A 260,815-nucleotide genomic window follows, 5' to 3' on the forward strand; every position below is an offset into this window, starting at 1 on the left:
AGAGGGTGGCATAAGGTTAGTGGGGTTTCAGAGGGTAAGGGAAGGGAGGGGAGACCTTTGCCCACTGAAGCTAACTGAGGCAACTACTTTCAGATCAAACATTAGGAAATACTGTGATGCCCTATCCCTGCCAGTGGCCATTTCCATATTGTTCCTTTTTTCAGAGTCTGCACAATCATTCTGTGGACTTGAGTGTGGAAACTTGGCCATATCAGTGCGGATACCTAAAGTTAAACTGAAATAAACTTTCTGCATCCCAGAAAGTTCATTACTAAGAACAAAAAAAAAATGAAAAAGACCTTTTATTCAATGTTGTCCATTACAAACTCTTGGTACTTCTTCTCCCTGCCCCTCACTCTGCCATTACCTGACTCATCGGCTTCTCCAGAGTTAGCTAGTTTTCCCCCCATTTTCTTTATTTCTTTTTGAAACTATTCCATCCACAAATAAAAGTGATATATATTCAAGGTGCACAATGGGATGATTTGATACATGTGTACATTGTGCAATGATTACCACAACCAAATTAACACATCCATCCCCATCCGTGCCGTGCATTAGATGTCCAGAGCTTGTTCAGCTCATGGCTGAAAGTCTGCTAAAGAGCAGAGATAGAGTGTGTCAGCTGTCCTGGCACGGGGGCACGGCACTACGGCTGAAACGAAAGGCTTTACTGGCAGAGACCTATTACCTCGTCCTAACCTTTAGGCCTCAAAAAATGAGACGATTCCTTATCCTTCCAACTGGTCTTTGACTTCAGGATCTTTTTCTGGTATTGCCCACAAGCTGTCCACATATTCTGTACGTCACATCCCAATGTAGGATTTACGACATGAATCCATCTCCCAAAATTTAATCTGCCCCTATACTTCCAGCTTTGCCCTAAACAACTTAAATAGGAAAAGAGAAGCAGAGGAATGTTAGCTTTTAAATTATTCATTTATTCAGCCAATATTTATTGAACATCTACTACATGCTAGCCATTATATCTAGGTGGTGGGAATGAAACTGTGAATAGTACACATCCAGCTTGTATATGATGTGGAAGAATATGAAGACAGGAAGGAAATTTCTTCCCCTCCCAAATCTACCTTTATTGTCTGATTTTTATGGGGACCCATGCAGAGGATCTTATTGCAGCTCTCATTTCATAAACCTCCCCTGAGTAGAATCCCCAAAGAATTCAAGGTTTATTAACCAAGAAGAAAGACCTTCCTAGATCCTCAAATTTAAATTAGACATTCCCACCCTCATTATCCTCTTTCTTGTATGTTTGCTTCATGGCATTTACCACAATTAAAATTATGTATTTATTTGAGTATGTGTCATTTTATGTCTACCCTTCACCAGATTTAAACGTGACTTAAATCTGTGTTTCTCTTTCTGTCCCCAGTGCCTAGCACAACGCCTGGCATATATTATGCACTGAATAAATACTTGTCAGTTTAGTCCATAAGTGAACAGGTGAATGAACAAATCAAGTCCTTCTTTTTATTAGCTTGGTAAAGACACCAAAGATTGGAACCTACCTTAGATGCTTCTCTGACAGAGGGACTATAATCATCACACTCTGGGTTAAAAGTAATCCATCCTAATCTCCCAGGGAAGCTTAAAATTTCAATATGCCTATTTGTACACTGAGTCACCTAGTCTCACCCTCCTTCCTGATCATCAAGCGGAGAATGAGCTGGACATTGAACACCAGGGCCTATGTTAAGGGTGCTCATCTTTCCTTAGCCAGGGGTCTGATATCCTACTTTAGTCATTTTGGGCTCTTGGCTTCTTAAACCGTTTCTTCTGGAGCCAAGCCCTGTAGCCCCAGGCTCTACCCAGATTCCAGAGAGGGTTAGGGTTTCTCATTAATCTCTGTCTGGACCCTGTCCTCGGATTATCGACCACTGAAATGTAATTCCTGTCATGAGCAGTGAAGAGCCTGACCCATACAAAGTTGAGCCAAGGAATTGCTGCCTCCCAGAGACCAGCTGTCCCTGACTTCTCACCTCTCCCAGGCACAGCATGACTCAGAGAATCCATTACCACTCTCTCACCGCCAAGCAATCATCCATCACTCCAAAAGGTGGGTAAAGGAGTCCTTTGTTCACAACTTCACATCTCTGCCCACATTTAGCACCAACAGAGAGCAGAATCCTAGAGTAGAGAAAGAAAAATTAGGTTCTATATGGCAGAGTTGAAAATCTTTTCCCAGAATGAAAATAAAAGAGCAGGGTCTAGAAAGGATCCATTCTGTCACAAATTGTCCTGTTTTATACACTGTGATCATTATTTACTTTTAGAACTTCATACTGCAGGGATGGAGGTGTCCAGCATGAAATATGGGAATACCAGAAAGGATCCAGAGAAAACACCTAAATCAAGTTTATGAATCTCTACTTCCTAACCTATTTACAAATTTTTCTCATATAGAATCAAATATTTGAACCCATTATGTCTGAGAACAAAGTCATATAAATAAACAATTATTGTAAACATAAGCTTTTCATGTTCCCCAGACATCTTCATCACTCCTAGTGTTTACTTCAAGAACACAGACTTTGATATCAGGCAGCCCTGGGATCCAATTTGTGATTGGTCCTTTAACCAGCTTCTTGGGCTATTTTCTTAAACTCTCCAAGACTCAGTTTCCATATTTGTAAAAATCAAGTACCTATCTCACAGGGTTGTTGAAAAAATTAAGTAAAATCATAGCTATGAAGAACTTAGCATTCGCTTAGTGATTACCACTATGATTATCCCACCATTTGAAAGGAAATACCGAAGAGCTAAAGTGAAGAAGAGATAGGGAAAAGTTCCTACACCTTCAGAGCCAAGGAAAGGGCCAAATGGTTAGTAACTGAAAGATAAACTTATGCTGCCTGTCAAGAAATGGATATGTTAATTTGCTTTTCTATAGTAATCATTTCACTATGCATATCAAAATATCATGCTGTACACTTTAAATATATACAATTTTTTAAAGAAAGAAATGGTAGCTAGATCCAGAGCAATACTCAGAAAGTCCTAATGAATAGGACTCAAAATACCACTGGATATTTCACTGTTTGATGGGCCTGGCTCTCATAATTCATATTTCCTCTTTAACAATACATATTGGCAGAGAATATCTGGTAGACACAGAGGGCCTGTCTGCCACATTCCTTTTTCCTTCTTGACAAATATGTCTGGAAGGAGTGAGAACCATTCTTCCATGACATTTTTTTTATTCTTCTTTACATCAACCCAAATCCTTCCTGTACACATATGTAACCCAATGATGCAGGAAAATTGCAGTCTTCTTAATCTTGCTAAGGTTCCAAGTGCAGGTGTGAGCTGCCTTCCCAAGAAACTCCTTTTTAAGAGTTCCTCTCAAGAGACCATTTAATTGCATCTCTAATGCATAGCATGGGCATGTTACATGAATTTAAACTTTCCTGATCTTAGTCACTGAAGACAATGAAGACACTCAGGCACTGAAGATAATTTTGGAGAATCTTTCCAGCTTGCCTCCTGCTTTTACTGTGTCCCTCACCTATAGCCCTTAGTTGGTGATGGAAAAGATGAGATCTACATGGCCCTATCGTACAATGTGACCTTAGCCCCCTGGCCACAGTTGATTTGATAAGAAGTGAGACCTAGACCTAAGCCAGAACAATTGGTGACCATTCCCAGTGAAATGAGAATTGAAAGCATAAATGAGAGCTACCAAGACAGAATCAGTCACTCCATAAGTCATTCCCTATGGATGAAACCAGAACATGCAAACTGGGAAGCTGAGGTTGCCCATGTTTTCCGTTATGCGGACTATGGAGCAGAGAATGCCACCCACAAGGAAAGAGAATATTGAAGCATATGTTCAAAGAGAAGATCAAACTTGGATGGAAAAGGTCTATTTCCCAGGTCCCAGTGCTTTCTCATCTCTGGACCCATCCTAAGGCCTAGCTGCATTCTTGCCATTGAGTTTTATAAATCACCCTTGTATCCATACACTGAACATTCCCTTTGAAAAAGGTAGAACAGTGATCCAATCACTGATGTAACTGATATACTGGGCTTCAGAAATCTTTTCTCAGTACCTTCATAGTTTTTGTTGTGAATGCATTACCTGAGTCCTCTATCTTCTGTTTTCCTTAGAGTGTCCTGGCCCTGCATTTTGTACACAGGGAGGTAAAATTCCCTCCTTGGAAGCACAAATGACTAGAGTAGTTTACCTGCATTTACATTTCCAGTTTCCCTGCATCTAACATGGAATCTCTCCTCTGCAGCAGTCCCCAACCTTTTTGGCACCAGGGACCGTTTTCATGAAAGATAATTTTTCCATGGACCAGGGGGTGGGGGATGATTTCAGGATGATTCCAGTGCATTACATTTATTGTGCACTTTATTTCTATTATTATTACCCTGCAATATATAATGAAATAATTATACAACTCATCATAGTTTGGGGACCCCTGCTCTAAAGGAATGCTTATTACCTGCTTTCTCAATTGGAGCTAAGGATTCCCAGGAGAGATAAGTAGGGGTAAGAGGGAGCATTTCTGTCCCATGGCAGTCTTGGTGATTCCCTCAGCAGCAGGTTGTTTAATTTTCATGACTTTGTGTAGATTTGAGTGTTTCTCTTAGAATTGATTTCCAGTTTTATTCCACTGTGGTCTTAGAAGATATATGGTATGACTTTAATTTTTTTAAATTTGTTGAGCCATGTTTTGTGGACTAAAATATGATCAATCTTGGATAATGTCCCATATGCTGGTGAGAAGAATATATATTTAGTAGTTCTGAGGTAGAATGTTCTGTAAATGTCTGTTGTTCCACTTGTTCTAAAGTTCCTTTTAAGTCTAGTGTTTCTTTATTTACTCTCTGCTTTGATGATCTGTCCAGCTTTGTTAGAGGGGTGTTGAAGTCACCAGCAATTATGGTGCTAATATTTATCTCTTTGCTTAGATCTAGTGGAATTTGCTTTATCAATCTGGGAGCTCTTGGGTTAGGTGCATACATATTTAGGATTGTTATGTCTTCTTGTTGAATTGCTCCCTTTACCATTATTTAATGACCATGTTTGTTTTTCTTTACCACTGTTCATTTAAAGTCTATTTTATCTAATAGGGGGATGGCTATACCTGCTCTCTTTTGGTTTCTGTTTGCATGGAATATTTTTTCCATCCCTTCACCCTGAGTCTGTGTGAGTCCTCATGGGTTAGATGTGTTTCCTGGAGACAGCAGATACTTAGGTTGTGTTTTTTTTTGTCGATTAAGACAGCCTATGTCTTTTGAATGAGGTATTCAGACCATTAACATTGAGTGGTAGAATTTATATGTGGAATGCTGTTCTGCTCATGTTCACTAGTACCTTATTGCTTTGTTTTTCCTCTTGTGCTATTGTTTTATAAAAGCTGTGTGCTTTAGGTTTTGGGTGATTTTACACTGGTGGGTATCTATTGTGCTGATCCATTTATAATGCAGTTCTGAGTATTTCCTGTAGGGCAGGTCTGGTCATGACAAATTTCCTCAGTGTTTGATTATCTGGAAAAGTCTTTATTTCTCTTTAACATATGAAACTTAGTTTTGCAGAACACAAGATTCTAGGCTGGCAATTTTTCTGTTTAAGAAGACTTGAAGATGGAGCCCCAATCCCTTCCCTTCTGCCTTGTAAGGTCTCTGTGAGAAGTCTGCAGTTAGCCTGATGGGTTTTCCTTTGTAAGAAACTTGATATTTTCACCTCACAGTTTGTAGGAGTTCCTCCTTCATGTTTACTGTGGCCAGACTGATGACTATATGTCTTGGTGATTCCTTCTTTGCAGTGAATCTCCCAGGTGTTTGTTGAGCTTCTTGTATCTGGATGTCTAAATCTCTAGCAAAACCAGGAAAGTTCTCCTCAATTATACTCTTAAATAGGTTTTCCAGACATTGTGCTTTTTCTTCTTCACCCTCAAGGATGCCTATGATTCTTATATTTGGCTGTCTTACATAATCCCATATTTCTCATAGACTTTGTTCATTCCTCTTGATTCTTTGTTCTTTATTTTTGACAGACTCAGCTAATTAGAAATAGTTGTCTTCAAGTTCTGAAATTCTTTCTTTTGCTTGATCTAGTCTGTTCTTAAAGGTTTCCACTGTGTTTTGTATTTCCTTAAATGAATTTTTCATTTCCATAAGTTCTAATTGCTTTTTTTAATATATCTATCTCTTTAGTAAATTTTTCATTCATTTCCTGAGTCATTTTTCTGATTTCTTCAAGCTGATTTTCCATTTTCTCTTGGATTTCACTGAGCTTCCTTACAATCCATATTTGGAATTCTTTATCTGTCATTTCAGTATTTTCATTTTGGTTGGGATCCATTGCTAGAGAGCTGATGTACTCCTTTGGGGGTGTCCTTTCGCTCTGACTTTTCCTACTTTTGGAGTTCTTTTGCTAATTCCTTCTCTTCTGAAGCAGCTATCGCTTCTCGTTTTGGGATTTCCTTTTGTTTGGACAAGGCTTTTTCCGCTTCACTCTGAAGGTGTGTCTGTAGCGTATGTTGGATAAGGGCCTTTGGCTTTGCTTGTGGGTACTTTGATGGGGGTCTAGGTTCTGGGTGGATATCTTGGTTATAGATATCCTTAGTGTGATGGTTTTCTTTGTTGCTAGTTATTTATAGGCTGTGGCAGTGGTGTACTCTGTGTGTGGGCAGATTCTATCTCTTAGTAATAAGGGAAGATGGAGGTCTTTGAAATCCTTTCTCTTTCCCCAGCCCTGAGGTCTTCTTAATCCCTGTGAACTATATTGGGATGCCCAGTTTAATCTCTGAGACAGCAGGTGGTACTTGTAGGTAAGAATCAGCCATGCCCTGTATGATTGAGTCAGTAAATGCTATAAAGCAGCAGTCCCCAACCTTTTTGATACCAGGAACTGGTTTCTTAGAAGACAATTTTCCACAGATGGGTGGGGTAGGTGGAGCTCAGGTAGTGATGCAAGCAATGGGGGACAGCTGTAAATACAGATGAAGCTTTGCTCGCTTGCCTGTCACTCACCGCCTGCTTTGTGGCCCAGTTCATAACAAGCTACAGACCTGTACCAGTGCACACCCTGGGGGTTGGGGACTACGGCTATAAAGGGCTGTACAAATTGACCTCTATGCTAGTAGGTGGCAAGGGCAGGAAAAGGCCAGCTTCAATGTTGCTTTTTGGGGCCTGTGACCAGCTGTAGTTAAACAGAAGAAGCACTTGCATACACCAGGTGGTAGGCAGGGCCCTGTAGATCCCAAGGGCTCCTTATTCTCCATCACAGCAGAGATGCGTGGAGGAGTGAGGCTGGGTGGGGCTGGCTCGGATGAGCCTGTCTTCAGCCTCCACAAATGAGGGTACAAGGTCTGTCTTGGGAGAGGTCAAGGGTCAGCTCCCAGGCTGCTGGGGAAAGCCACTATGGAGGGGCTGAAATGGCCCTACAAAGCCAGAAAGTCTGCTCATAAAGGAGGTGCCATCTGGGATTCACAGACTGGCTGTTGGGAATGAGTTTCGCTCTTCTCCCTCCTCCCCTGTCCTGTAGCCCAAACTAGCTGAGCTCGCCAGCAGCGGTGCCGCATGCTGGGATCTTCCCTGTCCAAGATTCTGCCCCAGGACAAAAGCGTGGCTTTCCTGTGGGGTAGGGGTGTTCCGCTAGTGCACTGTAGCTTGAATCCACACTGCACTCCCCTTTCAGTTCTGCCTGAGTGGGCTCCCTTGCCTCCCAAGTTTAGTTCACAAATCTCCTCTGCATGCTGCTGAGCAACACAATCCAGTCCTGTGGGTAAGCAATCTGGCCTGTGGGCCCATCCTCTGGCCCTCCAAGTTCAATCCCTGATCATGCCAGGGAGAAGCGTGCTGGTGCCAAGTTGCCTGTGAAATGCTCAAGCATGTTTAATGTCCCTCCACTTTGGGGTATGCCCTGCTCTGCTGGAGAAGCCAGGTGAGCAGCACCAGTGAGGGCTGGCAGGCAGGAAGCTCACAGTCTGAGCACCCCTTGGTCTGCTGTAGGTCTTTAAGAGGAAAGGCATGAGCCCCACCCTCTGTGGGAGCCTCTGTGTAGTAGACGCACCAACAGAGGGCAATCAGCCTCTCTTGAGAGACTCAGCTCAATCGTCCCTGAAGCACCTATGTCACTTGGCAGCAGTGGGTAGAGGAGGGTCAGGGGAGGAAAAGGGTGTGAATGAAGGAGAGCTGGCACTCTGGTTGTCTGTGTCCCTTTCCCCAGAAGGCAGCCCACCCAAAATGTCCAAGCTCTGGGGTCACACAGATACCCCAGGATCCACGGGCCTCTGTGGCCACTGTAGTCAGGGCAGGAGTTGGGAGTGTTTGTGTAGGGACCAGTGACGTGACATGGTACTCCAAGTTTTTCGGGGGTTGCTCTCTGCCAATATCTTGATCCTTCTTGTTCTACTCCATGACGTCTTCCCATGGAATGTCTGATATATTCTGGTACTTTTCCCTCAGAGTTGCCCCTGAACTTGTTATTTTTTTTTTTTATCTAAAATTTTTCAATCTTTCTGAGACAATCTGCCCACAGATGTCTTTAGTCAACAATCTTCTTCCCTATTTCATCTTTTCTTATCTTAAATTCCATGATTTAATTAGCATATTCATTTCTATGTATACACTCTCAATTCCTTGTCCCCTGCAACAATCACAATCCTGGTTAAATTTTTCTTTGTGCCTGCAACCACGCAGAAGAAGGAGTTGAAGACAAATGCATACGATTACATGACCTTAAGTTGGTCCATCGTTGGTTGATAATCATACTATACTTTTCCAGTCCCTTCTCTCTACCACATACTTGATGACTATTTTGTTCATTCTCTTCTCTTCTTAAACCCGCAATACACCACTTCAAATCTTCACTCTCAGATAATGATCTTTTTTTCCTATTTCACTGAGAAAAGTAAAGCAAGTAAAAAAAGACTTCCATAGCCTCCTGCAACCATAACTACCTTCCTTTCAGAATCTGCACACATAACTCTGATTTTCATCTGCTTCTAGAGAGGATTTATCTATGCTCCTATTTAAAAGCAAATTCATCCACTTGCAAAATAGATCCTATCTTGTTTTAACTACTCAGTGGCATTGTTCTAGCAATTCTTTCAGCTTTTTTCTTGAATTATGAATATTTCCTTCTCTGCCACAGCTTTCCCATATATACACAATCAAATTATTTCTCCCATCTAAAAAACAAAAAGAAAAATCCTTTCCTTAACCCTACTTTCCTTGCCTGACATTGCCTATTTGCTTGCAAATTTGTTTCCCTTCCCAGTAAAAACTGCCTAAAACCGTTGTCTACATTCACTTCCTCTAATTCTTCTCCTCCCATACTTTATTATATCTGTTCCAATACAGCTTTTGTTCCTACCTACTCTACCAAAACTGCAATTGTCAATTCTTAGTTCTCCTCTTACTTTATTAAAAGTTATTAAAAATTATTTAAAAAGTTACTAAAAATATTTGACATAGTCAAGCCTTTCATTCTCCTTGATCATTCTTCACTTGGATTCCAGAACACCCCACTCTTGTTTTAATTTATTACTCTACTTTACTGGTCACTCCTCCTTAGTATTCTTTGCTGGATTTTTCTCTTCCCAAACTTAACGTTTAAGTGTTCTAGGACTCATTTTTCTGTCCTCTTCTCTGTTTTCACCTATTCCTTTGATATTCTCATCCAGAACCATGTCCTTAAATACCATCTCTATACTAATGGCTCCTAATTTTCCACCTCTAGCGGGATCTTCTCTCCTGAATGTCAGATTTGCATATTCAATTGGCTCCTTAACATTTTCACTTGGTGTCAGTCTGACATTCACAAACGCTGAGTTTAAGCTGTTCCAATCCTGATCTTCTTTCACCATGAAAACTGTTTCACCACCAGCTTTCCCTGTCTCAAACAATAGAAACTATGGTTTTCTGGGGGTTCAGGTCAAACACTTTAGACTCATCTTTGACTTCTCTCTTTATTATGTTCCCCACACCCAATCACTCAGCAAATCCACTTGGTTTTAATTTTGTATATATCCAAAATCAAAACACTTCTCACTACCTTCAGTTGCCTCTACCCTAGTCTAAGGCACCATCACCTCTCTTCTGAATTGCAGCAATATTCTAATTTAGAGGTCTGCAAAGCTTTTTGTAGAGGGTCATATAGTAAGTATTTTCTGCTTTGCAGTCCATATAGTCATTATGGCAACTACTCGTCTCTGTTATTGTAATGTAAATGAGCATGGCTGTGTTCCAGTAAAAGTTTGCTTACAAAAATCAACAAGCCAGATTTAAGTAGGAACCATAGATTATGAGTCCCTGGTCCTACTGGTCTCCTTGTTTGCATTCCTTCCCCTCTATTATCTTTTCTCAACACAGCAGCCAGAGAATCCTTTTAAAACACAAATCATATGTCACTTCTCTGCAATGGCTCCCTTTATCGCTCAGAATAAAAATGAAAGTCCTTTGAATGACCTATAAGACCCTACATGATCTGGCTCCAGCCATATTCCTGAACTTCCTATCTTACTGCATTCTCTCCCTCATTCACTCTCACGCAGCTGCACTGACCTCCTTGCTATCTCTCTCACAGGCCAGGCACACGCAAAACTTAGCGCATGTGCACTGGCTGTTCCATCTTCTCCCAGATACCCACATAGCCTGTGCTCTGACCACTTCACTTCTTTGCTCAAATATCACCTCAAATGAAGCCAATAGTGACCACTATTTTAAGTTACAATCTTTCCCCATGAATTCCAATCCCCCTATTCTACTCTATTTTTCCCAAAAGTATGCCACTTTCTAACATAAAAAAACCTTATTTATTTATATTTATTACATCTCCATCTCTCCTAGAATATTAGCTCCACAAAACCTTGGGTTTTGTTCCTTGATGTAGCCTAAGACTCTAGAGCAGTGCCTGGCACATAGTAGGTATTCAACAAATAGGTGTTGAATGAATGAATATGTGTAGCCTCTTTCAAATCTCAAAAATGGTGAGTTACTCTTTTCTCTATATTATTTTAATTCTTTGTATGAACCACTTTTTTGGTCCTTTTCATCCTGAATTATCATTATTATTATTAATGTATCTGTCCCATTACTGAGCCATGATCATCTTAGACATTTTCTATATGTTTATTTGCAGAAATTAATACAGTGTCATTCACCAAAAGGTCAAATCATGCCAACTTAATAAATGTACAAAGTTGCTGTAAATACATAGTTCTCTGACACCAAATCACTAGCTCTGAAGGTCAGTTATTGTTTCAAAAGTGTCTCCTCAACCCCCACTCTAAATACATGTATGCACACTCTCTGCTAATACAGACAATTTAAAACTGTTTTTCACATATTTGCTTAATTATCTTACAGTGACCTCTGCCAAACACTAGCCTCTGACAATTATAAGAGGTAGTTTTTGGCATGGACACCAAAGCATCAAAGAGTCAGCTGGAACTAAGGAAAGCAATAACACAACTGGTTTTAATTACTCATGACAGGCAGCTGAATATATCTGACACAGGCCTTCTCCCCAATACATCATTCAAAACAGGCCAGTTACAGGAAATCATGGAAAAAGGAAAAAAAAAAAAAAACAAGATGGGGCCAAAATGTGTCTATAATACAAAGCAGATCATCTTTCACGTGGATGACCTTATTCATTTTGTTTTATATTTTTATGATGGTCCTAAACCTATAAAATTGCTGAGCCTTTAAGACTTTGCCTGCTTCTATGCTATTGCTTAGGAGTGGTGGCTCAGGTTCTCTGAAGAGGAGGTAGGTGAAAATTGCACCCATTCATGAATCACAGTATAAATCAAGGGGTCCTCCAAAGTTCATCTAGGATTGCAGGCATGTTTGCAGTTAATTCAGCTATGAAGTCAAGTGAGAACCTTCTATTTAACATTCACAGGAGGATTAACTTCATCTATAACCTACTTTCTTCTGACCTCTTGCTCAACAGGAAATGGGTGAAGATAAGGAGTTGCTTTGCTATAACCTAGTCACAATTTTAACATATCCCTTATCAAGTGCACACACTCACCTAGTGAAACTATCAACTTCAGGTTTCCCATAAACTTGGGTTGACATCTATTAAAAAAAGAGAGATTTCCTAACTAGGCAGGATTTTACCACAGGGCCTAATCTTCTTGCTAAAATCTCCTCCCAGATCGGTGTTTGCCTGACCCCGAAGTTCACTGCCTTCTTGTTTCTGTGCATTTCCTGGTTCTTGCCACTTGCATTGTTTGATCACTGTTTTGACCAGTCTTGTACATTCCAGTGCTCGTGGAACATCAAAAGCCCTTAGTTTTTCCTGCTGCTTTGCTCTAATTCCTGCTTGATGCCTCCAGAAATCAAGATTGCCCCCTGAGTCTTTTTATTTTTGATACCAGTTTGCATTCTTTCAATGAAAGTTTTGAGTCCTGCAGTATGTTGGGGCCTATAACAGAGGCTGAGACTCTAATCATGAATATTCCACCAACGAGCTCAGAAGTTAACAGAGGAAATGGCAAGTACACAGATGATCATGGTGACACATATTAAGTGCTGCGATATGGTAAGTGGGGATAGCAGAGAATGGGGGCACTTGGCCTGCACCTGGGCAGGGAGGAAAGCTTTCCCGGAATCAGCCACGTCTAAGCAGTCTGGGCCAGACAAAAAAGAATGAAAAATATTCTATGCTAAGGAAGTAACATCTATAAATGCCCTGAGCCATAAATCATGGTGACTTCAGGGTACAACAAGTAAAGTATATCTGCAGGAATGTGGTAAAACAGGCTGGAGAGCGAAGCCAGGGCCAGATCACGAAAGGCTTTTTATGCCATTCCGAAGAGATGAGAATTCACCCTGTAGGTGATGGGGAGTCATTGAAAGTTTATACATGACATGGTCAGATTTATATTCTAGAAAGACTGGCATCAATGTGGAGAATGGATTTCACCATCCAGCTATTTCCCTGAACCTGGCCCTCCCTTTTCTTTCTGTGCTTCTGAAGAGCCCAGCTCCACCCTCCTTGCCCTATCACTGTCCTCGAACAAAACTAGTGATCAGAATCAGTTTGAGACCTTATAAAAGAAACACAGATTTTCTGATCCTACTTCACAGAACCATATTCTCACGGAAATGGGTCCCTGGAAGGTCTATAAGTCTCCCCAAATGATTCTGAGGCAGCTGGACTATGGATCAGTATTTGGGACATAATGTAGCTGTCACTTATACCACTAGCTTCCAGATGTGTTGATAAACACAAGCAGTGTGTTTGGTTTACTCCTGCAGTCCCCAACCCCTGGTCTGCCTGGGGACCAGTAGCAGTCAGTGGCCTGTTAGGAACCGGCTGCACAGCAGGAGGTGAGTGGTGGCTGAGCCCAGCAAGTGAAGCTTCATCTGTATGTGCAGCCGCTCCCCATTGCTCACATCACCGTCTGAGCTCCACCTCCTGGTAGATCAGCACCAACAGTAGATTCTGCATTATGGTGAGTTGTCTAATTATTTCAGTATATATTACAATGTAACAATAATCGAAATAAAGTACACAATAAATGTAATGTGCTTGAATCCTCCTGAAACCATGCCCCACCTCACACCAACCCCACCCCCCAGTCCGTGGAAAAATTGTCTTCCATGAAACTAGTCCCTGGTGCCAAAAAGGTTGGGGACTGCTGGTTGACTCAATTAGATTGAAGAAGGATATAATAGGTCTCACTCTAAATGTCTTCCTTCCACAGTATCTACGACTTTGTTCCAGGACCAGAAAAATCAGTCAGTTCCTTACTTGCACCCTTCCAGAACATCTGCTCGTTCTTTGAATAGCAGGTCCACACCTTAACATAACCTATTAGGCTGCATGACCTGGCTCTAATACCTCTCAAGCCACTCATCTCTTTACCTTGTACCTATTATTAACAGTACAAAGGGGGAATGTTGATATAATTTACTCCCAATTTCTACTTTCTGCATTAAATTAAGAATAGATATGAAGTTGAGAAATTGTGCAGAGCAATAAAGATCTGAAAAATTTCTAAGGAGAATGGTAAATGACTTGACTTAGGAAGAGAAAATGATCAATCCAACTGAGTTGAAGATCACATATCAGTATCTGCAGGACAATTATGTTATTTCCTTCATAAACTCAGACTCCCAGAAGCTGAGAAAGTTGACAACTGTGTCAATCAGCTTCTGAGTATTGACAAAGCAGAAAGTCAAGAGGTAAGAGAATTAAGAATAAAGAAATAGAAAATTCCTGGGGTGGGCCTAAAAAGAAAATTCTGCTAATGTGCTCTAACACAAAGGACTAAAACATAAGTACCCCTGTTTTGCCACCCTTGGTCTGTTTGGTAACGATTTACCATTCGATTTAGTTCTGGTCTCTGGCTCACTCTCCACAGTTCTGACTAACATTCTGTTACGTTACCCTGGAGCATGGTAGGTAACACACAACAGCTAGAAGGTGCCAAGGTCATAGTAAGTGACATAATTTTCCAGCACACCAAATGATACTACTAAGGTAAAGATACAAAAAGGTGTTAAATGTTTTATAATAATTGGTTACCTCTTAAGTCAGAGCTCTGACTTGATAATATGATTTTTATGGTGATAGCGTATCCGTGTAGTAGAGCTTCTTTCCTTAAATTATTGATTCTTTGCATTTCACAGAAGACTCAATATATATCAAACCACAAATATGTGCTTCAACATGAAGATACTGAAGTGTTCTAAAGACAATAGCAGTTACATTTAAACACTTTGCTAACAAAAATTAAATTACATTTTTCTTTTTGATTTTAGATTATTTTTAATTAAAACAATGCCTTATATTAATCCAGCTAGTTCAGTTTTCAGGTTTATCATTTCCTCGTCCATTTCCATAGCTGCTTCTCTTTCCAATGTACATTCATTTCAATCAAGGCATCAGGGGCAGCTGCAATGAAGCAAGCAGTGTTGGAAGCCAATGGCTAAACTTAGATTATCAATGACATTTACTTATATGTTCAAGGTTGAAATTTCGGGGTACAACATTTTCTCCTGAAAGGAGACACTTCTCCATCATTGTAATGCAGACTTCTGTTATCAAATTACATCCATATTACATCATTGGGTAGTGAAACTGACCCAAAATAGAAAGTGAAACCATACACTTTTTCTGCCAAGAGAAAGGCTAAAGACAAAATTAAATAATGGTCTTGTTTTCATAAGATTATTTTGACTAGTGCCCTCTTAATTAGGGGGAGATGTTTGTTCAAGAGAAGTTGTAGTACCAAAGAGGAAGGAAGTATAATGTAGCTGACATGAGGACAGGGAAAGGAGTCTAGATTTTCTCCCACACACCCTGGGCTACCCCATGACACCAGTTGTCAGAGACCAGGGAAAGTTTAGAATTTGTGGCCATTGTTTTCTTTTCCTTTTTTCTTTCTTTCTTCTTCTTTTTTTTAGTAAACAGATGCTTTATCTGAACCTCTCTAAAAGCTAAATGATTTATTGTACTTGCTTCAGAGAATGCCAATTTCATCCTGTGGTAAAAAAACATTTTTGCCTAGGATATTCAGAAAGACAATTTTTAAAAATATGGATACAGGCCAGCTATCTTTTATGTCTTCCATTTTCATGCACACTTGTATAGTTTAGGAATATATTAGTTTCTTAAAGCACTTTCCTGATCTTTTATGCCATCTTTTTTCAGGAAATCCAGAGCATGTGCATGTCTCACTCGAGTGTGTGCATTACGTCATTAGTGACAACTCATCCATACTATATCATCAGTCATTTGCAGACATGCATTATATCCCTTCTCATCTGCATTACAAGGGGCACCTGGAGGGAGAGCGCCAGATCCCAAAGCTGTCCAGTCCAGTCATTGCCACTGCTTTTCAGGAGTGCCCATCGCTGTGCAGTGCGAACATCCACACTGGCATGCACTGCTCTGGAAAGCCCTCTTGCTTCTCCTGGCCCAGCACCACCAGCCCACTCTTCCTAATGAGGCTTCGGAGGATGTCCATGTCCCGAGTCACACTGCTGTCAGAGAGATCGAAGACACAGCCCTCCCGGGCCACATTGTCCTTCAGTATGATGACGCCGTTTTCTTTCAAACCATCTCGGCACCGGGAAAGAAATGCAAGAAGGTCCTTATCGGTCAGGTACCCTACAGGTGGGGCCAAGTGGATGGGGGAACAAGATGAAATGGTGGGTAGGGAGAGAGGTGAGTAGGAAAGAACACAGAGCTGAGAATCAGGAGACCAATGGTTCATTCATTCTTGAATTATTTAATAGCCTTGTTTTGGCTGCAAGAAGCTTTGAAAATTTAGACGAAAGGACACATGTCCTCTTTGAGGAGGCTCAGTCACCTGTCTATAAAGTAGATATTATAATGCCTGGCTTATCTACCTCACAGGCATGAGACAAATTATTTGTCTACCCCATGAGTCCCTCCATGTCCCTTGAAGAATCCCTCTAGTACCACTTTTTGAGATCTCCTACACACACACACACACACACACACACACACACACACACACACATATCAAAATCTAGTTCTCCACTATCTCATTTCCTGGGGATTTAAATCTAAGAATGTCTAATTCTGCCAGTAAATGGAGATTAATCTTTTTTGGCCCCACTTTTAAAATTTTTTCAAGTATTTACATTTCTTCAAGGATTTAGGTTGGTGGAGCAAGTGCCTTTGGACGAAGCTAAATCCTTGAAGAAATGTAAATTTCTGGTACAGAGAATGTTAGGGGAGAAATCTGGAGGATCAGGGCTGTTTGGGAGTTCACATGAGTCTGAAGGCTAGCTAACTGCTGTAACCACAGCTATGGCTAAATCTTTCCTGTGTCCTCATTAGGCCCAAGTGTCATCTTCTCTAGCTGAGAAGGGGAGAAGGGCAGAGACAAGCCAATGCAGGACTAACCGGAGACCCACTGAATCCAGATGACATCATATCTCCCGAAGGGGGGTGTGAATTCCTGCAGGCTGTAGCAGTGGTAGCTCTCTACTTTGTCCCCTGCCACCTGCAGGTAGTTCTGGGCTTCAAGGAGGAAAGATTCCATCATGTCCACGAGTTCCACGCTGTTGAAAACCGGCAACAAGACATGCTTGCTCACCCTTCCTATCCCAGAGCCGCAGTCCAAGGCACAGTCAGTTCCAGCTCTCCCGGAGCCCTGCAGAAAGGCACCTTGACACTTCGAGTACAGAGACCAACTCGGAGCCTTGGACACTCCAATTACCTCTTTAAACCAACTTTATATAGGTCAATTTTATACAATAAAATGTACCATTTTAAGGGTACAATTCAATGAGTTTGGACAAATGTATACAGTCATGTACCCACTACCACAATCAGGACATAGAACATTCGATTACCTTTTTCCAAAAAATATCCAAACATTCCTAGTTCTGTTTTCTTTATTTTATCCAAATATGGGTCTTTAAAATAATTTTAAACTAAGATGAAAAAATAATATTTTAGGTTTAAACACTAAGTTTTTCCAAGCAATGAGCTATTTATAGCCCTATGAAGATAGAACTTTGAATACTGTAAATTTGTTTCAAAGCCACAGCTAAATGGATCTGTACCGTAGGTTATTAATCTGTTAAAGAAGACAGGAGGAGGAGGAGGAGGAGGAGGAAGACGAGAAGGGGGAGAAGGAGGAAAAGAAAAAGAAGAAGGAGAAGAAGGAGGAGGAGGAGGAGGAAGAGGAGAAGAACCGAGCAGTGAGAGCCTTTCTGAATTTTAAAATTACTTTAAAAAATCATTCCATGGAAATACTTGAATTCGTATTGGGATAAGTGAAATTTTACTTTTCTAAACTGATTTTAAGGGCTCTGAATTATCTACTCCTCTTGTGTGGATGGTAAATTTGGGGACCTGAGCTGAAGAATGCTAATTATTCATTCTCGAGCCAGGATTCTATTTCAAATCCAGCCCTGATGGCACACAGAATGTTCATGTGAATAAAGGGTAGTTTCAACAAAGTTTTCTTGTCTCCTTTAATGCTAAAAGTTGTTTTTTGGTTTTTTTTTTTAACCAGAAATTACATGATTTACTGGGCACAAAACTCTGAAAACTGCTTTTTAAGTAGGTCTGTGCATTAAATTAACTGGAGGTGAGGGGATGATGGGGAGGTGGGAGGGGTAGGGAGAAATCAATCAATGCAAACTTTCTCAAACTTGCATCTGTAAAATTTTAAAGTTTCTGATTTATGAAGATTCAGCTGGTCTAAATTATTTGGTCATAATTGGGGTGGCTGCTGAATAGGTTTCATGCTAGAAATTACAGTAACAAGATACTTGAAGTTGCCAAACAAGATCTTAAGGAGAAAGCCTACTATGGATTTCTCAAGAACTAAGAATAAAAAAAACATTTGGTTAAAGATCAAAGATAAAGTATGAGCTTAGGAAAACATCAAAAAAGCAACTTTCTAGTCCACCCAAAAAGCCTTCCTTATGCTAGAAAAGTACAATGAAGAACAAAAAGTGAAGCAATTATAACTTCTTTTCAAATGGAATAATAATAGCCATAATTATTGAGTGTTTACATGTAGCAAGCTCTTTACATTTATAATAATTATAATAATTAAAAAAACTTCACAAGATAATGATTATCATACCCATTTTGGAGATGAGAAAACTCAGATTTCTAATATTATATAGCTGATGGCAGAACTAGAATTTCAACAGGAACTGTCTGAATCCAAAGCCAGTTCTACATTAGGGATGTCAACTCAAGTGACAACTCTTATTCTCTTGGTAGTGTGTCTAATGTTATGGTAAAAAGAATTTATAAGGCTTCATTCAGACTCAGCAAGAAACACATCTATGATTGATTAGTGATGTCTGCCTTGAGTATAGGAAGGGGAAGTGGTAGTACATTGCCATGTGTTTGCCATTTCTGCTTACACTATGCCACCTCTCACATTCAAATATTACAATTTAAACTAAATTAATTCAGAAAAATGTGTAGGCTAAAAGTTTATGTCATGAATGCTATAAAAGAAGCATCTTCTAAGTAAATTCATAACATAAAGGAGATGGGGGAAAGTATAAAGAAGTTATTTTAAGCCAAAAAATGATTTTACTACAAATTTATATGCTCAATAAGAGATTCTCATTTCTTCTTATTACTTGGCCCTAAAACAATAAAGGCCCTAAATCTTCTATTGGTCATCTTGCTCTCATTGGTGTAGCAAGTCATTTTAGAAGTAGAACCTTCAAACAATAAAGCAAAGAGACCTTAGAGATCCATGCCAGTGGATTTCAAGAGGGTTGTAGCAGCTGAACTCCTTTTTCTCAATGAATAGATAAACACGAAGCCACCCTGGTTAGTGTGAGACAGGGCCTCTCCCATGCAATCTTCCCATGATTCTCCAAGGAAGACCTTGAGAATCTTAGCAAAACCCTAGAGTTTTTAAATCACTGATGTCTAATTCTCCTTCTTTTTCAGACAAAGAAACTGAGGTTCAGAGAGCTGAAATGTTTGAAATAGAACTTTCTTGAAAACTCTCATCCTCTAATTAGTATTTTTCACTAAATTTGATGTGTGATATTTGACTATATTCTTGAAACTATTGATATTTACAAACACAAAAATGGTACCTCTCACTCAAATCCTGTGTACCTCTAGCCTCTCCCCACTATTATCTAGTTCTCTTTATTCCAATTCCATTTCATTCTACATAGTTGGCACTGCCTCCCATATCTTGGCCCCAAGGTTCTTTCTGTCTCTCATTCACATGCAGCTCCTCTGAGAAGGGATATTTAAAGACTGAGCTCAGGGACATCTCTTGCCTCTTGGACACCAGGGCTGCCTGAAGCTGTGAAATCTGATGCCTTTACATGGATGTGACTAGAACTACATGCAATGTGTGATTTTAAAGCAAGACTTTTGTTATTTTCATTTATTATGCTATCTTCATATTTATAATTCATATACATTCATGTAAAATAGTAAAATACTATTGGGGATTTCACTTTAGTTTTACTTCTGCCTATGTATTTTGTTTAGAAGAACATTAAGTTCATCCAATATAGTTAAAAACTAAAATGAAAGCACTTCATGCCACTGTATAAAAACCATGACATATAATGTTAGACCCAGATTTTTTAGACATCCAATCCCTGGAAAATGTCAAAAACTAAATACCATCAAATACTGATCACTTGAAAAACATAATGATTACTTTTCATTAATTACTACTTCCCCCATTAGAAAGCTAAAACTGAGGAAAGTTATGAGCTACCATTGACATCATCTTGATATCACATTTGCAACTAGTTTAAGCACCTTTTTCCACTGTCCCATGTCACTAAGTGTTGAAAGGAAAGCAAAACTTGAAATTAAACAAGCTGCCTTTTCTCAGTTGACATAAGAATAAATCATGTCAGATACTCATATTCCCTAACTCCTTGTATCTTGACCTGAATACTAATTTTGTAGATTATAGCATTAAGGTCAAAGTGTCAAAATATCATCCCTTAAAAAGGACCATGTTTGTACTTAGAGTTCACGGCTTTACAATGAGCCTTGTCTTCTAAGAAGGACTCCTTATATTTGTTTGAAAGGAGCAGGCTGCCTCTTTTCCAACACAAATATGCAAGCACAAGGCTGTTTCCTTTCCCAGGTCTGTGGGCGTGCTTATGGGCTCTGTCTGACCAGCATCCCTGTGGTCAGCTTGGAATTCCACACGGAGTGACAAGACAGCTGGATTACTAACTAGGCTTCTGAAATGCTTCGGGATCAAAGTCGGCCTCATCACGAGGCAAGCAGGAGGGATTGCTTTGGGTCAGACCGGAGGAGGATTGAGGTCTATGGTCCACCAAAAAGGAAAGAAAAAAAAAAAGCAGGGATTTTTTTCAGCTTCATGAGACAAATGGAAAAAATATGTCATGGTTAAGAGCAGGGAGTTTGGTGTCGGACAGACCTGGCTGGGCTTAACTCCCAGCTCTGACTCTTACCAGCTGTGTAACCTTGACAACTTATTTAACCTTTCCAAGCCTCAGTTTCCACAACTGTAAAAACAGAGCTAATAATAGCATTTACCTCCAAGAATTGTTGTGAAGTCACTGAGACAATGTTTCTAAAGGGCTTAGCAGAGTAACTGACCATCTCAGAATAAACACTCAATGAAATCAGTCAGCAATACTGATTTAACCTGACCTGTAAACACACATGGATGTTATCCCTAGACTCCCTGGTTCTTTATGGCTGCAGCTGATGTCCAGACACTCCCGCCCTAGTAGATGTCCCATCCTGACCACAGTGTCTCTACTGCCACCTCTGCACTCAGGCACCGGGTGCTCCAGGGAGTTTGGATGTGAAGTGAACCACACCTCAACACTAGGAATATTCTTACTATGATGCTGCTAAATAGGTTGACGTACTAATCTCACAGCCTAATGTTTATAATGTATCCTTTACCAGCATAAAATAGGCTCCAAATTTCAAACAAATGACTTTATAATGAATTGGAACAAAACATGTTTGTATCTTCAATAGGACCAACAGCAGCTAATAAAGCTGCGGGGGTCAAATCTAGTCTAACAATGAAATGAAGTTTCTTACATCATAATGAGTGCACTATATGAAAGCCTGTTATTAGTAGTAGCATAAATTAGATTTGTTGTATGCTAATTTTGTGCACACATGAGATGTATTGCTTCATTTGATCTTCATATCCTGTGAGGCAGCTTCTGTTGTCATGCCCTCATTACAGGCGAGAAAACTGAGGCTTAGTGCATTCAAGTAACAAGCCCAAGGTTGCTTATACATTAAGCAGAAGAACCCATGATGACTTTGGAGCCCAACATTTTGGCCCCTACACTATGCTGTTTGTTTCCACATGACACAAAAGTAAGAAAGCGTGACTTCACCCAACACCAAGACTACAAAGGGATAACATTCTTTCAAGGCAAAATCTGAACCAAGTATAAAATGATATGAAGGGATTCCACTGTCATTATTTTTAAAATGAACATAAGCATGCATTTCCTTACTACATCTAATTTTTATTACAGGGAATCAATAAGTCAACTCAAGATCCCAAAGGGCATGATCTCTCATCAATCATCTGGGTATCAACTGTTTATTTATAAGACTCTAAAAGAGATGTCTTCTTAATTCACAAATTGCAATATCGGCACTGCTAGTTCACCTTCGCCTGAAGCATGTAAGATTAGCTGGTGCTAGGAGGATGAATTGCCAAGTGGAATAAACCAATGGTCTGATGTGGTCCACCCTTTTCGAACATCTTAAAATAGGCTTTTAGGCTGAACTCTCTGCTGAGCTGTATAAGTTTAACCTGACAAGTGACAACACAGAGGCATGTGAGCTCAATGTTTGTGAGGATTTTGCCTTCCCATCAACCTACGGTTAGTTGTATTACTCACCCCAACAAATTTCTTGAGAAATTCCCGAGAGGCCTGGATATCTGGGCTGGACAGTTCAATGAAATTTCCCATCATACCCTCTTCTGTGGCTGGTACTTCTTGATAGAAAAGCTTAGCTCTGGCATAGAACTGCATCTCGCCATTGATGACTTGGCTTGTTAAAGCATACAATTTCACTGCCAATGAAATGTTATTAATATTTATTAATATTTATATGATAGAACAAGCTCAAGCTTATGCACTGCATTTCCTCTTAAAAGCCCAGGAATTTGTGCTGTGGAAGAAAGAGCACTGGTTTGAAGTCAAAAGATTTGGGTTTGAGTTCTGGCTCAGTGATTTACTTGCTATGTAACCCTGGGAAAATGTCTTAACCCCTCTGATCCTCAGGGATCTCATCTATAAACCACAATCACATGGAATTTTCAAGATTTAATAACTCTATAATTTAATAAGCCTATAACTTATCACTGTAAAAGTTTAACAATGTTAGCTACAATAGAACAAAGAATGTCATCAATTTCATGGTGAGTTTTATCTCTAAGCTCCAAATATTTTATGAGAATTTTGTCATTAATCCTTACTTCTAATCACAAGGTAGAGGTAGCTAATTTTTTATCTTTTTCAAGCAACAAATATCCAAATATGTCTCTATACCAACATTACAGAAATGTACTTGAGCTCTGAAAATAAAATAATAAAAATAGACATGGTATTTATTGAGCAGCTATTCTGTGCCAGGTAGTATGCTGGGCACATTCACATATACATTGTCATTTCATTATTTTGAAAACCATATGAAGTATTATTTTAAGACACTTATTTAAAAAAATGTGTTACAACTTCTGAGGAGTAAATGAGAGTGCATGTAAGTGTGTTTTGTAAATCAAAATTCAACCATGCAGATTTATAATATTTTCATTAAAGGACACTCAGAAGGAAATGATAGAAAGCAGATTAAAGGGAGGAACTTCTGGTTCAAGATTATAGGCTGAGAACATGCATCTGTCTTCCCTCGCTCCCAACACTCCCGAAGAATTGTCTTAATAGACTAAACCCATAACAGTGAAGAAACTGAGAGGGTATCACTGATGGATTCATAATTCCAGTAAAATTTCTGGAAGATAAAAAGCAGATAGGACAAACTAAAAACTCTGCAAACTACAATAGCTGCAAGAAGAAATTACATTCCAGACTTGTAGCCAATAGGAGGTGAGTGTAAGAATGAGAATAGAAGCCAAAAAATAAGAGTATTAATCAAAACTCTGTCTTAGAGAACAACCAGGTGAGAGGGCAAGTACACTCTCCTGAAAACAACAGGCAGGACAGCTGTAATTTTAGGAGGAAAAAATATGTCCATCTCTAAAAAAAGAGTACATAAAAAGCTGCCTAGGGAGAACTAGACCAGTTAACGTTAGAATTCTAGAACATTACTCATTTTGACATACAGAAGACTCCAAGCTCTTCACTTACTCACACTCATCAGAGTCTGGTAAGGCCTACCTGCACATGTGGAGCTTCTCATCATCCTATTTAGGGGACAAGTACATAACGGAGGAAACCTTATCCTCTACCTAGAATCATTTACCTTGTCCTTTAATCCTAAATGTGGATAAACCATGATCTTCAAACATATAAGAGTAAAGTAGCAGCCTAAAAAAAAAAGATCAAGATAAACAATCAGAACCAACCTCAAAGGAAATAGAAATAATTCAGGAAATGGGTGAGAATTTAAACCAAAACAAACAAAAAAACCCTTCATATATCCTTGAAGAGATATGAGAACTGGTGCATTCATAAATTAAAGATAAGAGTCCAAAAAAATTATAATTCAAAGAATAATAATTTTAACAAATTAAAGTTCTAATAACCAAAAACTTTATAAGATAAAATTGAGTAAATTTCCAGGACATAAAACAAAAAAAACAGACATGGAAAACAGAAGTAAGAAGACTAGACACACAAAAGCAATTCAGAAGGCCTAACATCAAGCTAATTGGGATTCGGGAACATTAATAAAATGGAGGGAAGAAAATTATTAAAGAAATAACAGAAGAAAATTTCTTGGAGCTGAATGAGATTGTAAGATCCAAAAGTGTTGATCAGCATGAATTTAAAAAAAAAAGGCACATTTACACACATCCTTAAGAAATTTCAAAACAGAAAGAATAATAAGATCTGAAAGTCCTTTAGAAAGAGAAAATGGCTTGATCTTCAAATAGGGTTGCCAGATTTAGCAAATAAAAATACAGGACTCACAGATTTGCATTTCAGTTAAACAATGAAAAATTCATTAATGTAAGCCTGTCTGAAATATTGCACATTGTATGGGACATACTTATTCTAAAAAATTATTTGTTGATTACGTTTAATTTGGTAACGCTAAGTTCAAAGCACTAGAATCAGACTTATATCACAGATCTCATCAGAAACACTGGAAAACAACGGCACAGTGCCATCAATAGTCTGACAGAAAATTATTTTGAAGCCAAATTTAATACCCAAACTGTCAAAGAATATTTACCTCCCATAGATTTATTCTTCAGAAGTTTCTTGAAGCTATCTATATTCCAGCCCAGTGAGGGTTAAAATCAAGAGAAGATGCACGATGAAAGAAGATGCAATTAACCCAGGAATCCAATGAAAAGAAATGCCAAAATGACAGCTATTTATCAGATCTGGAAAGAAATCAGTTTATATTATAAGAGAAAACATAGGCTTCAAAAACATTATCTTCAAGAAGTAGAATGATCTGGATCCTAGACAGAATAGGCAAGAAACCAGGGGTTATTATTAATATTCTAAGGAAGACACATTTTTAATGTTAATCACCAAAAATAAAAGATAACTGAAAGCTCAGAGCAAAATACACAACGGTTCCAAAATGTTATGATCAGGGTATGAAGCAAAACAAAATATGGCATAATTTTGAAGAGAAGGAATCTAAGAGAAAAAGCAATTATCCTTAACTGGGAACATTATTCTTCAGATCACCCCAAGATTGTGACATTGGACTAGTATACTACTTGCCTGGGAATTGAACAATTAGTTGCACGTTTTTATTCTAAAAGTTAGAAATTTGATAAACACTTACATTACTATGACTATATTCCATCTATGGAATTACATCAGTATTTTCCAACTTGAAGGTTCTAAAGCCAATATTTGGACCCTAAATGACCATGAATTTGCTGAAAGGAATACAAGAATCAGTTTCCATGTAGTATACCATTTTCTGGAGGTTAACTATTATATACTAAAATTATTATATATAGATTATTATTTTAAAAGTTTTAATAAATGCATAGAAGCTTTTTTGACATTTTATGCACAAACTAGCTGCAAATTGAGAAAATATAACATTAAAGGGAGGGTCCCCATGTTCAAAAATACTAGGAACCACTGACCTAAACCAATCTTCCTTTCCTAGCACTGGGTAAAGTGTATAAACTGCAGGTGGCTCAATAAATGCTTATAAATTCAACAGGGATGGCAGAAATCAGGCATTACCATCTCAATAATATGACTGTTCCAAATTCTTCTGGATGTCTCAGAAAATCCAGCTAGGGAATCATAGCTCATAGAGTCTGCCCAGGCTTGAATGCTGCTCTGGGATCACTGGCAAGCCACAGCCCAGGGCTCTTCTTGATCCAACCAAAGCAGCAAAACAGCCACACTCATCATCACCTGCTTAAGTCACCTAGTTGCTGCAGTCTATTAAAACCCTTAATCTAGAAATGGGAATGGTCCCTTATGTTAGCAACATTTAGACCCACAAGAGAATGCCAATCTCAGCAGGTATCAGACTCAATAGGTGGACTTTTACGGTTATGGGCTTGAGTTCTCATTTTCACCTAATTGACAGCAGCATTTCACTAAAAAGATATATGAGGTGTCATGGCAGCCCCCGCTTCTCTCCTCCTGATAGCTCCTGCAATTGTGCATGTTGACTCAGATAAGGCAATTAGTTGCCAGCCTACACCTTTTTACTATAGATATATATCAAGTGACTTGTTCTTATAGAGCTGCAATAGCTCTTTGAAACTTGGAGTAGACAAAGGCAGAGACTAGACACTCTATTAGTTCTTAATACAGTACAGTATTTATCCCTTGACCTACATTATGAACTGAATTCCCAGGGACCTCCAACTGTTTACTTGTGACAAAAAGAAAAATAGAGTACAAGTTCATTTACCCTGAAGGAGAATAAAGATCTTATGAACTTTCCAGGAAAGGTTAATATCCAAGAGAGTGGACACCAAGAGAAAATTCATCCATGATTCAGTTACTAAGCACCAATACAACACCCAGGAAACAAGAAACATAAAACCCAATCTCTCTCTCATGGGAGATTATAACCTAGCAAGAGGGAGTTCAGTCATTCACTGTTGCATGCACAATGAATGGTACAAACAACAATTGTCTTGGGGTTCCACTGATGCTTGCAAATAGAAGCAAGAAGATTCCAAAAAGACCTTGGCCATAAAGGATGCTTTTGATTTTGGTTAGCAAAAAAAATGAGAAGGATTTCTAATCAATTTAAAGACAATTCAATGTTTAAAATAAGTAAAGGATACAAATGGAAACAACAATAAGAAATACAAAAAATAGTAAGCAATTTTTTTTTTTACTGAGAAGGAGAGGAATTTCACATGGTGTGGATCATCTAGATGAAACTTGGAACTTTTTAAATATGTCCTTTCAGAAAGTCTTTTTCAAGTAGCAAAGGAATTTTGCTGCTCAAGTTCTTAGCTTCTGACTCTAAGATGCAAAGAAATGAGTTTACCTTGGGATGATGTGGTATTTAATGACTTTGCTGTCTTCTCACATAAAAAAGTTTGAGAAAAACAGAATAATCACTCAAAATCTTAATCTAGTCTTGAAAGGAGATATTCACCAAATATGAGAGATAGGGCCAAAATGTCAAAGCAATATTATTCAAGCTGCCAATAAAATGGAACCTTTCTGACAAACAGGAAATTTTGTTCATAGCTAAGTGCTTATCTTTGCTACGTATCTTCCTTTTGTTCATTTATCTTTCTTTTTTTAATGGATATAGCTATTTCAGCCTCTTTATTAGACCTCTTTGTTAGACCTGTTTGTCAATTGGAAATTGATCTAAGAGTCTCCAGAGGATATGTAGGGAGATTTAGACAGTAATTTTGAAATGATGTGAGATCGAGAATATTGGATCAAGTTAGCCTTTTATTTATAAGAGAAAGAAAAAAGCCCGATTAGGAGATGCCCTTATGAAGGGTAAAACCTTCCATAAAAGAGATTTGCAGGTAAGCACTTCCCAAATTAGCCATAAAGAGGTAATGGTAAAAATAGGAAAGAGGGAAAAGAAGAGAAGGGAAGGGAGGGGAAGAAGGAAAAAGTATCTTGGAGTAAGGCATTCCTAGATTTGCTTGCCAACTCTGACACTAATTAGTTACTACTAATGATCTTGTTACTACTACTATGATCTTGAGTAGGTTACATAACTCATGTGAACCTCCCTTTCTTCCTCTATAAAATGAGGTGATGATACCTATCGTAGTAGGTTGTTGACATTATTAAATGAGATGATGCAAATGAAAGTGCCCAGTATGTGGCTTGGTTAAGAGCAGGAGTTTAATAAATGCTACCTCCCTCACTCTATTTTTTCACCAACAAAGGGAGGGGGAGAGTTGGCACTTTATCATTGTTTCTGGTGAAATCCAAAGGTCTGAATGTGCCAGGAAGCTGTCATTACCAAGTCTCTGAATTGCCCAGACAGGACCTCTAGGTTTTATTTGTCCCCTGTGGGCTTTAGGTGTCTGGTGTTTCTTGTCTCTAAAATAGTGTAATACCTACCCTGAAAATTTTAGGTGGCTTTTTCTTTTTCACTTAGGGCTAATTCAGTGTTTCCTAACTTCTTTTCAGGCTTCAACGCAAATCAGGTAACCAAAGGTGGGGAGGGACAATCCACTTTCCCCAGCTCAGCAGGGGATCTATCCCCTAACTACTTGCTAAGTATCTTCCTAACTCTCTATTCCTTCTAGAATACTCTACTTGAACTACTATCAAATTTGAGAAGGCCAAAAGTCAGGCAGAGATAATGAAGACAGATTTTTCATGCCAAGATTTGATCTATCCCCTAACTACTTGCTAAGTATCTTCCTAACTCTCTATTCCTTCTAGAATACTCTACTTGAACTACTATCAAATTTGAGAAGGCCAAAAGTCAGGCAGAGATAATGAAGACAGATTTTTCATGCCAAGATTTGATTCAGCAGTTCCCACGCCTCCTTTTGCAACTCTGTAGAATCCTGTAGTGGTCTCTATAAGTGTATTCCCACCTTAAAAAATTATCTGTGTAGTTCTTTCTCTTACACAATACTCTTCAAGATAAGGCTGTATCTTATTTTCTTTGCAAACTCAGCGCTTATCATTATGCTTAACTCATAATAGGCTTTCTTTGAATCTTCATTGAATAAGTGCTAGCTTTTTATTCTTTGAATATATGGGTTCAACAAAGATGTGAATGGTTATAGGGAATACCTGACATAAGCACACACAAGTCATGTCTTTGTATAGTTTATGAAATATCTGTCTTTCTAATTAGGCATCCCCAAATAATTTTTTAAAAATAGTAACTATCATTGATCAAACATGCATATATATAATACATATGCAAAGCATTTACATAGAACTAAATATGTAAGATAAACATTATATATCCATTCTAGAGAAGAAGAAACGAAGCCATAAAGAGGTTCACTAAATTGCCCAAGGTCAAGTAGCTAGTGAGTGACACAACTGGCATTTGAAGCAAGGGCTATTTAAATCCAAAACCATAGCTCATCCATCTCACATTTTGTACCTAAAAATATGTCTGCTCAATGAAAAGGGAAATTATCTTTTCTTCATTTCTTTAAAGAGAAAAATAATCTTGCAGCATTTTGCATTTGCATTCACAGATAACAAGGAACCTTTGAAAAATGATTCACTGTACAATGAGTTGTGCAGCAATACCTGCCACAGGGATGAATCAATTTGAAAAGTGTCAATTGCTATGTGGTGAGTTTCATTCTGGAAGTTCCAAGAGTTTGATAGAAAATGGTTGTATTAACTCTGGCTTTTAACTATGATGGTAAAAGGGTAGCTATTGTTCTTAATTTCCTCCCCAGAGACTGATTCTTCTACAAGAGGATTAATGAAAGGGGGGCATAGTATTTAGTGAGTACTTCCTATGTGCCAGGAATTATGCTACACACTCTCATATTATCTCTTCACATTATCTCTTTTAATCTTCACAATGACTCTATAAGACTGGAGTCATAATAATTACTTTACAGATGAGTAATGAGAGAATCAGGAAGACTTGGTAACTTACTCAATACCACATAGAATAGAAGTAGGATAGCCAGGTCCTAACACATTCCTATTCAGATGCAAAGCTTTTGGGCTTTCTGCTAAACCACATGGAACCATTGTTCTAAATAGGAAGTTAGTCCAAACCTTTAATAATTTCTAGGAGTAACAGACTCTTGCTCAATAATTAATAAATATTCATTGACTTTCTTGTATTCAGAAATATATTAATAACTAGCACTAGAAGAATTATTGAGAGTTAATTTATGTGATTATCTCCAATTGGGCCACATATAGACCCCTTTGAGCACTGGTGAACACAATGGAGATTTACACTGACTTGTTTTCCTGTTCTACTTTCCATTTGCTCACAAACAGCCACCTTTGGAAAATTTGTTCGCTCCAAGACTCCAACTGAACTTTGGCTGGTGGAACTAGATTGCATAAACCTACTTACTGGCATCCCTATCTTGATGATCTTAATAGACAGCCAGTGCTCTTTATAAACTATATTTTCTATTCCTATCAAATCAAAAAATATGGTAAACCTTATACTGCTGCCCATATTAGTCAGATTTCCATTTATTAATACATTAAGAGGCAATACGATGTAGTGGCTAAAGAAAGACTCCAGAGTCAGATCCCTTGGGTTCTAATCCTTCTCCACCACTCACCACCACAAGATCTTTGGCAAGTTGCTTAACTCCTCCTTGCACCAGTTTTTCAAATATAAGAAGGGAAAAATAACAGCACACCTAATAGGAATGTGATGATGAACTGAGACAATATAGGCAAAACACTGAGAACACTGATAGCCTTGTTCTCACTTCTTTCTGAAGATCTGTTATGTTCAACAGCAGAGCTAAGCCTTCCACTGCAGACTTTCAGTATGCATGTCCTTGCTATTCCACGAATCTCTGAAGCTAGCCAGTAATATTCCATGAAATTTCTCCATGACTACACGTTGTCACACAGTGTGCTGGAGTGAGACTGGCTGCCTAACCCAGGCAGTTGGAGGCAGGAAGAAGGAAAGAAGGAATCAAAGAGTCTGGTTAGCCACTGTTCTTTCCATAATTAGCCCAAACAACAAACTCTCTGTGCAGACCCTGCAGGAAGGGTTCCCCAACCTTTTTGAAAGAAGGGATTTATTTTCATTTCTATGAAGTCTTGAAATCATCAAGAATAGGGGAAGCCAGCTCTAAAACACCTCAGCAGGGCTGGGGAGGGAACATCACTCCTGGCTATGTTCCATTTCCAAACTGAAAAGCATAAGGAAAACTCTCATATATTGAATTAACTTTATTGCCTGTGGTGATGCCTATTCTTGAGAAGTCTGCAGGCTGACTTTTATAGAGGCCCAGCTCAGAGGAAGGAAAGGAAGAAACTAATACTGAAGACTAACTACTTTCACATGTATATCTGCATTTAATCCTTCAAACAGCCCTGCTACAGTTTTGAGGGAAATGATGCTCAGAGGTTTTAGAAACCTACAGAGGCTACCTCTATAGTAGTAGCAATGCAAGAATTTGATTTCAGGACTTTGGTAACCTTTGATTAATTATTAGTAAGAGGCCACTTAATTTGTCAATCAGATATTTATTGAGTTTTTTCTATGCGTCAGGAACCATAGTAAAAAAAAAATAGATGAGTCTTCACTCTCATATGAACTAGAGTCCGGTAGCGGAATTAATATGTAAAAATGCATCCCATAATATAAGTTATAACCTCCTGGGACAAAAACCAGGGTTTAAGTGAGTTAATTAAGGGTTGAGGGAAGCCTTCTAATTGGATAAAATTCACACTGGCAGATGAGAATTATATGCCAATTCCTTTCTGAACATTCAGCTTCTGCCATGAGAAGCTGTAAAAATCTGAGCATTCACAGAGCTGATATCCTGCCTTCCTTGCACCATCAATTTTAAAAGATAAATACAAAGTTATTTGTAGATTTGCCTCATTTACCAGATTATAAAATCCTGAAGAACAGGGGCTGTGTCTTGTTAATGTATGAATCTTCTCCAGGGCACAGTAGTTGTTCAATGATGAGAATTCCTCAAGTGTCTCTTGCATTGAATATGACTGAACTAATCAGAAAGAAGAAATGTCTGGTGTTTTCTATCTCTAAAAAGCAACATTTTTTCCTTGTGGCAGAAACATTTACTTGTAACCAAATATACATGTGGTCCCTTCACATTGTCCAGCATCCTTGTAGTTCTGAGCAACAGATTCTAAACAGATGTAATATATGTCCTTTGGGGCCAAAATATTTAAGAGCTGGTAAACACACCTTTAGTTACTCTCTTCCCTTGCCTTGGTGACTAGTGATATTCCAGCTGATGGAGCCTCTATCATCCTGGATCCTTGAATGCCTTATGGAATATAGCCTCCCTTCTACCCCCAAGAATGCATGTGGAAAATGATGTTGCAAAAGTAAAAAATAAACTTTCATGTCTTTGGCTATTATGATTTCAGGGTTAATTTGTTATTGCAGCATAGCCCAGTCCATACTGACTAATATAGCTCTCAATTTCTATTATCAAACAGGTATTGTGGATGAGGCTAGCTCTGTGACTCTCGGGAGAAAATAATGCTTGGGCTGAATCATCAGGGTCAGAGAAAATAAGCAGTGCCCATTTATGGAAAACTGAAATTAAGTAAAATAAACTTTGGCTTGGAATAGACTAATGGTTTTCAAACTGTTTATGGAACCCTCTAGGTGTTATAGAAAGGCCTCACTAGCCACTACTGAGGCTAAGAGGATAGGCCAAGGAAAGAACTCTGTCCTCAGTCCTAAGCAGAAAAGTTTCACTTTCTTCTGTGTTTTACATTTGGTTTCCATGGAATATTTTGTCAAAAAGTTTGTCTTTTAATAATAATGTGTTTTAAAAGGTTGGAAATCATTGATAAACCATCAGCACATTCACAAAGGAGAAAAACAGACAAAATCAAAATGACTGTAAAATCAAAATAATTGAACTGTGTAAAAAAATGATTGAAGTCAAATATAATTTATAGTCTACTTGTCCCAAATTAATTTTCATCTGATTTTTATAAGAAACTATTTTATTCTAACCTTTTAATTCATTTTCATTTATTTTCAGACAGGATTTCCTTTTCTCTCTAGTAACTATTTTTAAAGTTTGGCAGTCATCTGCCCTTTAGTGAGTCTCTTCTCAATTATTGTAATTGATATCTTTCTCCAGCCTAATGCAACCAAGACTACAAGCTACTGGTATTAAGGTATGGCCCGAAGAGTGTCTCCATAAAAGCAACGTTCTGCCAATGTATGAAGCAACCAGAATATCATCACCTTCCAAATGAACTGCTCTAGCTTTTCCATTTCGATATAGATGAGATGTATTATAAGAATTGCTTATGGGCAGTGTGATCTACCAGAAAGAGCCCTGGGTTTTGGTTGTTGCTTTGGTATTTATCTAGATTAGATAGCATCATCTCTGAATTTTCTTTCCCTCACTTAAAGAAATAAAATAGGAGGGAGAAAGCGGGAAGGTGAGAGTAAACAGTAACAACACTTACCCTACCTATCCCCTAGTGTGGCTGTGAGCATCAAAGTCAGAGATGAGAAAATAATTTTTACAAGAAAGTTGTAAAAATATGAGCCAAAGGTATTTGTGTGTTTAAAATGAAAGGATTCCTCAGAAATGGATTTATAAAAAGAGACTTTGGTAGGCTGCTAACATCCAGGTTCTTGAATGCAATACCAAGAATGATGCAGCTCCTTCCTCCACTGGAAACCCTGGCCACATCAGGTGCACAATGGGGCTTTCAGACAACCTTAAGAAAACAGGCTGGGCAGATACACAACCTTCCTGCTTTCACTGGGGGAAAATATAAATCAAAGGGGGGTACTTCACTCTTTAATGGTAAGTCGTTTCCTCTTCAGTGCTGTTTAGAGTGCCTTGAAGTAACTACTTTCACAGAGGCTGAGAAAAGTAGCATAGACAAACCAGATAAGCTTTTTATTGCTCTACTGTCCGACTCCCTGAAAACTGGAGGAAATAACAAAAATGGAGACAGAATATTGCCTCAATTTTTTTTCTTAATGTTCAAAGGCCAAACTAAAATCTACTCTTTTTAGGCTATCTGATTATTCCCGTGATTCAAGAAGGCCAGAGAAGATTATACATAGTGTGTGCACAAACACACACACGCACACATACACACACACAAACACACCCCAAACACATTTTGGTCTAATACTGTTTAGCCTTTCTTTTTAACTTTTATTTGATACATTATTGCATTAATACTGTCATGTTTGAATTACCTAATTTGCCCAACTCTAAATTTTTGCAAATATTAAAAATATCCTTCTGAGTTTCTCCAAGACTGATACTCAGGCAACCGACATCCAGAGAGCAAATCGCTGAGCCTGAGGGTGCATGGAAATCTCAAAATAGAGTCCTGGCTCACCAGGCGGCACTTGATCTTTATACTCGCTACAAAAGAATGCCATTGAAACTTTTCAGCCCACTGACATTGGTTGTGCATTCTTCTAATTTGAAAAGTGTCCTTGTTCTAACTTCTCTTCTAGAAGGCCCACAACCTCACACAATCCCTTCAGTCATTTCCTGTCCCTTATCTAGTAGCTCTGACTCACTTACCCAGGGGAATTTTTTCCAGCAGGTAGAGATAGCTCTGAAAGAAGTCATTGCGAATGGCTCTGTGAAGGATAAAGGACATGCTATGTCGACAGAGTTCATCGTCGGTCTTCTGCCAGCGGGATCTAAAGGCGAAATGGGCTCCCAAGTGGGCCATGGTGAAGAGGGATAGTAATTATTCCTACAGAGAAAGGAAGCTTGCCTGGCTGTTTCTTTGAATTAGCCTTCTCTTCCTAAATGAACTTGAGACTGTCATTTTAAACCAGTCCCCTGTCCATCTATATCAAGACAGGCCGTCATTGGGGGGGGGAGGGGTGGCACACGTGGGGTGGGGAGGTCAGTCTCTTGGCACAGCCCCCGTGTCTGATTGCTTGGGCGACACCACTCCGAGCCAGCAGGTGCTAAGTAAAGATGAAAACAGGCTGAGTGAGATCCTGCTTCATCAGGAAAAAGCACGCCTCCCTCCTTTAGCTGCCACTTCAAACAGGCACAGAGCACAGCCTGCTAACACCCTGACTATTTATTTTAATTTGATTCCTAAATTGGAATAGCCTAATTTCCATTTCAAAGAGTTGTGAATATTTTGCAGGAGATCCTGTTCCCTGATTTCCATCACTCCTCCTAGAACACTGAATCCTCAAGTTACAAGGACCCTTCAAAGTCATCTTAGCCACCCACACGCCTCTCATCAGTACAATTTCTCCCAAATCATTTCATAGAGATGGGTATGTGTTTCCTATTTTTTTTTTTTTTTTTTTGAGCCAGAGTCTCACTCTGTTACCCAGGCTAGAGTGCTGTGGCATCAGCCTAGCTCACAGCAACCTCAAACTCCTGGGCTCAAGCAATCCTTCTGCCTCAGCCTCCTGAGTAGCTGGGACTACAGGCATGCGTCACCATGCCCGGCTAATTTTTTCTATATATATTTTAGTTGTCTGTTTAATTTCTTTCAATTTCTTGGTAGAGACGAGGTCTCGGTCTTGCTCAGGCTGGTCTCAAACTCCTGATCTCCAGCGATCCACCCGCCTCAGCCTCCCAGAGTGCTAGGATTACAGGCGTGAGCCACCGCCCAGCCCAGTGTTTCCTATTTTTTAAGGATCTTAAAGAGATGCAATTAGTGAAACCCTGTTTTGATGTTAAATACCCTTCTCAGTATGCAAACTCTTCCATCTAGCTTACTCTAAACATCTATTCGTGAAAGCCTGTTTCTTCCTCTCTGCCTGTTGTGGACATGATTTTCCTCAGAAGCATGTTTACTTTTGGTACTGGGTATCTTCTGATTGTCCCTCCAGCTCCACTCTCCACTCTTTCCACATTGCTCTGTGCCCCGGGAAGCTGCCCTTTGTTGACTACTTCAGTGGACTCCATTGCCCTCTGGCTTCCAGTTGGGCTCAGCCAACGGAGAGTGCCAGGAAGAGACTGGAGGAGAGTGAGGTTGAGGTATTTATTCCCCTGGCACCTTCCCTGTGGGGATGCCATAGGCTGACTGCATCCTGGAACAGAAAATCATGGCTCCCGTCAGGTGTCTTCTCCTATGAATGTCCTCTCCTGCTTCTGATCTCCTTCCTCTTACTGCTTCAGGCCTAGGGATAATGATGTGCCAGGCTGCTATGAGACCTATTCCTAGTAATTTTTTTCTATACTTTCCCACATCTTTGTAAATAGTTCTTTTATTAAACCAGTTCAAATTCCCAATTTGTGAATGCCATCTGTTCTCTACAAGGACCATGAGTACTGTTTTACTCCTCTAATATTCCTAACACTAAAATGCATAAGAACTTAATACACTATCAGCCCCATACCATGTTCACTCACTGACCCCCTGAACATAGATATACACATGCACATGTACACAAATGCACACATTATGTTAGGCATCTTCCAAGATGGCCCCTGCTGCTATAAACTCAGGCTGTTACAATATATTAACCACAGACTGGGTGGCTTAAACAACAAACACTCATTTCTCCCAGTTCTGGGGGCTGGGAAGTCCAAGGACAAGGTGCTGGCAGATCTCGTGTCCAGTGAGGATCCTCTTCCTGGTTTGTAATTGCCCTTTTCTCATCATATGCTCACATGGCAAGGAGCAGAGAGCAAGATCAAGCTCTTATGTCTTTTCTTATAAGAGCACTAATCCCACTCCTCCAGGCTCCACTCCCACGAACTAATTACCTCCCAAAGGTCCCACCTCCATCCCATCACACTAGGATTTCAACATAAAAATTTTGAGAGGACATAAACATTCAGTCCATAGCAGTCCCTAAAAGTCCTCACTTCCCTTCTGCCTGATATTCATGTCTTCCTATAAATCTTTTTCCATGAGTGTGGGCTGAACTTATTGACTCACCTCTAGAGAATAAAATAAGGTGGAAGTGTTAGGATGTCACTTTCAAGTTTAGATTATAACAAGACTGTCTTGGCCATCTTCCTCTCTCTTACTTGTTTGCCCTTCGGGAGGCCAGCAGCTATTGTGAGCTGCCCCAAGGAAAGGCTCACGTGTCAAGGAACCAAAGTCCTCAATCGAACAGCCTGGGGGAACTGAATTCTACCAAAACTCATGTAAGCTTGAAAGCAAATCCTTCCCTAGTCAACAATTTGGCTGCAACCTGATGAGAGATCCTGAGTCAGCTAAGCCACAATCAGGTTACTAACCCACAGAAATGTGTTTATTCTTTAAAGCAGCTTAATTGTAGAATAATTTGTTATAATATAGCAAAGGATAACTAGTCACACATCACTAATTCACATAACTCTATGGGATTTTTTAAGATGTAGAATCTAACCGTGATCTTTCTTTAAGTTTCATTTGTGTGTCAATCTTTTGCTGAAAGAGGAAGTAAGGATTCCATTTGTTTGACTCTGATTTATTTTCCTTCATCTTTGTATGCTTCTATTTTGCCACTTCCCATCTCCCCAGCTGTAGGGATGGCCATTCAATTGTGGTGGGACTGTCCCCATACCTGGCTTCAGGAATTGCCCAGATTGCAATCCAAGTTATCCATTTTCTCCCACCACAGTTTGTGGCTCATGGATGGATGCATCATCTAGGCCTGAGCAAATCAATACCTAGTATTTCTCTGGTTCCAGTTTTCATTTGGGCGTGGGCACCTTATCTAAGTCTGTTATTGTTAATGCCAGCTTGAGTTGGGTTTTCTGTGCTAGCAACATGGAGTTCTGTGTTATAGAAATACCACCTGTATCGTTTTTACTAAATAAAGTCCCATGAGGATAGAGTAGATGATATCAAACAGAACAGAGGAAGTTCAGTGAGATTATTTCATGGTGTTAGGAAGGAAGGCTCTCAACTGGAATTAAACAGATAAGAAAGAATGAGTTAGAAATTCATTTCCACCACTTATATATGGGGTAACCCCAACAAATTAATTTCTTAGTCCCTCTGAGCCTCACTTTCCTCTTCTGTAATATGAAGGTGATGATAGTAGTATATACTTTATATGATTGTTGTGAGGATTAAATGAAATACTCCATGTAAAACACCACAGTGCCTAGCACACAGTACATGTTCAGTAAGTGTTGGCTATTATCATTATAATCCTCATGAGAGGATTGTAAGTTATAGGTCCTCAACATACTTTATGTCTATCTGGTTCTTCTTGGGTTATATTCAAGCAATTTTACCATATACCCAGGAGATTACTTCTACTTGTTGCATTTAAGAGTTAAAAAGAAAAGAAATCCAAAGGAAATACGCTGTTAGAGATCATTTTCTGTCCTTCAGAATTTTCTGTTGCTGTAGGGAAAACTAAGTAAAAGAGGAAGGAGACTAAGGGATCCTCCTTTTTTTCACTTGTAATAGTCAATACATTTAAAGGGAGGCTTGTTCTTAACCCTACTTCTTGGTAATGTTTTCATAACACCTCCTGTGCTGAACAGGTCGGGATGTTTGGTCCTAGGAGAAAGACTGGCAACCACTGACTCTAGCTACTCAGTATTGCTTATCTGACAATTGATGTTGCCCGATTTCTCAGTTTTTACAGAACTAATTTTCTTCTACTATAAAATGAACATTAATTATTTATGTTTAGACGGGATTATTAAGCATTTTAAGATCTCTATATTTCAGACCTGTAATACCTGAGTGGGGTGAAAGACTGATTGGTTTGTACAAAACGTCTTTGTCAAATTTTGTTTATCTCTCTGGGTCACATTAGATTTTGTGACTATTTCTCCTATTGGTATAGCCTGAACCAGTTTCTGGCTCATTACATTTGTTTCCTTACACCTATAATTTTTCTCTCATAGTTGAAATGCTCTATTTGCTACCACCTCACACCATTCTGGCCATATTCACACTGAGTGGATGAGGTTCTGACAGAGATCCCAGGTCTACCACAGGCATCTCATTTCCAGGCAGGAAAAGAAAACAATGAACGTAGAAGAAAGAAATACAACTTTGGCAAGAGAAGGTTGAAACTCTGAACTTATCCATCTTGGTTTGCCTTTTCACAGGGGATCTTTGGCAAGGGGTAACTACTGTTGAAAAATAAATTATCATGGAGAGAGACTCAGAATTAAGGAAGAAAAAGAAAACAAAGCTATACAGAAAGCTTCCTCATTCAATAGTATGATAAACTAAATATTTGGGAACATCCACTCAAAATAAAATACTTATCAAATTAAAATCTCACAATACTTTAAATTGAAATTCAGCAAAGAGGATGAAATAAAGATATTTTCAAACAGAGACAATTTACCACTCATCGATGCTCACTGGAAGCCTGACAAAGAGTCTACTTCAGGAAGGAGGAAATTAATATAGTGTGTTATTAGCACAGGGATAGGAAAAAAGATTAACAAAACAGAATGCAGGCAAAGCCCCCAAACAAATCTATTCGTATGTGTAAGTTGATATAAGACAGAGATAGCATTACAATTGAGAAAAGATATTTTCAATAATGGCCCTGGTGTTTGCATAATTGGTTCCCTCACTCACTCACATCATAAACAAACCTACTCCAGGCAGATTGAGGACTTAAATGTGAAAAGTAAAGTTCTAAAATTCTTTGAACATGTTATGGGAAAACATCTTTATGATACCAGGGTAAAAAAGTATAACTTTTTTAAAATGCAAAAAAAATGAAAACCATAAAGAAAAAGCAATTAATTTGACTAAATTAAAATTAGAATAATGAAATTTTGTTCATCAAAAGAAACTATAAAGTGAAAACCCAACCAACAAATGGATAAGAAATATTTGTAGCATCAACAATCAATCAGAAATTAGTATACAAAATATATGAATAGTTCCTACAAATAAATAAAAATATTACAAGCAACACTATAGAAAAATGGAGAAAAGCCAGTATCAGATATTTCACAGAGAAGTAAATACAAATGCAAATTAAACGTTTGAAAAATGCTTAACCCATTGATCATCTGGGATATACCACTTTTAATCAAAACACAATGCACCATGAGATTGGCAAAAATTTAAGGCCTGAAATAAGAAGTGTTTGTGAGGATACGGAACAGAAGAAATCATTATACTGTGTGTTTTAGTGAAAGCTGATACAAATATTTTGCAAAACACTTTTATCTTGTAGAGTTAATTATGTCTGTATCCTAGATCATACACTTCGATTTTTACACATATACATATACCCTAGTCTACAATACCATGTAAACAAACAAAAATGCTATAGCAACCCAGATGTCCAACAACATTAAAATTGACAAATAATAGCTGTTTATAGAATACAAAACCAAAACATAGCCATGAAAATTTATAAACTTCTACTGGAGAATGCTCTGCCCTTAAGCATTGGTGCCTTTACAGGTATGTACATATGTCACATAGGACTGAACCACAGCTAATCTGAGTCTTGGCAGAATGCCTAGTATTTTTCCCAGAACACAAGAGGATCAGTGGCTTATGAGGCCATCTGCCACTCACCTCCCTATCTCTCCCCTAGGTTTCTTATCACTTCCCAGGTACTGATGAGATATGAGCCTTTTTGCAAGGTATAGCTATAGACTATAAAACCACTTAGCACTAGTCCAGAATTGCTTATTAGTAACAGAGTATCCCACAACTGGTATTGTAGTCATTCAATCCCTTTTGTTTTAAGTATCATAATTTGGGGTGTGTTGGGCAGGAACCCTGTTACCTGGCATCTTTGGCTACTCTTTATTTCACTCTCTATGGAAGTAACACACTTAATCTAAAAATAGCTCATTGCATTTAACTGGCTGAATCAGGCCTTAGCCTCACCTTGTCTTGTGTGCTTGACAACTACTGTGATCCCAGTAAACACAGATGAGTCTCAGGAACACAATGTTGTGTGAAAAGCAAATTGCGAAAGTATATTTACTGTATGTTACTGGGCATCAAAGTTCAAACACATATAAAAGTAAGCAGTATGATTTTAAGAGTAAACACAATGGTCAGAATACTGATCAACCCTGAGAGATACGGAGCAGACGCATCTGGAATGGAATGCCAGGGGTCTTTGACAGTATTGGCAATGTTTAAATCTTCAACCAAGGTGAGGGTGCAAGTATATTAATTTTATTAGTCTTTGTACATTAATAATAGCTGTTTGTATGAAATAATCATGCAAACAAAAGCAAATGGGCAAACATCATACACACCAGACCTCCTGTAGCAGTGCTCCTTGAATAAAATGCACAAAAACGTGTCAGTAGCAGGTACACAGTTTTCCGTTACTTATTCATTCTGCAGAGCATAGCCACCTGTCAGGGCTAGGTTTTCTATTCTGGGGGAGCCCCCCTCACCCTTGAGTTGGGGAGACTTTAAGCTGCATGATTAGACAAGTAGCCAGTCACATTTTGGCTTGATCAGGGACCAGGACAAAATGGCAATATGACATTGCAGAACTTTGACTCTAGCTTCATTTTTGATTTGGAGAACAACAGCCCTTCCCCTGCCATAATGAGAAAGCGATGGTCCTATTCAAGTGGCTGCAGCTGTATGATGTAGTAAGCTAGCTGCAGGGCTTGCCTGATCAGTGCTCACAGCTGGGGAAGGCACAGCTCTACTCCTGGCATGCCTGGGGCCTAGGGTCCAAGCCTGTGGTCGACTAGGATTGACTGCCTCAAAAACTGGGCCATAGCAGTTTACATGGAACTTTAAAAGAGGTCAGTTCTTTCTCTGGGAGGCCAGCCTTCAGGAGATGTCTTGCACAGGCTAAATTTTACATCTAGAAATAATTCACAATAATATAAAGATTAATGTTCTGTAAGATGCAAAGTGCTATTGTGTCGTCACACCTATAACTCTGAATTTTTTTACTCCCCTGTATAAAATCCTTCAATGGCTCCACATTGCATATCAAATATATGACATGACAGTTTTCTCTTCTGCTGCTGCCCTCTTGTCCTCATAATCTATTAATATATACTAGGTTAATAATCATTAGCCTAGTATAGAAATTTGTGAAGCTTGGGGATTTCATTTCTCTAACCCACTTATTAAAGATTAGGCTCAGAGCCTAGGAGTTTTAGGTTGCAGTGAGCTATGACACAATTTTTTTCCTCCCTTGAGAACACTTTTCTTTTAAAGAACTGTGGTGGGCATGAGTTTCAACTGTGAAAACAATTGAGCCACTCTCTTACATGGTACAGTGCTGTGATAGACTCTTACTGAAAAATAAAATGTTATTTTCTTGCTGAGACAATGATATCAACTTGCTGATACTACCGGTATAATATCAGCTACATGCTTTATTTTTTTTTATTTTTTTTTTGAGACAGAGTCTCACTCTGTTGCCCGGGCTAGAGTGAGTGCTGTGGCGTCAGCCTAGCTCACAGCAACCTCAAACTCCTGGGCTCAAGGGATCCTACTGCCTCAGCCTCCCAAGTAGCTGGGACTACAGGCATGCGCCACCATGCCCGGCCAATTTTTTCTATATATGTATTTTAGTTGGCCAGATAATTTCTTTCTATTTTTATTAGAGACGGGGTCTCGCTCTTGCTCAGGCGGGTCTCGAACTCCTGACTTCGAGCGATCCACCCACCTCGGCCTCCCAGAGTGCTAGGATTACAGGCGGGAGCCACCGGGCCCCTGGTCAGCTACATGCTTTAAATGATAATATCTATTTACTCTCTATAACAATTCTAGGAGCTCAGTGATATTCTCACTTTATAGCTGCAGAAAATGAAGCTTAGAAAGGTTATATAATTAGCGCAATGTCACACAGCAAATTGTAGAGTCAGAATTTTAACTTAGTCCTATTTGATTCCAAAGCCCATTCTCCTAAATTTTTCCTATGTTACAGTGGAAGGAATATAAGTTCTGGATTCAGAAAGAATTGAATTCAAATACCTATTAAGTTACTTACAGAAAGGAAGGAAAGATTGAGATGATTGGTTTTCGTGTGTTGATGTTAGCATCTTGATAAAACTTGTGCCAAGAAGATTATAGAGAAATTTTATTATTGGATTAACAGAAAATATTTTACTTCTACACATGAAACACAATTTTTAATTTAATATAACTTTAACAACTATGTATCTGCTCTGTATCTAAAAATGTTCTAAACACTATGAATCATATATAGGCTGCTCTCAAAAAATATCTGAACTCACTATGTGCTCAGAAATATTTCCTTGTCTCTGTTATTTTCATTGTATACCAGACAGCTGCTAGGTCTATAATGCAGATTTTTAAGACTCTCATGGTACCTTTGAAGATAAAAATTACACTATTATGAAAATGATTGCTTAAGGAATGAATGATTTGGGGGTGATAGGGAAATAGTCTAATATTAGATTGTGATGATGTTTGCACAACTTTATAAATTTACTAAAAACCATTGAATTGTACACTTAAAATGGGTGAAATTTATGGTATGTAAATTACACCTCAATAAAGCTGTTAAAAATTGTCATGAAAAATGTAGCTGCCATAATATCATATGCAGATAGGATTAAAACTGCAAAACTCAATGTTTTGCAGTGTATGAATAGTAGCATATAAAGTACTTATCAAACACATCTAGGTATTATTGCTAGAAATGGTATGATTTTATGCAATAACTTTGGTTTGATCTTTGAATACTAAGAAAAAAACTGCTGTAGTAGTGATAAGACGCCCCACTTGATCATCTCCAGTAGGCCCCTGAGCCCTCTGCTCACTAGGCCCAACCTTGGGGTTCTCTCTCTGTCTCTGCAGAGCTCAGTTTTGGCAAAAATCCTAAGTCACCTTAGAAAGAATCCCACTCTCAGTACCTGATCACCTTCAGTATCTGACCAAATTCCTCCTCCTCCTTCCTTGGTATCTGATCATATTGGCCTGCCTTCAGCAAGAATCCTATCAAGTCCTTTGAGCCACAGCCTCCTCTAACCCCCAGAGCTTCCTCTTAGTAAATTGCCATCCACTGACCTCCACCCTGCTCCTTGGCTATAAATTCCCATTCGCCTGGCTGTATTTGGAATTGAGCCTAGTTGTATACTGAGATCTCTTTCCCCCTATTGTAACAGTGCTGAACAAAATCTGTTTTCACTGCTTCAGCTTCTGTCTGGCTCTCCTTTTCCCTAGTGGGTTTTGGTGCCACAACTCAGATCTGGATTAGACCAACATTGAACCCTCAGAAAGGGCAACCAGTCCTCTCAGTGCACACCAACACCCTTGTCTCAGGTCTGCTTGCTCATCTGGGTAGCTGGTGGTGAGTCCAGCTCCAAAATCCAGTGCTCCACATACATGTCCACTGAAGCATAGTGAAGACAGACTTTGATTCTTAAGATTCTACGTATACTCTCTGAAGCTGGATTAAGGCCCAGGCTTCTGCATTTGAAAATGCCCACTTAGCTGGAAGTCTTTCTTCCTGGCTCTTTTTTGGAGTGGGGACCCGTTCCCTGACTCCTGGGCCTGGCCCTGGGCTGAAAGATTTTTCTTCTGGCTCTTTGTGAGGCCTCTCAGTTCTGTTCTCTCTGTTTTCCTGCTTTTCCTCTGGGGACTTCTCAGTCTACTGAAAACCCCCTTCTCAGACCTCAGGTGACTATGTGCTTCCCTACTAGGGCCCTGACACTGTCCACTTTCTTTCCCACTGGCAAAACTTTACTAAAACTCTGAGCTACAGTGACCCTTCTGAGGCCCCTGGGATGTTCCCAAATTTATCCAAGAGGAGTCCTAGAGGAAGAAGGAACAAAATCTTTGGCTGCACAATGGTTCACTTATTTTACTTGGTAAAAGAAGCCAAAAATGGTGAAATACCTCAAACCTCACTCAAACTATCGAGGCTCTTAAACAACGTCTTCAGAAAAATTTTTATGACCTAATATACCTCCTAAAGCCCCACACAGCACCCCATATTCCCCTCCCAGCTCTCCTTTATTTCCTTCTCTCCCAGAATGTCCTCCAGCCCCTCAATTCCATGTAGCCACGAGGTTCACTGGGCCCTCGTCTCCTGCACATGAAGCCAGAATGAGGCCAGTGCCCATTCTCAAGGGAGGCCAACACAAGAGAGAATATTTAAACCACACCATCACCAAAGACTTTCCTGAGCCCCAAAATGAAAGGGAAAGGTTTACTGAACAATTTAGAATTAATCTAGGTTCATACTTTCCAGATTCTACACTTTATATCAACTTACCTACCTACTAGGTGGGCCTGGATATAGCTCCCTTTGGGTTGAAAAGGCCAAATGAACCACCATTTCCAAAGACCTTCAAGGGTCTTATACTAACCCCTGACTCCCATCAGAGACTGAGGGAAGTAAGAGAAAAATTACTAGCAACTATGTGTCATATCTATCCCACCAAAACTGATTGAGCATGTATCCAGAACTATAAACAACAATGGGATGGCAAACTATTGCTAGTGATTACGAGCAACATGGAAAGAGCATTCCGAGTTGGAACTGACTTCTCAAATAATTTCTGCTCTGGCCAAAATCTTTGTAATTTATCTTAGATCAGAGCTCCATGACACATTAAAGAAAAATAATATTAATTGGCAAAATACAAACATATCTGAGCCCCAGACATTAGCCCAGGATTATAAAGATAATATTTTGAAAAAAAATTGAAAAATACCTCATGCAAGCTTATGGCATTGCAATTAAATAGTTGGAAAACCTAAAAAATGTAACCCATGAAATACTTCAAAATCAAGGGCTCCCACTGATCTGGACACTTGTATGTATTTAAGGAAAAAAAACACTGGGCCCAGAATTGTCCAGCCTTCAAGAGAAGGGGAAAAGCCCAAGTTCACTCCTCACCAGAGAATTACTGACTCTTCTCCAGGAAAGTAAATGTTCAATCCCTCAGCTACCACTAAACTCAGAAAGAAAAATAACCCTACAAGTTGAAGAGCACCTGACCATGCTTCTCATAGGTGCTGGGACAATACATTCTACCCTTAATACCACCTCATTTCCTGTCCCCCTTCCTCAGAGTCACCAAACTTTGCCAGTGGTGGGTTTAGATATTTTACCTCGTAAATTGCTTTTATCTCAACCTCTCAATATTTCTATGAGATTTCTTAAAGCTTAACGCAACTTCCTTCTCAGCTCCACCATTGCAGTTAACCTGGTAGGAAGGAATCTTCTCATGAATTGGGCTATAAAACTTTACTATGCCCTCAAAGGACTCCGATGGGTTGCTGACTCCTCCTTTTCACCTCTATGTCTCCTAACAACTTTGTCTGACTTCCCTGAGATCTTTTGTCCCCTTCAGCCTAGCACTTATTTAACTAAGGATTTAAATAAACTATTAGACAGAATTCCCCCTTTCTTATGGGCAAAAGTATCCACCAATATTGGACCCATTTAGGATGCAGAACACCTTGTGGTAGAAATAGATCCTTCCATGCCCCTTCCCAAGGTTTCCCAATATCACTTAAAACCAGAAAGGACTTGAAGGAATCTGCCTGATAATCCAAGGTTTATTAAGCAAAAAGTTTCTGGTCCCCACTTCTAATCCATGCAATACTCCCATTTGGTCATTAAAAATGCAATGGGAAAAAATATCAGTTAGTCCAAGATCTGAGATCTATCAGTAAAATTGTCAAACCTAAATTTCTCATGGTGCTTCATCCCAATGGTATCTTGTCTGCTATCTCTTCCAACACCTGACATTTCACAGTCATTCATTTGTGTTCCCCATTTTTCAGTATTCCCCTTCATAAAGAATCTCAATATTTACTTACCTTCAACTGGGAAAACCAACAATATACGTGGTCTGTTATGCCCTGAGGATATTGAGGTCCTAAGTACCAATTTGAGGGACTTAAAATTCCCAAGAACCTCCACTTTAATCTAATATGTAGATGACCTCCTTCTATGTTCTGACATTTATGACAACTCCCTTTTGGACATTGAACACCTTCTTAAGGCATTAGCAAGGAAGAGCCATAAGGTGGTTAGAGAAAAATTCAAATATGCTTACTCTGTCAGATATCTGGGTCACCATATTTCAACCACAGGTAAAACTATCTCCACAGATTGAGCCTCAACTATTAACATTTCCTTCCCCTGAAATAAAATGGCAACTGAGAGGTTTTGTGGGATCTTGTGGGATATGGCAGAATGTGGACAACTAGCTTCTCTATGATTGGCTGACCCCTCTTTGCCATAACCAGGGAGTCATCCCCAGCCCCAGTAGTCTGGAACCCGCTATCCAAAGATGCTTTCAAGAACCTTAAGGGCATTCTACTTTCACATCCATTCTTGGATTTCCCAATTATGTCCCGCCTTTTTCCTTGACTTTGCAAGAAAGACAGGGTCATGCCCTTGGAATGTTATCCCAAAAGCATAATGGACACCAAAGACCTCTGGGATATCATAGTTTGGCCTTAAACCCAATAGCTAAAGCATATCTCCCTTGCCTGTAAACCATGGCCACAAATGCTAAACTTGTCTAAGCTACTTCGATTTAGTATTAGGTTACCTGTTTGACATATGTGTTCCTCATGCGTGCAGACTCTATTGTTTAATGAAAACACACAAGACTTTTCTGTGTCTTCACTTACCTCTTATGAAATTTTATTACTTTCTCTCGAGCACGTCACTGCACATCACTGTCAAAATCTTAAGCCTGCCACCTTTATGCACTGACAGGATACCCCATGACTGTGTTGCTAACACTAGATCATTATCTTGTCCTAGGCTAGATTTATCAGGAAAAAGCCCTCCTCCAAGTTGCCCTCATTCTTTATGTCAATGCTCATATCTTCAGAGGGAGGCTGGAACCTTCTAGACCAGTTATGCCATCACTGATCAACATAAACCTCTTGAATATTAAGCCCTGCCTAATATTAAATCAGCCCAGGTGGCCAAGTTAATTTCTCTTTCTTGGGCTTGCACAAGAACAGAGAGAAGAAAGATTACCATTTATGCTGATAGCCACTTTGCCTTTGGGGTAGTACACAATTTCAATGTGTTATGGAAACAGAGAAGATTCATGACAGCAGTCAAAAATGGACCCTAAATAACATAACTTCTAGAGGCATTGTTATTACTCTGGCAGATCACTATAGTTGAAACTGAGAGACAGCACAAAAAGTTCAGACGAGGCCTGTGGAAATAAATTGGTTGATAAACATTCTAAATTAGCAATCTCTTCCTTAACCACGAAAGAAATCCAAGTGGTTTCCAATCTTTGGGACTATGTCCCTTGGGTTCCATTTCAAGGCTCTAGACCCCTGAGGGAACTATTTTCCCTCCTTTGAGGGAAACAAATTCTTTAGGGTGACTCCTAAGAAAATAATAAAAGAGATGTACATGGCCCAAAGAACAGCTTCCAACTCAGAAAGAATTGGATGTGAAAAAGTCAGATGGTCAATACACTCATATGAAGTCTGAAAACACCAAAGTGGCTGCTTGGTAGTTCCTAAGTCTATCTCTCATGTCATTGTATATAGTTTAGACAGAATGTCTCATCATGGAAAGGACAAAATGTGGGATATATTAAACAAACAGTAGTTTGGGTCCTTTAGCTTTTATTGGGACCAATCGGTTGCCACATACCTTATAACATAACCCTGGAAAATCTGTACAGGTGGAGCAAGAAAGAGAAGCAGCTCCATCCAGACCCTTTCTTTATGGCAAATAGATTTTATTCAGTTACCAAAAGCATGAATCTACCAATATGGACTCACTTGAGCCTGCATGTTTTCTAAACAGTTAGAGGCTTTCCCCTGCTGAAATGCCTCAGCAACATCAGTTGCCACAGTTTTCCTAGAATGAATTTTCCCCACTTGGGATATCCTCTCTCCCAACTCTAGTGATGTAGATCATATTTCAATAACAAAATTACATAGGAAATTAGAAGGGGGGCAAAGGCCCCACTGCTCTTACCATCCTCAATCATCAGGCACCATAGAAAGAGTTAGCAGCATCCTCAAGACCAACCTGGCTAACCTGTCTGAAAAATTGGACTTACCATGGCTGTGAGTGCTGCCCATTGCTCTTACGACTCTCAGATCTGCATCCCTATCATCACATAAGGTATCCACTTTTGAAATTATCACAGGAAAACCCATGAGGAAGCTTTATGTATCTCAGGTAGTGGAGGATTCTAACTTGGCTCAATCTGACATCTTTAGATACTGGCAAGGGTTAATAAAATATGCTCAATCATATAACCAACAAGTAAAGGCTGCCTTTCCTTTAGAACTTCCTGACTGTACCTTACATGACTTATAAGTAAGTGATCTGGTATTCTGGAAATGCTACCATAAGAAAATTAATCTTGAGCCCAGATGGAAGTGACCTTACACTGTTTTACTCATTGCTAACACTGCTGTCAAATTACAGGGTGTCCAATTTTGAGTTCATGTTTCACGACTAAAGAAATAAAAGCTATTCAGACTGGAAAAGTATTCAAACTGAGGCAGCTCTACCGAGAGCTTCCAGAATCAAGCACAGGTCGCTTAGAGGAAAGAAGAACGCCTCTTCTTTCCTGGAACAAGAGGAGGGACTAACAAGACGCTTCCCTTGACCAACTTCAGGAAGTTCCTCTGAGCCCTCTGCTCGACAAGACCCGACCTTGGGCTTCCCTCTCTTATTCTGTAGAATCCAGTTTTAACTAGAATCCTGCTAAGTCAGTTTAGAGAAAATCCTTACCCTCAATATCTGACACCTTTAATATCTAACCAAATTCCTCCTCATGCTCCCATGCTATCTGGTCATGCTGGCCTGTCTCCAGCAAGGATCCTGTCAAGTCAACTGAGACAGAATCTCCTCTTACCCTTGATGCTTCCTCTAAGTAATTTCCTTCCACCTGCCTAACCCTGCTCCTTGGCTGTAAATTTCCATCTACCCAGCTCTATTTGGAATTGAGCCTAGTTCTGTCCTGGGATCTCTTTCCCCCTACTACAATAGTGCTGAATAAAATCTGTTTTTACCACTTTAACTGCTGTCAGCCCTGGTTTTTCTTTGACAGTGGTCTATCTTCAGAACTTTCAAGGATGAATCTCAGCCTTAGCTAAAATCTACTCAGCATTTTCATTAGTGACCTTAAGGAGATGTAGACCAAAGATTTCTATGATTGGTGGCTAAAACAAGGCTGAAGTAAAAGTGATATATTGATACCTGAATCAGGATTCCCCAACCTTCTACCCAGGGAGGTAGATTTAGAAGGCTAAAATAATAGGCCAAAATCAGCAAAAGTACATTTAAGATAAAATCATCAATGCATATTTCTGCATATAGGTTTTTGTAAGAATTGATGTTGAGAAGACAAATGGGTAATTCTTTAATTACTTAATGAGCATTTGTGCTAAGATGGGCATTTAAGCAGACTTTAAGTAGTGCAAACGGTTCACTTAGAGACTCATACAGACCACCAGGCCTCACTTCCCCCTACGCTGGTCCGACCACACATGTAGTGTTTGCCTGTTTCTTTATCCTACTTTGTTTGAGAAATAGGCACTGAACCAAACACTATACTGCAACCCCCTGCTAGAACTCCTAGAAACCTTTGGAAGCTATTTGTCTATGCTCAGTAAAATTATATTTTAGCTATGCTTTGTAGAGTTCAAATTGGTAGACCCACTTTTTATTTCCAATACTTGCTATTATTTATTCATTCTATTCAAGAGAGCTGTCTATAAAATAGAAAAAAAATCTATAATATTATCAGTAAAGTAGCAAAAAAGTCTTATTTTAGCTAATAAAAAAGTCACATTTTCTATCTCAAATTATTTCCATGAGACTCTTCTGTGGGAGGAAAAAAATAAATACCTTCAATTTTGCAAGCTGCCCCAGGCTCTGGGAAACCAGACATGAAATAGTTGAGATGGCCAAAGGTTGTCACTGGGGACTAGGGATTAGAACCTGGTCAAAGCAGCAAATAAAAAAAATTTAAAAAGCTCTTAAAAGAATCTGACAAGGGAAGCTTAAATCTTATTTTAAAGGGTTGGGTTGTACTAAGCCTTGAAAAATTCAATTCTCTGGAGGACTATATCTCACTAAGAAAGCTCCACGTAAGTTTATCATGTATCCAACACCTAGACATTGGGCCTTGGAGACCACTAGGATAATATTTCCTCTGGATTAGCACTGAAGCTTGGGAGTGACATTTGTACGAGGCATACTTTAAACTCTAAGGCTTTTCCTATTATAAAATGATAATTCTGAAGGGGGAAAAAAGTGCTTACTGCAAAGGGAAGTTGCCATGATTTATGTGTCTTGGACAATCTTCCTTTTTCACACAGAATAACTTATCAGACTGAGTATGTTTTGTGTTTCCTTTTGTTTTTAACTGTTGTTGTCTTTCAATTGATATTAAATGTTGGCCGTATTTGTTTTAATGTGTTTTTTATTTTTTCTGTTCCACCATGTCCAGATGAATGATTATATAAATGCTGGTGGCACCAGCAATTAAATTGCACATGCAGCACAAAAACATTTTTAGAAAATGCCAGCCTTAGGTCAGGGTAACCTCTGGTGCCTTACTGACTAGTCCTTCTCTGCACAGACTCAGTGGCCACTCTCGAGCTCTGGCTCTCAGGCTCTGGAGCTCTGATGAAAGCCAGACAATAATGAAGTGAGGCTGAAAAGCTGTCCCTCGTTCACTCTCAGTGCATCTATCAAGATCTCTGGCTCACTGTGAAATCTCCTATCATTGCAGTTATAAATGTTACTTCAGATGAATTAAATATCTAGTGACAGCCAAAGTCATAAACTGCTTGACTCCCTTGGGTCATTTTTTCAGGCTAATTTTAATAGCACTTTGGCAGGCATGTGTGTTTTGTGCAGTTGTGAACGTTAGCGGGTTTGGGGGACATAATTTAAAAGACTGCATCTCTATATGTGCATTTGTGTGCATCCATCCAGGGTATCTGGAGAGTAAACATGACAGACTTGCGATTGAAGCCAAATGAAGCCTGCTAACTTTTGTCCCACTTCCTAACTGCAGGCTGGGGATTCCTAATTGACTCATCTCTTTTACAAATCCGTGAAACCTGCCAGTAGTGGGACTGGGTAACAGATTGTGGCTGGATCACAGCAAATCCATCACCTCTGGTAGAAAAACAACTGCCAGATTTACTGACTAGATCAGTAGAATGGTCATTATACAGAGAATTCATCCTTCTCAAAAGTAAAATGAATCTTGAAACATAAGCCAAGTATAGAAGACAATAGTTTTTTATACTTCCATATATTCTATAGAATAAAGATTAGAAACCTGGTATGAAAAAATTCCTGCCTTCATGTTTCTGACCCATTCCATCCTCACCTTGCTGTTTCTTTTTGCCATCACTTATTTGTTATCCCCATCCTCACCTCCTACACTTCTTTTACTTGGACCCTGAAAGTTTTTATTGAGACCTGAAAGTTATAGTTAATTCTTGAGTTGTATGAAAGTTCTGCACACACTCAGAGTAGTTTTACTAAATTTTATCAAAGTTTAGGACATACACATTTTTAGAAAACAGTAAAAACCGATGGTTCTTAGAGTTAGGCAACTCTGAAACCACATTTAAAATCAGCATTAACCAGTGTTACACAAGAATAACTTAAGACTAATATTCTAATATGGTGATTGAAATCAAAATTCCAGATTTGAAGAACCACATGAGGCAGTGATTAAGAACAATATTATTGTTTTTAATAATAGAAGAGTAGGTATGCAGATCAGCTAGGACTTTATAGAATTTAGTGTATAGCATCTGAGGGGGAGGGAGCAAATCCTAAAGCTTAGAACACTAACAGTTAGGGAAATGATGCAAGGTTAGTGCTTGGGTTAGATCTAATATGTAACGAAAGTTGATGCCTAAACAGACTATCTTACACTTATTCATTCATTAAAGTATAGTTTTTTAGCCCAGAAGTTCAAGGCTGCTGTGAACTATGATCATGTCACTGCATTCCAGCCTGGGTGACAGAGCAAGACTCTGTCTCTGAAAAAAAAAAAAAAAAAAAGTTTTTTGACTACCTTTCATGATTCATACACTATACTAGGCAGTAGGGGTCAAACTGAGAACAAAAGTAGCCTCAATTCTACATCCTCATGAAGCTTACAGTCTAGAGGGAGCAATAGAAATTAGCCAGATGACACGTATATGTGTAAGTATGTGTCTCTGCAATGAGTGCTGAGAAGGAGAGGCACACAATGCTAGGAGAGCCTATCAAAGGTGGGTAGGATTTAGTCAGAGAAAACTGCCCTGAGAAATTGACCCTTGAGCTAAGATCTGAGAAATAAGCAGGAATTAACTAGAAGCACAATTGGAGGGAAAGAAGGCTACCCTCCATTAAAGTAAATTTGACAGTGTTGCTGGTTTTTTAAAGGTAATTTATTGACTTAATGACTGTTAAGACTAGGATGACAAGATATTAGAAAAAGCAGTATAAATGGGCAGGCATATTTTTTAAAACATGTTTTCTCCCCAACAAATCAAACGGCCTGACTCAAGCCCCTTGCCTGGCTCTATTTCCCGACTCTTTCCCCCCTGCCCCCTACCCTTGCCCCTGTTAGAATATGGCTTTGCTCCTGGAGTAAATTAAGCCGAGAGACGGGGGGGGGGGGGGGGGGGGGGGGCGCGGGAGCATTCCAAGGAGAGAGAATAGTTTATGCAAAGATTCTATGGCTCAGGCAAGAAGCAATCCATGCAGAGCTTTATAGATCATATCAAAGAATTCTGCCTTCATTCTAAAAACATAGAAAGCCATTTTGGGTGTCTCAAGCAAAAAGGAAATAGGGTGGAAATGGAGCTGACATCACCACGTTTATGTTTTAGAAAGAGCACTCTTGTCTACAATGTGGAAAACAGATGGAGACAGTAAAATGATGAAAAGTTTGATTATGTAAGTAAACTTTGCATCAGAAATATTACTAAAATGAAGTGTCTCTGTCACATCATATGGAAGAAGGATATAATAATCACTTTTCAATGTATTCATTGAAACAGTTATTGTGCACCATGTACTGCTTTAGTTACTGAGGCTATATTCGTGACAAAGCAAAGATCTCAGCCTTTCCAGAGTTTACATACTAGACAAAATATAAATGTAAACAATATGGTTCATTAAAAATAAGTGCCATGTATTAAATAAAAAGAAAAAATGATCAGGATAAGGGGAAATTGGAGGGAGAAGAGAAGATGGCACGTAGTTTTAAACAGGGCAATCAGGAGAGTCTTCTTGAGAAGGTATGTTTTAATCAAAGACTTGAAAGAAGTGAAGGCATCCACCTTTCAGATGTCTCAGTGAACACCCTTTTGGCCGATGAGCCGCCAGTGCAAAGTCGCTAAGGTGGAAGCATGTCTGGCATGCTCATGGGACAGCTGGAGGCCAGTGTGCCTGGAGCAGAGTAAGCATCTGGGAGGGAAGTTGAGATGAGACCGGAGAAGTAACAGGGCCCATAGCAGGAAGGGCCTTGAAGGTCATTCTAAGGATGTGAATGGTACTATAAGTGAAATAGGGAGTCACTGGAAGATTTCGAATAGATAGTGACATGATCTGACTTCTTTTTAAAAATTATCACCGTGCTGCTGTGTTGAAAATGGGCTATAGCAAGGCAGAAGTGGAAACAGGGACACCTGTTAGGAGGTTTCTGCAGTAACGCATGTGAGAAATGATGAGAGTTCAGACCATCATCTCTGGACAGCCAAAAGACAGCAGTGGCAGATAGAAGACAATACAGGAAGATTTTCAAAATTCTGAAAAAAAAAAAAAAAAACGGTTTCCATACTAAAAGGCTAGTACTCAGCCAAACTATCAATTGTGGAGTGTAAGAAGAATAATGGCATTTGTTACATGAAGAAAGCACCAAAAATTACCTCCTGCGCACCATCTCAGGGGAAGATATTGAAGACTGTGTTACACCAAAATGAGAGCATAAACCAAGAGGAAGAAAAATGAGAATATAAATTCTGAGACAAAATCTTTGCAATTTTATTTGAATAAAGAACACAACAGAATCTTGAATTTTTTTTTCATTCATAATTATTTTCTAACTCAACAAACAAGCCTCAGAAGCATTTATAATTTTTCACCCAAAAAATGTCCATTTGAATATTATTGCCAGGGCAACAAATTATTAAGTAAGACAAACAGTTGGATTTGCAGATTTTAGAAGTCATGTATTATATTTCACAGGACATAGCAACAAACTCTAATGTCTAAATGTCCAAAAGATTCCTTAGTACAAATAATACTTCCAAGAACAGTTTTAAACAAATGACATATTAGGCAAATATATTTTTACACAAATCTTAAGCTAGACAGGAGAGCAAAACTCCTTTTCTAAACTTTTCAAATCATCACTTTATCGGGGTGTTTTATGATGCAAAAAAGTATCTGCTTTACACAACTGTAAGTAATGAAGGAACATTTTTTTCTCTTGATTTTTCTCAGATTTCTTTCACCAGCTGTTAGGAAGGCCTGAAATGTTTAAGCCTAAAAATTGGAATTCCATTAGTCAGCACTGAGAATAAAATTAGCCCAAGGTTTATGTCATGAAATTAAAGGGCAGAATGTGATTATTCAAAAATGAACTACAGGGCATGTAGTATTTTGACTCTACAGGATCCAGGAAAATAGGGAATCCATCTTAAAAGAAGAAAAAAAATCCCCAGGATGTTAGTGAAAAGAAACCACCATGATGGCAGCATGTAGCATTTCTAGAAAGTCACCAGTCCTGTCTGGAGCAAAAGGATGGAAGTATCCAGGAGGAACCACATAGACTACCCCATATGTCGAATATAGCGGGAAGAGATTAAGAGTGTTGCGATGAACTTGTGATAAGTACCTAGAAAATTAAGGAACTAAAAGGAGGTATTTATTGATTCCAGAGAAAACCAAAAGTTATAAAAGAATAAAAAATAGAATCTTTATAATTTACATATACAGCTATAAATATCATTTATATAATCATAATAATACAAATATTGAACATGAATTTAACAAAATTATGACATAACATCTCGAAAAAATGGGAGAAGTGGAGTGAGGGTAGCAAGCAGGGGTGCAAGAAACCTGAATCTTCATTTGCCACCATAAGGACGTCAATAGAAACTACAGCTATTAATACATCTTGTCAACATCTATTAGCAAGGATGGTAGTAGAACCTAAAACTGAAAAACACACAGAAATAGTGGTAGAAGTCTGTTACTTAGAAATAAGCTGATAAATGCAAAAAAAATTTTAAAAAGGGCTAAATGAATTGCCTGCAGAAAGCAACTCTTAGAAATGTGGTGGGTGGAATGAGGTGGGGGCCAATGAACCTTTGATCACCATTTTCTCCACCCTTGGAAGCGGCCTGAGCTCAGGCTCTACGACAGTAGAGGAATATAAGGACTGCATGGAAGCAGCTGTACAGTTCACCAAAGTGACAAAGATACTTAGTATTGGAGAGGAAATTAGTAGAGTGGGTTGGGCAGAAGCTTGATGGCCTGACTTCTATTCCTTTTCTATGAGGCTTCAGGGAAATAAGCAGGTTGGAAACAAGGCAGGATTAGGAGCAGACAATGCCTCTTTTTTTAGGCTTCATGGCATTCCATGGTGACCTACCTCTTTGACTCTACGCAGTCCTTGGCTGCCAACCAAGGACCAAATCAATGGAGTTTTTCATCCTCCCTGGTATTGACCTATGGAGTTCCTGATCTCAGCTGAACAATTTACCTCAGTTGTCCTATGTTCTGATTTTCTTTGGTCCTCTCTCTGCCTTGACAACTTGCCTCTTATCTTTAATGTCCCTAACTTTGGCCCAGAAACATGATCTGATTCTCTGCATTCTTGATTTTCTTCCAGTTTGCTACATCTGTTACCTGTTTCTAAGGCCAGCCTGGTAACCTAACCTTGATCTTTGGTTGCCCCATTTGATGGAGGAGTTGGTTTAGTACTCATGACACTATTTCTGATTAATGCTGCCATATGGTCCATCTTGTTCTCCTGACAGTGGTGTTACTGTGCCAGCATTGGCCAGCTACTGCTTAAAAATGGTAGCAGCCAAACCACGTTTAGTCAGCTAAACTATAGGGCTAGACAGGTCAGACCAAGTGCTGATGTTAAGGAAAGTAACATGTGCTTTTGGCATAAGAAAATCACAGTTGGGGACCCTTAGACCCAAATAGAGCCCCTCTTTGGTTCCTTACTCCTCCACTCCACAGTCAGTGGAAAGATTTTCAGACAAGGAAAGGAGTCCAAAGAAAGGGTTGGAAAGGTCATATAGAGACGTCAGCTCTCAAAGGAATTTCCTGAGTTAGGGTTAGAAAGCATGACTCTCAGGATGCCCATAGTGCCTATAAACCTAACTTTATGCTGAAATTTTACAATAAAAGAATATTTAGGCCTCTGGATGGTTCACAGCCTCTTTAAATATCATCACCACCACAAAGTGGAATAGTTCTTATCTGATTAAATTTCAGTAGATTAATATTGACACACTCATATTTGACTTTAGGGATCCTTTGTTGGCTCTCTTTGCTCCATTTTGTTCAATAACCTCTAAGCAAGTTAAGGTAATACCAAAAAATAAAAAAGGAGAAAAATTAAAAAAAAAAAACAACAAAGAAAGGAAGCAAATTTATAATATACTGGATGCAGGAGAAGGAGACTTGCATAATTCCCTATTCCGTCTTAGACAGCCCTTCTCATTCCTTCTTGGGAAAACAACAGGGAAGGGACCAAAAAGGAGTGAACACAGAGTTACCACTTATTGAGTATACACTAGGTGCTAAGTCTTTGTACTCATTAATTCAATTATTAATAATTCTTATACCAACCTAATGAGATGGATGATATCATCTTCACTTAATGAGTGAGAAAAGTGTGATTCTGAGCCATTAAATAATTTATCCAAAGTCGTTCAGCTACTAGTTGAAAAGATGGGACACAACACAAAGACTGTATGATGGCAGAGACCACGGTGCTACCTTCAAAGACATATGAGCTTCCCGGCAACAATGGGAATGGAAGGAGATGGTAATTCCTACAAACTGTTAGTGGAACCACTATGATTTAGATTATACTGTTCAAATCCAAAAGGAAATTATTTCCTTTCCTTTATCATTCAGTCAGGAACCCAAAACATTTCCCAGGAAATAAAGTGAGAATTTTTAATTCAATGCAACAAATATTTTCTTGAGTGCCTACTAATACTGGGCTCTGCACTAGAGTTTGGGATCTATAACTGTGAGTTAGACAGGCATAATATCTGCCTTCAAGAAAGCTGCAGACATTTAAAAAGTAAAAGCGTAACTTATAAACAGGAGAGGGGAGCAAAAAGCTGTGAAAGGAAAAAGCAAGGACATTTTCTGATCTAGACATTCAGGAAAAGCCCTCATTTAGGAAATAAAGATTGAGCTAAAATTTAAATGGTAACTGTGAATTAGCTGAGTAAAGGCTTTATTTATTCTGATGTCAGAATGTAACTTAATGAACTAAAATCAAAGAGTGACAAGCTTCTCTCAGGAGACAGCACACACCACTGTTTCGCCTTTGACAGAGCAGCCAGAGAGGAGGGCAGTTACCATAACCACGGGCAAGAAGAAAACAGCTGAAATTTTAATGAACATCAACAGGCTACATGTGGGATGGCATGACAGTGTAGAATCCTGAGAGCCTTAGACACAGAGAGTCTGCAGCATTCATCAGCTGCTTCATGGTCCTTACCTGAGAGCTCAGAGAAAAGATTGAGAGCAGGGCAAGAAAATTGAGAGATACACCAGCTAAATCACAGATACGTGGGGGGTGCCTGAGCCTGAGGACAGAGTGGGAGAACTGAGAGAAACCCCTCTGTGCTCTGGACCCTGCAGTAAGACAGAAGTTGTCCACCATTGGGGGAGGAAGAGGAGAGCTAAGGATGATTCCTTCTGAGGCTTTTGCAAGCAGTGGGTTGCTTAAGTCCAAGGACAGAAACAGAAAACCAGGTGGACTTCCCCTCTCTCTCTCTCCCACCCCACATACATTCCAAGCCTCGCACCAAGTACTAGGTATCAGCAGTCTGCTACTGAATGAAGCGAAGGAGCACTGAGAGAGGACTCTCTTATTTTCTGAGTCCAGAGCAGGAGAACTGAGATTTATGCCTGGCACTCCACCCTTATCGGAAGTACAGTACAGGAGCAGTCCACCACTAGAAAAGCTAGCCTATGCTGCTCTGAACATAATTAAAGCAATCACAAAACCCAGAGCCAACTCAATTACAAACTAGTTTAATTCAACCCTGTAACTAATGACTTCACAGAAGAGAAATGCCCTTTTCAGGGAGTTAATATTATTTATCTCTTTACTTACTATGCTTTACTCAGAGTATCCTGCATTCGATCAAAAATTATGAGATTCGTTCAAAAAACAAGAAAATATGACCCATCATGGAACGATAAGATGAAATAAATGGAGAGATGGCCTAGATGTTAGAATTATCAGACAGGGACTTTAAAATAATTATGAAAAAATAATTCCTTTTTTTGAAGTAAAAGCAATTTTTACTTCATAAAAACAACCTACATGAACAGATGGGGAATTTTAACAGAGATGGATATTATGTCAGAGAGTCAAATGGAAAATATAATAAGAAATGAAATAAAAAATGTGATATTGGAGATAGAGAATACTTTCAATAAGTATATCAGCAAATTGGACACAGCAGAGAAAAGAAACATTGAACAAAGGATGTATTGGTGAATTCTAGCAAATATTTAAAGAGGAAATAATACCAATATTATACAAATATTTCCAAAATAGAGGAAGAGGGAACACTTAACAACTAATTTCATGAGGCTAGTATTATCCTCATATTAAAACCAGACAAAGAAAAGAAAAAAAACCTGCAGACTAATATAGCAATACATACATAATTATATTGTCTACAAATAAAGACAACTTTACTTTTGTCCAATTTCTATGATTATTTTTCTTTGGTTTTATTGTACAGGGTAAGATCTCCAGCATAAATTTCAACAGAAGGGATTAGTATGGACATCTTTGTGTTGTTCCCAGTCCTAGGGAGAAAGCATTCATTATTAAATATAATATTAACTGCAAACATTTTACAGATTTTTTAATAAGGTTACAGAAATTTACCTCTAGCATTTGCTGGGTGAAAGTTTCTATCATAAATATGTGAAATGAGCTTCTTTGTTTCTATTGAAATAATCTTAAGATTTCTCTTCTTTGATTAGATAATGTGGTGAGTTATTTTGAATAATTTTCAAATGTTAAATACACTTTGCATTCTGGTGCCAAATCTAATTAGTTATGGTGTATTATGCTCTTCGTGTATCACTGGATTCAGTTTGCTAACATTTTGTTACGGATTTTTTCATCTATGTTCATAAAGTATCATGTTAGGTTATTAAATATGAAATGTCCAATTTCCTTATGTACTAAGTTTGACATTTCACTTTAACATTTATTGTTTTATTTTTATTGTGAAGGTGCATTCTCAGCCTTTCGAATGCATGTTTTGCCTTATGATTATCTTTCAAATTTTTTAGAGCAATTTTTTGAAACAATGGATAAGCAAAAAAAATTAATAAGTGATTTTAACAATGTATGCTACAAAGTCACTATACAAAACTCAATTTCATCTCTATATAGTAGCAATTAGCAATTAGAAAAAAGTGTTAAACAGTACCATTTACAATAGCACCAAGGAACATAAAATTATTTGGGATAAATTTAACAAAAGATGCACAACAGCTCTTCACTAAAAAGTATTAAACATTGCTGAAAGAAATTAAAATATGCCTAAATAAATGAAGCAATAATAAATACATCAAAACTGTCAATCCACTCCCTCTACTTCTGCCATATTGATCTAGATTCAATACAATCTCAATCAAAATCTGAGCAGGCTTTTTATATATATCAATAAGGTAATTATATATATAAAATTAAAGGACTTAAAATAGCCAAAACAATCTTGAAAACAAAGCACAGTATTGGAGGACTCAGATTACCTGATTTCAAAACTTGTTTTTAAGCTACAGTAATCAAGACAGTGTGCTATTAGTGAAAGGATAGAAAATGGAACGGAATAGAGAATCCTGAAATAGACCCACACATATACAATCAAAAGATTTTTGAAAGTGCACCAAAATAATTCAATTGGAAATGGAAAAATCTCTTCAATAAATGGTGGGAGAATAACTGGATATCCATACAAGAAAAAATGAACCTCAACCCCCTATCTCATACCATGCACAAAAATTAATATGAGACATATAATACAACTAGATGTAAAAGCTAAAACCATAAAGTTTCCAACATAGAAAGTATCTTTATGACCTTTGTAGGCAAAGACTGTTCACAGTGGACAAAGAAAGCATGAAATACAAAGGGGAAAATTAATAAATTGGCATTCATCGATTTTTTTTTATTTCAGCTCTTCATGGGGGTACAAAAGCTCAGGTTATATACATTGTCTGTTTCTCGCCCATCCCCCTGAGTCAGAGCCTCAAGTGTGTCCATTCTCCAGACAGTGCACCTGGCATTCACCATGTAGTCATACCTCCATCCCCTCCCCCCCCATCTCCTCGAGTCAGCACCTTCAAGCATGACCATTCTCCAGATGGTGTGCAACACACTCATCATGTAAGCATACATCCATAACCTCCCCCCACCCCCTGCCCCCACCCCCACCCCCTGTCTCAGTCTGATATCCAATTGTTATCCTTCCCCGATGTGCATTTAGGTGATGATCAGGGAAACCAGTTTTCTGGTGAGTACATGTGATGCTTGTTTTTCCATTCTTTGGATACTTCAGTTAATATAATGGGTTCCAACTCTTTCCAGGAGAACCAAAGAGATGTCGTATCATCGTTATTTCTTATAGCTGAGTAATACTCCATGGTATACATATACCACAGTTTACTAATCCATTCGTGGATTGATGGGCACTTGGGTTGTTTCCACATCTTTGCGATTGTGAATTGTGCTGCTATAAACATTTGGGTACAGGTGTCTTTGTTATAGAATGACTTTTGTTCTTCTGGGTATATGCCCAATAATGGGATTGCTGGGTTGAATGGTAGGTCTACTTGAATCTGTTTAAGGTATCTCCATAATGCTTTCCACAGGGGTTGCACTAGTTTGCATTCCCACCAGCAGTGTATGAGTGTTCCTGTCTCTCCGCATCCACGCCAACATGTGTTGTTTTGGAATTTTTTGATAAAGGCCATTCTCACTGGAGTTAAGTGATATCTCATTGTGGTTTTGATTTGCATTTCCCTGATGATTAGGGATGTTGAGCATTTTTTCATATGTTTGTTAGCCATTCTTATATCTTCTTTTGAAAAATTTCTATTCACGTCATTTGCCCACTTTTTGATAGGATTGTTTGATTTTTTTCTTGCTGATTTTCCTGAGTTCTAAATAGATTCTTGTTATCTTTTATCTGATGTGTAGCATGCGAAAATTTTTTCCCATTCTGTAGGCTGTCTGTTTATTTTCGTGACTGTTTCTTTGGCTGTGCAGAAGCTTTTTAATTTAATCAGATCCCATTCGTTTATTTTTGTTGTTGCTGTGATTGCCTTAGGGGTTTTCTTCATAAATTCTTTGCCTAGACCAATGTCTGTAAGAATCTTTCCTACATTTTCTTCTAGAATTCTAATCATTTTCCATTTAAGGTTTAAATCTGTTATCCACCGTGATTTGATTTTTGTGAGAGGTGAAATCTGTGGGTCCTGTTTCAGTCTTCTACATGTGGCTATCGAGTTTTCCCAGCACTACTTATTGAATAGGGATTCTTGTCCCCAGAGTATGTTTTTGTCTATTTTCATCAAATTTTAAAAATCTTCTGCTCATTGAAAGATTTCAGCAAGTAAATGAAAAGGCAACCCATACAGTGGGAGAAAATATTTATATATATCAGCAAAGGAATTACATCCAGAATATATGAAAACCACAATTCAACAATAAAATGAAAACAACCCAACAAAAAATGGTCAAAAGACTTGAACAAACACTTTACAGAAGAAGATATAAATGATATATAAGCACACGGGAAAGCCCTCAAGATCATTAGTTATTAGGGAAATGCAAATTACAATCACATTGAAATTGTGGTTTTATATAAGAATAAAGTAAAAACAATTTATAACATCAAATATTAGAGAGGATGAGAAGCAAGTGGAAGTCTAATACATTGTTGGGAATGCAAAATGATCTAATCTCTTCAGAAAACTGGAAGTTTCTTAAAAGGTTAAATATTCATTGACCATGTAACACATCAGTTCTGCTCCTGTGTATTTAACCAAGAAAAATAAAAGCCTATGTCCATGAAAGCCCTTGTTTATGGCAGTTCTAGTCCTAATAGCCATAAAATGGGTATGGTATATTCAAAGGATTACTATTCAGCAATTAAAAAGGGACAAAATAATGATACATGCAACAACATGGATAACTTCACATTTTTCTGTGTGAAAGAATCCAGCACAAAAAGTATGTACTCTGATTGTACTTATAAGAAATACTGGGATAGACAAAATTAAGGTATAGTGGTAGAAATCAGATCAGTGATTTATTTTAGGGAGGGAATTAATTGAGAAGAAACACAAAGGAATTTTCTGAGGTGAAGAAAACATTCTACCTTGATGCAGATGTGGCTTATGCAACTGTAAGCAACTGTCAAAACTGACTGGTACACTTAGGATTGGAGCAATTCTTTGTATTGTACCTCAAAAAAATTAAAAGATCATTCCAAATCTCCATACATTTGGAAACTAAATAACATTTCCAACTACGTTATGGTTAACTCATAAGCCATTTTGAAAATTAGGGCATTTCTAGGCTTAAGTAACAACAAAGTCATTCATGAGACAAAGCTAAAACAACATGGTCCACAATCCCTCACTTGTAGTTCTGAATTACTAAGAGCCCTGAAAAGCCATTTTTAAAAAATTTGACACCAAAACTTTAACTGATCTGATATGAGACTAACTATAGTCTTTATTATTTTAATGTATATGAACAGAGTATTGACACAGACCCCACTGGAGATTTTTATAATATACAGTTTATATTCCACATTGCCACTCTAAAATCTGAAAATGCTGAATTCCAAAACATATTTGACAGCAAGGTTTTGGATGATGGATTATGGACTATGTAATGAATATCCTTAATTGAATATACTAGTAAAAAATGATAGAAAAATAATAAGCTAAACATGCCACACGTAATAGAGGAAAATACAAAGATAAAAACAGAAATTAAATAATCAAAAACAAATAAACAATAGAAAGAACTTACAAACCAACAGATGATACTTTTAAAAGATTAATAAAATAGTCACATTTCTGGAAATACTGATAAAGAGAAAAACATAATGAAATCGCAAATAGCATATCAGGAAAAAAATGGGGCAAAACTACAGAGGCAATAGAGAATCTAAAATTCATATTTTATGCCAATAATTCTGAAAACTCAGATAAATGGGCATATTGAAAAAATAAAAACAACAAAAATAAGGGAGGTGTGGGATGAAAAATTACCTGTTGGGTACAATGTACACTATTTAGGTGACGGGAAAACTAAAAGCCCAGATTTCATCACTATACAATCCCATGTAACAAAGAAAATTTGTGCCCTCCTGAATATATTGAAATAAAATTTTATAAAATAAAGAAATAGGAAACCTAAATATTAATTTTAACTGATCACTTTTCTTATTGCATAAATGAATAGATATTTTGATAAGAGGTATCCTACTCTTTAAAAGGGGAAACCTTTTTAAATGATACTGCTAGTCAGGATTCTGCAGAAAAACAGAAGCAATAGGATGTTCGCATGTGTATGGGTATACATATATATACACACACGTGTATACACGTGTACATATATGCATACACATTATATATACGTGTGTGTGTATACATATGGAGACAGTGATATTTTAATAAATTTGCTCACACAATTATGGAGGCTGGCAGGTCAAAAATCTGCAGGGTAGGCTAGCAGGCTGGAGACCCAGGGAAAAGCCAATGCTACAGGTCAAGTCTGAGGCTGTTAGTTGGCAGAATTCCCTCTTGCTCAGGGGAGATCAGTCATTTATTCTCTTCAGGTCTTCTACTGATTGAATGAGGCCCACCCACATTATAGAGGGTAATCTGCTTTACTCAAAGTCCACTGATTTAAATGTTAATCTCATCCAAAAACACCCTGACAGAAGCTTCCAGAATAATATTTGACAAACTATCTGGGTTTGTCCAATAAATACATTTGAGGATAAATATGTACATAGTAAATCTGATTTTTCTCTAGGAAGAGACCTGCCTCTCATGGATGCTTATTTATACTTCAATCTACTCTGCATTGAGAAATACTGGTTAGAATTGATTATAAGAGTTGCAGGCTTTGATAGCTCTCTATATAGGCACAAATCAAAATATAATCTATGAAATAAGTTATACTTGAGCTACACTGGCACTGATTAGTTTTTGTGATGTTGTGTAAGTCATGTGTCTAGGAGTTCATTACGTACAATTTAAATCTTCAGCACCATGGTCAGCATCTACTTGGCCTACAAGTTTCAGCACAGGCTAATCATGAATATCACATGTATTAATATTATTTGATTTCAGAGGTTCAGGAATCTTCAAGTCAACCAATCAATCACCCATTTAATTCCTGCATTTTCTCTACTTCCATCCAGAGTCTGGCTTGGGTGGTCAGCATCATCTTACAGTTCTAATAATATGTACAATTTGCTTGACTAATGATATTAACATAAATGAAACACTAAGGCTAATGCAGTCCTATAGCTCAGGAAGAAATGTTTATTCTATTTAATAGATATGTAACTTCATTTTAGTGTCCGATATATGCTAGTTCATTTGATTTACTGACTTTATTTACAACACTCCTCCATTGAGTGTAAAGCAAACTGCTCTAGGTTTCTAGGAACTAAAATGGAGTGAGAAGGGAGATGCACATATAAGGAAGACACAATCCTGTATCTCAAAGAATTCATACTCTAATAGGAGATATAGATGAGGATATAACAAGCTATAATACTATAATAAAGTCTATTAATCTAGACAAAAATGATGGGGGAACATAGAAGGATCAATTAATTCTATTTTGACTGTCAATGACTATTTTCCCAGGAGGTGTAACACAAAGATGAGTCAAATTTTAAAGGGAGATAAGCTAGAGAAGAGAACTCCAGAGAGGGAAAAGGATATGAGCTAAGTTATAGAATAGTAAAAATACACAGTGCTTTGGTGTTTTGAATTTTATCATATGGGGATTTCAAAGAATTCATAGTGAATAGATCTGTGGAGTTCCCAGTATGCTTAATGGTAGCAGTAAAGAGCAATAACAAGTAATGACATACTTAGTATGATTTAACCAAAACTGGAAAGCCCTATGCCCTCCAAAATAGATCTTCCCTACTCAAGTGTTTTGGTGTCTAAAATTAAACAAATCATTCATTTTGTACATCCCTCATAACATCTCAGTGTTAACGACTATACCAGAAATATTCTTAACCATGAGAGAAGAGCACCGTAAAAGCATGAGAACAATGGAGCAGGTACTAAAAGTTAAGAAAGGAAATTGTAGCAGAAGAATATAAGAGACAAAATTCCCATTTATGCATAGTGCTAGCCCTGAAACAAAATTTGGCATTTAAAACATATTAAGCATAAAAACTCAATTCAGCAAAGTCAATAAATACTTACTGAGCACTCACTATGTGTCAGGAATGCTAGAATAAAATAAATTAATAAACTAGGAATAATTTCCTTGAAGAGTTACATTCAATTGGGAAAGATAGATGAAAAGTATGGGCCAGAGCCTGCATTGGGGTTTTTGTGGGAAGGAATGGGTGAGACAGGATAGGTCCACTGAGTAAGCTTAGGCTTAGACAGTTTGAATATCTTCAAAGGGTGCTGGACTCTAGGAGGGGTGCCCAATGGTGTGGTACCTGGCTCTGGGGTGATTTAAGGCAGGGGAATATTGGCTTGGTGTGTGAGAGTTTGGTAAAGGAGGTTATTAGGGATGTGAGCTCTGATCGGTTGGCTTGCATATCAAAGGCATGCTCCCAGGCAAGTTCCTTGCTATAAGCAGGAATTAGCTATCTCTGGGCGGGGAAGTCCCTTCCTAAGTACCCAAGACCTTCCAAGATGTCAAAGCATCATAAAACACAGAAAATAAAAAACATAATTACTACATAAAGCACTATCTATCCAGAATGTGTAGGATGAAAGAGTGAATAGAAAGAATCGGTGAGTCAGGAGTCAATGTCAACCTGATATCTGAGTCTTGAAACATTTATTTAATAACTAAGCTACTTGGATTCAGATATATAGATAGATGATGATAGCTACCTAGATATGGCTGATAGCTAGATAGCTACATAAATGATACATACATACATACATACAAAGAGCTTTTTTTCTTTTGTCTTAAAGGTGCCACAGCATTACCAGACTGAGTTTGGGGACAGCCCTTAGCTTCTTAGGTTAAAAAAAAAAAAAGGGTCAAATAACTGTACTTCTGAAAATTTATGAAGTCTTTTTTGTCTCAGTATGTTAACTGGGTATAATAATTTATCAAATCATGCACTTATGGGTTGAAACAATTAATGTGCTTCCAAAGCTACAGTTATAATATTCAGGTAACAGTTTACTTAATGTTCAGTTTCTGACCCAGTAACTTTTAATTCTGAACATATATTTAAAACAGACATGGTTTTAAATCACATTTCATTAATGGGTTCTGTTTTAAATGAGTTTCTTTGTATAAGTAACGCTACTTTGTGCTTGATTTGTTCAAAAGCTATTTAAAATCCCTGTACCTCAAATGTATAACTACGTCTTAATGACACTCTCATTTATGGAAATACATGTAAAGAAAGCAGAAATATTTCGTCTCATTTTTTCTTTTCCATTTGCTCCCTCAAAGGGACCTAGTTGTGCTTTTTTAATGCAAAGTGGCAATTTTTGATACAGGTTTATTTAATTTTTAAAAATTACTTAGAACAATCAAACATGAATGTTAATGAGAAACATATGTGCAGTTCCAAATATTCTGGAAATGAATGCAAAGCAACGTTCCAATCAACATGGGGTCAGGTTTCCTGGCCTGGTTTTGCACATGCAAAATCAGATAGTGTGAGAGGGTGAGCCTAGCCGTGTGACCATTCATGACTATGTGTGTTTGTGTGTGTTGTGGAAGGCCTGCTTCTGCTGCAGCTCCCAGCAGCCTTGAGAAGCAATCTTCTACACGTAGCAAGACACACTCCAGGATATTAACACTCTACCATTTCCAAGATATTCTGTTCACACCAGCTCCAGAGTAAACATCACGAAAGAAGGAGCCTCAAGCTGCTAAGGAGCACACAAAGGAACAAGGAGAAACAGTTCCAAATCTCATAAAAATGGAAAATATTTCAAGAACAACTGCCCGTTTGTTCAGAGAGTGCCCACAAAGCAGGAGGGTAAATAAAACTCAATACCTGTTAGATTTATAGGCAAATAATCATTATCTATTACTTGTAGATAAGTGAAGGATAATTTTATGCAAACCACAATAAGTAAATTCAAACAGTATGAAATAAGCCTGCACAGTAAGAGCAGGAAGTTCAAGGGTGAAAAAAATAAGGAAATGGCATTTTTTGTGTGGTGTATCACCAACCTGGTGAATCCATTACAGAGCCAAAAACTGGAACAGAATTTTATAAAGGGACTGGCTTGAAACAGAACCCTTTAAGTCTTGTGTGGTGATTTCACACCTTACGCTAAACTCTGGTCTCCAAGATATAATTACTAATTAATCTTGTATAGAAGATTATGAAGAATTAGTAAACTGGAATTTTTAAATTACAGAATGTACGGTATAAATTCCTTAGGATCCTCCCTGGTGCACTCAATTTTTGAGCACTCAGTTTCAATCGAGTATTATCAGGAGCCAAGCACCTTAATGGAGTTCAGGATTTTATGGACTCGTGTCTCAGAGCTGAATAGTTAACTGGTGGTTTTATAAGATTTTTCAAAAGCACAGCATTTGACTTTGGCCAAGTTTAAAATATCTTTAAATTCTGTGGATTTTAAATTTGGAAGTGAAATCAAGATTTTTCAGGTTCAGATTTCATTTACTTGTTGTCAAATGTGATTTCCTGGGTGGTAATAGAAGATTAAAAAGAAGGCATTTAAAGGATTATATAAAATTCCTATAAGTAGATTCATTAAACCAAGGGTATCAATTTACTTCTAACAAGCCATATTTTGGTGAGGCATGTGTCAAAGAATCTGACATTTGTAGATTTCATTTGAAAAGTATATGAGCCTAAAAGCAGAGAAGAAAATGTCCTCAGAACAAGATGGGTGTAAGTATTAGTGAAACTAATTTTGTTTAAATAGCTTTGCTGAATTAAAAAGTCCAGTGATTTCACATTATGGGGTAGAAGTATAGCATATTAAATGAGTTTGCAGAGGCTTTGAAGTCAGGAATATCTGGGTTCAAATATGGGCTCTGGAGAGAGGGAAGGAGAAAGGAAGGTAAAGAAAGAAGTGAAGAGAGGTGGGAAGAGAGGGAGGGAAAAGGAAGGAAAAAACATGCATTAATCAGTTTCTCTGCCATCCCGTGGAGTAGACCTTTCTGGAGAAAAAAAAAAAATCAGTTTCTCTGTACCAGACACTAATTAAGGTGATTTCATGTATAGTTATCTTCAGCTGCTAGTTGTGTAAAGCAAATAACTTTAACTCCCTGGGGCTCGGGTTCTTTATCTATAAAAAGATGAACTGTTGTGGGATTCTGGAAAGATGGCAGTGGTGGCATAGTTTTTTGTTTTCTCTCAGATCACCATATAAAAAAGAAAGAGTAACTAAATAGCAAAACCAAAAATCCAAAACAAAACTGGGTAACAAGATACAATGCAAACCTCAAAACACAGGCAGGAAGAGACAAACTACTAACAGCCACAAGACTTGAGTGTCATTGCAGCTGGTGGGAAAAAGTGGGGGGAAGTAACAAGGCATTTGGTGGTCCTGAGAGTAAGAGAACCAAAAACACCCCGAGATGATCCTTGAAAAGTACAACAGGCCAAATGAGTGGCTGTAACTAAGCAGCACGTGAGTGTAAAGTACCTGCTATGAGTTCCACAACAGTCTACTTTCCAGGAACTCTCAAACCGGACCCACCGGAGCTTCCTGGCAGCCCCAGCACAGGGCTCCATATCGAAGAGAAGCTATTCAGACTGGAACCATAATTTAGCAAGGAAGAGTCAACAGAGGTAAAGGAAGGAAGATACAGATAAAAGTTGGGAAGGGGAACAGAGCTAGGAAATCTCAGAAAACAAGATGCTATAGTTTTAAAGACTGTATACAAACAGCAGCAATGATAAAGTTAGAAAAGCTACTACTTTCTAAAAGCTCAGGAAAACTAATTTCATAAAAAACAAACAACAAAGTATATCAAGGTCAAATCTCATACAATAAAATGTATGAGATTTCACATGAAATCATATCAGAGAGACATAAGAGGGAAAGAGAGAAAAATCAAAACTGCAACATATTTCAAAAGAATCAAAAGCATATTCATAAAATGATATAAAAGGTGAAAGACTAACATAAATCAAAAGCAGAAAACTCAGAAATAAGCTGATACAACTTCAAGAAAGAATTAGAAATTTAAACTCATTTAAAAATGTAACATATACTAGAACACAAGGATAAATAATGCCAAGATAATGTATTCAAAAACAGAAATCAGAATAAGAAAAAATCAAATCATAAAGGAAGCGTTAAAAAGAATTTAAGAGAAAATGACAAATATTGAAGATAGCCAAAGAAAATCTAACATATGAGCAGTAGGAGTCTCTGAAGATGAAAACCCAAGTAAGAAAACACAATACTAAAAGCCATAATTCAAGAAAAATTTCCTGAAATAAAAAAGGATGTGAATCTATATGTTGAAAGAGCACTCCATGTAACTGAATCTATCTGTGCACAATAACCAACATCAAAACATAGTATAGTAAAATTACTGGACTTTTTTTTAAAAGCAAAAAGAAAAAAATCTTTGGCCTTCTAGGTAAAACGTATATGATTTATAAGGGAAAAGAAATTAGATTATTAATAAGCTTTTAAACAGTGACTCTTTATGTCAGAAGAAAATAGAGGAACATATTTAAGGTACCCAAGAAAAGAAAACGTGAGCCAACGATTTTATAACCAGTAATACTGACCTTCAAGTATAAAAAGCATAGACAACTATATAAAAATGAAAGACCTCATGGGATATTATTCCCATGAGCACTTTCTAAGGAATATACTAGAGAATGAGCTTCAGACAGCCCAAATGACCACAGAAGCATTGAGTAAAGCCTGGTGGCACTGAGCATCAGTGATTGCTAACATCAAAAAGAAGTGAACATCAGTTACTCCGTGTTCCCTGAGTAAATACTACAGCACCACTTATTATCTTACCAAAAGGATCATACATTAGTCTAATCATCCTCTGGACCCAGCTGCTTATTAGCACAAGATACATTTGCAGGAAAGATAACAAACTCCATCATAAGTGTGCAATAAACACATCCAGAATATGGGAAATCTACAGGTCAAATAGTGCTGATTCTTCAACACAATATAGTGTAAGAAAGAGAAATGGAGAGAGGAAAAATCTTTAAGTTAAAAGAGACAAGAGATATATCAAGTTTTTTAAATGAGAAAAATTAAACTATAAATTATAGGACTATACACATGGGTTTGAACTTGAGAAACTAGGATGTGGCTGGTGTAAAAGTCAGGATAGAGATTATTTTGGGGGAAAAGAAAGGTGCTGACATTGGGAGGGGCCTGTGGAGGACCTTCTAGGGTAGCTGACAAAATGCTATGTCTTGACCTGGTTACAAGGGTATTTGCCTTATAATAATTCACTAGGCTTTTCATCTGACTTGTGTGGTTTTCTGTATCTTTGTTTTATTTTATAATAAACAGGTAAAAATATAATAGAGGAAAATTTTACAAAAATAATTTAGACTTACTAATATGTATAAACTATCTGTGTTTACTCATCTATAAATCATGGATCACTTTTCCTCTTATAATTTTGTTTCTGTTAGTGCCTATCCCATAATATGCTCTCAATAAATATTTGTCCCCTTACCCTCAATATAAGTATATAGAGTTTTTAATGCAATAAAGTAGATTATCCTTGAGCCAGCAGAAACCAGTAGGACAGAAACAATACTAAGGTGGAGTAAATGAAAAGCAATCATCCAATCTTTCCTCTTGGCAATTACTCTGACCATGAGAAACAGTATCATTTAAGAGGAAAAAAAATGCAAAAGTCCCAATTTCTGTGTAATCTTCACTGTATTGGCCTATATGTGAAAATGCAAATGCAGACCCTACTACTTTATAACAAAATACCAGTAAGTTTACATTTAGCTGGTGATTTCTTTCCTTGTCTGTAAGTGTTCATTCAAAACTTATCTAATGAGCACTTTCTATGGCCTGCTTTGTTTTTTCTTCACTTTGAGTAAATTGACCAGCAAAATGAAAAAGTAAAATGCATTCCTTTAGTTTATATTTGACTTTCCAGTTCAGACTTCTCTAATTTGTTGAATTTTAATGGTATTATACATGAAAATGCACTGGCAGCAGAATCACCTTGGAATCAATCCTCACCCAACATCTCAAGGTCTATAAACAAAAGGCATTCTGGAACCTATGAAAATATTTTAATAAAGTAAAAGAAAACCAACCTTGCTAAAAATGTTTAAGCTGTTAATGCTTCTTTACTTCAGAAGGAAGAATTTTCATGGGCATGTCCACCTGGTTATGGTGGAAATTCTTTGATAGAATTCACTCAAGAGACTGTTTAAAGAGAAATACACATCACCATGCCCTGAGGAGAACAAATGTGAATAAATGGCGTCAAATACGAGGACAAGCAGCATTTTGTTCACTTCATTTTGTTCTTGGGATGGCATACTAGCATCTTTTATTCAGAACAATGCTGACCACTTCTCAAATGTCTGACTGCTTTGGAAAGAAAAAGAAATTCATATGCCAATGAAGGGGACAGACAGGAAGAAGACTGAGTAGAGAGAAACATTCTACAATTTGACAAGCTTGCAGTACCAGCATATTATTTTCTACCTTCCCCCTTTAAAAAAATAAAGTAAAATATGCAATATGGACAAGGTATTGAAGTATGAACTAAAACAAATTGATTTTTAAATCTGTTTTGTCACAAACAAACACAGGAAAGATTCTGACTGATTTTCACCATTTCTCAGTGCCTTTGATATGTGTCTATTTCTTTTCCTGATATTGTAATGACTATATTGAACAAAAATGGATTTGGCAGGAAATTTCCAAAATTGGAAACAATTCTGTTTCCAATGTGTGGTCATTTCTATAATGCATGTGCTGTGCTGTCTACACACAGGGAAAAGGAAGGAAGGAAGGAAGGAAGGAAGGAAGGAAGGGAGGGAGGGAAAGAGGGAGGAAGAAACAAGTAGGGAAGAGAAGGAAAAGGAAGAGAAGAAAGGAAAATAAAAGTTTTAAAGTTAAATTTTAAGAGACATGACTTAATTTTGGCCCCATACTTCAAAAGCTGGGATTATGTCACCCACTGGAGCATAATATATTTCATCACTGGAAGCATGGATTCCTTATTTACCCAACTTCAAAGTTATTACTGCCAACTAGCTGTTGCTAGGAACTAATCTGGAATGAACTGGCAGTTCTGATTCTGTTCTTAATGACCCAGAGGGTATGTCACAGACACTGATGTTACGGCAATGCCTTTTCTTAAAGAGGTGAAGAGGGAGCACTTCTTGCTGACCAAAGTGCCTCCAACTTATTCCAGCAGAGGCATGCAGCAGTTGTTGTCATGGGCTTTCCAGTTCTAAAAATGTTCTAATTCTGCGACTAAGGCTTCACAGGAAACCTCTGGATGCTAATATAGCCATTGCCTGAATTTATCCATCCTGTCAGATGATCTTTGGGGCTACTACTTTAGCTCTAAATTGTGCCTGGAACACATAATATGCCCTAAACAAATGTGTGTTGAATGAGATATATGAACCACTTAATATCTCTAACTCAAATGAAATTTCTACTGCTATGAGAGATCATGCAATTGAAGCAATAAATTTTGAGATGGTAAGTCATCTTCTTTATAAGAACAAAATGAATAGGTAAGAACAGTTTTAAAATAACAGAATCCAGGAAGAAAAAACAAAAGCCAGATTAAGAATAAAGGTATGTGGGAAATATGCTGAGACAATTACATGTTCCCTTATGGCCTATTCACAGACTTGGAACTTTTGTAGGATAAGGTCTGTATCTCATTCTTCTTACAGCCTCAATGCTTAGGAGAATACCTGGCACCTAATAGGCATTAAATGTCTAATGATTCTGTAGTCATCTCTTCCTTGTTTTCTACAGAGACACTTTATAACTCTCCCACAGAATGTATTGCTTTAAATTGCAGTTATTCACTTTGGGAACAATCTACTGGATTTAGATACAATTCTTCAAGTCAGGAACTATGTCTATTAATTTTTGCATACCCAACTCTAAAGCAAAATCTGCTCATAAATTTTGGTTAAATTAATAAATACAGCTGATCAGGCTGAATATACTCAGATCCTCTTCCTTCCTCACCATGCCATGTGCATCTCTGCAAAAGAACACACATGGAAGCATAAAGTAGCTATGCTCCCTTGCAAAGAACTTATACTTGAACATGTATATATTAATATAAATCCACATATGCAAATTCACAAACATAGGAGTGTGTGTGTGCATGTAGGTGTATGTGACTAAACGCACATCTATTATTTATACTGGATAATATACTCATTTGACTGTATGTATTTAAGGATCATTAGGTTGGTGTATCATGTAACTATTTCCTCAATGTATTATTCAGGCTGTAAGAGAATCTGGGGAAGGAGAAAAACATAGGAATTCATTATCCTAATGGGCCACTTCACTTCCTATCCTGACCCTTGGAGCAACACAATGATGTCATAGTTACTATCTTATGTCATAATAGTTGAAAACAGAAGTGAACATCATCAAGAAGAGGATGTACTTTAGAGGGTCCTTTTAACTGAAGTCTCCTTTGCATGAAGATGTGAAACGTGAGCTCAAATTAATGTGAAAAGTGGCGAGATGACTGCATTAATAGCCAGTGGATATGGACTCTTTGGACCACAATGGCCATTTGATGACATCCCAAAGGCAGTCACAAGGTAAAGAATTTTCTAGGTACTGTTGGTGCAAATGAAGATTGAAAAGTAAAAGCAACAATTTATAGAATTTAAAAATGTAATTCTTGCCTCTCTGTTTTTGTTGTTATGTGGATGAAATATAGAACAATTTATATTGCTAGAAATAATAAATCTCAACATATGACTTACCTATATTAAAACAGTTCCATGGCTCCTCGTGCCTGCAGGAAATATCCAAATACCATACTCTCTTATACCAGGGTCCCCATGATCTTGTCTTTGCCGGCTTTTTCAAACTTATTTTTCACTGCTCCTCTACTCAGATCTAATTCTGTGTCTCAGATTACTTGCAGTTACCTAAATATACCATGATGTTTCATGCTTTTGTGTCTTTTGTATATACTATTGCTGTCCCTAGAATATCATTATTATGCTCTCTGTTAAGCAAATTTTTATTCATCCTTTGTGAGTCCTACTCTGAGCCTTTATCCCATAAGACTGTGGTCCCCAAACCCCGTGCTGCGGACGGGTCTGTGGCCTGTTAGGAACAGGGCCGCACAGCAGGAGGCTAGCCAGGGAAGCTTCATCTGTGTTTATAGCTGCTCCACATTGCTTGCATCAACCATCTGAGCTCTGCCTCCTGTCAGATCAGCAGTGGTATTAGATTCTCATAGGAGCACGAACCCTACTGTAAACTGCGCATGCGAGGATCTGGATTGCGTGCTTCTTATGAGAATCTAATGCCTGATGATCTGAGGTGGAGCTGAGATGGTGATGCTAGTGCTGGAATTATGGGGCAACCAGTGAACACTGGGATTTTTTAAATATTTCAAACATTAACTGCAAATACAGATTATCATTAGCAGATAGGTTTGACTGCACAGAGATCATAATATTAATAAATCAATTTCTTGCAGACTCATATCAAAACCCTATCAGTGAGTGGCAAGTGACAATTAAGCTGCATCTGGTGGCAGACTTTATAGTGGCAAGGAAGTTGATATACTTCAATTGTACACCTGCATCTAGCGGCAGGCTTTAAGTCAGAATCTGACATTTATTTTAGTCTATGCATGGCCTGTCCATTATTTTATTTACCACTTCTGTCCGTGCCTCTTTCCCACACGGGACACTTGTCTCAGTCACAGTTTGGGTAAGCCCACAAGCTAACCCTAGCAAAAATGAGTAAAAACCAAACGTCATGGGAGAGCTTCTTTGAAAAGGGGGAAAGACCCAATGACGAGACAGCAGAAGACTCTAAAACTGCCAACAAAATAAAAGCTGCATTTAAAAGAAAATACCAAGAATCCTACTTATAGTTTCATTGCAACAGGTGATTCAGATTTTCCAAGCCTGCCTCATATAATATGGGGCAACTGGCTATCCAACAAAGCCATGAAACCTTCAAAACTGCTTTGCCACATGGAGACCAAGCATCCTGCATTAAAAGACAAGCCTTTGGAGTTTTTCAAAGGAAAAAAACATGAACAGGAAGAACAGTAGCAATTACTGAAGGCCACTACTTCATCAAATGTGTCTGCACTGAGAGCATCACTCTTAGTGGCTAACCGCATTGCTAAAGCTAAGAAGCCCTTTACTATTGGTGAAGAGTTAATCCTGCCTGCTGCTAAGGACATTTGCCATGAACTTTTAGGAGAGGCTGCAGTTCAAAAGGTGGTGCATGCTCCTCTTTTGGCTAGCACCATAACTAGATGAATTGATGAAATAGCAGAGGATATTGAGGCACGATTGTTAGAGAGGACTAATGAGTAACCATGGTATGCAATCCAGGTTGATGAGTCTACCAGTGTTGGCAACAAGGCAACAATGCTTATTTTTGTGTCATATATTCCTCAGGAGGATGTGCATGAGGATATGTTAAGTACACTTTTCTTGCCAACCAACACCACAGCTGCAGAACTATTCAAGTCTTTGAATGACTACCTATCAGGAAAATTGTCATTTTGTGTCAGTATACACACAGACAGAGCAGCTGCCACGACTGGACAGATTTCTGGTTTCACTACTTGGGTCAAGGAGGTCACTTCTGAGTGTCAGTCTACGCACTGTGTCATCCACAGAGAAATGGTGGCTAGCCGAAAAATGTCACCTGAATTAAACAACGTTTTGCAGGATGTGATTAAAATTATGAACCGTGTTAAAGTACATGCCCTTAAGTCACGTCTGTTCATGCAGCTCTGTGAGGAGATGGACACAGAGCACACGCATCTATTCTTCCACACAGAAGTGAGATGGCTTTCTAAAGGTGGATCACTGGCCAGAGTTTTTGAGTTATGAGAGCTGCTCCAGAGATTTCTCTTAGAAAAACAGTCACCACTGGCAGCACATTTCAGTGACACAGAATGTGTCACAAAACATGCTTACTTGTGTGACATATTCAACCTGCTCAATGAACTCAATCTGTCACTTCAGGGAAGACAACAACTATATTCAAGTTGGCAGATAGAGTGGCTGCATTCAAAGCCAAACTGGAATTATGAGGATGATGAGTGAACACTGGGATTTTTGACATGCTTCAAACATTAGCAGAGATTTTGCAAGAGACTGGGCCAGGGCCTTCTTTCTCCTGGCCAGTGCATAATCACCTATCTCCGCTGTCAAAAGAGTTTGAGCGTGACTTCCCAACCACAAAAGACCCCTGAACTGGGAAGGAATGAATCTGCGACCCATTTGTGAATAAGCCAAGTGAATCAACTTTGTCTGTGTTAGAAGAGGATCAATTGTTTGAGATTGCAAATGACCGTGGCCTTAAAAGTATGTTTGCAACTTCAAATCTCCATACTTTCCAAATTAAAGTCAAGGCAGAATATCCTGAGATTGCCACAAAAGTACTGAAAAGCCTGCTTCCACTTCCAACGTCCTATCTTTATGAAGCAGGGTTTTCTGCAGTGACAGCAAACAAAACAAGATTACAGAGTAAACGGGACATAAGAAACACACTTTGGGTATCACTGTCTCCCATCACCCCCAGATAGGACCATCTAGCTTCAAGAAAATAAGCTCAGGGCTCCCACTGATTCTGCATTATGGTGAGTTGTATAATTATTTAATTATATATTATAATATGATAACAATAATGGAAATAAAGTGCACAATAAATGTAATGCATGTGAATGATCCCAAAACCATCCCAACCCCCACCCACCTTGGTCCATGGAAAAATTATCTTCCATGAAACTGGTCCCTGGTTCCAAAAAAGTTAGGGACTACTGCCATAAGATGAGTGGATTACTTCCTCTTCTATGCTAAACTTCTACTTGTTCCATGCTGCCACTATGACATACATCTTATTCCACAATTATTTGTTTACATACCTGGTGATTAGTTTATGTGGTCCCTGAAGGCACTTACTATATTTGCTATAGCAGCAATTGCCATTTATTGAGTGATTACTATGCATCAAGCACTGTGATTGGAAATGAAATTGAAAATCCATGATTTTTTTGCCTTTGTAATCCCTCCTATTGGAGAAGATAGAAATATAAGCAAATAATATCCATAAAGTAGAGTGTATGCAATAGAAGAACAGAGAAGGCACTATTACTAAGTCTGGCACTTAGAAAAAGCTTCTAGGACAAAGAATTTTGCTTAAAGGAATAAATGTGGTATTAACAAAAGGCTTCCCAAAGTAATCCAGCCTGGCTTCTGAAGCTCCAAAGCCCTCCAGAAACCATCCTTAGAATGTAGGTATATCTCTGGGATTATTTGTATCTAAATGATTCTGTCATAGGTGGCTTTATGCATTTTTGTATTCTTACTCTCTCTTGTTAAATTATAAGACTGTGAGGCAGCAATCACTTTTGTCAATACTTTTAAACACCTCGCTGTGGCTAGTAACTGCATTCAAAGTACAGTTTAAGGATGAAGTTGAGATAATAATAATCATCTTTAATTTTTATATAATTTTAAAATTGATAAGATTCTCAAAAATATTAACTCATTTTCTTCTTACCACAATCTTTTGTAGTATGACTATTTATCCCAATTTTTCTAAATGATGTAGATACAGAGTGCTTAAGTGACTTGTCCAGAGTTATATGATTAATAAATGGTAGGTGGTAAATAACAAATGATAGGTAAGTAGGCAATAAATTTACTAGGTTTACAAACACCTGGTTCAACTGACATCAATTGCCATTATTTATGTGATAATTACCCTGGTATAAATTTATGTGTGCTATCTCATTTAACATTACAATAACTCTAGGACATAAGACCATTATTCTTATTCTACAGATGAGAAAATTGTATTTAATTTAAGTTTGATTTAACTTGCCAAAGTTCAAATAGTAACTAAGTGGTAGATCAGGTACTCTAACCAAATTCTGATTCCAGAATCTTAACTACTACACCATCAAGACTGTTCCAAGTGGTGAATGGGATTGGTTTCTTCATTCAAGCAATTTATAACCCATTTGGGAGATGGGAATTAAAGGGAAATGTAAAATTAACACATATAAAAGTATTAAATGATGATGGCTTCTGGGATCTCTTTATCTTTGTCATTCTTTAATTTAAATATGTTATGTCTCAGTTTCTTTTATTTACCCTGCTTCAGATTCATGTCTTTAACTTGGGCCACTTTTCAGTCCTTAAATATTGGCTTGTCCCTATTATCTCTATTCTTTTTTTCTGGAAGTCACATCAAAGGTTTATGGATCCTTACATGTTAGTCTTCCTATTTCTTAACCCCTTTTTACAAATGGTTTTCTCCATCACTTTGTATAGTTTTGTGTTATTTTCCCTTATTATTCACAAATTTTCTCTTCAGCTGTGTTTAACATGCTATTTATTTCATCAGTCTGGCTTGCTACTTTTTGCCTTGTTTGTTATATCTTTTAAAACAGTCACATTGAGGAATAATTTATATACAATAAAATGAATGCAGTTTAAGTATACAGCTTCATGAATTTTGACAAATGTGTTCACATGATTGACCATTAATTATCCTCTAGCCTGGCTGCAGTCTATCCACCCCCTATCACTAGCACAAGGTAACCATTTGTCTGCTTTCTGTCACAATAGATCAAGGGTCTTTTTAATTAAAGAATTTCTTATAAATGGAACCAATCCAGATGCTTCTTTTATCATAATGGGTTTTTTAAGATTCATTCATCTTGTTGCATATATCATTAGTTTTCTTGTAATGCTGAGTAGCATCCATTCTGTGAATATCCCACCATTTGTGTCAACTGACAAACATGTCATTTCCAAATTTTCTGTCATTATGAATAAAGCTGCCATGAACACTTGTGAACAAGAATTTTGTGGACATATGTTTTTATTTTTCTTGGGTAAATACATATGAGTAGAATTGCTGGGTCATATAGTAAATGCATTTTTAACTGTTGAAAAAACTGCCAAACTGTTTTCCAAAAGGGTTGTATGATTTTGCATTCTCACAAGCAATGTATAAGAACTCCAGTAGCTCCACATTCCTCTTGATGCTTGATATTGTATGACAATTTAATATTAATAATTATGGTAAATACTGTGGCAAGCAAAATAACCCCCGCCCCAGAAAAGATGCTAACATCCTATCCTTGGAACCTGTAAATTTATTACCTTATATAGCAAAAAGGGATTAAAGTTAAGGACCTACCTTACCATGGGGAGATTATTTTGAATTATTTAGTTGGACCCACATGAGTCCTTAAAAGTGGAAAACTTTTCCTGGCTGTGGTCATAGAGAAAACTGATGAGAGAAAGACCAGCAGGATGGCAGTATGAGAATGACTTAGGCCACTGTTGCTGGCTTTGAAAACAGAGGAAAGAGGCCTTGAGTGAAGGAATGCTCCTCTAGAGCATACAAAAAGGAATAAAGCCCAGCTGACACCTTGATTTTAGGCCAGTGAGACCCATTTCAGACTTCTGACCTACAGAATGGTTAGATAATAAATTTGTGTTTTAGCACTAAGTTTGTTGTCATTTGTTATTGAAGCAATAGAAAAATAATACAGGTATATAATGTATTTCATTTTGGATTAAATTTTCATTTCCATGATGACTAATGAAGTTGAGTTATTTGTTTATTTATTAGCTAGCCATGTGTCTTCTTTTATGAAGTTTCTGTACAAATCTTTTGCTCATTTTTAATTAGGTTGTTTAGGTTTTCGTTATTGAGTTGTAATCGTTTTTTAATATCATGAATATATTCCCTTGTCAGATAGATTTATGGCAAATACTTTCTTTCAGCCCATAACTTACTATTTCATTTTTTTAAATGGTGTCTTTCAAAGGGAAGTTTTAAATTTTGTTGATAGCCAGTCAAATTTATTTTTTTCTTTTATGGATGGTTCTTTAGGTATCATGTCTAAGAAATATTTGTAAACCCATAAGTCTTAAATATTTTTTCCTATGCTTTCTTCTAGAAGTTTTACAGTTTTAGAGTTTTTATTTGTATCTATGACTTCATCAGTTAATTTTTTATATGGTATAAAGAAAGGGTTGAGGCCTATTTATATTTCACTTGCATATTCAGTGGTTCCAGCACCTTTTGTTAAAAGACTATATTTTTGCTATTGATTTAATTTGGTACCTTCATCAAAAATTGATTGAAAGAACTTTCACTTCAAGACCATAATGGAAAAGAGCACTTCTCCCTATAACTCCCTCTAAATATCACTAAAATTCATGGACCTTATATGTAAAACAAACTTTTAAAAAACTCTGAAAGGTGAAGAGAAAAAGGCAGACCAGCTAGGAGTTTGAGGACTTAATGAATGACATAGTGGTAAGCTCCCTGTATTGCTTTTCTTTTCTATTTTTCTTCATACATCCCATGCTGGGTGCTAGAGGAGCCAGCAACCCAGAAAAGCCAACAGGAACAGATCAGAAGACCTTCCAAGAAAAGCCTTCTCTCTCTCTTTAGGAACCACAGAGGAACAAGACAATATGACATAAAACATTTAAACATAACTTCCCTACTCCATCCAAACACTATGGCAAAATGAGCATCCAACTCCCATCTCTCTCAGCAAAATCCAAGTGGAGAATCTAGATTTCCACCCTTCCCCAGCTGTAGCAAGGTACCCTTTCCTGCTAGAACCACACCCATCCAGTGGTAATAAGACCTTCTACCACCAGTGGGAGCATGTTGGGAACAGTAATGAGGCACTCCCCAGGGCTGTCAAAGGAGATTGAGCGGGGGAACTCAGACCAACACCCCCACATGGCAGTACAGGATGGTTCACCTTCCCTTTCCAGAGTGGTGTGGTGTCACAGAAGTGGTGCTAAAGCAAAGAATTTAAATAAGAGTCAGTATCTCATAATGTAAAACCCAAAATTCAAAAATAATGCTTCATAACAAGAATCAGGAAAACCTCAACTTGAAATAATCAACAAACGCTAATACTAAAATGACACTGATGCTGGAATTATCTGACAAATATATTTTAAAGCAGCCATCATAAAAATGCTTCACTAAGAAATTATGAACATGCTTAAAATTAATGAAAAAAAATAGAATCTCAGCAAAGGAATAGAAGATATAAAGAAAAAACCAAATGGAAATTTTAGACCTAAAAATCTAATATTAAACAATTAAAAACTCAACAGATGGACTCAATAGCAGATTGGAGAGGGAAGACAAAAGAATCAGTGAACTTGAAGATAGAACAATAGAAATTATCCAATATGAAAAAAGAGAGAAAACACACTGAGAGAAAAAAAAAAACAGAACCTCAAGGATCTGTGGGATTATAACCAAGAGTCTAACATTCAAATCATCAGGAGAGAAGAAAGAGGGTGAGACTAAAAACGTATTAGAGGACATAATGACAAATAACATTTCCCAAATTTAGCAAAAGACATAATAACCTTCCATATTCAAGAACTGAACAAATTCCAAACAGGATGAGCCCAAAGTAATCCATGCCAACAGATATCATAATCAAAATTCAGAATACTAAATCAAAGAAAAAAATCTTGAAAAAGTGAGAGATGTATAGATGAAAAGCATCTATATACATCACTCATGTATAGATGAAAAGCAATTCAAATGACACTACAATTTCATCAGAAACCATGGAAGCCAGAAGTGGTACAACATTTTCAAGGGTTGAAAGAAAAAAAAAATGTCAATATTGAATTCTGTATCTGGTGAAATTATCCTTCAGGAAATTCTCAGATGAAGAAAAACTTAGAGAACTTGTCAATTGCAGACCTACCCTGAAAGAATGGCTAAAGGAAATTCTCTAAGCAGAAAGGAAACAATAAAAGAAAGAAACTTGGAACATCAGGAAGAAAAAAAATGGTAAGCAAAAATATGAGTACATAGGATAGATTTTCCTTCTCCTCTTGAGTTTTATAAATTTTTTTATGGTTAAAGCAAACTAGTAACACTTTTAAATATAGTTCTGCACATATATAGTGAAAATATTTAACATAATTATATTTAAAATAATGGAGAATAAAGAGACTTAAAGAGAGTGGTTTCTACATTTCACTTGATCCAGTAAAATGTAGATTCCAGTAGATCTTTATGGTGATGAAATAATTCTGGATCCTGATAGAGGTGGTGGTTACAGAAATTTACACATGTGATAAAATAGCATATAATTATATACACATAGCACTGATATCAATTTTTTGGTTTTCTCATTTTATTTATGTAAGATGTAAACATTGGGTGAAACTAGGTGAAAGTACACAAACATCTCTGAACTATTTTTGCAACTTTCTGTGAATTTAAAAAAGTTTTAATAAATGATCTAAGAAATTAATTGAACCATAATTGAGTGAGTCTTTTTCTGGTTCTCTATTCTCTTCTATAGATCTATGTATATGTCCATCCCTATGCCAATACCACACTGTATTGATTAACAAAGTTATGGAAGATCTTTTAATCATGATGTGCTCCAAATTTGTTCTTCAAAATTGTGTAAACTATTAGAGGTCTTTTGCATTTTCATATAAAATATAGGCTCAGCTTGTCAATTTGTACAAAAAAATCTTACAGGTATTTGACTGGGATTGCACAGACTCTATAGATAAATTTGGAGAAATTGACATTCTAACAATATTGAGTAATCCCATCTATAATCAAAATTCAACTACATTCATTTTAGATTTAAGGACACACAGGCTGAAAGTGAAGGATTAGAAAAATATATTCCATGCAAATGGTAACTCAAAGAAAGCAGGGGTAGCTATACTTACATTAGACAAAATAGACTTACGTCAAAACTTGTCAATATAGACAATGAAGGATATTACATAGTTATAAACGGGTCAATTCACCAGGAAGATATAACTACTATAAATACATGCATCCAACTTCAGAGCACTTAAATATAGAAAGAAAATATTGATAGAACTGAAGGGAGAAATAGATGATAGTAGGAGACTTCAGTACTTACCTTTTACTAATGGATAGAACCTTCAGACAGAAAATCAATAAGGAAACAGCAGACTTAAACAACACTATAGACCAAATAGGCCTAATCAACATACAGAACATTCAACCCAACAGCAGCAGATGTATTCTTCTCAAGTGCACATGGAAAGTACTCCAGAATAGATAACATGTTAGGTCAAAAAACAAGTCTTAACAAATTTAAGAAGATAAAAATCATGCCAAGTATCTTTTCTGACCACAATGGAATGAACAGCAGAAATGAATAGTAGAAGGAAAACTGGAAAATTCACTAATATGTAGAAATTAAATAAAACACCCTTTAATAACAATTGGGTCAAAGAAGAAATCAAAAAGGAAATTAGAAAATTTCCTGAGACAAATGGAATCAAAAACACAACATACCAAAACTTACGGGATGCATCAAACAGTACTAAGAGGAAAGTTTATAGTGATAAATGCCTATATTAAAAAAGAAGACATATCTCAACAATCTATACACCTCAAAGAACTAGAAAAAGAAGAACTAATTTATTTGAACTAAGTTCGAAGTTAGCAGAAGAAAAGAAATAATAAAGCTTAGGACAAACATAAAACGGAGAATATGAAAACAACAGGAAAAAAATCAATGAAACTAAGAGTTGATTTTTCAAAAGGTTAAACAAAATTACCAAATCTTTAGCTAGATTAAGAAGTTAAAGGACTCAATAAATAATATCAAAAATGAAAGAGGAGACATTACAACTGATGCCACAGAAATAAAAAGGATCACGAGACTACTATGAGCTATTATATGTCAACAAATTGGATAACCTAGAAGAAATTATTAAATTCCTAGAAACATACAACTTACCAAGACTGAATCGTGAAGAAACAGAAAATCTGAGCAAACCTATAATTAGTAAGGATATGGGATATTGAAAGAGTAATCAAAAACTCCCAATAAAGAAAAACCAAGGACAAGATGGCTTCACTAGTGATTTCTACCAAACATCTAAAAAAGAATTAATATCATGCTTCTCAAGATCTTTCAAAAAATTTAAGAGAAAATACTCCCAAACTCATTTAGTGAGGTCAGCATTACACTGATACCAAAGCCAGACATGTACACTACTAAAAGAGAAAATTGGAGGCCAATATCCATGATGAACATATATGTAAAAATCCACCACAAAATAATACTAAACCAAACTCAATAGCACATTAAAAAGATCATACTTTGTGACCAAGTGGGATTTATCCCTTGGATGCATGAATAGTTCAACATATGAAAACCAATTAATGTGATAAGCCATTAACAGAATGAGTATAAAAGCCATATGATTATCTCAAAAGATGCAGAAAAAGCATTTGGCAAAATACAGCACTTCACAATAAAAACTCTCAACAAGCTAGGAATAGAAGAAAATGAACATAATAAAGACCATATATGAAAAGCCCACAGGAAACATACTAAGTGTTGAAATATTGAAAGTTTTTCTTCTAAGATCAGGAACAAGACAAGGATGCCCACTCTTGCCACTTTTATAAAATATAGTACTGGAAGTATTGGCCAGAACAATTAGGCAATAGAAAGAAATAAAAGACATCCAAATCAGAAAGAAAAACTTACATTTTCTCTGTTAGTAGAGGACATAATGTAATATGTAAAAAGTGCTAGACTACACACACACACACACACACACACACACACACACACAAATTGTTAGAACTAATGAAAGAATTCAGTAAAGCTGAGGTATACAAAGTCAACATGCAAAAATCAGTTGCACTAACAATGAATTATTGGAAAAGAAAATTACAAAACAATCATTTGTAATAGCATCAAATTACAAAACAATCTCATTTATAATAGCATCAAAAACAATCAAGTACTAGGAATAAACTTAAACAAGGAGATGAAAGATTTGCATACTAAATACTATGAAACATTGGTGAAAGAAAGAAGATAAATGGAAATACAGTCCTTGTTTATGGATTAGAAGACTTTATATTGTTAAAATGTCCATACTAACTAAAACAATTTACATATTCAATGCTTTCTCTATCAAAATCCACTGGCATTCATTTTATAGAAATACATAAAAAAATTCTAAAGTTCATATGGAACCAAAAGAGACTCTAAATATCCAAAACTATCTTGAGAAAGAAGAAAGAATGAAGTATCACATTTTCTGACTTTGAAATATATTGCAAAGTTATGGTAGTTAGAACAGTATAAACAAGATTACAGACACTTGAACTGAATAGACAGCCCAGAAATAAACCTTCATATATACATATATATTTATTAGAGTGAAGAAGTCACCTTCTATTCTTAATTTGCTGATAGCTTTTACAAATCATGAATTCCATCATATTGATTTTCTGCCTCTACTGAGCTGACTGTATGATTTTTCACCTTTTTGGTGTTAATATGTGTCTCAGTTGGTTTGTGTTGCTATAGAAGAATACCCGAGGCTGGGTAATTTATGTTAAAGAAAAGAGGTTTATTTGGCTCATAGTTCTGCAGGCTGTACAATAACAATGGTGCCAGCATCTGCTTCTAGTGAGGGCTTCAGACTGCTTCCACTTATGGTAGAAGGGGAAGGGAAAATGGCATGTGCAAAGATCACTTGGTGAGACAGCAGGCAAAGTGGGGGGAGGTACTAGGCTGTTTTTTAACAACCAGCTCTGGCAGGAACTAACAGTGTGGGAACTCAGTCATTACTGCAAAGATAGCACCGAAGTATTCATGAGGGTTCACCCCACTCCCATGACCAACCACTTCTCATTAGGCCTCACTTCCAATACCGGGGATAAGATTTCCAGCATGAGGTTTAGAGGGTCAATTGCCAAACTATAGCAATATGACAAATTATATTATTGGATTTTCATATGTCAAACCAACTAGCATTCCTGGGATAAGCCTCATTTGGTTATGATGTAGCATTCTTTTTATGTATAGCTGGTTTAACTCACTAATATGTTGTTAAAGATTTTTGTATATATGCTCACTAACGTTATTTGTCGCTTTTATTTTGTAATATTTTTATCTGATTTTGATATCAGGATAATGCTGACCTTTTCAAATTAGTTGGTAGGTATTCTTTCATTCTCTGTTTTCAGAAACAGTGTGTAAGTTGACATTATTTCTTAATTAGTTTTTTGGTAGAATTTGTCCATGAAGCTATCTGTGTCTGGAGTGTTTTTGTGGAAAGATTGTAATTAGGGGTTCAATTTCTTTAAGAGATATAGACCTTTAACACTTTCTATGTCTTCTTGTCACCATTTTAATAATATATTATCTTTCAAGGCATTTTCCCATTTCATTTAAGTCATTGAATTTATTGGTATAAAGTTGTTCACAATATTTTGTATCATTTTTATACCTGTGGCATCTGAATCATGCCCTGTCTTTCATTTCGGTTATCAATAATTTGTCTCTATCTACTTATCTGTCTATTGCTATCTCTCTGTTCACTTTTATCAGCTAGGCAGAAAAATAAATAAAAAATGAACAAAAAATTTGAACAGAGACTTCATTAAAAATGGTATACAAATGATAATTAAGCACATGAAAATATGCTCATACCATTAATCATCATGGAATTGCAATTAAAATCAAATGACTTACCCTTGCATACCTACTAGAATGACTAAAGTAAACATAAAATTTATAAAACCTGAAAATATCAAGTGCTGGTAAGGACATGGATCAATCCCAACTTATACATTGTTGGTAGAAATGCAAAATGACACAGTCACTTGGGAAAGCAGTTTGGCAGTTTTGTACAAAGTTACACATATATTTTGCATACAACTTAGAAAACCTGATCTCAGATGATTGTCCAGGAGTAAAGAAAACTGGTTAACATAAAAATCTGTATGTAAATGTTTATAGCAGCTTTATTCATAGTTGTCAAAAGTTAGAAGCAACCCAATGCTTTTCAACTGGTACATGAATAAAATGTGGTATATCCATACAGTGGAATATTACCTAACAATAAAAGGAAATAAATTACTGAAAACAACATGGATTTCCCTCAAAAGCATTATGCTAAGTGAAAGAAACCTGGCTCAAAAGGTTATGTCACATATGATTACATTTAGATTACAATCTGGAAAAGGTAAAATTATCAGAACAGAAAACAGAGCAATATTTACCAAAGCATGTGATTAAAGGGATAGGATGACTCCAAAGGCACACAAGGGAATTTTGGAGGACGATGGAACTGTTCTATGTTTTGATTGTGCAGGTAATTACATAACTTATGAGTTGAATAATGCATTTTATTACATGTGAAGTATACTGCAACTTTTGAAAAGTATCATGCTGTATTTAATCTTCCACAATTTGCCTTTTTCATTCAATGTAATGTTTCTAATATTCATCCATGTTGTACATGTAGTTCTATTTCATTAATTTTCTCTGCTACATAATATTTTATTGTGTGAATATGTCAAATGTATATATCCATTCTTCTGCAAAAGTATTTTGGAGTTGTTTTTTAGTTCTTCTTTTTCTACTATGCTCAATACTGCTCCAATAATTCTGGAACAAGCCTCATGATGCATATATGGACTAGGAATAGATTGCTGAGATTTAGGGTATATGCCTTCTCAACTTTACAAAATAATACAAGACTTTTTATTCTCAAGTGGTTGTCCCAATGTACACTTACACCTGAGATGTTTACTAAATAATTTCCAGGGCTTCATATTTTCACCAGCATCTGGTATTGTCAGATATTTTTTGCACACTGGTCAGTGTAAAATAGTATCTTTTATGGTCATAATTGGCATCTTCCTGGTTACTTTAGAGGTTGAGCATCTTTTCATGTTTTGTTTTGTTTTTTCTTGCTATTCCTATTTTCTCTCTTTTTATTTTTATTTTTTCCCCATTTTCCCATTGGGTTTGTCTTTTCTTTTTGATTCTCACAGGAGATCTTAAAGTAGTCTTAATATTAATTCTTTGTTGGTTTTTATGTGCTACAAATAGGTTAAATAATTTTTTGACTTGTCTTTTTACTTTATGATGTCTTGGTTGATAGATAATCAGAAGTTATTAATTTTAATATAGTGAGTTTATTAATATTTTATTTGCAATGCTTTCCATATCTTGTTTTAAAAATGTATCCTTAACTGAAGGTTATAAAAATAGTTTATATTTCCTTCTAAGTTTTTAAAGTTCTGTTTTTCACATTTAACTATATTTTCATTGTAGAATTCATTTTTGTATATGGCATGAGATAGGGATCCAATTTAATTTTTTGTGTATGTATAACCAATTATTGCATAGCCATTTATTGAAAATTCATTTTTACACAATGATCTGAAAAATTAATTTTTGTTATATTTCAAGTTTACATGTATGCATAGATCTGGTTCTCTTTCTTATTCCATTGGGGTTCTATTCCTCTACCAATACGATACTTTACAATTATTACTTTATTATGATATATCTTAATATCTAATTCAGTATGCTCCACACTCTTCAGCAATTTGGTACTAGATGTTAGATCTAACAACTTGGCTAGATTCAGGTTAATTTTTGGCAAGAATACTTCATAGGTGATCTTGTGTTCTTCCTATCACATATACTATCAGTAGTACCGCTACTAATGATGCTAACTTTGCTTGTTTAAAATGCTGACAGCCAGATCTCCTCATTGTAAAGTAACATTTCTTTCCCTTTAGAATTATCAAGTAATATGTGGGGTGAAACTTTGCCATACTTTAAATTATTTTAAAATGAACTAATAAGGCTTAGATGAATCCATTATTTATTGGGGCTTGCAAAATAGTAACTATTATTATCTTTATTCATTACTAGCAGGTACTTTCTATAAAAAAGAGCTTTCCTTTGTCAAGAGGAGATGAATTATAGTTTACTTCCAAAAGGGTTACATTCAGTGCTTAATTCTTTCCTTCAATTACCAATTTTCAGAGTAAAGATCTGATCTAGTAGTTGCCTTCTGTGAATATGGGGTTTTCCACATTTTTCTATGCCCTTGAGTGTTACTATGGGCTCAAATTTTAATTTACTTAATGTGTTAAATCAACCCTACCTTATCAAAAGGTAATTATTCCTTTTGATACTCAAACTCTCTCAAATTGACTAGTGTCTTTTTTACACAATCTCATTAATCTTTCAATATTTCCTTACTTTCAAGCATAAAATATTTGTGGCTCATCTTGCTCTTTTCCTCCTACAGACTGAAAGCTTCTCTACTTCAGTCCTGGTTTCAGTTTACCTGCTTATTGCTCTGTATTTCAGCCCTCTCTTCTTTTCTGGCCTCTGGTATTTCCTCTTGGTTTTTGTTCTTGCTGCTGTTTTTTTCAACCCCAGGTATCCATTTTTTCAATGCTAAATATTTATTCAGTACCAACTATGGGCTAGGTGCCCTACTTGGGGTGCAGAAGTGAACAAAAATTCTCTGAGTCAAGGTGCTTACATTGCAAGAACACTTGTAATATCAGCTATGCATTTCAGAGTACATTTTGTGCTTCCAATTTTAGGTATTGAAGACGTTTAAAATAATCTAGCCTGCTATATTACTGTTAAAGGGGATGGATGATAATTTGTAAAATTTTACATCAGTTTGCAGAATGAATATTGGGAAGAACACAGGAAATAGGAAGTCCAGTTAGTAAAGAATTACAGTACTCCAGGTATGAAGTGGTTAGACTATTAGTAGAAGTGAGAATAGAGAAGAAAAGCTAGATTACAAGAATATCTTGAAGAAAGAAAAGATAATATTTTGTAACAGTTTAATAAGAGGGCATGACACAGAGGAAGGAGTCAAAATTAGCTCCAAATTTTCTTCCCTGATATATGGAAATAACTGTAACACTGACAAATACAGTGTAGCTGGTGTGAATGGATGGGCAGATAAAAATAATATCTTTTGGACTTTATATTTAATATTGCATGCAGTGTATTAACATGGTGTTTTACATTTAAAGGATAATTCATAATTGCACCAACTTACTGTATTTGAAAAAAGCAGCAGAACTACTATGTACATATGTCTCAAGGTAACTGAAAATATAGGACTAGAAGACAGTATAAGTAACAGGATTATAGGTTAGGAGTGGGAGTGGAGGTGCTTTCTTTGTATCTCTAGAGTCTGATTTGTGTTTGCCACACAGCCAAGTCTCAATTAATATTTACTGAATAAGTGAATCTAGGTCATTTGCATGGATGGGATACCTGAACGCAAGGGCTTAACAAAGGACATTTATTTGCTATAATTAAAAAACAGTCCTTCTATGCCCTGAATTGCAAACAATTGCTAGCAATTGTTGTTAGAAGAAACAAATCTAATGTACCTTGAGTTAGGAATAATTAGTAAAGGAGTTGGAATTCCAGGAGCTGTTTTGGGGGGCCTGGAGTGGAGTGCATTCTTGATTTAGGATATCAAAATTAAAGTGACAGATTTGCCATTTTCAAAGTTGATATTAATTATATCCATTTTATACAAAGGTCAGACTATCTCCACAAGTTAGCGAGCTTCTCACTGCAGTCAGTGCAATATCTTCTCCATAATGCCCCAAAATAGAAACATCGCTTTATAGGTTATTAGCCAAAGACTGGACTGCTCTTTAGCATTCGCTAACTAAAAGGTTAAATGGATTCTCCTCCCTCCTTTCAAGCTAGGGATCTGACATTTCAATTCTGCAGACTTGAGCACCCCTTTCTCATCCTCAAGGGGGCGGTGACTAGAGAGCCACTCCTTAACCACAGACGCTCAAAACAGCACCAAAATCTCCCCGCGGGGCTTCTGGGTGCGTCAGATTAGTCACAGGGGCCAGCGCCTCAGACTGAGTCTGCGCATACTGCTGGTGAGCAGGAGGCGCATGCGCCTTGGTGCAGGCCCGGCAGAGGCCACTCTGGGCGGGTCTGGGCAGCTCCAGTGTTTTGGGGCCCGAGAGTGGGAGGAGCCGGAGGCCTCACCGTGGTAACCACAGTGCCGCTGCTGCCCCGCCTTGCAGGCCTTAGGACTGTCATCGCCTCTGGGTGTGAGGGTACTTTGGCCACTGTCCCTGGAGGTAGCTCCGCCGGCCTCTCTCAGATACCCCCATCCTCCCCACGCCGCCGTCGCCGCCGCCATGCAAGGGGAGGACGCCAGATACCTCAAAAGGTGACAACTCCCCTAGGCTCTGTTCTACCCTCCTTGCCGGGGCCCATAAGATGTTCTTGGGTTGGCTATGAGATTTCACTAGGCTACGCTGGTTTAGCAGAGGGGTTGGGAGGCAGGGACCGAAGACACGGAAAGGGAAGGCGAAAGATGAATCTAGAAAGAAAGGAGAGAGCCCTGCAGGGGTGTGAGGACCTCCAGCCTCTGCAGGATTTGGCGGGACCCCGACAGCTTTGAGAGATGGTTTCCTTGATACATTACATTATTCCGGGGGGGGGGGAAGTATGGCAAGATAAACCGCGTCTTCCTTTTTTTTTTCTTTTCCTCCTCACAGACTCTCCATTTTCCCATAATAGATATATCCGTGGGAGCCTGGGAAAGAAGTCTTCTGGTGCTTCCGCTTTCTGTCCCCAGTTTGGGGTTCACTACCATGGGGTTTTGAAATGAAGGGGAAAGAAATGGTGGCTTCTACTTTATGGAAGGCTGGATTAAGATGTTTTCCAGCCTATTTCTACTTTCCTCATCCATTCCATCCATTTGACTGTCAGATATACAGTATAATTTTTGTAGGAGATTCATAGTTACCAAGAGGTTTCTTCAGGAGCTTGATGTAAAACAGGCCATAATTTCTTTTAAATATGTGTAGCATGAATTACTCTTTTTAAAAAATTGTAATCTTTTGGGAGAATTTGAATTCTAGCAAAGATCAGATCACTCCTGATCAAAAAAAGATATCTCTCACTGGACCAAGGGTTAGCAGTGATCCAATAGAAAAACATCTTAATTTGGACTTTCCATTTTAAATTCAGTCCTTGTTACTGATTCAGTAAATACCCTGGAAAATTCACATGTATTCTTTTGTACACAGTTTCCTCATCTGAAAATGGGACACATATTAGGTTCTGAGAGATAGGATGAAATATGAAAATACTTTTAAAAAATAAAATGTGCATGTAAGGTGGTGGTATTATTTCAAGTTATCAAATACTTTTAGTGACTATATTTATCCTGGCTTGGCAGGGCTCTGATCATCTCAGAAATATCTTCCAAGCATTAATAGACTCTTAAAAAGGATTCAAACAATGGTAAAATAAAATCAACTGTATAGTCTTTGCAAACTAAGGCATACATTGCCTGTCTTTTACACTTTATATAAATACATCTGAACTTGGCAAATATCCAAGCTTTATCAGTAAAAATTGTTTAAATGAATATATAAACCTTACAAATATATAATCGGTATTTATTTCCTCACTGAATTTTGCTTACATTGATCTTTAAAATACCTTGGATAAAAACTTTGTGACAGAAGAAAATAAACTTTAAATTCAAAATTGTCCTAAAAAAAAGAGCCACTATTATACTATTAACTGGTTTTCACATAATATATTTGTGTCAGAGGTAGTTTTTCTTAGAATTATTGTGCCATTATGGACCCTTGGGCATACTGCAACTTATAATTCTCAACCTATTGCTTTCTTTTAAGGCTATATTATCTAGAGTTCAAAAAAATAAAACTCAACCAGTCATTGTAATGTTTGGAATAAAATAAGATCAGAATCTGGAAAGGTTGAGAAAATACATTTCTCAATTTTATCTGATTCTGATGATATAAATAGTAAGTTTGCATTGTCTGCTGTCAGATTAGTAATGTACAGCTTACGTGTATTCAAACAGGCCTGATAGAAAAGGTTTATGATGTCTGATAGAACCTTCCATTTTAACTATTGATTCTTTGATAATGATTACATGTATTTCTTTAGCAATATTTTTACTTTTATTTTTAACAAGACAGCAGTATATTTTTAATATAATTGATCCACTCCACTTTTTATTAGTTAATTTCGGTGGTTTCATTATAGCTATTATCACTGAGGTATCTCTAGTTTCTATGTATACATATGTAGTATTTGCATATGTTTATATATGTAATAGAGTATAGAATCAGAAATCTCGGGTTTCATTTTTTGTTCCTGTGCCAGTTTGTGTTTTGCTTCAATAGCATTGACTAAATACTTACCAAATACCTAAAGTGCGCTTAGCATTGTTCTTGTGACTAAATAAACATGGTTCATATCTTCAATAAGATATACAAACCAGTAAGTAGGTAGTTAGATACAGTGATTTTTTTTTTCTTTTTTCCTCCTCTTAAAACACTCCAGGGGCTTTCCATTGCTGTTAGAGGAAAAGCACCTACCTTCTCAGCTTCATCTCTCTCTGCTCCCCTTCCACCCTAGTAATTCCATATTTCAGTCTTAAAGAAATAACTTCTTTTGGATCTCTGTATGTTTCAGTGTTTGATTCCTATATGCCCTTCCCGTTCTCTGGAACTTGCCTTGCCCTGTTCTTTACCCAGCTAACTCTTCACCTTTCCTGTTTAGGCTTAAATGTCACTTTTTCCAGAAAGGTTTCCTGATTCTCCCTTTCCCACCTCACAACCCAGGTCAGATATACGTGTTAGGTTCTCATGATACCTAATACCTTGTTTTCCCTCAATCTTACTACTTTATGGTTTGTATTTCCTTCTGGTTTATAAACTTCCTAAGGGTAAGGCACTATGTCTCTTATTTCCCAGTATATACCCAGAACTTTGCACGATTCCTGGAACATAGGTTATTAAATAAAGTAAGAAAGAAATAGGGGCCAAATTCTAAGGGCCAAGTCCCAAATATGGGACTTACGAGCTGTGGTGAAGAGTTGAGACTTTATTACAAATGTGTTGGGGAATTGCTGAAGGATTTTAAGAGCCAATGGCATTTCTTCCTTCCTTCATTCATTATTTGAGATTTTACCATGTAAAAGTCATTCAGCCAAGTGATAAAACATATTTGACGAATGAGACGTAAATGTGTATAATGCCATTATGGCATTTACACAGACTTTGTTTATTAGAAGTACTATGCTGATCTTTATTGTACTAGTAAGTGCTATATGAAATAAGTATGTGGCTTTTGTGTCAAGCTTTTTTCACATAGTATAATCAAGGTCCATCTGTGTTGTAGCATGTTATTAGTACTCATTCTTTCTTATAGCTTAGTAATATTTGCTATGGTTTGCGTATGGTTTGTTTGTTATCACCAAAGCTCATGTTGAAATTTGGTCTCCATTGTGGTGGTGTTGGGAGATGTTGGGAGATGGGGCCTGGGAGGTATTAGAATCATGGGGGTGGATCCCTCATGAATGGCTTGGGGGTGTTCTTGTGGTAGTGAGTTCTCACTCTGGCAAGACTGGATTACTTCTCTCAGAAATAGATTAGTTTCCTCAAGAGTTCATTGTTAGAAAGCCAGGAAGCCCCTTGGGTTCTCTCTGCATTTCCCCTTTGACCTTCTCTACTATGTTATGACATAGCACAAAACCCCTCCACAGAAACCAGGGCCATGTCCTTAAACTTCCCATCCTGCAGAACTGTGAGCAAAATAAACCTCTTTCCTTTGTAAGTCACCTGGTCTCAGGTATTCTGTTATAGCCACACAAAATGGACTAAGACAATATTCCATTATATGGATATGCCACCTTTTGTTTATCCATAACGCATCTGTTGATGGACATTTGGGTTGTTTTTGCCTATTGACTTTTGGGAATAAAGCTGCTGTGAACATTACTCTACAAGCTTTTGTTTGAACACCTGTTTTCAATCTTTTGGTATATACCTAAGTGTGGAATTGCCAGGTCATATGATAATTGTATGTTTAACTCATTGAGGAACCACTAAAGTGTTTTCACAGTGACTGCATCATTTTACATTCCCAGCAGCAATGTATGAGACTTCTAATTTTTCTTTATTCTCACCAATACCTGTTGTTCCCTCCCTCCCTCCCTCCCTCCCTTCCTCCCTCCCTTCCTTCCTTCCTTCCTTCCATCCCCTTCCTCCCTCTTAAGTTTAATTGGCTTATAATGTTCAAATCTCCTATTCTTTTATTGATCTTCTATGAAGTTCTATCCATTATTCAAAGTATAATATTGAAGTCTCCAACTATTATTGGAGACAGTTTATTTTTTCTTTCAATTCTGTCACTTTTTGCTTCATCCATTTTGGGCCTCTGTTATGAGGTATGTCTGTTTTTAATTGTATAATCCATCTATATTTTCTAGGTTGGTTGACCCTTTTATCAATATGTAGTACCCTTTTTTAATCTCTTGTAACAATTTTTGACTTAAAGTCTGTTTTGTCTGATATTTGTGTAGCAAATCCATCTTTGCTCTATGTGTTGTTTGCATGATATATATTTTTCCATCATTTTACTTTCAATGGCTATTCATGTTTTGGGATCTAATGTGAGTCTCTTATAGACAGCATGTACACGGATCATCTCTTAATTATCTATTCTGACAGTCACTGACTTTTAATTGGAGAGTTTAATTCATTTAAAATAAGTAATGAATAGGAAGAACTTATGTCTGCTGTTTTCTTATTTGCTTTCTGTATGTATTATCTTTTTTGTTCCTAAGTTTCTCCATTACTGTCTTTGGTGTTTGATTGATTTTTATTGTGTATTGTTTTGATTTTCTTCTCTGTATATTTTTAAATAATTTTCTTGGGGATTACAAATAAGATCTTAAGTTTGTAACAACCTTGTTTGAATTAATACCAACTTGCCTTCAATAGTATACAAAAACTATGCTCCTACACATCTCCATCCCTCAGCCTTTATATGTTATTGTCAAAGATCAAATATTTTTATACTGTGTACCCATTAGGGTAAATTTATAATTATTTTATAATATATCTTTTAGATCATATAGGAAAAAAAGAAGAGTTACAAACCCAAAATACAATGATACCAACACCTATATTTACCTGTGTAGTTACTTTTACCAGTGTTCTTTATTTCTTCATTTGGCTTCAATTTACTGCCTAGTGTCTTTCATTTCAGGCTGAAGAACTGCCTTTAGCATTTCTTATAGGCCAGATTTACTACTAATTAACTCCTTCAGCTTTTATCTTGGTATGTGTTAATTTCTCATCCATTCTTAAGCATAGTTTTTCTGGATTCAGATTCTTGATTGATAGTTTTTTCTTTCAGTGCTTTAAATATGCCATCTAATTGCCTTCTGGCCTCTATGGTTTTTACCAGGAAATCAGCTATTAATATTAATTTTATCAAGTACCCTTGTATGTGATCAGTAAATTCTCTCTTGCTGCTTTCAAGATTCCTTCTTTATCTTTGGCTTCCAACATTTTGATTATAATATGTCTTCTTGTGGATCTTTTGAGTTTATCTTACTTTGAGTTTGTCTTACTTTGAGTTCATTGAACTTCTTGGATGTGTAAATGTATGTATTTTATCAAATTTGGGGGAGTTTTTGTCTATTTTTTCTAGTATTCTCTCTGCCCCCTTCTCGTTCTCCTTTCTACCCTCATTGTGCATATGTTGCTATATTCGATGGTGTTCCATAAGTCTCTGAGGCTCTGTTTGTTTTTCTTTATTCTATTGTCTTTCTTTGCATCCTCAGACTAGACAATGTCATTTGACCAATCCTTAAGTTTGCTGATTCCTTCCTTTGTCTGTTCAAATCTGCTATTGAACCCCTGTAGTGATTTTTTTATTCCTCTTATTGTATCTTTCACCTACAATATTGGAAACTTATTATAATTTTTTTTATATTATTTATTTTTTGAGATGTTGTTTTTCTGGTTTCCTTTTTTTGTCCTAGTTTCCTTTAGCTCTTTGAGCATATTTAAGACATTTGATTTAAAGTCTTTGTCTAATAAGTCCAGTGTTTGTGCTGCACCATGAACAGTTTCTATTAAGTATTTTTTCTGTGAGCAGTCCATAGTTTCTTATTTCTTCACATTTCATATTTTTTTGAAATTGGATATATTGGCTTTTATGTGCCAAAAACCAAAAGAAATAAATAAAAGGAAAATCATACTCTTCAGGTCTTTGCAGGGTTGGCTCTGTGTTCGGGCACTCCTTCAACACTTAGCCAGGCAATTCACGACTCTCCCTTAGCCTTCACTTCCTGCTTAAGGATCAGCCAGAGGTAAAAACTTATCGTCTTTTCAGGTTTTCTACTGAGCGTATGTCCTGTCCTGCTCATGCATGAGCATTTGCATGCTCACAGCTTTCTCGATTCCTCTTTAGATGCAACAGCTTTTCAAAGCCTCTGTTCCTGCCAAAAGTCTAACTTCTTGGATTTTCCTCTCAGACTTTCAGCGTGTCTTTTGTTTGACTCAACAATTATTATTTTCCCCATGGGGGGGGGTGGGCGCAGCACCTTGTGTGTTTGGCTTTTGCTGATTTCAATGACCACATAGCTGCATTGTCCTGATAGAGTTTCAAGTTAGGCAAAACAAAGGGAAGACCCAGCATACCCCAAGAAAAACCCCAGGCAAGTTCAAAATAATTCCTTGGGAGCAACGGCCACTTGACTCCCTCTAGAACCAAGTGCTTACAGTAGCAACATGGGCTGCCATCTTTAAGACTGCCACTGTGCTGGAGAGTAGGGTGGTGTCTAGGGTAAGTTAAAACATCATTAATGAACTCTTGCTCTGTTTCTGTAGCCTTTCTTGTGACCAAACATTCACTTGGTTGCTGTAAACTTCTGACAATCTTCCAGAGCTCCAATGAGGTTGATTGTGACAGTTTTTGCCAAGTTCTTCAGTGTTTCTGGGGTGTGCTGGCCTCTAGAATTCATACTCTGCTATTTTCACTCATGTCACTTAGCCATTATCTTTTGATATTGCTTCTATCCCCATTCTCTCTTACCTCTCTTTTTGAGACTTCAATTACATATATTAGACCTACGCAGTCTACATTCCTGAATTATGCTCTCTCTTCTATTTTATATCTTTTCATCTCTATTTTTTATTCTGAATGCTTTCTTCTGATTTGTTTTTTATGTCATAAATTCTCTCCTTATATATAATCTGTTATTATATATATTAATTGTTTTCTCCATAAATTCTCTCCTTATATATAATCTGTTGTCATATATATTAATTGGTTTCTTAATTTGGGCTTTTGTATTTTTAGCTCTAGAAATTTTAAAAATACATAAGATCTAATTGTGAAAATTACCTAATATTAAGCATAATGACTTATTTTTGAATATCGTATGTAGGAATATAAGTGTGTAAGTAATCATTTGAGGCCTATAATGACGTTCTCTTTATTCAGAGGGGACTATTTTTTTGTTTGTGATAGAAAGTGATACTGAAAGTCCAGGGTCACCTTAATTAGTTCTTAGGAATTCAGATATATTAACCTGGGCTATTTAGTCTTGTTGGGGACCAGTCTGCATCTGTTTCACAATTATTCCTAGGATATAGTTCTCCTGTTTCCAACCCAAAGCTTGGAGTTTTACCAGGGCCACTGCTGTTTTGTGCCTGGACTCTAATTTTTGTGTCCCTAGTCACATATCTCCACCTCTTTTAATTTGCAAACACCTCTAGAGAAAAGCAGCCTTAATTCAAGACTTACCTCTCTTCATTTTCTTTTCCTCTTGGATTTCAACACTAAATTTTTCTGCCTTGTTAGTTCTCCTCTACCTTCGAACAGATAAACACATACATGTTTCTGACCACAGCTTTTTAGATTTTCTTAGAAGGAGCATTGGTTTGAATTACCTAATCCTCTAATCCTCCACTACCAAGGTTTATTTTAGTAATAGAAATGCAGACTTATTTTGGTGTTATCCATATGAAAAGCATGGGGAATTATAAATAGTTAGGTAAATATAAACAATTATTTTTTCCCTCTTAATTTTTAAAAAGTGAATATGTCTTTAAAGGAAAAATTTTAAAATTTTTGTGTGGGCTTATAAGTTTGTAGATGTAATGCATACAACAACTATAACATAAAGGATGGGGGTGGGTGGGCAGCAGACCTAAAATTCTGTGAAATAGTACAATATTAACTCTTAAGTACCTTGTGGAAAAAGGTTAACTAAAGCACTGTTTTCCCTAAAGAAACCACTAAAAACAATTTTAAAATGTATAGCTAAACCATCTAGTAGACAAAATGGAATTTAAAAAAATTCAAAAGGCTAGCAGGAAAATAAAACACACAGGTGCGAAACATAAAATAAAAAGTGAAATGATAGACTCCATCCATGTCAATAATTACATTAAATGGTTTAAACCAGTGCTCTCCAATAGAACTTTCTTCACAATGGAAATGTCTTATATTTGCATCATCCCATACATAGCCACTAGCTGTATGGCCAGTGAACACTTTAAATATGGCTAGTGAAGCTAAGGAATTACATTTTTAATTATGTTAAAAATGTAATATATTTAATTTTAACTTTAAATAGACCCATGTGGCTAGTGACCGTTGTATTGGACAGCATAGGTCTTAATGTTCCAATTAAAAGGGAGAGATTACTAATATTGATTTTAAAAAGAAAAAAGAAAAGCAAGACCCAACTACATGTCATATCCAAAAACCACACTTTTCAATGTAAACACAGATAAGTCAATAGTAAGTGGATGAAATCAAACTGTAAATATACAAAGGCTGGAGTGACTGTAGTAATAGCAGATGAGATAGACTTTAAGAAAAAGTATATTGTCAAAAATACAAAGAGGTATTTCATACTGGTAAAATCTGCTACACCCAGACAGTTTTAAAGCCAAATTATAATTAAACTTTCAGGAAACAGATGATTCCCATTTTATACAACTCTTCCATGGAATCTGCAAAGTAAGCCCCGACTAATTCATATTAAGATTTTAGAATAATTTTCATCTGAAAATCAGAAAAAAAGACATTCTTAGAAAGGAAAACTGCAGGCTGGTATCACTGATTAGGAAGAATGCAAATTTAATCCAAAAGTATATTAAGACACAGCATCATCAAGTTGTGCTTCTCCTAAGAATATGAGTATGGTTTAATGTATTTAATGAGTTTGACTTATTACATTAGTGGATTAAAGAAGAAGGACACATGATCATCCAGTGGATACAGAAGAACATTTGTTGACATCCATAATTTAAGGAAAAAACTCAAACTAGAAATAAAAGGGAATTATGATATAAATGTATTTAATGAGGACACTTCAGAGATATTTTTCTTAACATTAAGACTGAGCCAAGGATGCCTTTATAACCGCCTCAGCAGTTCACCAGCTGTTCTAAATAGGTAGTAATATGAGGGAAAGAAGAGGTATAAAGATAGAGAAAAAATGAAATTGACATTATTCACAAATGATATAACTGTCTATATAAAAAACCTAAAATAATGTTCAGACTATGGCATTAATATCAAGGTATTAAGTAATGGTGGCTGGATATAACATCTATATACCTCCCACCCCCATATTTGAATTTTGATATAGTGGTTTAAAAATTAAGTTAGAAAAAAAGTTTTTTACTAAAGCAACTAACTATATAACATACTTGGGAATAAATCTAACAAATGGACCTTTCTAGAGAAATTTGTATTAATATAATTTCTCGAAAGAACATTAAAATTTAAATAGATTTACCATTTTAATAGATGCTTTAGTTAATCTACAAATTCTTGATAATCCCAATCTGTATCCCAAAAGGGATTTTATTAATACTGAATTTCAAACACAATTCTAAAATTTTAAGTGGAAGAGTAAAAGTCCTACAATGCTGAGAACAAATTGAAGAGCCAGATTGGGGACACTTCCATTAGATATTAATGTAAGACTAGATCTATAGACTAATTGAATAAAATAAAAAGCCTAGAAATAGCACACATTTAGATGCATACTTAATATATGAAAGAGGTAGCATTTTAAAGCAGTGATAAAAAAAGACTATCGATAAATTAGGTTTTGTTTCCATGCTGTAGGTCACAGTGTATCAGTGGGTTATAAATAGACTAGAATGCATTTTACCTGGTAAGAAGAGGTATTATTTAATGACATTTTTTTTTGTTTCATTTATGTGTATGGGTGTATGCTGGTTCCAGATGCAAAATGTGCTTACTATGACTTGTGCCAAAAGAACAAAAACCAAAAAAGTTTAAAAGATACCACAAAAGGTGCTGATATTAATACAATTGGTTATTTCTCTGGAAAAAATTTTAAATTGTGTTCCCACCCCCTACAAAACACAAAAATAATTTACAGGTAAATTGAAAACCAAAATGTAAAGATCTAAACAGTTAGCAACATGGAGGAAGTTGGTGACCTTGACCAGAGCTCTTTTGGTAGAGTAGAGTAGGGGTTGTGTGGAAGCCAAAGTCCAATTGGAATTGCTTCACATGTGAATAGACTAATTAGAGCAACTATCAAAAATGAAGTTTTAGAACAGTAAAAAGCAGTGTTAATGGGAGGGTTTTGTGGGATTAAAATAGGGTTTTCTTTATTTCTTTTGGTTTTTAATGAGACATTTTTAAGTGTTTATATGTGTAGATGGGAATGGATGAGTAAATAATTACTAGAGAGCATTTTTGAGAAGGCAAAAAAGGATTAGATTTGGTTAGGGTAATCATTTTTTGCTGCTTTGGCCTAAACAGTCCTGGTTTTCAGCTGTTGTCCCTGTCTCATTGGATTTAGCATTTGACCCAATTAAAAAAAATTTTTTTAATAACATCTCATTAGTAATTGCACTAAAATATTAATAAGCTGAGGTGGATTTGGTAGATTTCCAGTTTGCACTTCAAGTTTCTTCCATGGTCTTATTTAGTAATAGTATATAAGACATATATATCTTATCAGCGATGAATTGAGTTCCCATTGCTACAAACTGAGATGCATGAATATGGTCTGCCAGTTGGTAGGGTTAATTGAATTGTGGACAGTTATATGTTGAGTATTAGTGAAATATATGCAGGAAATAGATACTGAGCAGTTCTGCCAGAGAGCATGTAAGAGAGTGAACACTTCCTGCAATGGCTTTGTTATTTGTTGCATGGTATAAAATACAACTATTTATTATTTGATACAACTTTATTTTGCAGTAAATCCTTTTGATAGCAATAATTTTTCCAAAGTACTATTTAATGAAAAGTTAAGGACTACATTTTTGTTTCTCAAGAAAATTGATTATGAATGGGTGGTAACACAATGCTCATCAGCATTTATCTACCTCAGGGGTCATAATGATATCACTAACCACATGAAGTCTAGAAACATAAGGATGTACTTCAGAAGTTATTAATTAAGAACACTGTCCCCAAAGGTGGCAGTTTATCACATGCAGTTATAGAAGGTTTATTTTGTATATATATTACTCCATGAAGCATAAGTTGTCATTAAGATCAAAAAAACTTTTCTAAATCAACTTAACACATTTTTGGTTCTAGTTTTCTTGTGCATGTATAAAAACAAAATGAAGCAGAGCTGTTGTTCAGAAGTCTTCATTAGTAGAAGAAATTCGCAACCATTTAAAAGATAGCAAGTTAATATTGGTATTATAGGATGCTTCAAATAGAAAATCATTTAATTCCAATAATATTAATAGTTTAATTTTTTTTGTCTAATTAATGGAATCCAGGTAAAGCATTTGGAAATTAATTCTCTCAATAGTTAAACATCAAACATCATTGTGATTGCTACGTTAAATTCAGTTTGAATGTTCCACATTTAAAATAAAATTATTTTGTGGTGATAATACAAGTACAAATTTTGGTGAAGCACATTGGTATGATGAAAGGAATTTTCTTACTAAATTAACAATCAAAACCAGAAATGTACTTTTCATAGGTTGTGTGCAGATATAATTCATAACTATATCCAAACAAGCTGGGATATTTTACCAATCAGAATAGAACTGGAAACCATAGTTGTCAATTTAAAAATATTCATATGATATATGAATATAGAGTAACTGAATTAGAAAAATGTTTTGAGCCTTTAAAGAACTATTTTGTAAGTCAACCAAGTGTCCTACAATAGTTTTAAATGTTTTGTAAGTGAATCCTATAAATTTTGTTCAAAATCGAAAATAATCAAGGTGTTCAACATATGGAATACCTGGAATGTGAGTGTGTGAAGTACTAAAAGCAAAATATTTCCTTAGATAAAGTCAATATGTATGGTAAGTTTTAAAAGTATGTTGCTAAATGACATGTATAATATGAACTTAGTTTGTAATATGTGTATTTTATATATGCAGTGGCAATGCCAAGGGGATCAGAGGAGATTACCCCTCCCACAGTTTCTATCAGTCCCCATGTTGATATAAACAATTAATACTTTTTTCAATCCTATGTAAAGTGCTATTCATATTAAATATAGTTTCACCTCTACCAGGTTGTTAAGCCTCTTCTATAAATAAAAAATCTATAGCATTCACTCTGTGTTTATTATTTATATATAGATAGAAAAATATGTGGATGTATATGTGCCAAAATGATAATGAGTGATTTCTTCTGAGTTTTGAGTTTATTTTTTCTTTGTTCGTTTTATTTTTTCTATAATTGATTTTGTGTTAAATAAATTTTAATTAACTTACTTCTATAAAACAGGTATACACACAAAAACAAATAAAAACTAAAAAGAAATGATTAGGTTTAGAATTATTTGATTCCTTTGGAGAAAGGCAAAATATCAGACCCCAGAGGACAAGAATTATGCTTTTCCCCCAGCTGCTAATTTGTAGAAGACTCACTTTGAAAGTCATGGTAGGCGGCTACTCTTAGCATCTACACTTAGATTTTATCCTTATGCTTTTCTTCCCTTAACTGGATACAGTTATCTCCTTGTATGTATAAAGTCTAGTGCTTGGATTGCTTTCCATTTTATCAGGAAGCAAATAACTAGTTTGCCTTGAAGTATAAATAGTTTCTGTGGTGCTATATTATATTTGTTTTTCAGTTCTGTTTTGTTCTTTTGATTCCTGTAATTTCTCTAGCTTTTGAACTTGTAGCATCGTACCATCCTTTTTCTATGTGTCTATATCTGATTTCCTAATTGCTTGATTTTTGCTGGCCTGTCTGGTTTCTAACTGCTCTAATTCTTTACAAGTTTTTTCCTTCTATATGTCTTACTATCACTTTAGTTACTGACCTACCTACTCTATGCTTTGGTGTATTTAATCTCCTATCTCTACACGTGACTGTTAATCATAGCCCTAATACTCACTCTGGATCCTTCCCCTTCTTTTCATAAAGAATTCTGGTGAACAGATGATTTTTAAAAATTACACTGAAAATATCCGTAAGTCAAACTATTATTTCCAACTGAAAGAAAAGCTGCAAGTTTATGATTATTGGAATTAAAATAAATTTAAGTTGTTATCATAGTTCTATTCTCATTATGCTAAAGGACCCCACTAGTCAGCTAGCTAGCAACTAGTTGTGAGAAGGAGTGAGAAATTTTGCTTGTTTCCATTGCTGTATCTCTTCTATTACAACTCATTTTATCGCCTTCTAATAATGGCCAGTTGACAAATAGTGATTAATTTGTCATTGATTTACAGCAATTAAGAATTCATTATGTAACTTCATGGGCTTGAGGAAAGAGTATATATAACTTTTGTATGGAATCTACTATTGACATTATAATTTGAGATATGTGACTATAGAGTATATATAACCTGTAAATGCTTTTTTGTTATGTAATTTGGGTGTGATTGAGGAGTGATTTTATTTAGGTACTAATGCTACAACTTACACTATTATATTAGATGATATATTACACATTGTATTATAATTTATATAAGTTCTGTGATTCAGTTAATGGAGTGAATAATGGGTAGATTGATTTTTTTTCTAATGTAAATTTTGAGGTAACTATCTTTGGTTTTGAAGAGCCGACTTCTAGTAGAAGTCATTCTCTTCAAAATCATCTTAATTGTTTATTTCATTCAGTTGCTTTTATGCATGATTCTTTGGGTAAATATATTTTTCCCCAGGTAGAGCTATTCAGAGTATGCAGGACCAAGAATTTTATGTGTAGTAGAGAGTTAGAGAAAAAGAGTTATTTCCTAGAAACTAGATAAGAACCGTGGACTTTTGAGAGTTTTTAATCTGACTGTGCCCTTTTTATTTTGAATGACAGGAAAGTTAAAGGAGGGAATATTGATGTACATCCATCAGAAAAAGCACTCATTGTTCAATATGAAGTGGAAGCTACCATTCTTGGAGAAATGGGAGATCCCATGTTGGGAGAACGGAAGGAATGCCAAAAAATGTAAGTTTTCTTATCTGTACACATTTTGAAAGTAGTGACCCTTATAAGAACTTTATACATCTGATGTTATTTTAGTCAGCATAGATGATAAGTGATTATGGCATTCTTCCAGGCATACTTCATCTTAATGAAGGAGAGATTATATTAAACTATGAATATGGAGTATATTCTAGGGAAAATAAGATTTTTGTGAGCTTAACGGGAACCGGTTGGAACATATGTATTGTATTACAATTTAACCCATTTAGTAAATGCGTATAATAAAATATAAATTACTAATTTGTTAAATCAATCATAAGAGATATGTTTATGTGGGGTTTTTTAGCTTAATTTAGGAAATTTATATTTTAAGGGGTCCTGTGTTCTTCTTTCTTCCTTGGAAATTACAGGAAGTAGTATGTCTTTCAAAAATTCCCAAATGGGGCACAGACCTTGAATTCATCTCTTGAAAATCTAGTCCTCTGAAAAATGTTAATATTAAGCATTTTCTGACTCAAGGGATTAGTCTTAGATCTCTTAATATCCTACACACCTTCCTTCCTGCTTTTGCAATACTTTCAGGAGTCCCTTGGGAACTGATCTTTTTCATTAGCCTACAGTTGTGCTGGTGATTATCTCACCTTCCTCTCATAGTTTTTTAGAAGTAGAGAAGGTCTGAGATCACCTAGTTTTTCCCTCAACTCTCTTCCCTCCATAAAAAAAATTTAATTTAGGAGCTAGTTAGAAAAAATTTCTCTCCTGTGTTTCGGTAGTATTAAGTATATTCAGGCTCCTAGGAGTACATGTGATAGTATTTTTAGCACACTGGAAAATACTGCATTTTAAGTATTAATATATAGTGGTGATTCTCAACTGGAAGTGATTTTTCCCACAAGGGATATTTGGCAATGCCTGGAGACATTTTGTTTGCTATAATTAGAAGGGTGCTATTGGCATCTACTGGGTAAGAGGCCAGGTACCATAAACATCCTATAATGCAGAAGCTAGCCACCTACAACAAAGAATTATTAGGCCCAAATTTCAGTGGTACTGCAGTTGAGAAACCCTGGTATATAGCAACCTGCAAAGAGAAGCTGCTTAGTATCTTATTAGGATCTCTTACTTGGTCTTCTTATTTGGGTTAGAAGGAGACTAAATAACATTAATAATTCACTAAAGATTATTGAGTCTTCTAGATAATACACATTCATACATACATACATTGTAAATTCTAACTCACATGCTCATATTTTTTTGTGTTCTCTCATACTTTTTCTCTTCTATTTGTGTTTACAATTGCTGCCTCATTTTTACATTTCAAGAATGCATGAAAGTCTCTTGAGATCTTCTTTATTTGACATCCAAAGAAAAGCTAACATATCAGAGTCTTTGCCTTTAGAACTTCATATACCCACATTTCAGGAGAGAAATTTAGTTTTTAGTTCTTCAGGATGCAGTCAGTAGCCTTATTCAATTAGAATTCAGTGAGAATATTGTTATTATTTAAAAATCTGTAGACATTTTAGACAAGGGATACATTCAGTAGAGTTAGCCACCTGGAAAAAGTTACTATGGACTGTGGCTAGAGTAAGTCGATTTGAACCTTAGTAAGGGAAAAACCTGAGTAACTCAATCTTGTGATTCTCAGCCCTCACTGCACAAGGTTTAGAGAGAAATCATATTGTGAGACCAAAAGGAAAATACAGTTTGTTGATTCAAGAGGTGTTTTATCAATGGTGAGCAGGAGCAGAACCTCATATAGATTAAGATAAGTAGCAATTAAAAGTTATCATTAAATTGGGGTAGTCAGTGATATGGCCCAGATCCAACAGACTTATCTTTCATTCTCCATTATTGGGCAAAGCAATGCATAAGCCCATCCTCAACAGAGTTCCTGTTTTCTGAAGATTTCTTTATGAGAAACTAATGATTGTGGCCACCCAAATAATATGGATACTTTTTTAAATGTGTTTTTTGGTGTTCTTAATAGGCATGGGGTACCGAATGAAGATTCTCATATGTTGACTATAGGAATAAAATAGCTGACTTTTTAAAAAAAATCCTTGCCCTATCTGTTGTTTTCCCATCTTTTATAATTAATGAAAGATTTAGCAGAGAGATTACACATTAAAAGCAGAAAATCTGGCTATTATCCTGGACAAAAAGAAGATGAATGAGATTGCCAATACATATGTTGGTAGAAAATAGATCTTAAAAGAGATTGAAAATCCTATTTACATTAAGGCAACAAAATACCACTGTACACCTAGTAGAATGGCTAAAACCTAAAACGCTGATAGTACCAAATGCTGATAAGGATGTGGAGTAACAGGAACTGTCCTTCATAACTGGTGGAAATGCAAAATGGTACTGTTATACATTTTGGAAGACAGTTTGTCATGAAGCCAAAGCTTCGCTTGCTCACCCACCAGTCATCTTCTGCTGTGTGCCCCGCCTCCCTAAGTTTCTAAATGTCATGGAAGACAATTTTTTCCACAGACGAGGACCAGGGAGTGGAGCTCTGCCATCCAGTCCCTAACAGGCCTGCTGACTGGTACTGGTCTGTGGCTTGGGGGTTGGGGACCGCAGTCTTACACAGTTAATTAGGTTTGCCATACTATCCAGCAGTTGTGCTTGTAGGTATTTACCCATATGAGTCGAAAACTTGTCCACAAAAAAACCTGCACACAAATGTTTACAGCAGCTTTATTTATAATTTATTTATTTATAATTACCAACAATTGGAAGCAAACAAGATGTCCTTCAGTGGGTCAGTTGATAAACAAACTGTGATACATTTCTTCAATCAAGTATTTTTCAGTGATAAAAAGAAGTGAACTATCAAGCTATGTAAAGACATGGAGGAACTTAAATGCAAAGAAGCCAGTCTGGAAAAGCTACATACTATATGATTCCAACTATACAACATTCTGGAAAATGCAGAACTATAAATACAGTAAAAAGGTTGCCAGGGGTACAGGAGGAGGAAGAGGTACAGCACAGGGCGTTTTTAGGGCAATAAAACCATTCTGTGTGATACTATAATGGTGGGTATATGTCATTATCCATTTATTAAAACTCATAGAACTATACAACATGCATTGAACCCTAATGTAAACTATGGACTACAGTTAATAATTATATGTATCAATATCAGTTTATCATTTGTAACAAGTTATCACACTAATGGCAAATGGTAAATTATAGGAAAAAATAGGAGAAACTGTGGGGCCAGGGGTATAGGTGGGAGGTATATTTGGGGACTGCACTTTCTGCACAGTTTTTCTGTAAACCTAAGACTGCTCTAAAAAAGCCTCATAAAATTTTTTTCCGAATTTTTTTTTGAAATATTATTTTTATTTTATTTTTTTTCCTTTTTATTTCAGCATATTACGGGGGTACAAAAGTTTAGGTTATGTATTTTGCCCTTGTCCCCCCACCCCCCTGAGTCAGAGCTTCAAGCGTGTCCATTCCCCAGACAGTGCTCATCACACTCTTTATGTAGGTATACACCCATTCCTTCCTCCCACCCCCACATCTGCCCGACACCCGATTAGTGTTATTCCCAAATATGCACTTAGGTGATGATCAGGGAAACCAATTTGCTGGTGAGTACATTGTGGTGCTTATTTTTTCATTCTTGGGATGCTTCACTTAGTAGAATGGGTTCCAACTCTATCCAGGAGAACATAAGAGATTCTATGTCACCATTATTTCTTATAGCTAAAAAATACTCCATGGTATACATATGCCACATTTTATTAATCCACTCATGTACTGATGGGCACTTGGGTCACCTTTCACCTCTCACAAAAATCAGATCACGATGGATAACAGACTTAAACCTTAGGTGTGAAACTATTAGAATTCTAGAAGAAAATGTGGGAAAGACTCTTATAGACATTGGCCCAGGCAAAGAATTTATGAAGAAGACCCCAAAGGCAATCAGAGCAACAACAAAAATAAATAAATGGGACCTGATTAAATTTAAAAGCTTCTGCACAGCCAAAGAAACAGTCACGAGAGCAAAATTTTTAAAAAATACATGTTTATAGAGTTTCTATTGTGCCTCTTTTCAGTCAGATTTATTGAAAGTTCGAGATTTCTCAATTCCTTATAAAAATTAAACATCAAGAGGTCTTTTTAGAGTTTTTCTTTGAGTAGACCCTCCTTTGTATCTCTGCCTTCTGATATACAGCTAAAACTATATAAGAACAAAGTCAACAATTTAAGAAACTTAAAGGTAGAAACAAAAACCCCAAATCTGTTAAAGAAAAATTAAAGCAAAGGGACAGGATATTGCTAGGGTTTTTGTTGCAAACATTAAAAGCCATTCTAGCTAGTGTAAGCATAGAAAGAATTTATTAAAGTCTATTAGGTGGCTCACAGAATCCTTGGAGAACCAAATTTGAGGTTGACTATATAGCTGGGAGTAATCACTCTCCCAATCTGGTTTCAGGAGAAATCATCTGCATCTGAATAATAATTTTCACAAATTCTGAGTACAGGGCATTTTTCTGAGATCTCCACCCTACTCCTTCTAATATCTTGATGTCTCCCAACAAAAATTAGCCACCTTCACCAAGAGATAATTATACACAGTGGCTGCTTGCTTGTGTGTTTTTTTGTTTTTTTAATCCTTGCATGGGAGCATCTGCTTGACAGAGTCTTTTGTCACCAGTTTGACTCTTCACTATGAACCTAATTTTATGTTTTCATAGCTATTCCTGGGTCATGAATTCATGTAACTAGGCAATTGTTTTCAGGCACTTAATCTTTTCTTATTGGATTTCCAGTAAATCTCATGGGTTAACTTAAAAAGGAGGGAGGGGCTGGTTTTTATTGTTTTTTAATGTACTAACCTAAGTATAAAATCTGTTCATTTGTTCTTCAAAATTCCTCATATAGGACTTAAAGAGTATTTCACTTTTTTCCTCCTCTACCTTCTATTGTAATTGCCACCAGAGCAACTGAATCTGAAAACATCAATATTGGACTTTTCTCTAACTGGAGGAAAAAAAAACAATTGTGGGTATAGTCAAGAAAATTATTTATTTGTGGCAGTATGGATTTTCATATCCAATTATGACTAAAGACTTTACATACTTTACAATAGAAATACTGTTTCAAAACAGGACCTCTCAATATGCTGTTTTGCCTAGGAAGTCAGAAAAAGATTTTATGTTCCTTTTGTTACTTTGTACAGCTCAAAGAAAATCAATGCCTTGCATTTTTCTAAGCCTAATTATTAAATAATTATATTAAATATCTAATATTTTATTATATTTTAAAAAGCATCTATGGCCAGGTACATATAGACTCTATAATAATTTATAACATTATATAAATTATTTTAAAGTAGTATTATTGAAGCTATCACTCATATTATCTGAGTTGGAAAATTCTGATATACTTGCAGCATTCGACTTAAGAGTCTCAATGCCAACACAGATATAACTTCCCTGGCAAGAAAGGTGGTTGAAGAATGTAAACTCATTCATCCTTCAAAACTAAATGAGGTAGAACAGCTATTGTACTATCTACAGAACCGCCGTGATTCATTGTCAGGAAAAGGTAAGCATAAGAATACCTGACTTTTTAATGCAAAACCAGAGTTGTTTGATAGTTCATACTTTTGCTATTTGAGTGTTGGATGGACTTTTTTTTTTTTTAACCAGCTCTATGAATGAATAAGCAAATGAAAGAATAAACATGTCAGTGTCCTTTATACTAGACTTTATATTAGAAGCTTCTACATAAAATGATCTGATTCTTTTTTATTTTGTGTGTGTGTGTACATATATACTGAAATAAGGAATAAAAAAGGAAATGCCTATCATAATGATTATAGAATAATAAAAGAATTTGGGGCAGAAAACCTGTTTTCATTGCTTCAACTAGACTCATATTTTCTAAACTCCTTATTTATATTTAACTTATAATTTGAATGGATTACTTAAGTGTTAAAAATATATATCATGTGCTTTAGAGTATTCTAAAAATATGACTTTTATGAATCCCCTTAGGAAAATACTACTTTTTCATTTCTCAATGTCTCTATTGTTGCTATTCTCCTATCCTCAATTCTCTTATAAAAGAACTAAGCCACTAAGGTATTAGAACTAAGAAAATGATTATTTGTAGAAGACAGTTTCAAATAATCTAAACCAGAATCAAAACAAAAAGATGTTTAAATGGAAAGTCGTCTCTAATTATTGAATTCTTAGTTTCCCTATTTTATAGTATTTACTAAGTTTACATATCTTTGAACATTGATAAATTCTAAAATATTATACTCTTAATATATCAGTGCTCAAGTTTTGATTGGACTAAGTAGAAAAATATAAAAGAAAATTTTCTTTGGACTTTTTTCAAATTAATCATTCTCTATCTATCCATAGCAAATGCCCTATGCCTAATACGTAATTTTACTAGTTGCTTGTGAATACAGTATATAACACAAATTATATGATCATTGTATATTTTTTGAATGAATTGAATGACTATAAGTCAAAAATAGGCATTTTGAACTTGATTGCTTCTAATCACATAGAGCACTCAGTGTATACTGTTCTAATTATAAATGAGTGCTAGCTATGTGGATAAAGAAAATATCACGAAAAATTTTTAATAAATAAATATTCTATGATAGAATATTCTTAAGATGTCTGTAAATGATGAGAGAAAGCATCTTCAAATAAATTCAAGGTGAGCAAAATAAATTTGTATGTACTTATTGTGGATTGTTCCATATAGTTAAAATTGATCTTTCCCAGTGCCAATTTTATATAATTCTAAAGGCATTTATAATAAAATATTCTTAAGTTAGTAAAAACCCTTTCACTGAGTTTTCAGGACAAATCGATGTTTTTACATCCATCCTGGAAATTAGAGGAATATGAAAAAATTTCCATGTCATCATACATGGATAAAATAATTCAAATCAATATTTTTCTCTATCTAGAAAAGAGTAGTTGAAAACATATGACATACTTTAATATATTAAATATACACTTATTTTTAGAAACTTCAGTTTTTCTTTCTTAACTCTTTTACTTGGTATTCAATATTTCAAAGCCAGAAACCTTGCCCTAAAAGTAATTAAAGCAAAACAGTGATTATGTGATTCATAACCTTAAATGATTTTTTTCCTTTGTTTAATTAAAACCATTATCAAAGTAAATTACCTGTTTGAGGCAAAATTTAGCTGTTGAGGATACATGACTTCATCCAGAATGGCTGCTGTCCTCAGAAAATAATAAGGACTAATTCTATTATATGTATTTATTTGCTAATTATGGAATCAAAATTTTGATACTATTTTAACTTACTTTAATGCACTTGTATTAAGTTTTTGAGCCATATCACTAAAGTATTTTTGATAGATTTTTTGTTAAAAAATGAAATTATGCCATTAATCAGATAATTCAGTATAATAAATGTCTCAAAGTTGTATTTAGCATCTTTGGATACCTCTTTAATTTATTTGGGAATAAATGAGAATTAAATCAATACAAGTTAAAATAACACAAATTAAAGTTAAAATATTAAAATATTTGCCTTTTAATTTATGATCTTAATTTTACTTGTTAAAAAAGAATCAATTAACAACTATCCTTTATTTTAGCTTTTACATTTACTAGTCATTGTATTTCCTTTTGCTTTATTAATTTTCATTTTAGTTTTATATATTACCAAAGTCATATTTTTTCTTTGCTTTATTGATTTTCCTATTCCACTTTAAATTTGAATTAGAAGGGAAAGAAATGATACTTAGAATAGACTATTTTGCTTCTTATTGTCAAGTCTTGCTGTATACCTTATATACCCAAAAAGTTAACCAAGAAGAAAGTTAAAATTGCTACCTAATATAACTTGGGAATTAGTTAAAGATTTTCTTAATTTATTCTCTCCTTGATATCCTCATTAGAACAGATAGATTATAGATGAGCATTTTTATACATTATTTATTATACATTATTTGATAACTATTTAGTCTTAGTATCCCTAATTTAGCTAGAATTAAACTCAACTGCTAAAAATAAAAATTATCCAAAAACCCTAAAAGCTAATTCTTCTCATTAAAAAAAAATCTTTTTACAGAGAAAAAAGAAAAATCAAGCAAGCCTAAAGATCCACCACCTTTTGAAGGAATGGAGGTAAGATTGTGTGTATTCTGATCTAATAGAGCAGTGGTCTCCAACCTTTTTGGCACCAAGGATCAGTTTCCATGGAAGACAATTTTTCCCCCTTGGGGGCGGGGGGAGGCGGAGCTCAGCCAGTGATGCCTGGCCCAGTTCCTAACAGGCCACGGACTAGTACTGGGCCATGGCCCAGGGGTTGGGGACCACAGTAACAGAGGACTGATTATAAGGTATTGCGTTTTACTGTCAAATGCACACAACCACATTAATCAGTTACAGAATTTTAAAAAAAAAAAATTGAACTTAGAGGGACTTGATAAAAGTAGAAAATCAGTATTTGATAAAGACAAATTTTGGTTGTGCTTTTTAGAAATAATCTATTTTGATAAATAAGTGGTAAAAATGTTTTAAATATTCTTATTGCAGTGTTTTGAAATATGTTTAATCTGTTGTAGATACAGAATACTTTGTATTGCATTTAAGGTACTTTATATTGGTAGACAAATTTTAGAGTTTATATACATCCCATGTTATATGGTTTTGTATTGGAGTCCTAGTACTCAAAGGTCTAAAATTCCCCTATTGAAAAAGATGGCTACTATGAGTTCTTTGGAAATTTATCTGTTGTTATAAAGGGTATACTGAGCACAAAATATCATTACTCTGTTAGTGGAGCTGTTGAGAATTGTTAAATATTTCCTGCCTCTTCCTTTGTTTCAGATTGATGAAGTTGCTAATATTAATGACATGGATGAATACATTGAATTATTATATGAAGATATTCCTGACAAGGTTCGGGGTTCTGCTTTGATCTTGCAGCTTGCTCGAAATCCTGATAACTTGGAAGAACTACTATTGAATGGTGATTTATAGCTATAAATATTAAAAATAGAAAAATTATTGTAAAACATTTAAAAAATTTTTTATAATAGAGGAATAAGTTAAAATTATTTATACCAAACTTAGGAATGCACATATGTTCCAGCTCTTTATTACCTTCCTTCTTACTCATATTTCTTAACATGAGAGCATAGTATTTAAATATTCTCTGGAGAATTCAAAAACCATTTAATTTAAACAAGGAAAATCAAGCATTAATTGTAATGTATCTTCTCTTTCTTTTATCCTGGCAAACTTTTTTATTCTTTCAATTAAGATACAAGATCAAACTTTTGACATTTGCACAAGTATGTATACCATGTTTTTATTATATTAGAGTTCCAATATTAGTTTTTCTCAGTAGCACAGCAAAAGCTACTAATCTTTATAATTTCATTTGGATTGAATTTGATATCATTTGCTTTCACTAGAAGTGCGTAGTAATAAAGAAAAAGGAGATATAATGTTCTTAAAACACTTTCCTCAGTAATACCATTGTAGAATTATTTTAAATGCATAATTTTCTGATCATGCTTTTGCTAAATATAACATGTGAAAGATGTCATTATTGTCTGGTTTGCTTCACATGAGAGAAAATACCTTTTTGGTTGTTGTCAAATTGCTTTTATGGAAGCAAGAGGGTACATCAATAGTTTGTAGTTTGGAATACATATCCAGAAATCTGTCTAGAGAGCCATAGTATAATACCAGTATTCCAATTAGGAAATTTGTACATTTTAAGTATTTAAAAAATTATACAATGATATAGTCTTTTAAAAGAATTAGAATATTACAGATAGAATCCCCTTTAACTTTTACCCTGTTATACTGTTAGCAATTTGGAGTGCATTCTTCCAGATCTTTTTCATACTTTGACATATATGTGTGTATAGATTTTTTTTCTGTATTAAAATATGGAGTATTGCTTTATATGAATCTTTATGTTAATAGTATCATACTTCTTATTTGGAATTTTTTCTCCTTATAGTAATGTTTTGAGATTAAATGCATATACGTACATATAAACATAATTAATTTTAAACTACTTTTGATGGTAGTTTAAATTATACTTTATGAAGTTATACATATTCTTTAGCCATTCCTTAGCTAATGGTTATTTGATTGTTTCCACATTTTTCAGTAGGGAATGCATCATAAATGAACACCTCTGTACATGTCTTCTTTTGTACAAAAGTAAGGGTTTCTTTAGGGTCTGCACACAGAAATGAAGGTAATATGGAAATGCAGGTTGTAATATCTTAAGGGATATTGTCAAATTGCCCTCCAAAATGGTTGTGTCACTTTTTTCCCATACCAACGGAATATGAAAGTATCAAACTTTTAAATTTTTGACATTGTGTTGTTGATAATATCTCCTTGTTTTAAATTGCATTTACCTGATTTCTAATGAATTTGTTTTCTCATGTTACTAGACTTTTGAAATTCATACCCTGTGAAGTTTGTATTCATATCTTAAGTATTAAGTATTATGTATATGTGCACATTCTCACAACATATATAATTTTCATGTCATGAATATTTATCTTTTGAATTCTAATCCTCTTTTCTTTTATGTATTTAGACATAGTTTTTCTCAGCTATTGTCTTTTTTCTTTTCCCTTTTTTTTTTTTGCCTGATTGATCTTTGTCCATCCTTTTACTTTCACCCTGTTTGTATCTTTGAATCTAAAGTGTTTCTATTGCAGATAGCATATAGTTGGATCATGGAGGTTTTTTAAATCCATTTTTATATATTAGATTGTTTAGTCTACTTTTTTTTTTTTTTTTTTTGAGACAGAGTCTCACTTTGTTGCCTGGGCTAGAGTGAGTGCCGTGCCGTCAGCCTAGCTCACAGCAACCTCAAACTCCTGGGCTTAAGTGATCCTACTGCCTCAGCCTCCCAAGTAGCTGGGACTACAGGCATGCACCACCATGCCCGGCTAATTTTTTCTATATATATATTTTTAGTTGTCCAGATAATTTCTTTCTATTTTTAGTAGAGACGGGGTCTCGCTCAGGCTGGTCTCGAACTCCTGACCTCCAGCGATCCACCCGCCTCGGCCTCCCAGAGGGCTAGGATTACAGGCGTGAGCCACCACGCCCGGCCTAGTCTACTTAACAATAATGTAATTACTCATGAGGTAGGATTTACATCTAGCATTTTACATTAGTTTTCTGTATGTTTCTTGCCTTTTTTGTTCTTTTATTGCCTTCTTTTCTGTTAAATAGATATTTTCTAGTATATCGTAGATATTTTTCAGTAATACCCTTGTTGTTCTTGAATGATGTTTTCCTTAGTTATTTTCTAAGATGGATTACAATTAACAATTTAAAATGATCTAGTTCAAATTAATACCACCTTAAATTTAACAGCATGCAAAAATTTTGTTCCAATATACCTTTGTTGGTTCCTCACTCATCTGTGTAGTTATAGTCATACAAATTACATCTGTATACATTATAAGCCTATCAACACAATTATATAATTATTACTACATGTATTGTTCTTGCAAATCAGATAGAAGAAAGGAGTACAAACAAAAATATGTTTATGTTATCTTTTTTATTTACCTATATAGTTACCTTTACTGGTATGCTTTATTTCATTGTATGGATTTAAGTCACTATCTAGTGTCCTTTCATTTGAGCCTGAAGGATTCCCTTTAGAATTTCTTGTAGGGAAGGTCTGCTAGCAAGAAATTCTCAAATTTTTGTTTGCCTGGCAATAATTTAATTTTCCTTAATTTTTGAAGGACAATTATGCTGCATATAGAATTCTTGCTTGACAAGAATATTTTAGCACTTTTTACAGCCCTGTTATTATGTTAGCACTTTTCCTTTAGCAGTTTGAATATGTTTTCCCACTGCCTTCATGTCTCCATGGTTTCTGGTGTGAAATTAGCTGTTGCTCTTGTTGAGAATCCCATACTCATATTACATGTTAAGTTGCTTTTTTCTTGCTGCTTTCAACATTCTCTTTTCCTTTCACTTTTGCCAGTTTGACTATAGTATGTTTAAGTGTTGATATTTTTGAGTTTATCTTACTTAGAGTTTATTGAGCATCTTGAAGGTATAGAATAATATTTTTCATTAAACTTAGGAAATTTTTGGTCATCACAGATGCTTCTTGATTTATGATTAGGTTACATCCCAATAAACCCATCATAAGTTCAAAAATACTGTAAGTCAAAAATGCATTTAATATGGCACTAAAACCCATTATAAAGCAAAAAATCATAAATTGAACCATTTTAAGTCAGCGACCATCTGTATTGCATTAAATATTCATTTTACCCCTTACTCTCCTTCTGGAACTCCCATTATATATGTGTTACTATGCTTGATGGTACCTCATAGCTCTTTGAGGCCCTGTTCATTTTTTCTTCATTCTTTTTTCTTTCTATTCTTTGAGACTGTATAATCTCTATTGACCTGTCTTTACATTCATTTATTTATTTTCTAGTTCACATCTGCTGTTGAGACCAGTGCATTTTTTATTTCAGTTACTGTACTTTTCAACTGTAGAATTTCTGTTTGGATTTCATTATAATCCATATCTGTTGATATTCTTTAGCGAAACTTCATTTTCATACCTTTGTATATGGTCCTTTAATTCCTTATATATGGTTTCCTTCAGTTCTTTGAATGTATTTATAATAGCTGATCTAAAATCTTTGTCTCATAAATTCATCCTCTGAGCTTCCTCACAGCCAGTTTCTGTTGACTGCTTTATTTCATGGGTGTAGTCCATACTGTCCTGTTTCTTTGTGTGCCTTATTATTTTTGTTGTTCAAATAATACCATGTGGCAGCTCTGGAAATCAGATTTCCACTATCCCCAGGGCTTGTTCTTGATGTTGTTTACTTGTTTTGTGAGTTTCCTGGATTAATTCTGTAAAGTCTACATCCTTTGTCTATGTGGCCCCTGAAGTCTCTGCTCAGTTTACTGGTCAGCTGATGATTGGACAGAGATTTACTTAAATGCCTGGTAATAAGTCTCTCGGCCTTTGCTGAGGGGGTTGGTGTGTGTGTTAGGGCTCGTCTTTAATGTTCAAACATGAAGCTTACAAGACTTAGCCTTCACTTCCTGCTTGCACATTGCTTCAAATTCAGCTAGACATGAGAGATTAGGGCCTTCTGAGATCTTTCCCTGGCATGCACACATCCCTGCACCTGTGCATGGCCTCCTAAAGTCCCAGGAATATGTTTGAGCTTGTTAAAGCCCCTGTGAATATCTCATTTCCTAGTTTTTCCTTTTGAAGTTTTTTGGTCAACTTTTGTTAACCTCAATTGGTAAGGCTGCCTTGGTGTTGTCACCAATAGTTTTCAACAAACGCCATGAATATGAGGCTGTTTGCACAAGCAAGCTCTGAGTCAGGTCAAATAAAAACAAACCCTGAGAATGGAGCTATTTATCATATATCCAGATAGGTTAGAAAAGTAATAATAGTTCTCTGGGATGGAGCTGTTGGGGAGCTCCAGACTCTTGTGTCCCCTCCAGTCCTTGCTGGCTGCTGGTTTTCACAGATACCATTGTTGTGATGCTGTTGGCACAGAAGGGATGGAATTAGGCAAGTTGAAATGCCACAGAGCTCACTGTACTTATCAAGATTTAGCCATTTTTCTTGAATGAACACTGTGAATTGTTGTTAGCCTTTAGTTAATTTCCAGAGTTTTGTGAAAGGTGATTTTGACAATTTTTACCAGTTTTCTCATTCACCTATAGAGGAGTGGATTTTGGAGGTCTTTACTCTGCTATCCTGGAAATACTTGGCTCTGGAATTCATTTTTGTGAAAGGTGGGAGGTTAGAGATGTAATTTTACTCTTTTTTATATTGGATAACCAGTTATTCCAACCTAGTTAGTGTGTACTACTTCCTTTCTCAAGTATTTAAATGCCTTTTCTACCATATGCTTGCCATTCTTTTTTTTTTTTTTTTTAAGACAGAGTCTGGCTTTGTTGCACAGGCTAAAATGAATGCCGTGGCGTCAGCCTAGCTCACAGCAACCTCAAACTCCTGGGCTTGAGCGATCCTACTGCCTCAGCCTCCCGAGTAGCTGGGACTACAGGCATGTGCCACCATGCCCGGCTAATTTTTTTCTATATATAATTTTAGTTGGCCAGATAATTTCTTTCTATTTTTAGTAGAGACAGGGTCTCGCTGTTGCTCAGGCTGGGCTCGAACTCCTGACCTCAAGTGATCCACCCGCCTCGGCCTCCCAGAGTGCTAGGATTACAGGCGTGAGCCACCATGCCCGGCCTATGCTTGCCATTCTTTTATCAAATACACACTTCTTAAAAACTTTTTTTTGTAGCAGGAACTGTTCCATTGGTCTATTTGATGATTTCCATACCAAAACCATACTGTTTGTTGTTTTGTTTTATTTTGTGTTTTGACTAGAGCTTTAGAATATCCAAGGTATTTTCCCCCTAAATTGCCTTTGCTGGTCTTTTACATTTGTCTTCTATATCATTTTGAGATCACTTTATTATATTCTTAAAAAAATCATAATGCTATTTTGATTATGATTGCATTCAATTTATAAATTAATTTTGGGTTGTCTTTCTTAATAACCTACCTATAATTCCTGTAATCATATTTTTATTGAGACATTTCTTTGTTCTATACTAAAGGAGAAAAATGAAATAAAATTTTGTAAGTAGGTCAGTAAACCTATGCCTAAATTCATGACATTATGTAACAGTATTTCTATATAGAATAGTATTTTAAGAAATAGTATTTTCTCTGAATTATAATGGTTAAATGCCTTCGAGAATTACAGGATTGAAGTTAAGCCAGATTTTTTATTAAGCAGGATTTTTTAGAGCCTTTACATTTTAATGTACATTGTATATTTATTTGACTCCAAAATAATTTTGTTAAAAGCATATACTATTCCAATGCTTTACATTGTGAATGTGAATAACATTGTGAAATGCTTTTATAGAATTTTTTTAGTTTGCTAAAAAATTTATCACTAAGTATATTTGTAACTAAAATAGTTGATTCTTGTTTCATAATCTGAATGGCCAGAAAGCTCAAATATGGAACATTTTCATTACTGTGATAAATACTGATGATGCAGTTTATGAAGTACAGTAGATCCTAAGTACCTGTAAAAGACAATTATGCTTTCTATATTTTAACATTCAGATATTTTATTTTAATTATTATAAGACTTGGTAAGCCAGATACCAACATTAATTTGACACCATCTTACTACTTTATATTTAGATAATATAAAGTAATATATATTTATTAATATATAAATATAAAGTAATATATATTTAAATAATATAAAGTAATATATGTATGTATTTATATGTATATTAATATAAAGAAATATTTATATTTTTATATATTTAAATATAAAGTAATAAGACCTATTTCAAATTAATTTTCATTAATCAATTCATTGATTTTCAATTAATCCAGTCATTGATTTTCAATTAATATATTAATTTTCATTAAGTAAATATAAAGTAATAAGACTGGTTTTTATTTTCATAAATCAATTCACTAATTTTACTTTCCTCAAGATAAAAATCTAGCAGAAATACTTATTAACCAACTCACAAGCTAATTTTGTGAAAGAGTTTTTATTTTATTTATGTCTGTTTGGAATAAATTAATGTACTGAAATATTAGGCTTATTTTTCTGTATATAAGTTTTATTTGGTTATTAATTTGCTTTAATGGAGCTAGTGTTTACTGAACTGCTCATTTTTTCTACACTTATGTTAGTTTTTTTCATATTATCAAATACATTAAATTAGATGTTAAAATGAAAAAATGGATACTGCAGTAGTATAAGTGGAAATGCAAATCAAGAAATGAATGGCTTTTTTATTATTTTGTTGCCACCTGTTATGTTACTTTATCTGAATTATATTTTATTCTATTTACAATATAGACTTGAAGCTGCATGTTATGAATGCTTAAGTAAAAGTTATATTTTAGTTTTAAAAATAGTTTTCTGTATTGGAAAGAAGTATCCTACTTTTTGTCCTAATTCTGTCTTAGCTCTGTTATTTATTAATAACTAGACACTTAAAACCAGTCAGCCTTTATACCAGAGGAAAGGAGGGTGATCATTTTTGTGTGTCTCCTTTTTCTTTAGAGACTGCCCTTGGTGCGTTAGCAAGAGTCCTGAGAGAAGATTGGAAGCAAAGTGTTGAATTAGCTACAAACATAATTTATATCTTTTTTTGCTTTTCCAGGTAAGTATAAAAACTATGAAATAAAATAACTACTGTATCTCTGTTGCTTTCTGTGTATATTACTGGTTCAGTTTGTAGATCACTTGTTCTCTCAGTCTTTCAGTCTGTCTGCCTATGCTCTGCCTCTGAATTCTTATTCCTGTCTGTTTCCCATTCTCTGTCCTGCCCTCTGTTATGCTGTCTTTTGTTCAGTCTGCATTCACCCCTGCATGTATACACACACAGTGAGATAATACAATTATTTGGAGTTTAAGAGTGTGGGCTCTGGAAGTAGATTATCTGTATTTGAATCTAAGCCCTACTATTTATTAACTCTGTGATTTTGTTTTTGTTACTTAAGTTCTTTGTGCCTCAGTTTGCTCATGTGTAAAATTTAAATAGTAATAGTGGCACCCTCTTTGGATAGTTTTTAGGATTAAATGAATTAAGAGTTAAAATACTTAGAATAAAGACTGACCCTGAGTAAAGTGCTCAGTAATTATTATTGTTATATATACACATATGTGTAAACACATACCTCTTATTATTCATGTTATTATTTGTACACATATATTCTTAAGAAAGATGTTATTGAGACATTGTGAAAAGCTTCTAGTCAATTCTTACAGAATTTCTTGCCTCTATTCTAAAAATGTGCCAGCATTAGCAAATAAATATGTATGGAATAAATGCTTGGATGAATGAATTGTCTAGGAAACACGTAAAACCTGATTACTAATACTTTACTAGTTCTCTGATGTCAGTTTTATACAATAAATAAAATGTATGTCTAGTATTATTACATTAATAGTTTTGTTAGTAATATAAAATTTATTTTGAGACTGGTTAATAATGGTGGTTAATTACCAAAAATGGTATCTAATTTCTAACTTCTTAAAAATGATTACATTTCAGGTAAGGGTAATATCTTAAAATATATTTAATCTTATAATTTCAAGTCTTCCTAGCATGCTGTGTCTATATATTCATTAATTGAAATATGTGTATCAAATTTATTTTTTACATGGTTTGTACTAGTGTTTGCTGAAAACAAATTTCATATGCCCATAAGATGTATTCCTTTAAATATATGTTAAAATCTCTTCTTTAAAGCTTTTCTCAGTTTCACGGACTTATCACTCATTATAAAATTGGAGCTCTCTGTATGAATATTATTGATCATGAATTAAAAAGACACGAGCTTTGGCAAGAAGAACTTTCTAAGAAGAAAAAAGCTGATATCCTTTTAGAGTGACATTTAGAATCCTCCATTGCTTGTTGCTCTAAATTTTGGAAGGATGGGATGATTTTGTTCTTTTCATTTTTTCTTTTTTTTTAAAAGTGCTGATTGTATTACTTGGAAACAATGCAAGAGTGTGTTGAATGTCAAGAAGTAGATTGAAACTATCAAAATGAATATAGTTTGACATATACATTTTGTTTCTTCACAACTTTGATTAGTTAATGACGTAGAAGAAGGAGGTAATAGTGGTGCTGGATAAACGATAGGTAATCCTACAAGTAGCTACACTATTATGTACACTAAGATTCTTTGGTTAGTTGAAGCGTGGCTCACTGCTGTTTATGTACTTCTGAGTACTAAGATGACTTTGATTGGAATGGGTGTAAATTTGGTGATGAACCTAGTTTAAAGTTCTATTTTTCTATTAAGTTCTACTTTTCTAGTTAAGTGAAAAAAATTTTTTTCTTAATTAAATACAAATTTGAAAGACCCACAGAACGTTAGAACTGTGAAAAGAACTTTAGAAATTATGTTTTAATCTCCCTTATAGTATAAGGATCTTTTCTACAACTTCGCCGACAAATGGTTATATAGGCTCTTCTTTTACAGTGTCACTTATTAATTTAACCCACTCTGTGGTTTGGCATTCAATTTACTATAATGTTCTTTCACCTAGTGAACAGAAGTCCGTTTCCCAATAATTCTGTCTCTTGGTTCTGGTCTTGCACATGAAATCTATATAATAGAATAAGGATATTCTTTCAACATCACATTTTTTCTCATACTTGAAGGTATTTATCATATTGCTTCTATAACTTAATTCTTTTAGATTGAAGACCCTAACTTATTCATCTCTATCATAACTGACATGTTTTGCAGATTAATAAGCCATGCTGGTAACTTTCCTTTTAACACAGTATTTATTGATGTCTCTTAGAAAGTGAAAACATTATTCCTATTGTGCAGAATATCATGTTTTTTAACTACCCTTTGTGGAAAAAGTGGACCCTATTCCTATATTAATTTTGGCCTCCAGAGACACAGAGGCTTGAATTTTATCTATGTTGTGACATGACATATAAGTTAGTCCTGGGTATTCTGTACAGAATCTCTAGACACCATAAAATGAACACCCACACACAAGCTTTGAATTTTCTTAATTAGGATCTTTCCAGCTTTAGAAATTTTCTATATGTGCTACAAGCTTCTGGCACCTAGATTGGTAGTGACTCAACTGTGTGGACAACTCAATAACCTTGGAGACTTTACATTAGGTCTGTAGTCCTAAGACTCCTGAATGGTTCAATGTACCCTAAATTCATTTAAACTAAAGAGGTATGGAGGGAACCACTAATGGGACTTTTTAGTAATCATTACATTACACTTTGTAATTTGTGACAAGAACTGATATTTTAGGACACACTGTATTTCTATATCAGACGCCACTGATTGTAAGATTCATTATTATTTATGAAATACTAAGAGAGGAAAATATGCTTCCAATTAAACTATGACGTATCATAGATTATAAGACATATCCCAATTTTGGATTGTGCGGAAAGTGTGTATCTTAGAATCAATGGATATAAAAATAACATCAGAATTCTGGCTATTTGTCCTGAAATAATGCTATTTTATTATGTTATAAGTGTCTTTGTGTTTGGATTTAAATAGCATTCAACAAGGGCAGCTGCTTTGACTCCTATTCTGGGGTCAAATGCTTGACTCATGTTCTTGGAGATCCTAAAGTCAAACTGAAGTAACTGGTTATTTCTACAGATGTCCAAGGGACTGTTTTGAATGAAAAGATGTGATTTTTAAAATTTGTTTAACTTTGAGATATTTTTCTCTCGGCATCTCTACTCTGAAGAGGGTGCTACAAAGCTTTAGATCTAATCTGCATCCTTTGAATATTCTGGGTATCTATCTAAAGTGGAATCAAGTATTCTCAGTAACTAAATCACTCTCTAAGGCAGTAATCTTTTTGGTTTATGTACCTACTTGATAATCTGTTGAAAGTTATAGACTTGTGTACCTACATAAAATATTTGCATATAATTTCTCGTAATTCAAGTTTTTGGTAAGGTTCAAACATTTGCTCACCCAAAGCACTCTGAGGGAATCCGTGAACACTTGCTAAGAAGTCCTGTTACGGCACAACTACTTTGGAGAGAACATTTTAGTTAAACTATTGGTTAGGTAAAACAACTAGATACAGTTGCCTATAAAATTTAATAGTGCTGGTCATAGTATTTTTCAGTAGGGTTTTTTTTTGCTTCAGTGAGTATGTATGATCCTTAACTTAAGTTGTTTACTTGATGAAGACCCTGAAAACCAAACCTTGAGAAAGGATTATGAAAAAGCCTTTAAAAAATACCAGGGGCTTGTGGTAAAACAGGAACAGCTATTACGAGGTATGAATTCCTGAGCAATGAGAAAACCAACTGAGTATTTAATCTGAGTACATTTGTTTTGTTCTCCTTTTTTTGTCATACCAGTAAAGCTAATACCAGAATAACTGAAAATTCTATTAATTTTAATATGTCACAAGTTCTTCTTCTGTTTTTAACATGGGCAATGATGTTTTAAATTTTACTGTACTATCTTTCCCCATTCAGAACGTCAGTCTTTACTGGCTTGTAAGGTTTCTGATGAGAAGTCCACTGTTAGCCTGATTAGATGCTTTTCTCTTGCTAATTTTAGGATTTTTTCCTTCAAGTTGACTTTAGATACTCTGATGACTATATACCGTGTTAAAGTCCATTTTGCAGTGTATCTCCCTTGTGTACATCCTCTTGTATCTAGTTGTCTAAATCTCTTGCAAGACGAGGGAAGTTTTTCTCGATTATTCCTACAAATGTGTTCCACACTTTCTACTTTTTGTTCTTCTCCCTCAGGAATATCTATGACTTATAGGTTTGGACACTTTACATTATCCCATTTCTCTAAGACTGTGTTCATATTTTAATTCTTTTTTCTTTATTTTTGTCTAGGTTAATTCGAAAGACCTGTCTTCAAGCTTTGAAATTTTTTTTTTGTCTTGATCTATTGTGTCATTAAAGCTTTCAACTGTATCTTGTAATTCAGGGAATCTTTCATTTCCAGAAATTCTGTTTGGGTTTAAAAAAAAAAAATCTATCTCTTTAGTAAATTTTTCATTCATATCCTGAATTGTTTTGCTAATTTTCTTTGTGTGGGTTTTCAACTTTCTCTTGGATCTCATTAAGCCTCCTTACAATACGTATTTTGAATTCTTTTTCTGTCAGTTCAGAATTTTCATTTTGTTTAGGATCCATTGCTAGAGAGTTAGTGTGATCCTATGGGGGTATTGAACATTGTTTTCTCTGCCAGAGTTTTTATATTGGTTCCTTCTCATCTAGAGAAGCTGTTACTTTATATTTTTGAATTTACTTTTGTTTGAGGAGATTTCTTAAATTTTTTTATTATTTGCCCCCCTTGAGGGTGTGACTGTGATATATATTGTGTTTGGTTGTTTGCCTTTGATTTGGATGCTTTGAGGGTACCAAGACTCTGTATGAGCTCCTGGGTTATAGATAGCCTTTGTGTGGTGGCTTTCTCAGATGCCGATTGTACTGGCAATGTACTAGGTGTATGACCAGACTCACCACCTTCTGTGGGACTAGGTCTCACAAAGCTTATTTTGTTCTCATCACTGTGCCCTTCTATCAGCAGGTTTTATTAATGTATTGGGCTGTGCAGTTCAACCCCCAGGCTGGTAGGTGGCCCTTATATGTAAGTGCCAGTTGTCCCAGAGGCTGCTGGGCATGTGCTTGATCTTTGTTATTGGGAGGGCCTTTCATTTGTCACAGGCAGTGAAGTGGTCTGTGGAATGCTCGAGTCTCTGAGTTCCCTGCTCAGCCCTGGAGGAGGGATGAAATTGGGCAGAGCTAGACACACCAGTGATGAGGCGAAACACCATCCCTGATGCGGGTAGTGAGGGAAGCTCATGCTAAAATGTGCCTTGGTCTCTGCTGGGGTGGGAGGAGGAAGCTGCACCAGCTCCACATCCTGGGTTGGCAGGAATGCCATCCACCTTACTATCACACCTGTGTCCTGGAGTTCCTGGCATTTAGTTCAGATAGGTGCTATCATTTACCTTCAGGCGGAATTGTAGGTCTCCACCAAAATGGCCTCAGGGCGGAATCTGTTCCTTCAGCCCAAAACAGACAGCTTTGCAACTGCCTAAACTCCACTGTAGAGAGGAGGATGGGCTTGGCCCTTTGTGTAAGCCCAGCTGTGGTGGGCGTACTATCAGCAGGGGTGCAGTTGCCTCTGAAAGCCTTTGAATGGCTGTCCCTTTGTGTACTTGTGCCAGTCCCCCTTGGGAACAGCCACGACTGTGTCTGCCTCAGTGGGTGAGAGGGGAGAAGTTCCCATCTCCATGTCGATTTCTGGGGACTGGTGCCACCTGGCCACTGGAGCAGAGCCACTCTCCTCCCTTAGAGAGCCCAGCACAACTCCTGCATCTCTGTTGGGAGGGGTGCAGTCACTCCCAGCTCACAAATGGTGAGCTCTCTTGGTGGAGCAGAGCATGTGCTCTGGCCTCCTGTTTTCCAAGGGGTGCTATAGTGCTCTGCACTCTCCCTTTCTGTTGGGGAAGTCTGCCCTGAGGGTCAGAACTCCAGGAATCCTGCAGCTCCCCTGGGTCTCGCCAGTCTTTTGTGGTTGCCACAGTCCAAGCAGATGCTGGGGAATGTTTATGGAGGATCCAGTGATACAGAGATACAAGGGTTGATATTCCCTGTACAAGACAGCTGCAGGAATGCTGCCACTGCTTGTAGGGAGGTGGTTAGCCCCCACCCCCTGTGCAAGCCCCAGCATGGTGGATGGGCTCACTGTCAGTGGAAGTGCTGCTATCCCTAAAAGCCCTGGAACGGCTTTTCCACATTGCACCTATGCCAAACACCCACAGGAACAGCCACAGCTGCATTTGGAGAAAGGAGAAGTCCCTGTTTCCTCATCCATTCCGAGGTACCAGTACTGCCTGGATGCTGGGGTAGAACCACTCTCCTCTCCTACACAGCCCAGCACCACACCTGCACCTCTGCTGTTACTGGTGCAGATACCTTCATTTCACAGTCAGTGAACTCTTGGGTGGAGGAGAGTGCATAGTCTGGTTTCCTTTGTTCCCAGGGGTGCTTTGGCATACTACATTCTCCCTTCCCCTGGGGGCAGCCAGTGCTGTGGGTTTGAACTCCAAAAATCTCACAACTCCCCTAAGTCATGCCTCGTGCAGGCCTTTGGTGGTTGTTGCAGTCTGAACAGGTGTTGGGGAATGTTTGTGGGAGATCAGTGATGTGACAAAAGGGTTCTCTGGGCAGGACAAAGGCCCACGGCAGGTGAACAACGAATATGGTGCCTGCCACTGCAGCTCAGGTACAGGAGGGAGGTCTAGCAACCCTGTGTGAGCTGGCAGCCTAGTGGTCTGCCCTCAAGAAGTTCCCAAATCACCTTCTGCAGCAGTTTTGGGGCTCACAAGTGCAGAGGAGCTTTCTGACAGTTTGAAACCCAGCAGTCTGCCACAGGGGTAAGGGGAGTAAACAAAAATCCTCCCCACTCTTTCCACGGGACCCCAAATTCCTTGGGGGTGGATCTCAGCCAAACTCTTGCTTCCTTGTTTTTCTCTACCCCAGCTTCTTCCTATAGGTTCTCCAATAGGTTCTGGCAGTCTTCCTTCAGTATTCCACTTGGGCCATTGATCATTCATCTGTAACTTCAGTTCTTTCCGAGAACTGGTGTCAGATGTGTCTGGTCAGCCATCTTAAAAAAATTGGGGATTTAAAAAATTCTATTTTATCTCCATTGTTGGCTTAGCCATAACTCATTATTTTATTGATTGCGTTAAAGTTTATATTATGCACCTTTAATCATAAGTTGGGTACCTTCAGGTATACATCTTTAACTTATAATCTGCGTCCTTTCAAATGATATTGTACCATTTCGTGTTTAGTGTTAGAACCATTTCTCCCCTCCCCCACCTCAGTGCAATCATTAACATTTATTATACATATGTTATAAACCCTACCAGATATTGTTTTTGTATAAAGTCAATTTTATTTTACAGATATTTTAATAATAAGAAAATAATCTTACATACTTCCATATATAATTACCATTTCCACTGATCTTATTCCTTTGTGTATATCTATATTTCTCTGTGGTATCATTTTCTTCTAAGGGATTTCCTTTAATATTTCTTATAGGACGGATTTACCTCTGATCAATTGTTTTATCTTTTGTATGTCCTACAGAGTCTTTCTTTTTTTCTTTTTTTGAAGTATTCTCACTAGGTTTAGAATTCTAGATTGACAGCTTTTTTTCTTTTTATGTTATAAAGATATTTCTCCACTGTTGCCTTGCTTGTATTGTTTTTGGTAAGAAGTCTACTGGCATCCTTATCTTTGTCTATATATAAGTTTATTTTTTTCTGGCTGCTTTTAAGATTGTTTCTTTATCATTTGTTTTGAACCATTTGATTACGATGTGCATTCGTGTAATTTTTTAAAAATTTCTTGTCCTTGGAGTTTAGTGAGCTTAAGAACTTGGTTTATAGTTTTCATTAAATTTGGAATTTTTTCTGTTATCATTTCTTCAGGGACTCCAGTTACATGTATATTAGGGCAGCTGAAGTTGTTCCACAGTTCTCTAATACTTTTTATATTTTTACCATTCTTTTTTCCATGTATGTTTAATTTTGGATAGTTTTTATAATTATGTCTTCAATTTCACTAATCTTCTACCATCTCTAATCTTTTGTTAATTCCATCTAGTATACAGTCTCAAGCATTATAGTGTTTATTGCATAGTTTTTCAATATACAATATTCATATGTTTGAATATTTTTTTCTATCTCCCATGTCTCTACTTAACTTTTAGAAGATCTGGAATACAGTTATATAACTTTCAGTGTTCCTATCTGATAACTCTTACCTCTGGGTTAGTTCCAGGACAGTTTTAGTTGGTTAATTTTTCTCCTCCTTATGTGTTGTATTTCCCTGCTTCTTTGAATGACTGATCATCATTGCTTGACTTCAAGACTGTGAAATCTATATTCTTGCATGTGGATTTTTTTTATTCCTATAAATATTCTTGAGCTTTGTTTTAGGACACAGCTAAATGACTTGGAAATAGTTTGATCCCTTTGGATCTTGCTCTCATAATTTGTTAGTCTTCGCAGGAGTAGCATTTAGTCTAAAACTAATTATTTCCCACTGCTGAGGCAAGACCTTTTTGCCCCATGAATTATGAAGTTTCCGGTATGGTTGGTAGAAACAGGTATTATTTCTACCCTTGTGTATCATGTACTTTTTCTTCTATTCCTCTCATTTTATTCTGTCCCAGCCTTCAGTTAGATTGCTAGCATTCATGGGCCAATCAGACTTGACTCTACATTCAAGGGAGAACTCTGTTGAACTCCAGAGTTTTCTCTGTGCAGCTCCCTCCTCCCCAGTACTCCTTTCAGTGAACTCTTGGCTTCCCTGGACTCTTGGGTCCATCTCTTTAACTGAAGGATTCTGTCATGTTCTGCTTGGCTTCTGCTTCTCTTGAGGGACCTGGAAACTCTCTCAAGACACTATTCTGGGGAAATCATAGGGCCATATCATTTATTGTTTATTTCTGAGAGATCGCTATCTTTCCTTCTCTGATGTCCAGTGTTGTGAAAAACCTTTGTTTTGTGTGTTTTAGTCTGTTTTGTTGTTGTTTCAGGTGAGAGTCCAGTCCCTGTTACTCTGTTATGTGAATTTCCTAGGCCTGCTGTAACACATTACCACAAAGTGGGTGGCTTAAAATAACAGAAATTTATTCTCTCACATTTCTGGAGGCTAGAAGGCCAGATTTAAAGTGTCATCAGGGCCATGTTCTCTCTGAAGCTTCTAGAGAAAAATCCTTTCTTGTCTCTTCCTAGTTTTTAGTGGCTCCCAGCAATCCTTGGTGCTTCTTGGCTTATAGCAGCGTCATTCCAGTGTCTGCCTCAGTCTTCAGATGGCCTTCTTCCCACTGTATCTGTCTCTGCTTTATCCTCTCCTCTTCTTATTAGGACACCAATCACTGGACTCAAGATCTACCCTAACTCATTATTACCTCACAGTAACTACACTAATTATATCTGCAAAGGCTCTATTTCCAAATAAGGTCATGGTCTGAAGTTTTGGATGTGCATAAATTTTGGAAGGATACTATTCAACTCACTGCATCGATCTTGGCTGCAAACAGAAGTCTACTTGCTTTTTCAATACAACTTTCAAACCTTTTAACAGCGTCTTACATGGAAAGTTATCATAATGCAATAGTGTAAATTTGTAAGCTGTGGGTTCTGATGGACTGGAATTTTAATTTAGTTCTACCACTTTCTAGCTGTGTGGTTTGGGCAAGTTATCCAATTTCTTTGAATCTGAGGTTCCTCACCTGTAAAATCTGTGTAATACTTCTTTCCCCATACAATTGTTTTAGAATTAAAACATTTCCATTTATATATCAACAGGTCTAGCATACAATATGTATTTAATAAGTGGATTTGCCTTTCTATCTTAAATACTTCTCAAATGAATAAATTTAATATTTACTTCTGTGTGTATATATATACATATATATATGCATGTATTTCTTCTTTTCATAAAGGTTTAGAAATAGTTTACAAGAATATATGAAGTGAAATACTAAAATAATGAGGCCATAGGAGAACAAAAAGGCTATGTTGACCATAATCGCATATATAATTCTTAAAAAAACCTTTTAAATCTAACTCTGAAGTTTCCTGTCAATCAAAGCGAAATGGAAAACATTATCTTTTGTATAATTTTCACTGTCAAAAGGGAATACTCACATAAGTTTCCTTTGAGAACCTAAGCATTTTTATTATAAGAATCTAAAAGAAATCTTCCTTAGAACTAGTAAACAGTGACCTCAACTCTATCTAGTATAATAGTTGTATTACTGAATTTCATATTGTCTTTTCTTATAGTGAGTAATAGAAAATCAGTTTGAACTTGAAAAATAGATTTTAGTATCCTCAAATTTAACTGTAGCTCTAATATATGTTTTGGATTATAGCTCTTTTTAACACAGAAGCCTTTAGTTTTTGAAGTTTTATAATATATTTCCTTATTTTCTGTATGTATAAAAACTATTGTTGCCTGTTTGCTTGTTTTATTATTTGCTGACTTATCTACCTTTAATTGCCATTTGATTTCTGTTAAACTTTAACCTGCAAGAAGGTAGGAATCATTTTCTTATTTTGGTTATTGTGGCCTTCTCAGCATTATAAGAATATTATTTTATATATGTTATATGTGTTGCTTTAGATAACACATAATACCCCACACAATAACACTCAATAAATGTTTTCTGATGAACCAGTTACTAGTCAGTTAAATTTTCAAAAAATATATTATCTTTTTGAACTATATCTGTTACCTTGGTGAGTAGAAATGATTTTTTAAATTGTTGATTCAATATACTAATCATTTAATTCATCTATTTTACTTTTCTAGTTGCTCTTTATTTGCTTCTGAATCTTGCTGAGGATACGCGTACAGAACTAAAAATGAGGAACAAGAATATAGTTCACATGTTGGTGAAGGCTCTTGATCGGGATAATTTTGAGCTGCTTATTCTAGTTGTGTCATTCTTGAAGAAACTCAGCATTTTTATGGAGAATAAAAATGATATGGTAACTTACAAAGCTTTTTCTTGAAACAGTTCACGTTCGCCATTTTCAAGTTAGAATATTTTGATAAAAAGTAAATAATTATTATCTGATGTATTATTTTCTCCTAAACTATTTTGCTTCCTGCTTTTCTGATTTTAGTTTGTGGAATGATAATTTAACCCAATCTCTTCTTTATTATTTACTGTCCCAATTGGTAGCCACAACCTGTTGATTCTGCTTCCTAAATACCTCTTGAAACTATCTCTTCTTCATATTTCTAGTGCCATTGTTTATTCATACCCTCTTCATTTCTTGTTTGAGTTATTACATTAAGTTCCTTACTATTTGTCCTCTTTTATTGTGTTGATATAGTAGTCTTTGAGAAATATAAGTTGAGCATATATTAATATTATTTCTCCCTATGTAGAATGCATATAATACAGAAATATATAAAGACAGAATAAAAATTTTTATCTGCTTTTTACCATGTCATTAAAAAGTCTTTGTTGTGTACGATAGTGTATTAAATAGATCATACATTAGCCATACCTTGTTTTCAGAAACTTGGGTTGTTTGTAATTTTTGCTATTATAAATAACACTTCAGTGTACATATTTGTACATACATCTTTGTCTATATTTCTGATAATTTTCTTGGAGTAGATTCCTAGAAATGAAATTATTGGATCATTGGCTTTAACTCCATTGAGGATCATTTTTACAACTGTATGTCATTATGTGACTGTGTATTATTGGTATAAGTGGCTTCTCCTTTAGTTAGTCTAAATATATAGTATTTCTGCCTACCCTTTTATTCTATTTACATCAGATGAACTAGGAAGTAGCTTATGCTATACAGAATGACATGGCATGCTCTTTGAAATCCTCAGACTAATTTATCAGATTTAGTAAGTGCCTTGAATTCTAATTATACGACTATATGAAATTTATCTACTGAATGTATGAAATTCTATTTTACCCCTATATATTTAGTATCTGTCATGTTTATCATTAGTGTATATTAATAATTATTGATATTCATTATATGCCTGATAGTATTTTGAGATCTAATGTCCTTAAGAAAGATTAATCAAAAACATATTTTTGTGTTCACTGATTTTATATGTAAGAAGAATATGATGACATGGTAACATATATACTCCTGAGTAGTTAGGGTATGAATAAATAATTGCTTACTTCTCCTTGCTATAAGTTTAAGTATGTTCTCCCACCAATGTGTTTAGATTAAGTTCACCTTTAGTAGGTTCTCACAATTCAAATCGATTTGCATTAGTATGTATCTACTACGTATGAATTAGATTTGTACTTAAGTAATATACTTACATATTCTTTTTATCAAAAAGATCTTAAGAATATTATTAAACTTTTTATCAAAAAGATCTTAAGAATATTATTAAAATTATTTTCTGGTAAGATCATAGAGTTGGAGTACATAATAAAAATTATCTCATCAAATCTCATTTTTTATTGAGGAAGAAAAACTGAGACTCAGAAAAATTAATTCTTATTCCAAGATCATGGGAAGTATTTGATAAGCCAGATTTTTACTATAGATGGTATGCATTTTATCTTTTATTGTGGAAGAAATACATTTTATTTAAGGGTGTCTTTGTGTAGAATCAGGATTTTTAGAACTTGACTGGACCTTACATCCATGGCCAGTTTCAATGAATCTGGCCTCCTAATTTTGCAGATGAAGTAGGAGAGAATCAGAGACATTAATATGCTTAAGGAAACAGATCTGTAGGTACTCAACTTCATACTTTTTCTATGCCTCCTGGGCAAAAAATTTTCGGGTCTTTATTTTTATATCATTTTTTAAGACATTTTTAGTAAAATTAACACTAATCAATTTTTAAATGTTGGCTTTCAGAAACACTGAAAACAGTACACTTAAAGGCTGAAATCAATTTGCTGATATGTTGTTAGTAAACTGTCACTTTACATAGAATGTTTAATGAAAATACTAATTAACTATAAATTCCATTTTATAGAAATAGAATTGAGAGAGTGTTGCATGTTGAGACAATTACTAAATTTAGCTCTTGGGATTGGTTTTTTATCAACCTAAAAGACATGGCTAGAAGGCTGTGTTAAACAAATACTAGTCTAGTGTTTAACCATCTGACTGACTAATGGCACATATTTCACATTCCATTTTGTGCAATGGAAATACAAATTAATAACAAACTCTCCAAGTTATTTTATTACTTAGTTTTGCTGTTACAGCCAGTGTATATGTATACTATTGCTTTTTCAAAAGAAGAAATATTACCTAATATAATTAGTAACAGCTGAAGCCTGTGGCAATTTTATTTACGAAAAAGGTGGGGAGGTGACTGATCTATTTGTGAAGTCGTAGTATTTATTTAAATAAAGTGTTCATTTTACTCTTGATGTGAACTAATATTGACCTTGCTCTTTAGATGTATGTTTTAAAGGAAATTTAGTTTACTTAAAAAAAATTTTTAATTAGCAGTTTAAATTGAATCACCATATTTCTTATATAATATTAACATAATTATATTATCATAACGTAATATGACTAATGTAACAAAAATGGAATACATTATATTAATATACAATTATAAGATGAACAGAGAGGATTTATGTTCCCTAGTTTGCTTATTTTCTTACTACTAACTTTTTTTTTTGAGACAGTCTCACTCTGTTGCCATGGCTAGAGTACTGTGGCATCAGCCTAGCTCACAGCAACCTCAAACTCCTGGGCTCAAACAATCCTCCTGACTCAGCCTCCTGAGTAGCTGGGACTGCAGGCACGCACCATCACACCCAGCTAATTTTTTCTATTTTTAGTAGCAACAGGGTCTCTCTCTATTTCATGCTGGTCTCGACCTCCTGACCTCTAGTGATCCTCCCTCCTCAGCCTCCCAGAGTGCTAGGATTATAGGTGTGAGCCACCGAGCCTGGCTTCTTAGTACTAACTTTTGAGAGTTTTTCTGTATTTTGGATACAAGTCTTTTATAGTTATATGTTTTGCAGGTATTTTCTCCTTTCCTGTGGCTTGTCTTTTCATTTTCCTATGAAAAGCATAAGTTTTTAGTTTTGATGAAGTCTAGCACATAAAAAAACATTTTGATGGACTTTTTTGTGGTGTCTTATTTAAGAAATCTTTGTCTAACTCAAATTCACAAAGACTGCTTCCTATATTTTCTTCAGGAAATGTTATAGGGGTTTTTGTTGTTTAATCCATGATCCATCATCCATTTTGAACTAATTTTGTATATGGTGCAAGGTAGGGACCAAGATTCATGTTTTTGAATATGGATATCCAATTGTTCCAGAACCATTTGTTGAAAGACTCTTTTCTCCATTGAATTGCTTTTGCACCTTATTGAAATTGCCTTTGCACCTTTGTTGAAAATCAGTTGGCCATATATGTGTGCTTCTATTTTTGGACTCTGTTGTTTTTTTTTTTTTTTGGCAGATGTCAAATAAATTTTATTTATCACTATTCCTGGGTCCCTGTGCCAGCTCTGCCCTTCCAAGTAGCAATGTGTGAGTCAAAATTATTCATTTCTCATTTCTTTATTTTCATATGCAGACTTTTTTTTTAAATGTTATAGGGACATAATAGTTACATATCTTAATAGGATACAGGCATACAATGTCAATTAATCAAATCAGGGTAATTGGGATATCCATCACCTCAGACATTTAATGTTTCTTTGTGTTAGGAACATTCCAGTTCCACTCTGTGAGTTATTTTAAAGTATACCCTAACTTTTTGATTATAGTCACTTTGCTATGCTATCAAATATTGTTAGTTCTATCTAACTATCTAACTCTATTTTTCTACCCATTAACCATCCCTACTTTATCCCTCCCTCCCCACTACCCTTCCCAGGCTCTGGTAACCATCATTCTACTCTGTCTCCATGAAATCAGTTATTTTTAATATTTAGCTCCTACATCTGAGTGAGACCATGAAGGATTTGTCTTTCTGTCCTTGGCTTATTTCACTTAACATAATATTCTCCAGTTCCACCCATGTTGTTGCAAATAGCAGGATTTCATTCTCTTTCTGGGCATGTAATATTCCATTGTATATATGTACCAAATTTCTTTATCCTTTGATCCATCGATGGACACTTAGGTTGATTCCAAATCTTGGCAATTGTTGAGTATGCACTCTGTTTTCTATTCCATTAGTCTGTGTGTCTGTGCTTTTTCATCAGTACTTCTTTCTTCCTCTTGATTACTTTAACTTCATAGTAAGTCTTGAAATCAGGCAGTGTGATGCCTCTACTTTTATTATTCTTTTTCAGAATTACTCTGACAATTCTGTATTCTTTATCTTTTGATTTGCATGTTAGAATCAACTAGTTTTTGTCTTTTAAAGTTTTTGGAATACTGATTGGGATTGCATTGAATCTATTGGGGGGAATCAATATATTAATATTTAACCGTATTGCATTTTCTAACCCATGAACGTGGTGTAGCTCTCCATTTATTTAGGCATTACTTGATTTATTCCATCATTTTGTAGTTTTTAGCATATATATTTTACACATATCCTTTAAATTTATACCTAAATGTGTTACCATTATAAGTGATAGTTTAAAAAATTATTAGTTCTCTATTTTGGATTGACAGTTTATGGAAATACATTGATTTTTTTTATATTAACCTAATGTCCTGTGATCTTTCTAAACTCACTTTTTAGTTGTAGTGCCTCTTTCATAGATTCTTAGGGATTTTCTAAGTGTCAATGATGTTATCTACCAATAGAAAGTTTTATTTCTTTCTTTCTAATCTATGAGCTTTTCATTTTTTTCCTCCCCTTATTGTACTGGGTTGGCCCTCTACTACGATGTTGAAAAGGAATGGTGTAAGTGGACATCCCTGACCTTGTTATTGATCTTAGGAGGAAAACAGTGTTTTTCATTATTAAGTATGATATTAGTTGTAGGTTTTTGTAGATACCCTCTATCAGTTTAAGGAAGTTCTTATGTTTCTAATTTGCTGAACTTTTATCATGAATGAATGTTGGATTTTGTCAAAGCCTTTTATTCATCTATTACTGAGATGGTAATATGGGTTTTTCTTCTTTAGCACAGTAACTGCCATATGAGTTACATCAAACTCATGCTAGTTTTGAGCCTAGGGTCTCATGAAGCAAAACCTGGGCAAAACCCTGCAGTTGGTTTGTGAAAATCTTACTTGTTGATGTTCTTATTATTACAATTAATATTGACAATTTAATTCTAAAAACATGGAATAAATGAATAGAAGTCAATAACAAATTTCTCATTAAATTAGAAAGGATCGTTTTGTTTTCGAAGTTTTTATTCTATTTTCGTAATAAAACACCATGGCCCAGGGAAAAAAAAATTTTTTTCTAGTGTGGCAGTCAATGTGTTAGACTGTTGTGATATGCTGAATTACATTGATTGACTTTTGAATGTTGAACCAACCACTCTTGAATTCAGGAGATAAATACCACTTGGTCATGATGTATTGCTCTTTTAAACATATATTAAATATCTAGATTTGTTAGCTAATTATTGGTGAGGGTGTTTATGAGGCATTATTGGTTTATAGTTTTCTTCTAATATCGTGGTCTAGTTTTATTATTAGTGTAACTATGTCCTCATAGAATGAGTTGGGAAGCATTCCCTCTTTAATTTTTCTGGAAGGGTTTGTGTAGAATTGGTATTATTTCTACTTAAATGTTTAATAGAATTCACCATTAAAATGTCATTTATGCCTGGAAGTTTCTTTCTATGAATGTCTTTAATAGATGTAGGACTATTCAGCTTATTTCTTCTTGAGTGGTAGCTTTGTAGTTTATGTTTTTCAACGAATTTATACACTTCATCTATATTGCCAAATATATTGGCATAAACTTTGTGATACTGTTTCCTTTTTAATCTCTTTAAAATGTCTGAAGGTCTGAAGTGATTTTTTCTGTTTTATTTCTGATATTGGTTATTTTTTCTATATTAGTGTTTTATGAATTGCATTGATACATTGTAAGAATCAGCTTTTGGTTCCATGTTTCATTTTTGGAAGTCTTTGGAGATGGAATTGTACTCTATAATGAAGAGATCTAGGGTATGGCTGCTTTGTAGCTATCAAGTGTATATAGAAGTCTGAAGGAAAAATCAGGTATTGGTTTGTCAGTTTAGCATTTAAAAAAAAATATATTCATTCCTTGGCATGGAATGAAAGGAAAAAAATATATCAAGGGCTCAATTATGAATGTGATTTTATGAGGTCAGTTAAAGATTGCAATAAAGATATGAAAAGGACAGTATAAATAAATGTTTTAAATTTCCAGTGAAAGAAAAAGTAGAGTGAGATTATTCATACATAAATCCTTTGGTAATGATCAAAAATACGAACTTATTTACAATTTCTCTCCTTTTTTGCCATTGCTTTGTAACTAGAAAGACATGAGATGTTTTTATAACCAAATTTTTGTGATTGCTACCTCAAAAAATCAGGGCTGGGTGCATTGGCTTATGGCTGTACTTCTAGCACTTTGAGAGGCCGAGGCAGGAGGATCATTTAAGGCCAGGAGTTTGAGAGCAGCCTGAGCAACATAGCAAGACTCCATCTCTACAAAAAATAAGAAAAATTAGCCTGGTGTGGTGGTACACACTTGTTGTCCCTGCTACTTGGGAGACTGAGGCAGGAGGATTGCTTGAGCCCAGGAGTTGAAGGTTGCAGTGAGCTATGATCGTGCCACTGTACTCTAGCACAGGTGACAAAGTAAGACCCTGTCTCAGTAAAAAAAAAAAAAAAAAAAAATCAGAATGCAGCACTCTAAAACAAGCTTTCTTGATGCGATTTCATAGTCTTCTAGAGCAAAGGTCAGCAAACTTTTTCTTTAAAGGGCCACATAGTCAATATGTTAGGCTTTACAGGTTATATGGTCTCTGCAGCAACTACTCAACTCTGCTATTGTAGCATAAAAGCAGCCATAGACAATCTGTAAACAAATGGGTATGAGCGTGTTCCAATAAATATTTATTTATGAAAACTGAAATTTGAATTTCATATAATTTTTATTTGTCGTGAAATATCATTCTTCATTTGATTTTTTTCCCAACCATTTAAAAATGTAAAAGCCAAAAACCATTCTTAGCTCATGGGCTGAATGAAGATACAGGGTGGGCCAGTTTAGGTCCACTAGCCATGTTTTACTGATGCTGTCCTAAAGTTTCAACTATTGCTTATAGCCTAGTTTCTCTCCTGAGTCTTACGTACTTTCCCAATATCCACTAAATATCCCTTCAAACATAACAAAAATTAAAATAATTTTTTGCCCTCCGTGTCATAATGTCCTAGACCTTTTTATCCATTTACCAGTTTTAGTTAAGGGCACCTACATCTACATATTGACTGTATAGAAAAGGGTCCTGAGACTGCCATTCTTAAATAGGCCTTCTTACAAGGTTGGCAGTTGGCTGGTGTCTTGGAATTTAGATTTCAGGGGTGTTCCTAGCCTAGGAACTAGTCTGACCAGGTCATTCCCTGGATTTATCATTAAGGACACTCTGTTACTTGTAGAATAATGTTAAATTTCGTAACACAACATTAAAAGCCTTTATGATTTTTCTAAGATTTGTCTTTATAAGCTTCTGCCAATCCCCAAAATACACTCTATTCTGTGATCATACCAAAGCATCTGCAATTCCATAAACAAGCTCTTTTATTCCTAAATGCTTAACCACTGGCTTTTTCCTCAACCTGGGTTGACATTGCCAGAGAACAAATTCTTACTCATTTTTTAAGACTTTGGTCCTAATTTGAAGTCTTCTGTTCTTCCAGGTAGATTAGTAGTTCCCTCCATGTTGCTTCCACAGCACTTTGTACATTCAGTTTTATTCACATTGCATTTTCATTATGTTACATTTGTCTACTCTATTTTTAGACTGAGAAATCCTTGAAGGTCAAGATTAGACCTTGTTTGATCTAGCAGAGGGCGTGGTACTTAATAGGTGGTATTTAAAAATGCACAGTAGTTTCAAGGGCCAAGTAATGTCTTCTGATTGATGCAATTAAATGAAGGAAGGAGGCGATAATATGGAAGTATGCATTTGATTTCAGGAAAGTTTATAGATTGAAACTGGAATATAAGATACTTATAAAATAGATATCTATTAGGGCAAAAACAAAGGAAAATAATTATTTGTATGTTTTGTCTTATTTTGCATGAGAACTTCACCACATCTGTATTATTATTTTACATAGGTGGAAATGGATATTGTTGAGAAACTGGTAAAAATGATACCCTGTGAGCATGAAGATCTACTGAATATCACCCTCCGACTTTTACTAAACCTATCCTTTGACACAGGCCTGAGGAATAAGATGGTACAAGTTGGACTGCTTCCCAAACTCACTGCACTCCTAGGTATGCTTTTTAAAAATTAATGTCAGTGTTGCTTGGAATTTCCAACATCATTGGAAAACTGAGCTCTGTGTTGAAAGGCCTCCTGAAGAAAAAAACATTATATATATGTTCTTTGACAACTAAATAATAAAAATAAGCAGAATACATGAAAATTGATCTGTGCCAGGATTTCCATGGTGCTGTAGAATGATAGAATAGAAACGTTTAACTCTTTGATTTCATTTACCCATACCTGAACCATAATGGAAGTAAGGAAGCTCTGGAAAGTGAGGAAGCAGGGAAGCAATAAGGAAAAAAATATTTTCTCCTCAGCATCTTTTTAAAAAGCAGATACCATTTAAGTTCTTACATTCTGCCATACTTTTAAAATACTACTTACGAATAAACAAATTTGTGGAAACTTTTCTCATTAATTTAAGAAGAATATTTTGTGTATCATGAGTCAGAAAATATCATATCAGAGGATTCAGTTTATAAAAAGTTATTTTGTTTTAGCTACTAGTAAGATATCTATCTACAGCAAGAGTAGGCTCAAGAGTTAATATTTTGTGCTCCCAAGGTAATGCTAACCTTCTTAGCAGAGCATTAAAAACCCTTTACAATCTATCCAGGATCTATCTTTATGGACTCCTACCACTCCCCAGCATATGCTTTACACTGTGGCCATTCTGAAGCACTTGCAGTTCCCTAAACAAGCTCGTCTACCTGTCCTACGTTCTTTGTTCCTCTACAATTCCTCTGCAATGCTATTATTGCCTTTCTTAACCATAAAGCAAATTTTCACTGATCTTTTAACTCTTTGTTTCTTCGTTTCAATATTGCAGTTTCATTCTTTTTTGCAGCTTTCTCCATATATTCAAACATTGCGAATATGTTGTTACACATTTTAGAAGTTACTCAATTGAGGAGCAATTTCAAAAATTGCTTTTGGAGAACCAAGGCATGCAGCTGTTTAAGGAGGAAAAAGGAAAACATAAAAGTAAAATTGGCCTTGAATTTAATTCATGTGACCATTTATTATAAATCTGACATAATTATGTGTCAAATACTAGGTCAAATTCTCAGTATATGAAGATGAATAAGTTATGGACATTGTTATGAAGGAATTTATACTCTGTATGGTTTGTTCAGTATCCAGTAACCTACTTTTATGAAATATTTGCCTTGTAACATATGATGAAACAACTGATTTAAAAGAGATTTTTAGGAAATTACTCACATGATACTCATTTCATAATTTGTTAAAAAGTAATTAATTTGGGGATATAAGATATAATATCCAATATGTAAATTACTACTTCTTTAATCTTCTCTAGACTTCAATTTCTAGAGTTAGGCTCTTTTATTAGAATTGTGACTCTGTTTATTTCTAACCATGTGTCCTTGGGCAAGTTACCCAAATTCTTTGTGATGCAATTTCCTCATCTCTAAAATGGAGATAATAACTATATTCCACTTAGAGTTCTTTTGAAGATTAAATAAAGTATTGTATGCAAAGTGCTTAGAACAGTTCCTGACAGTTTCTTAATGAATGTTAGCTATTAGTATCATTTTTCTTATAAACATCATTTACTATGAAGAAGACATTCTATAAGTGTTGCTGACTTATCTTTCTCTGAATATAAATGCCATGCTCATAGATATTATATCTTTGTTGACAAACTAGGTAGCTTTATTGATTTGTATTTATACTTCTCCGTATATACAGTCCAATTTAATTCAGTAGGATGTTGGTTATCTACTATGGAAAAGTACAGTACTGAGCACTACAGAGAAATGTTTTTCAACCTATAGATACACTGGGATTCAGAAGAGAGATTGTTTTCATATCGGTACTTTGTAGATAACGTACAATTTGAAATGGACATTGAAAAATTTGTCATTTTAACAGGGTAATATTTATGAAAGAATAAGAACCGAGGCTGTAGAAAGTATTTTGGATAAAGTGAACAACATTACCTAAGCCACAGATGGAGCTAGGCCAGTATGAGGAACAATAAATTGACATTTAAACTTGAACATAGAAGAAGTGAGAGGTTTGGAAAAATGGGTTTATGCTCTTAAGTGGTATTATGAAGTTTAAGACATTATTAAAAACTTATACTTAATATAACCAATGGTGGGAATAGTTGCAGGTTTTTGAGCTAGGTAGGTTATGACCAGAACTCTGCTCTAGGGAAATTAATCTGACATTATTCTACTTGGTGGCCTAGAACAAGAGTATAAAGGTAAGACCAATAGCCTGTTATAGTAGTCAAGACAAGAAGTAAAGAATACTACATTTAGAGAAGAGGTAGTATGTCACTTAGAGTTCTTTTGAAAATTAAATGAGGTATTGCATGCAAAGTGCTTAGAACAGTTCTTGACACATAGTATTTTCTTAATAAATGTTAGCTATTACTATCATTTTTCTTATCAACATCATCATGATTTAATATGAATATGCTCTTAAGTAGTATTATGAAGTTTAAGGCATTACTAAAAAAATTTATATGTCAATTGTGAGGCAAAAGGAAAGGGCAAAAGAGATACATTCATAGATAGAATGACTATAACATAGTTACTGTTTGGATGTGGGTAATGATAGAGAGAAAAAGATGTCATAAAATCAATGACTGTTAGAATGCTAGTGCCAGCAATAGCAATAGAGAAGTGGGAAGGAAGTAGTTTGAAGGAGTCAGTAATGGATTCAATGGAGTCAGTGTGTGAGAGGCATCTTAGACAAAGATGTTCAGTAGGCATATAGAAACATGGTTCTAGAACTCAGGAGAAGTAAGGGTTAAAAAATTAAAAATTGTGTAATAAATAAGTAAAGATGAAAGACAAAACCACTAAAGGATACATAATAATCAGAGAAATATGCTTGCCTTTAAACAAATACATAAAAATACAGCAAGTTTAGGCTATTCCTAAGAAGTGGTGATGATCTTGGAATCTTCATGCAGTAGAGAAATGAGGACGCTTTTAGTAAGGAGAACAACTGAACACTTTTTACCTCTTTTTGAGTTATTCTTTCACAGTGTTGATTCATTATTTTCTTTCAATATATCAGATTTTATTATAATAGGGAGAGTAAAAAGTTGGTATTATTCTAACCTTACATTACATGGCTAGAGATGGCCGTTCTTAAAAGTTTCCATCTCTGTTTTTGGCTGATCTTTAAAAACAGATGGAAAGCAGAATGATTCTGTTGAGACATTTAAGCTCTGTCTTAGTAACTTCTTGGCTTATCTTTCTGTGGTAAATAAAATAGATAAATGGCCAAATGACATTACACATAAAAATATCCACAAAAATTTTTTTGGAGAACAAACTGAAAAAATATATAAGAAAATGTGCTGTAACTTGAATAATCTTTAACATCAAAAAGAAAGTTGGTTACAGCTCAGCTCTTTTGCCATGTGGGGAACCAATATTCATTTATCAACTCAGGACAACTTTTGATCTGTCTGAGGATGAATAGGTATGCTCTAAGGTCATTCCTTTTTAGGTAAGGATTCAGTATGTCATTATGCTCTATTTTTTTCCTCTCATTGCTCACAAGTCATTGAATTTTAACTTAGGCAATCTCTTTTTTTCAAATGTTCGTGTTTTTTGCTTAGTAACTTTCCTGAGTTCTTTCCTTTCATTTTATTTAGGCCATGGAAGCAGTGGCAACCATAGATAGTAAGCAAAAGAGAATATCTACTGATATTCCAGGGTCAAGGAAAAGAGGAAATGTATACTTTGAAGAGAAATTAAAATATACTAGAGAACTGTGATTTTCAACTTCTATGAAATACTTAAAAATGTCTGCAAGTGTTCATAATATCTACAAGTTCCAGTTTGTTTACTTATTTTGTATGCTTTTAGGTTAATTATTTTAATGGCTCTATTATTTTCTACTCTTATTAAAATTATGACTTGAATAAGCTTCTGCAATCCCTTTATAAAGTGTCTCTATGAAAAACCATTTCATTTTCCAAGTAACTGATTCAATATGAACTTTTGAAACATAACTATTTTGTAAACTTTGCAATCATTTCTATTTTATCATGTCCCCAAAATGGCCCTTTTCCATATCACTTCCCAGAAAAAAAAATCTATTACATGTATTAGGAAGATAAGTCTGTGATTATTAATAAACAACCCTAAGAGCTGAGTTGCTTAAAATACAACAAAGGTTTATATCTTACTCATATGTCCATTCTGGGCGACTAGGAAGTACTGGTCCATGTTAGCATCAGTCAAGGACCCAGACTAATAAAGCCTCTAGGTCACCATGGCACTAGGAAATGCAGAACAGAAAATATGGAGAATTATAAGACTCTTAAAGGCTTCCACTCTTAAAGGCTATGGCAAATAGCATTTTTGTTTATATTCTCTTGACAAAAGCAAGAGCACGCCTAACTTCAAGGGAGTGGGTAGATACCTAGAAGGAGTAAAACTGGAACATGGTGAACAAGCTGCCAAATGATCCCGAAAGTTATTTTTGACTTTCCAGGACTACCAGAATTTCTTAAATAGTATGTCCTGAGACATAGCAAATCCTACCATACACAGTCCATCTAGCAAATATGGTAGCACAGAGCACATTAATTAAAGCAAGGGTTATGGAGTCAGACTACATTACTTTGAATATTGGCTTCATCAGATACCAGCTGTGTAATATTGTGCAATTACTGAGACTATATCTCAGTATGTAGATAATAATGGTACATATTAATAAGGAAGAGTTAAATGAGATAATGCAGTAAATGTTAGGAAATTATAAATATGTGACATTACTGTCAAAATACATAGAATACAGAAAGATAGATATCTAGAAATGGGTCTTTTCTGATAAGCAAAGTGTTCTAAGGTTTGCATATTAAGGGTATTTAATCATTTCAGAGGAAGGTATCTTAAGCCCTTCAGGTTGCTATAACAAAATACCATAGACTGGGTGACTTACAAGCAGCAGAAATTTATTTTTCACAGTTCTGGAGGCTGAGAAGTCCAAGATCAAGGTGCCAACAGATTTGATGTTTGGTGACAGCCCACTTCCTGGTTCACAGACAGCTGTCTTTTAGCTGTGTCTTTACATAGCGGAAGGGTAAGAGAACTCCCTGAGGTCTTTTTTATAAGGATACTAATCCCATACAAGATGGCTCTGCTATCATGATATAATCACCTCACAAAGCCTCCAGCCCCAAATATTATCACATTGAAGATTAGGTTTCAACATAGAATTTTGAGTAGACATAAACATTCTGTTTATAGCAGGTCTTTTAAAAATCAATTATATTTTTGTTTTCTAAAATATTTTCTTGAAGTCACTTTAATACCTTGAATACTATTTATTAATAAAATTTTATTGAGAAGCAGTATAGTGCAGTGGTTAAAAGCAGGGGCTTTGGAGCCAGAGTGCCTGGGTTCAAGAGCTATATGTGTATGGCTATTGTTTTTTATTATCAATTATTTAAGTTTGCAAGTCTGAAGATAAGTATACAGGGCTGTGTTATTACTGTGCTCAAGGATTTCCCCTTGCTAAATGGCCCCAGAATGCCACATATTTTTAATTTCTATATACAGTTTTTCTGTTTCCCCCTGTCCTTGGCTGTCACTTTTCATTTCTTCTACACCAACAGCATTTCTATAGCAGCAATTTTCCTCTCCTATAATGATATATTTCTAATCCCTGTGGTCTTGGAAACCGACAACTGAGCTTATTTGAACTGTATATTTTTTAAGAAATGAATTCCAAATGAATGTCCCAAGGGTTCTATTCCTGGTAATGTTCTTGAGCTTTATTTCATGGACCTTGACTCTGAAGAAACTCATTTTGCTTGTTTGTGGCTCTCCGCTATGTTCAAAGAAAATGCATTTAGTGTATAATTGATTTCCTGATGTTACTGGAATGATCATTTTTACATTTGTTAATGTATATTTTAAATGTGTAGAAAACTAAATCACTAACTCCTAACACCATAAGCTAAACTTCTCAGTTGAGTAATTCAGTAATACATTTAACATCTATAATCTTTGGCCACTGTGCTTATACAAAAGACAAAGTAAGGAAGCTACATTAAAAAAGGCATGGATTTTAAAGGAATAGAAAACATTCATCTATCTAGAACAGTGACTTTCTAACATTTTTACCTCAATCCATAGTAAGATATATTTTACATTGCAACCCAATACCACTCACATGTGTATGTGATGTATATATGTTTGTGTATCCATGTGTGTATGTCAATATACAATATATATTATTTATGATATATATTTTGTTTAGCATATGTAACTAAACAAAAATGTTCACAAAACAGTATTTACCTTTCCTATATGCAGTGCATACTTTGTATTTTATTATTTTATTCCTTTTTTCTATGCTAGTTATCACCTGCTCATTGATTATGTCCCAATTATATCACTACAAGAGGTGATTAGACTTCTTTCCCTTCAAACTTTAAGAAATATCACTGTTTCTGCTGGATTTTTTTAAGTTTTGTTTTATTTTTAATTGATTTTTAATGTATTAAATAGTAGATAATCTAAATTATTTTCATTTTTCGGTTTTTTTTTTGGGGGGGGGAAGTACCTGAAGCGATTTCATGGAATTGAAATTTAAAGAAAAATGGAACAAAACTTTCTGTAAATCAAATATTTAAAGAATTTGGAGTGTAGTTTTCTTCATTGTATTAATGGAGAAGGAATTAAAGAGCATGCAGTAGAACTTCAGTGATCAGTTTGCTTTTTTCTTCAGAAATAAACTCGGTATTTAATATATGTTCAAGTTGACAGATGACTGAATTAAAGAATTATGCATTACATATATAGAAATTATTTAATTTACAAAAGGTGCAGAAATACTTTTGTAGGTCTCATATATATGGTAGAATTTTTCAGTATGTAATTACTTAATTTCCAAAAGGTGCAGAAATACTTTTGTAGTGCTATACGTATGGTAGAATTTTTCAGAAGTGGTTTTTATGCTATTTCAACTAGAACTGCTATCAGCTTTTAAGTAGGTTTTCTTTATTATAATTTGGCATCCCCATAATTGGAAAATCTTTTTTTATAGTTAAAAATAGATTATTTTAACTAGAGTACAATGAATCATGAATCTTCTAGGCTCTGATAAATCTACGCAATGTGAACAGTTAATCACCTTCTCTGTTTCCTGAAACATTTAACTAGTACACTGCGACCCCTGCTGTTGTGAGATTTATGTTAATTGCTCTGTAACCTTCCTCAAAGTTTACTTGGAGAATGAAAAAATATATAATTAAAGAAGGTTTTGTGATCTGAATAATTATTAAAGGCAGAGAGAAGTTAATTCTTTCGCCATGTGAAGCTCTGAGGGAACTGTAAGTCAAGAGAACCAAAATTATTTTAATATTGTTTTATCACATAAAGCATTTCATTTAGAAATTTTGAATTTAGCTTTTTCTTTTGATATCAGGGATACAAAAAGGGATTAATAAAGAATATAAATCATTATTTAAAATATTATATCTTATCCTCGAATTGATTTGTATGAAAAGTATTGATCTCTTTCTAAGCATGAAAAAAAGGTGTTATTTCTCAAAATGTTTCAAAAAATTTAATTGGTTCCAGGGAAAACCTTATATCTAAATATTCCTTTGTTTTCCTTTTATTAACTGTTACCAAAGTTGTTTCTTATTTTATCTTTTGGCATGTTATTTTCCTGAGATTTCATAAGGATCCTAAATTTATTTCTGCTTAGTTCACTATCAGTTATAAATCTTTTCATTTCTATCATTCCTATACTTTGACACGTAGTTTCTTAAGTCTGGTAACTTAATATTACCATCTGGGAGATCTGTCATAGCCAGAGGTTTCAGCAAATGTGATTATATGCAAATTGAACTGGACCTAGAAAGCATAGCTTTTCTTAACTAATTGTTAAGACAGTCTTTTCAGGTTTTTTTTATGGTATTAGAGTTAACTTTAAAGTGCTTAAAGATTTTTTTAGCTCATCTAAGAATCAGGTTGTCAAAAAAAATTTCCTTGTCAAAAGTCCTTAAGCCATTTAACCTTGATGTGTCTCAAGAGTGCTTCCTTATGTCAGAGTATTCTGGGTTGGGAGATGGTGAGGAAATTCCTTGTCATAGTGTATTCTTCAGTACCCTGGAGAATGTATTGATAGTGTTTCAAAGGCAACTTGAAAAATTAAATCTTCCTAGCTTTGTGTCTGATACTTCAGACAAATATTTTGTTGCACCTCTCAGTTGCTTTGGCTTAATAAGCAATTTCATAAACTGAGAATTGTTTAACATGCTTAGGGATGATGTTAGCACAAAAACCCAGTTGAAATGAGTTCTTTGGAAGGGTCTCGTTCATTATGACATCGGTTCTTGGTTAAAGGTTACATCACATAGTGGCAGAGGCAGTGTTTTACAGAGCGCATACTTAATAGTAAAAAAAAAAAATCTGACAGATTTCGCTGGTGAACTCTTTTGGACAATTTGGAGTTTATTTACAGTTTTTTCTGTTGTGAGTGGTATTGGCGTACATTTTAAATTGAATAATGTTTCAAGTTTGCAAGTCAGCTTTTAAAATGTTACCTTGATTTTCAAAGGAATTTAAAGTTAGGAGAATAAACCTTATAAAATATAAAGTCTCATCCTACATATGTGGATTTTTACATTTGTTAAAATAAAAATAGACTACTACTTTCCAAAATATCTCTATCTGGTACATCTTTCCTGTCCATTAGATGATTGTAAGAATTCAATGGTTAGAGCATCAGTTTTCAACCTTCTTCATCTCAGGGTCCCTTTAAATTCTTAAAAATTATTAAGGACCTCATAGAGCTTTTGTTCATGGGGAGTTGTATTTAGGGATATTTATTATATTTAAAAATTTTAATATTTACTTATTTTTAAATAACAAAATAAACCTGTCACATATTAACCTAAATATTTTTAGGAAAAATAACTATTTTATAAAACAAAAAAATATTAGTGAGAAGAATGGCCTTGTTTTAAATTTTGCAAATCTCTTTAAAGTCAATCAAGCTTAACAGACAACATATTTGGCTCTCCTATTGCATGAGCAATCTGTTGTGATGTCATATGTCATGTAGCCTCTTGAAAACTCAACTATATGAGAGAATGAGAGTTTTTTGAAAAAAGGAAAATATTATATTAGTATTCTTAAAAAATGATGTGACTTTGTGGACCCCCTTCAGGTGTCCTTTGACCACATTTTGAAAACCAGTGAATTTGAGTACTCTTTAAAGCTTTTAATTCCTTTTGAATGCAAGCAATCCTGGTAGTAATAATTTACCAGGATTCTCAAATTAGCAGCTCAGATTCATCTAGAAGACATGTTTGGTTTGGCCAAAATATATTTTCCTAATTTTATATTTGGATGTCTAGGCAGGACCCCAAACCCTCTCTTCCCCCAATGATAACCTTCACTTTCTCTGATACTAAGATATTTAGTTGTATTGCCTATACTGTTCCCTTTGGGCATCTGAATGTTTAACCACTTTTATCTTAGTGAGAATCATTCTTATCAGTTTCTTTGGTGCTTTGTAAAGAAGTTGGGGGAGAAATGGCATGGTGTAGGAGGATGGAGATGGGAGACCTTGAACATAGGGGAACAGCAGCATATACTACATTCTGGATAATTAACCAATTTTAATGCTGCCTAGCAGTCATACTACATTTTCTCATTCTGGTCATTCTCTCCTAGGTGAGAATTTTATTCCTCTTCTTTCTCATCAAAAATCCATTACCTCTGGGCTGGGCGCGGTGGCTCACGCCTGTAATCCTAGCACTCTGGGAGGCCGAGGCGAGTGGATCTCTCAAGGTCAGGAGTTTGAGACCAGCCTGGGCAACAGCGAGACCCCGTCTCTACTAAAAATAGAAAGAAATTATCTGGCCAACTAAAATATATATAGAAAAAATTAGCCGGGCATGGTGGCGCATGCCTGTAGTCCCAGCTACTCGGGAGGCTGAGGCAGTAGGATCGCTTAAGCCCAGGAGTTTGAGGTTGCTGTGAGCTAGGCTGATGCCACAGCACTCACTCTAGCCTGGGCAACAAAGCGAGACTCTGTCTCAAAAAAAAAAAAAATCCATTACCTCTTTTCTCATCTTCATTCTCAGTTCATTACCTTGCTTCCTATTTTGCTGAGAAAATAGAAGTGGTCAGAAGAGAACTTCCATGAATTCCTATGGCCACATCTCCATTTGTATGCAGATCTGCCTTCTCTCCCATTGTTACGGAGTATACTGTACTCTTAGCATAGGCCAATATTCCCTCCTATCCCTCCTATCCTGTTCCTTCTTGCCTATTCAAGGTTCTTGCTCCAACAAGTGTCCTTTCTATCTTGCATCATTAATTTTTCCCTCTCTGGTGGATCATCTCCATCATCGTACAAATAAGCTGTTGTTTCTTCCATCTTAAAAAGATTCTTCTTGTCTCGCAATTCTTTTACATTCCAGGTATCATACCATTTCTTTTCTTCCCATTTCAACTCTCCTCAAAAGAGTTATCCTCATTTACTTACTTCAGTTTCCCTCTTCTCTTTCATATTCATTCATATCCCCTCTCTTTACATTCTCTACCTCTCTTTCTCTATTGCCTTCCCCATCTGTCTATCCATCTATCTCCCTCTCCTGTCTCCATCGCCCCTCTCCCTTCTCTCCTTTCTCTTTTTTTTTCTCTCCTCCCATCCCCTCATTGTTCTACACAATATTGAATCTTTTCTAATCAAGCTATCACCCTCACCCCACACCTCCCACACAAACACTCCATCACACTGCTGTGGTCAAGTTCCAGTCACCTGCACATTGCTAAATCCAATGGTCAATTCCCAGTACTCATATTACTCAACCTATGAGCAGCGTTTGTTACAGTTCTGTCCTCCTTTAACTTTTTTCATTCGTTTTCCAGGACAAGTACTCTTAACAATTTTCGTCATAAGTACTCAGTACTTGTTGGTCTTTTCTGCTTCTACCTCAACTCTCCAAACTCTAAGCATTAGAATGCCCCTCAGGGCATTAGTCCTTGGACTTTTTCTCTGTACTCATTCCTGGACCATTTCTCTGTACTCACCCAGCCTCCTCTCTGATTTTCTTACTTCAGACATTACCACTTGAATGCCTCATTACCATCTGAGATTTAACAGGTTAAAAATTAAGCTTCTGATCTCTACCCTACCCTCACCTAAATCCACTCACTATTTTCATGGTCTTTCTAATCTCAATAAATGATAATTTCAGCTTTCTAGTTAACCAGACCAAAACTGGAGGAGTTATCCTTGACTCTTCTTTCCCTCCCAACCTTTATTCAATCTGTCAGGTAATCCAGTCAGCTCTATTTTTCAAAATATGGCTGCTACCACCCTGGTCCTAAACATCCTCTTCTCTTTCCTTAATATAGTAATGTTCTAACTCTTCTTTGTACTTCCACCCTTGCCCCACAGTCTTTTGTTAACACAGCACACAGAGTGATCCTATTAAAATTTAAGTTCTTCTCCGGTCAAAACTCTGCAATGACTTTCCATCTCACATAGTGAAAGAGGCAGAGTCCTTATAGTGACCTACAGGGTTTATATGTTCTGTCCTGTCTCCTCACCTCTGTGACTGCCTATTCTAATATTCTCTTGTTCTCTCTGCTGAGGGAATATCATCCTCCTTACTATTCCTTGAACCCAGCAGACAACAGTCTTACTTCAAGATTTTTTGCAGTTCCTGTTCTGTCTGCCCAGAATGTTCTTCCCTAGTTTTTGCATGTCTTATTCCCTTACCTCTTTTAGGTTTTACTCCCTGGTTGCCCTATTAAAGATTTTAAACCCTGGGTCCTGATGTTCTCTTTACCCTTGTCCTGTTATATTTTTCTCTGTAGTACTTAATAACCACAAAATGTAAATTTAATTATTTTGTTTATTATTTCTGTACCATCCACCTCCCACCACCACTACCAGGCCCCAAAGACTGTGAGCTCCTTGAAAATATGAAATTGCATCAGTTTTATTCACTTCTATATCCCTAATGTCTAGAACAATGTCTGACACAGTGTGGTTAGATGTATGAAAGGAACACGTGAAAGGAATGAACATCAAAAGAGCTGGGCTTGAGTCTTCCCTTCACCCTTTATTACCTGAGTGACTTTAGGCAATTCCGATGATCTTCACTGACTTATCTTGTTTAGAAAATAAGTGTATAAAATAGGACCTATCTCACAGCACTGTTCTGAGAATCAGGTGAGAGAATAAACATGTATTTATCTCATTAAGTAGAAAGCCCTAAGCAAATGTTAGTTACCATTAGGAGATAGAAAAGGAAGGGAAAGACTTGAGGAGCTAATGGTTGCTGAATGAGAGATCAGGAACACAGAAAACAGTTTTCTGCACAGTTTTTAGTATTTTTAGGCCTGGTCATAGATTTGTTTTAAACATTGAAATAACATCTTAATTTCACTTACATAGCTTTCTTTAGTGAATTGTGTAATTTGGGACAGGAGTCTTCTATACAGTGATACTCAAAATGTGGTCCACAGACCAATACTTGGTATATTTGTTACTGGTCTATAATGAGTTAAGTCCAGAAATTGAAAGTAAGCATTTAGACACATATAACAATTTGACCGAATAAGATTATATCTGCTGAATGTAATAAAAATTTTGGACTTCTATTTTGTGTATTTTTTAATTTCATTTTATTATGCTTTACTAAAGTATTGTTCCTTGACATATTAGAAGGACAAATAAAAACCTGGTCCACCACAGGAAGTTTGAGAAGCACTGTTCTAATAGCTGAAATAACATGTTTACTCCTAGATTAGCAAACTCTTCTTTAAAAGTATTCAAAAGTCCATATAATGTTGAACTAAATATCAGTAATTACTCTGCCTTGGTATACATCCTTGGCTCATTTATAAGCAGAGATGAGAATGTTTCCTTAAAACTGAGGAATTAGTAGTGTTATCAATAGATATTGCTAAGCTTTTCTATAATTATTATAATAACTGTAAATCAAGATTCATAATAAATATTCATCAGGTGCTTAATTTGTATTAAGCACTTTCACATATAATTTATGAACCTATGTGCAAGTTAACTAAAAAAATTAACTAACTCAGCCATCTTAAAGTTGTCCTTTAATGACGGGACTCTCACTGGTCAGTGATATATGCATGGCACTGAATACTACTAGTATGAAAGTTTGAGCCATCATTTAAATTTTGATACAAATTTCTATCTGTATAAATTTTGATTCTTTTAAGTTTAAGAGTTGTAAGTCTATGCCAGTTTGCAAGGCTGGTTTGTGCAGAAATTAATGTTATTGGTTATGGCAGGAAAATTGGGATTCCTAGATTCAATAGTACATGTCAGGCCTGTTTCACAATTTTGCATGAATCATTTCAAAAAGGTCCATATTTTAGTCAGAGTAATGTTATACCATATTGTCTTCATTGGAAGACAAATTTTAGTGTTTCTAAGGTGTTCCAAGTTGATATCAATGTTTCTGTATTCTGTGAGTAGACCCAGAATTGGTTTTGAGAGTAAGCATGACACCTGGTTCATTTTTTGTCTGAATTACATTTAGGTAATATGGGTTTCAGGGCCTTTTACAGGGCTGTAGAAAGATTTCATCAGCATGTAGGGAGTCAGACCAGGTCAAGAGTTAAGTGATAAATGTTTGATTTCTTCCGGTTTAGACAAGTCTGATTTCCCTTATTATTAGAGATCACCAGAGCACATACTGTTGGACTCTAAACTTTGATCACGTGGAAAGGGTTATTTATTAAGGGTTATTTCCTTTGACCATTCTGTCATATGTTCTTAAGAGAAAACTGATAAAGTTAAGTTCTGAACACCTTTGAAATTTTTCTGTACTGCTATAAATTCACTTTTTTCATTATATATTAATATGACTTAATTTTTAATTTATCAACATCATAAAGAAATAAAATTTGTCTTTATTTTGTGAAGAGTGCAATATTTTGTAAATGGCCTTTTCTGACTTGTCTATTAAAAATTGTTTGGAAATGGTCAGAATACTATGTTTTCCAAGTAAGAGGTGTTTTCCATTTTTCTGAAACTAGGTTGCCTTTATGATGGTTTCTTTAAGAAATGTAAAATTTTGTTTGTTTTTTTTTTTTCAATAACTTGGTTTGGCCTGTTTATTACCAAACTGTTATGGAATTTCACACATCTGTTTCAGAACACAAATCCTCATAGACTACTGCACTGTTTCTCAATTTTAATAGGCCTCATTTATCCTATAAATAAACCTACATTTTCTTACCTGATCAAGTGAGCAAACAATAGGGGTCAGATGTGGCAAACACTTTAACAGAAAGCATATGTCTCGCCGTTAGGGTGAGGTAGAGTCATATCAAGATTGCTTGAAGTTATTAATGGCAGTAAAATTTATGCTTCCTCCTGTTTTCCCAATTAAATCAAGAAGCCTTTTTTCTTAAGATTCGTCTATCACCAGCTGGTTCCAATACTGTGTGTGTGAATATTGCCTGGGGTGTCTCCATTTCTAGATGGTAAAATTTGGTCAAAACACATTAGGTCAATGATATAGAACTGTAGGCTAGAAAGCAGTCATTGTTAAGGGCTTTATTTTGATCCTTATCATTTGTACCATAAGTATGTATATTTTGTAGGGTTTATTGCAAATAAGTTGTATTTTCTGGATGTGATAAGAGAATTCTACAGATGAGGTAATAAAATAATTGAAGACATTAAAAATAAGCTACGTGGCAAAATGTATAGTTGTACATATTAAAAATAATATAACTCCATCTAAAGTGTTGGATATTAGAGCACTCATTTAGTGAATAGCTCTTAAAATAGACAGATTTTTAGCTGAATGGTAGATTTACAATTACAATGTCTCATACTTTTAAATAATTGGACACAGAATTATTTGGTTACCTCTCCATGCACCACCGTATCACAAAAACTATACTTGATGTTTTCATACTGATCATTGTAACCTATAAATTCTGTCATTTTTACCCTTAACTCTTGGTTAAAAACTATTGGTTTTTACCTATTCATCTCAAATCTTTATTAGATTTGACAAATGTATTATTATAAAACAGAAGATCATCCTGTATAGTTGCTATCTTAAAAATTGATCTGTCCAAATTCAAGTTTAAACTAAGGCTATCTATTCATACTGGTTATGTATCTGCCATATATGTTATAATAAGTTAACCATAAAATTATATGGAAACATCAAAGATGTTCTAATATACCTTCAATATATATATATATATTTTTTTTTTTTTGTATTTCGAGATAGTCAACATGTTCCAGAATTGTTGCAATTATCTTTTAGGTGATGGTTTTTGCCTGTGGCATTTTTGTTATATTGATAGGGTTTTAAGAGCTCTAACTCCATAGTAAATTTAAGGACACCTGTGATTTTTGAAGCATATTGTATTCATATAGACTTTCCAGGGGTAATATATCACCTTAATGCTGCTCTATTCTAATATAGGTGTGCTTGTATTCCCACTTCTGTTATCTTTGCATGGAGCCTTTGTGACTTCAAAGGGAGTGTTCTACTTTGAATGAAGACATGGAGTGTAGAAGGGAATGAGAATCTGGCTAATAATGTGGCCCATAACTTGTGTTCTCACTCTGTTTTCACAAAGTTTTGGGCTAGGTCTACTGCTGAAGCGGAAATTTGGCTGTGAGTTCTGGTACTCAGAACTCATATTTCTGCTTGACTAAACTGTGAATGGAAAATCCCAAGTGTCTTACAAAATTAGTAGCTGAATGGTGTTTTTACTAATCACTTTAGAGATGAAAAAAGTGAAGATATTTTAAAATTCAAATCCATCAGCATGTGTTCTGCCCTTTAATTGGCAGAAAATCGATCCTGAGAGCAGCCCAGAGAGCTGATGTTTTTTTCCTTCAGCTGCTCCAGCTGAACTACAGCTGTAAATTTTTGTAAAAAAGAAAAAAAAAGATGCAATGTTTCTTATAAACTCTTGAATGTACTTTATAAGTGCAATAATTCCCACAAAATCAGTTACTGGAGTTAATGACCAGTTTGTTAAGGCATTAACTGCCGTCAGCTGGGAATGACCAATTTTTGGGGAATGGCTACACAAATGCTAGGATAATTCAGTAACACTTTCAAATAATGATCCAGCTAATTAACGGTGAATTCCTGTGGAAATCCTATCGAAGTACTTATGACCTTTGCATTTAATAGCCAGTGAGTTCATCGTGATTCATGTTTATTACCATAAATACCAAAGGAATCATAATGACTATGCCGTTTTTTTCCCTACCCTGCCCTTATTACTTGAACAGATTTGACTAATCCACTTCCAGTCATTAAGGACCTAGTTCTCAAGATATTCAGTCTTTTCACTGCTCTGCTCAAAATTCACAGAGCCTTTGGTGCTATGCCAGCGTACTGACTTTTGGCAACCTGTTTTTACTTGGGATGCCATTAGGAAATAATTGATGTCTATAAGTCTTAAAGGAGTCCTTTTGAAATGCCTGCCTTTGTAGGATGTAGAGGAATCACAGTTGGTTAGCAAGAGTTTATAGCTTCTAGTCGTGAATATTTTTGGGAAAATGATACCTTCTAACCCTTAATTTCTTGGAGAAATTCATTTAGGGTATATAAGATTTTTTTTCTTGAGATTTATTTTGTAAGAACTCAGATATTCTTTCTTCCAGTGAATGAAGAAGACTTCATATCTTTCGATAAAGGATAAGCTCTTAATTTTACTTAGGCCACTTAATCTCTCTAATGGCTATTTATTGCTATGTGATCTGCAAATTAGCCTTTAAGTCATAATAATAAATGCCGGTTGCCAAAGAGCCATCACTTTCTGTGCACAGCTGTGTTTGAATAGATGAATTCAGCTTATTTCCAGACATCTTCCCACTCTAGTTATTCACTTTTGTTCTAAAATGCTTTGTCCTTTTGTTGTAGCTGTCAGATATCTGCTAGATGCCAAGAAGTTATAGGCTGCATTTTTATCAAGCAATTAATCATGTATATAATCATTTAGGATTAGGTGAATAAGATTCCTGTGGTTTATAGACTGTAGTCTTGATTCATATATTGTAGTTCTTTAGGGGAGAAGGAAAATATGTGATTTGTAACAGTAGGATACGACCTAAAGCCATCAAGGTAATATATGGGTAATAAGACCATTTATAAAATATGTACATATTTTTCCTGAATAAAAGACCAAATGTCAGTTTATATCTCTTTTTCATTCCCTAAATAAATATAAAAGGAGGAAAATTTAATTTTATAGGTATTTTTAAATTAATTGTTTGAATTCTAGAACCTTTACTCAGACAAAATCTAGAAGACACATCAGCAACCTGAGTTAGATAAACCCCTGAATACAATATTATAGTCACCTTTCTCTGTCATCACTTCCTTTCACACTGTTCCCTCAAGGAAAAAAAATATCTCTGGTGCAACAGTAGTTGTAATTCCCCGTTTCTTTTAGTTGTGCTCAGCTCAAACATGGGAGAAAACACCTCTGCTTGTATAGGTTTTATTTGCCTAAAACATGCTATTTAAAGGTAAATGAAACAGGGTAGCTAATTGTGAGATTTTGTCCTCAAACTTCTCTCTGTCCTTTCATCTACTTGGCAGCCCATCACCTCCATGACCATTGCCCACTTTAGGAGTTCAGGTAAATTCCATTACAAATAAGGAAGCATGAAAGGAGGAAAGATTTCGCAATGTATGCGTGGAGGAAGGGAAGAGGAGAAGATCATTTTCGTTTCTTACATTTTGTTTATTAAGGAATTTATAATTCTATGAGAATGAGAGAATGATGATGGGTTAGTTACAGGTCACTGAATAGAGCCTTGGTGTAAGATGACTCTCCTAAGCCCCTACTTTAGGAACAGCAAAGCTTTATAGGAAAATGACTAGGTAGAAGGACAAGTGGCTCAGCCTCAGGCTCAGAATATACCTCTGAACCCTGTCTCAGTGAAATCTTGGCTGCCTCTCAAACCTACTTTACCTCTAACTACAGTTCTAGTCTTGAGGATAGAAAAACACAAAGCAGCATATATATTAGGAACACATGACAGTACTGTTCTGTTGGTAACACAGAAAAATGTTATTGTCAACATAGTAATGATAATAAGAAATGATACTTATTTAATTGGTTTATTGTGTGTCAGACACAATGCTAATGGCTTTACCAGGATTCTCTCACCTAATCCTCATATAACAGCCTTTTGATGTTGGTAGTTATTATTCCATTTTTACAGATGAAGAAACCGAAGCACAGAATTTAAATAACATTCACAAAGCCAAATAGCTAGTGAGTGGCAGAGCCACAGATTGGACCCAGTCTGCCTCCAGGGCCTGATCTCTTAACCATAATGTTATGGTACTGTTTCTGTCACTCTATCCACCTTTTAAGCTTCTTGCAACCTTGTTTTTTTTATGATATCAAATAGATTGGTAGCAGTTATTGTCCAATTTAGTGAGAATGAGTTTCAGAACTTAGGCTGCTATAGGTCTAGTTCTCAGAACTGCTTGGGGGATAATGCAGTTTGCTCCTGTCAAGAACTTCCATCATCCATTGTAGCCTACTATGTCTAGGCATAGGTCCTCTGAGAAATATCTGAGTGCGTTTCTGCATTTCATCTACTTTCTTCTCCACAACCAATTTTCTCACCCTCTTCTCCCAGGAGTCTCAGATCTAACAGATCCTATAGAGTCCCTTCAAGGTGTATCTCTTTCCTATACTGTGCCCCAGGGAATGATGATGATAGCTTATATTTATTTGGCATTATTGATTTTACTCTATTGATTTCACTCTTCCTGCTGCCTCCTAGAAGGTTTAGTAGAAAGTACATGCATGAGCTTTAGTCAGAACTAGGTCTGAACCCCAGATTCACAGCTGTGTTTCTTTTTGAAAGAGTCATAACCTTAGTGAATATTATTGCCTCATCTCTAAATCAAAGATAGTACCTACCTACTTAATTGTTGTAAAGGCAAATGAAAAAATGTATGCTGATCATAAAATAGGAAAAGTACCATTGTTTGTTTAACCCTATCTCTTTTCCCTTCTCTCAAAGAACTGTGGTACAAGAAAGGTTGCTTGTCCATATCCTTGTGTACCTAGAGCTTCTGTTTCCTTCAGTCCTTTAGTTTTCAGAAACTTGTGGGTATGCTGATCATTTTAGGTAAAGATTACAGGAAATTGGGGACATTCAGGGTTTTTTTTAGTAGAGGATCACAGAGAATTAGGAAGGTATGAGAGAACTGCAAGGAGATTTCGCCTTTGGCCATGCGTGTGAAGAGAAAAGGGGAAAGTATGCAAGAGTAGAATTAGGACTGGCTGAAGAATGAAACATCCTACTTTTTGAAACTAGACATTTAGTTTTGTTGTATAAAAGTAATATAAATTATTGTTATATTTATGAACTGTTTTTTACATGTTATTCATCTGAGTATTAGAAATTACTGTAATTTTAGGACTCTTCTTTATACTTTTTATTCTAACACATACCCTTACTGAGTTGATCTTTGGAAGCTATATATATCATTAACTCTAGAGGATCTTCCTTGTTATTTTTTTTATGGTCTACTTATGTCTTAAAGGCAGGCCTTTCTTTCCTTTCACCTTATGTGAATGATGCACCACCTCAGGACAATGCTTTTTAGAATGCTTTCATTGACACCAGCAGCAGATGGACTTTCCTGAAGCATAGAATAGCTTCCTATTTCATTTCTAGCCTCCCATTGAATTTTAATCTTTAATGATTTACCTTAATGTTGAAAACTATTTTATATTGATTATTGATTTCTTTTTGTCTATTTTATCATTTAATAAGTTGCAGGACTTGGAATCCTACTTTTCAGTGAATCGATTACATAGAGAAAATATCTTCAAATTATAGTTTTGAAAAGTTAAGTAGGACTAGAACTTACCCACAGCTGAATGACAGACAGAAAATAAGTGGAATAGCAGGGAAAGGGAGACTTGCCTTCAGAATATGAGTCTGCTTTAAGACCTCATTTGAAAAGATTTTAAAATATCTCAATTCCAGGGGGGGACCCCACAAATTTCTGTGAAGTATCTGTGAAGTACAGTCTGACCAAAACATAAGGGATACCTACCTCCTTGGGGAATTAAGTTGGAATTTTTCATTTTTCACCTATATATCATGAAATCCTATGTATACATATGGTTTCCTATAGCAAGTGTGCTTTATACTAGAATAAGTGAATGCCTTCAACAATGTAAAAATGTGATTTATTAAAATCTTTGAATTTTACATATTTCAATTGCTCTGATCTCAAGAACAAAAGTATTGCAATTGGGAACACACCTAGTTTGTCTCTACTTTTCTCTTATTTGGAGTAATTTCACAATTTTTGTATTATAGATAATGATATAATGCACATATAATTATTATATATCATTAATTATATAATTAATCATTAATTATGATATATATAGCTTCCAAAGATTAACTCAGTAAGGGTATGTGTTAGAATAAAAAGTGTAGGGAACAGTCCTAAAATTACAATAATTTCTAATACTCAGATGAATAACATGTACAAAACAGTTCATAGATACAGCAATAATTTATATTACTCTGATACAGCAAAACTAAATGTCTAGTTTCCCTCCAAATAAAATTCTCATCCCCAAACAAAACTGTCATCCCCAAATAAGTGGTAAAATATTTTATTTTGTACAGTTATTACTTGTGTTTTTGACTTACTGGTCTTCATCTTAAGATTTTAAATATTACTTTCTCCCATAGTATTATATCTTAACTTTATATTTAGTTCAATGTCCTTAGAGCTATCTCTCTAACTCTAATTCAGCTTTCTCTTCTTCATAGATTGTCTAGTGAAGCTCTTCCAACAATAGAAGAGACATGAAATTTACCTTATATGATTTGACTTGGACTCTCTATTTTGTAATTTTTCAGTAAATTATAATGCTATAGAGAAAAACATGAAAAATAGATAAATGTAAAACATATATAAAATGTATTTCCTGCATATGTTGTATTCTAAGTAGTTGAATAAGTGAATCCATAGATTTCAGTTAAGGTAAAAATGTTTACTGGTATCTGTTTATCTGACAAACATTATAATATTTTAATTGTTTTTATTTTACCCCAAGGAGTTTTTATTGCTATTGTAAACAAAAGGAAATAGGTTTTAGCCAAACAATTTTAAAAGATGTAAAATCTTAAAGTCTGGAGTAAAAACAATTCTATTTTAAAAACTTGTTTTGTTCTATCATATATCTGTATATCAGTCTTTTATACTTGATAATAGTATCTTACTTGGAAAAGAGTTTCACCTTACTATATAATGTTTAAGAATGGTATTGTACCAAAACCTGGTAAAGATTTTGGAATCAGAGAGACCTGTGTTTAAATGTTAAATCTCTGTTCAACCACTTATAAGGCTACGTGGCTAGTATTTATTTTTCTCTGAACTTTAGGTTCCTCATCTGAAATATAGGAATAAGACTTATTTGACAGATTGTTTTGAAGATTCAATGCCATGTAGTTTGTTTAGTATGATTCTTGATATTAGTCAATCAACAATTATTTATTAAGTACCTACTTTGTGCTAGGTGCTATTCTTGGTACTGGGGATAATGCGGTGAATAAGGTCCTTATTTTCCTAGAGCTTATGTATTAAATAAAAATACAGGTGATAAGGATATACAAAATAAAGTTGGGAGATAGAGAGTCACTATATTTTTTACTTACTTTTAAAAGACCTCCTGAAACTCTGTAAACCGCTTCTGTGTCAAATCTGAGGCTCTTATAGAACTAGTAGCTTCTAACTTAGACTAAATGTGTTTATTTCTTCAGTTTTCATCTTTAAGTATTAAAAATAGAATCAATCAGCAGATATGTATCAAGCCACTTCCATATGGGTTCTATGATAAGCCTTGTGAGAATGCCAAAGTTTACGTCCTCTAAAGAATTTCTAACTACCTTGGGAATATCTTCAGTATTTCTCATAGCCCAGAATTTTTAAAAAGGATATTTTTGGATAAAACTTTTAATTAAACAACTTTTCTAGCTCTGGGTTTTATCACTGACTTTGATATCATAAATAAGTCCTTAGAATATGTTCTGTCTGAAAGCAGATAGAAGGATTAAAGGACATATTAAAGTCCCATTTAGATTTTCAAGTCTATAATATATCATTCACTTTCATTTTTCCAGTTTCAAGGTATATAAAAGTAGAATAATCTTAACCTGACACATTCTTTAGACTTCAGTTTATAGCCTTTAGCATTTTATAGTTACGTATATTTTTTATGTTACAAATACTGTTCTACTTTTTTCATAATTTGGATGATTTTTCCAGTGTCTGATTCATAGGAATCAAATATACTTTTTCCTATACTATTTCTTATGTATTGCCATTGTCAATGAACTATATTAATCACATATTTTGATAAAACAATAAGGGTGAGTAGGCCAATGACCCAACCTGTATTGGGCTACTGAACACAATTAATTCTTAGAGTTGTGGTTAATTTTTTTTTTCAAAAATATACCTTGCAAAGTAGACACTCTGTCTTCGAAATTAGCGATGTTTCACAGATAACATGAATACGTTCCAAACTTTGGATTTGAAATGGAAACCTCAAAATTTTTTCCAGAGTAAGTTTATATAAGGATTTGATTCGATAGTTTTAAAGTTTTAGTGCATTTATTTCAATGTGTTATACCAAGAAAAATCTATGTCTGTATATATCTCACCATATCTATGATTTCTTATTTCTAGGCAATGAAAGCTACAAACAAATAGCAATGTGTGTTCTTTACCACATAAGCATGGATGACCGCGTTAAATCAATGTTTGCATACACTGACTGTATACCACAGGTAAGTGTTTTCAGAAAAACATTTAAGATATATATATTTTTCACTCTCTTCTCTTGATTTGTCAGAAATCCTTTCCCTCAAAAAAAATTTCTCTTCTTATAAATAAATTTAAATTTGTTATAGAAAATTTAGAAAGTACAGAACTGTATAAAAATGAAAATAACTTTGTCATCCCAAACCCAGGGACAACTATTTAATATCTTGGTACATTTCTTTATACATACTTAAAAAAATAATATATTGGTATTATATACTATATGTATAACTTTCATCTTAATATATTCTTTTGTTAATAGAGCATAAGTATATCCCTATGTCACTGAATTCTTCAAAAATTATTTCTACAAGTTGTAAAATCTACTGTATGGATGTACTATAATTTAAATATTGTTAAAATGTATGTTTACATTTTTGTCCAATTTATCAGATAAAAACATGTAATCAAACATATGTAAGCAAATGAAAATAGTGTAGAATAAATATCGTATTTGTAAATGATTATCCACATCTCTTTTTCTATAGTTTCAATTACTAAAAGTAGAATGACTAAGTCAAAAGATATGAACAGTTGTGTCTTTGACACATTTTTGGTCAAGATACCTTCCAAGAAAGCATAAATTTACATTTCTAACTAGCATTTCACTTTTAGCAAAACTGGATATTATTCTCTAAATATGTGATATTTCATTATTTTTTTATTTGCATTTCCATGAATATTGGTGAGATTGAACATTTTCTCATGTTTATTATCTACATTCTGTTACAAATCATTCATGTCTCTCACCAACTTTTCTGTTGGCTTGTTGATATTTTTATCATTAGTAAATAAGATCAATGTATATAATAACTATTTTAACTCTTTGTCATGTTACAAATATTTCCCAGGTTTGTAACTTACCTTTTAATTTTGTTTGTGGTTGATAGTTTTAGCTGCTTTGCATTCTCTGATGGGAAAATGCTTTATCAAAATTCTTTCATTTTTATGGCACTGTTCTCAAGAAAGATTTTTACTATGACTCAGTTACTTGATATATTTTGTATGTTAGGTCTATTTGTCTTGAAGGAGTTTACTGATTTTTTTTTTTAACATGGACTGTTATAAGGGTAGAGATTCCATATATACATGATTTTTCTCTTAGGGAATTGACAATCACAGAATGACTATTGTGACATTTTTATTAAACCACACATGATTACTTTGAATAACTAATGATTGGAACACTGGTTGTGCTGATTTTTATTATTTCATTGTTTTTTATAAAACGTTTTTCTAAAACATAAAAATTACAGGATATATAATATACAATAAAAATATAACATACTTTTAAAAACACTTTAAAAAAATATGAACAAGTCATACTTCTTAAATTAATTCTTCTTAAGACTTCTATTAGACAATTCCTTGTAAGCCTAAAAAAGTTATTAAATGTATGTTACTTAAAAAATAATTAATATGTATTGATATATTAAAGTCCCATTTAGGTTTTCAGGTAGATCATTAATTTCTCTTTTTGTTAATTCTAATTGACTTTCTATTTATTCCAAACTAGTGAAACAGTACTAAAATTGAATTTGCTATTCCAGAATTTTAACACTTTACCTACATGCCATTAAAAAATTAATAAACTCTAAAGGATAATTTCTTAGACTTTTATACCAGGGGATAATTATACTTGTTTTGGAAATAGACATCACTAAAAAAATATACAGCACATCTTATCTAACATGGCAGAGCTTCTTATAGAGATAATGCATGTCAGTCTGTAGCCAATGCAAAGTGTAATCAAACTCTTTGTTAAACAAGTTTTCAATAAAAGAGTAGCCATGTCAAAGGGAGATTACAGGTGATTTACTACGGTCTCACTCCATATGTTCTAACGGTTTCTGCTTTGCAGTTTCAAAGGGTGTTCCTTTGCCGATCCCATTTAGAGTCAGAACTTCATTGACTACAGGATATGAATTGGCAAGCAGCCAGAAAAGAATAATATTCTTGCTAAGATTGACTGTTTTTATCCAGATTTAGATTTTAAAGAGAATAACATTAAATAAAAGAAAAATAAATGCAAACCAAGAAGGGGTGGAAAACTTATTATCTTGAATTTTGAACTGGAGTTATCCTATACTTTTTAGAATATATAATCTCAAATATAATATATGCAACTTTTTAAAATGAAAAAATCAGAATAAGAGCCTGTCTAGGTCACTTTTTAGACATTGATATTATTGGAATTTAAAACTTTGTAAGTAGGAAGTTCTCCCATACCATTTCAAGTACAATTTCCATGCATCTATTCTTGGACAACAGTTTTCTAACATCAAACATGTCTGTAGTGAAGTTTTTAGAGCATTTGTGATCTATATTTCATGAACAAAATTTTCTAAAATTCATTCAGGGGTCAAGGTTTTGGAGGGTTTTTTTTTGTCTTCTTTTTTTGTTTTGAAATTTCAGCTTTTGAGTGAGGTTATGTTACCAAATTATGTTGTAAACATCCTGAAGCTTTTAGTATGAGGCATATTTTGAGGAAACTAAATGATATTCTAGAATATATTTGTTCCGAAAGTGCCATCCAACCTGTAACTTGTACTTTATAGTGCCCAATTTTGACATATTTAGGGAAAAGTTTACATGGTTTTATTGCTACTCAGTACCAAGTTTATTGTAGAATATCAATAAAATAATCATGGAAAGCAATTCAGAAATTCAATGAAATTTCCAAGTTTCCTTCAGGTATTAAAAATATACTTCTTTCAGGCATATTGGCTATTCAAAGTAAGGTTTATGTTAGTAAGGCTTTAAACTCATTTGTGTCAGCAACTCATTAACCTACTTATTAAAGAAAGCTATATCCAAGATGGGAATGTCTTAGAGTTAATGTAATATTCTGTTCTCTTTGAAATTATTCACGTTAATTTTTGCTTAATAAAGATCCTCAGGTATTATAAATGAATTTTTTCAAAGACAAGCCTAAAATGAGTTTGAAGGTAGAAATGCAGTAGCTCATAGTGATTCATTTGTTTCAGTGATCAAAAAGAATGTGGCATATAGTCATACTCATTAATTATGTTAGATGATAATATATTTAAAGGTGCTTTATAAACTGTAAATAACTATACAAAATAAGATATTCTTAGTAAAATCTTTCTTATCATTTTGGATCCATTTGTAGTCCAGTTTAAATACTGCCTTTCTTGTATGTGTTTTATAAGATAAACCTATAATTAGATTAGTGTTCACTTTTAGAAAATATTTAACATCCAGAGTAGGTGATTATATATACAACACATCTCATAATCTTGTCCAATATTTTGCTTCCTTTGTACTTTATTGCCTCTAATTATCCAATTCACTCTATTTTCTTCCCTATTATATCACTATTCTGCAAAATTTGGGGGCCAGCTCAAGTTTTTCTTTATGCATGGTCTTAATGGTCTCAGTGGGTAGATTGTTTCAGGTAAGCATACTTGGGGATAACCAGGAGTTAATGGTTGTATTCTAATAATAGTTAAAAGTACACATTAACAGTTCATTGTTATTTAGACCTCTGAGATGCATGTTTTGTTTAAATAGGTGCAAATGCCATCCAGATGCTTATAAAAGTATTTATTGGTAATAGAATGGCCAATCAAAGTACATGGTTAGGTAGTGATGTCATGGTGTTATTTAATATTTTACCCTAGAACAGTGTGCAAGAATCTTCATAGTGATCCACATGTTTTCCACCACAGTTGTCCTATTTGGCCCCTCTTTGATCTGCATACTTCTTTTAGCTGAATGCTGGTAAACGTCCTTTCTGACAGCCCCCTTTGCTCTTGCCTGCCATTATCTGCTGAAGTTCAGAAACCAGAGCATCACTTCAAACAGGAGAGTTAGGGAGTAGCCAGTCAGGAGAGATTCCTGAGGCATGCCAAGTTCTGGCATAATCATTCAAAGATGTTTGGGTAGGGGGGTGGGGATGGTAGAGGTGTACATGAATACAGAGAGCTGTGGGGGTTGGCCTCTGGTCACTGGTAAATAAGTGAAGTCAGGTGCCAGAGAGTCTAGACACAGTGATTTCAGTCCTGGGTCTTTGGTATCTGATACTCAATATGGGACTTGTCTGATTGAACACTATTGCTTCTTCATTGCACAGACTGAACCCGTTTTAGTGTTTTCCTGTTAAATTAGTAAAAGATGACAATGGATATAGTCAAAACAGAAAAAATCTAGTTTTAATATTTCTTAGTTGTCAGCAATTACGCTTCCTTTTGAAGTGCCATGATAGCAGTCAAATTAGAGATATAATGTTGCATGTGGAGTTTGCACTAAGCTATTGTTTTTAAATTTGAATGCTTTAATTAAAATTGAAGTGTTTCTCTTTCTTATTATAAAAAACTAATTCTATATCATGATATATTCTATTCATATTTAGTACTAATTTCTCTTGATTTGGGGATGGGAGTTGGGTAAGTTTTCAAGCCATGCATTATTTTTTAAAAATCCAGCTCCTGATTATTTCTTTCTACATAGGATTTAACATGAAATTACTTTTGTAAAAAATCTTCACCTAAACAAATCACCTGTAACCTCATTTTTAAGGGAAATTTTTATACTACAAAGATTGATTTGAATGAAATAATTTTTGTTAGCAATAAATATTTTGCCTTCTTAAAGCATTGCTTCCATCACAACGTATTTTCATTATTATAAAAAAGTTTGGAAGAAATCTGTAGTAGGTTTTGAATGACAGTATGAAAAACATAATTATATTCATTAGAGGATTGTCACCTACATTTTTATTAATTTGTAATTGTTATTGGAAATTTTATTTGTTATTTGTTATTGGCAGATAGGTAGTGAAATATTAAATAAATACAGTAAATTAATATTATTGGCTTTTTGCCATAGATGTTTTTATTCTGTAGTTATTATTAAGTGTTAATGATTCTTTATGCAGAGATTCTATCAGTGGCAACATTTGTTGTTAAAGATCTGTCCTCTGGGAAAGGGCAGGCTACATGCCAACTGTTCATCTGCTACAGTGTTTTGTAGTTTTCAGCATACAAATCAGTACATTTTGTTAGAATTATACCTAACAATTGGAGTGATATTGTGTTTGTGTCTTTAATTTTGGTTTCTAGCTGTTCATTGCTAGCATATAGAGATAACGATTTATTTTTACGTGTTGACCATGTATCCTTTTTGAAACTCAGAAGTCATCTGGAACCAGATAGAGAGTAATAAAAACAAGATTTAACAGAATGGGGTCTAAAATAAATAATTATTTATTATTCATTTACTATATATAATAAGGCACAGTGCAGGATTCATTAAGGCATGTTCTAAAAAGGTATTGCGCTGTGGTAAAACATAAGCAATTTTATGTTATAAATTTTAGGAATAACTTCTATATGTTGTTAGCAATTTGGACTGAGAGAAAAATATCTTTATATAATATGCACTAATTTAATTTGCTGATTTACCAATAATAAATGACTAGCTTCTCCAAACTGTTGTAGCCTAAAGTTTGTTCATTTCTCCTTTATTATAGCAACTGTCTCTCATCATGACAGATCTAGATTACTGCTAAATGGCATAGGTAGCCTACCTTTTGCTTCTTACCTTTTATTATTTATTATCATTATTTGTATACATGATTTAACATGGAAATTACCTTTTTTAAACAATTAGAGTGTTTCTCATTTTTATACTTTTACCCAAATGATTGGATTTAGGCTGCAGCTTCAGTTATCAGTCGCATATGGTAATTCCTATAATTGTACCTCCAAGTCCAAACATTTCTTCTAAACTCAGGCCTGTATTTATAACCTCCTACTGAATATCTGGGCTGGACTATCACATAGGCAACTTAAACTCAATGTATCTAAAAATCAAAATCACTATTTTCCCTTTAAAGTCTTCTTCTCCTCTAGTTTCCTTTTTTTGGAAGATGTTAGCACTTCTTTGCATTTCATTGCTCAGTGCAGAAACCTAGAAGTCATCTTGACTACTCCTCTTCCTTAACCCCAACATCTAGCCAGTTATTAAATTCCATTTTGGTTCTCTTTCTAAATATATCTCTAATCAATCGTTTTATCTCTATCCCCATTGCCCTACCTACTCCAGGCAGCCATCATCTCACCAGAACTTTTCCTCTAGCCTCCTAGATGGTGTCCCACATCTTCTTGCTATTTCAATCTGTTTTCTTCACTGGCCAGATATGTTTGAGACACAGGTCTTATCCTGGCATGTTTCTTTTTAGGAGCCTTTAATAGCTTCTCAATATCCTTAGGGTGAAGCCAAAAATCCTTAACAAGTACTTCAAGACCCTGCATGACCTTACTGTTCCCTTATCTCTCAACACTGTTTCCATTTCTCCAAACATGCTTGCTTACTTTTAGTTCCTCAGTAGAGTACTGTCTTTTCCTGCATTGTGACCTTTAGGTAAGCTATCATCTTTGTTTGGAATGCACTGCTTCCAAACAATATTTTTTAATTCTTTAAGGCAGAGGTTTTGCCTAGTATTTCTCTTATATTCTCCATTGTACTTGGAAGTTTATATTTAATGCTGAGCATCTAATAGTTCATTAACTATTCATTCAGTTATTGAACAGTGAAAGCTTGCCAGTTTTATGTGTCAAAATGTATAATATATTGTTTTCAATGTACAATAATACATTATGATAAAATATTCCTTATGAGTTTTTTTGTTTACTTGTTTTTGTTTTTTGAGTATAATATGCCCTGTGCTTTTTACTAGTTAATGAAGATGCTCTTTGAATGTTCAGATGAACGAATTGACTTGGAACTCATTTCTTTCTGCATTAATCTTGCTGCTAACAAGAGGAATGTACAGCTTATTTGTGAAGGTTAGTGCTTTTGAACTTCGTAGGTAACCTCTTTAGCATCTGGTATTTGGCAGATAATGGAAAATAGATAATAAGGAGTTAAGAATTATAGTGGATATGTAAATTCTGTTTTAAAGTAGTTTCTTCATTATAGCTATAATCCTTAAAGGTCAGATAAAATATCCTTATGTCATGAGTGGAGACACCCTTCAGTAACATTTTATAAACCATTGTTAGTTAGCCTTCATTAAAATTTGATTTTTTAAACACTTTCTGGATAAAATGAACCTTTTTATTTGCAAAGCAGTCTATTACAACATAAGGTGATAAAATACAAATGTATTAAGTTACTGTTTCTATAATACATTGGTAAAATAGCTTATCATAAATTATGATGTTTCAGAGTCTGCCCAGTAGTTTTTTCCTTATTCAAAAAGTAGTATATGTTATAAAAAACACAGGTGAGCAAATAGTAAATAATTAAAATATTTACTCCTACCATCCACATATAATCATAGATAAAATTTTAGTGTAATGATTCTGCATATTTTTAAATATAAAATGTGGTTTTTCCTCTAAATATATTGTGACATATTCTTTTAAAATTAATATCTTGAATAATATTCCATATGATTAAATAATTTTATAATATGAAACATAATTGTTAATGGCTGAAAAATTGCCCGTTAAATGATTTTGCCATAGTTTCTTTCCCCATTTTAGATATAGTTTGTTGCCACCTTTTTTCTGTTACAAGCAATGCTACAGTAATTATTCTTTCACTGAATCTTTACACATTTTCATTTTATATTCTTAGGATAAATTCCTAGAAGTACAATTTTTCTAGATCAAAAGTATTTATGTTTTTAACATTTGTGGTACATATTCCAGACACAAAAGAGCATACACTGTATGAATCTATTTATATGAAGTTCTAGAACAGGCAAAACTAAAATGTATTTCCAAATAAAAAAGAGAACAGGAAGAGGAGAGAAAAAAAGTGATTGTATCTGGGGAATAGAATTGACTAGGAAGGGGCACAAGGGAATTTTCTGGAGAGAATGGAAATAGTCCATATGTTGATATGTGGTACAGGTTGCACAGGTATGTACATTTATCCAAATTAATCAAATTGTACACTTAAGATTTATGCATTTTATTGGATATAAACTGTTGTGGATATTTTTGAAAACTAAACAAATTAAGTTAAACTTAATTTTACTGGGGGGATTTTCTATTTCAGGAAATGGGCTGAAGATGCTCATGAAGAGGGCTCTGAAGTTCAAGGATCCATTGCTAATGAAAATGATTAGAAACATTTCCCAGCATGATGGACCAACTAAAAATTTATTTATTGTAAGTATGGTTTTTGGCTTTCTATTAAAATAGACTGGGAACTGAAGATTTAAATTGCTGCATTTAGAAATGTAACTCTTATTGGGTTCTCGTCAAATTTTAACTCATGACCCAAACTGACTCTTCTGTTATGAACTTTGTTAGTTTAGCTCCCAGAAATCTCAACCTATATTTCCATGTTGTTTGTTTTGTGATCTCTATCCCTAATCCCTCTACCCCCACTACAGTCTTCTTGCCTTTAACCAGTTCACCATAGGCTTTCCTAGCAATTTAGCTGATGATCATTAAAACAAGAGAATCACATTTGATATTTTTTCTTCCTGTGAGTTAAATTACTAGATTCCTATTGATTAATTATTAGATTAAATACAAAATAATATTTTAAATTTGTACTAAAATTCTATTTTATTCAGGATTATGTTGGGGATCTTGCAGCCCAGATCTCTAATGATGAAGAGGAGGAATTTGTTATTGAATGTTTGGGAACTCTTGCAAATTTGACCATTCCAGACTTAGACTGGGAATTGGTTCTTAAAGAGTACAAGTTGGTTCCATATCTCAAGGATAAACTAAAACCAGGTCTGTGCTAAGTTTTTCACTTTTGCATAATCACTAAGTTATTCCTTTCTGTTGTGAGTAAGGCTGCTAGAGCAGTATTTTGTGACTACTGTATTATTATATACTAGGCAAAACCATTTCTTCTCACAAATCTCTTCTCACAGAAGAGTGAGTCTCCTCTTATATTTCTCTTCTCTTTCTCCTAACAGTGTGTTGTCTTAGTATTAGTTTCCCTTCCCTATTCTACTTTTCTTACTGTTTTGGGGGGTTTTTTAAATTCAGCTTTTTTTAATTGCCAAATACCATCCTCCTCTATGTATACACACATGTGCACACAAGCACAAAGTTCTTTGAGATATTCAAATGAGTCTTTTATTTTCTATGTCTACGTTTTCCTTCAACTGTATTCTCAAAGACTTATTTCCACTTCTCTACTGCCCTCAATCACCATGCACTGTCATCAGTGAACATGGAAATTTGGAGAAATTACAAATATATGAATATGTCTGGAATGGATAGGAATTGATTTAGTAGCTTTCAATATCTTTTCTGCACATTAAAGTTTTGATAATGTAAATGAATTTGCATCAAGATACTTCAATGAAAAATTTCTATGGTTTGACTTTACCAGGTGCCGCAGAAGATGACCTTGTTTTAGAAGTGGTTATAATGATTGGCACTGTGTCCATGGATGACTCTTGCGCTGCATTGCTAGCCAAATCTGGAATAATCCCTGCACTCATTGAATTGCTAAATGGTAAATAATCTTATTTTCATGATAATGTCTAAACAGTTTATTAGTTTAGATTTTTAAATATAAGATGCAAAGTCTGTAATTATAATAGTATTTATCTTATTACATTCATCATTTTATAGCAACTAAATTACATAGTTAAGAAAAATGAATTATTATAAATATACTGCTAACTGGGATTGGATAAAGTAATATCAAAGAGATTTAGGCTGCAAAGTAAGAATGTTACAGTAAAGTGATTCAAGACCAGTTTTATAGATTATGTTCTCCTCTCATCAGCCTTCAACAACTAATGCAGTGGTCACTGCTTATCTACGAGAGATAGGTTCTAAGATCCCCAGTGGATGCCTGAAACTGCAGATAGTACTGAACCCTATATGTGGTTTTTCTATACATACCTATGATAAATTTTAATTTATAAATTAGGTACAGTAAGAAATTAACAACAATAACTAAAAATAGAACAATTATAGCAGTATGCTAGCATCACTTCTTTTGTGCATTGGAGCCATTATTAAGTAAAATAAGGGTCACTTGAATACAAGCATTGTGATAATACAATAGTTGATCTGATAACCTAGATGGCTACTGACTAAATGGGTAGTTAGCTATACAGCATGGATACGCTGGACAAAAATGATACATGTCACAGGTAGAACAGAGTGGAATGGTGAGAGATTTCATCATGCTACTCAAAATGCCACACAGTTTAAAACTTAAAAACTGTTTATTTCTAGAATTTTCCATTTAATATTTTTGGACTGTGGTTAACTGCAGGTAACTGAAACCAGGGAGAGGGGAAACCACCAGTAGCGGGGACTACTATATTTTATTATTTTCTTCTTTCTGTTGGTTTGAGTTTGATCCCCTCTCTTGTGAAAACTCTGTTTTTTCTATCTTGATTTCTAAGTAGGAAAGTTCATTTGGAAGCTGATTCTCAACATCATATTCCATTCTACATCCAGAGAGTATTGTCCTCTGAACTTTCTGTGCTGATGAAAATGTTGTATATCTGCAGTGCCCAACACATGTGGTTGAACACTTGAAATATGGTTGTCAGTACTAACAACCTTAATTTTTAATTTATTTTAATTTTAATTAGCTACAGTGGCTTATGTCTACAATAGAACAGTGCAGGCCTCGCATCTTCCCCTTACATTTGAATTGTTCTTAAGGTGCCAGGGCACATTTTTTTTCCTCCATATTACATACAAAATTTATCTGAATCCATTGTTATTTTATTTGGGCAAGTTCTCTAGGATCTTACACATTAAAAGTAGCTAACAGTATAAAAGTTAAAAATGCTAATATGAGATGGCTAGTTAGACACTTTTATCTGAGTCTTCCTTGTCCTAGGTATAATATATATGCATTTTGTATTAATTTTAATTGACTTTTAGAGTATTAACATACATAAAGAAAAACACATGGATTCTAAGTTATGTAGCTTAATGAATTTTCAAAGTGAGCTTATCAAGTTATTGTCACCCACATAAGAAAATAAAACATTGCTAGCACTCTAGAAGTATGTCTTCTCCCTCCTCCCAGCTATTATCACCTCCTCCAAAGGTGGTTTTTATCGTTTCTTTTGTCACTAATTAGTTTTGCTTGGTTTTGAACTTTATTATATATGATATGTTTGTGAGATTCATCTGTGTTGTATACAGAAATGTGTTCATTTTCGTTGCTGTATGTAATAAATCCATTATATCAACATATCACTATTTTTTCTACTATTGATGGATAGTAGGTTTGGGGTTTTTTTGCGGGGGAGGACTGTTAAAAATAATGCTCCTATGAACATTTTTAAACCTTTCATTTGGTGAACATATGCACTCATTTCTATTAGATACATACCTAGGAGTAGAATTGCTAGGTCACAGAGTTTGCTTGTGTTTGGCCATAATAAATGGTGCTTATCTGTTTTCCGAAGTAGTTGTGCCAGTTTTCAGGCTTACCGGCAATGTAAGAAAGTTAACCGTTGTTCCACATCACTACCAACTCTGGGCATTGTCAGTTCCTTTGACTGTAGCCTTCAAACTGGTATCTCATTGTGGTTTTAATTTGTATTTCCCTTATGACTAATGAAGTTGAGCACCTGTTTATATTTCTTGACCATTAAATATGGCAAATATAATAATGTACCTATTTATCTTGTGCACATTTTTCTCTTTTGAGTTTTTTAAAAAATTTTGTCAGTTCTTTACTGTAATACATTTTAATAAATAGGTCATCTAGAGATAATGCCCCTACATTTGAAGTATTCCTTCTCAAAATTGTAGTATATTTACATACTCACCTTGGTACACCCTTCTCACAGCCAGAAGTTTTCATATTAGAAATAATTTAAAAAGAGACTAGGTAGTTGGGAGGTGAAAGTGAAGACAATGTAGTTGACAGAGTGAGAATGAAGATTTCATGGAAAGCTAGAGAAAGTTAAAGTGAAATGACCTGCTTACTGGAATTGCTGCTCCACAGTGATTATATAATAACTGAGAAAGCTGAGATATTTGTAAAGAGAGCTGGCAGCCAGCTCAGATTGTTTTACTAGGTTTTGATGTTCTCTGACATGAGATTATCACAGAGGATATAAAATACTCTTTTTAAGAAAGACATATAACTTTTCAAGATTAAAACCCTTGGGGTTAAGTGAGGGAATACTGTATGCCAAGACAGTAATTAATAGTGAGAATTTCATCCCAATTAGTTGGGGAGAGTAGTACTTTGGCAAGTTAGTAAAGGAGATCATTTGAGTCAGAATGGACTTTAAGAGGCCCACAATTTATTCTACGCAACTAGTTGGATACTCTGGTGATCTAGAAATCTGTTTCTAACATGTCATTGAACTCTTGCCAAGAGTTGATAGCAAACTACACTATTAGTAAATCAGATTTCATTACCATTACCTAAAATTAGATTCCTATAAGTAATTATGCTTTTGCCATTACGTATTAATCCATGGATATCAGCTATTCTGTTACTATTTGTATGATATTAAACATTTACTAATTAGCCTTTATGATTACATAGCATTCTTTTTTACTATTATAATTGATTAGATTGATACTAAACTACTTTTTATTTTATGCCAATATGTAAAGTTTAATTTTGTGAACATTATTCAACAAAAGGAAATACCTTTTTATAATAGTTTAATTTCTACCAAAAACTGAGAATTTAGAAGGTGTGACCTTTTTTAAGAATTGTTTTTCTCATGTGAAGTCAACATTGTAAAGACAAAATCATTTCACAAATTAGAATCGTTTGAAGAATTCTTATGATGGACAAAAAAAAAAACAAGTGGTATTAAGTGTTGCTGTTTCACATCAGGAATATAAAAATTAATTTGATCAATGACTTCTTATCTCCATGTCACTTTTAGTTTTTCTCATTCTCTATCATTCTCCACAGTGTTTTTCAATTTGGTATGTAAACATAGAATTCTTTTATTTGGAGTTTTTGTTTCCTTTTCAGCTCAACAAGAAGATGATGAATTTGTATGTCAGATAATTTACGTCTTCTACCAGATGGTTTTCCATCAAGCCACGAGAGATGTCATAATCAAGGAAACACGTATCCTTTCAATATAGATAATGACATTTCACATATTCAGAAAAGATGCATCTTTGGTATTTTTTTTCTTTGCAAATGTTGAAATAATGTAGAAAACACCAACCTTTGAAATAAATTTAGAAGATGTGTTATAATATTTTTCATGGAAGCTGTTGATCCCAAATCAGTATATAGGTAGAATATAATGAGAACAATTCTATTAACTTATCAGATTGTGATTCTTAAGAAACTTAACAAAGATATCAGAACTTCCTTCTTTACTAACATATCTTAAATATCAGAAGTTCCTAGGACTATTGTTGATCCTCTCTAATCTTACCTTATTTACTCTATTTATAGCACATCTATTCTCATGACTTCAGCTACCAACTATACACTAAGTATTTGATATCTTCAAAACCTCTATCTTGAGCCCCAGGCACTTATTGCAAACTACCACTTGGATGTCTTCTACCTACCTAACAGGGCAAAGCATGGTATAGCCTAGAGAACATTATAAAATCAAATGGCCCTGATTTTAAATTACGTTTTGCCACTTAATAGCTGCAGGACCTTACTTAACCTCCTTAGCACACAATCTTTTATCTATAAAATGGCCATAATATTAATATTAAATTAAAAATACCTCCTACCTTGTAAGATTGTAACAAGTACTAATGGATTTAAAGTGCCTATAATAGTTCCCAACACATATAAGTACTGAATAAGTGGTAGTTTATTATTACTGCATCCAAAAGGGTACTCAATGTTGGCAACATCCTCCCCTGAAAACCAAACAGTTCTGCCCTCTGTATTCATTGTGGATAATAACAATATCATTCACACAGTGCCTTAATCTGAAAATTTTGGTACCTGCTGTTTCTTTCACTATACATAATTAATCATTCATTTATTCTGCGCACATTTATCAAGCTTTGACCATCTGAACAGATACTGGGTTAAGTGCTGGATGTATAAGAAAGTCAGTCCTTGTCCTCTAGGAGTTTATAGTCTAATTAGAGAGATAGACAAGTAAATAAGAAATATAAATTATAATCCAGTGTGACCAGTGTCATAAAGAAATGTACACAGGGCACACTAGCCCCAACAAAATATAAAACAGGCCTAGGGATGTCATGAAAGACTGGCAGCAGAGGTGATGTTTAAGCTGAATCCTTGTTTCTTTGTTTTATAACTGAGGTGGTTTGTTCTATTAAAAAAAAAAAAATCTGCTTTTGAACTCCAAGGGTAAAATCCTTCATTACCATGTGAATAGTTTAAATTCTTTTGCTGCTTAGCGCACATAGTTCTTTTAACCTGACCTTAACCTATTAATTTTTCCAAAGTGATATGTCCCCACTTTAGCCTCACAATACAGTTTTCTCTTAGCATACCATATTTCTCATTATTCATCAGACGTGGTGCACCTTGTCAATACTTAACTGCTTTTTTGTGTGCTCAACAACCTCATTTCTCCCCCATTTTTACCTTATAGTCTCCTATTCAAAAGTTTATATGCCATCTTCTCAGTTAATTAAGCCTTTCTATTCTATGCCTCCCTTCTTCCTAGGAGAAGTAATTTATTTATTTTCACCTCTAAAAAATATTTTAAGTTATCTATTCATATACCTATCTTTCCCAAAAGATTTTGAGGTCCTCAAGCTCAAGGACTGGCTTGTCTTACTCATCATTATCTATTCACAAAACTTAACATGGTACCTGACATGTAGTAAATACTTGTTTGGTCAAATGAATACATGTACCTAACTGGTTAATGTCCTTTAAAAGTAATACCTTAGTAGACTTTTTTTTTTTTTTTTAATGATACTGTCATTACTAAAAATATTGTAAAACTCCTCTGGTGTTAACATTCAATGCCAGTATCATATGCTTTAAGTATCACCTTTGAAGGAAAATTGCCTTGTTTTTGAGGGCAAATTTAATTTCTGGAACCATATAAAGTCTTCAAGAGTCAAATCTGATGAATAACAAGTCTAATTTGAGAAATGTTCATTTTGATATAAGCAATCAAAATGTAAATATTGTCTTGCCTTAACAGCTACATTAGAGAGAGCTTCTTTTATCATACAGTAATAACTTTTTTTTAATGTGGCTTATAAACTGGCTTTCCCAGGAAGATAAATTCCCAATACGCTTTTGAGATGTTAGATCATTGGAATAAATTAACTTTTCCCCAGCTGTATTCCGTGGAACATATTCCTTGAGTATTAACAATTGCTCAATGAAGAAAAGGTTCTGTGATAGTAAATGAATTTGGCAAATCCTGAATTAAAGCTAAACAGGTTTTCTTCTTGCTGCAGGGTCTTCTTGGAACCTGGTTGTTTTTGTTTGTTTGTTTTGAGACAGGGCCTCTCTCTGTGGTCTGGGCAGCTGGGAGTACAGGTGTGCGCCACCACACCCAGCTAATTTTATTTATTTATTTATTTACCTATTTTTTGTAGAGACAAGGTCTTGCTCCTTGCTCAGGCTGGTTCTTGGAACCTTTAATATGCTTTTTTGTGTTGAAAGTCTCTAAAAGGATATTTTTTATATATAATAACATTTTAGACTTACATAACTGTGGAAGCCACTACGGAAAACAGTAAAATGAAAGTGTAGTTTTCCTAGGTAACTTCTTTAAAAGACAACCCCATTTACTATTTATTTCATAGGGTTTTTTGTGAGAACTAAAGAAGAATGAAGTATTTAAAATACCTAACAAGTGCCTAGCACATAGTGAGTGTTGCTGCCTCTGCTCAGGGTATGTCTCAGTACCTTATCAACCTCACAGTATTAAGAGAACTTCTTTTGATTTTTCTTCTCAGCATCACTTTCCTTGCATTTTCCTCCCTCCGGAGTTCAATTTTTGTTTTATGTCATTGATTCTGAAGTCAATACTTTTTAGGTATTTATTCTAAAGAATATAATATGTTGATAATGGTGTGAATGGGAGATAAAAGATCTGCTAAGTTAAAATGTTTACAAAAGCTTCATGTCTTAAGATTGAATAAAGATGGCTGTGAAGTGCTTTTGCCAGAATACCAAATTCAGAAATGTTTTGAGCTTCAAAAAACAAGACTTTTGTTGATGTCAATGACATTTAAACATATCATGTTGTGAGTTGTTACATATTAAAAAATATTAAATATTTCCTTTTACCATAATTGTAAACATTTTATTGTGATTTTTCCCTATGAATCCAATATATTTAAACATTTAAAATAAAGAATCTATTAGGCAAGAATTCATTCCTTTTCTCATTTTTTGTTAAACCAGAAATTTTGATCAATATTATTTGATATAATTTTAAAAAGAATACTTGACTTTGAGATAGCTAGTGTAGACTTATTTTAGATAAATATATGATTGATATTAAGATGTTTGAAATATCAAACTGGCTTTCAGCATAAATCAATCACACAAGAATTGAGATTCTGAAATTAAGAACCAATGCTGTTATAGTCGCAATATTTATATAATCCCAACAATTTCAGTATGGGAAAATAAAATACAATTGGCCCTCCCTATCCAGGAGTTCCATGTCTACTTATTCAACCAAGTACAGATTAAAATATTTGGAAATACATTTTTAAAATATAAAAACAATACAAATACAAAATATATAACTATAAAAACCATTTATATAGCACTTACTTTTTTTAGGTGTTGTAAGTGATCTAGAGATGACATAAAGTATATGTGAGGATGGGCATAGGCTATATTCAAATACTACACCATTTTATATAACGGACTTGAACATCTGTGGATTGTGGTATATGCAGGGGAGTGGGGTCCTGGAACCAGTCAACCCACAGATACTGAGGGATAACTATAATCCAAATTTGTCTAGATCCTTTGAGATTCACCTTGGGAATTTTTAAGATTTTCCAAAGAATTTTCATTTTATCTTCACAATAACCATGTGAAGTATAGAATGAGTGTCATTTATTCATGAAATAAAAATTTATTGAGTACCTGTTATGTTCTCAGACCTGGGGGTGCTATGGTAAACAAAATAGACAAAAGTCCTTGCCATAATGAAACTTACATTCCAGTGGAGAAAAGAGGCAGTCAACACCATGATCTTTATAATTTTTTAAAAAATGAGTTTCAGAATGCACAAATATTTTATTCAGTATATATCTTCTACATTTTCTTTCTTCAAAAATAGTAACACTAATGAGTAGAAGACCTGGGTTAAGTCTCCTCTGTGCCACTTGCTAGTCATGAAATTGTTGATTAAATTTTTTGGCATTATAATTAGTGCTACAAAGAATGGTATTTACTTGTACATATGTGCTAGAGTTTCTTAGCAGAAACATGTGGCCTTTGTTTTTAAATAGTTTTAACTAAGAACAATTGAAAGTATTAGAGATCACAACTTTCTTTTTTTCACTGCCTCTTTAGATTTCTTGAGGTTTCCTTATTGATTTGAATTTGCTTTATTCTCCTTCGTCTCTCTACTTATTTGTAATTTACACATTTCTTTTGGAAGGCAAACTTAAATTTCAGCATGCATTCTCACTAAGTTCTACAGGAGTATATCTGTCTTTTCTCCTGGTCTAATATCTGTACTTCCATCTTCCACGTTATTTGCTGTCTAATATAATAATTTCACCTCATTTTTACAACACTGTGTAACATCCCAGAATTAATCATATTTTAATTATTGCTTTTTAACAACAGGGCTTATTTAAAATTTACAATATGTTAACCAATTTCCTTATTTACTATCTTTTCTTGAATTCCATTGCTCTCTTCCTGAGTTGATTTTCTTTCACAATGAAGTATATTCTTTTACATGTAATGAATATTATCTATGAATAATAAAATCTGTCTTTATCTGAAAATAGTTTGTCCTCTTTAATAATTTAGCAGATTGTAGAATTCTAAGTTAACAGCAATTTGAAAGTACTTTTCCACTGTCTTTTGGACTGCATTGCTGCCAGTGAGAACTCTGTAGTCAGTCTAATTATTGTAATCTGCAATAAGGTCAGATGACAATTTAATTTCTTTTACTTATAAGTGACCTGTTTTTTATTTTTTTGGAGACAAAGTCTCACTCTGTTGCCCAGGCTAGAGTGAATGCCGCGGCGTTAGCCTAGCTCACAGCAACCTCAAACTCCTGGGCTCAAGCGATCCTATTGCCTCAGCCTCCCAAGTAGCTGGGACTACAGGCATGTGCCACCATGCCCGGCTAATTTTTTCTATATATATATTTTAGTTGGCCAGATAATTTCTTTCTATTTTTAGTAGAGACGGGGTCTTGCTCTTGCTCAGGCTGGTCTCAAACTCCTGACCTCGAGCGATCCACCCGCCTCGGCCTCCCAGAGTGCTAGGATTACAGGCGTGAGCCACCAAGCCCGGCCTAGTGACCTGTTTTTTTTTTGCCAGGAAAACCAAAGGAATATTCTTTTTCTTTAACATCAAGTTGTTTTACTAGAGTTTGACTTTTTGTATTATCCTTCCAAATATATAAATGTACTCTTTGCGTATATAGTTTTGTCTTTTTTTTTTAATTTCAAGAAAATTTTCTTGAATTATAGTTTTTTGTATTCTAATACTTTGGTATTTTTGGAGGATATTTCTATTATATTATTTCAGATCTTCTTTGCCTATCTTTAATATCTGCCATTTTGTAATCTTTTCATCTGTTTTTTAATTTTGTAAGTTTTTTTCTTTTGCCTTGTATTTCTCTTCAGAGTTTATCTGTTACATTTATTCACTGTTGTGGTAAGTTTATTTTTTATATATTTAAAATGATTTTTAATTTTATTTTTGCTTCTTACCTGAATTATTTTTTTCTATTTTCTAATCCTGATTTATGTTGTTTGTTTATATACTATTTTTTAAATTATTTTATCTCTTTTGAAATGTTAGGTTTCAGCTTTCTCTTATGTGACAATGTCTTATCATGTGTTTGCCTTTTTTTTCTTACAATAACTACATATAGGATTTGACTGTGATTCTTTTCTGTTATATTTTTGTGTGAAATTAGTTTTCCTGAACTTTTAGGAGAGCAGGATAGATCAAGAAAGGTTTTATAGTTACACAGCTCTGGAGCTCCCTCTTCAGTTATTTTAATGATTTTCATGTTTTCAAAAATACAGTTTTATATGTTCTGAGATCTACTGACTTTCTTTTTTTACCCATTTTTATCTAGATTATTCTCTTTTTTATGTCCCCGCTATCTTTGTTTTTTCAACAAATGAAATATTAAATGTTTCTGGTCATCTTGTGTTAATAATGTTACTTTAATTTGAAGTTAAATTTTAATTTAGCATTTAAATTTAGAGAAATGTGGACTTTTTAAATATGATTGAATTGCCACAATATCAAATGCAGTTTGTATCTTTAACCATTTCTACTCAGAGGCTCCAGCATATCTCATAGACCTGATGCATGATAAAAACAATGAAATCCGGAAGGTCTGTGATAATACATTAGATATTATAGCGGTAAGTATTCTTTCTACACAAAGTATAATAGACTTCACTTTTGTGGGAAAAAGACATTGAAAACCTATTTTGAACCATGCATTCAGTATAAACACAAATTTATATTTTGTTAAGATTCAGAAAATACAATGATACTAAATTTATCTTTTTAAACGTTAAGTCTTTTGGCTTTCAACTTTTAAGTCTATAAACTCCTTACATAAAGAGGTTTTGTACATATTCCAAGTTTAAATATGATCTACATGTCCTCTCAGAATCACTTGTTTTTCAAAGAAATTATTGTATCATAGGAGCAGGGAGTTTGAAGACAATTTTGTTCACAACTCAAGCAATCAACTTTGCAGTTTGGCCATTAAATGTTTTAAATCAAATCTTGTGTCAGCTATTTTCTTAGTTATTTGATAATTTTTGTTATATAGTATACGTAAAATTGTTTTGTAAGTTGCTTTGGAATGATGGGAAATATAAAAATCTTAATATTATTCATGATTTTGGAGTTTTTTGAAGGATACATGACTAGAGAGATATGATCAGAGGGATGACCTAAGTCTTGGGTTAGAAGCTTGTTGACCCTGCCTGGATTTGAGCCTTGCCCAGGGCTGTGCCAGATACTAGATTATTTTGAGTATTTTTTACCTATGGCGTATACTGCTATGCACAGCCAGCTTGCTTCCTCCTTTGAACTGGATTTGGCTCACTTTTTAAAAAGTTTATTGAATATAGCCATTCAATAGTTTTAAAAGTTTAACTTAAGCTTTTTAAACATATCAGAATAACAGTTTGAAAAATCAATTAATAACTTCATTGGAAATCTACTAAGTTAGCACTTCTGCTAGTGTTATCATTTGAAACTATACAGTCACCATTAGGAACTTTTTTGTCACTTTCCCACATTTTATTTTAGAAATTCATCTTATTTGATATCCTCTGCTTTTTGGATTTGACTAAGTATCTCATTACTGGTTTAGAACTAAATGGGTACATTGACATTTTTAGCTTTGATCTCTAAGTCAGAGTAAAGAAAATATTCATATTAAATCCTTGCTCTACCAAGATATTTCATACATGTAGGCCTCTGGTCACAGAGTTTATGAATATAGAATATTTAATATGCCTAGAGAACAATTTCATGGCTCATATACTATTTTCTAATAGATTACTATGTCATTGTTGTATGTCATGTATGTAGGATAAGAACAAGAAACTTCTTGAAGTTCCATATGTGATTATTTTACTTTAAGCAGTGTGGAAAGGAGAGAGCTGTCAGTCTGTTATGCATTACCTTTAACATACTTTTTATCTACCTTTTTTTGAGGAAAAGTAGATGGAAGATAATATGCTTAGATTTATATATTAGGTGTTTTTGGTTTAGAATGTAAGTTGATAGTTCCAAAAGGACACCTCAGCTTAATTTTATTATTTATTGATTTATTTATTTATTTTGAGACAAGAGTCTCATTCTGTTGCCCGGGCTAGAGTGCCGTGGCATCAGCCTAGCTCACAGCAACCTCAAACTCCTGGGCTAAAGCAATCCTTCTGCCTCAGCCTCCGGAGTAGCTGGGACTACAGGCACGCGCCACCATGCCTGGCTAATTTTTTCTGTATATTTTTAGCTGTCCAGATCATTTCTTTCTATTTTTAGTAGAGACAGGGTCTCGCGCTTGCTCAGGCTGGTCTCGAACTCCTGACCTCGAGCGATCCTCCCGCCTTGGCCTCCCAGAGTGCTAGGATTACAGGCGCGAGCCACCGCACCCGGCCTAGCTCAGCTTTAATATGAAAATATTTTGTAAAAATATGAATATATTTATTATAAAATAAAAATATTTTCATTTCAAATTACTTCTAAACTCTGGGTTCAAGTCTCTCATCATAAATTGAAGTCACACCTACCCTTTATCTCTTTTCTCTTCTAGATATTACCCTAGCTCTCTCTTCCTTTCTAGAACCAAAGTTTTGAAAAAGTTGTCTATATTTTACTTCCTTCATTTCACTTCCCTCATCCTCTTATCAACCTATACTAATTCTGGCTTCTGCTTTCATTGCTGCATTGAAATCATGCTCACTAAGACCATCAAAGGAGAATGTGAAGTCTCTGTCCAGTTAGCGTTAGTAATACTTTATTAGAAACCTGCCTAGACTAGAAGTGTATGATCTCTTAAGACTCTATCTCTAGATACTGATTTCCTCATGTTCTCTGCTTGACTGTATTCTATCATAAGAAAAAATCTAAAAAATAATAGAGAGAATGGGAATATTTGTCATTCAAAGCAATTTATCTTTAAGAAAACAAACTACCACTCAAGACAGATAATGTGGAATAATACTAAGAAAAATTAGATGCATTCCAAGCCTTGGGGAAATAAGCCTTCCACAGTAAAGGACTTTACTGTGGAATTATGCAGATATTACACTAGTAATGATTTGTTTAATGTAGCTGGGCCCCAGCCCTCAACTGATGAATTGAAACATATGTGTGGTGGAGGATTACATGACTTGTATTATATGATGCAATCTCTGTGACCTTATCAGTAAGTTGTTCCCTGAGTTGACTAGGTTACTTGTAGCCTGGGGAGGCAGTGAATGTTGTAGAGGCAGAGAGGAGCAGGGAGGCAAGGAGAGAGGAGCCTTGATACTTGGTCTTCCAAGGAAATTATAAGTCAGTTGACCATTGCCCTTTCTCTCCATGTCTTGGGAATCATAAATGGAACACAACCTACATATCTGCTCTAGAGAGCTTCTAAAACTCATTTAGATTTTTATCCTTCGGTATATCCTCAACTTTATGTGAAATATTTGAGAACCTCAAAAATGTTTTCCAAATTGATAAACAAAACCCTCCCCTAATATTTCTGGATTGTCGAACACTTAATACATGTGTATTGAGGTACATACTATGTGCCAAACACTAAAATAGGCACTTGGACTACAAAACTCAACAACACAAAGTCCCTTGAATATAAAAGTTTACAATTTAAACTCTGGAAAGCACCAAGATACTGTTATCTAAACATGTGAACTGGCCTTCCGGGAGCAGTACTACTACATGGCCCTATCAGTAGATATTCGATACTAATGGCACACTGTATCTCTACGGTGTTTACAGGAAAAGGGACATAACTAGGTTCTCTGGTAAAAGACTGGTGTCTGTTGTCTTTCTAGCCAGTGACAGGCCAGCTTGTGATTTGGTACTAACACAGGTTTGTATCACTGAGCATTTGAATGGTAGCTCTTCCTTTTTTAGTAACTTTAATTATGATCATGGGCAAACTATGTGTATACTAATGATTTAGAGTTAATACCAAGCCCTAGTATTTTAAACTTGGAAAACAAGGTGCTTTCTTCATTATCTTCATTTTAGGACAGACAAAATTATACATAATAAAGCTGGTTTATTAAAATCAGATAAACCACTAGAGGTTTAAATATAGCCTCTTCATCATTAATTGTTATGGTCTCCGCAAAGATTACCAAGAAAGTCTGTGTCAGACAGAAAAGCTGGGCTTATTAATAATCTTGCCAGGGCCAGGCACAGTGGCTCAACCTATAATCCTAGCACTTTGGGAGGCTGAGGTAGGAGGATCACTTGAGGCCAGGAGTTCAAAACCAGCCTGGATAATATAATGAGACCCTGTCTCTACAAAAAAATTAAAAAATTACCTGGGCCTGGTGGTGCACACCTATAGTCCCAGCTACTTTTGAGGCTGAGGCAGGAGGATTGCGTGAGCCCAGGAGTTTGAGGTTACAATGAGCTATGATTGTACCACTGCACTGCAGCCTAGGCAACAGAGCAATACCCTTTCTCAAAAAAACAAACAAAAATCTTGCTATGCAGGGAGAGCACTTTAAAAAGTATCTCACAACATCTTGGAAAGAAGTTACAGGAAAGGTTTTATAGGCTTAGGATTATGGTTAGCATTAGAACTCAGGCTTTCTAAAGTAGAATATGGGTAGGGATTAGGTATTAATGTAATGGGTAGATGACAGTCACTTTCATTTGGCATGCAGGTTGGGTATAGGCACAGAACAGTGATTTTCAAGTGAGTTGTTGACAGAAACATCTAAAAATCAATTCTTTCCAGAACAGGTAAAACTGGTTCTTGCTTGTTTTGAAGTCTTCGTAAATTTTCATTTCTCAGCGTAAGTTTAATTTTTATTTCTTAGTTCTATACTGTCTAATTGGGTTTAATGAGATAAGTTTGGTTAGCCCTCTTTTGTAGTTCATTTTCATATTGCATTTAAAAAAGATACAAATTTAGGATATTTGCCAGCTTGTTAGAATTTAAATACACGAAATTATATATACATAAATGTATGTATGCCTGTTACTTCATTTTTTTTAAATTGGCAACAGTTGGACTTTAGCATGAAAGAAAAAAATCATTATTTCTTGCTTAACTAGCTTAACTAAATTTTATGTAGTTATATCTTTTACTTTGTTGTCAAGACTGAAGGTCAACATTTGGGGCACTTCTACTGAGAGAGTTTATAAAGGCAAACATCTTTATTATGTGTGTGTGTGTGTGTGTGTGTGTGTGTGTGTATATCATTGGAAGAAATAATTCTCTAAGATATAAAAAGCTGCTAAAGCAGCTACCACCTTAACCTTAATGAGCAACTAAATTACTTTAGACCTGCTTTAATTTAGTATGAAAAATTATATTAAATAAACTACATTACAGTCTCAATTAGGGGGCTGCCACATTAAAGGAGAAAGGAAAATCTGTTTTCCATCAGTTATGATAGAACACATAAAGCAATTCTATGTAGCTCTACGTTATCCTATAGTGTGTTAATCAGATACAAGGTGTGACGGAAGCCAGTGACAAAGAGTTTTCCTGATAGTGAACAGGCTCTGATAATAGGCTAGTTAAGGCTTCATAATGTTTCAGTGTTTAAGTAGTAAACAAAATGATGTTGGACTTCAAAAAGGATGGCACATTCCATGTAAAATCAAGCCATAAGTCTCTCTTGACACTTTAGAATTTATGGAGACTGAGTGCTTAAGATCATAATGTCAGGAGCTGAGACAGAAAGAAAATAAAAGACAAAGCATGTTTTCCTTTAAATAAAGGATAAACTCAAGGCTCAAAGCCAGGACACCAGGGTGCACTTCTTATGATAAGAAGTATTTCAAAAATGAAAGAAAAGCAACTGTATTCCTAGAGTATTTCCACAAAGGTTTGATAGATTTGATGGAGTATCTTGGCTATGATTGAGCTGTGACATCCCTGAATTCTCAGTTATTTCCTAATATGATTGGGGGTGGGAGTGGATAATAAGAGGGGAGTAGAGATTGAGGGAGGAGAGTTAGAGGGAATTGATTTTAATTGATATATGGTGAATTTATTTAAAAATTTTTGACACTGAATGTTCATTTAGAATTACTATTTAACTTTTTAAAAGAAACTCCTATACTACCAGTATTTTTCGGTTATTTGGGATAGTTATTTCAACAACTTCATAAAGTAATAATATTAATCATAGGTTTTTATTTATAGAATGTTAGAACTTGAATAAGTCTTACATATGTTTCATTTTACAAATGAAGAATCTGAGACCAAGAAAGATTAAAATACCTTTAGAAGGTTGCATACTTCAATTAGGAACAGAGCTAGAAACAGAACCCAGGTCTTTTGGCTCCTAGTCCAATGTTGTGTGTATTATACCATACCATATTTTTAATATCTGTAAGTTCAGACTCAGGCACAAAGAAGCTGACTCTGCCATGGCTATTATAAACTATATTCATTGAGGATTCCCAGAGCATATATGGAGGATATCTGAGGCTAGGGATTCCAGAATGATGGTCCATTGGAATATGATAAAGTTTTTACTGATTTTCACTGAAAGAGGAAAAACATAAAAAAGGAAGAAGGTGTGTGGATTTTTGTTTTGTTTTGTTTTGTGGTTTTTGGGGGGTTTTTTTGTCTTTTTTTTTGGTAGGAGGAGATGTAAGGTTGACATGTTTTATTTTGGGAAAGTACTATACCTCTTTATTTTTATTTTGAGATTCTCTTTCTCACATTTTTTAGTCTTCAAATGGCCCACTTTTTAGAAAACAATAGTAGGCAGCAGTTGATTTACTTTTAGTATCAGTCCCCAAGATATGCTTTTGTACCTTTCCTGAAATCTAAAACTTTTAAGACTACTCTTTAGCCTATTGATTTACTACACTTGCTGAATAGAATCTCAGCAGCTATAAGATAAATATTTGATTTTCAAGAAGTCTAGTAAACCTTTTAAGAAACATAAATGGTCAGCACCATGTAGCAAAACAATGCTATCTCCTTTGATTCTAACTAATGTTTAATACTAAGAAAAAAGAAATAAAAATATTTAAATGAATATTGTATTCCTCATGGCATATTTCATTCTAAGATACTTTATTTGGTAAACATTTGAAAACCTGAGGCTTCATTATCACAAACTAGAGCAAACTTTATGGCTCAAGTATAATATCTTAATAATGTCTCATACTTAGCCTCTAAACTTAAAAAATACATATTTTAAAATATTTTTCCAAGGTTAGCCATTAATATTGGAATTAAGAAAGTCAATGAAAACTGGTGGAATATATACCAATAGTCTTTGTGGTTCTATCTAGCTAAAGGTTTTATGGCTATTTTTCCTATAATTTTCAAATTTCAACAATGAAATATTACTTTTATAATCATGAATCTCCAAATATTATTTTCAGAAAGTCATTTTAAAACTCTTTGAGACTTTAAAAAGAAGAACTTTTAAGGCCTTGTTACTGTTTGGTCAAGGTTTTTCTTTTTTTGCTGTTTTCTATCTATGATCTCTAACAAGGAGCCATATAAACCTATTAAATCCCAAGGCCACCTCTTATGAAAACTCTGCTTGTCATTGTAATGAATTCATTATAGTAGGATTCTGTAATCATTTTTGGATCTTTTTGCAAGACATAATTTTCAATATCCTAAATAATTACACATTTGGTATAGAATAACATTCTGCCTTATATTTCCTGAAGGAAAAGTTGTTTTGCTTTTTTTTCAAAGAGCTGAAAAACAACCATAGTGTTTTCATTGTGATTGTGTAAACAGTAATGCATATGTTAATTATTACGTTAGGCATAGAAATCAAATGTATTGTTTTATAGTACAAAAATACCAAAAATTAGAATAAAAAATGTTTAAAGAGGAAAATGACAGTATAATCTGTACCGTTACTACTCTACTTTTTAGACTTATGATGCTAAGAGATATACTGGTTCTGTAGGATAATTCAGTCATAAACTGATAAAAGAGAGAAAGTGAACATTTTAAAGGAATGTGTAAGAATAGTCTTACAACATTTGGTACTAGGTTCTGTGGTAACTCACTGCCTTAGAAAACCAGTTTACCAAGAGTGTAATGGATATTTTTGGCTTATGTGTTTGGACTTTTGTCAAATAGAGTGAAAAATCTCTTTTATAACTCAGGCTTATATGTGTAAGTTCATTAATAAGAAGATTGCTTTGAGCTTGTAGGGTAACAAAAAGGCTGAAGGTACAGGGCTATTTTTTGTGAAAAAACATCTTTCTGATACATATCTAAATTATAGATATGTATTTTTGTTATTGTTAAATTACAATATAAATTCTAAAGATATATAATAAGATCTTACAAGAGGGTATAAAGTGATATCTCAAAGTAAACAGGATTTTTTTTGTGCCAAACATGGATATGTAGTTTAAGGAATTTTTTTAAATAATTACCTACCTCTATAACATTTCAGAAGTATTAGTAGGAGGTAAGTTTTACTCTTAGTGGAATAGCAAACCATATATTTTATGTGCGTTAGACACTTGACTAAATTTTAACTCCTATTCTTACACTAGGAATTGATATGATTGAAACTTAAGTTATAGTAACAAAATCAGATCATACATTTTTCTGTCATCTCCCTTGAATATCTCTTCAGATAATTCCAATTTTAAATTTTTCTAGCAAAATGAAATTATTTTTATGCCTATTGCCAAGTGAAACAAGCTACTATTCTTAAAAGAAACAATAACATTCAAATTAGTTCAAGTATTTAATGTGGATTTAATAGGATTTTTTAGTATTATAAGGCATATGCTGGAAGTTTTGATGACCTGTGACCAACTTATCTTTTAGAAAAAAGTCAATTAGTATGGAGAATTTCTTGCCCCAAAATACCATTTTACTTTTTATTTATGCATTAAATGTTTATCTCAGTGGGTATAATAAGTTCATCCATTCTACTGTAAGGGTATGTGATATATGATCATTCTTTGTAGATTATCTGGCCATTTCTAATATGGCAATAATATCTTTTTGCAGCTAACTTGAATTGAGCAATACATAGAAGCACATATGGCACTAAAAAGTATACTTTTATATGAATTTAAAGAGATTCAAATTTATATTTAGCATTTATATTATATATTATTTTGAAGCTAATTACAGTGCCTGTATTACATAATTAGTCATCACTTAGTATTTTATTTTATTTTATTTTGGAGACCCAAAGTGAACCATCAAAATCTGTAGCCAACAAAACTTCTTGTTACAACATCTCCATAAATATTTTTCAGCTCCCTCTTTCCCCAGTACCCTGCCCCATTTGGCCCGGTCAGAGAATACAATATGTTGTATAATATGCTTACCAGACCAGAAACTACTTCCTCTCATATTATTGCTTGGTCAACATTAAAGCCCATTTACAAAAAAATCTTAGAGTTGAAAGTTGACCTTGGGGGTCATTTGTTATATTCTCATTCAATGAATAATCCGTTCTACAGTGACCCCAACAAATATTCATTTATCCTCTGTTTAACTGCGTCTTCCACATTGCTGGCCCAAGGTTTGCAGTACTGTAATAGCCACAACCAGCTGTGCTCCCTGAACCAAGTTACTTCAGTGTTCTGGGCCTCATTTTCTCATTTGTATTAATAAAATTGTGATAATTACAGTACCTATTTCAGAGAGCTGTTATTTAAATGAACAGAAATGTCTAACATTTGTTAAGTGTTCTCAGTATGTTTTCTAAATGCATTACATGTATTATCTCATATTGTCAGAACAATTTATATGTGATCAGTGATTGCATGATTGTATAAATTACCATCACAGCCAATCACTGTGACCACATCAGTAATACCAACAAAGCATAGCATTTGGATTTATTATTTATATATGAATAGTCAATTTCAAATATAGGTTAGTATCATAGATATAACTAAGGGTAAAGATTTCCTTCAGTGTTTTAAATGTCGAAATTCTATCAATTGAATAATAAATGTTTATTACTTTTAAAGTACAATGCAATAATTAATGTTTATGATAGCTCTTAATTTTATACAATTTAATTTTAAATAATTATATTAGGAAATAGGTTGACAACTAATGGAAGTGTTAATAGGTAACTAATAGAAAAGAAGGAAAGTTTAATAACTTGGTGACAAAACTGCCATTAGCAATATCCCAGTCAAAAAATATCTTCTACCTTCACCAACCTCACTTGAAAGGGAGCAGCTAAATATTTTCAAAAATGTACAGTATAGAACACACGATCTGACAGCTGACACTGCTATGAGATTCATTGACAATGTAAAACCTAAAATTGAACAAGTAAAATCCTAACAAGAAAATTATAATAATAATTACATTTATTATAAAATTTCAGGTTTTTTTTACATCCAAGAAATTTATTCTCTGAAGGCAATTTTTGACTTGAGTCCTAGGTTAGGTTGAAAATTGCTCAGCATTTAACTAAAATGTATATTCGGTCCACCTCTTAGTTTATGTGAACATCTTGACAGTGCTATTGCCCTGCATCCCTCTAACTCCTTTTAAACAGCTATAAACAAATGTGCTTAAATATTTGACAGAAGAATTTAAACTCAAGAACCCTAAGGTTAAGAAGAGAAGAAATATCTTCAACCTTTTTTTTTCCATCTATGCTATCATTTCTACTGTACATTGTTAAGTGAATACACTAGTCAGAAGTAGCCATAACCTATGGGACAGGTAGGTAGATTGATCAGTTCTGCCACAGCTTATAGTAATTTGCCTGTTTGTACTTCAAAACCATTCCCCAAGAACTTCTGTGACAAGTGTCACGGATACACCTGTCACTGAATAAGCCACCACGTTCTTGCTCTTCAGTAGTTTCTGGTCAAAGCAAGAGATAGATATTTTAAAAAATAATTACAACTAAATATGGTAACATTGTTATTTCATGGTTGGAACAAAATTCAATTCAATTCCGCTATTTATTTAACGGTGCTTTTTTTCCCCCTAGTGTCATCTAAACTAAACTAAGAAATATACCAAAGGGTATCATTTTAATGCTAACCATCTATCATTACTGCCACAAATACAGTTGGCCCTTGAACAATGCAGAAGTTTGGGGCACTGACTTCCCCCCCCACACACATTCTGTTGAAAATCTGTGTATAATTTTTTTTTTTTTTTTTTTTTTTTTTTTTAGAACAAGGTCTTTGTCTGTCCCCCAGACTAGAGTGCAGGCTGTTGTGCAGTGGCCTGATTATAGCTCACTGTAACCTTGACCTCCTGGGCTCAAGTGATCCTCCCACCTCAGCCTCCCAAGTTGCTGGGACTACAGGCACATACCACCTATGTCTGGCTATTCTTTTTTTTTTTTTTTTTTTGGCAGAGCATGTTCTCTGCTGCATTTCCTAGCCCAGTCTGGTCTTGAACTCCTGGCCTCAAAAATGATCCTTCCACCTCAGACTTCTGAAGTACTGGCATTGTAGGTGTGAGCTACCACCTCTGGCTGTGTATAACTTTTGACTCCCCAAAAACTTAACTAATAGCCTACTGTTAATCGGAAGCCTTACTGATAACCTAAACGGTTGATTAATGCACGTTTTATATGTTGTATGTATTATATACTGTATTTCTACAATAAAGCTTGAGAAAAGAAAATTTTATTAAGATAATCATAAGGAAGAGAAAATATATTTACTATTCACTAAGTGGAAGTGGCTCATCATAAAAGTAAGTCTTCTATCCTCCCTGTCGGTTGAGGAAAAGGAAGTAGAGGTAGGGTTGGTCTTGCTCTCTCAGGGGTGGCAGAAGCAGAAGAAAATCCACATATAAGCTCACCCTTGCAGTTCAAACTCAGGTTGTTCAAGGGTCAGTTGTAACTAGAGCCACAAGAACTTTTTGGAAGTTGAAGTCTGATTGCTCACCTAAATTCTGGAACTAGATAATATTTAAATAAGAATTTGTGAAATTTAAACTTTTTCAGTATTTGCCATTGCCATTAGTGATTAATAATCCAAACAGAAACTTCTTTATATACTTAATTGCTTTTTGTTGGCTAATATATAAAATAATTCTGAATGGCTATTTTTAATGTTCCCTCCAGCCCAAAGAAAGGCCCTCAAAATTCTCCTCTCATGAAATAAAAGTATGGCTATCTGAGTGCCAAGGGAGTAAGCTTACATATCAGTTGACTATTTGTTTCAATAGGAATATGATGAAGAATGGGCTAAGAAAATTCAGAGTGAAAAGTTTCGCTGGCACAACTCTCAGTGGCTAGAGATGGTAGAGAGTCGTCAGATGGATGAGAGTGAGCAGTACTTGTATGGGGATGATCGAATTGAGCCATACATCCATGAAGGAGATATTCTCGAAAGACCTGACCTTTTCTACAACTCAGGTAAGGTGATAACCAAACCAAAAAGAAAGCGATTTTGGTCTGCCAACTTTGCACATTCCCAAGCTTTGTAAGTGCTTCTTGTAGTATATAAGTGGTCTTCTGCTAACTATTTCAGATGTAACATCTGTACACAACAGGCAAACCTATGAACTCACCATTAATTTTTTCCGTGTTAGTCTTTGATGTAATCTCTATAAAAAATGGCTGTGGCCAGGAAAATTAATTGCTCTTAGACGAAGCTTATTACTTGCCAGAATATGTTAACTTAAACTAACAACTTCAAGATTTCTGACTTCTGTTAAAAAATGTAATCATTTTCTTTCTTCTGCATTTATTAAATATATAATTTATCAATTTATGTTTTGTTTTCCAATCTATTTAACCTTAACAGATTAATTTTGTCATGGTTTTGCTTTAGTTTCAAACTACTAAACTATTTGGTGACTGCTGGGAAGATTTAGACACTTTATAGCAATAGCATTTTCCTTCTAAACTCTGCTAGCGTTTTCAGAGCCAAGTATGATAGTACATGCCAATAGTCCCAACTAGTCAGGAGGCTGAGGTAGGAGGATCACTTGTGCCTAGGAATTCAGATCTAGCCTGGACAACATAGAGAGACTATCTCTTTAAAACAACAACGACGACAACAAAAAAACTCTGCTAGCATTTTCAAGGTAAAATTTAATATTTACATAAATTTTACATATATTATAACCTTGTTGATTCTGCAATGCTGCCTTTTTCCAGGGATCAGTTTGTCACAAAGATTGGTAAATTTTTGCATATTCTGGCTTTTAATGTTTTCTACTGTTGCCAATATTAATATCGCTTCATTGAAGTCATTTAGTTGAGGAAAGGAAAGAGAGGATTTCTGACTAAGATCTGTCACAAGCTGGAAATAAAAGCATTAAAGTACTTATATCTGAATTAATGGCTCACCTTTTTTTCCTACTGTGTATTTTTACTATGTATTTATTAAGTGTTTTCAATATAAGTTTTCTAAAAGCATGTATTGTCTCATCAAAACAATTTGTGTGTGATCAATGATTGATTCCGTAAATTAACATCACATCTAATCACTATACCCACATTAGTAATACCATTCACATATTCATTCATGTGTTTTCTTAATTGTGTATTGTGCAGATTTTCCATAGGTACTATGTATTATTTTTATATTTGATATAAATACTTGATCCTGGAAAATGTATGCTTTACTTTGAAAATTGAATAGATTTCTTCCTAACTGAACTTTACAGTAGTTATGAAATGCTGCTTTGTGTTTCAAACCAGATGGAGTAGATCATTAATTTCAACCAACCAGAATTTCTTAGTTCAGTAATGGCAAGCAGCTGTTCCTTACATATTCAGTATTCATGAACTAAGATGATGTAAAATATATGTGATATTCCTGGAATCAAATTTCTTGCTTTGAAGGTTGATAGCTACCTTTCAACGTGAATCAATTACCAGTTTCCAAAACTGAATAAAACTATTAACCACCTCCGTGTTCAACTTTGTTGTTTTAGTACAATTAAAATTTCAGAACAGAGTTATAAAAAGTTATACCACATTTCCAAAATTAATTCATTTAAATTAACCTCTTAAATGAAAATGCTAAATATTTTTGTGAGATACTTTATAATTAAAATGTATAACTAATGCTTTTGTGAGAAAGTTGAACTATGTATATTTATGTACTATAATTTAGAAACAGCAGCAGCTGATGGAAAAATAAAAGTATTTGAGGGATGTAATATTATTGTTAAGTATCTTTGTAGTTTTTTTTTTTAATACCTATAGCCTGATGATATGACAGACATTTGATGGTGGAAATTACATGCTGTGAGTTTAAAGAAACAGTTCTTATAGCAAGCTGTCTATATTTTTTTAGTTTCAGAATTTTTTACCTAGTTCATTTTCCATGAATAGTCCATGGACCATTTAAATGAATCTCAGTAGCATTTCTTGATATGTCTCATGTAAATCTAGAAATGTCAGCCTCTGTTCATTTATTATATGCAGTTATGTCTTCAGAAACATCAGATAAATTTATAGTATTGCAGATTTGTTTGAATACTTGAGCCATCTTATTAAGCCTCTGGGTCTCCATGAAAGTTTACGCTGCTTACAATAAAAGCAGCTTTAGAGGTTTTTCAGCCAGAGGTTAAACTAAATGGCCTTAATTCGCCGAGTCTTATCTTTTACTTTAAAATGAAATGACATTTGCTACTTCCTAGTCATTAATATCACCCTCTATATTTTCAACCTATTAAATATCAGTAAAATGTATCTGTTTTATGTATCCCTTGCTTTTTAAAAAAAAAAAATCTTAGTGTTGTCACAAAATAGGAAACTTGCATCTCCTTTAGTTACAGTATTTTTAGAGTCTAAAATTATTATGATTGTAATTACTGATTAATTTCCTTTGTAGTCATAAAAATAAAGCTGTATTGCTACTACACATTTCTAGATAATATGTTTTCTTTTTTCATTGTTCTTCGTTAATTGTGATAAATCTTATTCTTAGTATATGAATATATTCCTGGAATATGAAGCTTAAGATGGTTTGTTTCTGTCCCAGAACCATTATAAAAACCATAATTTTTATTTACCTGTATGTTTCTGTGATGTGTCTTATCAAGTATAGCCAAATAAATTAAGATTTATCATGTTAGTTATTTTTCTCATTTTCTGCATTATTGACATCTATTTTCTCCTGCACAGTCACAGTTTTACTTTTTGCTAGTTCAACAAGGATCCCAATATTATATTTCATTTGACTTTAAGAAGTAAAAATAAAGCCGAACATGGTAGCATGTGCCTGTAGTCCCAGCGATGAGAGGCTGAGGCAGAAGGAAGACTTGGTTGAGTCCAGGAGTTCTGGCCTGTAGTGTGCTATGCCTATCAGGTGTCAACACTAAGTTCACATCAATATGGTGACCTTACAGGAGCAGGGGGGACCACTAGGTTGCCTAAGGAGGGGTGAACTGGCCCAGGTTGGAAACAGAGTAGGTCAGTAGTGGGATTGCACCTGTGAATGAATAGCTGCTGTACTCCACCCTGAGCAACATAACAAGAGCCTCTCTTAAAAAAAAAAAAGAAAGAAAGAAAAAATAAAGTTTGTTTCAGTAACAATAAATAAGAAGATATCGAGTGTTTGTTTTTACTTTTATTCACAATGTTTATAAGCCAGTTTTTTAACTGGCTTTCAGAAATCAGAAGGTTGATAAATTACCTATGCTGACAATAAATGTGCTTTGATCTTTCTCACTGTTCTAGTATACACTCCATTTTGTTCATAATTGTCTTTGTCATCATTAGTTGGAGCATCTCAGAATAGTGTGCTTTATAACTATGGTGTAAAGGTTTCATATAATTTAGTAACCTAAATGTGTATAATACTCTGCAGAGTGCTCTGGTGTATATCATCTCTATTTTCTATTTGTTTTCTGGCCATTTAAATGTTACATGAAATTCTTTGGTTACTTGTTGCTATCTTTGAAACAACAAGAATAGAGTAGGAGCTTAAGAAGGATGCTTCTAGATTTATCTGGAGTTTGTAATCAAGGAGATATGATTCTTTTTTAGTATTTCCCTAAAAGAATTAATTTTAGATGCACAATGCTGAGAAACAAAGTTCTTTCCAAAGAAGTTAAGGTACTTGAGATGAGGCTTTAAGGAAAATTTTATGCCTCGTTCTAGTGAAGAAAGATTGCTCATATGTCAGAGTTGCCTAACCTTTTTGTCAAGCCATAAAAGGGCACTGTGGAAGCTGCAGTTTACTGAATCAACTGCAGTGCCATAGGATAATTAAAAATGAACTTCAGAAGTATAAATTTACTCTTTTTTATTCACATAAGATCGGGCTTATTATATTATTAAACTGCTTGTATTCTGGGTTTAAAAATTTCTGGCTGAATCTTTTTTTTTCCACAAGAAAATTCAGGAGAGATCTGACTGCATCTTTAAACTCAAGAATTTTTAGTTTGATTTTGTTTGATGATCTGCCTGTTTGTAGTTCCCTATATTCTGTTTATCCTTTTGCTACTCACAACAGTGAGTCCCTGTGAAGACAATGGGAACTCTGAAACAAGAATAAGATGTTGAGAATTTGATCAGGTTTTTATTTGATTTCTTCCTAATCTGACTCTCTTTACTAGGTCATATTTCATAAATATAAACTTTTTAAACATAATTCAAGTATCTTTTCATTTGGTTGTATTTATATCTGACGAATTTGAATGTTAAATTCTTTTTTTCTACTGGTATGCTAAATACCTTTGCATTTGTTTTCAACATGGTTTATTTTGGCATTTTACTTAGTTTTGTTACTCTAAAATTGGCAGGTTTCTTAAATCCTGATCCTTAATTATTTGATTTTCATTTAACAAAGAAGCTTGTTGATTTTGTGATTTTAACCTTATTAGTTTTAGTCACTTTCACAAAATCTTAGCTCCATATAAAATTGATTTTTTTTTAGTTACTTTACTTTCAGTCTGTGGTGCCTTGGTATTTCACATGATTTCATTTTTTATAACTTTTCAGTGTGTAGCTTGTCTTTTATAGACTTTTTAACTTCTAGTGGGTGTAAAAACTGAATTAAATATTACTGACATTTTTCATGGAAACTCAAACTGTATTTTAAAGTTAGTAAAGTAATAAGACAAATGCCAAAGGTATTCATTAACAATTCAACAATTAAATAATAAATCATTAATATATGATATGTAACAAATGGATATATGTATCCAATAAGTAGTATGAGAGTCTTATGGAACTATAAATTACCTCATTTATTCATTTTTCAGCTCTATTACTTAGTTTTACCATTCACTCAATGTTTAATATGCTTAATCCTGACAAACAGATTTTGTCATTTAAATCCTACTTATCTTTCAAGACTCAAATCAGTTAAACTTCTGCTTCCTCCCCTCCCTCAGTAGGATTTTTTAACCCCTGTGGAACACAATAATCCCTCTATAGCTTTTACTGCCTTTATCATTTATTTAGAACTTATACCCATTCCTGATGTGTATCATTTATTATATTATTTAATTGCATCTTAAGTGTTTGTTTTGTATTTCATTGAAGCTAAAATACTTAAAAACAGAGATTATGTATTATAATTTTATGTATTTCCCACAGGACCTACCATAGTATTATGCATGTGCAAGGTATAAAATAATTATTTGGTGACTGAATAATTTGCCTCTACTGTATGCCAAATTTATAAACAATGTGGTGGGTATGACCTAGCTAACACTTATCTAGAGGCTGTTCAACAACTGAGCATACTTTCAGAAAAGGAAACTTTGAAAGACCTCAGAGCTACACAGCCATTATAGAAGCCATATAGTAAAGTATTGCTTTATGCATTGGATAGGCCTGAAGCCATCACTTCGATGTGTTTTCCTCAGATCCTTTTAATTCTTAACTTATTCATAATTCTGTCAAAAATAGGTCACCTAGATTCTGAGATTGGAGCAAATGAGAAAGTAGTGTCACTGTAAAATCAGCAAAAAGTAATAACAAAGACTTAGATTTAGGAAAAGAAGCACTTACAAGCAAAGAAAAAGAACTCAAACAATGGTGTAGAGCCATTTAGCATAGATTGTCAAATATATCTGATAACCCTAAGGACTGTATAATAATACTTATAATGAAGATTGAGATATCAAGGAATATTTAAGTTATATACAGTATAAACTTTTAAGAACACGGGGAGTGTAAAATATTTGACGATTTTTAATGTAAGTTTGTGTGTGTTTTAATGTTTTCCATTTAAACTGTCAAGCATTGTTTATAAATTCACTTATTTGATATCTCTAATTCCCTAATCATGCTACACAAATGAAGCTGTCTGGGAATAAAATGTGAAATATACTAAAGTATTGTCCTTTACTAACACCAGGCTGTTTATTCATGCTATTTCCTTAGCCTGGACCATCCTTACTGTCCCTCCCTACCCTGCCTTACCTTCCTAGCATTTTCCATGTCTGTCTTCTCCACAAGATCGCAAGACCCTTGAAGGCAGAGACCCTTACTCATTTCTGTACTAGTATGGTACTTGGGACATAGTAAATGCTCAATGAATTTTGAATTATGCTGAATTGTTATGAACAAAACACTTAAGTGCATGTAGTCTTCTGTTCATACTTCCAGAGAGAACAACATGTCATGCTAACATTTTTCTTTCTAGAGTAAATATACATGCAGGTTTTCTTACTGTGTTGCATGATAGAATATTTCCTTTTTATTTCCTTCAAATGTGTTTCATTAGTTACCATTTTCTTTCTTTCTAGATGGATTAATTGCCTCTGAAGGAGCCATAAGTCCCGATTTCTTCAGTGATTATCACCTTCAAAATGGAGATGTAGTTGGGCAGCACTCATTTCCTGGCAGGTAAACGATCTTCCAAGAAAAATCTAATGTATGGTATTTCCTTTGCTTTTGAAAAGCTAAAATTCTCTCCCCATTTCCCTATATTTCTCATTAAGTGGGGAATCCCCTCAATCTTTTCAAAAACATGTTTGATTTAAAATTAACTTATGAGTCACATTTTCTGTATAAAACAAAATAGAAATCATATATCTAAAAAAAATGCTTCATCACTTTAGAAAATATAGACTGTCTATTGAAACAGGTAATACTTTTGCTGAATTAATGAACACAGATTGTTTCCTGAGTACTTTCCAAAGCCAATAAAATTTAGAATGAGAACACAAAACACGTATTTTAACAATTATTCAGACATCACCGTTTTTAAAAGTTGATGCTTTGATTAAATTGAAGACTTTTCTTCCCTAGATGGCATTCAGTAAAATATTGAAGGGAAAAAAAAAAATCTGTCAGACTAGCATTGTTCTACAATTATAATAAAGTTTCCCACAGCATATATCCTGCCTCATTACCAATGATGTCATAGATTTTTAAAGTCTTGCCAGAAAGTGTAAACAATATTTTCCTCTTTATATCATTCCTAGAAATGTAATATTTTAATATAGGCTGACTGTGGAAAGTTCACATTAAGCTAGTCCAGCAAATAGGTATAGTCTTATTTTCCCTTCAGCCTATTTATTTGTTCCTTTAAATTACTGATTTAATTCTTCTTCTAAAATCCTATTTTTAATTAGCATAAGCTATTTTCTGTTTGGAAGATGTATTCATGTATTTTTTAATGAACAGTACAATTGTGACCAATATGCTATAACTCTTAATGATTACTTGTACTAAGCTATTTTAATTCAACACTAACTATAATACTTTCAGCTATTATTGATCATCTATTGTGTATAATCTATTTTACAAATGTTCATCTTATTTATTTTATCATGCACAGCAACATTTTAAAGCAAGTTTTATTGTATCTGTTTTACTGATAAAGAAATCAAGACTCTCAACTTTAAGTGACCAATTCACACAAGTAGGACGATAGAGCAAAAATTTGAACTCAGGTCTATATGTCACCAAAGCTTATGTTCTTTCCAGTGTAATATGTTACCTAATATGGAGGAAACAAAACATACTATAGTGACTTTTGAGGTTTTTGTGACCACAATCCACATTAAAAGAAATACCTTTCATATTGCAACCTAACACACATATACATATTTGTTTACATAAATGTATCTACCTATATCCATATATGTAAAACAAAAATTTCTTAAAGTGATACTCTTACCTGTAATGCAAAATGATATATTGTTTTATTCTATTCTATTTCATTTTTTAAATGCAGATTGCAACCCACTAAGTTGATTTCACACTCACTGATGGTCAATGACCCAAACATAGGAGTATTACATGAACTGTGATAACAGTGTTCTTCAGAGGCCTTTAAGTAACTAATAGCAGTTTAGAAATAGTTTCATCCACATGCTAGATTTTCATAGTAAGAAACACCTTGTCTTAGGAAATAAAAGCTAAACATTATTAAATATTACAAAGCATATGGCTTTTGATTACTTCTGATTATTTAAATAGAACCTTTGTTTAATCATTGTAAATACTGTATTGTGTCATATGACAATTCATGGTATAAATGTTTTCTGAAACATAATTGGAAAAGGAAGAAATTATTTGGTTATGTGATCTTAATATTTATCTCAAAGAAATTTGCTTATAGCATTTATGAAATTAATCATTCTGCCATTTATGTTTCACTATGAGCAAAAACATTATTTTTGTATCTCCTGCAGACACTGCCAATCTAGAGAAAGCAGACTGCTGCAAATCATGCATTAAGAAAGACTTACTTTTATTTTTTTATATAACTATGTGACTTTTAAAAAACTAAACATTTTCCCTAAAATTGAATATCCAAAATAATTTTTTTGCTCAATTCAGCAAAATCATTCATTTCTGGATTTCAAAAATGGTCACTTTATAAAACAACAAAGATGTTTTGAAAGATAGATATATTTTGTGACTAAGTTATTTACTTGATCCAAAGATTTTAGGATTTTATTCCTCAGTTCTAAGTTTTTTTAAATGACTTTAGGAAAATCCTTTTACTTTTGTACCTTCAGTTCCTTTTCAAGGGTAAAAATATTTAAGTAGCTTCTTTTACTTTGTAAAAGACATCACAGTAATGTTGATTTAAAGGATTAGTTAGTAAAACTTGTGACTATTTTTCAAATCAAAAGAATGATATACTTATTTATTATAATCATTTTGATTTGAGAATTGTCTTTTGTTTGTCTTTTAAAAAGAATGTCCACTGAGAAAGTTAAATCTTTCATCTACTATCTTCTATAATTTTTCAGTCCTTAAGTCACATTATTAATAACTATATCACTTTTGTAGAAGAAATAATTTACAATGAATTTCCTCAAATTTTTGTAGGTAATAGATCAAATGAATAGGGACTCTAAATTGTCTCAGCAGAGATACAGAGTATACAGTGTAGCCAAAGTTGTTCTTGTCTACATTCTGTTTTATTGACTTACTTGAAATAATCAGAAATGATAGCTTTTGTTCAATTATTTTTGGTTGGTTAGGATTCTCCTTTTAATAGGACTTCTGTGCTCTTCTTTGATAGTAACAAACCATGGATCTTATATATGGCACATTTTTAATTCTGCAGAGATTTAAGTATTTTAAATTGTTAAATAACCCATTCACATATTTTGTAATGATAATTTTGCTGCATAATGTCCCAGATGTGAATTTTTAAATTAATGACCACCTTTTAGTTTCTGACATCCAATAGGTAAATTTGAATCTTGTTAGATTAAATAACACTGACTCAAAATATTATTTCTGAAATTTATTTTAACTGATTTTAAGCAAAATAGAAATATTTTCAAGAAATGCACATTCATTAAATAGAAGTTGTTGAATTCTGATTCTTCATCTTCACAGTGAAGATGAGAATAAACAGACTTATTGTACAACATGGAGAATGTGAATTAACTATGAAAGAAAAATGTCTTAATTGAATTTTAAATATTGAAAAATATGATTCTCTAAATGCCTTTAAAAAGAGGAAATGTTATCTATTTGGAGTTTTTTTCTTTCCTTTAAATGAGGGAAATGGTCCAGGTGACTCAAAAATTCTTTCCCTGCTTCTTTGTCAAATGTCTTTGATAAATAAGCACTGTCAAATTATCTGGAAAAAGAATAATAAAAAATTAATGTATAAAAGGTGAACTTTTATCATTACCATTGTTTTTAATGATTTAAGTAACAGTAGTATGTGGGATGAAACATGAGAGAGAATATGACAGTGCCAAGTGGCGTACTCATCAGCCAGCTCATGGCATTTTGGTTTTTGTTGTTTAACATTTCAGTTTGAGTGAATTCATGTAAAGTAGATGATTTCAAGTTCCTGTAAGACAAAGAATAAATTGCTAATATATATGACATAAGGTATTTTAAATTGTTCAAAGAAAAATTCTCCGTTTCTTCCTAAAATGACAAAGTTAGGTAGTAGGACAAATGTGTTAAAAATCTGAGAAACTAAGCCAGATTTAGAGAAGTGTTTAAACAGTTGAAATTGGTGTTTTTCTTAAAATCTCAGTTAGGGAGTCCCTCTTAATCAGAATGCCTGCATTTTTGTAATACAGCAAGGCAGTTTAATTGGAAACAGTGAAAACTGTTAAACTCATCTATCCCATTCTACAAGAGAGACTGGATGTTTGATAAAATAGATACTGGCAGTTAGACAGCGAATCCTGGGTTTTAGACATGTGTCACTATTGGTTTGAACCTCTTGGCGCCAGGATTTCCCGACATTTAGAGCTAATGCAAAATGCATTAGGGCTTTAAGGCATTAGCTATAGAGTTGCCAATCCCAGAGCGTCAAATGTAAATCTTCCCCTCCCCAAATCTGTACTGGTGTTAGAAAGTAAAGTGGAACTCACTATTGAAGCTAATTAAAAATAATAGGAGCAAGACTAACTTTTTTCCTGTTATATACCACATATCCACACCATATTTTTGGACCGTTTTTTTATTATAACTTTTACTTTTCAAGACTAACAAGAACCTCATGTTAAGAGTATTTTTAAACTGCTGCCAGCTTTTACAAATCAGTTTTTGTTGCAGTAAAAATGGTCCATTTTTCTTTTATAGGAATCCAATTTTCATAAACTGAAAAAAAAATTGCAGAGACTGCTTAGGTTTCCTTGGGGCTTTGAAAAATATTTTTCACAGAGCCTGGAGTTCTTTGTGGTTGGCACAGTGATGTCATTTACTGACCATTTCAGTGGGGTCCAAGATGAACTAGATGTGTCCATTATCTGAGCCATCTGATTCTTACACTTTCATTTTCTATGTGTGTGTTATAGCCTGCCTTTTTTTTTCTTACTTGGAATACTTTAATACTAACTTTTTTGTGTGTTATACATATTATATAGTACATATATATACCTTCTGTTTTGGTCTCTATTTTTTTCAAACATTAAATCACAGTTAAAATGTTAGTTGTAATCTAAAAAATCATACTGAATAGAACTAACAAATTAGTTCTTTAAAATATAAGAAACATTTTATCCAAATGTTTAAATGTATGATTTTTCCTAAGTCTAGAATTCTACATGTACCAATTAGACATATTTCTTTAGCTGTAAGACCACCTAATTATACTGAGCTATTTAGTTTAACTCAACTTTTTTTCACTTAAGAAAAGCAACCTCAAAATTACATATTCTCTGTATAAAAGGTATTGGCCAGTGTTTACAGAAGTACATATTATTACTATTAATAGAACTACATATTACGAGTTTATTTCAAAGCAGCTATTCAAAACAGAAGTCAAATTTTTGTCCATTTTACAATCCTTAATTTGGCCAAACAAGGAATTCTTTAATATTGAGAAGAAAGTAAATATTCTTGCAAAATCCCTTCTTTGATAAGTCCTTTATCAATTTTAATTGATAACCCAAACTCTTTCATTTGTTGTAATAATTTAAGTTTTAGTGGCGCTTTATTACCATGACAGAAGCATAAAAATTACACAAAAGGTCAAAAAAGGTAAAAAGAAACTCCCAGAGACATTTCCTTTGATAGACATTGAGACCAACCAATTGTTCAGCATTGTAAGAACTAAATTAATTGGTAAATACTTATAAAATCTTTTTTAAATAATCATTAACTTAAAACACTGCTTTATTTAGTATATTTATTTTTTATCAAAGATGATCATAGCTTTTTTATTATCCATGAATTTTTCTCATTACTTTTTCTCAGCAGAGATTATGCTTCATGAAGCCTTTTTTAAAAACTCCCAACTTTACTAATTTTTCTAGATACAGTGGTTGCAGAATAAAACAGCCAGATACCATTTTCACCTATCAATTGCCAAAGATGTTTTAACACTGATACCCACACATCAGAGCAAAGAGTTACTCTTAAACACCTTTTGTGGGAATTTAAGTTGATAAAACCTTTGTGAAAGGCATTTGGTAATATAGAACAAGAGCCTTAAATTGTTTACTTCCTTTAACACTATACCTTCATGTCTAAGAATTTGTCCTTATGAAGTAATCAGAGATAAAAATGAAGACTGATAAGTTACTATGTGTCAAAGAATATATACATATATATCTGTGTAATAAACATGTTTTTCAACACTGCTTTTGTGCCATAAGATTTTGTCCACATTATTGTTATGCTTTTTTGAGTAAACACTATATATGAAGGTCAAGATAAGTCAAAATAGATCCATTTAGCAATAGATATTCACCGTATATAAAATTCTTCAGTTTTTAAAGGATTGACCACAAAGAACTTTTTAATTTGCTTCTTCCTTATTGAAAATTCTTCTTTTATAAAAATATTATTCACATATGAGGTTTTGATTAGCATAAAACTAGATATACAGCACTGCCACATCTGTAATTCTAGTAATTTAAAGTAGACAATATGGTTAAGGATACTACTTGCTCATTCAATTTACATTCATTTATTCACATGTATTAAAAATTAGGATAACAGATTTATTGCTTTACACTTAATATATAAACATGTTTTCATTTTAAGACAAGTCTGTTATTAAACATTGTGTAATTTTTTAAAAAACAAAAACTCATTGAATGTCTTATATATGCAAGGCACTATTATACATTTTATTGCTCTTTGTTCTTGACATGTACATTTGCATGGGTCCCTAATACTTGTTTGTAGCTTGATTTAGGTTGGGATATTTGCAAGAGTTGTTTCTCAATTTAAATAGAATTTTGTTAAATATTGATTAAAACTCACAGAGTAGAATCTCTTTATAGCAACAGCAAGGTAGGGTGCCAAGACAATATCCTGTTTACTTTTACAAAGTGCTGTTTCAGGAACACTATATGAGTCAATGTGAAATATTCAGATCTTTGTAAATTTTTATTATAAACTGTATTCAGTTATCCAAATGACATTTTTAATATATATAAACATCTATTTCAAGGCCAGTAATAAATGCCATACCTAACTATAACCAATACAAATAATTTTAAGTTCTTCCCACCTTCATCAATTTTAATGAAGCAGAGATGTGTGGTAAAATTTCTGGAAATTAGTAAGACCATAAGAAATAATACTATAAGACAAGTAAAATTTTACCTAAGGTAATGAGTGGTCACTTTATTCTTAAGCTTGTGGGATGGTAAAAATAGGAGTACAAGAGTGGCAATAACTATGTAACAACACAGTCCTGATGAGAAAATCAAACCAATGCAAATAAAAATTTTTTACACTACAGGACTCTTGCTCTAAAACAATTTTTACATGAAATCTCATTTTGTTTCTGAATCTCATTTTGTTTCCATAGCAGTTCTACCACTTACTTTTTATTTAAGATGATGAACTGTCTTCAGAGCCTTCTAAAAGTTTCAAAGAATGAAATGTTTAAGGGTTTTTTAAAAATCTAAATCTAAGTATGTAAAGACTAATAACTTGCATTTATATCTTTATCTCATTTGATCATCAAGTGTGTGAGGTATACAGGGCAAAGAGCAGTATTGTCTCCATTTTAAAATGTGGAAATTAAGGCTTAGAGATTTTTAAAGGATTAGCCTAAAACCAGGTAGCTCATAGTGAAGCCTTTAAGCTTGGTAAGAGACACCATTACTGCCTCTAGATGACAAGCAGATATATTAGTCTATCAGTGAACTGTGCTTTAGAAATCTCAGAGTAAATGTTATTAAAATTCAGAGTAAAATATGTAGGTTTTGTTGTACAGCACAACACATTTACCTATTTTGCTTTAATACATTGGACGTGGTTTACTGCAAATTTGGTGCTTCAGATTTGCTTAGAGGGAAGCTACTAAGGGCTTATTAACACATTAAGTAATTAGTTCACTACCTTTAAATTCTCTTAAGTAGTTTACTAAATTCTCTACAGATTAAATCCAGCTGCATAAAAAATGGGAATTAATTGAGTTGGATAATCTCAGTCTAGAAGGGTAGATGCCTCATGCAAATCATTTATTTAGCTAATTAACCATCCCATACATGATTGTATTGTTTTAAAAATGCCTGTAAACAAACCCTCATGGGCTTATTATATATTAGTATTATTTCTCTTTTTTGTTTAGACTGTTTATAGTGACAATTTCTTTCTAGTATTGAAAAGACAAGGAAATTCAGTTCCACTGCTTGGACACTAATGATTTGCATTTCCCAAGGAGAATTGAATTAGGTTTTATTAGTAAATTGGGCCTATAACCTTTAAGGCCAATTTTTATTAGATTATCACACATCAGCATTAGCAAATTGTAAACTTTACTGAAATACAGAAATATGAGCCAAAAATCAAGGCTTAGAATCCTGGAAACTTAGGAAGATGTTTTATCCTAGAGAAATTACAGTCCTGACTTGGGAAAATATTTTAAGTGACTTACTTTCCTTTGGAAATTTAGAAGCAAGAGAAGACTTTGGTGATAGAACTACCCTCATCAAGTTAGTGTTAATTTTCAGTCTGCTAAAATGAGCATTGTTCTTGGAGGCATGCATATTAGCTGTGTATATAAAGCCCAAAGATGCTCCCAAAGAAAAGTAAAATTTATTGTCAGTTCATTAGGACTTTCAATTAGGAGAAGAAATTCAGCATTACTGGGTCTATAAATAAAAAAAGTAATCTGAATATGACTGGATCCTTTAAAAATGTTAACATATCAATTATGGTATAGCTTTGTACTATAAGTTACATGGGAGTTAATCCAGTTGTGACTGATTAATCATATCACTGGTGACTGGTTAATTATATCACCACCATTTAAGAGTGATTAGTGTTAAAGTTCGTACATTTTTGACATGTATTAATTACATTTTTGTTGCCTGCACAGGTATAAAAATTATTTATGAATTTAAATGGAAAGAAAGTCTTTAAGCAAAGATGCCTGCTCTTATGACTTATATGCCCTAGGAAATGCCTTTATTTTCAAAAAAAAGAAACAGAAGGGTTTTTTTTAAGGGAATATAATGCAAATTACCATTTTAAAGGCTTTCTTATTCATATTCTAATAAGAATAATAAAATTGTATGCAGTTGTATGATAAGCACCACTACCCTCTCCAAAAAATTAGGAGAGAAGTAGAGCATGTCATCTTTTGTTTCCTTTAAGTCTGGATTTAATGATATTGAGCTTACTCCTTAACTAAGGGATATTTCCTAATTTAAGGTAGATGTATTCTAGCCCGTCTGTATTTTGATTGATTTAACAAGCTGACTTAAATATTTATAAACAATTGTTAAAATTAACTTGTATTAGAAATATTAAATAGATATTTTTGTTAAATATTTGTTTTAAAAAAACAGCTGAAACCTAGGGCCTATGGGTTTTTAAATATAATGCTAAGTAATTCCCATATTTTCCATATTACTCATAATCTTTACGGATATGCTATTCCAAATAACTCATTTGTCAGGTGTAAGCCATTTGGGCTCTGTAAACTGATTTGCACTTATTTTGAATAGGGATTTTACAGATTGTAGATGAATTATTAAAGTAAATTTATATTGCCAAATAAATCTAAGAAAAAAATATTAAGCTATAGTAAATGAGGAAAGAATGTACAAATGAAGACCTACCTACTTTAATAAGTTTAGTGGTTACCTTCTATTTCAAAAAAAGAAAAGTTTTTTTTGTTGTGTTTTTAAAAGGAGGGAAGGGGAAGTAGTCTATATAAAACTGCTTACAGAAGTATCTAGGACAAAAACAAGGAAATATAATGTTCTAAACTCAGCCAGTCCAAACCACTTGAGCTGCTATGACAGCTCATAAAACTGAGAGTAGTTTTTAACTGGGCTCTGTTTTACATTGCCAAAGTGAATTTTCCTTGCAGGAAGTAGCCAGAGGGTTTATTTAGTTTCCAGTCCATGGCTTTGATCTTTCTGTACTGTCACGTCTCAGGTTACACAGCCCTCTTTCACTGCAGTAAATCTGCAACAGTTAATGAGAACAAAATTTCCTCCTTCTTACTGATGGAGGAGGCATGCTGTTAAATGCCAAACCACAGCCAACTGCATATTTGCAGGATTTCAGCTACAATGTATGAAAACAGTACAATCAGTTTAATCTTGTTGTCTTTGTAATTCATTTTATTAGGCTTTCTTACTTTTCAAGTGACCTACTTTATCAAGTAGTGGTTGCAGGATAAACCTAGAAGATTTAGAATGTGAATAAACTAGGAGGAGAAGGTGTGCACGTGGTAGGGTGGGGGAAGGCTGATATAATTCCCCGTGTGCTAACATTAAGATTCAAGTTGGGTCTATTTTAATGCATTTAAGAGACCAAGCCTTTCTTTCTCCTCAAATAAAATAAACTGGTTTATTTCTTTGGTTATTTTGTATGGTTTAGTTTGAACATAAGCTAGTACTTAATGAGTTTATTTAAAGAATCAGAACATTATTTTTCACTTTTGATTACAGGGAAGATACCATAGTATTTAAGGAAATGTGAAGGGTTTCAAAAAACTCGATCTCCATATTATAAGAGCAATTAGAGTAAAAATAATATTAATATCCTCTAAACCATCTTATCAAATGGGTCCTTACACATAAAGGAAATATTATAAATATCTGTTGAATAAATCACTGGAATTTCCAAATCGAATTTAAGCAAGCTGAATTTTATACATTAATATATGTATCTTCATAGTTACGAACAATAAAGCATCATATTTCTTTATTTTCTTTTTTTTTGTTACAGTGAAATCTCTCAGTGAAGGCATTATTTGATTCAGTTAATATAATGTTAAGTTGTTAAATTTATTTTTTACTTAACACCTTTTATCTTTTTTTTCTACTGCCTTATTTTTGTGGTTGGCATGTGGAACTTAGCAACTTATTTGTCAAGCAATTCACCCTCAGAAGGCCATCTTGGGTGATAGCCACTGATAAGTATATTTTATCATATGTTTATATATAGAAATATGAAATACTACAAAATAAAATATATAAAAGAAATCAGCTTCTGGTTTCTTACCACTGAAGTCACGGTTACAGTTGTAGCCATCTGATTTCACAGACTAAATCATTTCCATTTTCATAAAAATCTAAATGTTGGGATAAATCAGCAGTGTCTAATACCCATTCATTGATTTAGATAACTATCATAAAAGCAATAATTCAAAGTGTATTGGGAACTCAGAAGAATATTTCTAAATTGGGGATAGTAAAATCAGATCTCCTCATAAAATAAAGGATCCACTTTGGGAAGGTGTCTGTTGTTAGTTACCCCAATAAGAAAGGAGGGTAAAAAGAGTGTGTTGAAAATTTCAAAAGAGAGGGAGGTGCGGCACTCACTACCTTAGGCCTTTTCAGAAGGTATTAGGTGTAATGTAGAAATGTTGAACTTTAAAAATGTAGCTTATGCTCCTAGAATTGTTTTCAAATAAGCTTATCTATAATATCTACTTAAACTGTAACATCGTAGTTTGCATGTGAAAAGATATAGGCAAAAACAGAATTTTAGACTATTTGAGGGCCTGTTCTGTAGTTTGCTTCTTTGTTTTTCTGCAACTTTAAATCTGTTCAAAATTCTGCACTTGAAAGTCTACAGAAAATTTCTAAACAAAGTAAACGTTGATTTTTTTTTCAGTTTTTGTTGTTCTTTTGAAAAAACCATAAATCTCAAACAAGTGCAACTGCTCAATTGTTTATGTTTTTGGAACATCAACAGTCCAGTATAATTTTAAATGAAATTACTAGAAAGGAGTGGAAACAATAATGGAGGCTTCAATGCTATACAAATTTAATCTTTATTCTAATTATATTATTTGAAATGGTATTCTCTAAATGCTTTCAAATTTGTCTACAATCTGAGATAGGTTGACTAATAATGATGATGGTATTTTATTAAAATATATTTAGTGTAAGTGCCAGGCAGTAGGCTAATTGCTATTTATTACATCTCTTATTTACTCTTCACAAGAGCTGAGGAAAGAAGACATTATTATTAAGAAAACTGAAGCTTTTAGAATTAAGCAACTTGCCCAATATTATTTTCCCATCACCCAATCCATAAACTACTCTTATTTTCCCCCACCTTTCTTTCTTGCCTTCTATTACAATGAAGGAAAGGTTCTTTTTTCAAAGTCCAGTCAGTCTGTTTTTACACTGGACCCCATCCCTTCTTGCCTTTTCAAGGACTTTTTTCAATGTTGTCACTCTTTTTTTCCTCTCCTGAGTCAAGCCTGTCAGCGTATAAACATAATTTGGAACCTCCAATCTGTAGCCCCATATCATATTCCAACTAGAATTGGGCTCCTTTCTCTTCCTCAAACTGCCCATTTCTTATTTCTTTTATGCAAAACTTCTCAAAAAGACTACCATTCGTTCTTCAACTTCTCCAGTCTTGTCAAAATCACCAGTAGTTTTCATATTGCCAAATCCAATAGACGGTTTTCATCTTCAGCTCTCAGCTATATTTGACACAGTTTGACCAGGACCTGCCTTTTGAAACTCCCTTCTTTCAGCTCTTAAGACATCCCATTTTTCTGTTTTTCCTCTAAACCCTTTTTCATTCCTTCCCAATGTTCCTTGTTGGCTATTCCTCCTATTTTCTACCTTTAAATGCTGGTTACTTCAAGGCGTCAGCCCTGTTCTCTATCCACACTCTATTTGTGGGGGAGGAGGTTCTTTTCTAACTATACCCACCATCTATAGGATTTCTTCCAGATCCCATGACTTTACGTACTGTATTTTTACCCGAGCCTTCTCTGAACACCATCTTTATCCTTCTTTCTATTTGACATATCCAACTGAATACTCCATAAAATTTAACTTTTGGATTTCCCATATAAAACAAGTTCCTTCTCTGATTTTCCCATCTTAGTAAATGTCACCACCATCTACTTGGTAGTTTAAACCGTAAACTTTGGAGCGTTTCTTGATTCCTCCCTTTTCCTCATCATTACCCCCTGTCCGTAGTGCAAACCATCTGCATGTCCTGTTGTCTTCATTTCTAGAATATGTCTCAAATGTGGCTATTTCTTTTCATTTTCACTAGTAGTACCCAGTTTAAGCTACCATCATCTGTCACCTGTACCAGTCAGTAGCCTCCTAATTAATTTCCATGCTTCTGTACTGCCCTTGCATTCCATTTATTTTCCACAGCAGCCATCATAATCTTTTTAAAGTGTAAGTCAGATCATGACTTCCATCTGCCTTCAATGGTTTCCCATGCTCCTATAATTAAATACAAATTCCTTACCATGTTCTATAAAACCTTGCATTATTTGACACTTATCTACTTCTCCAGCCTCATCTCCTACAAATGTTCCAATTGCTTATTAATTCTACCCACTCTGGGCTCCATTCTCTTCCTCAAACACTCACCAAGTTCTTTCTCAATTCATCACCTTTGTACTTAACTTGAATAGTCTTCTAACTTTTTAAATAACTGGCTGCTTCTTATCTTTGAAGTCTCAGTACAAATATTACTTCTCAGAGAGTCTTTTCCTAACAAATTTATCAAAGAAGCTCCTCCCACATCTACCCTAATCATTTAGTTTTTGTTCACTTGTCTATCTCCCTCCTTCCACAAGTCTCTACACAGGCAAGAATTTTGACTATCTTATTCAAAGTTATATCCATACTACCCAGCACACACTAGGTTCTCAATGAGTCATAAAGATCAGAGCCAATATTCAAACACAGATATGTCTTACTCTATTTCCATGCAATGTTTTATTTTCAATGTAAACTTTTTTTGTGTAATTTCATAATTTTATATTTAATTTTTATTGTTTCAGTGGCATCCTTTCAAATGTACAGTGCATACCTTCTATTAAATATATAATCAAGATATACATGTATTATATACTCTGTTTATAATATTACATGGTTTGAATTATAAAATTGTTGGCAGAAACCTATGTTGTATGAGAAAAATTTTAATAACCTAGATAAGATAAAAACTGTCTTTTGAATTGCTATATTTTATATAGATGAAGACGCTTACCTTCATAATTAAGATCCAGTTAAGAGATTCTTAGTATGCTTGTATTATACTACTACATATCTAATTAAATATACCGAGAAGTACTCATCTATACTGAATATATACTCTCTTTCAAAGAAAAAATTTCTGTTTCCAAAAGAAACTCTTTATAATGTCCCAATATTACAAGTTACAAGTGTGTTAACTCATATTAATAATCCATCTAATTTCATCTAGCCTAGAAAAACTTGTAGGTTCACTATAACAAAAAAAGAAATAATATGATTAATATTAAAATTCTTATTAGTAATAACAGTAGCCAGCTGGCTATTTAGAATTGCAAAACAATTTCTTGGAGTTACATTTGGAATACAAATTTTTCATGGAGAAAGGAAAGTAGAATATGTGTTTAGAAGTCACATAGTTTCAGTTAAGCCAGTTTCATTGCTGACTTGTTATAGACTGTAATTTTTTTTTTTTTTTTTTTTTTTTCAGTTTTATTGTACCGGGAGTAATGGCTCCATACTTAAACATCAGGGAATGTTCTTTTCTTGTTTCTCCTTTAGAAACAGGATCTTGCTCTGGTTCCCAGGGGCTGCAGTGGCATGATCACAGCTCACTGTAACTTTGAACTCTTGGGCTCAAGCAATCCTCCTTCGTTCGCTTCCCAAAAGACCGGGATTACAGGCGTGAGCCACTGCACCCAGCTGAGAATTTAAAAATTTTTAAAGTTACATCTTTAGAGGGTGGTACTATAATAGAATATTATAAAGATTTGTATTAGTTTTCATTGTCAAATAGCATAAGTTCTACAGCAACAAATAATACCCCATACTTAAAATGAATAAAAGGTATCCTTGATCTTATTTCTTTCCTATTACCAGGTTGTAACTAATGACCTGGTCATTAGACTTACAATTTACTGGTCATCAATAAATCATAAGCAGAGCATATATGCTGTTGGGGTTTTGTTGTTGTTGCTGCTGTTATTTCCAAAAGATACTTTTAATTTAACTTAAAGTTTCTGTGATGACAATTGAAATTAACTTCATAGAGCACAAAATAAAAACAGAATCAAGGTAAAGATGCATTTAATGTTTTCTTTTAACACTAAAATTTCCTTTTAGTTGACAAGCACTTGGATGGGATCTACGGACATAGAGATCAGTAAGAAATAATTTCCCTTTGAAAGCTTATAGTTCAGGGTTAAAATATTAATTTTTAATGAGTTAAAGCATCCTATTTATTTTTATTTATTTCAACTTTCTTTTTTTGAAAATATTTAAGACTAATAGTATTATCAAGCTTAAAAAGGAATTAATATTGCAGTGTAAGTATTTGGACATCAATGGGTCTTTTACCTGTTTCTGCCCACTTTTATGTTATTCCCATACCTTGGGTAAAATATATGTGCATGCGTGCACACACACACACATATCTCCAATAGAATAAACATATTACACACTTCTGAATTGTCTACAACTTTTAGAGAAAACAGAAATAATGGTCTTAAGAATGCCATATTATCTTAAATAATAAACTACCACTTCCCTTATTTTGTTTTTGAAGAGCATGCTATTTGGAGTGTTGTCATTCATTAACTGATTTTGTTATAAAAGCATAGACCTTATCTTCTTACAGAAAAAAACCAATCTAGATAATGTGAATTTTCTTAGAAAAAAGTAAATAGGTTCAGATTTCATGTAATTTTAAGCTAAGCAGTGCAATATTTGACAAAGAATTATATTATTATGAAATCCAACCTCCTGAATTACATAGGCTGTTTAATAAAACATTGTGCTTTGATGATCTGATAATTCACTAGAGTTTAGTTACTTCATTATAACAATAAGTAGTTTGGAAGGATTAGTCCAGATAGCACCTTTTTGTGGCTTTGAAATAAAGATACTGCCTCTTCAGAAACATGTCAATGTCCTACAAAATGTAATTTGAATGATTGTGAGTTTGGGGGAAAGTCCAGGAGTTTGATGCAGATGTTGATTTTCTATGCCTCCCATCTCACGGGTGAAAGGTTTCCTGAGTAAAGACTGACCCTTCATTTTACATACTTACATACTCCCAAGGGAACAAGTGACAAAACATTTTAGTCTTTGAACTTCTTTTAACACTGACATTATGCCTATTGATGAATTTTTAAAATTTTTGAGACAGTATCTCACTCTGTTGCCAGGGCTAGAGTGCAGTGGCATCAACATAACTCAATGTAACCTCCAATTCCTGGGCTCAGGTGATCCTCCTGCCTCAGCCTCCCAAGTAGCTGGGACTACAGGCATGTGCCACCATGCCTGGCTTTGGGTAGAGATGGGGGTCTCACTATGTTGCTCAGGCTGGTCTCGAACTCCTGGCCTCAAGTGATCGTCCTACCTCAGCCTCCCAAAGTGCTAGGATTACAGGTATGAGCTATTGTGCCCAGCCAGGTTTTTCTCATTTTTTAGAGAAAATGTAATAAATCTCCATCTGAAGTTAAGAGGATTAATTATGGACTATACTTGTAGAATTTACCTATAGGAATTTTAGGGCCACATGCAATGTTTCAGTAATAGCCCAGATCACTTGGCAATCTCACAACTGCTCAGTGCCTCCATGAATTAGAACTCAGACCTACTTCAGAGACAAATGTGGCACTCTGTAATATAATTTATTTTCAGATGCTACTTTGTTTTTCACTTGAGAAGAATGATTAGTAATTTTCTAAACTTTATACTTCTATTATTAGTATTAAAATTAATTGTGGGTATATGTAAAATCTGTGTCTGTCTATGTTGATTTTTAAGTAAAAGCTACTTTTTTCCTATGGTCTCATTTCACACTAGAGAAGCACAATCAACAAATACTTCCTTGTGCTCTTTGATTAAGTTAAAGATTTTAAATAGTCTTTTGAATACACTTAAACAAGAACATAATCAATGATTTCCTGAATCTCTTCTCTTTTTGTGGACATAAGTCAACATTCTATCTCAAGTAATATAATATATTTTATATATCATAAGCCTATTTTCTTTGTTTAGCTTTAGAAGAAATTATATCTAAAGTTGATACATCCCACTTTTTCAGAAATTCTTTCCATTTCAGGTTTTTCCAGCCAAAAACAAAGCACCTTCATATTGGCCTGTCAGAAATTAAAAGGCAAAGCAATCTTAAAAAGGAATCCAGATTTGGTGGACAGTTATCAAGTGGCTAATTTAGAGCACCTCAAATGTGAAAGGATGAGAGGAGGCTTCTATGAACATAGTTAGGCAAGTAAATTTTTCAATTGCAACTGTAACTTAAAAATCACATATTTTCAAATCAATACAAGAAACCCCATAAAGCTATACTTACATAGATATTCAAACTTCATGCTGAGTTCTCTTTTGAAGTGATAAATAAGCAAGAATTCTTAAAAAATCTCAAAACTTTTAACAAGAAAGTCAAAGTTTTTTAAAAAAGATTTCTGGGTTTCAAGGCCTTTATAAATATTGGACTATTGTCATTCACCTCATTCGATGTATACACAATGGGGAGAAAAGAAACTATTACAGTTTTTTACAGTTGCATCTTGCTTTCCCCCCCACCCCAAAAGTCTAGGGAAGGTTGCCATCAGCAAGTAGGCACCATAGTTATTTTTAGTTGGATCCATTTATTCCCTACCCTGCACACTTGAAATAACTCATGTAGATATACCTATATGCTAGTTTAGAATACTGTCTAAAACCCAGATAATCTCAAAAATGTATGGCACATTCCCATTTCCCTAAAGAATTCTCATAGTTTTCCAGCTTTGCTTATAAGTATCAGATTGTCAGGTTGGCACAAGCCCCAAAACAATAAACATCACAGAATGAAAATACCCCACCCTAAACGTTTTCATGAACTGTGTACGTTTCTAAGAGAAACCAACACTAGCAATAAACCCAAGTACAGGAATGTGTACAATGTGGAAAGTGATGATTTGCGAGAGATAACTAAAAACTTTACCCTTGATTGGCTACTTTCAAAATAAACTCATTGAATATAAAATAAGGTTAAAAAGCAAGTAATGAGAATTGCCCCATATGTTTCATCCCTGCAGGTATTGTGTCATTTGCATCCATCATGACATAGAATCTAAAGGGTTTTGATTGAGTAACCTTATTTATACAAGCAGTCCAGTCTCAGTATGGTAAAAAGAGGATATGATTGGCCATGGCATTATTTTAGTGCAACAGCAATTAGTATGCCTATGTGTAGGCATAAATCTCTATGAATTATCTAAGAGCCCTGTAAAGACAAAGAGAAAGCATGTGAAAGAAGCATGCCAAGTATGATAGAGTATCTCTGAACTGTCTAGATTGTATGGCAGGAGCCAGAATTTCCTAAGCGTTTTTAGAGACATCCATCATTTTCATATGTCATAGCAATAACAGCAAATATATACTGTAAGAGTATACTGTTTTTGGAAATATAGTCTCAAGGCATAGAGATTCTAAAAGGGATAACCATTATTCTTATTTTACAAAGAAAGAATTCATGACAAAGTTAGTTACAGGTGTAGACTGAAACAAGGTTATATCAATAGAGATAGAAATCCCATTCAGATATTCTGGTTTTGGGGTCACTGCACCTCCCTAACTTGAATAAAATTCAGGACTTACTGCTAAGTTTATACTTAAGTTAGTTTTGCTAAATTTCACAAACTTAATTGCCAGTCCTTAAATTAAGAGGGACAATGCTTATGTATATCAGTGATAAGAAAAAAACATATAGTGTTTCCTTATGCTGCTTTGAAAATAATTTCCATTTAAATACAGTATAATAAGAGAGTACAAGTCAGAAAAACATTTTTTTAGAATTATATACTTCTACATTCCAGTCTGTCCTGAATTTGCTTGATATCAATGCAGTGTGTGATGAAAGGGTGCTTAGCCCGATTCTTTGAAGATGATGTAGAAATACTTTGTTTCATCATCAGAAGACATACAATCTAACAATCTACAATTAGTCTTATACCTGAGCAGAAAATGAATTTACCTTTTTTCATAGACCCATAATGCAACAGTTAAATATATTCTTAAAGACCAAGAAAGCTTATGAGATAAAGGTAGAGATTTAATACCTGTTTAATACCTGTTCTAGTGCTAAATGCAATGTTAGTGTATTATACAGTATTCTGAGATTCTAAATGCTCTAGAGCTGCAGTCCCCAAGCCCCAGGCCCTGGACTATGGCCTGTTAGGAACCAGGCCACACAACAGGAGGTGAGCGGCAGGGGAGCTTCATCTGTATTTACAGCCGCTCCCCATTGCTCGCCTCACTGCGTGAGCTCCACCTCCTGTCAGATCAGCGGCAGCGTTAGATTCTTGCAGGAGCATGAACCCTACTGTGAACTGTGCATGCGAGGGATCTAGATTGCACCCTCCTTATAAGACTCTAATGCCCCGTCCATGCCGCCCCCCAATCCATGGAAAAATTGTCTTCCATGAAACTGGTCTCTGGTACCAAAAAGGTTGGGGCCACTGCTCTAGAGGACACTAACTGCAGTTTTTCTGACCTGTATTTATTACTGAAATTACTGAATTAATGACTGGAAAGTTTCAAGTAATACTGCCCAACATAGATCTTTAAAAATGTCCTAGTGGGGCAAGAAAATGCCCTTTTTTAATATATTGGCAATTACAAATTTATTCAGAATCAAATTTTCAAACTTTCTTGCTTAGCTATCTTAAAAGGTGTACTTTTAATGTACCTAAATATAGTTTCTATTATCTGTATTTTTGCCCTCAATTTTGGAAAAATATTAGTTTGATTTAGCTACCCAAAAAGTCTTTACTTATTCACCACTATTAATTTTTATAAGTCAAATGTAATTTGTCTAGCCTAAAAAATTGAGACAAATAAATGAATAAATAGACTATGAAATAAGTTGGAAACTTTATATTAAGCATCTTAGATTTGATGAGTTTTTTTTTTTAAGACAGATACTTGTCAACCTCTTATGTAAGGTAGTAAAATAAAGCGGAAAGTTACAAAACTATATCAAAATATTCTCAAACTGTGTTATTTATTTTAGGATCTTGGAGACGTGAGTTTTGGAGAAACTTAACACTAATTTTTCATTTAAAGGAGACTGATTATGTCAGTAGGGGTAGCATGCATGTTAGATGGCCATATTGCCTCTTTGATTTTGTTCATATGTCAAATTTCTGTTTCATAAAGAAAGATGAGGAGTTGATAATACTCCATTTTGAATACTACCCGTGATAATTTTATATTCTATTCCATTTCTTGAGCTTGTTCATTTCAGTAGTGCATTATCACTTCAAGATTCTAGTTAGGGATTAAATTGTAATAACTAAACATCATTATTCATATTTTAACCAGTTAGTCCAGCTAAAGAGTTTTTAGTACTAGTATCAACTTTTGAATTATGTTTGAGGGCTTAGACTTTACAGCATGTTTAGTTTCTTTTCATTTCTTATTAGTATTTTTCAGTACTTAATAGTCTCCCACCCCCACCTCCAACAAGAACTCTCCTCTCTGTTCAACATCAGAAACATTTTCCTTTTTGGCATGTGCTTTCTGGTTCCTCAAGCAGTATAAGCAAATTGGAAAGTTCAGCTGTCATTCTTGGAAGGTCATAGATCACACTAGCAGCCTGAGTAATCCAAGAGGTTTTAAGTATCATAGCATTTAGTTTAAAGTGAAATTTGCTCTGACAGGGCTGGCAGACCAATAGGAAAAAGAAATATTTATGCTTGGAGAAGTGCATATGTAGAGACCAAAAGTATAACTGATGGCTGGAAGTGATTTCAGTCTAAAAAAACAAATCATTAAGAGAGTGCATAGGGGTAAAATACACAGTTCATATTTTAAAGAGTCTCAAAATGAACCAGCAACTAAGGTTAGCATTACATAGTAATTAGTTGTGGTGTTCAGTCTTTAACTCACTCAGTACCAGACAATATAGTTAAACTATCACTGAGAAAACATTGCTACTTACATGATATTCTCTGCTTTAAGCCTACAGCAGTAATTTTGGTGCCTTAAAAAACCAAGGTATTATGACAGATTATATAAATGTTGAACCAGTAACAGACAAACAGTTATTTAAAGGAGGTGCTAATGACTCAGTTTATTCACCCAGTGGTTATTTAAGCCACTCAGCAAGTTCCCTTCACATTTATGAAATGAGGCATTGCTTGATAGTGTAGAACTGCCAATTTCAAGAATTCCTTGTACTTAATTGAAAAAATGTAAATTAAGGATGACTAGATGGTATACTTTCATTAAAAGATTGCTATAAAAAGCCTGAGACCATTATAGGTTTGAGTGAATATTTACTTCAGCTTTGATAATCATATCTGACAACTTCCATTAGGTACCTATTAATTAGGGTATTTTTTTTTGTTACCAGCTACAAATAAGGAAAAATAAAATATCATTTAATGGCTCCAGTTATTTCTTTCAAGTCATTGTTCTCCTCAAAAAAGCCAGTTTTGAGTCATAGGAATCTAAGGTTTATAAATTTTTTCTTGAATGTGCAGAGCAGAAAAATAAGAATAAAATGGAAAGGATTTCCAGCAAGATGGTAGACTGAGGTAACTTGGGTGGACCCCCTTCTATATAAATAATATAGAAATGGACAAAATGTAACAAAAACTTATATGACCAAGTTCACAAGAAAGATGGGGAACACTCCAGTTTAGAGGGTGGGGAAAGAACCACCCACAGGAGCATTGAACTAGGTGTAGGTTATATGGTATAAGAAGATGGAACTGAATTCTTTGAACTTCATAGGGCTTCCTTTTTCTCTTCAGTTGAAAAGAAGACTAGATGGTCTTCTGAGCTGGTTAATTTACCAACTCAGAGAATTGGCCAAAACTGGTCTCTACACCAAGGCCCAAAGTAGGGGAGAATAGTCACCCATGATAAAGAGAAACCACAAGTTTGTTCTGTACACATGAATAGGATCAAAACTTATACATGTATTTGATTCAGGGAACTCCAAGTCAAGAAATTAACCATTCAAATTGTTTCAAGACAGTGAAACCCTCAGGGCCCTCATATATTTTAAACAAATACGGAATCTTTCTGTAGAAATATTTCCACAGCTCAAGGGCCAACAGACAGGAAAAAAAAAAAACAACCTGAAGTTGAACCCACAATAAAACATTGCAAAGTATATAAAGAAAGGACTGTCATAAAGGAGAATCATCAGAGAAAGCAATGGAAACCACATTTTATCAATGTTAAATATACTTGGAAGTTTAAATTTGATAAGCCTTCCTTTAAAACTTTGTAATATACATGATGTTCAGTGGTAAGATAAGCCGTCCAACAACAAGAGTATTAGGATGCCCAAGAACTAGAGTTACAGAAGAATCTCAATGAGAGTATAAAATATAAATAAATAAATAGATACAAAGGAATAGAAAACAATGCAATGATGATATAGTATTAAACAGTACGAAGTGGCCAGGTGCAGTGCCTCACGCCTGTAATCCTAGCACTCTGGGAGGTCAAGGCGGGAGGATCGCTTGAGGTCAGGATTTTGAGACCAGCCTGAGCAAGAGTGAGACACCTGTCTCTACTAAAAATAGAAAAAATTAGCCGGGTATGGTGTTGTGCACCTGGAGTCCCAGCTACTTGGGAGGCTGAGGGAGAAGGATTGTTTGAGCCCAGGACTTCGAGGTTGCTGTGAGCTAAGCTGACACCACAGCACTCTAGCCCAGATGACAGAGTGAGACAGAGTCTCAAAAAAAAAAAAAAACTGTACCAAGTATAACATCTCTACATAAGAAATATCATTAAAATAGACTGCAGATGGGTTAAACAACAGATTAAGATAGACGATAAGAAGAACTATAAATTGAATCAGTGAAATGGAATTTCTTTGTCATTTGGAATAAATCAATAACTATTTTACACATGCTCCCTTCATCATTAATACAAACTAGTTTTTATCTGAACCATCTCAGGATAGTAACTAAATTGAAAGGCTCTGTCCCCAAGGTGGTGTTTTTCCCCTTAGAACTAACAAATGTTCTTAAAAAAAATTTTTTTAATAAATTCCAGATGAGTACTTTAAATATAGTCTCCCACTAATCATATAATTTGCCCTTGATTTTTGGAAAAATATTAGTTTGATTTCAATATAATTCTTTAAGATGCTTTAGCCATTTAGTTTTATAATAAAAGCAAAATTTATAATTATGTATATAAAAGAGTAAGCATAGAAGAAAATAAATGAAAAATGACAGCTTATCTTGACATATATATATTGGTGAAACTCATTTGAAGACTGCTTAACTATGCTCTTGGATTTTATTTTCTCAATAACACAAAGGTTCAAGTTCAAATACTTTTTAGCAACCTAAAATATATATTTATTACATATAAATTTATAGAAACATAAGATACCATTGATATCAGTTCAATGAAAATGTTAGAAGCTATGATGTAGAAGCTATGCTGTAGTAATAGTACTTTAACATGCATGTACATTACATTTTTCAGTGTCCAAGACAATCAGTGTCTTTTCTTACAACCTATTTTCTTAGGCACCCACATTCACAAAACTCATTTGCATATAACTGATAGGTATTTCTATTTAGCGCTAACTAAATTATTTAACATTTATAAAACTAAGACAGTGATTATCTGAAAAAGCTGAAACTACTTCTATAAATGTTAATATGCTGAGAAGTTTAAATTTGATAATCCTTGCTTTAAAACTTTGTAAAAGTACGTGATAGTGCTAAGACAAGCTCTCCATCTAGTGGTTGATCTATAACTTACAAACATTTAGATCTCAAACAATACATCCTGCTAACATCAGGTATTATTTTATAGTCATTATCTCATTCAAGCTCTAAGTCTCTTCTCACTATAAGAATTTCGAGAAGAAAATGTTCTCTTCTGCCATAATAATTCAGCCGTTTCTGATGACTACAGAGGCAAGCTGCTTCTACAGTCTGATTTTATCTACGTGGACTACCACAGCATCTTAGTTACTTGATGAAGTATATTCTCGTACTAAAGGGGCAAAAATTGTTTCATTCCAATCAACTGTAACCTTTAGAATTTTCAACCAGTTTAAAATTTTTCCTTCTTTATTCTAAGTTCCCAACTCATAAAGGTATAACTTTAAAAGTTTTTCAAAAGAGAAAAGATAACATTCTTTGTGGTTAAATGTAGCATATCTGATCATTGTTATTTCTGCCAGTGCCCTCTCTAGACTCTCATTACTTCATATTTGGACAGCCAGAATAGTCTCTTAAATGTTCTCCATGCTTTTGCCTCTCAGCCCCCTTTCCTGCCACAGTTACCTTTTTAAAACACAGAATAGGTTGTTCTCTTTCTTAAAAAACCATTGGTAATTCTCCAAAAGCATACAATTCTTAGCATGGTATATGAAAAGCTTCAATATCGAGTCTAACCTTATCTTCGGCCACTTGCTTACATCATAAATCTAAGATATTAACCATAACAAACCATTTGCTCCCCTTCAGTCACTTTTCTTGTTCATGCTGTTCCACTATCAAGAATTTTCTCTCTCTCTTCACCTATGAAATCCTACTTGTCCTTTAAGATTCATTCATTCTTGCATTCAAATACTTTTGAATGCCCACTCCATGTCAGATACAGTGCTAGATGCTAGGGATATAGCAAGGAATAAGACAGTCCTTGCCCTTCATGGTGTTTACATTCTAATAGGAGAGAAAATCAATAACAAAATATAATGTTAGGAAGTGACAGATGCATTAAAATCAGTATTTTCTACAAAGACTTTCTGGCCTCCAAGATTCTTCTGTAGCAGTTTTTACATATACTAGGATAATACAGCATCAGATTTTTATCAGAATATTTGTTCCATGTTAGTTGCCTCCAGTCCTTATAGTCAGGGAACATGTCTGATTTATTATTGCCTTCCCAGCACTATTTTTTATTTTGTTTTTTTATATTAACATCAAACACATTACTTAACACACTGTAGGAACTCAATAAACGTTTATACTATTTGGATGGATGGATGGATGGTTGGATGGATGGACAGACGGACGGATGGATGATATATAAAGAATCACTATCAAAATAGACCAAAATTTTCCATAACAAATCATACTTAAGCTAAAATCTGATGACCAATTTATAATACACTTAGGAAGATATACATTACTTATTTTGACTCTATGATCAATATGTTGGAGTAATTGATAAAAAGAATGAAGTATTCCAGAAAATTATTATAAATCATTTTATACAGTTCTCTAATATCCTGAAAAGTTTCTTCCCATGAGAGTTCACTCATGTTAAGTCCTTTCACTTGACAATTCCAAAGGATTTCCGGCCTTCAATGTTACCTTATGGATAACAAAGAATGGATAGTTATTAAGACTCACTATTGCCTATTTATAAATATATTGTCATAAAGGATTCTTTCTTTAGAAAAATAGAATCCCTAAAGACTAGATTCAAACTAAAAAGATGATGTTAAGCATGGTAGTTATAAGTGAAATTTTTATGTGTCTGTGTGTATATACACACAATTATAAACATACATGTACACTCAATGTTAGCCAACTTTGTGATAATGACTCCTTAAAATTTGTGTTTAATATCAATACAGTTTAGCATACATTAGAGGGTCAGAGATAGGACCTCATTATATTCTATACTGGTTTCAGACCACATTGTAAGTAATATGTTAATTTCAGCTTCTTCATTTAAAGATAAACATTAGAAAATCGAAGTCATTTTAGTGAGCAAATGAGATGATAAAGATTTAAAACTATTTCATGAAGACTGAGTAAAAGAGTTGTGAAACCATCATATCAAAGAAGAATTAGACTCCTTGTGTGATTCCAGCAGGTAATTCTAAGACTAACTGAACTCAGTTTCAGATCAGTGTAATAAAAAACTTTCCAACAGTTTGATGTATCCATAAATGGAATGAACTGCCTTGACAAAGTATTGACCATTCCATTTCTGGAGGTGGAGATAAGAGCTGCATAGACCCTGTCAAGGATGTTGTGAATGGAATTGTAGATGAGATTATTTCTAAAAATGTTTCCAAGTCAAAGGTTTCTATCAGCTTATGAAAAATGAATTTGGCTTGAATTTATTCTTTTTTTGTAGCATCCACTAATATATTTATTACTTGTTCTGCATTCATATTGCTGACTTAGGAATTTAAAAGAAGAAAAAGACTTGTGTTGCTTTTATCTAATTTTATTAAATAATGATGATACTTTTCACTTATGCAGCACTTTTCATCCAAGGATTTCAAAGTGCTTTACAAATATGCACTAATTAAGCCTCACAAACAGCCAGAGGTAGGTGATTTCTTTCCCTTTCTACAGGAATGCAAACTCTGGCACAGAAATTTAATAAAGAGCCTGAGAGCTAGGATTCTTTAATGGCTGCCATTCCTTTGTAATGTGCTGCATGTGAAGCGTCACTTGTCATTTAGAGATGTCTTTTTTTCTGCTCTGAATCAGGTTTAGAATTCTAATGAATGTTGTTAAAAATTTGTTTGAAGTCTTGTAAATATTACAGAAAATTCAGTCTTCTGCTTGCTGAATGCTAATTAGATTTCTAAATTTGTTTATTTAAAAACAGACTCTAGATGTGATTTTGTATTTGTTGTTGGATTTTAAATGTAATTTTTCACTTTTAAAGAATTTGTCATTTGCCTTTCTAGCTACCCAATAATCACTGTTCTTAGGACATAAAACTTAATAGCAGATTTGTTTCCCTTATCACTGCTAGTTATCTTCTCACAACAAACAGTAACCATTTTCTTTGGGCCAGAATTGTGTATTTTCAAGAAGAGATACTACATTTTGGTAATTCCGAGTTCTGTAATATGTTATCTAAACATTAAAGATAAAGTTAAGTGACACTAAATAACTAGTCCTATAAAGAAAAAGTAGTACAGTAGTGGCATATGCTAACCTAGGGGGACTCACAACTTTTTATGTGGGTTAGGAGTAGCAGGAAGAGGATATGTATACAGAGAGACACACACAAAGCAGGATTGGATTAAATTCCAATATAAATAGCCAAACATATTAATACAAACTCTTATCTGAAGCAAAATGGTCACACAGGCAAGAGCAGATGCAGCATATCACAGCTTAGTTTCCCTTGGTTCTCAGAGTCTCCAGTGAGGGCATACAAGTGTATGATACTGCTTAGTCAGTCAAGTCTTTAAGGATCAGGAAAGCACAATATTTGCTGAGACACTGCCCTTTTATATTTATAGTTTCTATGCCCTTCCAGAAGAACTTACATAAAGAATCTGTCTGTTCCTATTTAAAGGAAAACTTATTATTAGGCTCTGCTGGTTTTGGACCAGACTCAGCATTAGCGAGGCTACATCCTTATCCCAAGAGAGAAAGTAGAGTTAAGTGTCTACATATTCCAAAAGAATATCTATGTCCAGGTATTAGCACCCTGGAAAGCCCAGTTTCCCCACTATATTAGAAAGAACCAAATAAGAGAGATTAAAAGAAGCAAACTATTCTGCTTCACAGTGAATTTAATAATATGGATATAGTTGATCTTCCATAATACAAAAGGACCTAGAACCTATGTCAAAGTACCCTCCAAACGGGTCATAATGCTTTAAATATTCTTTTCTTTAAATAGCAAGTTGATCTGTGATACATGTTAGATAATTCCAGAAAAGCTCATTTTAAGGATAGGTTTCAAATTTTTCCTTGAAAATTTTTCCCAAATGATATGGAAGTTCAGAAAATTAAATGATGTCCTGTACACTGTAATACACAGATGTCTCTGTGTGAACTGTTGACTACATAAATAGAACTTTACCACAGTAACCTTAAAGACTGTACTATTCAAGACCTGAAACTTGTAGCTTCAGAAACTCAGACTTAGCAGTGCTCAAGGGTTGGTCCCTCATTGACTTGTGGGTACAGATTCTTACCAACATTGCACATGATAGAATAAGAAAAGGAAAAAAAATATCCATTTGGTAATTTACAATGAAAGGTATATCTGGCAGATTGGGTAATGTATTAGTTTATTCTTCACCCTGTTGGCAAACCCCATGGGAAAACAATGGTCAGAAGTTTGCGTATTAGTCATAGAAATTAAACAAAAAAGGAGAGTTATACACTTTGAATGTAGAATAGTCTCAGACTCTGAAAATCTATTGAGTCTCCTTCCTCAATGAGGACAACCCTACCAAAAAGGTCAGATATTCCTGATGGTGTTATAGGTCATCTTATCACCAAGTAATTCCTTGAGTTGCTACTACCAACATTGCAGCTGAGAAGCTCGTTTTGTGCCAACATGGCTTTCAAACTCCCTTCTAAGGATCATCTTCTTTTAGATAGAATTACAGTGATATTGCTAACATATCCTCTGTGAGATGTTTTGTTTTGTAAATGCCTTTGCATATTTCTTCACTGATCTCCTGAGCCTCTTGTTTCCAAATTCTTGAAAAAGATCTCACCATAGCCCCTAAATTGAGAAACAGGGATAAAATTAACTTGAGTAACACAAGTCTACTGCTGTTCAGCCTCAGAGAAGGTGTTAAAAAAAGTGTAAGGAGGCTGGCCACAGTGGCTCACACCTGTAATCCTAGCACTCTGGGAGGTGTGAGACCAGCCAAACCAAAAGTGAGCCCCCTCTCTGCAAAAACTAGAAATATTAACTGGGTGTGGTGGTACACACCTGTTGTCCCAGCTAATTAGGAGGCTGAGGCAGGAGAATCATTTGAGCCCAGGAGTCTGAGGTTGCAGTGAGCTATAATGACGCCACTGTACTCTAGTCCAGGCAAGAGCGAGACTATCTCAAAAACAAAATAAAATAAAATATGTAAAGAGTGGTTTAAGGCAGATAATAAGTAGAAAGGTGAAGAAGGAACAAGTTGAAGTCCACGAGCTATATAATCAACATAATTTGGGAGTTGTTTAGATATGTGAGTATTTGTTAGCCTTAGTGCATCAGGAGAAGAGTTTTCAACAACTTTCTTTCAAATTTTAAACTGATACAGGTGTCTCTTAGTTCACTGACTCCGCTAACTTCTGAAACATCTTTTAAGTTACTCTAAAATAATATTGCCTGTCATCACAAAATTTAACTTTTCTTCCCATAGGACCAAAGTAGGAAAGGGTGCTTATATTTTTACCATTTCAAAATAAAATGCAGACAAAAATTTTAACCAACCTAGAAAAACTATAGACTGAGTTTTTGATATAGACAGAGCCCAAAAAGTTTGATTTGTTCATAATTACTTAGTACAAATGCTAACGTGAAGCTTGTATTTCAGAAATTCCATTTTCCTGAAGGGTAGATTCGTATGAACAACATGTATTTTGATTCTTTAAATTTACTCTTTAGTTCTATCCTAATCCATGTACACACACACATTATTTAAAACCTTAACATTTTAATAGTAACTTGTAAAGGGTTTCAACTTAATCTCACTTTTAGAAGAAGTTAGTAGTGCCTATGTGAATAAATTGTTTAATCATATTGAGATTTTGCTGGTAAAGAAAAATCATCAGTCCATTGACTAGTATAATCTCAAATAATCTTAAATCATTTAAATATAATTTTTCAAAGTTTACATTTCTGCATTATAAGTGGCTTCCTTTGATTGGAAATTAAGCTCACTAGCATTCACTGCATGAGCTGTGCATGAGCATGTTATAGCTGCCATATTTGCCTGGCAAAATAAATATTCTGTCATTTTTCTAAGTGTTGCATAATTCCCTGATCCTTAAAAAGGGCTGTGGAGAACAGATTTTCCTCTAAATAATTTATTAATAGACCAAAGAATATTTTTTTAAAGTAATCAAAAAGTTTATCGATGCTTCAGGCTATCTTTACAACTCTGAAAGTTATCTTTGGGATTCTGTTATTTCTATAGAAAAAGCTGAACCAGAATTTATAATTATCTTGCTGTCACTCAAAAGAAATATATACTATTTAGTAATTTTTTTGTATTGAGGATTCAGAAGAAGGATTTGCAGATCAAATCTGGCTAATTTTCAAATTTTATAGAATTCCTTGTCTTGTTCTTTCAGTCATAGACTCATGGTATAACTTGGCCCTGGGTGAGAATTCACTACTATAATTCAAATTGCATGTCCTAACAAATAGTGGATTAATCCTGTATCTTCATATGAAAAAGATCTTATAAGGCCGGGCACGGTGGCTCACGCCTGTAATCCTAGCACTCTGGGAGGCCGAGTCAGGTGGATCGCTCGAGGTCAGGAGTTCGAGACCATCCTGAGCAAGAGGGAGACCCCGTCTCTACTAAAAATAGAAAGAAATTATCTGGCCAACTAAAAATACATATAGAAAAAATTAGCTGGACATGGTGGCACATGCCTGTAGTCCCAGCTACTCGGGAGACTGAGGCAAGAGGATCGCTTAAGCCCAGGAGTTTGAGGTTGCCATGAGCTAGGCTGACGCCACGGCACTCTAGCCCGGGCAACAGAGACTCTGTCACACACAAAAAAAATCTTATTATAAATAGCAAAACTCACTTTATTACTGTTTTATCATTCCCTAGCAATATATTACTGATAATTGCTAGCATATAAAGTCTTTTCATATTTTGGCATAAAAACCATATATAAATAATTTTTTAACACCTTTCTGATTTGATGCTACTTTGAATATTACCTGCTGACAGATTTCTGACATTTTTAACACAGTTAAAAAGTAAATATTTTATTATACACATTTTTAATGGCTATATTAACCTAAAGAAGAAAAAAGAAGACATTAATGATATCCACATAAATCACTATCGCTGCTAGAAAGAATCTTGGAGGTGTAAAATTCTAGGCCTCTTACTTGACCTGCATTGTGGATGTGTGATGAAAAACATAGCTTACCATTCCTTTTTCTCTTTTTAGCCTTGGAATGGATGGCTTTGGCCAACCAGTTGGCATTCTTGGACGCCCTGCCACAGCTTATGGATTCCGCCCTGATGAACCTTACTACTATAGCTATGGATCGCGATAAAGTCATCCCTTTCTATGAGTATTCTCAGTTTAGAAGAAATCTGTGTGGGTTGGGTTAACTTTGAATCTTGGCCTAATAATGCATGTTGATACTATTGTGGGTCTGTGTTGCTTTTATTTTCCCATGTTATTAGCTGCAGATCAACTCCTCTGTCTTCTGTTAAGTACAGTTGGTGGTGACACTGTTCACTCATCAAATCACATCTTGATGCTGAATAACATTTCCCATGAGACTTAAAATTGAATGTTGAAAAGCTACAAGACTGGAAAACAAACACTACATTATGTACATTAAGTGACTAATTTAATTTCTATTAAAAAGAATGATAAAATGCAAATGAATGACAGTCATGTGCTTGTACTTAATGAGTTTCATTGGGGGTTATTTGCTTGTATAGGGTACACATAAATTTTACTTTTTCCTGCCCTTTTTTCTTGATTGTAAACTCTTGAGTATTTCATGTTGTATGTGCTACCTCTAAAATTTATATAAAGAACATCACCTTTTTATCCATGCCACATGCCTGAAAGGTTCCTCCCCAAAATTATTAACTAACTATGAGTTTTCAATTAACAATGGAACATATGCCATAAGTTATGTTATTTATGAATATAGTCTCTTCAGCAATTTGAATTCATGGTTTTCTAATTGTAATATAGAAAACCTGGGACAACTAGTATAAGCATTACAGGATTAGTATTGGGCTTTTAATGTTTATTCTTCATGAAATTTAGTATCTAAAGTATGGAAAAGCTAATTAAAAGCTTAATTAAGGAAAAGTAAGGAATAGAATATTTCACTCACTTAGGTACTCATTTCCCATTTGTTCACTTGTTTTTGTAACAGATTTAGGTAGCAAGAAGTAGAAAGACATTATGATTAAAAATGAGTTTTTAAAATAACTCAATGTTATAATGGTGAAAAATTTACTTAAACTAAGCAAATAAAAAAAACTAAGCAAATAAAATAAATAACTGTTGTCAGAGATGTTCCTTCATCACCTGCTATGGAAAGAAATATGAGGCTTCAAAGAGAATACATAGATCAAAGACAAGACTTCTGTCCTTGAATTTAAAATGTCATTGATTTAACTACATTATTTATTTGGCTTAAGTTATATTTTAAGCATAGAATAATAGAGTTGGAAAGAGCCTCTGAAATAGCTCAGTCCATGTACTTACTTGAGAAACCAATCACATAAAAAATTTAAATATGACCAACAGATATTCTCTTAACTCCCTGCTGTGTGTAATGAAGTATATGATGCTCCTTAGAGAATGTGAGTCTAAGATATGGTTTGTGCCTTTCAACTCACAACCAAATTGATCTTTTGGAAAACATACATCTATTTGTCTTAGTTCCTATTTTAACTGTCAAATATTCAAGCTGGAAAGGGCCTTACAAGCAACTCTCTTCAACTCTTATTTTACAGTTGAAGAAACTGTGGCCAGAAGAGGTTAAATGACTTGCCTGTGCTTATATATTTAGTCAGTGACATAACCTGTCTCCTTGTTTCCAATTCAGCAATCTCAATACTATATACCTTGCTTTATTATTTGTCATATATATAAAGTATAAATATACATAAGTGACATTAATAGAAAAATAAACATTCTATAGCTTTAACTTCTCTAATATTGTTATAAACTGCTTGAAGAAAAACATCCCCAACGCTTCATAACATTTCCAGGGCTGTGCCCACTGAGGTTTACATGCACATGCTCACTCTCCCTATATGTGTATTTTTTATTTTAGGACTTTACAAATTTAGAAATTGTGAGCTTTCTGCTCAGGCATGAACTGGTTTACCATTGCATTATTTATGAAGGAAAGTTTTGTTAAAGAAATTAATAAGGAAGAATATCCAAAATTATTATATACTTAAGAGAACAAAAGATTTTGGCCTTGGGCACTTTTGGAAATACTGTTTATATTGTAAGTCAAATATCCTGGCCTCACCAGATTTTGACTACAAATTAAGATCACATTTACTTTAATAACTAAATTGCCATGGCTTCAAGCCATGTTTTATAACTGGAAATTATTTATTCTCAAGAGTTCTTTGCTCTTTGAGAGTTTGCTAAGGTGCTTTCTCACATGGGGCCAGGAATAGGTTTCTCATGTTCTGGTTCCTCCTCTCGCCCCCACACGGCCTTCTCTATGTTGGTCACCTTCATGAGATCACAGCTGTCCCCTACATGGGAAAACCACTACTATGTCTACTCAGGGCATGGGGAAGAAAACACTGCTCTCCCCTTTCTTATTCACTTCCATAGGTGTGGCACACCTGTTGCTTAATTCTGCACAGCACAACATAACTGAAGCTGACGCTGCATGTTTATCATGACTCTACAGAGATTTAAGTGATAAGAGAAGAGATATATCATACAAAATAACTTGCTACGGTTAGAAGAGCCGATAGTCACAAGGCTTTTACTTGGCTTGCAGGCAGGGACAACTTACTCTATGCCACCAGGAATACCCCAGGAACCTTTAGAACTCAAAGACGAGGCCAAATTGTCAAAAGGTCTCACAGAAAAGAGAATGGTTTTTCTTCAACTGAATTGAAGGCCTACTTTCAGAATCTGTTTCTTCCAAGATTAGTTTTTACTAACTACCTGGTCGTCAGGATTTTACAGATCCTGTATATTTTAAGTCATGAAACAAAGAATAAGGGAGAAATATAAACTGTCTGCCTACTTTTTTCCCAAGTGGTACCCAGATGTTTTTTTCTAAATCTAGCCAACTATCCTGGTTAGTGGCAAATTGGCCCAAATTTTATCATTGAAGATACATTGAGGCTTTCAGTGATGTGAACTGTTGTGTTACTTTTTGTCTTTGTTGCTAATTTAGTGGAAATTTGGAAAATATTAACATATCTAAAATCCCATATACACATCTGTATTAGTTAGGTTTCTCCAGAGAGACAGAACCCACAGGAGGGAGGGAGAAAGGAAGGAAGATAGAGAGATAGATGGATGAGAGGGGATTTATTAGAGCAATTGCCTTGTATGATTATAGAGACTGAGAAGTTCCACAATAGGCCATCTACAAGCTGGAGAATGAGGAATGCCAGTAGTATGGCTGTTCAAGTCTGGAGTCCCCAGAACCTGGGACACTGATTGTGTAACTCTCAGGCTAAGACTGAATGCCTGGAAAACTGGGGAGCCACTGGTACAAGTTCTGGAGTCCAAAGACCAGAGAACCTGGAGTTCTGATGTCCAAGGGCAGGAAAAGTCTGTCCCAGTTCCTGGAGAGAGAGAGCAAATTTGCCTTCCTCTGCCTTTTTATTCCACCTGGGCCCACAGCTGATTGAATGGTGCCTGCCCACATTGAGGCGGATCTTCCCCACTCAGTCCACCAGCTCACACGCCAGTCTCCTCCGGAAACCCCCTCACAGGCACACCAGAAATAATGCTTTACTAGTTATCTAAGTACCCTTTAAACCAGTCAAGCTGACACCTAAAAGTACTCATCACAACATTCTAGCCAGGTACGTAAAAGGCTACAACATTGAAATGATAGTACATAAGGCTTCATTATATGTTCTTTTTGGAGTACTGCAGAACCTCCCTACTATTTGGGATTAGGGCTTGTCTGAAATAGACATTAAAGAATAATACTGAAAAAAAGCAGTGATATGAAAGAAAAATTTGAGAAGCTGAGAAGGCAGAGGAAATGGGTATACATTAAATAATAAAAAAAGAAGATGGTAAATATCAGAACACCAAAACTTTTGGCTAGTAAGTTTTCCAACTAAAAAGTCCTTTTAAAAAGGTAACGGGAACAGAGTAAAGGGGCAGAGTAAGATGGCTGAATAGAAACCTCCAGCAATCGTCCTGCACAAACACTAAATACAACAACTATCTATGCAAGGAAGCACCTTCAGAAGAGCCAAAAATCATGTGAGTGATCACAGTACCTGCTTTTAACGTTATATCAATGGAAGAGGGTAGAAAAGACAGTCTTGCATTGCTTACACCACCCTTCTCCTCATCCCCTCTGCAGTGCAGCATCAGCATGCCAAGTGGAGAGAGAATCTGTGTGCCCAAGGGAGGGAGAGCGAAGTGATTGTGGGATTTTGCATTGGAACTCAGGGCCTCCCTGACACAGGGGAACACAGCACAGGGCAGAACTCTGCTGGAACCCACAGAGGAAGCATTTAGACCAGCCTGGAAATAGGGAAATCCTACACCCTGAAACCCAAGTTCTGGCTAGCCCCATCACCAGCTGACAAAAACCAGCCTGGGGCCTGGAATAAATTCATAAGGCAGTCATGCCACAAAGGCTGCAATTCTTGGGCAGTTCCTGCAGCTGTTCAGGCTCAGGCTGGGTCTTGGGGTGCATGTGGCCCAGTGAGACACCAGTGGTTATAGCCAAGACAGTGCCTGTGTCACCCCTCACCCAATTCCAGGCAGTGCAGCTCAGGGAGAATCTTCTTCCACTTGAGGAAAGGAGAGGGAAGAGTTCAGAGGACTTTGTTTTGCAACTTGGGTACCAGCTTGGACACAGTAAAATAAAGTACCTGGAAGACTCCTGAAGCCTCTGACTCCAGGCCTTGGTCTCTGGGTGGCATTTCTAGATCTACCCTGGGCCACAAGGGACCATGCTGCCCTGAAGGGAAGGACCCAGTCCTGGCAGGGTTTACCACCTGCTGACTAAAGAGCCCTTGGGCTTTGAATAAACATCAGAGGTAGCCAGGCAATACTTACAAAGGGCTTTGGATGAGACTGGACTGGCTTCAGGTGTGATTTGGTGCAGTCCTAGCTGCAGTGACCATGAAGGAGTACCCACATCACTCCTCCCTGAACTCCAGCAACCCAGCACAGAGAGTGAAAGAAGGTTAGAGACTTTGCCTGGTAATCCAGGGAATCCTCCTGTGTCTTACCCAAGTCCACAAAGGTGGTGCCACCAGGAGTCTGCAAGAGTCACAGCAGTACTAGTCTTGGGGTAACGCCCAATGCTGAAATGGCTGTAATGACCAAAGACTTGGATCACAACACTCAATTCCCTTTGAAGATTTGGAAATCCTTCTCAAGAAGGATAGGTTCAAACAAGCCCAGACTGTGAAGATTAAAATAAATATCTAACTCTTCAATGCTCAGACATCAATGAATATCCACACGCCTCAAGAACATCCAGGAAAACGTGACCTCACCAAATGAACTAACGAAGATATAAGTGACCAATCCCAGAGTGATGAGGATATGTGTCCTTTCAGACAAAGAATTCAAAATAGCTATCCCAAAGCTCAATGAATTTCAAGGCAACACAGAGAATGAATTCAGAAGCCTATCAGAGAAACTTAACAAAAAGAATGAAAAAATAAAAATAAGCAGAAATTCTGGTGCTGAAAAATTCAATTGTCAAACTGAGAAATGCATAAGTCTCTCAACAGCAGAATTGATTAAGCAAAAGAAAGCATTAGTGAGCTTGAAAACAAGGTATCTGAAAATACACAGAAGAGAAAAAAAAAAGAAAAAATAGAAGCATACCTATAAGATCTTAAAAATAGCCTCAAAAAGGCAAATCTAAGCATTATTGACCTTAAAGAGGAGGTAGAGAGAGATATTGGGGTATAAAGTTTATTCAAAGAAATAACAGAGAACTTTCCAAACCTAGATATCAATATTCAGGTATAAGATAGTCATAGAATACCAAGCAGATTTAACCCAAACAAGACTACCTCAAGGCATTTAATAATCAAGTTCCAAAAAGTCACAGATAAAGAAAAGATCCTAAGGGAAATAAGAAAAAATAAAAAATAATAACATATAAAGGGGCTCCAATAGGTGTGGCCGCAGACTTGTCAGTGGAAACCTTACAGGCCAGGAGAGAGAGTGACATATTCAAGGTGCTGAAGGAAAAAAACTTAAGCCTAGAATATTAAATCCTGCAAAAATATCCTTCAAACAGGAAGGAGAAATAAAGAATTTCTCAAACAAAAAGCTGAGAGATTTCATCAACACCAGACCTATCCTATAAGAAATGCTAAAAGAAGTTCTTTATTAGGAAAGAAAAGGACATTAATCAATAACAAGAAATCCTCTGAAGGTATACAATTCACCAATAACAGTAAAGTACACAAATACAAAATACTTTATTGTTGTAATTGCAGTATATAAACCACTTATATCTCAAGGAGGAAAACTAAAAGACAAATCTATCAAAAATAACCACAGCAACTTTTTGAGAGAGAGATAGTATAAAAAGATATAGAGGGAAACAACAAAAAATTAAAAAGTGGGGGATGGAGTTAAAGCATGGAATTTCTGTTAGAGTTCTATTTGCTTGTTAGCAAAGTTATTATATGTTTAAAATAATCGGTTACAAAAATGTTTTTTGAAAGCCTCGTGGTAATCTCAAATCAAAAAACCTATAACAGATGCACAAAAAATAAAAAGCAAGAAATTAAAACACACTACCACAGAAGATCACTTCTAACAAAAGAAGACAGGAAGGAAGAAAGAAAGAGAGGACCACAAAACAACCAGAAATGGAATAATAATATGGCAGTAGTAAGTCCTTACCTATCAATAATAACATTGAATGTGAATGAACTAAACTCTCCAATCAAAAGACATAGAGTGGTTGAATGGATAAAATAGCAAGAGTCAACTCTATGTTGTCTGCAAGAAACACATTTCACCTATAAATACACACACAGATTGGAAAAAGATGTTCCATGCAAATGGAAACCCAAAAGAGCATAGGAGTAGCTATACTTTTATTAGATAAAATAGATTTCAAGACAAAAACTATAAAACAAGGCCAAGAATGTCATTATATAATAAAGAAGGAGTCAATTCAACAAGAGGATAAGACAATTCCAAATATATATGCACCCAACACCGGGGCACCCAGAGATATAAAGCAGATATTTTTGGAGCTAGAGAGAGAGATAGATCCCAATAAAATAATCGCTGTATACCTCAACACTCCACTTTCAGCATTGGACAGATCATCCAGAAAGAAAATCAACAAAGAAACATTGAACTTAATCTCCTCTGTAGACCAAATGGACCTAATAGATATATACAGAACATTTCATCCAACAGCTACAGAATACACATTCTTCTCCTCAGCTCATGGATCATTCTCAAGGATAGACCATATGTTAAGCCACAAAATAAATCTTAAAAATTCAAAAAAATTGAAATCTTACCAAGTATTTTCTCTGACCACAATGGAATATAATTAGAAAGTAATAACAGGAGGAATGTTGGAAAATACACAAACACATGGAAATTAAACAATATGCTCCTGAATGACCAGTGGGTCAATGAAGAGATAAGAAGGAAATTTAAAAATTTCTCAAAACAAATGAAAATTAAAACACAACATACCAAAACCTATGTTACATATTAAAAGCAATAATAAGAGGGAAGTATGTAGTAATAAGTGACTACATCAAAAAAGTAGAAAAAGTTCAAATAACCTAAAGATGAATCTCAAAGAACTAGAAAAACAAAGCAAACCAAACCCAAAATTAGTGGAAGAAAAGAAATAACAAAGATTAGAGCAGAAATAAATGAAATTAAAGCAAAAAACAATAAAAAAGATGAACAAAACAAAAGGTTGATTTTTTTTGAAAGTATAAACAATTTTGGCACACCTTTGGCCAAACTAAGAAAAAAAATAGGGAAGACTCAAGTAAGTAAAATCATAGGAGAAAAAGGAGACATTACAATAGATACTGCAGAAATTCAAAGGATCACTAGAGACTGCTATGAGCAACTATATGCCAAGAAATTGGAAAACCTAGAAGAGATGTTTACATTTCCAGATACATACAGCCTAACAAGACTGAACCAGGAAGAAATAAAAAATCTGAATTTTTTTCATCTGTTTTTTAAAATAAGCCATTCTATCATTGTGTTATTCCATAGTCAACTATAAGGAAAATTAAAATTCCATTGAATATCCATGTTACCTGTTCATTGTTGAATAGATTTTGTAGTTTAAAAAAATTTTTTTCTTGGTAAAGATCAACAGTCTCAGGGGTTGCCATATGTTTCACACAATTCTTCCACCCTTTTTAATGCATTTTTGCAAGTCACTATGGCAAAACCAAATGCAACCCAGAGCCCTGAATACAAGTGTAGGTCAGTAAGTCAATACTGTTTGTTGTTACTTTTCATCAGAAGCCCTATGTGATCCATCTGCCGTGTTATCTCAGCAATAGTCCCCTGAGATCCATTTATGATATCTGACAAGCTGGAACACTAAATTAGAGGGTATTTGATTTGGCTTTCACTAATTTATATCCCGTGTCTTACATTTCAGTTACATACACAGGTGGTACCCAACTCTCAGGATATTGTAGGCGCCCACCTTACTAACACATCCATGAAAGGATTCAGTGATGAAAATAACTCCTATTGTCCAAGTTTTCCTTTTTGAAGGCTTATGGTTCAAGTTAGAACATCTATTTCATTATTAAATGTATAAACCTCTCCTTCATCAACTTGGTATCTGCATATATCGCCAGTGCTTTTGATAGTTTCTTTTCCTAAACTGATTTTACATTAATTATCTAGGCATTTTGTTTGCAACTACTTAACCATGTAGTCAGTCCATTAGCCACAGCCTAACAATCACTTGGCTTCTTATAACATCTACATTGAAGATGCCTGGAGTATTGTGCCAATTAGTTTGGTCCTTCTATGAGGGAATATGGAATGGAAGTCAGAGTCTAGTGTTTAACCTAACTTCGAGTTATGGTGGCATTGCTATCCTTAACACACAAATAGTCTTTGTGTTTCCACTGTAAACCCTACCAGGCTTGTTTCATTTTAGCAGAGGCTCCCCTTTGGTCTCAGCTGACATGGCCATCCCTTGTAATAGTGGAGAACCAGTGTTTGCCTGGCCATGTCCTTGTGGGTGTAATAGTTTGACCCTTTCCTTAAAGTACCACTGTTATTTTAATTGGGTCAAGATCTGGGCCCTCACTCTGGTCTGATCAAAGTTTAATCTGATCCAAAGTATAATTAGAAGCTTTGTTGCTATGGCTACAAGTACCAGACCCACAGGCCTTCCAACTGAGATAGGTCCAACTAGATAAAAATGGTTGCTTTTCTAAGGATATAAATTTGTATTTCCTGGAATTCCTTACATCAAAATCCCCCTGGTGGCTGCTGATCCATTCCTGCCCCCATAGGGATCATCCACAGATCTAAGATCCAAAATCCACAGTGAATAATGCCACTAAAGAAAATTCTGGGTCTGATGGGGTCAGCTACTTTTAATTGGTCTTCTATCAGTCAGAGTTTCATCAGAAAAGCAAAACCACTATGAGTAATATAGCACATGGAATTTATTACAGGATTAGTTCTTATACAATTTTATGACCATCGTACAATAGGAAAGCAAAGGAAATGAAAATGGGCTCTAACTAAAGAACATTCCTTAACCCTAGAGTGAAGGGAACTGGCAAATGTGCCTGGCAATGTTTCTGATTTGCTACAAACCAATAACTGCTACATGTGTCTAGTAGCTCCACTCTTTAAATAAGAGTAGCCTTTGTGGTTATCCTGTCCCTGTCTCACTATTGTAGGTTGAGTGGGAGTGTAGAATGAGATGGAAGATAACTTTTTAAGTTCACAGTTTTCTAGATTAAGAAGAGCCATACTAGAGGAGAACCTAAAGACCATCTACAAGGAGCCTCATCCATGCCTGGATATGATTTTGACGATGAGATCTTGCATTTTAAACCAGAGTCTAATGTCATAATGGTATGAGACTTGTGGGGGAAGAGGTGAGCATATTTTGCATGTGGACTGAATATAAATAATTGTGGCATGAGGTAATGGTAACTGATATAAAGAGATGGCCATGGTATTCTTTAGCTCCTCTCATCAAAATATGTACTCCATTTCCTAACTTCTTAAAATTGAGTTTCCCTTGTATCTTGCTTCCATCAATAGAATGAGACAGAAATGATATGTGAGTTCAGGGCCTCTACCTCAAGAAGGCTTTCAACTTCTGTCTTTGCCCTTGTGGAGTGCTCTTTGAGATTGCTGTCCTGTGAAAAAACCTGCAGAGAGAAGCCTAGCTGTTCCAGCTGCCTTGTGACCAGGTTGCAGTTATGTGAGTGAGCCCAAGAGAAATGAAAGAAGGACCATCCAGTTAACCCATAAAATTGTGAAAAGTAATAAATTGATGTTGTTCTCACCATCCATGGAAAAAAAAGCAAGATAAAATAAATTGATGCTGTTTTAAGCTTCTGAGTTTCAGGCTGGCGTGGCAGATTGTATTTTTAAAAGATGGCCCCCACAATGTACTAATATTTCATCCCACACGCTCATCTTACAATATGATATTCTCACTTCTCCCATTTCATGGTAGAGTCTGTGTCCCTAGGTAGACTTTTTGGACTGTCTCAACCAACAGAGTTAGGCAGAAGTGATGTTACATGACTTCCTAGGCTGAGTCATAAAAATATTTTCACTTCTTCCTTGTTCTCTCGAAACCAAGTACCATGCCAAACCAATGCAAGGGCCATGTATATGTGTGTTGCAGTAGATATCCCCAGCTGCGGTCCCAACAGACCTACCATCAACTGCTAGTTGGTGATTAGCAGTGGGGTAGCCCACATGCTACTATCCCACCTGCCACATGAGCAAAGATGAGTTGCTCTGCCAAGCCCTTCCAAAATTGTAGATTTCTGAGCTTTATTTCTGGGTTCTCTATTCTTTTCCATTGATCTATATGTCTACCTTAATGCCAGTACTGTGCTATTTTGGTTACTATGGCCTTGTACTATAATTTGAAGTCAGGTAATGTGATGCCTCCAGATTTGTTCTTTTTGCGTGGGATCGCTTTGGCTATTAAGCCTCTTTTCTGGTTCTATATGAAGTTTAGGATTATTTTTTCTAGATCTGTGAAAAACAACATTGGCATTTTGATAGGAATTGTGTTGAATCTGTAAGTCACTTTGGGCACCATGGACATTGTACTAACATTGATTCTTCCATTCCATGATTATGGGATGTTTTCCCACTTATTTATGTCATCTATGATTTCTATCATCAGTGTTTTGTAGTTCACCTTGTAGAGATCTTTCACCTCCTTAGGTAAGTATATTCCTAGGTATTTTATTTTCTTTGCAGCTATTGAAAATGGCATTGAGTTCTTCATTTGACTCTCAACTTGATGGTTAGTAATGTATAGAAATGCTACTGATTTCTGTACATTAATTTTGTAACCTGAGATTTTGCTTAATGTATTTATCAATTCTTGAAGTTTTTTGGTAGAGTCTGGGTTTTCTAGATATAAGATCATACCATCAGCAAACAGGTATAGTTTGACCTCCTCTTTCCTGATTTGGATGCCTTTTATTTCTTTCTCTTGCCTGATTGCTCTAGGTAGGACACTTGCAGTTGAATAGAAGTGGTGATGGTGGGCTTCCTTGTGTTGTTCCAGTTCTTAGGGGGAATGCTTTCCAATTCCCTATTCAGGATGGTGTAGCCTGTCATTTTATTGTATGTGGCTTTTATTATTTTGAGGTATGTACCTTCTATGCATAATTTGTTGAGAGTTTTTATCATGAAGGTGTTGGATTTTATTCAATACATTTTCTGCATCTATTGAGATGATCATATGGTTTTTGTTTTTAATTCTGTTCATGTGGTGAATCACATTTATTGATTTGTGTATGTTGAACTATCCTTATATCCCTGGGATGAAACCCACTTGATCATGGTGAATTATCTCTTTAATGTGTTGTTGAATTTGGTTTGCTAGTATTTTGTTGAGGATTTTTCCATCTATGTTCATGAGAGATATTGGTCTGTAGTTTTCTTTTTGTGTGTGTCCTTTCCTGGCTTTGGTATCAGGGTAATACTGGCTTCATAAAATGAGTTAGGGAGGATTCCCTTCTTCTCAATGTTATCGAACAGTTTCAGTAGGATAGGTGCTAGTTCTCTTTGTGGTTCTGGTAGAATTCTGCTATGAATCCATGTGGTCTGGGACTTCTTTTTGTTAGATTTTTTTCATTACTACTTCAATCTCACTAATCATTATTGGTCTGTTCAGAATTTCTGTTTCTTCCTGATTCAAGCTTGGGAGGGTGTGTTGTTTCCAAAAATGTATCCATTTCCTCTAGATTTTCTATTTTGTGTGCATAGAGGTTTTCATAGTAGTCTCTGATGATATTTTGTATTTCTGTGGTACCAGTTGTAATGTCTCCTTTTTCATTTCTGATTGAGCTTATTTGAGTCCTTTCTCTTCTATTTCTGCTTAATCTAGCTAGTGATCTACCAATTTTATTTATCTTTTCAAAGAACCAACTTTTTGTTTCATTGATCCTTTGGTGTTTTTTGTTTGTTTCCATTTCATTTAGTTCTGCTCTGAGACTTGTTATTTCTTTTCTTCTGCTATCTTAGGTTTTGGTTTGTTCTTTTTCTAGTTTCTTGAGGTATAACATTAGATTGTTAATTTGTGATCTTTCTGTCTTTTTGATGTAGGCATTTAAGGCTATGAACTTCCCTCTTAACATTGTTCTTGTTGTATCCCAGAGATTTTTGGAAGCTTGTGTCATCTTTGTCTTTCAATTAAAAAAATCTTTTGATTTCCAACTTAATTTTTTTTTGCTATCACTACCTCCTATATGATGATTTCCATCTTAATTGCATCAGTGATCCAAGGATCATTCAGCATGTATTAATTTCCATGTATTTGTGAAGTTTTGAGAGTTCTTCTTGGAAATGATTTCTCATTTTATTCCATGACCTGAGAAGATACATGGTATGATTTTGACTTTTATGAATTTGCTAAGACTTCTTTTCTGGTCTAACATATGATCTATCTTGGAAAATGTCCCATGTGCTGATGAGAAAAATGCATATCCTGAAGTTTGGGGGTAGAATGTTCTGTTAATGTCTGTTAGGTCCCTTTGTTCTCAAGTCACGTTTAAATCCAGTGTTTCTTTGTTGATTTTCTGCCTTGATGATCTGTCCAGTTCTGTCAGTGGAGTATTGAAGTCCCCAGCTGTTATGATGTTGCTGTTTATTTCTTTGCTTAGATTTAGTAGAATTTGTTTTATGAATTTGGGGGCTCCTATATAGGTGCATATATATTTAGGACCATTCTATCTTCTTGTTGAATTGCTCCCTTGATCATTATATAATGACCATCTTTGTCTTTTTTTTTTAACAATTGTTGATTTATAGTCTCTTTTATCTGATATGAGAATAGCTACTCCTGCTTGCTTTTGGTTTCCATTTGTGTGAAATTATTTTTTCCATCTCTTTACCTTCAGTCTATGAGAATCTTTGTGGGTTAAATGTATTTCTTGGACATAGCATATATTTGGGTTTTTTAAATCCATGTAGCCAATCTATATCTTTTAAGTGGAGCATTAAGACCATTTACATTCAATGTTAGTATTGATATGTGAGATACTGTTCTGTTCATCATGTTGATTATTACCTAGTTGCTTTGTCTTCTCCCTTGTGTTACTGTTCTATAAAAACTGAACTTTAACTTTTGAGTGTTTTAACTCTTGTGGGTATTGATTGTTCTGTTCCATGTATAGCACACTTTTAAGCATTTCCTGTAGGGCAGGTCTAGTGGTGACAAATTTTCTTAGTATTTGCCTGTCTGGGAAAGCCTTTATTTCTCCTTCATTTATGAAACCTAGTTTTGCAGGATACAAAATTCTAGGCTGGCAGTTTTTCTGGTTTAAGGAGACTAAGAATGCGACTCCAATCTTTTCTGGCTTGTAAGGTTTCTGCTGAGAAGTCTGCCATTAGTCTGATGAGTTTTTGCTTTGTAAGTTACTTGATGCTTTCATCTCTCAGCTTGTAGGATTTTCTCCTTCACTTCGTCTTTGGCCAGGCTGATGACTATGTTGTGTTCTATTTGCCATGAATCATCCAGGTGTTCAATGTCCTTCTTTTATCTGGATGTTTAAATCTCTAGTGATACCAGGGAAGTTATCCTCAATTACTTCCTCAAATAGGTTTTTCTGTGCTTTTTGCTTTTCTTCCTCTCCTTCAGGGATACCTATGAGTCTTGTATTCATTTGCTTCACATAGTCCCATATTTCTTGGAGAGATTAGTCATTCTTCTTGATTCTTTTTTCTACATTTCTGACTGACTGGGTTAATGTGAAAGCCTTGTCTTCAAACTCTGAACTTTTTTCTTCTGCTTAGTCTAGTTTTCTGTTAAATTTTTCTATTATATTTTGAAATTCCCTAAATGACTCTTTCACTCTTGTAAGCTCTGTTGTATCTTTCCTTATGTTATCTATCTCTTTAGAGAATTTTTCCTTCATGTCCTGAATTAATTTTTGGTTTCTCTGTGTTGGTTTTCAACTTTCTCATCAATCCCATTGATCTTACTTGCCATCCATATTCTGAATTCCATATCTGACATTTCAACAATTTCCTTTTGGTTGAATTCCATGGCTAGAGTACTATTGTGATCCTTTGGGGGTATCAAAACAGCCTCTTTTTTCATGTCACCAGAGTTCTTATGCTGATTCCTTCTCATCTGAAACCTATTCTCTTTGCTCAAGACCGATAGGTTTGTGGTACACCTGTTCTTCTCTGCTGAGAACTTTGTTGCTCAGTGAAGAGAGGGAGAGGTCCCTGGATGGCACACTTGAGTCCTCTCCAGGAGACTGACCAGGCAGGAGAGGCGCAGATGCACTAGGAGCCTTTAACACCATTCCCCTGTGGTTGTCATGGGCCAGCAGTGTGCTGCATCATGAGTGATCATCTTGCGCAGGTCTGGTGGGGCAGCATTTGTTAGCCTGCAGTGACATAAGCATTGCCCTGCTCAGGTCCATGGTGGCAGCAGGAATCAGCATGCAGTGGCCTAAGTGTTCACCTCACTCAGGTCCTTCAGGTGCAGTGAGGGCATACAGCACCTACCGACTAGGCACATGGGAGCGCCTGGCCTCCCCATTGCCTCCCTTGCTGGTGGGGGCAGTGGGGAGGCAGCAGCAATGGATCTGACCTCCAGGTAGATGTAGCACTCTGGGATTGGGTTCTCAAAATGGCGCCACCCACAGCACCCAAGGTTTGTAAGCCAGCAGGACCCCACTGTGCCTTCTCTCCAGAGCAGTGCCACTGTGCAGTCTCTAGTCAGCTCCCTGTGTCAGTGTGGTGGCCTGCTGCAGTGGAGGTTCCCTCCAGCAGCTCAGATTGCAATGTCCATGGAGGAAGTGTGCAGCCCTGGAGCCCTGGAGCCCTCTTTTCTGTCCCTTCCCCATGTGCAGGCGTCTTCTTCATGTACCTCCAATCCCGCCAAGCAGTTTGCCCCACTTCCCTCTCCTTCACTTTGGGAGCCTCCTATCACCTCTCTGTTAATTCTCAATGCTATTAGACCTTCGATCTGAAGGTGAATACCACTCGCTACTTTCTTTTCTCTCTGTGAGACCAGCTTGTTCAGGCTGCTTCTAGTCCTCCACCTTGGCCCCCCTCTCCCATGACTTCTTTAAACCTCTTCACTTCTCTTAACTTATATCACCAGCCCTAGCATTTTCCATAGATATGAAGATTATGAGTTCATGGGAGTTATTATCTAAATGAAGATCAATAGAAAACAATATAACACCACCCTGTAGTGTGTGTAATTTAAATTCATTTCTCAGAAAAATTATCTGTTACTATACATCACGATCTCTCAAGGCCACTTAGAAATGCTTTATCAGAAATCCAGGGAGCTTTGTGGTATTAAAAATACTTTTATTTAATCTTCATGAAAACTCAATATAGAAACCCTGTAGTTAATTAACTTGTGAAAAAAGGATGTTTAGCATATATATTGCTTGCCTCTACTCCTTTTCTCTTCCTAGCCTCTTAATCTCCCTAGATTGGTAGTTTGGGAAACTGAGATAAGTGGATTCTAGAATCTGAAGGTTGGTAATTGCTACTTGGAAGCAGAATAAATATCTCTTACAAGTTCAGCTCTTTTTCCTCCTTATCTACAATTTACCACTGTTTGAAGTCTGCTGTGTAATCAGCACTGCACTTGTACATGAATGTGAAGTTGAACCTTGTAGATTACAAGTATTACAGCTTTGCACCAGGTGGGACATAGAGCTGCCCATTAAGGCTTAGACTCCAAAGGGCAAGTTAAGGAAATGTTACCTTTCAGTTAGCTTAAATTTCAGACAACCTTTATTTTCGGTCCTGGTCTGAAGAAATCAGCGCTTGTTTTTTTTCTCAGCTTTATTGAGATATAATGGATAAATATATAAATTGTATCTATTCAGGGTGTACACCATGATTACTTGATATACAGATACACTGTGAAATGATTATCATAATCAAATTAACACATCCATCACCACAGTTACTACTAGGTTAGTCACAAAGTAATTGTGGTTTTGGACCATGAACTTCAAATCATTATAACTAGGCTCAAACACATATTTATTAATCAAATTAGGAACCATTACAATCAACGCATTTTTGCCAACAAGAAATGTTTGTTTATTCCTGTAGTGTAAAAATCTGTGCTTTGGGATTCAACGAACTCTTGGAAAGCCTTTTCTGCATCCTGCTGGTTATGGGAGCATTTACCCTGCAAAAAGTTGTCGAGATGCTTGAAGAAGTGGTAGTCGGTTGGCGAGAGGTCAGGTGAATATGGTAGATGAGGCAAAACTTCATAGCCTAATTTGTTCAACTTTGAAGCATTGGTTGTGCAACATGCCATGGGGCATTGTCATGGAAAATTGGGCCGTTTCTGTTGACCAGTGCTGGCTGCAGGTGTTGTGGTTTTGGGTGCATCTCATCGATTTGCTGAACATACTTTTCAGATGTAATGGTTTCATTGGGATTCAGAAAACTGTAGTCGATAAGACCAGCAGCAAACCACCAAACAGTGACCATGACCTTTTTTTGGTGCAACGTTGGCTTTGGTAAGTGCTTTGGAGCTTCTTCTTGGTCCAATCACTGAGCTGGTTGTCGATGGTTGTATAAAATCCACTTTTTGTCCTATGTCACAGTCGCATTAAGAAAGGGTTCACTGTTGTTGTTTACAACAAGAGGACACTTCAAAAGGACGATTTTTTTGGTTTTCAGTCAGTTTATGAGGCACCCACTTGTCAAGTTTTTTCACCTTTCCAATTTGCTTCAAATGCCAAATGACTATAGAATGGTTGACATTGAGTTCTTCGGCAACTTCTTGAGTAGTTGTAAGAGGATCAGCTTCGATGATTGCTGTCAATTGGTCATTGTCAACTTCCGATGGCTAGCCACTGCACTCCTCATCTTCAAGGCTCTTATCACCTTTGCAAAACTTCTTGAGCCACCACTGCACTGTAGGTTCGTTAGCAGTTCTTGGGCCAAATGCGTTGTTGATGTTGCGAGTTGTCTCTGCTGCTTTATGACCCATTTTGGATTCGAATAAGAAAATTACTCAAATTTGCTTTTTGTCTAACATCATTTCCATAGTCTAAAATAAATATAAAATAAGTAGGAAGTAATGTCATTAGCAAAAAAAAAAAAAATAAAGTGAGAAATGCATATTAAAATGATGTATAACATAACCACATTTATTTAAGAATGTATTCCAATAACAAATGTCACATTTCAACAGTGTTAAAACCACAATTACTTTTGCACCAACCTAATATTTATGTGTATGTGCATGTTGAATGGTGGGGTGAAGCCACTTAAAATCTACTCTTTCATAAATTTCAAGTATACAATGTAGTATTAAGTATAATCACAGTTTTGTACATTAGACCCCTCCCCCCCCCGAGCTTATTCATCTTATAACTCAAAGCTTATACCCTTTGACCAACATATCCCCATTTCCCGTACCACCCAACTTCGGGTAACCGCCCTGTCTCTGTGAAGAAATCAGTTTTAATTCAGTGATTTTTGAAAGGAGAACCACACAAGTTTGGTGCTCTCAAGTATTTGCAAATTCCCTGAAATGCATTGAAATACTTGGGAAAGGGAAGCTGAGTCTATCAATCATTTCTCATTGAAATTAGTAAGTCTACCCAATTTTCATTTTTTAACATTTCTAATGTTGTCTTTATTACTATCCCCAATTAATTTTCAGTTTTTCCTCAAACCTGGATTTTAATAACATCAAATATGATATAAGGCACTGGCTATTGATGGAGTTCCTTTTTGTTACAACTGTTACACAATGACTTAATGAATGTGATATTCATCCTCCTTCATAGCCACATGTGTACACGCTCTTACATACATACTTTCACACATCTTATGGTCTTTTTAAATTGAAAAATAATTCAAATATCTTAAAATGTACAATTTAGTGGGCTTTAGTATATTCACAAGATTATGCAACTATCACCATTGTCTAATTCCAGAATACTTTCATCACCCCCAAAAGAAACCTCTTACCCATATGCAATCACTCTCCATTCCTCCTTACTCCCAGCCCCTGGCAACCACATAACTGCTTTCTGTCTGTATGGATTTACCAATCCTGGACAGGCCATATAAGTGGTTTTATACAATGTGTGGCTTTTTGTGCCTGGGTTCTTTCATTTAACATAGTGTTTTCATAGTTCATCCATGTTGTAGCATGTATGAAAACTTTATTCCTTTCTATGGACAAATAATATTCATTGTATAGATATACATTTTGCTCACCCATTCTCTGGTCTAGCCTCCTAAAAAGCAGCAATGAAAGCACTCAAAATGAAGACATAGCAAGGCTCCAAGTACACATCTCCCCGGCACACACGTAGACTCCACTGTGTGTTTACATGGGGGAAGAAGAGCACCAATGCATTGAGCTCCCCTCTGAGACCCGACCAGACACACTCCCTGGCCCAGCCTTTATTCTGAGAATTTTGAGGCATCTCTTTCTGTTTTAGTTGTTCTCTCTAAAACAACTCTGTCAGGGTAATCAAATTTTCATTTAATTCCTAGTTCCTTCTTGGTCTGACTTGCTGTTTCTTGCAGAAGATTAAAAAAGGCAAATAAACTCTTCCTCCTCCTCCCCACTTCTCTTACCAGAGATGGTGAGGCAGCAGTGGTGCTATCTCTTGTGCTTTTGTGACACTGGCATCTTTGTCACTTGGTTGTATATAACATTCATCGCTGACAATGTCACTGGACTGAATTCATGCCTAAGGGACTCTTTTTACTCTATATAGTGAGAGGCAAAGTTAGGAAAAAGAGGAAAATGAATGAACTGAAAATATTGATAAAAATACAATTGCTGTAAGAAAGAGGGAAAATAATTTTTAAGAAACTTTAAGAACTAGTACTAAATTTTAAGAATTAGTACCAAAATTGAGGGCAGAAGTTTTAAAAGGAGCTCTAAACTCTTTGAGATTTGCTTTTTTGCCTGTTTTTAATACATTTGCTGATGATGGGACAGACTTTTCACTGGATCCCTTTGTCACACAAACACCAAGTCATCCAAGTCTATCTGCTTCTTCCTCGGTTGAGAACTTTCACTGGGATGGGTGTTTGCAGGGAGGAGGGGAGTAGCCCAGGAGGGATGGCAGCCCTGAGATTCTTTGAGAAAGACTCCTGGGGATGGCATAGGGAGAAACAGGGACTTTATTTTTTTTTTTAAGGGAAACAGAGCAAATAGTTTTTATGTTGTCTTAAGCTAGAAGCATAGCTTTGGAGAGAACTCAGAAACTAAGGATCACAAGTCACTACTTCTTGATGTAAATTTGTAACATTAACTCAACTGTCATCTACACCTTATCAAGAAATGTGTACATGCTCTTTCCCTTTCCCTTTCCTATCAAATGCTTTGCAGCTATTATCAAATTAACCCCAAGATTGTTGTATCTATAATGAGGGATTATGGGCTATGGGCACTGTTTTATAGATGTAAGACTACAGAAGTTTCCAATCTTAGTGTGAGAGACCAAAATATGCCACCCCAAAATATGTCTCCTTGGCATAGGGTTATTTTGAGCTAAAGGCAATTGAGAAAAAGAGGATACAAAACTTACCCCTACTTGCCTAAAAGCAGGATATAAATTCACAAAGGTGTTCCTCCTCCTCTCTCTATTAGGAAAGACAAACTTTGGTCAATAAAGACAGCTGTAGGCTGGGCGTGATGGCTCATGTCTGTAATCCTAGCACTCTGGGAGCCTGAGGTGGATCGCCTGAGGACAAAAAATAAAAAACTTAGCTGGGCGAGGTAGAGTAGGCTTATAGTTCTAGCTTCTTGGGAGGCTTATGTGGGAGGATGGCTTGAGCCCAGGAGTTTGAGGTCGCAGGAAGGTATGATGACACCAGTGTGCTCTGGCCCAGGCAACAGAGGGAGATTGTGTCTCAAAAAAAAAAAAAAAAAGAAAAAAGAAAAAAGAAAGAAAGAAAGAAAAAAGAAAGGAAAATAAAAAAAATAAAGTCAACTGTAGACCCTTGTCAGCCTGGAGACACCACCGTCATGCTGCTTTTTTACCGTGTTTCCTGTATCTGCAAATTTCCAGTTTTCCAATATTGAGAACTCATAGTGCTTTGCCAGAGTTGTCAACTCTTTCATCACATCCGGAGTAAAATCATTCAAAATATCTACACGAGTCTTGAGCATGCAGATGCTGGATCCTAAAGCATCTGCTAGTTACAAAAGCTCTCCAGCCTCTGAAACCTCAGCCTACTGACATAGATTGATCTTTTTTTGCATGAGCCTGAGAAGGTTTGATGCAACTGGGTGGATCCTGAGCAGCTCTGCATGAACAGCAAAGCTGAGTTCTTTGGGTGCCTTTTTTTCAGAAAGGAGAGTATCTAGCATGTTCTAGGTACTGTGTTATGTGCTAGGGAGGGAGGAAGAAAGGAAGGAAGGAAGGAAGGAAGGAAGGAAGGAAGGAAGGAAGGAAGGAAGGAAGGAAGGAAGGAAGGAAGGGAGGGAGGGAGGGAGGGAGGGAGGGAGGGAGGGAGGGAGGGAGGGAAGAAAGGGAGGGAGGAAGGAAGGAAGCCCTGTTTTCAGGGAGCTGACATTCTAGCTGAACAAAGACAAAGATGCTGAATGAACAAATACGTGAACTGGTGTTAAGTGTTAAAAAAATACGGTAAAGACAAGAGACAAGAGAGGACAAGAAAGGTGCTATTTTGCATAGTGTTTTCAGGGAGGCTGTCTCTGATAAATTATGTTCAAGTAGAATTTAAAAAAATAATGACTCTTGCAAATATAAAAATCATGTTATTTAATGAGGAAACTAAAAAGACATTAAGACAGGTTCAAAGAGCATGTGAGTAGCTAATGTTTACAGGCAATTTAATAAGGAAATATTAGGGTAAAATTACTGGATTAGACACAAAACCTGAGTAAAGCTCTCTAATGCGATAAGAATAAACTTTGGTGTCACCTTTTCCACTAGACAGAATTATTGCATCCCTATTGGACAAAAACAAGTTAACCTGTGGCTTTGATAAATCGAATCTTTAATCAAGAGTCTGAACAGGTGACCTTTGTTCAGAGACTAGAGTGACATCAAGAGCAAATGTGTGAGTAGCTGAGTACTGGGGAGGGGAAACACTGAGCATGTCAAACCACTTCCCATCTCTGTCCTTCTCATTCAGCAGTAACGTACTCTTTTGTCAGTGGTATTTGGGGGAGAAGGTTTACCTTGGAGAAATGAAAGCAAGTGCAGAGTCATGGCCATCAGGCCAGGGAAATGATGATAGAGGATACCCTGGAGCTCAGCACATCTGGACATTAGATTAGGGAGCAAGGACAGGGTGGGAAGACCAGCAAGAACTCAGGTGAGGATACTGGCAGGAAGTGGGCCAGGAAAGTAACTATGCTGACTGCAGAAGATTTCATGTACTGGTTGAAGAGACTCATCTGTACTCCTCCGGTAAAAGGAAGAAAATGTACTTATGAGCTCTCCAGGGATAGTATGAAATGTGAGGATCCCACTCCTCCATCTTCAACTCTACAGCCTTAGCACGTTTGCTTGTGTCTCATGGTAGTTAGGCGGCTGCTGCTGTCTCACCCACATTCATTTCCTTTGTTAGGAAAGCAAAAGCTTTTCCTAATACACTACCCAGTCTCGCCACAATTCCTCCACAACATCTGCTATGTCTTACTTGCCAGAACTTGTGACCACCCCAGCTGCACAGGAGTCTCAGAAAGTGATCATTTCGGTTTCTTACACTTTATTTATTTATTTATTTATTTATTTATTTATTTATTTATTTATTTATTTATTTTTGAGACAGAGTGTCGCTTTGTTGCCCTGGCTAGAGTGAGTGCCCTGGCGTCAGCCTAGCTCACAGCAACCTCAAACTCCTGGGCTTAAGTGATCCTACTGCCTCAGCCTCCCGAGTCGGTGGGACTACAGGCAAAACATGCCCGGCTAATTTTTTCTATATATATATTTTAGTTAGCCAGATAATTTCTTTCTATTTTTAGTAGAGACAGGGTCTTGCTCTTGCTCAGGTTGGTCCTGAACTCCTGACCTTGAGCGATCCACCCACCTCGGCCTCCCAGAGTGCTAGGTTTACAGGCGTGAGCCACCGCGCCTGGCCTGGTTTCTTACACTCTATATAGTAAAGGTGAATGAGGAAGAAATGGGAGGACAGTGGGAATGGATGTTGGAGCTGGCAAACCTATACCATTTGTGTTGTATTTTTTTTTTTTTTTTTCTAATTTGGTCTTGAGGTCTCTCTCTGGGAGTGGCTATAAACTCTAGCTATGCTCTGATGGGCTCTAGAAATGTTTGAGGATGTTCTCTATGTGCTTTTCACAGGATACATTTTTATCCTGGCAGATGGCCTAATGCCAGTGTCTGGCCCATGACAAGGTGTCCCTCTCACAGGAAACTTGTGTATACTGGCAGATGCCCTTGTGGCTCTTGTCTGACCTGCGTCCAGTTTATTCCTACCAAGATAGCTACTTTCTAGGAGAGCCCTGACCAGGAAAGAAGTTAGATTCAGGTGTATTGGTCAGGGGAGGCACAGAGGAGGCAACTCATGAAATAAAAGAGGTGGTTTTATTACTTATAGATTATACTTTATTACTTATAGAAAAGAAGAGGGCAGCATACCTCACAGGGCCAGTGGGAAGGGAGAAGCCATCCGGGACACACATGCTCAACCAGTGGGTGAGGAGAAAGAGAGAGAGGGGGACCTGTGGGCCAAAGCCTTTATTAGGGTACAGGGCATTATCCAACCAGGTTTCCCTTGGTGGGTTTAAAGTGAGCAGGCACAAGTTCCCTGGTGGTCACCACGGCATATCTGCACAGTCTGTGTGGTGTGGGGGTCTGTGGGGTGAGTCAAGTAGGCTGGATCTGGCTGTCCCATGGGGAGGTGTCACCAAGAGGCAGCTGTATTAAGTGGATATCTACCTGAGTTAACCACCTTGAGGAACTGGGAGGAGGCAGAGAACTGGAAATTGTCAAGGGTGACTGAGCCCTGCTTCTGGTATGAAAATGTTAGACCTATACTGAAAATGGGTGCTGAGGCAACATAAACTCACTACAATTTGCCATTGGTGTGAACAAATGCTGGTATATTTTTGTGGGGAATGGGACAAAGTTAGGGCACTCATGTCTAATGGTGCTTGTTTTATTTGCAAAAAACAGGAAAATATCATCAGCTAAAGTTATGAAAGATAATGGGGTAAGAAGTGAAATGATTACATACCAGGAAATACTGCTGATAAGGACTAGAGAGAGCTCCTGGCAAGGTGGAGAGAGCCCTGCTGAGGGTAGAGACATGGATCGGCAGTGGTGCCAATGTGGGGTGGTGTGACTTTCTTCACTAGACAGGGCAGACGATGGCTTGGTCGAGGGTTGGGATTTTGCACCCCTGATGTGGTGGAAGGGCAAGGGTGCAAGAATGAGAGGAACCAGCCCCAGTGACAGAAGCCATGCCCCCTGGTGTCCAGGCTGATCACAGATCAGCAAGAACAGGTTGGATGTTTACTGAATGTTTAACACGTGGTAGCCCTTTCATGCTTTGTCTTATCCAACCCTCGCAAAGCCCTAGGATGGGGGTACAACTTCAATCCCCATTTTGCAGCTGAGAACATGGCGGCTGAGCAAAGTGAATTTGCCCAAGGATATTCCAGATATCAAGCAGCAAAAGTGGGCTGTTTCCCCAGTCTTGGAAGCAGAGGCTGGCAAACAGTGGGCACTTATAAGGTATCTGCTGACTAAATAAATAAACAAGGAGTCAATGTCAGAGAAGCCCCACAAGAATCCGGGAGGTGAGGTGCAGTCACTTAGTTCATATCTAGCTTCACATAAGTCACTTAAAGTTTATGCATTGGTGGTGAGGCAGGGCATATGAAGCTACTCGTACATTCCCAATCACTTTTTAAAAAGCCATTATTTGGGCCCCTCAAAGAACCCACTTTTCTACAATGATTATGTCTACATCTTTCTTATTTTCTGAAGGGATAGCACAGTGCCTGACACAGAAAATGTGTATTAAATATCTGTGCAATAAACATAGTCTGTAACAAGAGGTTGTAAGTTCTATGACATTGGCATAGTGTTTACATACAGTTTACAAAGCAGACCAATATTCCTTATGACAACATGGACGTTATGATGTCTACGGTTGACTTCAAGTTACTTCTGCATAGACAGTGTAATATTCTGCGTGGTTTTAATTGATTGATGCTATGCCCTAGGGAAAGCTCAAATTCTAGTTATCAGGAATCCACCCTTCAGGGTAGTCAGCTAGTAGCACACTAGAAGGGCCACATTTCAGAGACAGAGCCACAAATGCTTTTTCCACCTTGATCTCTGATGATACCAGATGTTTTGGTAATTACGGTGAGTGTCAGAAATGGGTTTTTACTGGAAAAATATCAGCTCATTAATTATTATGATGAATATTAGATGTGCACTCTCAAAAGAATTCAATATAGGCAAGTTCACTAAAATATTTTAGAGAATGCTCTCCCCTCTTGAGTAAACTGGGTTTGAAAATTCAAGGAGTCCTCAGTCGCTGGAGATGCCACCTGAGGCTTCATCCCTAATGGTCCTGGCTTTAGTAGTGGTCAGGAGGATTTCTGGTTTCCCAAATGCTGACGCTGACCATGATGGTAAAACAATGTAGCACTATACTTTTATTTTTCAACTTTCTAATGCAAGATGGTGCTCAGATTGCCTAGAACTGCACCTTCAATACAGTAGTCCCCTGCACATGTGACTAAGGAGATTAAAATGTGGCTAGTCCAAGTTGTAAAAGATACATATCAGATTTTGAAGACATTGCAAAAAACTATATGTAAACTATCTCAATAATTTTTTATACTGAATACACATTTAAATAATATTTTGGGTATATTGAGTTAAAATATAATATTAAGCTGGGTGGTGTGTGCCTATAGTCCTAGCTACTCAGCTACTTGGAAGGCTGAGGCAGGAGGATCACTTGAGCTCAGGAACTGAAGGCAAGATTGAACAACAGCAAGACTCTGATTCAAAACATACATATATATATATATAATATTAAAATTAACTTCACCTCATTTTTTTTACTGTTTTTAATGGGGCTACTGGAGATTTGAAATTACATATATGGCTTGAATGTTATTTCTACAGGACAGCACTGACCTAGGACAGAGAGCTTGTCTCTTAATATTTGTTTAATATATTTCTGAATAAGGGGCAAAATTTGATCTGATTGTTTTCATTTAACCTTGGTGAAGAAATTGTGGGGTCCTTATCCATCTTAAACCTTTTTGGTTGCTCTTTAGGCCAGAATGATGTATATGATCAAATGATCTAGACTTAGCTGTCAACTTTGAGGTCGTAGAAGCATTAAATAATAGTGACGATAACTACTGCTATAAATCATGAAGATAACAGCAAAAATACTGTAGACTATTTACTTTGTGTCATGTAGTTTTTAAATCATTATGTATATTCACTTTATTCTCACAACACCCTATTAAGTACCATTAATATTAGAAATAGGTACTACCTTAAAAAACAAAAGATAAATAGGTAATACAGTAGTCTCCTCTTATCCTTGAGGCATAAGTTCCAAGACTCCCAGCGCAGTGGATGCCTGAAATCAAGGATAACCTTCTGAGGATATATCACCAGGGGGCTTGATCATTTGTTTTGGGCAATCCTGGGTCATCAAGCCATGTGGACAGTTCGATGTCAGGAGAGAGGCTGTTGATGGCTGGGGATTATTCTAGATGAAGGTTTCTTTGCCCAAATCTTTTGGAAAAACATGTAATCGAAGTTTTCTCTTTCTTTTTAACTCATCAAAGTGTTCCTGCAAGGTTGTAACCCCTTGGTGATCATACGCGTGACTTTAATGCTGTGTTCCATGTGAGGATCGTATTCCATGGCTTTGTCCTTTAATGTCTGTGCAATATGAAACACTTTGGCAAATTTCTGTAATGTCCACATTGCTGGTTCTGCTTCAGTTTTTTCTTCTTCATCTTCCTCTTCCTTTATAGAGGTTCCACAAGTTCTTCCAATTCCTCATTTGTTAACACTTCTCCATGCCTTCAATATGTTCTTCCACCTCTTCATCAATCATATCAGCAAATCCTTCTCTACCAACTTGTCCTGCTGTGTGAATGATTTTCCTAACTTCACCATGGATCCCTCTGACTTTGTTTTTAATCTTCTTCAACTCTGCCAGACATGTAGCAACAGCTTCTTCAGCAGCAGATGTGGCCTCTCCAGTAGTTTTTATATATTTCAGTCCCAACCTATTCCTGAATGCTTGTAACCACCCCTTACTTGCAGTAAATGGCTTGGGGTGGCTCATTTTAGGGGATCCCTTGAAGTGTTATGGACCAGAGCAAGAAAGTCAACCACGAAAGACTGATTGAAATTTAGTGAGTCTTTATTAGCTGGCCAGTGGCACGCTCGCTGGCAGGGAATCCCACCAAGCTCGGAGTGTGGCCCTGAGCACGGGTTTTGTGACAACTTATATACCCTTCACCATTACACCATATGGAACATTAAACATACATACCTTGGGACATCTTAGGCAACAATTTTCAGCTTTAAGTTATAAGATCATCTAAAGACCCTGAGGTCTTATCTGCTTAACCATTTTAAACAATCGAGTAAAAAGCAAGCAGGTTTACAGAAGCAGATAGCATCAGTTAGAACAAAGTACAATTTCCTACAACCTAAATAAGCATTGTAAAATTTAACTTCATATAACTGGGCAGTATTTGTTAAACCGACTCCCTCTTCCCTTGGACCTAGGACCTGCCTTAGATCACTTTGATTATTGATCCATTGTACTATGTTAGCAGATAATCATCAACGGTCAATAATCAGGAGACCTTCTTTCTTTTCTCTGCATCTGGGGTGGACTCTGGCCTTCCGTCTAACTAGAGAGACCAGAATTCACGTCTGCTTATCACAGAAGTATTCATATAGGCTCAATACTTTGGGAGAAATATGTTGCCAGCAATTGAAACATGTTTTGTGTTCATGTTTTCCATCCACACATTTAAGCCCTTTTCCATCTTAACTAGTTACTTATCACCCACCGTGGCTGTAACTTTTGCAGTTTGAAGGGCAACAGCAAAACTAGCACGAATTTCTTTTCCCTTCTTCACAACTTCACGGATAGAAGATTCATTCTTACCATAGATCTTAGCAACCTCAGCATATGATTTTTTTTTCTTTTCTTATTAAGTCCAGCACCTTCACCTTTTCACTTAAAGGAAGCGCTTTACGGCTTCTCTTGGCATGCCCAAATTGCCAGCACCGCTACTACTGTGCCTTAAGACCATTACTAATTAAAATAAGGGTTACCTGAACACAACCACTGCAATACTGCCAGACAATCTGGTAACGGAGGCTACTGAGTGACTAAGGGGTAGGGAGCATGGACAGCGTGGGTACCAAGGGTGACTGATTCACATCCTGAGGGCGACAGAATGAGCCAGCACGAGATTTCATCACGGCTGTTCAGAATGGCGCACAATTAAAACTGATGAATTGTGTATTTCTGTAATTTTCCGTTTAATATTCTTGAACCAAGGTTGATCTGGGGTAACTGAAGCAGCAGAAAGGTAAACCGTAGAGAGTGGGAACTATTGTACTAATATTCCCAATTTCACTTCTTGCCTAATTGTGCGTTGGGT

General features: G+C 35.1%; 2 protein-coding genes across 3 annotated transcripts; one reads left to right on the plus strand and one right to left on the minus strand.

Annotated features, from left to right (window-relative positions):
• Positions 1 to 14,751: 14,751 nt before the first annotated feature.
• On the minus strand, positions 14,752 to 34,607 carry NTMT2 (N-terminal Xaa-Pro-Lys N-methyltransferase 2). Its single transcript, XM_045546405.1, has 4 exons — positions 34,308 to 34,607; positions 22,351 to 22,526; positions 16,877 to 17,126; positions 14,752 to 16,111 (listed from the first exon to the last, which is right to left on the minus strand). The coding sequence occupies exons 1-4, from the start codon at positions 34,459 to 34,461 to the stop codon at positions 15,840 to 15,842; spliced, it is 852 nt and encodes a 283-aa protein (XP_045402361.1). The 5' UTR covers positions 34,462 to 34,607; the 3' UTR covers positions 14,752 to 15,839.
• A 57,431-nt stretch (positions 34,608 to 92,038) lies between these two features.
• KIFAP3 (kinesin associated protein 3) lies at positions 92,039 to 233,157 on the plus strand. Of its 2 annotated transcripts, none has more exons than XM_045547398.1 (20): positions 92,039 to 92,373; positions 106,294 to 106,425; positions 111,824 to 111,978; positions 114,508 to 114,563; positions 115,269 to 115,410; positions 122,549 to 122,648; positions 123,741 to 123,865; positions 126,186 to 126,284; positions 133,383 to 133,561; positions 141,784 to 141,946; positions 164,689 to 164,789; positions 171,527 to 171,635; positions 172,858 to 172,970; positions 173,384 to 173,549; positions 174,160 to 174,285; positions 177,757 to 177,855; positions 184,207 to 184,292; positions 195,761 to 195,950; positions 202,256 to 202,355; positions 232,708 to 233,157. In XM_045547398.1, exons 1-20 carry the CDS (start codon positions 92,342 to 92,344, stop codon positions 232,814 to 232,816), a joined length of 2,382 nt encoding a protein of 793 aa, XP_045403354.1. In that variant the 5' UTR covers positions 92,039 to 92,341; the 3' UTR covers positions 232,817 to 233,157. The 2 variants fall into 2 exon arrangements, with proteins under 2 accessions (XP_045403354.1, XP_045403355.1); XM_045547399.1 differs by lacking the exon at positions 232,708 to 233,157 and adding an exon at positions 228,073 to 228,358.
• Positions 233,158 to 260,815: the final 27,658 nt, after the last annotated feature.

The sequence above is a fragment of the Lemur catta genome, chromosome 3, assembly GCF_020740605.2.
Source record: "Lemur catta isolate mLemCat1 chromosome 3, mLemCat1.pri, whole genome shotgun sequence".
Lineage (NCBI taxonomy): Eukaryota > Metazoa > Chordata > Mammalia > Primates > Lemuridae > Lemur > Lemur catta.

Bases quoted from the DNA above. Each gene is read 5' to 3' on its own strand.
- NTMT2 (XM_045546405.1), bottom strand. From the start codon at position 34,461: ATGGCCCACTTGGGAGCCCATTTCGCCTTTAGATCCCGCTGGCAGAAG. The intron at 22,527-34,307 runs GTAAGTGAGTCA...TTTCATTGGCAG, and splicing joins GCTGGAAAAAATTCCCCTGG to TGAAATTGTATGCTTTAACA. The intron at 17,127-22,350 runs GTGAGTAATACA...GCCTTTCTGCAG, and splicing joins TTCTCAAGAAATTTGTTGGG to GGCTCCGGGAGAGCTGGAAC.
- KIFAP3 (XM_045547398.1), top strand. From the start codon at position 92,342: ATGCAAGGGGAGGACGCCAGATACCTCAAAAG. The intron at 122,649-123,740 runs GTAAGTATAAAA...TCTTCTTTAAAG, and splicing joins ATCTTTTTTTGCTTTTCCAG to CTTTTCTCAGTTTCACGGAC. The intron at 172,971-173,383 runs GTAAGTATGGTT...TATTTTATTCAG, and splicing joins CAACTAAAAATTTATTTATT to GATTATGTTGGGGATCTTGC.